The 288358-nt window shown below is 43.9% G+C and overlaps 4 protein-coding genes across 22 annotated transcripts; 1 reads left to right on the top strand and 3 right to left on the bottom strand.

Annotated features, from left to right (window-relative positions):
• The first annotated feature begins 83710 nt into the window (after nt 1-83710).
• Nucleotides 83711-177983, top strand: RNF24 (ring finger protein 24). Of its 3 annotated transcripts, none has more exons than XM_021001039.2 (6): nt 83711-83797; nt 147688-147837; nt 154412-154454; nt 157003-157044; nt 169221-169300; nt 170730-177983. In XM_021001039.2, exons 2-6 carry the CDS (start codon nt 147695-147697, stop codon nt 170866-170868), a joined length of 447 nt encoding a protein of 148 aa, XP_020856698.1. In that variant the 5' UTR covers nt 83711-83797; nt 147688-147694; the 3' UTR covers nt 170869-177983. The 3 variants fall into 3 exon arrangements, with proteins under 3 accessions (XP_020856698.1, XP_020856699.1, XP_078005397.1); XM_021001040.2 differs by lacking the exon at nt 83711-83797 and adding an exon at nt 142964-143207; XM_078149271.1 differs by lacking the exons at nt 83711-83797; nt 147688-147837 and adding an exon at nt 154198-154281.
• Nucleotides 152339-224547, bottom strand: PANK2 (pantothenate kinase 2). 7 transcript variants are annotated; one of them, XR_013484423.1, is made up of 7 exons: nt 224126-224546; nt 215008-215360; nt 209941-210192; nt 209176-209354; nt 207971-208094; nt 166909-167064; nt 152339-161833 (listed from the first exon to the last, which is right to left on the bottom strand). XR_013484423.1 is itself a non-coding variant. In XM_078149267.1 (7 exons), the coding sequence occupies exons 1-7, from the start codon at nt 224457-224459 to the stop codon at nt 202043-202045; spliced, it is 1419 nt and encodes a 472-aa protein (XP_078005393.1). In that variant the 5' UTR covers nt 224460-224542; the 3' UTR covers nt 199290-202042. The 7 variants fall into 7 exon arrangements, 4 of the variants coding, with proteins under 4 accessions (XP_078005394.1, XP_078005393.1, XP_078005395.1 ...); XR_013484424.1 differs by having other exon boundaries at nt 152339-155643; XM_078149267.1 differs by lacking the exons at nt 152339-161833; nt 166909-167064 and adding exons at nt 199290-202093; nt 203032-203157 and having other exon boundaries at nt 224126-224542.
• A 29257-nt stretch (nt 224548-253804) lies between these two features.
• On the bottom strand, nt 253805-269548 carry MAVS (mitochondrial antiviral signaling protein). 3 transcript variants are annotated; one of them, XM_021001012.2, is made up of 8 exons: nt 269439-269548; nt 268283-268400; nt 266734-266863; nt 266323-266497; nt 264914-265188; nt 263885-264035; nt 257962-258200; nt 253805-256966 (listed from the first exon to the last, which is right to left on the bottom strand). In XM_021001012.2, the coding sequence occupies exons 3-8, from the start codon at nt 266848-266850 to the stop codon at nt 256424-256426; spliced, it is 1500 nt and encodes a 499-aa protein (XP_020856671.1). In that variant the 5' UTR covers nt 266851-266863; nt 268283-268400; nt 269439-269548; the 3' UTR covers nt 253805-256423. The 3 variants fall into 3 exon arrangements, with proteins under 3 accessions (XP_020856671.1, XP_020856674.1, XP_020856673.1); XM_021001015.2 differs by having other exon boundaries at nt 264914-265185; XM_021001014.2 differs by having other exon boundaries at nt 268351-268400.
• A 5216-nt stretch (nt 269549-274764) lies between these two features.
• On the bottom strand, nt 274765-283047 carry AP5S1 (adaptor related protein complex 5 subunit sigma 1). Of its 9 annotated transcripts, none has more exons than XM_021001021.2 (4): nt 281317-283047; nt 280716-280919; nt 277218-277412; nt 274765-276116 (listed from the first exon to the last, which is right to left on the bottom strand). In XM_021001021.2, the coding sequence occupies exons 3-4, from the start codon at nt 277391-277393 to the stop codon at nt 275690-275692; spliced, it is 603 nt and encodes a 200-aa protein (XP_020856680.1). In that variant the 5' UTR covers nt 277394-277412; nt 280716-280919; nt 281317-283047; the 3' UTR covers nt 274765-275689. The 9 variants fall into 9 exon arrangements, with proteins under 9 accessions (XP_020856680.1, XP_020856683.1, XP_020856676.1 ...); XM_021001024.2 differs by having other exon boundaries at nt 280829-280919; XM_021001017.2 differs by having other exon boundaries at nt 277218-277464; nt 281317-283045.
• Nucleotides 283048-288358: the final 5311 nt, after the last annotated feature.

Genomic DNA, 288358 nt, shown 5'->3' with positions numbered 1-288358 from the left:
CTAATGTGTATATAGCACCTACTCTGTGCCAGGCCCTGTCCTTAGCATGTTACAATTATTTGATCCTCACAACAACTCAGGGACATGGGTGTCATTATTATTCCCATTTTATAGTTGAGAAAACTGAAGCAAACAGAGGTTAGGTAATAATAATACTAGCTAATGTTTCTATCTCCTTCAACAACAAAAACATTTCTATGGCATTTACTACGTGTCAGTCACTGTCCTCAGCACTTTACAAGATTATCTCATTTGAAGCATATGGAAGTGATTATTGATAAATCAAAATAAATTAATAAATTTTTTTAAAAAAGATTATCTCATTTGAGCCTCGCAACAACAGTTAGTAAGTGTCTGAGGCTGGATTTGAACTCAAGTCTTCCTGACTGCTGGTCCAGAGATCTGCCCAGTGCGTCCCCTAGCGGCCTCAGACGCTGAGCTTCTTGAGAGTAGGGATTGTGTCATTCTTTGGATTTGTGTTCCCAACAATTGCACGGTGCCCAGAAACATAGTAAATGCTTAATAAATTCCTGTTGCTTGGTTGAAGTGGGCGCCATTAACATCCATCCCAACTGGAACAGCCGTAGCCACAGGGATACACATGCCCAGACTATGGCAACCAGGCTCCCCCAGGGCTTGATTACTAGCCCTGAGCACCTGGGGGTCATCTTTCTAATACGGTAGGTCATGAGCCCCCACTGGTGTTCTTCCTTCTATGATTATCAGTCAATATCAACTAATCAACCAGATGTATTAGCTTTCACAATGGGTTACTTCCTAAGATGGTATAATAAAAACAATTAGTACAAAACATATCACCCAAAAGTCTGTGACACACTGCCACTAGAATAGGCAGACCTGGCAGGGGCCACACCCCAGTCCATCATCTCAGCAGATGGGCTAAACCAGGTTGAGGGTAACTGACAGGCCTTAACCCCATCAGTGAGTTATGGGGGATGTCTACCCCCAAAGACAACCCCTGAGGCAGAATGGGTGAATGAAAACATTTTGTTCCAACAGGCATGAAGACAACTGAAGGAGGTGCTGTAGATAGAGGAGAGCTTGGTCAGACATCAAAGACACCAAGGTCATCTGCTGCATCCCGGGCCATTGCCAATGGGCCTGACTTTTGTCCTGCCACTGGACTTTAATGACTCTGGAAGAGAGAGTGAGGCTGACAACTTTGTGCAACTCTGCCTCACCTAAATCCAGTTTATGCTCCAGTCAAAAGACGTCAATCCATAATGTCATTGGTCCACTTCAAAAATGAAGGACAAAAACAATTATCTAGGGGCAGCTAGGTGGCACAGTGGATAGAGCACTGGCCCTGAGGTCAGGAGGACCTGAGTTCAAATCTGGCCTCAGACCAAACACTTCACCCTTACTAGCTGTGTGACCCCGGGCAAGTCACTTAACCCCAATTGCCTAAAAAAAAAAATTTTTAAACAATTATCTACCAGGCACTGTGACCAGGTGCTGCAAATTCAAAAAGAGACAAGAGATAGTCCCTGCCTACAAAGAGCTTATAATCTAATCCAGGCAACTACAAGCAAGCAAATATGTATAAACAGCCATGTATGGGATAAATAAGAAATAATTAACAGAGGGAAGGCACTGGAATTAAGAGGGTTGGGAAAGACTTCCTATAGAAGATAGGGTTTTAGTTGCAACTGGAAGAAAGTCAAGGGGGCTAGAAGGAGACCAGAGCCAAGGCCAAAGTGCTCTGCAGAAACAGTAGTCAAAATAGTTCTCTCCTGGTTTATGAATGGCTTGAATCTCTCTCAGCTCTGGAACTGGTTAGATATTTGGTGAAAGACCCATGGGGTTTCCTCAATCAGCAGAAACCATCTTCCTCTGATGCTGTCACTCCAGTTTATCCAGTGGCTTTCAAGGATTTTTCACACTTAGACCAAGCTAGGAGTGCAGTGTACAGAAGTCCTGAGTTCAAATCCAGCCTCAAACACTAGCTATGTCACTTAACTTCTGTTTGCCTCAGTTTCCTCATCTGTAACATGGAGATAATAACCTGCCTCTCCAGGCTGTTGTGATGACAAAACGAGGTAATGTGATAAAGCACTTAGCCCCATGCCTGACACACAGTGAGCACAATATAAATGTTAGTATTAGTATTCGTGATTTTTGAGACACATTTGCACCTAGCTGAGGTATCAGGAATAACATTAGATCACTTACTTTAAGTGGGGTGGGGTGGTCTGGTTGGTTTGCTCATTGATATCCACTCTCATACTAGTCGAATCCCCCTCATTTTATAGTCTATGATTGGAGTTAGAGATCAGTCTGTGTTCAGGGAGGTTCAGACCCAAAGGGGACCTTGGAGATCATCCGACCCAGCCCCTCCTCATTTTATAGACCCCAACTATGACTGTGCCTCAGGTTAGGGTTAAGGGTCAGTGTGTAACTGAAGTGTTTTATCTCAGAAGTGGAAAGGACCTTTCTTTCTCGTCATCGGGATCCCCCTCCTACCTCTTCTCAAGCATGACCTGAAAGGAGGGAAGAATCAGGGCAACAGAGCAGAGGTGGGACTGGGAGGTTTAACATTTGAGCCCCCCCACCTGTTACTCCCAAAGGCGCCAACCCCCTGAACCCTCAGTGACCTGCACATATGCTTCCTTTAATAGAATGCACTTCTGGGAAAATGAGAGACAGACACAAAATCCCCAAGCCCCATTGGAAACCCTGCCCGGGCCCCTGCTTTTCCAATGAAGAGAGGGGAGGGAGAACAGAGAGTGACGGCATAAGAGAAGGCACAAAGCCACTCTCGGCCAACCCCTCCCTCCACCACCAGTAGAGGATTCCACTCACCATGCCAGGATTGAGTAATGTGAGCTCCTCTTCCCAGTCTCTGCTTCCCTGAGAAGGTAAGGAAAGGAGACACTGCTTTCCCCAGGGGCTTGGCTATGTTCTCCTACAAGTGTGTAGCCTGGGGATGTGGGGTTTGGGGAGAAGGGAAGATTGAAACATTCATCCCGTGTCCCACTTCCATGGCTCCTCTATTTGACTGGGAGCTAGGTCCTTGGGATCAGGATCTGTGTCTCCTCCATCAGACCAAGGGCACCCCTGGACAGGGGCTGTGTCTCCCCTATGAGAGGGGCTCTGACTCCCCATCAGATGAGGGGCTCCCCAGGGCTGGGGCTGTATCTCCCCCATCAGACCAGGGGCCCCCTGAGAGCAGGGCCCGAATCTAGCCTGCCATAGAGCAGTAGCTTCGTTTCCTGCTATTGCTAGAGTCAGACTGGACCTTAGAGGAGGCCTGGTTCTATCTTCCCCATCCCCATCAGACTCTATCCAGGGGTGGGAAACCTGCAGCCTCGAGGCCACATGTGGCCTTCTAGGTCCTCGAGTATGACCCTTTCACCGAATCTGTGAAGTTTGGGTTCAGTCAAGGGCCACACTTGAGGACCTAAAGGGCCACATGTGGCCTCAAAGCTGTGGGTTCCTCACCCTTGCTGTATTGATCTTTGTAAACCTTGAACCTATAATGTAACATTATGCTTAATGAGCAATTAATTAATCATTGTTTGTTAAACTCATAAAATAGAGAATTTAGACCTAGAAAGGTCCTTAGAGACTGTCTACTCCAGCCCATTCTTCTTCCACGTGAAGAAATTGAGGCCAGGAGAGAAGAAAGGACATGGCAAGGTCACCTACAAAACAATTTTCAAAGCCAAGATATGAATTCAAGTCCTTCTGATACCAAATACCTAGTCAGGTATGTCTTATGCAGGATTCCTTTGGTATCTCACTCCTTTGGACTAGATGAGATCCCTTATGGTCCCTAAATTCTAAATTCTGTGATTCTGCGATTCCAAATTCAGGGTCATCCACCTGCATTGAATTCAATTAAATTGAAACAATAGATCCAGAACTCAGAAGACCCTCAAACTAAGTATTCCACCACCATTCCAGTTCTAGACCATTCTGTCTCCCTTCTAACCTGTCTCATTGTTGGCTAAAAGGCATGAGGACCTTGGACAGAACACGCATTTACTGGGAAACTACTTTTCTCTGCAAATGTAACAGTGCGGGTGGCCACCTACTCTGCCTCTATGTAAGGTTGGCCCTGCTGGTGAGATAGTCTGACAGCACCTAGCACCAGCAGTCTGGCTGCAGATGAAACCAAAAGCTGAAAGGCAGCCCAGGAGCTGGTAGAGCTGGCTTTATTATGCATCTGATGGTGAGAAGAAATTGCATTTCCTCCTTAGTAATTCCCTACTGTGTTCATGATGACCCTTTTAGGAAAGACTCTCATGAAGATGTTACCTGTACACCAACATTCATCCTGGAACACAGGGGAAGGAGAAGGCTTGGGAAAGGACCTGGGATTCCATTACTGCAGGAACTCCTGGGGGAGGAAAGTCCCTCCACCAATGCAGATCAACACCTTTTCTGCAATTTACAACCTTTCAAGAGCTGGCTAGAGCCCAGAGAGATTAAGTGACTTGGTCAGGGTTAAGGTGGGATTTGTACCTCTGTCTTCCTCTCTCCAAGGCTAGCTTTCTATCCACTGTGCCATGACTTCTTCCAACAAGGAAATACTGAAATTCTCCAAAGAACCTGATAAGACTCCACACACACATACACACACAAACAACAAATAAATATATATTTTTAAATATGCAGTGATTTCACTGCAAAGGTAAGCACAGGGTAGGAAATCAAAAAATATATACCCACATGTCATGAATAAATTATTTAGGAGAGTCTGCAGGCCTTGCCCAGAGCCAATGCTAAATAACATCATGAAAAAATAAAATCTAATTTAACAAATAAACAATGATAGCTTACCACTGTGATAAGCCATTATTGACTTGCTAAAGTGAAGATCAAAACCAATACCAAATATGAAGAACAAATGAAAATAAGGAGTTGACAGGGTACACAACTGAGGCAACTATAACTTGACCTGTTGAAACAAACTGTTGATGCTTTAAAAAAAAATGGAAAATGGATAAAATAATGGAAACTGACAGAATTATCAGCATTTTCTGAAGAAGGAAGTTTAGCTCATGAAAGCTTACACAAAAAAAGAGGCCAAAAGACACAAGAAACCTCCCCAGGCAGTAAATACTTGATCTCCTTGCCAAGGGGAAGAACATGGCGGCCAAGGTCAACACTGATTTGGAATAGAAACTCATTCATAAAATCTTAGAGTGATGACATCAGAAGATCAAGAACAGCATTGACTCAGAAGACTAGAAGCAGTGGAGGGAAAATTGTGTTTATAGGAAGCTTGGCAGCAGACTACACTAAGGTAGCCTGTCCCCACAGTATTGAATGATGAACCTAGGAAGGAGGAGAATAGCCACATCTGAACTGGGACATCAGAGTCCTCTGGTGGAATGAGGACATTGAAATGACACTGAGAAAGGAAGAGAAGCTAGGCCCAACCAACAATGCACAGAGGAAGTCTATGTTGAAGGTGGCTCCATTTTGAGGATCCTGAGGGACCAATTCTCAAGCTGCTGGAAAACGGGCATACCCAACATTTGGGGGGAAAAAATCTCATACCTTATTATTATTTTTAAAAGTGACCAAGAAAATATCAATAGCCACCAACTCATATGCCTACTTTTTCATTTCCACAGAATCTTTATGAGAATAATACACCTACATGTAGATACTTTCAGCATAACATATCAAGGCATTCCTTATAAAAGGAGAAGAAAGGAACAGTAGGCTTTTGCAAATAGTAGTTTACAGCAGGACAACATTCTTTTTTTGGTGACAATTGGGGTTAAGTGACTTGTCCAGGGTCACACAGTTAGTAAGTGTCTGAGGCAGATTTTGAACTCACATTCCTCCCAACTCAAAGGCCAGTGCTCTATCCACTGCCCCACTTAGCTGGCCCCACAGATCAACATTCTTACAATCATATTATTGACTGAAACAAGCAAAGGATGCAAGTTTCTTCTCTGCTTTGGTTTCTCGATAGAAAAAAAAGTTGAATTATTAGAATTGTCTTAAAGACTCTACTCCAATATAGTGTTTTCCACAAATGAATCACTTAAAGGTCAGATTTGGCTCATATCTATGGCATCTTCAAAAAAGAATAGAAGATATTCAATGTACTAAGTAGATCAGTTATAGGACAGCTATTTATTTCCTGTACACAAAAGAAATGCTTATGACAAAGATTCACCGGAACACATTGACAAAGATTTAAACAAGAAGCAATGATTTTGTAATTATTACTCTAGCCTCTCAGGAAGTTGATGTTTAAATACCAAACCACGAGACATTCTGTCAGACTTCGGAATCAGAATTTCATTCTCACCTTGGTGCCATGCTCCATGACGACCTCCTCCAAGGTAAATATCTTCTGGCAAGCCAGGTCAGGGGTTGAGTTCCTCTTTCTGTTGGTGGTCACTCCCAAGAAGCACTGTCATAATTGCAGGGGGCTTCTCCCAAAAGTACCAGTGGAGGAACCTAAGAACCCCTGAGCATCCAGGAGAACAACTCCCCCAAAGTCCATCTCTCATGATCACTTTTGGTTACCTGTACTAAGGGAAAGGAACAGAAAACAGAAAAAGTGGACGGAGCAGCTGGAGGTCTGAAGCCCAAGATAAAGCTTGCCTAGAAAGCACACGTGTTCAAAGTCACTTCCTTCCAATAGAGGAGAGAACATCAGGACAAGAAATAACTCTTTTTGAGGTCTACTAAGTGGGTGGTTCTTCCTGCTTCGGTGACCGATTGTCTTTGACTCAATCCCTTCCCCCACACCCTGATATCTTAGGGACTGAGCGAGTGTCAAGGCTGTGGTCCAGCAGCAAAGGCCACGGCAAATGTGTCACCAGAAGGGGCCCAGTTCTGATCTGTGGGTTGTATGTATAATCTAGCTAGAGCTGATCAGTGAGGGTTTTTCTTCTTATACCCATTATACTATGATCCTCAGATCCCTTGAAAGTTATAACAGCAGAAATCATTTTATTCAATGATCCTCTGATTATTAATCAAGCCGGGTGTATGTTTGCCAAAGGTGTTTGCCGCTATCATGGAGAATGTCCATCAGAGTCCAAATGGAAGAGGAATTTGCTGTAGGTAGTGAGGTGTTCCATATGTTCCTTTTGGTAGGTGACATTGGGCTGAAAGCACCAAGCTCTGGAACATTGCAGTCTCCTAAATGAAATCCATAATCAATTAATGAGAGCATGGTGGATAGAGAGCCAATATGCCTTGGAGTCAGAAAGACCTGGGTTCAAGTCCCACTTCAGATACATACTACCTTTGTGACCCTAGACAAGTCACTGAATTTCTCAGTGCCCTAGGCAATTCTCTAAGAGCACAGCTTGCTGGGTAATTTCTGATTTGTATCAGTAGCAGAAGATTCCACAGTGAAAATGCCAGAGGTTTTGAAAGCATGGTCTGCAGACTCCTGGGAGTCCAAGATAACCTTTCAGGGGTTCCCAAAGTCAAAGTCACTTTCATAATAATACTATTTACCTATTGCAATATTTCTCCCATGTCCAACTACATATCTGCATATGGCTAGATTTTCTTCATACACTCAAAACAACATATCGCAACAGATTGAACACAGAGGCAGGTATGAGAATCCAATTGTCTTCTATAAAGACAGACATTAAAGAGAATTGCAAAGAAATATGTAAAACAATGCCACTTCTCTCACAAATTTTTTTTTTCATTTTGGAAAATATAGGTTTTTTTCATTTTAGGATATTATTAATGTTTATATAATAAATTAATGTTTACTATATAAATATTCACAACAAGTAAATGTAATAAATGCAAATACGAAATGAATTTAATAAATATTAACACAAAATGTACTTTATAATTTTTAAAGAATTAATAAATATTTCAAAATTTTATTGGTTTTAATTTCTAATATGGTAAATATCTATAGCTATATCTCACCTAAACAAAGGCTCTTTGGGGGTCTGCAATAATTTTTGGAAGTGTAAAGGGCTCCTGAAATCAAAAAATTTGTGAACTGGTGCCCTATACAAATAAAATCAGACATGGCGGGTGTTTTTTTAAATCACTCATTAGGGTTTGTCTGTTCTGAAGCTCTCAGTTCATAAGGATTCACTTTCCCTTAACCTGAATTAATCAGAATTCTCTCTCCCACTCCAGCCCCCACCACCATGATCAGGAAGGGTAGTGGTGGCTTGCAGCAGAAGCCTGTGATCATGACAATATGTTCTTGCCCCCAGCCTACAAGCACTACATGTTCCAGGACACTCTGAACCTTAACTACCTTTACAGGAGGATGGATAGTGAATTCCTTCAATGTGTGATCTGGTAATCTGGGTTTCTAGCAATAAAGAGTAGGGAGAATTCTTGGGACAGCACCAGCTTTGAAAGGGTATGCACCAGACCAGGGGTGGGAAACCTGCGGCCTCAAGGCCACATGTGGTCCTCTAGGTCCTCAAGTGCAGCCCTTTGACTGAATCCAAACTTCACAGAACAAATCCCCTTAATAAAAGGATTTGTTCTGTAAAACTTGGACTCAGTCAAAAGGCAGCACCCAAGGACCTAGAAGGCAACATGTGGCCTCGGGGCCCCAGGTTCCCCACCTCTGCTTGACTAGACCTTCTAGAGAGAGCTCTCCTGATACCACATGCTCTTTGGAGAAAGAAGACAGTCTATGGTGGTCCTACACATCTTCCTACTTCAAGAGCAAAGCAGGTGAATTACCCAGATAGTGCAGATCCCATAATAAGAGGTGGGGGCTTATTCAACAAGCTTTGAAGAAGACATATTCAGGAGGGAATAGAGGGATCTAAATCATAGGATGGTGCTGTGAGTCTTTGGGAGGACACTTCATTGGAATGACTGAGGATTAACCCAAGAGTAAATCCAAGTTCAGTTCTCTACTTTGTGGGTGGGGGTAGGGAGATGGTGAGCTAGTCAAGCGACTTATCCTTGACTGAATGTTTTTTAATTCATTCATTTATGTGTTTTGTTTATTTGTTTCTTCATGGGGTTCTGCAAATCCTTAGTATCCTGTGTATTTTCTGTGGGGTAAAATAAAGGCTGTCCCATACCCAATAACCACATTTTCTGTTGAATGCCTAGTAAGGATTTGGGGACCCTGCCATCCTCATTTGAGACATGAGCTATATCTCAGTTTTATATTGCAAATTCTCCAGAATTAATCCAGTTGGGAGAGGGGAGGATGAGCCAAAGAAAGAGAAACTGACCCTTTGGAGTTAAGTCCCCAACATGGGACCCAGTCTCTAACAGTCTAGTCTTCTTGGTAGCCATGGGTTACAATAGCATATGATGAGTGAGCACAGACAGTACCCCTGGAATTAGGAGAACAGTGAGCAGTTTACCTACAGTAGTCAGAAAAAGCTTCCTGGAGGAGGTTCCTGGATTTTGTAGGAGGGGAAGGACTTTAGGATGGGGAGGAGAGATGGAAGTTATTCCCATTAGGAATGACCTAAGGAATGGCACTGGGAATAAGCCTGGTTTAGGGGTAGGGGCGAGGAAGGGGGAAGAGAGGAGAGGGAAAATCAGGTTGGATGGACTGAGGCCCAAAGTCACTAAAACAGGAGCCAGCACTTCAGTGCCAGGCTTGCCCCCTCCAAACGCCCGGAGTCACATGCCTTCTGGTCACCAATCCAACAGGCTTTCTGTTTTGACCTTAATCTCCTGTTTCTGGGGTGAGGTAGAAACTGGGCTAATGTACTCTGGCCCCTGGGCTATATTTAAACATCATCTTGGATTGTATATCAGGCTACACACCCCCAACCTAACAGAGCAAGTGGTAGGCAGTATCTTAGGTGAACGTACAATGAACTAGCCTTTCATTTCCCGTGAGTCCTGAGGGCAAGGGAGTGCCTCTATCAGAGGCAGTCCTCAGCACTTCAGCAGCAGCAGGGACCCTAGGAGCCCTGCAGAGGATGCAGCTGCATCTGGGAAGCAATAGGCTGCCCTTGGGGACGGTAGGATGCCAAAGGCAAATGTTGTTCTCGGATCCTAGCAATGACTCACACTTTGGAATGTCGCTTCCCTCAGCCAAGAGGGAATGACAGAAAGGATGTATGGAGCTCTAGGTGACGAAGAAATCTGTAGTGTTTTTACAGTAATGGGGGCAGAGGTCAAGCAAGAACAATGGTTGTAAGCTTCCCAAGTCGGAAAGAGCACTGGGTTCAAATCTCTCCTCTGTTGTTTACCATGTGATTTTGGGGAAAGTTATTTCTTCTCCGGACCTCGGTTTCCTCATCTGTAAAATGAATTTGGACCGGAGGGCCTCTGAGGTCTTTTCGAGCTCTGGTTCTGTAATACTATACAGGCTCCCCTTTAGAACAGAAGATCCCCAAGGCAGGGACCGTGTGCACCCACTCCTCCCATACATGCCAGCAGCAAGTTCTTGATTAGACTTGCTTTTTTAAAACTTTAACCATACCGTGTGTTCTCTAGACCAAAGGATGGGAGTGCCAAAGGCTGAGTCCATTGTGCCTTCATTCAGTCATTCATCCATGCATGCATTCATACATTCAACAAACATTTAATTGCAGAGCACCAAGCCAGGCACCAGGGAAGAGATACAGTTAAGAGAGAGGTGACTCTCCTCTTCCTGAACTCACAGTGGCAACTAACTATTGCAGTGGATAGGGTGGGAGACTTTGATTCAGAAAGACCTGAATTCAAAACCAGCTTCAGACATTTACCAGCTATGTGATATTAGACAAGTTTTCAATCAGTCTCAGTCTCCCATCTGTAAAATGGGAATAGTATTAGTATCTCTTACCTCCCAGGGTTGTTGGGACAATCAAACAAGACAGTATATGTAACGAGCTTTGCGAACTTTAATATACTCCCCAAAGGCTAGCTATTATTATTACAGTCTAGATTTGGGAACCTGATTTTGGCTCTTTTTTAATCCCTATTTTATAAATAGCAGGAGTTTAATAAATTCTTGCCGACTGACTGACTGACTAGGGGATGAGGCAGCACCAAAGATAGCTTTAATACACTGTATTACATGATATGTGCATTAGAGAGGAGCCAGTCAGCGTCGAGTGCCAAGTGCCTGAGGGAGAGAAGCTGGGGTCCTGGCACGGGGGAAGGGGAAGTTGTTTACACCAACCCACTTCTCTGCTGGAAACTGACCACTGCTTGGCAACACCAATGGGCCTTGGCCTTGATCCCATCACTCTCCCCCCTCTCCCAGCTCCAAGAGGATCCTGGGGGCTCCTTCCCACCATGTGACAAACTCAGGTCACAGCAGTGCACTAGAGCAAAGGGGAGTGGGCAGAACTGCAGGGTGTCAGAGCTGAAAGGGGACATTAGACACCATCTAATCCAGGGCGTAGGGACAGATTTGAGGAGATCTGTGAACTTAGATAGAAAAAAATTACATCTTTATTTTCACTAACTTCTAAGTGAAATTTAGCATTTTCTTCAGTTATTTAAAAATATTATTCTGAGAAGGGGTCTATAGTCTTCACTCAACTGCCACAGGGATGGAACATACACACACACACACACACACACACACACATACATGCACACACACGTTAAGAACTCCTGCTCTATTCCAATGCTCCATTTGACAAATGAAGAAACTGAGGCCAGGAAAGATAACATGATTTGTCCGAGGTTATAGAGCAAATAAATGACAGAGCTAAAACCTGACCCCACATCTTTTGAGGTCAGCGCTTTTCCCAAACTGACCATCAAGCCTCTTCCCTCTCTCCAGGCCTTGTCTCTGTCTCCCTTCTGTGAGCCTCACCTACCTGTCCAGATTGCAAGCCCTGTGAGGGCAGGTGCTCTGTTCTATCTTAGACAGACAGTGTGACATAGTGGGTAGGGTGTTTGCCTTGAAGTCAGAAAGATCTGGGTTCAAATCCTGCCTCTCACCCTTATTAACAAGGAGACCTTGGGTAAACTACTTTAACCCTCTGAAGCCTCAGTCTCTGCACCTTTAAAACAGAGATGATAATCCCTGTAGCACCCATTTCACAGGATTGTTGTGAGATTCCTATGAGATCATATACAGGGTGTCTCAAAAGGGGAGGGCTTTGCATACTCTGAAACACCAGAGAAACGTCAGTTCTCATTATTATACTTGCCTCCCTCTGACACTTAAGCCACCATCAAGAAAAAACATTGTTGATTAATGAGTTGATGCCATGCAAACGTCAGTATTGAGGCCTGGGGTAATGGGGGTTGTAGATGAGAAGGAAAGAAGCAGGGAGTGGGGAGGGTGATTATCATCACTCTGGGATCACCTTGGAGGCCCACCACAGGTCCTACTGCTCACCAACTCAGTCCAGAGAATTTGTTTTTTGGGCTAAACCTATGATCCCATTAGTGTGGGCAGATGCCCATGAGAAAACCCCTTCTACCACTGCAAAGAGGCACCTACTCTATGACTTGTGATCTTAGAGGGTTGCCTGGGGTACTGAGAGGTTAAGTCCCTTGGCCAGGGTCACACAGTCAATCTGTGGCAAAGACGGATCTTGAAACCAGGACTTAGGGGCAGCTAGGTGGCACAATGGAGAAAGCACTGGCCCTAGAGTCAGCAGGACCTGAGTTCAAATCCAGTCTCAGACCAGACACTTGACATTTACTAGCAGTGTGACCCTGCACAAGTCACTTAACCCCCATTGCCTTCCAAAAAAGAAAAGAAAGAAAGAAAGAAACCAGGTTATCTGGAGTCTAAAGCCAGAGCTCTACACTATGACATACTTCCTATCTAATACAAGAATATAGACAAAAGGACCAGAACACGAGTAGTATCTCAGTTCCCTATCACTACCCTGATGCCTCCTCAGAGCCTGAAGGTTATTTCCCAGAAGCTGTGCCAAGAGCAGATATGAAGGGTAGGTCCTATGAAGATTTGCCACAGGTGTCTCAATGGGTAGAGTACTGGACCTGGGATCAGGAAGACCCGAATGCAAAACCTGCCTTGTGTAACCCAAGTCCCAAAGCCATTGGTATGGGACTCTCTCCTCATCGGTGGAGATCAATGCCCCCCACCTGTATGAGGGTGGGGTAGAGCTAGGGAAAGCCAGAGAGTAATGGTTCTCTCTTCATGCTCAGCAATCTCTCCAGGCACTGACTTCCAGCTTCGAGAGAGAAGATAGACAATGCTAACCCCACCTCAGGTTGCTCAAGGAAAAATAAAATTCTGCAAAGACCTGAAAGGATCTGGCAGCGTCCATTATGTCCCTATCACCAGCTTGCTAAAATAGAGGCTGTAAGGAACTTCCCCTTGGGAGAGAATTGGAATCCACGTAGGAGACTTGGGGACTCCTTCATGGACTTCAGATTTATTACACATTATTCGCCTTCATGCATTCTTTGGTCCAATCAGATTGGTCTGCTGGCTGTCCAGGGGTTAGCACAGCACCTGGCACACAGTAGGTGCTTAATAAATTCACCTTAACTGTCTCTCAAACATAGCATTCCATCCCCTCCCTCCTCCACAATTTTGTCTTCAATGCACTGTCTTCTCACCTCTACGTTTTAGAATCCCTGTGTCCTTCAAAGCTCAGCTCAAGGTTCATCTCCTGCAAGACACTTCTCCTGATCTCTTGTGTCTTCCATTCATTACTTTGCATTAATTCAGTGTGTGTGTGTGTGTGTGAGAGAGAGAGAGAGAGAGAGAGAGAGGGGAGAGAGAGAGAGAGAGAGAGAGAGAGAGAGAGAGAGAGAGACAGACAGAGAGACAGAAACAGAGACAGAGAGAGACAGAGTAAAAGAGAGAGGGAAAGGGAGGGGGGGAGAGAGAGGGGAGAGACAGAGAGAACCTATTTTGTATATATAGGTTTATATATATATACTTGTATAGTACCTACTTTGTTTCAATACATTCTATCTATAGATATATATTTGTATTTACATATTACACATATTTTACATCTGTATAGAAATGTATATATTTGTGTCTATATATTGTCTCTATTTTGTATCTATATATTGTACATATATTTCATATATGTATTTTAGACATGTATGTATTTCCGTGTGTAGCATCTACTTATATGTATGCTGTTGTTTCCCCCACAGTACCTAAGTTCCTTGACACAGGGAATATTTTACTTTTGTCTTTGTATACCCAGTACACGAGCACATAGTAGGCATTTAAATGCTTTGTTTCCTTCCCCTCCCTCCCATACAGCAGGTACTTAAGAAGTGTTTGGTGTGCATTATTTGAAGTAAGCCTTGAAGGCTGGGAAGGGTTTTGACTGTGGAGTGCTATTCTGGGTAGAAAATTAAAAGCTGGAAACCCTGTGAGCAGATGGGTAGACGGCCCAGGTGGGTTTGAGGATGCAGTTCATGGATACCTATGATTATACCTTCAGAGCTGGACAGGACCTTAGAGAAGAATGAATCCAATATCCACATTTCACAGTTGAGGAAGTTAAAAGACTTGCTTAAGGTCACACAGAGTAAAATGACAGAGGCTGAATTTGAACCTGGGACCTCCTGACTGGGAATCCCAAGTTCTCTTTAAAGTGCCATAACACCCCCACTAGTTCAGGTTGAGAAGCAGCAGGCAATAAGGGCAGAAAAGTAATCTGGAGCAATCATGGGCCTTTAGTGACAGAATTAGGCCATTAATGTCTAGGCGTTGAAGAGTCCTTGAAGGATCTTGCTTCTGGTAGTACCATTATCAGAGCTTAATGGAGCAGTGACCAGAGCAAGTCAAATGGATCAGATGGAGAGGAGAGGGAGAGGGAGGAACTTGCCTCTCTGGGTCTCAGTGTCCTTATCTGCAGATCAAAGCACAGCCGGAAGCTGGCCAGGGAGCTCTGCCCTGCTGGCCCATTTTCCAAGGGGCCAGAAGCAGTTGGGCCTGCCCTCCCAAACATCCTGCCCCTTGGCCAGCCCTCCCAGGGAGCCAATTCAACAAGCCTTCCTAAGGACTAGCCACACACAAGGCCTGCCCCCCGGCTGGACCCTGGAGCTACAAAGAGAAATCGGTGGAGATCCTGCTCTCCAGGAGATTAAAAGGGGTAAATCACAGACCTACAAATAACTCTGATGTGAGGGGGAGGAGACAGTCCTTAGAGAACAAGAAATGGAAGGCTGGCTCTGGGAGGTTAGAGGCCGGCATCTCTGCCCCACCCTCCCCTCTGGCTGGGGCTTCAGGCACACTACTCCAGTCTCACGTCCTTAATGGAACACAACCTCTGGATCCAGATGTGCCCTAGGGATGGTGTCGAGAAGGCCAGGGAGTCAAGACTAGGACTGGCAGAGCCTAAGTCTCCCTCTCATGAGACCCTCGCTGGATTGGGATTCAGAGGATCTGGGTTTGAATCCTGACTCAGGCACTTGCTAGGTAGTGGAGCCTCAGTTTCCTTATCTGTAAAATGAAGGGCTTGGATTAGATGACCTCCAAGGTCCATTCCAGCTTGAAGTCCATGACCCAAAGGTCAAGTCCCAGGGGATCAGACTCATCCAGTTCTGGGAGGCTGCATGGCACACTTCTGTTTTGGCCAGAAACGCTGAGGGTCTTCCCCTCCCACATTGATTTTTTTTAAACTTTATTTACTTATTTATTTTAATTTTGACAGAGGCCATTCTCAGTCTCAGTTCTCATTAAGCCTTAATCACTAAATGGGCATTGCTTCAGTCAAACCTTAAAGACCTTAGGGTTTGTTAAAGACCTGTTTAAGCCCTTGGCTTGAAAAGGCCACAGTTCTCCACTTCATCCTGGGCCATCTCCAATAGTCCCGATCTATATCTGGCCACTGGACCCAGATGGCTCCAGAGGAGAAAGTGAGGCTGGTGACCTTGCATAGCGCTCCCTCACTTAAATCCAATTTACTCGAAAGTGATGGCATCACCTCCCTGATGTCATGGTCATCTACTCTACATCTCCATCTTTTCTATCAAGGGCAAGTAGCTAGGTGGTGGTGCGGTGGATTGAGCCCTGGGCCTGGAGTCAGGAAGACCTGAGTTCAAATCCAGCCTTAGACACTAGCTTTGTGACCCTGGGCAAGTCACTTAACCTCTGTTTGCCTCAGTTTCCTCAACTGTAAAATGGGGATATACTAATAATACCTCCCAACATTGTTGTAAGAATTAAATGAGAGAATAATTGTAAAGCGCTTCGGACAGTGCCTGGCACATAGTAAGTACGTGTCAGTTATTGTTGTTTTCCATAGGAACAGCCTAAAATTACTTCTTTGCTAGATGTTTTGCCAAAATCTAGGTAAGTTACATACAGCATTCTTCTGCCCCACCACTTAAACATTGTCTTGTCTGGGCCTGTGATTTCATCTCTTTAGAGAAGTCCCCACAAGGAAACTCTCTCTCCCAATGGAGGTTCATTCACTGCACTTCTGCAGCCCAATGTATTAGAATTGCTTCGGGCCCTGAGAAGTTGGGGACTTGCCCTAAATGGCACAGCCGGCCCGTGGCAAAGGCAGCCCCATTCTATAGAGTCTTGGTGAGCTGATGGCACACAGGGTGGGGAGCAGGCAAGCAGGACAGGACAGTTTGATTCCACAGACTGTTTTTTATTCCTTCAATTACAATACCTCTTGACAATTTAGTGACCCGGTCAAAAGGCAAAAAAAAGAAAAAAGAAGGTGAGTCTGGTCTAACCTGTTTTGGATGATGCCAGGTGTCTCTTTGTAATCATTGCTTTCCCATCTAAATGTCCACCAACATTCTTTTAATTCAACAGTTTCTCAGGGCTCAAAGTCAAGCTCCCTGATGTAGATTACACATTATTCTCTTTTAAAAATTAGGACAATACTTAGCCTTCTCCAGCCTTAAGGTGCCTCTTTTCATTTTCCACCATCTTTCAAATCTCACTCCCATCTCCCAGTTCTTTCAGGACCCGAGGAGGTAAAACTTAGTGAGGAGATTCAAAACCATCAAAAGCACCAGCTTCTTTCCTGTTATCTCCCAACTTATCTGGGGCATCAACTCTTGGTTAACTATATTTGTTCTGTCCTTTCTAGTCCAAAGGCTAGATACAATGTAAAGATTCCCTCTATCTGCCCTCACTGTGGTCAGTTCTCATGGTCTTGTCTACCCCCAAGCAGCAATTCTATCCCTTCTTCAAGCCTCTTCTTTCTCTGGATGTGGATAGCATTTTCCATCATGAGTCTTTTGGAGTTCTTAGATCCTTGCATTGCTGAGAAGAGCTAAGTCTATCAAAGTTGGTCATCACACAATGTTACTGTTACTGTGTACAATGTTCTCCTGGTTCTGCTCACTTCACTTACCATCAGTTCATGTAAATCTTTCCAGGTTTCTCTGAGGTCTGCCTGCTTATCATTTCTTATAGAATAATAATATTCTATTACATTCATTTACCACAACTTGTTCAGCCATTCCCCAATTGATGGGCATCCCCTCAATTTCCAATTCTTGGCCACCACAAAAAAAGAGCTGCTACAAATATTTTTGCACATGTGGGTCATTTTCCCATTTTTATGACCTCTTTGGAATACAGACCTAGAAGTGGTATTGCTGGATCAAAGGGTATGCACAGTTTTTTAGCCCTTTGGGCATACAAACTAATATTTCTTAAGCACAGATCTGACTATGTTACTCCCCTACTCTACTGACTCTAGTGACTCCCCAGTATCTTTAGTATTAAATATAAACTCCTCTGTTTAAAGTTCTTTCTAGCCTGTCCCCAACCTATCTTTTCCAGTTTTGTTGGGCATTACTCTCCCTCTGAATTCTTCAGTACAGCAAGACCAGCCTTCTCTCTCTCACTTACCCATTACAATCCATCTTTAGCCTCTTTTGTAATGGCAGGCTCACATGCCTGGAATTTCTTTCTTCCTTGGCTTCACTTCATAGCATCCCTTCTTCCTTTAACACACAGCTCAGGCTCCACCTTCTATTGGAGCCTTTCCTGATCCTCCCAACTTCTCATGCCTTCTTTCTCAAACTACTCTGTATTTAACTACTTTGGGTAGATTTATATTGATTCACTTTCTATGTATGCTGTATATACATACACACACATATAGACATATGTATATGTGTGTGTATACACACACACACACACACACACATTTGTCTCCCCATCGAGATGAAAGCTCATTACAAGTGGGGATTCTTTCATTCATCTTCTTGTATATACAGTGCCTAACACAGTGCCTGGCACACAGTAGGAGCTTAATAAATGCTGGTTGATTAACTGAATGGTGTACTCTCTGCTGTTGATTCTCCAGACTTTTCTACTTCTTTCTCAGTTGCCTTCTCACTCTGGACATGACTCTGTCCCCATTATCCCCCTCTTTGATTGGAGAGTTCTTTCCCAGAACCACTATTTGAAGAAGTGCCAGGCCAACCATATTCAGTTTCCTCCCAGCTTTAGTCCTGACTCTTGTGATTTCTACACCACCTTCCCTCACCAGCTTTTCAATGTGTCTTTTATGTGTTGTCTTCCCCCATCAGAATGCAAGCTCTTTAATAGGAGAGACTATCGTTTTACTTGCATTTGTAGTCCCAGAATTTAGCATAGTGCTGGGCACATCATAAATGCTTTACCTATCTATTTCTTTCTGTAAATTATCTAATTATCCCTCTATCTATCTTTCTATGTTATCTATCAACTTGTCTCTCTATCCATCAAGCTATTTCTTTGTCTCTCTCATTGTTTGTCACCTGTCACTTACTAGCTCTGTGACCTTGGAGAAATGAATTAATTTCTCTGGGCCTCAATTTCCTCCTGTATAAAATGAGGCTAGAATGCACAATTCCCAAGGTGCCTGCCAGCTCTGAAATTCTAGACTAGAAGATATTTTCTTGAGAGTTGTTTCTGACAAGAGGTAGAGCCACAAGGCTCTGGACGCCTGGCTGAAGACTGAGGGGAGAGCCAGGCGAGGGAAGTGGAGTGGGAATGAGGAGGCTAGGGCTGCCAAAGACAAACCTCCCCCAGTGTCACAGTTAGGCTGCCATGGCCTGCCCCTGACCCCATTCCCTAAATAGACATTTCCCCACCTTCTCTTTTCCTCAATCCAAACATACCTGTCCTGTGTCCTGTTTCCCAGTCCTGCTTCTGAGACCTGCCTTCAGCTAGGGGAATGCCAAGTTGCTAATTTGATAAGCAAATGAAGAGTAAGGAAATGTGTGTCCTTTCTCCAGTGACATTTGCATTTTCCCAGGATGCCTCTGAAAATGATGCTTCACAAAAAGTGGCTGTGATAGTGGGGATTTCAGGTAGACCAGCGGAGATGTCTTTGGTTAGGTGGCATCTGAAATCCAGGACCTATGCCTAGCCAGCTAGGGCTCCTTCTGATGTGTGATATGGAAAAAAAAAAAAAAGCTCTGGCCTTGAAGGAAGGAAAGCCGAGTTCAAATCCGGGAGACTGGCACTTACTAGCTGAGAGACTGTTGGCAAGTGACTATCCCGTCTGAACCTCAGTTTGCTTATTTCCCCTACTGGAATTTAAGCTCCTTCAGGGCATAATTATTGTTGTTGTTTGCATTTGTATACCGGGTGCTTAGCACAATGCCTAGCACGAGGTCAATATTGAATTAATGCCTCTTCACTCATTAACAGTTATGATGTTTGCAATATTGTTTGAGGGGACTATTTTTTCAGGATGAGGTAGTGCCTCCAGTTTCTTCCTGCTTAGATGCTCTGTGAGTCTCCAATTTCTTGTGAGGAATGAGCTCTAGAAATTTCAGGTGTTAAACGAATGTTAGTTATTATTTGCATAAGCAAGGGTCACAGGAGCTCAGGGTCCTCCACTCTTCCCAAAGCAGGAGGCCATTTTGATTTTCATAAAACCACAGAATGTCATTTAGAGGGAAATTTAGAGGTCATTTCATCCAACCCCCTGCCTGCTATGTGAATCCTGCTACAACTAACAGCTAGAGAGATCAAAAGTGTAACAGGCCTCTTCAAAAGGAAATGGGTCCCACTCAGTGGTATGCTGCTAAATGTTTAACAACCAGCTGGAGGGTGGTGGAAATTTACCCACAGTACACTTGTAAGTTTGATCTGCATCCTGGACATTTTCTCCACCACTTTCTGAAGTCTAGACAATTAATTAAATGATTAATCAAGCCCTGATTTTTAGTTTTCACCAGTTTCTGAAGTGGAAATGCTCACACTGAAGATTTTAAAAACAGTTCTCTGGAGCCAGTCCCACCCCTGGGACTCCCACCTCACCAGAGGCCTCCAAGCTAAGGGTGAATGATCTTGCTTTAGCGATGCTGTTGAGACTATTCCCATTCATCTATAAATTAAACTAGTCAGCCTCTGAGGCCTCTCCCAACTCTGAGATTCTGAAATCCCATGATCCTCATCAAGTGACCATCCAGGATTGCAAACCTCAAGAGACAAATAGGTGACCCATTTCATTGTTGGACACCTTTCATTGTTGGGAAGTTTTTTTCATAAGTAAGATAAAATCTACCTCATTGCTGTGAGTTCTGCTAGGGCCAAGAAGAAGAGAAAGGGGGCAGCTAGGTGGCACAGTAGATAGAGCACTGGCCCTGAAGTCAGGAAGACCTGAGTTCAAATACGGCCTCAGACCAAGCACTTGACACTTACTAGCTGTGTGACCCTGGGCAAGTCACTTAACCCCAATTGCCTAAAAAAAGAGAGAGAGAGAGAGAGAGAGAGAGAGAGAGAGAGAGAGAGAGAGAGAGAGAAAGGGTCATTGTATAAGGGGAAATAACAGAAAAGTAGCTGCTTGTGGCTTTCCATGCTCCAGCCCCATTTGTCTTCTTCTGATTCTGACAAGAACCAAGCTCCTCTTTGAGTCTTTTTCTGGTACTCAGTGAACTGATTTATTAAAGTGACCCTTGAGGAAGGAGATATCTTTCATAATTATGGATATGAGAAGGATTCTTGGCCAAAGGATGGAAAAGATCAACCATGGTAAAAAGAACAATTTTGACTGCATAAAATTAAAAAGTTTTGCACAAACAAAACTGATACAGCTAAAATTAGAAAGGAAACAATTAACTGGGGAAAAAATCTTTGCAACAAGTTTCTTTCATAAAGGTTTCATTTTCAAGATATATAAAGAATTGATTCAAATTTATAAGAAGGAAGAAGAGTCATTCCCCAATTGATAGATACAAAGAGGAATTTCTCAGAAGTTGAGAAATTATGAAAAAATTGTGAAAAATTATGAAAAGATGAGCCTTATAAAATATACTTCAAATCACTATTAGTTAGAGAAATGAATATTAAATGAATATTAAAGCCACTGTGAGGCCCTTCAGGAAAATGAGAACAATAATGCACTATTGGGGAGCTTTGAATTTGGAACTATGCCCAAAAAGTCACTAAACTGATGCTATTTTATCCCAGAGACATTACTACTACTAGGCCTACGCTCCAAAAAGATCAGAAAAAAGAATCCATATATGTATAAAAATATTTATAGCAGCTCTTTTTGTGATGTTGAAGAACTGGAAATGAAGATGATGCTGATTACTTGGAGAATGAATGCATAAATTATGATTTATGTACCTAAAGTGATATTATTGTGCCATATGAAATGATGAATGGGTTAGATTCAAAGAATCCAGGGAAGAGAGCTGATGCAGAGTAGAGTGAGCAGAACCAGAAGAACAAGTTATACAGTGACTATAATATTGTAAAGAAAAATTTTAAAAGATTTAATAACATTGATTAATGCAGTGACTAGAAGCTAGCAAGCTACCTTCCACCTGACAGACAGATGATGAACTCAAGTTGCAAAATGAGATCTACATTTTCAGACATGGCTAGTACATGGATGTGCTTTCCTAGAATGTACTTATTTCACCTAAGAAAGTGTTCGTTGTTGTTGTTGTTGTTTTAATTGAGGGGCTGTGGGATGAAGAAAGGAGCTGGGGGAGGTAATTTTGGTATTCATCAAGTACAGATAGAGATAGCAACTGAACCTGTGCTTTCATTTATTCAGGGAACTTCTGGGTGAGAAAACTCCCTCTACCAATGCAAGTCAGGATCACCTCTACAACTTGTAGTCTCAGAAAGTTTCCTAGAGCACTGAGAGGTGAGGTGATTTGCCCAGGGTAACATAGTAACAGCCAGTACGGCCAGATCAGGACTTGAATCCATGCCTTCCTGGCTTCAAGTCTGGCTCTCTACATGACATGCTCTCTCTCAAGTACAGAAAAACAAAAAATTTAAAATTTTTTCAAAATAACTGAGCAGGCCTCAATCCCATTTTGTTTTTCCTTTCTGATTCAGTCAACAGATTAATTTTCACCTTGTGAAGAGGTCACCTGGGTGGTAGAATCTGGTCATCCTTGTTCTGTTAGCAGGTTCTGGGCTTCCAAGGACCATTCCTTCATGACAGAATCATAGTTTCGGAGTTGTAAAGAAACATTAGAGGCCATTAAGCCCAATGTCCCTCATTTTACAGATAAGGAAACTGAGGCTAAGAGAGATTAATTGACTTTCCCAAGGTCATGCAGGGAACATGTAGCAGAGTTAGGCCTTTAGTCTAGATACTCTGATCCCAAATCTAATGTATTTTCCCACCCCTTCAAATAGGTCTCATCCTTTTTCCTACATAACAGCCTTTCCAACACTTGGAGACTGCTATCATTCCCTCATTGAGGCAGCTGGGTTTCCCAGTGGATAGAGCACTGGGTCTGGAGTCAGGAAGACCTGACCTGAGATCAAATGCAGCCTCAGACACTTACTAGCTATGCCATTTGAGGAAATGTTTTTGTTTTGAGTTAATTGAGTCTACCAGCTGATTGCTAATGAGGAACACACCAGTGCGGGCTTATAAGCTTAGTTTTATACAATTGGTGTCACAGGAACCCAGCCTGAGGGTTCAAGTTGGGAGAGTGTCCTAGATGGGATGCTACACTCATAACAAAGGAAGACAGGGAACTAGAAACATAGTGACCAAGTCAGACAAAGTATGCAACATTCTCTTTTCTTCCCCATTTTTCTATCAAGAGAAGTTATGTTTCATTATTGGTTTGCTCAGAATTTTACTTCCCCTCTGTGCTCTTTTCATTTGCATTGTCGTATTCATTGTGTATATTGTTTTCCTGGTTCTACCTACTTCACACTGCATCAGTCCATGGGGCAGCTAGGTGGCCCAATGCACAGAGCTTGGGGCCTGAAGTCAGGAACACTCAATCTTCCTGAGTTCAAATCTGGCCTCAGACACTTGCTAGCTGTGTGACCCTGGGCGAGTCAGTTTAACCCTGTTTGCCTCAGCTTACTCATCTGTAAGAAGGAAATGGCAAACCACTTCAGTATCTTTGCCAAGATAACCCCAAATGGGGTCACAAAAAGTTGAAAATTACTGAAAAAGATAACTGATATCAGTTCACAAGAGCCTATGTGTAATGAGATTTATTACATATGATATAAAGATAAGGGTGTCGTCTCCCACAGTAATATTACATGAGGAGATTCAGACTGTTAGGTTTGCCCCGTTGTTCTGCATGTACACTTTATACAGCTCAGTCTCCTTAGAAGGGACTTATATTAATCCCATGGATGGTAGCCCCAGCAGGCAAGGTAAAATACTAACAATGGATATGAGTGGGTAAGAGTACCTCATCCCATAAATATCGTTAATCCATCAGCAAACTGCCAGAATGGAAAATAGAGGAAGTCCCAAGTAAGTATCACTGAGGAATACTACAGAAAGCACTCCTCTTTCCCTCTTTGTCCCTGATATGCTGTCAATAATAATAATAATAATAAAATATACAATGGATGGGGGCAGGAGAGAGACACAATGGATTTTTGTTAAGTGGAAAAAAATTTAATTTTTAAAAATTTAATTTAATTTAATATTTTAAAAAAGAAAATGTTCACTTAATGCAAACTCCAGAAATTATAATACCTAATAATGAACTAGATAACAAACATAACACTGATACCTCAGATGATTCCAAAAAAGGAGATGGGTATACTTAGACCAGAATTCTGAAAACCTTTTTTTGAACTTAACAATATGAATCCAATGAACATTTCAATTGCATTAAAATAGAGTCATTCAAAAAGGTGGATATTCAGGGGCAGCTACATGGTGCAGTGGATAGACCACTGGCTCTGAAGGCAGGAGGACCAGAGTTCAAATCCAGCCTCAGACCAAACACTTGACACTTACTAGCTGTGTAACCCTGGGCAAGTCACTTAATTGCCAAAAAAAAGAGAAAAGGTGGATATCTGTCATAGCCATCATGAATGACCTCATATTCTCACAGTATTGGACAAAATATTTAAAAATAAGAACCATACAAGAAAAAGCTGAGCTATCAAGGGGTATTAATCCTGGTAAGGACAGGCACCATCTATGCAGAAGAAATGAGATTAATATCTCTCTGGTATAAGTGGAAAAAAACTTGGATGACACGTTGCCCAATTTTCCAGGAAATGAAAGTGTATCTGCAGTTCTGGATTCCCTTAATTAGTAAGTGAAAGCAAAAATCAAAAGATGAAAGTAATTCATGGGGCCCCAGAGCAGAAGAAAGCTCAAAATAAACAATTTGACTTTTTAATTTTTTTTAACTGTGACTATAGAAGCTAGAGAGCTAAAGATACTGAAAGCTAGAGAGAGACCCCAAAAGTGGAAGTAGGTGGTTTCTGTTTATCTGTTTAGTAACCAGAAGGCAAATAAGATGAAAAAGCAATTTAGAACAAATGAGAAACAGAAAGCATATGGACCATCCTTTTCTTCAAGGAAAGTGACTCTGTCAATTCTCTGCAAAACTAGAAAGTAGAACAACCAGATAAGATCCATAATCATTGACTCAGTGGCCCATGAAATGCTAGCAAGGCCCTTTACAAGGCAGCTTTCTCCGAGGCAGTTACCACCTTCCTTAACAGATTGCATCATATATCTACTAACAAAGGATGAGAATATTAGTGACACCTTCAAATACAGGCTTTATACAAAGCATTCCCTTTTAAAAAATCTATAAACACCTACAAGAAAGCAATACAGTGAATGAGGAGCATAATGAAGGTGCCACAAGTCCCAAGTACATAAGCAACTTCTTACCAATTCAGTAATTACTGAACAAAGTACTGTAGTGTTTATACGGCTTTTGTTGATTACCACAAAGGCTTTGACTCAGTTCCATATTCATTACTTATTCCTGTGCTACAAATAAAAAAGAGCCATGTATGGGCTCCAGATTGATGTGCACATGGAAAACGATTCTCTATTTCACTCATGGTGTTTCCTTATTCCCTGGCCTTTAAAGAGATTGAGCTCTCCTGCTGGGGCCAGAGGGTACTGACCCAAGCTTCTTGTGTTGGGAGCCTAGGTCTTGGTCACTGGCTTTGCGTTCTGGGGCCTCTTACGCTGGGATTTGGAAGCTGTAGGTTTCTGGCAGCTTACCTCGTGTTGGGCTGGAATCAGCAAGGCTGGAACTTTCAGGCAATTCTAGGTTGCCTGCTTTTCCTTTCCTTTAGCTTTCTTCTGCTCCTTTTAGGTGGGTGCTGCAGGGTGTTTATCTGCCTGGGGCCCCCTGCAGTGTTGTCTCCCTCCTTTCTGCTAATGCCCTGGGAGATTCCTTTGTGGTAGAGTGCTGAGGCACCTGGTGGTTTTCTGAGCTGGTTTCCACCAGTTCCCCTCGGCCTCACTGAGGCACTCGGAGGTCCAGGTGTTGGTGTTTGCCTGCTCTACCACCTGGGCTTCAGGATTTCTTCACAATTGGAGGCTTCCTACAGCTCACCTGGTGTTGGGTTGGAATCAGCAAGGTCAGGGCTTTAGGAAGCCTTTAGGTTGTTTTCTTCACCTCCTTTCAGATGAATGCCGCAGGGTACTTATCCGCCTGGGGCCCCTTGTTTTTGCTGAGGCATTGAGAGATCCGTTTGCTGGGCTACTGCCCCTTGTCTTTCTCCTAGTTCAGATGTTCCAGGGTTTTTTTTTTTCCTGGGCTGTTATTTTCTGGGTTTGCAGAGGTTGACAGGGGAGAGTGAGAGCGACTACCTTTTCACTCCGCCATCTTGGCTCCCCACGATTCTCTATTTCAAACACACCATTTGTGAATTATATACTAATCAACTGATATAATATGCAGAACTTTTCAGGAATGCAGTTTAAGCCCATTCTGATTCTGTGTAGCCTTTTTTCTATTATTTTCTCTCTTTAAAAGAATTTAAAAATAGCTTCCAAATTAAAGTGTGAGTAGAACCAAATCATCTTATTAATCACTTGTTGTCCATGGATGACATCAAGCTACATTGCTCTAGGCAAAAATATATCAAAACATACTTCCAGGTCATATAAGCAACAAGATGGAGACTAGACATTTTCTCTGATCCCCATGACCTCTCAAACTTCTCCAAAACAGATATTATACACCAAAGATAAAGTAACTTCAGCTTTTTTACGGTCTAGCATACCCAGAACACAAAAGAAGTTTTAAAAAGTGTCCCCAAACCTAGTAACTGACTGCTTACTGACCCTGAGCTCACTTAGCAACACTCTCCCATTTTCCATGCTACCAGAAATAAGGCTGCACTAGCAGCCCCAAGAACACAAGTCACAATATCAAAACTCACCCCTAAATCTAAGCTCTCCCTTCCTCTTTCCAGTGCCATGAAGACCCTGACTCCGAGCTGCGAAGTCTGGTCAGACCTCAACAGCCAGCTTGGTCACAACTCCTCAAGAGTAAAAGCCTGCCAAGGGCTGCAGTCTGGAAGCACTGGGCAAAACAGACTCTGAACTGCGAGTGCCAGGTCAAAGAACTTAGGAATAGAGGGTGGAGGGACTGGTCATCAGGATAGGACATGTTCATGTAGGAGAACTGTGCAGCGCTCCACCAAGCCTGAAGGAAAAGCATAGCATCAAGATGGGGCCAGTTTTGATCACCTGAAAATCAGTTTGATCAGAATCCTAGGCTGGTAAACTGTGAATTGCCCCGGTGGGAAGAGGCTGAGATACTCTGAGATCCAACCCCCAAGGAAATCACAATCAGAAGGGATGGAGTCAGGAAGTGAGTAACAGGGAAAATAAGGAGGTGGGGAAATGACTGAAAGTACCAAAGATTTCGAGAAAAAACCTCAAAGACCTTAAACATAAACAGATTAATTAACAGGAAAAGCAGTAACAATAGAAGGAAACATGGCCTCCAAGTGTAGTAAACAATTTCTGCGAAATAAAGGAACATGACCCAACACTTGATGAGACAGAGGACCCTGTGGAATTTGAGGAGGACATGGAACTATAACATTCTGTCCCTGAGTGGTTTAAAAGAGGAATGAGAATTTATATTCTGCACAGCAAAAATAACAAACAGAATAGAGAAACTTCAATTGCAAAGGTCATTGATAAGAAATAAAAACTCATATGCTCCAAAATATCTATAGCTGCACATTTTAGGATAGCTAAAAATTAGAAACAAAGTAGCTACCCATGATTTGGGGAATTACTAAACAAATTGGGGCGCATGAATGGAAAGGAATGTTACTGGACTATAAGAATTGATGTATGTGATGAATACAGAGACGCATGGAAAGAGCTATATGTTATGATGCAGAGTAAAGAAAGCAATATACACAGTAACCACAACAATGTAAATGAAAAGAATGACACATCAAAAAATCAAAAGTAAATGTAAATTCTCACTTCACCAAAGAAAAAAAAAAGAGAGAACAATAGATTGGGAATGTAAATACGCACAAGTGAAAGACAACCTAGAAGAGAAGAAAAAAAACTTTAAAGGAAAATATGCTTATTATGCAAGCAGAACATATTAAATATATACTGAAAGACAGGATGTATAGGGAAACCTAGGGCTCACAGGTCTCCCAGAAGAACATGACGGGACAAAAACCCTTACCACTATAATGAAGGGAATCATAAAAGAAAACTTCCTGGAACTTTTAAACATAGAAAATGAAATTCTAACTGAAAGAATTCACAGAATTCAGGGGAAAAAAACCCAAAGTTGCAAACACCGAGACACATAGTGTTTAAGTTTAACAATTCAACTGAGAAACAACAAGTTCTACAAGCCATCGGGAGAAAGAAAGACCTTCAAATACCAAGGAAAGGACATTCAAAAAATGCAAGACTATTCTGCACCCACTGGAAAAAAAGAGGAGAGAATGGAATAATGTGTTCTGAAGAGCAAAGGAGGTCAGGATGTAGCCCAGGTGACCTATCCTGCAAATCTGAGCTTGACTACATAGGACAAAAGATGGACATTCAATACTAAAGAAGAGTTTGAAACATTTTTAGAAAGAAAACCAGAACTGACGAGATAATTTGCCTCTCAAACACCTCAGATATCAGAAAAGCAGAAATAGTGAATAAATGCAGCAGGCAAAGGCAATAACAGCAACAGAGTGACCACAGAGAGGCCAGTAAGAGACTTCTTTCAGAGTATACACAAGGAGACAGGGTGAAGGCAGAAATCTGGTAGAGGTAACCATGAAGAGGCAGATAGAAGGCATTATGCACAGGACCTGGTGACACCCTGCCTACAGGTAAATGCTTCTTTCGAGGAACTACATTATACCATGGGAGGGTACATGAAAGGAAGGTAGGGGCAGAAGAAGGAGTGATGCACTAGGGTCAGATCAAGGGCTAGCAATGAGAGGAAGGTGATCTCAGTGGTCTCAGAAAGAGAAGAGCTTTGGGGCAGCTAGGCTGCACAGTGGTTAGAACACCGGCCCTGGAGTCAGGAGGACCTGAGTTCAAATCCAGCCTCAGACACATAACACTTACTAGCTACGTGGCCCTGGGCAAGTCACTTCACCTCTATTTGCCTCAGTTTCCCTATCTGTGAAATGGAGATAATAATTGTACACCTCCCAAGGTTGTTGTGAGGATCAAAAGAGATAATAATTGTAAAGCACAGAACCTGGCACATAGTAAGTTCTATATAAAGTTAGCTGTTATTGTTGTTAATGATAATTGGCATTGTTATGGAAATGAGGCAGAATGGAAAAAGTGAATCCTCGAGACAAACTCTACAGAGCATTGGCAGAAAGCACTTAGAAGGGAGATCCTAGAACGAATATCTGAAAGCTTTTGATTTTCTGAAGAATACAGAGAAAAGAGAGAGCCTAGACAATTTCAAGGTCATGAATCAGAATGACAGTCTAAGTAAATGGAGAGAAAAGATGGATAATGAAGAGAGTGAAAGAAATCCTTTTTGGAAAGAGGCATTAAAAATGAAATTTTCAAACTATGAAACAGGACTAGTGAAAGGGGAAGATACAAAGGGTAAACATAAAATGAGAAGAGGGGATCAGGGTAAGTGGACAAGAGCCAGTGGGAACAAGGTCATCTCAAAAAAAAGAGTAAAGTGACTGAAGGAACATAATATTGTGTCTACAGAAGAAAAGGGAACCTGAAACTAAAAAGCTTCTGCACAGACAACATCAATGCAACTAGGGCCACTTCTAGGAAACAATTCAAATGGGGGAAAAATCTTTGTATCAAATTTCTCTGATAGGCTTGTATCTAAGATATAAACAATTCATGTGTGTATGTGTGTGTGTGTGTGTGTGTGTATACACGCACACACATACATATATATGACTAGAAGCCATTCCCCAATAGATAAAAGGTCATAGGATGTGAACAAATAGTTCTCAAAAGAAAAACTGTGAAGTATTAATAACCACATGAAAAAATGCTTCAAATCACTAATAATAAGAGAAATTAAAATCAAAACAATCCTGGGGTTTTACCTCACAGCCTGCAAATTGACAAAGATGACAAACAATAAATGTGAAGATATGTTCAATATGAATGTAAAACAAGATGACAAAAAGAGCAACACTGAATATTGAGGGGGCTGTGAAATGATAAGCACACTAATACATTGTTAGTGGAGTTGTGAAATGATACACCCATTTTGGAAAGCAATTTGGAATTAGGTAAATAAAATGACTGAAACATCCATACGCTTTTGAACCAGAGACTATATTACTGAGCTTCTACCCTCAAGGAAGCTATTGATAAGAAAAAAAGCCCATGTACTCCAAAATATCTATAGCAACACTTTTTATGATAGCTAAAAAGTAGAAACAAAGTGGATTGGTGAATGGCTAAATAAATTGTGGTATGAGTGTGTGTTAAATACAGAGAAGCATGAAAAGATCTATATGTAATTATGCAGAGTGAAGAAAGTGATATACATAGTAATATGTATATAAAGCAATATAAATGGAAAGAAGATTGTTCCACCAAAAAAATACGAAGTAAATCTAAAAAATTAGAAAGACCGAGTGGGACTCAACTGAAGAGAGATAAGAAGATACCTCTATCCTACCTCTTTGTGGAGGTGGGAGGTCCACAGGTGTTATACATCACACACAGTTTTGGACTTTTCAATGTATTGATCATTGATTGATTTTTAAATTGATTGATATTTTTCTTCTCCAAAAATACTATTTGCCATATAGGATAGTTTTCTGGGAGGGAAAGAGGAGGGGCACGTGGGATATCATGGCAATGTAAGAAACAAAATATCCATAAAATATGTTTTAAAAAACTCATGAAACATCTTTTTTATCTCATGGAATCTTTAGCTAGGTGGTGCAGTAGATAAAGCGCAAGGCCAGGAGTCAGGAAGACTCATCTTCCTGAGTTCAAATCCAGCCTGATGCTTACCAGCTATGTGACCGGGGCAAGTCATTTAATCCTGTTTGCCTCTGTTTCCCCATCTGTAAAATGAGCTGGAGAAGGAAATGGCAAACCACACCAGCATCTCTGCCAAGAAAAGCCCAAATGTGGTCACAGAGAGTCAGACATGAATGAATGAAAATAGATCATAGATCTATTGAGCTTGAAGGAACCTTAGAGGTTGAATCTAACGTCCACATTCTACAAGATCAGAGAGGTTTTAGTCACATAGCTACAAAGGTTCCTGACGCCAAGTGCAGCATTGCCATGCCTCGCTGGCTTTTGACCTAAGAAATGTAAAGAGATGTAAAGTTCTCAAGGAACGCTGTGAAAGGTAGCGCCTGAAGGCTCTACTGAGGTGGAACTGGACTAAGAGATATGAATAATAACAGCAAATACCTTGGCCTCCTCCAAGCAAAATACCGGGAGCACAGGGACAGCAAAGAGAATGCTGTGGCCAAATGTGTGGAGATTTGTCAGCATCCTGAGGTCAAAGCTGAATGGGAAGAATGTGTTTAAAGAAACTAATACCATCGTAATGCCCGGCTTCTGTGTTCTTTCAGAGTGGACTGTCGCAGAGTCCAGGCAGTGCAGTCAATAGAGCTGGGCCTATTCCTGACTGCAGATCTGACCTCCCACACTAGGCAAGTCACTTCAATTTTCTCAGCCTTAATTTCCTCATCTGTAAAATGGGAATAATAACATATTACCAACCTCACAGGGTAGCTACGGTGATTAAATGAGATCATATTTGTAAATTGCTTTGCAAACCTTAAAGTGCCATAGAAGTGCTATTATTATTATTATCTGTATCCAAACAGGAACCTATATAATATTAACAAAACATAGAGGCCAACTCCCTCATGTTATAGATTTGCAAAGTGAGGCTCAAGGAGATTGAGATTTGCCCATAGTGGCTGAATTTTTACTTCCAAGCCTGCCCCACGCTAAAGCAAATCCAGCTGAACACAATAAGTACTTATTAAATTCCTCCCTTTATTAAGTGCCCCTTAATGGTCCAGTGGTCATAGAGCCCCTGCTTGAAGATCTCCAATGATGGGGATCTCACCTTCTGGGGAACCCACCTGTGGATAGCTCTAATCAAGTGAAATAACATGTAGAGTGCTTTGGAGATGTTAAAGCGTCACATAAATGCTAATTATTGTGATAACGGTTGATGTGGTCACTCTTCATTATCAGGAAGCTTTTCCTGACTTGAAGCCAAAATCTGCCCCTCTGGGATTTTTACAATCAATCAACATTTATTAAGCAAAGCAAATCAGATTCCCCTTCCACAGGACAGCCTTCACGGACCTGGAGACACAATTCACACATGGTGCCCTTCCACCTTCTTGTCTCCAAAGTCAACGTTTTTCAAGCAAATCCTCAAAGGTCACAATTTTGAGGCTTTCTGTCCTCCAGGGCACCTCCTGTGGGGGCCTCTGTTTGGTGGGATGGGAGAGACCAGAGTGGTTACTGCTCCCCTCTCTACTGTTAGCAGTTAGGTGATGCAACAGACAAAGCCCTTGACTTGAGTTCAAATGCCGCCCCAACACTCTGTAGCTCTGTGTCTCTGAGCAAGTCACTTAACCTAGATGACTTAGTTTCCTCACCTATAAAATGAGAGCGACAATAGCACCTTCTTCCCACAAATAAATGAGATAATGTTGGGAGTGGGGGAGATTTTGTTTGGGCTTTGCTGTTGCTGTTGTTTTCACTGCTCAGATATCTTTATAATATATATCTTTTTATTTTTTGGACACTGACAGTACTGCAGAATACTTTCACCACCCACCCAATCCCTTTCCACAATTTCCACATTGAGAAAAAAGCTATTTTGTTCAAACGAGATTATATTCCTAAAGTTTGTAGTGCATAGTAAGTATTTAATTAAAGTGCTTGCTAATTCAATAAACAATTCAGAATTCAATAAACATATATTAAGCACCTACTATGTGCCAAGCACTGGGAATACAAAGAGGTAAAAGACAATCCCTGCCCTCAAGGAGCTTACAAGCTAATGGGGGAGACAACATAAAAAAAATTTTAAATAAAAAATAAATTTAAATACCTCATTCCCCCCAAATGATCATTCGGTATTTATTCATATAAATTTTTTTCTTTGTTAATTTGTATATATATGCTGTTACTTTCTAACCAAGGGCCATTTCATTCTTTCATTCACCCAAGATGGCACCACTCATGTAAAAGGCTGAAGGACATTAATATAATATAAGGGGGTTTTTTCAATTTTTTTGGCAATGAGGGTTAAATGACTTGCTAGTAAGTGTCAAGTGTTTGTTTTGAGGCCAGATTTGAACTCAGGTCCTCCTGACTTCAGGGCTGGTGCGCCACTTAGCTATCCCACAATAGGAGGTATTTTGAGAAATGCAACAGAGATAATGAAGGGGCCTGAGTCTGCACCAGATGAGGATCAGCTAGAATAAAGGTTTTGGCTCTCTACTGTGCCTTGGGCCCCCTTTAGCAGTGTCTGTGAAGCTTATGGAGGCCTCAGAATGTTTTTAATTACATAAAACAAAATTCATGGGATTATAAAGGAAACCAATCCATTGTATTACAGTTATCACAATGTTATGTAAAGAAACAAGGTCACAGACCTCAGGTTAACAACCCCTAGGGAAAGAACTGAAAATGTCTGACTTGAAGACAAGGCTGGGTGGAGCTGGTTTCCAACATGGCAGATTCCTTCAATTATTTGAAAGCAGGCGTCTGCTGGTAAATATTTAACAAGACTTTCTTTAAAAAAAAAAGTATCAGCAACATACTTTTAAGTCCAATCTGCATTATTCACATTTTTTCTGTCACTTTCTTAAGTCTTGACAATCAAGCAAACAATAAATCAAGCTCTGATTTGCATGGTTTGCCAATTTTCATTGTGTAAGAGGCTCTTACTGAAAATTTAACACTCGGCTTTTAGAAGCTGGTGAAGTCCAGTACACACACACACACACACACACACACACACACACACACACACACACACGGATCAGCTTTAGATCTGTTCTGTTTGGCTCCAAAGAGCAGCACTGAGTGGAAACTGGAAAGGCTTGGTATCGGGGAAATGTCTTAACAACAAAAGTAGTCCTAAAGTGGAACTGGCAGTCTTCAGAAGTGGTTGGTGCTCCCTCCCTACAGGCTCTCCAAGGGCTGGAGACCTGTCAGCCATGTTGCAGTCTTGTGGGGTGCTGGCTGGGGGCTACACGCTCACTGAGATCCCTTCCAGTGCCTGGGTTTCATGATTCTGGGAACTGATTCATCTGAAGAAGGAAAACAGCATTAAGGGATCATAGGTTCATGGTCTTTTTGCCACAAGGCCTCTCAGAAGTCACTTAATCCAACCCTCTCATCTTACAGATGAGGAAACAGAGGCCTAAAGCAGTAAAGTGACCTGCCTAATGCCACACAACTAGTAAATGTCTCTGCCTGCCCAGAGCTAATTATTGTAAAAGAACCCACAAGAAACAAGCCAAGAGACAGCCTCCTATAGATGCAAACGTGGGAGTGTTCATTTCAGTCATTTGGAGAATTCACTGATGCACCTGGGTTCTACCATGTGCTTTTCACAAAACTGGGCTTCCCCTCCCCCCAACTTATATTATCCCAGCACAATTTCCCATCTGTTTTTTTCCAGGTCTAGCTATCAGAGCCAAAGTGAGGCCCAGTGGAGCAGGAATCCAGCAGCCTTTCCCTGGTTCTCCAAGGCCCTCTCACCATCATTGACCAGGCTTCTCCAGGCTGCATGACAGCCCTATAGCGACCAGTGAGCAATGGATGGAGCTGGTTAAGGCTGAGAAATGTTTTGGGCTCCCCTGCCCCTCCCAGGAGGCAAGGCCCAAGTTCTCTTTCATCAGGAACAAAGCCCAGTCTGTCCCACCCCCTGGCTCATTTCTTTCTACTTTTTTTTTTATTTATTTATCCAGCCCCAGCAGCCTCTGAGCTGCCAAATATGTTTGTTTACCTATGGATTTCCTGGTCCTGGAGAAGTCACAGGCACAGGGGGAGGGAGATGCTAGAGATGCTGGAGCTGGGGTAGCTGGGGAGTTGGGAACGCAGCTGTTCCATCTGACCTGGGAGCCTTTATGCCCCCAGGGGAGCAGCTCCACACCCCATCCAGGGCTGCATCTGGAGGCCACAGCTGGGAGCAGCGACTTCCCTTGCCTTTTCCAGGAGGGAGAGCAAGGATGGGCGTGTGCTAGGGGAACGGGCAAGAGAAAGGGAGGGGAAATGGGATGACTCATTCCCGACCACCCAGGAGGCTGCAGTCCAAATCCAAACGGAAACTTGACACCCCTTCTACGTTCTGTCGCCAAGCCCTGAGTCACCATCTCAGCTGCTGGGTGCCCATGCAGGGGCTGTTGGCATCAACTGGGCATTCTCTATGTGGTGGATTGCCTTGCTCGCTGCTATTCTCTACCCTTGACCTCAACAGTATAGCATTCTCTTGATTCTCTCCCTATCTCTCTGACCTGTCTCCTTTGCTCTCTGTAGTGAAAATCGTTCTGGATTTGGAGCAGCAAGTCCAAATCCCAGCTCCAACACTTCCTAGCGAGTGACATGGGGGCAGTGCCCAAGGGAATGCTCCAAGACCCTAGATCGCTATTGGTAGGGGGAGTTTCCTCATTGGGAGCTCCTTCTACCAATGAAATAAAATTTAAAAATTAACTGGGCATTGGCTAAGGCTCCTCTCTTCCCTCTCTACCCTGGAGAGCTTATCCATTCTCACAGCCGCCTCCGGTCTCCCCCACAGCACCTAATTCTGGGCTAAGGACCCCAAAATAGGAGCTAAGCAAATGCTTGGTTCCTTTCAACTCCAGCCTCCTCCTGGGGCTGTGCTGTGGCCTGGCCTCCGGCTTCCCCACCTCTGGCTGCTGATTCTCCAGACCTCTGGAAGATCACAAGGTCACAGCCCAGTCCCATACTCCTTCACCTAAGGGCAAGAGAGAAGAACCGCTACAGAAACACAAGCAACAGCGGCTCTGTGACCCGATGCAACCTCACCTCCACTCTATAAGCCTCAGTTTCTTCATCTGTAAAATGGCAACAACAACCCTTGTATTCTGCTACCGATACTCCCTGCTTGTGCTTCTAATTTTCTCTGTACGCACCTAGCTGTGGCCGTGTTAACTCTCCCATTAGACTGTGAGCTCCCTGAGAGTTGGGACTGGCTTTTGCCTTGATTTGCATCTCCTGCACTTAACAAAAGCTTGTTCACTGAGCAGCCTCATCTCTGTGAAAGCGGATAACACACTCCCAGTACTTTTCTCACAGGGTTCTTGTGGGTGCCCACATGAAAGGGTTTCCATGAAGAAAGCCTTATTAACATCCTCAGAGGGGTATAGAAATGTGAGTTACATCCACAGCACGTGAACCAATGTATGTGACAGGCTTTGTAACTATAAAACATTATCTATAGAGATAATTAATAATACATATTTAACAATGTTTCTTATTCATAGCACATATTTATTATATTTAATACACATTTGTTATATTTATGTGGGTTTATTATTAATAATACATATTTAATGATATATTATTAGTAACACATCTCTATTATATTTAATACATATTTATTATTAATAATAACACATTTTCAACATTGTTGTCAATACCTCAAGGATCTGAATGATGGCTGAAGAAGTCAAATGGTAAAACATGCCTCCTGTAACTCAGGAGAGAGCTGGTGGACTACAGGCACAGAATGAGGTATATGTTTTCAGACTTGGCCAATGTATTGATGTTTTCTGTGGCTTAGACATACCTTCAAGGATTTTTGTGTGATTCAGCTCCCCAGTAAGCCCCACAAAGCCTCCCACTAAGTTGATCAAACCTCATGGACATCCTCCCATCCTCCTACCCCTCCTAAGTGCATTTCCACAGGCACCTTTTGGAGACACTGCCCCACCTTTGTTATCTAACCCAAGAGAATTATTCTAATGGGAGAGAATTCTAGATGGAGTAGAAGAAGGGGACAACCCCAGCTGGAGTCAGGAGAAACATCTCCATAATAGCATCATGTAGGCACCCACCTCCTCTGCCTAAATAGGAGTTGGAGTCTTGAGGAAAGAGAGAGGAAGAGTGGATCCCCTCGGTTTCCCATCACACTCTCTGGGACTCATCATTCTCTCTGAGTTGCTGTCCTAAAATTGCTACTTTTTCACAAAAGGCTGAAGGAGGGGAGGCCGGGGAAGTGAGAGGCCAAATGAAAGCAAGATCAGGCAGGATGGGCTGACGCCCAATTCTCCAAGCTATGGAAAAACTCATCTCAGTCCAGTGTGACTCAGTCCTCCAGAGATCGGGGTGCTGAAGGCGGCCAGATGAGGCCCAGACTTCTGGCTAAAAACCTACTGAGCAGACCCTGGTCATCTGTCCACATTTTCCTGGCCTGAGGAGGCTCCCTGAGCTCTCGTCCATCCTTCTAGCGTTCTGGCTGCCCCTCAGCCTCCTCCTTTTACCTTTGAATAGGTGTCTCTCTTCTAGCAAAAGTATCTGGATAAGCCCCAGCTCATTCTGCAATCCGTCCACTCTGTCTCTGGTCTGTTCCCTGCTTCTCACAACCTGGTGAGTCTGGTGTTTGTTATATGGTTTCCTGCCTAGCTCCCCCAGCGAAAGATCCAGAGCTAGAAAGATTCAGGCATCTAGTCCAGCCACTTAATTTTATAAATAAGGACACTGAGGCCCAGGGAGCTTAAGCGTTTTGCTCGAGATCACACAGGTAGTGAGCATCGGAGGTGGGAGAAACACTGCTCTTTCCACTACACTGGAATCTGTGTCTCCCCCACGAGACCGGAGTGGGCAAGGGACCTAATCTTTACTCATTAATATATAACCCACAAATGGACTTTATGCAAAGTCATGTTTGTGAGATAATTTGAGGAGGAAATGGAGAAGGAAAAATAAATTAAGGAGGAAAATTCAGAGCAACCTCCCATAGGGATCTCGGGAGGTAGGCAGAGAGGGTACCGCTCTCCAAGCTTCAGGGCTCAACTACGCTGAACGGGGCCCAAGCGCCAACCCCTCCCATCACACCTGTCTGCATATCCCAACTGAGGCAGAATCGAAAGGGTCCCAGGCCAGTCTGTGACTTTCCGGCATCATCCCACACCCTGGCTCCCCAGTGGCATCAGGAGATACTCCACAGCCTCCAAAAACACCCTCCCCCTTTCCTTGGCAGCCCAACCCTGCTTTTGGCTCTCCACCAGCTACCCCTCCTTACTTGATTCTTTCCTACCCAGAGGCGAAGCAGCCTAGGGAATGGGCAGAAATGCTACCTCCACTGGACGGCTCCTTCCAAACCAGACATTTGCCAGATATGGCTGCTCCTGAATACCATGGATACCATACGTGAGCACTTCCAGATGTGTGGGTGGACCGGGCTGACTTCTTGGCCACAGTCTCTGCAATCTCACATGGATTTCACATTCCTATTGGCATGGAAAGTGATGGCAGTCACCTCCTCAAGTCCCCACCTCTGGGCTACCTCAAAGGTGGCAGAGACGTTTGATGTGACAGACCCCAGAATACTCCCCACCCATAAAAATACGCAGCTTTCCATCCCCATGGCCATAGCCCACAACCCTGTCCTTACTCTTCCTCACACCAGACACTCCATCTCCCAATTCCAATTGTTTTCGCTGGCTGCCCCCCATGTCTGGACCACTCTCCCTCCTCCTCTCCAAATCCTGGCTCCCTTCAAGTTCCAGCTAAAATCCTACCTCCTACAGGAAGCCTTTCCTAATCCCCTTCCTTCAAGAGCCTTCCCTCTTCGGCTTATCTCCAAATTATCCTTTATGTAACTTGTTTGTACTTAATTATTTGTATGTGATCTGCCCCAGTAGACTATGGATTCCTTAAGGGCAGGGACAACACTTTTTGTCTTGCTTTGTATCTTCAGTGCTTAGCACCTGGCACATAGTGGGTGCTTAATAAAAGATAGTTGACTGACTGCCTGACCAATAATAAAAATAACTATAATAACAATAATGACTCACTTTTGTATAGTGATTCGAAGAATATCAGAAAGTCCCCTTTCTTTAGGAAAAAAAAAAGCAATGGTTCCTCTAGGTCTGGCACCATGCCTGAAATTCAACCATTACGGCTTCATCTCTCTGGATCACTCACAGACCCCTCCAGGGCACTCTTTTAAAAGGCAGCACCTCCCTAGGAAGCAGCTTAATGTAGCAGAAAGAACATTAAACTGGGCATTCAATGCCCTTCACTGGAATCTTGGCCGTTACCAGCTACCCTGACTTTAGGAAAGTCCCTCCAGTTCCCCCAGACATAGCTTCCTTTTCTGGAAAATTCAATGGCTTCTTCAAGCTCTAAATTCAAGGATCCCAAGGTATTATACTCTTAAATGCAGCACCAGTGCAGCTGTCAGGGTCAGTTCAATCCAAGAAGCATTTATTAAGCTCCTACTATATGCAAGATATGCAAGGCCCTGAAGCTTTCAGGGGAGAAGAGGCACTGAAAGAATGGACCTTTCAGTGGGAAGGGGGAAAGGAATAAGGAGAAGTCGTCTCAGAGATTTTGGAGAGAGTTAAAAGGATTAAAAGAGAGGGGACTATTATTATTATTATTATTATTATTATTAATTATTGCTAACATACTGCCAGTCTTGCTGTGTGGAAGAGACATTGTATAGACTCCAGCAGTATCCAAAGTGCTCCAAGAAGCATCGCAGAGCAGAGTGTTTTAAGATTTACAAAACCCTTTTTTTTCACAACAACCCTGTGGGTGGAGCAAGTATAATCACGCCCATTTTACAGAGGAGGAAACTGAGACTCAAGAAGTGAAGAGATTTGCCCCACGTGAAACAGCCTGCGAGGCAGGTCCTCTTTCCTTCCAAGCCCAGTACTCCTTCTGATGAATATTTGCCTCTTGGATATTTTTTAAGAGCAATAAAAGGAGGATTTTAACGGAGCTGTTTCGTGAGGGGAGCCATGGGCCTCCGGGCTGGAAAGAGCTGCCTTCTCTCTTCTCTTATCTTGTCCCTGTTGTCCAGTTGTCCCTGAACCCCCTTTGGTGAGTCTCTTGTCTTCCCCCACCCCAGATCCCAAAGGCTACATTATTATTATTGTTGCTGTTATTATTGCCACAGTCGGCCGATCAACATTTAGTAACCACTTACAATGTGCCAGGCACTGTGCTAAGTGCTAGGGATGCAAAAGACAGTCCCTGCCCTCAAGAAGCTTACAATCAAATGGGGGAGACAACATGCAAACACATAGAGACAAAGTGAGATATGTACAGGATAAGTAGAAAATAATGAAATAATTGATGGAGGGAAGGCACTAGAATATCCCAATTAACTATAAAGGACATGTGAAGAAAGACCTACCTGCCTCCAGAGAAAGAACTGATATATAGAGGTATGTATAGAATGATTTTTTTAATATATATTTATATACCTATTTGTGTCAAATGGTAGCCATCTATGAAAGGGAGAGGGAGAGGGAAGGAAAAAAAATGCAAATTTACATGATTTTAGCTGGGACTTAAAGAAAGACTGGGGAGGTCAGTGGTCAGAGCAGAAGAGAAAGAGCCTTCCAGGCATGGTGAACAGTCAGAGATAATGCCCAGAGCCGAACGATATAGTATCTTGTTCATGGCACAGCCAGGAGGCCAGTATATTGGGCAGTAAGGAGTAAAAAGACTAGAAAGTCAGGAGGAGGCTGAGTTATGAAGGGCTTTGAATGCCAAACAGCGCATTTTGTATTTGATCCTGGAGGCAATAGGGAACCACTGGAGTTTAATGAGTAGAGGGGTGACATAGTCAGACCTTCAGTTTAGGAAAATCACTTCAATGGCTAAAGGGAGGATGGACTGGAGTGGGGAGAGGCTAGAGGCAGGCAGATAGATCCCCCAGCAGCCTATGGCAAGAAGTCCAGGTGTGAGGTGATGAGGCTCTGCACCAGGTTGGGGGGCGGGGTCAGAAGAGAGAAGGGAATATTTATGAGGGATATTGCAAAGGTGAAATCAACTGGTGTTGGCAACAATTTAGATACTGGGAGGCAGGGTGGGAGAGAGTGAGGAAGCCAGGGTGACTCTTAGATTATGAGCCTGGGGCACCAACCAGGAGGATGGTGTTGCCTTCTACAGAACAGGGAACCGACCAGAGGGTGCGTAAGGGGAAAGATATTGATGTCTGCTTTGGACGTAGAGAGTTAAGGATATCTATTGGCCATCCAGTTTGAGGTATCTAGAAGGTGACCGAAAGTGTGAGATTAGAGGTCAGAAGAGAGATCAGGGCAGGAAACGTAGATTTGAGAGTCACTGTCACAGAGATGATAATTCAAACCATGGGAGCTGATGAGATCACAGAAGGAAGTAGTATAGAGGGAGAAGAGAAGAGGGTCCAGGGCAGGCCCCTGAGGGACACCTATGGTTAGAAGGCGTGATCTGGAGGAGGACCCAGCAGAAGAGGTGGAGTTGTTGTTGTTGTTGAGATAATATCTGTAAAGTGCTCAGCAAAGTGCCTGACTCATAGCAGGCACTATACAGTAATGCTAATTATCACATAACAAAGACTTATTCCCTTCCCTTTTTTTTCCTTCCCATCCTTCCATAATTATTATTATTATTATCATCATCATTATCTCTATATTGTTTTAAGGTTTGCAAAGCCCTTGACATATGTTAACTTATTTGTTAGGATGCTAACATTGAGAGCTGAAAGGAACCTTGGAGATCATTTCATGCAACCCTCCTCTCCCCCCCCCACCCCCTTGCTCCATCACACACACACTACAGAGAGAACAGCCAAAATGTCTGGCACACACCCAAGGCCTCTTTTGGCATGAAGGCCAAGAAGACAGGAAGAAGAAATAACTCTAGGAGAAAAGCCACTCTTTGAGACTCTTGAAGCCCCTAATTTTTTTGTCCGTGGGCAGTGGTGGTGTCCACACCCTCTGCTCTGGGGAATATTTACCTACAGAATTCTTTTTGCTGGTGATAGAAAAGCCACCAGGGTATGGGGGACCTCCTCAAAGAGGTCCCAGCCTTCAGGTGCATTCAAAAGAACCCATATTCCAGCCTGTGTGTGGCTACTTTGCATGATTGGAATGTCCAGGAAACTGATATCACCTGACTAAGGGTTTGCCAGGAGCTCTGGTAGGAATTTTTAAGGGTGCTAATTAAAAAAGATTCTGATGCAGAGTACGGGAAGCCATGATGTCTTGAGGCTGTACAAACCCATAGGAAAATAAAACCCTTCCCTACACCTGACCTCCCAGGTACCTATATTCAGGGCCAGCCTGAGATTTAGGAAAGCAGTTTGGTGAAGTGGTGATTCCCACTGGCCTGGGAATCAGGAGACCCTAAGGACAGACTCACTTTACAAGTAAGCAAGTCACTTCCCCTCTGTAAGACTCAGTTTTCCCATCTGTTAACTGATGTGGGTGGATTAGAAAATCTCTAAGATTTCTTTCCCCAAATACAAACTCCTGAGGCAGGTATTCGAAGTCCTGCACAGCTGGACCACAGACTCCCTTTCCAGACCCCTTCCCACAAGTCCAGTCAAAAAGCTCTGTTTGAATTCCACATCCATTTCTCTTCTCTGTGCCTTTGTATGAGCTGCATCCCGTGCCTGGAATGTATTCCATCTTCACCTCCACCTCTCAGGATCCTTAGCTCCCATCAAAGGTCAGGCCAGGTGTGGCCCCCGCAGGAAGCCTTTCCTGATCCCCCTGCTTTCAGCAAGCATTTCATAAGCACCTACCAAGTAGTGTGCCAGGCATTCTGCTAGGTACCAAGGATCATTATATCCTAGAGACAGAACTGGAAGGGACCTCAGAACCCCCTAATTTTATGGATAAGAAAATGGAGGCCCAGAGAGTCCTAGCTTGATTTGTCCAAGCTCACCCAGGAGATACATGTTAAAGTCAGGATCTGTTCTCAGGTCCTCTAACTCCGAGGCAGCTAGATGGCTCTGTGGATAGAAGGTTGGGCCTGGAGTCAGGAAGACCTGAGTTCAAATTTGACCTCAGACACTCACTGGCTGTGTGACCCCAGGCAAGTCACTTAACCCCATTTGTCTCAGTTTCCTCATCTGTAAAATTTGCTGGAGAAGGAAATGGCAAACCACTCCTGTATCTTTGTCAAAAGGGAAAAAAAAAACAAATACAGTCACAAAGAGTCAGACACAACTGAACTGAACAGATTATATATGCCAGCACTTAGCACAGTGCCTGGCACACAGTAGGCACTTAATAAATGCTGACTGTTTGATTTATTGACAGTAGAATGGAACCTCCTTGAAGATAGGACTCTTTGATGGGGTTTTGTCTTTGTATCTCTAGCAGCTTCCAAGAGCCTTGCATGAATGCTTGTTAGATTTCAGTCCTACGAATCTTATAGATTTAGGGCTACACCAATCAAACTCCCATGGGATATTTTCTAGAACCAGACAGAAATAATAAGAAAATTCCACTGGAAGAGCAAGAGGTCTCTAATCTCTAGGGAAACAATGAGGAAAAGTGTGAGTGAAGGAGGAATGGTATTATATTACCAGGCCTCAGGCTATATCAGAAAGCAGTAATCACTGAAACCCTTTAGTAATGCTGGAGAAACAGATAAGCTTCTTGGCATAAATGAAATTTAGACCATCATCTTACACCATATACCATAATAAACTCAAAATGGATGTCCAATCTGAATATAAATAGTCATACCATTTTTAAAAATGAGAAGAGATAAAGATCAAGAAGCTTTCACAACTATGGACAGGGGGAGAATTTTTAACCAGATAAGGGATCAGAGACAAAATAGACAATTTGACTCCATAATATTAAATAAATTTCAATAAAATCAATGAAGGGGAGACAGACTGCTACTGCAAAGAACTCACATCCTAATTCGGAAAGGCTTCAGGGCAAGTTAGATAAAAACATCCCATGGTCCTAATAGTAATGCAGCAAAGGCAGATGGCGATGCATCCTCTTCAATGTCATTCCCACAGGTAAAATCACGACGCTGAACCATTTGAAAATGTCAAAGATTTTTAATAGCAAGAACTTTTTTTTTATCTCCACATTAATCATGTTGTGAAAGAAGAATCAGAACACAAGGGAAAAACTATGAGAAAGAAAAAAGAGAGAGAAAGAAAATGGGATGCTTCCATCTACATTCAGACTCCATAGTTCTTTCTCTGGATGTGGATTGTATTTTCCATCATGAGTCTTTTGGAATCGTCTTAGCCCATTGCATTGCTCAGAAGAGCTAAGTCTAACAAAGTTGATCATCACATGACGTTACTGTTACTGTGTGCAACGTTCTCCTAGTTCTGCTCATTTCACTCGGCATCAGTTCGTGCAAGTCTTTCCAGTTTTTTCTGAAGTCTACCTGCTCATGGCAAGAACTTTCTTATCCCTGACTTCAGTAGCTGTGGCCACTGATGAGTCAGAGGCTACAACGCCTTTCTATTTGTAGCAGCTGGACAGTAACTAGGGGTGGTGGCAGAAGTGGTCATGGTGGTTTGACTCACTTGGCACATGCCGCCCCCTGCCTCTCTTTCCTTGCTCCTTCATCGGGGCTGGCTTGCTTGTAGATATAGCAATTGGTGAGGATGGCTGGCCCCTTCTTCACAGAAGCTGCTTCCCCAGATGACAGCCCTGGGGGCTTAGAAGTAGGTCCGATAAACTGAAGCCAGGGGCTCTATTTTTCCTTGACTTACCTGCTTATTGGTGGCAGTTGGCCAACAGTTATATGGATTAGCAAAGACAACAAAAAACAGGAACAGTGAATGTTGGTGGGGAAGACAGGCACATTAATACGTTGTTGGTAGACCTATGATATATATTCCAACCATTCTAAAAATCAATAAGTAATTTTGCCAGAAAAGTAACTAAATAGCATATACTCTGACCCAGCAATCTACCATCACTATGGCATATGAGTAAAATAAAAGCTCATTTTGCAGTAAAAAAAAAAAAAGACAAAAAAAAGTCCAGAGAAACACAGGAAGATTGTTATGAACTGATGAGGGGCAAATTAAGGAAGACTAAAAGAACAATTTATACAATGACTACAATGGTGTAAATGAAAAGATCACTGACAGGAAGTTAAATTCTTAGTGATTAAAAACAAAGGTGAAGATCCTGTTGAAGAGAAAATGAGTCCTTCCACCCTCCTCATGGCAGAGGAGGCAGGTGCCTGCCAGCACAGAAGGTCTCACACTGTCAGATGCACTTACTGAATCAGATGAATTGGCTTAATTATTTTCCTTTGTCACAAAGGAGTGTCCAATGTGAAAAAATGGAGAGTTCCCAAGAAATTATGGGGTGTTCAAGGAAGACCAGCACCTCTGGTGTGAGGGCTGCCGAGACTTCTCAGGGCTGCTCATCTACCTTTGGTGTCTACCTGGCACCCGACTCTCACCTGTGGCTCCAAGAGGCCTGTGCAGCGGCCACACCTCAGTCAAACCAATTTGGCAGAAGGGCTAAACAAGGAGTCCACTTTGGGATGCAAACAACAAATTATGTCAGCTGGGGAAAGAGGGGGTAGCTTCATCCTTGACACATTGAGGGCCTCCTGCATGCTACGGGTCCAGTGTTTCTGGAAAATATGGCGACTCAAAAAAACAAGTTCAGGGAACCCCTTAACAGTCATTAATGAGGGTAATCATGAGTGAGCTAGAGGAGTGTCTACCCCAAGTATCCGAAGACTTCCCCAGCAGCATGAGTAGGTGAGAACAATTTGTTCCAATGGCCATGAAGGCAGCTGACGCAGGTGCTGTGGAGGGCTTAGAGCTTGGTCAGACATTAAAGACACTGAGGTTGTCCACCACATCGCTAGCCCTCACCAGCCATCCTGACCTTTGTCTTGCCTCTGGACTCTGATGGTTCTGTAAGGAAGACAGAGGCTGACAACTTTGCATCATTCTGCCTCGCTTACATCCAATTCACGTCCAAGTCTAGCTATCACCAGTGATGTTATTGATCCTCTTTGAAAACAAAAGATGAGGGGCAGTTAGGTGGTACGGTGGGTAGAGCTCTTGCCTTCGAGTCCAAAGGACCTGAGTTCAAATCTGGCCTCAGACACTTGACTCTTACCTACTAGCTGTGTGACCCTGGGCAAGTCACTTAACCCCATTGTCTCACAAAAAAAGGGAAAAAATACCATTTTTTAAAAAATGAAGGACGAACAACAGATGATATACCAAAAAAAGGCATCACTAAAGTACAGTTTTAATAAATAAATATCATGAGCCTATAAATAGAGCAACTGCTAACACTTATTAGTAGCTCTGTTAACTGCTTTAAAGTCACTGCTCGAAACTGCTTAAAGGTTGAAATATACTACATACTTTGCATACCTTGAATATTTTACATACATTTGCATATATTACACACTTATTAGACTACGAATGCCTTGAGAGCAGGGACTATTTTTTGCCTTTCTTTAGGACAATGCCTGGCACATAACAACAATAAACGTAGCATTTATAAGGATTTTAAGTCTCACAAAGTACTTTACAAATAGTATTCCATTTCATCCTCACAACAACCCTGAGTGATAAGTACCATTATTATTCCCATTTTACTAGTGAGGAGATTGAGGTAGGCAGAAGTTAAGTGACTCGCCCAAGGTAACACAACTAGTAAGTGTCTGAGGGAGACTTTAAATTTGAGCTTCCTGACTCCTGATCCAGTGATCTATCCTCTGGGTCACCTGGTACCATTGTGACACATAGCAGGTGCTTGATAAATACTCATTTACTCGGCATACATGATCTGTCTTCAGCCTCCCAACTAATTATTCTATGATGTAGGCAGGTACTATCATTCCCATTTTACATATGAAGAAACCGAGGCTCAAAAAGCTTAAGTGACTTGCCTATGGTCAAAGAGCTAGTAAGTATCAGAGGTGGGATTTGAACCCAGGCCTTTCTAACTCCAAATCCAGCATGGTGCTTTAGCCACTACATGCTAGAATGATATAGTCTCTCCCAAGCAGGCATATGCCAAGTGATATAATTTGCAGGGCCCTAAGTGTCTGAGGAGCAGATGGTGTCAACAAAGAAAGGGACAGGGTCCCAGAAACAAACTTTACCATTTTGTCTACTGCCCTTCTTGCCAAGCAAAACCAGAGTGAGGCATTGGCCTGCCCAATGCAAGGTTGGAAAGCTGGGTCCCCTACACGTGCAATGTGAGTCCTCACTACCATACCTATCGTACAGTAACCTCGACTTATCACAGAATCGTAGATTAAACCCCTGCCTGCCATGGAGAGCACAGTTGTTTCAGCAGTAAGATACATGTATTTACAAAAAAAAAATCATATTTAAAAGTAGTAATATAACTAACTCTAATCCTAAATTCACATCTAAGAACGAGGAATTGGTGAGAGCCATCACTCACAATTTTTGTTATCTGAAATGAAAAGAAGAAGAAATGCCCAGGGCAAGCAGCAGGGAGTGGTGGCCTCAGAATCCTGCCAGGAAAACTGACTTTTGGGGTGGGGATAGGGTGAGGCCTTAGAGTTCATCTGGGGTGCAGCTGCTTCAAGGAAGGAGGATCATCTCCAAGCTTCCCATTCTAACCAACTGCTCACATTCAGTAGGTGTGATTTCAGTTGTCTCTCTATAAAGGACTGCACATACTATCAGGGCCTTTTAAATTTTGGTGGTCTAGGGCAAAGCCCAGGTCACCCTGACCTTGTTATAGCTCTGGGAATTGTACACACAGAGGCAGGGGCAGAATATCTTCAGGGTTCCAAGTAGCATGGCCTAGCAGAAGCAAAGGGCATTGAAAAAGGCAAATAATATGAGATAAGGCTGGGAAAATAACCTGGAGTCTGACTGTCATGGGCCTTGAATCTCGGGGTAAGGAGTACAGACTGTATCTGGCAGAAAAGCAAAGTCATCGATGATACAAATATACAAAAATAAGTACCAGACGTGGCATGTGTTCAAGGGACAGGAACAGGTAGCTTTTAAATGAAGAAATGCAAGTTATCAACAACCATATGAGATATCTGTAAAGGGTTTTATTTTTCTTGTGTTCTCATTTGGGGAGGAGGGGCAGGCTGGGAGGGTGAAAAGGCTGATTTGGGCTAATGAAGACAAATTTTAAACCATATGAAAGGGATGCTCCAAATCACTTGTAATAAATCCTCCATCACCTGGCCCCTTTCTCCTTCCTTGCATATCACCTCTCTCACTACACTCTCCAAGTTAGTGACCCTGGCCTCCTTCCCATTCCTCACACAAGACATCCCATCTCCGTACCCAGCTCATTTTCACCAGTTGTCCCCCAAGCCTGCAATTCTCTCCCTCCTGACTTTTACCTCCCAGTTTTCCTGGTTTCCTTCAAGTCAGCTACAATCCCACCTTCTGCAAGAAGGCTTTCCCTTAATGCTGGTGCTCCATTTCCCCACAGCGCTTCGGTCTTCTCTCTGTGATTATCTATTTCTCTTGTATATATTTTTACATAATTGTTTGCTTGTTGTCTACCTCATTAAATTGTGAGTCCCATAGGAGCAGACATTATTTTGCTTTTCTTTGTATCTCTAGTGCTTGGCACAATGCCTGGCACATAGTACGTGCTTAATAAATGCTTGTTGACTTGACGTGCCTTGGGGTCACACACAGTTTGAATAAAACATGGACCTTGCCTTCATGGGGCTTCTAATTCAGTGGGGACTAAGCCAGAAGCACAGAGAACAAAATGATGATTATTTAACAGCACAACTCTGTAATACTCCATGCTCCTATTACACACACACACACACACACACACACACACACACACACATATACATATAAAACTTATAAATAAGTAGAGCTAGGGTAGAGACAGGGCAGCTAGAAGGTACAGCAGATAGAACACCAGGACTGGAGTCAGGAAGATCTGAGTTCAAATCTGGCCTCAGACACTTGCTGTGTGATCCTGAACAAGTCACTTTACCCTGTTTGCCTCAGCTTCCTCATTTGTAAAATGAGCTGCAGAAGGAAATGGCAAGCCACTCCAGTATCATTGCCAATAAAACACCAAATAGGGATCGTGACTAAAATAAGTGAACAACAACAATGAGAGATAGAATAGAGCCTGTGCTTCTGATTTCACTGATTTCCTCAGGGAAGAAATGCCTTCTAACAACGTAAGTCTGCAACTGACAGTCTTGTAGTCTGAGACGTTAAGTCAGTCACATCACCAGAAGTATAAGAGGCAAGACTTGAACCCAGTTCTTCTGGGCTCAGAGCTCTCTATCCATTATGCCATGCTGTCTCTCATACATGTGGGGTTCAGGGGCAGAGAGGGGAGTACAAGCTAATTTTTTTACTCAACAGAGGTATGCGGTCAAAAATATTTGGAGACCACTGCTCTGATTGAAAAAGTGCCGATACAAGGACAACCTAGAGAGCTTCCCCATCAATATCTATAGACTTTGAACAAATGAGTAGTCAGTAAGCACCTACTATGTGCCAGGCACTGTGCACAGGGGCTATCATGAAGCATAAAAAGGCGGCTCCTGCCCTCATAGTCTAACAGAAGAGAACATAAAAATAACCATGCACAGACCAGCTATAAACAGAATAAACTGAAGATAATTAACAGCGGGAAGGCACTAGATTTAAGGAGAATCATGAATCAGGTCCAGAATTCAACAGAATCACCCAGTCAGTCAATCAGCAAGCATTTATTAAGCGTCGCCTATGCGACGGGCACAGAAAGTGCAAAGAAAGAAGCCACCCCCACCAGCGGCCAAACGTCCTTCAGGAAACTACAGAGCTCCTTTAAAAAGCCCAAACTTCTCCCAGAAACACAGGCCCGTCCCTTTCATCCCAGTTCTCTCCTTCCGTGATCGTAGGGCTGCGAGTTATGAAACACAGTGATCTCGGAAGAATTAAAAAAGAGAACCACGCAGATGGAGGGGCATGTGGTGGATGTGAACAGATGGCAACACGGAATGAATGAAGAATTTCAGAGGATGGCCCCGGAAAAGGGAGTTATCAGGAGAATATGTGATGATGAACAGGAGAAGACGGGATCATCAGGTGCCGAGAGCAAGCAAGGGGTGCTGGGGAGATGGCCTGAGTGCTCCCCAAGCTGTAGGGAGAAAATAACCCAGCGTGTTGGGGGGTGGGGCCTCCCTCTGGCAAGCTCGTGGGAGAACAAAAAAAAAAAAAGAACCACTCAGAATAGGAAAGCAAGGATTGGATGCCAATTTCTTCCTTGTTGGAGGTAACATCCAAGCTGATGTCATCATGGATCCATTTGAGAGTCTTAGGATGAGAACAGCACTTTCAGATTCATGCAGACACTCTATTTAATCCTCAGAAAAGTCCAATAAGATATTGATGACAAATACACAGGCTGACAAAGCCTCAGCCCAAAGGATACAAATGCAAACAAACAAGATGGTATCTGCCCTCAAGGAGCTTAAATTCTAATGGAGAAAGCAGAAAGGGGAGCTGGGAAATAGGGGAAGGGGAAGATGGTTGGTGAGGAGGAGAGTTGTGAGTGAAATATGGCAGGAGTCTCCCCTGAAATAGTGGTCCCAGAAGGCAGTCACTGACTCAGAAGACTGGGGCCTTGGGGCAAAGGTACCTCCAGAATGGGAAGGCAATCCAGAGAATCAAGTCATGAATGGGTAATCCATCCATCAGCAAACATTGATGAAGTACCAACTAAGTTCTAGGCAATGTGCTCAGAAGAGTTGCAGAGAGAGAGATGACGAGCATATACACAGATCTGAGAGTCACCTGCACAGAAATGAAAATTGAAACCATCAGAGCCAATGAAGTCACCAAGAGAGAATGCATAGAGAAAAAAAAAGGAAGAGGACTTTGGGTGACAGCCACAATTAGAGGGAGGGATGTGGATAATTATCCAACAAAGGAGACTGGAAAGGAGCAGCCAGACAGGTAGAAGGAGAACCGAAAGAGAGTAGTGTCAGGAACACCCAGGAAGGAGGCTTGGTTACTGCTTCCTATAAAAAGGGAATGAAACGGAACATCCATGGGGAGGGACGATACATTGATGCCAACTTCCCAGAGTCATGTTACATTTTTTCCAATGTATTTATTTATTTTTAGTTTTCAACATTCACTTCCACAAGATTTTGAGTTCCAAATTTTCTCCCTGTCTCTCCCCTCCCCCCACTACCCTTCTCTTATTCCCTTTCCCTTCTATTTTCCTGTAGGGTGAGATAAATTTCTACACCCCATTGCCTGTGTATCTTATTTCCTGGTTGCATGTAAAAACAATTTTTAGCATTCATTTTTAAAACTTTGAGTTCCCAATTCTCTCCCTTCCTCCCTCTCACCCACCCTCATTGAGAAGGCAAGCAATTCGATACAGGTTACACGTGTCATGTTACCTTTAAAAGGGGTAAAGACTTGGCCAAGCTCACAGCGCAGACAAGCAAGAAGCTGGGACAAAAAGAAAAATGAAACCCCTGAGCTGATGTCATCTGCCCCCAGAGTGCTAGGAAATTCCAGGGGCCATCTTAGGAAAGCGCCATCATTTGAGAGGACCGACAGATCTTCTGGGGCAGTCGCCAATTCCAGCCCATTTCACTGAGGAGGATACTTAGCCAGGGTCACTCAGGGAGTTCATGTCGAGCTGCTGTGAGGATCTACAGCTCCTATCTCCTGGAGAGGGGAAAAGAAGCATATAAGTTCAATGTCAGCCTTTGGGAAGAAGCACGGAGAAGACAAAGAAGATGGATATCAAACAGCAATAAGAATGATCAGGAAAACAGGGAAAGGGGAAGCCTGGGGAAACCTGTGAAGGTGCAACCCTCCAACCCTCCAAAAAAAATGCAGAGGGAGAAGCTCTCTCCAGGGGAGGAGAGAAGGCACGATAAGTCTGCCCACAAGGAATGCTGTAGATGATTTCATCTTTGTCTGTATATTTCCAAAATATACATAGCCTAGCACTTGGCCTGTCAACGCTTCATCAATGCTTACTTGATGATCTGATCTGATGGACTGATGTTTCTAGAGGAAGGACAGGGATGACAGCAAGCCCCGCTGAGAAATCTCCGAGGTTAGCTATCTTAGGGAGACCATGGTTTTTCATTTCAATCAATATACATTTATTAAATGTGTTTAATCTATTTATTAAATATTCATTTATTAAATGCGCCAACGAATCATCTGCCCAAGAAGCAGTGAGGGAATGGAAAGAAAACTAAATTAGGAGTCAGGAGTCATTGGTTCAAATCCTGTCTCTGTCATGTACTATTTGTGCAACCTTGGGCACGTCATCAACCTTTCCTGGCCTTAGTTTTCCTCCTTAAGTAAAATGAAAGAGTAAATAATGTCTAAGTTCCCTTCTGGCTCTAATAGTCTATGAAATCCAGCTTGGGGGTTGGATGGGAAGCATCTTAGAACTTCACTCAAGGGGCAGGGGTAGACGCTGTGGCAGACTCATTGATCAGGGTGTAGTTCTGGGTCACGATCACCCAAACCAACCCATTAGGTTGGATCAGCAGGGTGGAATAAAGAAGAGGCTGACTTGGCAGCCAGAAGACCTGAAGATTCTTCCCTCAGACAATTTCTGCCACTTTCCTTGTCTGTAAAATAAGGATCACATAGTGTCTCCCCCAGAGGATTGTTGGGAGGATCCCCTGAAATGATGTGTGAAATGCTTTCCAAACCTTAGAGTGAACTATGGAAATAGCTATGGAAAGGTTGGGCATTATTATTGTTATGATTAAACCAAAGGAAGAGTCAGGATTTGGGGTCAGGTCACAAGCTACTGAACTCAGCAACATGGAGATCAGGACTCACCAACGAACAGGAATGGAGGTCACAAAGTGGAGAAGGTCCGAGGACCTGGGTTCAAATCCTGCCTCTGATACTGTCTATATAATCTTGGGTAAGTCACCCAACCTCCGTGAGCCTCAGTTTCCTCATCCGCAACAACACCAATAATAACAGCTAATATTTATATAGGGCTTTAAGGTTTGCAAAGCACCTGACAAATATTATCTCCCTTTATACTCATAACAACACTGTGGGGTAGGTGCTATGATTGTCCCCATTTTACAGTTGAGGAAACTGAGGGAATTGGACTAGATGATCTATAAGGTCCCTTCCAGCTCTGGACCTATGATCCTCTGAGCACAAGAACTCAGAGTTGAGAGGAGTGGGGGGCCCCAAGTCTCCAGCTGCTTGACTAGAAGTCTCTGTAAAGGACAAAGTGTGGAAGGAAGAAGCCTGAAGGATTTTTTAAAAATGAATTCAGAAGGAGCCACCAATGAAATCCACTCAAATTTAGTATGACAGAGCTCAAAGTAGGAAGGTGCAGTAAAAACCGGTTGGACCAGACGGTTCCCAAGGTCTGCAGAAACATTAACATTCTGAGATCCTATAATAGCCTGAGAAGGAACCTAATGGTCTCTGGGGAAAGGAGCCGAGAGAAACAGAAAGGGAATGAGACTTGGAATTCTTTTTGGCTTGTGGGGGATGAAAATGGAATTGAATACGGGATAGGGAGGTGTTTGCTGGTAGACTGGAAAAGAATTGTAAAGATAGATTGTGCTAATACCTTTTGTGATAAAAACACACATATCATCAGATCAATCCATCGACCAGAATTTATTAATTGCCTCTTGGGTGCCAGATACTACGCTAAGCACTGGGAATACCACTACTATTACTGCTGCTGCTACTACAACTTACGTAACGTTATAGGGTTTAAAAAGCACTTTACATATGTTAACTCATTTGATTCTCACTACAACTCTGCAAGGTAGGTACTCATTTCACATCTAGAGAAACTGAGGCACAGAGTGACTTGCCCAGGATCACATGGCTAGTAAGAGTCATAGGCAGGGTTTGAATTCAGGTCTTCATGCTGCAAGTCTCAAGTTCATTGTCCCATCTCCATTCCATTCCATAACGCCAGTGGGTGTGGAGGTCACTGTGGAATGTAGTTGGCCGGCTGATATTAGATGCTTTCTGCTCCCTTTCTCCAGCTCCATAAAGGCAGAGCTGAATCCCTCCCAGGCCTTTCCTATGTTCTCCCTGGAGGGTAGTTCAGTAGTATCGAAATCAAATAGAAAAGGGGCCCACTTAACTATTCAAAAGCATCCTTCCAGGCCTCATAATGACTTAGAAAACCAAATATTAATACTATTTTCTATTGTATTTTTGTTCATTTTGTTAAATACTTCTCAATTGTATTTTAATCCATTTGGGTAGCCCTCTGGAGTGGTGCGGGCTGTGTGTCAGAGTGCATTCTTTTCTCCAGTCCACTATTTGCCCTTTTTCTCTCTGAAGATTTAGCCAGCCGCATCCAGCTAAAACAATTAACTTACTTTTTGGCCTAGGGGCAGTATAAAAGGCCTTGGATCCACACGGCCTCCTTCTCCTCTATTTCACGGAGTTCATATCAGATTAAAAGTCAGTAGCACAACTGCCGTAGCTCAGAGCCCCCAATTAGGAAAACTTTTAACATCCAGGCAGAAGTTTGGCCCTCTGACCTCTAACCACTGGTCTCCTTATGTCTGAAGCAAAAATCAGGCTACAGATAACATTTAAAGAAGAGAACAGAGTATGGTACAACGTCTGTTACAAGGCTGACATAGGTAGAAAAAGTTGGGGAAAGAACAGGCCTTTATTTCAGTCCGTGTCCTGACAGAGGGAAGCACAACTAGAAACTTTAGCCCAAATCTTCTGCACCAAGATGCTTATAAAAGCCTTCCCACTGCTCAGCCCTCCTTTCACTTTCTCCTTTCAGTCTCTCCTTTTGTTTCCTCCTTTAGTCTGTTGACCTTGTGGAATAAATTCCCCCCATCAGTTCCTTAAGTCCTGGTTGGGGTTGGGGACATGAGTTCCCCACTGCTGCTGGGAAAGTTTTTCTTTTCCCCACTCAAGAAAGACTTCGTGTAGAAGGTGGTACATAAGTTGAATTCTGAAGGAAGCTATAGATTGTAAGAAGCATAGGTGAGGAAGGCATGCCAAGACTAGTCTGTGAAGATCGTGGACCAGAGACATAGAGCTGGAAGAGACTCCCATTGGCATGGCATGTCAAAGCTGACCAAGCACTTTCCTCATGATTCCCCTGAGTTGGGTAGTCTAAATAGTATCATCTTCATTTGACAAATGAGGAAATTCAGACTCTGAAAACGTAAGGGGATTCCCTGAGGTCACACAACCAGTAAGCAACAAGTTGAGATTCCAACCCAAGCCTTTGATCCTCCACTGACTCTCATAGGTTGGCTGACTATTATAGATCGGAGATTATCCAAGGGGAAATAAGAAAAAAGAATGCTTAGCTATCACATTTTTGTAGTGACTCAAACCTGGTCATAGGATCACACAGGATTATTGACTTACAGCTAGAATCTACTTTCTTTCAACTAAGATAGGAAAGTGCTTTTGGAAGTATAAAATGTGTTATAAACATGAGGGACTACTAAATGAATCTGTGAATTTGATATATGGAAAAAGAACAAGGAATTCAGAGGCTGTTACCATGGGAGTTATTATTTGTAATGACTGGGGGAAAACATCTTAACCTCTCTGGGCTCTGAATTAAATCCACACAAATTCAGGATAAGGACCTTACTGGCTAGAGCTGAGATGAGAGAACTATATTTCAAAGGGTAGTTTCATTCTCCCTGCTTCTGAATGGATGGCTCTTTCTACAAATTTCTCTATCCCTTCATTCCTTATCACTCTTCCCCTTTTTAAAATTTATTTTATTAATACCTCCTCTGGACTACTTCTTCAACTTGTATTCAAATTCCCTCCAGTTGGATCCTCAGAAAGTGGTTGCTACTTTCAGGTTCTAGGGGTAACTCTGTGGGTCTGAAAATCTAAAAATATAAGTCACAAGCCCCCACCAATATGTTTCTCACTAACAATCAGCCAGCAGATACAATTAACTGAAAGCAAAGGCATTTACTCAAATGGCATTGCAAGAATGATAGCTCCAAAACATTTCCCTCTCTGATCTTGCATGCATTGTCCCATAAATACAAATGACGTCTAGGGGAAGATTAGGCACAATGTTAATGAGATACTTGTGGAAGAAATACATGTGGCTGAGGCAATTCACAAATCCAATACTACAAGGCCTCAATATTATTGATTTCTTCATAGAATCCTCCCAAAGCTCCCTGCTAAGCATTGTGAATATGCTGGATAGGTAACCTAGCTGGGTTTGCTACTCACAGGTCACAACATCTCTGCTGTATAAGTTGTTTGCTAGATGAGTCACTCCTCCGGACTCCCAGAGTTTACTCCTTGATGGGTAGCTATAGTCTCTACCAACACCAGCTGGAACACTGGTGTGTTCTTTCAGAAAAAAGGCTGAGACCCTTAAGCTAAGACTGGCAAAAGTGTCTTCCGTTCCCTGAGGTCCTTAGCTGTGAGCCTTGCAACCTCCCTATCAAGAGGTGGAAGAGCAAAGGACGAGCATTTCCTTTCTACAACTCTTCTTGGTGAGTGGCTGGGTTCCCTTAATGAGAGATATCACCCTAACTTATGGTGACTATCCATTATATTTCTGAAATCATCATCATTCAGGCCAAGCCATAACCAGGTAACATCCATTTGCCCAACAATCACCAAACAGCTTTGGGAATCATTTGCCTGATGGTCCAGGCAAATGAAGAGATGGGGGAAAGGTAGAGAGGCACGCTACTGTGCCAGTCAATGAATCAAGGCCTCTTATTTCTATAAAGGAGACAGAGAAGTGCATTTTCTTGAGTTTCCTCTAAGGCCAAACTTGGCCATCATAAATACATAGCATTTAATTTAGTTTAGTTTTTTTCCCCCCATTTACTTTGCTGTAGTCACTACGTCTACTGTTTCTTAACACTGCTCCCTCCATCCTTCACCAGTTCACTTAGTTTTTCCCATGCTTCTCTGCCTCTATATTCATTGTTTCTTAAGGCCCAGAAATATTCCATAACATTCATGTGCCATGATTTATTCAGTCATTCCACAACTGATGCTTTCCCCCATTTTAATCTCTCCTTCGCTGTCTCCTTTCTCCCTCCTTTCTCCTTCAAATGTGTAGGATGGTCCCTCAAACACGCTTAACAAATGTTTATTAAATTGAATTCCCTCTCTCTGCCTTCCTCACCTATCTCCTCCTCCCTTTTTCCTAGAATCACCTACTTCTCCTTCCTCTTTCCCCTCTCTTCTAAGTCTCTCTAATTCACTTTCATTCCTCCCCTTTCCCACGGTGCTGGAGGAATCAGTCGGCAAGCATTTGTTACCAGCCTTCTATGATCCAGAAACTGGGCTAAACACTGGGAATGTGAGCAGAGGCAGAAACAGGCCCTGCCCTCAAGGAACTCACTGAGGTGAGACAATATGCAAATAATAAGAAAAATAGCGAGAATTTACATGGTGCTCAAACTTTGGAAAGCACTTCATCTGTTGTCACATTTGATCCTCACAATTTCAAGAGGCAAGGCACCATTTATATTTTACAGATAAGGAAAAATGAGGCTAAGTGACTTACACAAGGTCACACAGGTAATAAGGGTCTGAAGCAGGATCAGAATGCAGGTAACTAGGCAGAGGAGATATTTATGAAAGTATTCCCAAAAGGGGAAGGCATATGTAGCTGCAAAGGAGGGAAAGTGACTGGGATAGACCTCCTGCAAGAGGTGGCATTTGAGCTGAGTGGTGAAGGAGTCCAGGGATGACAAGAGGCCCTAAGAGAAGGGAAATGGCACATTCTAGGCATGGGAAATAGTCAACAGATGCAAAGGCAAGGAGATAGGAAATGAAGCGTGATGCACATTGTGAAGCATTGTGAAGGTTAATAAGGACTGGGGAGTCCCCAGGAGACTGGGGAGAGAAAGTCCTCAGTTCAGTGGGGGGGGTCAACTTCTTATTGTTTTGACCCTAAAAAAGTGAATGGATTTGCCACCCCCTCCATACCTGTCTGAACTCCTAGGGAGGGCAGGACTCATTTCCTACTCCAGAGAAACCTACACAAAGTTTTTCCTGATCCCCCCACCCTTCCCACCATCTGCTGGTGCCTTGCTTCTGGAACTTAGTTGTTTTTGCATTTCTGGTGCCCAGGACCTTCCAGGTACGTAGCAATCTCTTAATGAGTGGGTGTTGTCTGTCTGATTGATTCCAAAGAAAGTATATGCTTAGGAGAGTAAGCTGGCCACTTTGCTGAAATGGGCATAAGGTATAATTATACCCTAGGCTGTTTATCAGGTTTCTGGTGTGCCCTGAACCACCAAAGGAAATATTCTGAGCAACTGAGCTGAGGCCACAGGGGGCCCTGGTCAGAAGCAGTTAGAGACTCGTGGGATGGGGGGTAGGAAGGAGGCCCTCTGGCTGGAGAAAGTGAGAGAGAGACACAGGCAGAGAGACAGAGACAGAGAGAGGTGAGTGTTCTGGACAGAAGGCATCCCTCAGGTCAAGAGTCTAGGAGACAAAAGCCTACTGGGAGCTGAATTATACAGAGAATCATTAAATTCTCTGCCAGTTGGAGAAACCACTGGCCCCTAGAGAAGATTAAGTTAACTGAGGACAATCAACCCCAATCAAGGGAAATATTCTTCAGAGGAAAAGGGGATGGAACAGGCAGTTTTCAGATGAAGAAATTAAAGCTGTCTATAGTCATATGAAAAAATGCTCTAAATCACTATTGATTAGAGAAATGCAAATTAAAACAACTCTGAGGTACCACCTCACACCTGTTAGATTGGCTAATATGACAGAAGAGGAAAATGATTTATGTTGGAGAAGATGTGGGAAAATTGGAACACTAATGCATTGTTGGTAGAGTTGTGAACTGATCCAACCATTCTGTAGGGCAGTTTGGAACTATGCCCAAAAGGCTATAAAACTGTGCATATCTTTTGATCCAGCAATACCACTACTAGGTCTGTATCCCAAAGAGAGCATAAAAAAGGGAAAAGGACCCACATGTTCAAAAATGTTTATAGCAGCTCTTTTTGTGGTGGGAAAAAATTGGAAATTGAGGGGATGTCCCTCAATGGTATATGAATGTAACAGAATACTATAGTGCTATTAAAAATGCTGAGTAGGCGAATTTCAGAAAAACCCATAAAAACTTACACTGACTGATGCAGAGTGAAGTGAGCAGAACCAGGAGAACATTATACATAGTAACAACAGCAACATTATGTGATGATCAGCTATGATAGACTTGGCTCTTCTCAGCAATTCAGTGATCCAAGACAATTCCAAAAGATTTGTGATGTTATCCACATCCAGAGAAAGAACTATGGAGCTTGAACGCAGATCAAAGCTTACTCTTTTTCACTTTTTTTGGTTTTCGTTTATTCTTTCTTGTGGTTTTTCCCTTTTGTTCTGATTCTTCTTTCACAACATGACTAATGTGGAAATATGTTTAACATGATTGTACATGTATAACCTGTATCAGATTGCTTGCTGTCTTGGGGAGAGAGGGAAGAAGAAAAATTTGGAACTCAAATGAATGTTGAAAACTCTCTTCACATATAATTGGAAAAAATAAAATGCTATTAAGTGAGAGAAAAAAGAGGAAAAGTGGAGGGCAAACCTGTCTATGCTGGGTATCAAATCCAAAAAAGGCAAGTAAGGGGAATAATTAAATTCAACAAGCATTTATTAAGCACTTTCTATGTGCAAAGATAAAAGGATATAACATCTATAAGGGGTTTTGCAAACCTTAAGGCACAGGACAAATGCGAGCTTCCTGAGGCAGAGAAGCAGGGACAGTAATTGGTAACGAGCCCTCTTAGCACACTGCTGTTGCTCGGTTATTTCAGCTGTGTCTGACTCTCCAAGACTCCATTTGGGGTTTTCTTGGGAGAGATACTGGAGTGCTTTCTGAAAGGGCACAGGTGTGCCCCAGCTGAAAATTAAAGCTAAAGTTGGAGGTGGTGGAGAACATAGCTGCCCCGCAGCTTGGTGGCGCAATGGATAGAATGCCAGGTCTGGAGGCAGGGAGACCTGAGTTCAAATGCAGCCTCAGACCCTTACTAGCTAAGTGACCCTGGTCAAGTCACTTCACTTCAGTCTGCCTCAGTTTCCTTACCTAATTTGGTTAAAGTGCCTTTCAACTCTTAAAACACTTTTACAAATTATTATTATTATTATCTCAACTTTGTATTTTCCCCAATGCTGAGCACAAGGCTACAGAAAAGGGGCCTAACAGGTATTGAATGAGTGAATGAAAAATGATCAAACAAGTGAGCAATTATTCCTACCTTGTACTAGGCGCCGTGCAAGGGCAGGGAATACAAGTACAAGCAATGAAATCATCCCTTGCTGCTTGTGCTTCAGTCACGTGCTACCCTTTGTGACCCATTTGGGGTTTTCCTGGCAAAGGTGCTGCAGTGGTTCGCCACGTCCTTCTCCAGCTCATTTTACAAATGAGGAAACTGAGGCAAACAGGATTCAATGACTTGCCCAGGTGGCACAGCTAGTCGGTGTCTGGGGCTAGATTGGAACTCAACAAGATTCATCTTCCTGACTCCAGGCCTGGGGCACTACCCACTTTGCCACTTAGATGCCTCCCCACAATCCCTACCTAGATTCTAATGGGGGGGATGAAAAGTATATCCAAGGTGTTCCAAAAGTCTTAGCGCTGTTTCTGTGCTTTGAAGACACTCTATATATAAATCATTCAGTCAACAAACATTAAGCTCTTCTTATGATCCAGGCACTGTACTATATACAGCAGAAATACAAAGTACATAAGCACAAATGTGTTTAAAGTTGTTAAATAAAAGGTAGTTTGGAAAGGAGGGTGGAAGCAGGCGGCCCAGATCAAAAAGGGTTTCATACAGAAGATGGTGCCTAAGGATCTACCAATCAACAAATGTTTAAAATATAATTTAAATTTAAAATATAAATTTAAATCTATTGAAGTTAAAAAAACACATTTACTAGTCACTAGGGTGGGCATTTGGAATGCAAATATGAAAGTGAAATCACCCCAGCCCTCCAGGAACTAACAGTCTACTATGGGGGGGGGGCGGGGAGACATGACCAGCATCTATTAGGGGGATGCAACGGGTATCTGGAAGCCATGGCCAGAGAAGGGAGCTTTGCTCTTCCAGCAGTCATGGGCATTGGGAGTTGAGCCACGGGGAGGAGATTGTCAAGACCTTTCCAGTAGTAATGGTTATTGATTTCACATTTGTTCTCCATGCCAAGGGGAGAAAGTATTGAGGACAGAACAGTTAGTACGATATAAGCAAAGCAGAGATCAGAGGCTGGAAGTACACCAACAGTACAGAAGAATAGGATGGCCAAAAAAAAAAAAAAGAAATGTTAAATGCTAAAGCTAGAAGGGGCATTAGAGATCATCAGGTCAAACCACTCCACTTTACATAAGGGGAAACTGAGGCTCAGAAGTTAAGTGACTTGCCCAGGGTCACACATGTAATGAAAGAGTTGAGATTCAGACCCATTAACTGTAACTGCAAGTCCAAGGCTCTTTCCACTAGGCTGGTGGGGAGAGGACCCAAGGGTAAACAAGAAAATGCTATCCCAAAACCAGGCGAATGTTCAGAGAAGCCGTGTGTCCAAACAGATTCAGGCTGGATCTAACAGGTCGTCTGTCATCTGTCAAATCTGTCAAGAGTGGTATGGTAAGTGTGCCAGCATCCTCTTGTGTTCTGGCATGTGATCCTAAACTGTGTCTGCCTAAACAAACTTCAGCGGTGGGCATGTCCTAGCCATTGCCAGGATTTCCCTGCATACATACATACACCTGTATGTAAGCAGCTGTGGACACCTAGTCATCTCAGGCAAATCACTAAACCTCTTTTTCCTCACCTGTAAAATGGGGCTAATGATACAGGGTGGACTGCAGGGCATCCTTTCCCTTTCAGTAAAGGACCATGACTTATACTTTACTAAAAAAACAAAACAAAACAAAAAAATGACACAAAGCAGACCATTCACCATCATCTCCCTCCTCTCTCCTTCTCTATATTTCCCAACCCCATTATCGCCCAATAAAGACGTACTCCATCCAGTCTCTGTTGAAAATGTGGCTCTTTTACCAAGGCCGACCCCTCTAGATGTACTCTTCTGCTGGCAAACAGTCCTCCAAATCAACCTCCCCTCTTACCAACCTCTCATCCCTCTCTTCTGGCTCCTTCTCAGCTGCCTACAGATATGCCTAAGTCTTTTCCAAGCCATCAAAAGAAATAGTTTTCATTTGACCTCCCCATCCTTTCACACTCTCATCCTACAGCTCTCCTCTCTCTTATAGCCAAAGTTAAAAAACAAAAATAAAAACTGATCTTCTTCTATTGCCTCTACTTCCTCTTCACTCTCTCCTCGGTTCCTAACCTCATCACTCAACGGATACAGCTCTGTCCAGAGTCGCCAATGTTCTCTTAATGGCCAAATCGACGGGTCTTTTCACAATCCTCTGTCTGTTAGCCACCCTCCCCTCCTCGATAGGCTCTGCTCTCTCTTAGTTCTCCCACCTGACCAACCTCTCTTCTTCCCAGACCATCATCCCTCTAACTGTGGGTGTCCCCCAAGGCTCTATCCTGGGCTGGTTTTTTATTCTCTTACTCTACCCCCTTCTGGTAACTTCAACAGCTCCCATGGGTTCAGCGATCGTCTCTGCACAGATCTCTATATCTAGCCCTTGAGTCAGCTAGACGGTGCAGTGAATAGAACCCGGAGGCTGGAGTCGGGAAGACCCAAGTTCAGATCTACCCTCAGACACTTAACCAGCTGCATGACCCTGGACAAATTCACCTAACTTCTGTCTGTATAGTAGATGCTTAACAAATACGTGGTAGATGCATGATAAATGTTGTCTCCTTCTAGTTTCTGTCCCGAGCTCCAATCAAGCATCCCAGACTGACTAGTATACATTCTAATCAGACGTCCACTAAGAATCTCAAATTCAATATGTCCACAATGGAACTCACTTTCTTTCCCCCCAAAACCTATCCCTCTTCCCCATTTCTATGAGTGCACCTAGAAGCAGCTGGTGGCTCATTGGACAGAGTGCTGGGCTTGGAATCTGGAAGACTCATCTTCATGAGTTCAAATCCAGCCCCAGACACTCACTAGCTGTGGGACTCTGGACAAGCCACTTAATCCTGTTTGGCCTCTGTTTCCTCATCTATAAAATGAACTGGAGAAGGAAATGGCAAACCACTTCAGAATCTTTGCCAAGAAAACCACAAAATGGGATCACAACGAGTCGGACATGACAGAAGCAACTGAACCAGAGCCACACGAAGGCACCATCCTTTCGGGCATCCAGGTTCACCCAACACATCCAATCAGTGGTAGGCACACTTGTTTCAAGGAGGCTGGGCTAATTTCTCCTTAAATGAGCAGGGAAGCCATCCTCGAGCTTAGACTGGGTGGAGAAAGAACGCTCCGGCTGCTAATATAATTTCCTGGTCACCTGGCATACCATAAAAAGCCCAGCCTTTGAGGACTCAGTGGTTCTCACTGCTGTGCAAGCCAACACACCTCTCTGACTCAGACCACACAAATGTGGAGACAGAGGGAAGATGATTCCAACTGCATTCGTGACATATACCTATTGAATTGCCTTTTAATTGTTAAGTAAGCTTCTTTTCATTGAATGCCAAATAGTCCACAAAGGTTTCATTGTGTTCCAATCCCTAACCTGAACCTCTCACAGCTCCTTTACCCCCCCCCCCAACTAGGAAGCAGACCAGGCCTAGAAGAGCATCAGCAGTTGTGGGCCTCTTTTTCTGACAGTGTCTAAAATAAATCCAGTTTCTCTACTGATCTAAAGTTCGTATCCAATTCCTTGCTCCCAGGAATTTCTAGTGATGTCATGGAAAGAACACTGGCCCAGGAATCCAAGACTAGAGTTTTCGCCCTGGTTCTGACACTATATATGTAAGTCTAAAATGGTGAAAACCAATTTGGGATGGCCCCAGCCCTGCCCCATTCCCCCATCTGTATTAAGGCTAACACATCTGACCACTGGGCATTATACCCGCCTGGCCCCTCCTCCCCAGGCCCTAGCTTAGGTGGAATAGAGTTAAGTTTCCTGGGTCCCTGCCCTTAATTTCTTACCTGCCTATTTGGCAATTCAGAAAGTACCTTCATTTCACTGGTCCAGATTATCCCACTGTCTTCTCCCATGGACAGTGGGGAAGTCTCTGTAAGTGCTATAGTCTTTATCTAAAATTCTAGTGGTAACCTGAGTGGTTATTGTATACCATTACACAGTCAGACACCAAAAACACCCAGGGTGTGCGCCCTTGGACTAAGGGCACAGTGAGACTGTTGCCTGTTAAGGTCTGCTCTCCTCCTCCCCATCTTCTGCTACCTCTGGGTGACGCAGATGCCCTTCACCCAAACCACCCCCTCCTCCTCTGTACTACCCGGAGTCATGGACTCATAGGGTAGATTGTAGAAATAAATAATCTTCTAGTCCAACCTTTCACCCAAGGCAGGGATCCCTCTACAGCATCCCTGAGATGTGGCCACCCAGTTTATGATCATTTCCAATAACAGGGAGCTATCTAACAAGAATGAATGAATGAGCATTCATTAAGCACTTACTGCGTGCAAGATCCATCCTCTTTCGTGGGCAGCTTCAATTGTTAGAAAGCTTTTCTTATATGGAGCCCCCAACTGCCTCCCTGTAACTTCTTCCCATTGGTCCAACATTTGCCCTTTGGAGCTACACAGAGCAAGTCTATGACCTTCAAAAGTACATACAGTCAGCATGTCCTCAGGTGTTTACTTCCAAGAAACTTCCAGTTTCCTCTGTATTTTATGGGTTCTAGAGCTTTTACAGCCTGGTCACCATCCTCTGGACCTGCTCCCGTTTAGCACCCAGAGTTGAATGTGGTCCTCCAGATGGGGTCTGACCAGCACAGAGGGTAGAGGGAGTTGCCTTCCCTACAAGATGCAAGTCAAGCAGCACCTTCTGCAGGAAGTTTTTCCCGATTCCCCTCACCACCACCCCCCCCCCCCGCCCCCAGCCTTCGCAGTTAGCGACTTTGTACTTATTTCTTTTTATTCTCTCTTTATTCTGTAAGCACTCTTGTATGTCCCCATTATTTGGCCTTGTAGAATGTTAAATTCCTTCTGAGTAGGGATTATCTCATTTATTGTATTTGCAAACTCAGTGCCTGGGGGCCATCTCCAGTTGTCCTGATCTATATCTTGGCCCTGGATCCAGATGGGTTTGGAGGAGAAAGTGAGGCCGCTGCCTTTGCACAGCCCTCCCTCACTTAAATTCAATTCACTTTCAAGTCAAGGCATCACCTTCCTGGTGTCCTCTGCGAAAACAAAGGACAAATGACACACTCAGTGCCTAGTACAGTGCCTGGCACATATAACAGAAGCACAGTGACCAACAGATTCAACTGGCACTGACCTGAGAGCCAGAAAAACCAGGGTTCATTCAAACCAGAGACCATATTTACAAAGTGCCCGGCACACAGTAGGTACTTAATGACACCAGCTATGTGACCATGGGCAAGTCACTTTAATTCTCAGTTTCCTCATCCATAAAATGGGATAATACAACTTCTAGTACCTACTTCACAGACAGCTAATGCTTGGAAAGGTGTGTAAAATTCACGTTCCAAACTTGAAATCATTATACAAATGCTCGATATCATCATTACTAATATCAATACTGATATCTGGGAGGAGGGGAGGGGAAGAAGACAGCCATGTCACACATGTAGTTTATAATGACCTTGTAGTCCCCTGCCTCCGATGACCAGGTTGATTGTTTTTCTTTGCATATAAACTACCGTCTAGCCCAATATCACAGGAGCCTCCTTCTGCAAATGGTCCTTTCTTGTCACCCCCCCACCCCAAGCCACTGCCTTCCCTTGCAAGGTTACCTTGTGTGCACTTTTTAATGTGTCTTGTAAATACCCGTATGTGCCCTCGCTATCTTCTCCCATCACAATGTTCACTCTTTGTGTGCCCCTCAGTTAAGTACAATGCTTGTCACACAACAGGAGCTCGTAAATGCTGTGCATTGATTGAAACATCTCTCAGTCTGTCTTAGATAACCATGTCAGTTTTTTAACCCAAGTTCAGTTCTTATTTTTTTCCCCTGTTGAATTTCATCTTGTGGGATTGGGCCCATCGTTCTGGCCTGTCAATGAAGGGCATTTTAAATCATGGTTTGTCATTCAGCATCTATGAAATCATCTCCCAGATTCATGCCACAGTGTAGTAGAAAGAACACTGAATTTGAAGTCAGAAGACAGGTTCAAATCGTGACTCTGAAATTTGACATCCTGGGATACTTGGGACATTTTGCTAGTCATTTGTTGTCACATCGGTCTCTCCTTATATAAAATGTACCACCCTCAGCTAGGTGGTACAATGGGTAGAGCTCTGGGACTCGAGTCAGGAAGATCTAAGTTCAAATTCGACCTGAGACACTGACTAGCTGTATGACCCTGGGCAAGTCACTTAACCTCTGTCTCTCTCAGCTTTCTCAACTACAAAATGAAGATAAGAATAGTAGCTACCTCCCAGGTCTGTTGTGAGCATCCAATGAGACCATATTTATAAGGTGCCTGGCACCCAGTAGGTACTTAATGTTTATTTCCTTCTGTCCAGCTCTACAACCTCTTTCATTCACATATTTGATAAACATGAAATCTACGCCTTCATAAACTGATAAGGAAAGATTTGCTGAACACTGTTAAGCACTGAGTTTCGGCAAAATCCCACCTCTGCTCATTTCCACCCGTGTTGCTTTCGACAAATCACTTCTTATCTCTCTGTATCACTTGAGTCTCAGTTTCCTCATCTACTGAATGAGGGGGCTGGGCTATCTTGGCCTTTGAGATCTCTTCCTGATTTAAAACCGTGATTCTGTGGCAATCAGGGTCAGTATAGTGGAGGAGGAGACAGCAGGTCAAGAGTTGTTACATAGAGACAAAAAGGGAGAAGGGAGTAAGCCTCCTGGGAGTTCCCTCTTTTATTATCACTAACTATAAAAGTAGCTGTCACCTTTCCCCATTTCACCTGGAAGGTATCCCAGACAAATACTAAACTGGGCATTGGGGAGGGTAGAGAGAAGAGAAGTTAATAAACGTGATAACTGTTGGAAGGCCAGGGCCAGAAGCCCAGAGATGCCTGAGTGTGCCAGGGAAATGTTTTAGGGAAAGACTAGCTTTCCTCCATCCAGTGCATGATGGGGCAGGCCTGCTTCTTTTACAGCATCCTCAGGTTCCCAAGTCCCCTTCCCCCAAGCTCCACAGGCCCCTATTTAATGTTCCCCAAACCCTGCCTTAGAAAACATTGCCCTACTGTCCTCTTGTCTTCCTCTGCAGCAAAACCTAAGGGTCTTCTCAATGGGAGCTTTGTAGAGCCTGGTTAACTCTGGTCTCCTAGAGGCGGCTCTGGGGGAAGGAAGGGACAGAGGAGAGGGCTCTGTCCAAAAGGTTGAGCAGAGACCATCTGGGTGGGTACCAGTCACAGAAGAACCCTTTGCTGCTACCACCACCATCCCCACCCTCTCACCCCCCACCACTTACACACACCATCTTTACACCCCGAATACACTGAGACATTGATGGAGGGAGACGGCCAGGTCCCAGCTGCAGTTGTACCAAGTGAAGTCAGTGTCGGGAATAAAGTCCGAGGCTGGAGGCTAGAAGAGAAAGGAAAGGATGATGTTGGGAGGTATGTCTCCAGCTTCTCTTGACTTCCTCCTTTCTGGGCCTGCATCATGGCTCTGTCTCCCCACCCTGCCACTCTCTCACAGAGAAAAAACGAGTCTTTCATTCATTTGACAAGCATTTGTCAACTGTTTACTATACTTTGGGCCCTGTGCTAGTGCTAGGGATCTATTGGGGCTCCTGCCCACAAAGAGTTTACATTCTATTGAAGTTCCCCCTCTTAAGAAGGGGTTTGGGTGAGAGAAAATTTGAAAGAGAAGCCTTAAGAAGAGAAAAAGGAAGAAAAAAAGGTGCCTGCCTCAGTTTCCCCATGTGTAAAGGATTCCTAAGGGATTTTCCTGAACTCAAAGGGCAAGAGCTCTAATAGTGGACTTACAGGCAGCAGTAGGGGCAATGTATTTGGGACAAGAAGAGTCCTGTGCCAGTACTCATCAGATCCCACCAGAGAGACAACCACACACTTTCAGTAAGGCTGACCTTGGGTTAGCTGGGGTACAAAAAGAAAGCCTGCCTCCCATCTGGGAGAATGCATCTGTAGGCAAATCACCGAATGTCTCTGAGCTTCAGTGTCCTCATCTATAAAATGGGACAATGGTACTTGTACTACTGACCCTCTTGGGGCTGTTCTGAGGATTTGATCAAGTGTTCTAGAAAGTGAGTTATTACAGAGGGAATGAGCTCTGGGCTAGAAGCCGGGAGACCCAGAATCAAGCTATGGGACCTCAGGATCATCTATAAAAAGGGATGATGGTATTTACACAGGATGACTGAGAGGAGAGCATGTGGAGGGATCTGCTTTCACCCTCCACCTATCCCAGAAGCTTCAGGCACAGAAGGGGTTTGGTGATGTGGACCCCGCACTTTTCACAGGGGCCTTATCGTCCCAAGGACAACGTGTCCTCGACCAAAGGGGAATCTGAAGGGGGAGGAATGTGGTATGGGGGAGGAAGGAGCATAAGGAGAAAATAAGAAGAAAGGGAGGGGATAATCCTGGGAGGAAAGACGGGTCCCCAGGAAGTGGGAGGGACACCTGGAGATGAGAAGCTCTAGGGAGACAGTGAGGGTGGAAAGTTTACTAAAGCATGAGTGATGTCCATAGAAGGGTCACCAAAGGAAGAGCCCCCTCTAAAATGAGGGTGTTGGCCACTAAACTTCTGACCAGATCTATATCCTAAGAGATTATGAACACTGAGTCATAAAACCAAAGGTATGGAATTCAGGTTCAATTCTCACATTGTCTGCTTTGTGATAACTGCCCCACCCTTTGTTCACAGACTGACCGCAGTCCCAGTGAGAGACTGACGCTGCGCCCCAGCTCTCGCCAGGGGATGAGTCCTAACCTTGACCACAGTCTGACCTCTAGCTCTGGCCCCTCGCCACAGACCAAGCGCTAACTCCATGAAACCTGAGTGCCCACGAAATGCCACAGTGACAGACCTTGAAGATTAGTTCTATGTGGCACGTGGCTCACACCAAACATGCCAGGAAGAAGAACCAGGACAAGCAGACTCCTGGGAAAAGCCTTGCGAGAAGCATCCAGGCCCATCCCCACGCGGTCCAAGCTGCTAAAGACACTTCCAGAAGGAGAAGAACACAAGCCAGATGGGGACATCCATCCGGGCTCAGAACACCAAGCATCTCTTCTCCCCTCTGACGGCCCCCTGCGCGCTATGAAAAGCCCTGGAGAGAGTTCTGATCCCTCCGGCTGCTGCCACTGACAGGAGCAAGGAAGAGGAATCAGATCACAGGATTCTGAGCTGGAAGGAATCTTGGTCAAAGCACCCCAACCTCCTCATTTTACAGAGAATTAATGACTCACCCAAGGTCACCTAGGCAGTCAAGTACAGGGTTCGAACCCAGGTTCTCTGACGTCCCACTACTGCGCCTGCCCTCCAGCAATTGATTCTGATTTCTAGTTTCTTATTCTTCTAATTTTCAGACAGATGCCCTAGATCCAGCCATGTTGATTAACTATAGAATCACAAAATCTTAGAGTTGGAAAGGACCTTACTACTCCCAGTGTGGCAACGAGGTGACCCCAAAGTGAACAGAGTGCCTGGCCTGGAATCAGGAAGACTCATCTCCCTGAGTTCAAATATAGCCTCAGACAATTACTAGCTATATGATCCTAGGCAAGCTACTTTACCCTTTTTGCCTCAGTTTCCTCATCTGTAAAATGATCTGGAGAAGGGAATGGCAAACCACTCCAGTATCTCTGCCAAGAAAACCCCAAATGGGATCACAGAGAGTCAGCTATGACTGAAAAATGACTGAAAAAATTAGAACTCCCATCCTGATGGACAGATCCTTTTATTATCCCCCTAAAATAGTCATACAGGTTCAACCTGAATAACTCCATATCAGAGAACTCCCTGCCTAATAGAGTACCCCATTCTATATTCAATAAGCTCTGTTAGGACATTTTTTCTTATGTTTAGCTCAAATCTGTGACTGTTTAACTCAGAGAAGAGTCAGGGGAAATGGGACGGTTTCCTTCAAGAATCTGAAAGGTCTTCTTGCGGAAGTGGGATTAGCCTTGCTCTGCTTGGCTTCAGAAGGCAGAATCAAAAGCAGTTGGGGGAAGGAGGGAAAGTTAGAGAGAAGATTTAGGCTTAAAGATGCATGAAAACGCTTCCTAACAGTGACAGCTATTCCAAAGACCTGATTCCATTCCTCTGGAGGAAAGGATGATGTCATGGTCCTCTTCAAAAACAAAGGCCAGACAACATCTCCCCAGAGGTATTCAAGCAGACTAGTAAAAGCTACACCCGAGGCAGAACAGGGGACAGAGTACTGGGCCAGGAGTCAGAAAGACCTAAGTTGAAATCCAGCTTCACTTATGAGCTGTGTGATGCCTGCCTCAGTTTCCCCATATGTAAAATGGGGATAATAGCACCTAGCCAAGAATGAACCTGGGCACCCCTGCCTGCCTCAGTTTCCCCTGTAAAATGAGGATGATAATAGCATCTACCTCGCAAGGTTGTTGCGAAGGTCAGATGAGATAACATTTGTAAAAGCACTTAGTACTGGCACATAGTAGGTGTTCTATTAAAGCTTATTCTCTTCCCCTACTTGGTGATAATATAGTTGGAATCTGGAGATGGAGCGTCACGTGTGAGGAATTACTGGATCACCAAGTACTCGCTCTTATGCCTGTCAGCTGCAGTTTATTATTTGCCCTTGACATATCTGATTCATTTTGTTCCTGGGATTAAACAATGTCTAATATCCTTTGCACCTCGAACATCCGAGGCTTGACCCCATTCTCAGTTGGTGACAGAGAGGTCAGAGACTGGACAGGGACTCCTTCCTTTTCAGTTCTGTGACCTCTGTAGCAGCATGTCCTGCCGCAGGTCAGAGGTCAGAGGCTGGACAGGGATGCCCTCCTGCTCAGTTCTGGGACCTCTGAATGTAGCAGCACGGCCTGCAGGCTAGAACACTGACTAGACGGGGAGCCAAGAGGACTCAGGCTGGAATTCCACTCAACAGACTAGCTGGGTGATGCTGGCAAAGTCAGTGAACCTCTCCCTCCACCTCGGTTCTGCCTATAGAACTTGCCTCACAGAGTGTGGGAGGCACAAAGGAGACAATGGGTATAAAGTGCTTTCTAAACCTTAAAATTGTGTAGAAATGCCAGCTCACGTCCTTCCTAGCCACATGGTCCTGAGCCGACTGCCGAGGCTTTTGGAATCCACTACATGGGGAGCATGTCTGCAGCGCTCCTCTCTGAGAATGCTGTCAGAATCAAACGAGATCATGGATGATAAGAAATATAATTAAAACAGATACGCGTGAACCTGGCGGTCCATTGGGATGCTGGCTATTAGGATGGTACTAATTCTCCTTCGGGAACCACCCAGAACAAGTTGAAGCCTTGCAGGGGGCTTGCCTGGGACAGCTTGGAGCATCATCAGGGCACTGAAAGTGAAGGAGACGTAATCCTGGGCTGCATTCAGTTGGGGGGGGCAGGATTTCCAGGAATATGGGAGTGACAGGGGGAATAAGGAGGTGAGGATCCCATTATACTCCGCCCAGACCATGGCAAGAGATCTGTGTTCAGGTCTAGGCACCAGAGCAGTTGGGAGGCCTCGGAGGAGGGCTACCAGGCTGGTGAAAATTCTTCTGTCCCTTCCAAATGAGGATGGACTGAAGAAAGTGGAGTCACTTAGCCTGGAGCTGAGAAGATTTAGAAGGGGCAGGAGAAAGGTGTCCTGCTGAAGAAGTATTAGGTTTGTTCTGTGTGGCTCCAGGGGACCGCACTAGGAGTCACGGGGGAAGCCACAGAGAGATGGATTTGGGCTTCTTGTCTCTGTCCAACTGACTCTCCCCTCCTACACCTTGAAGTCATTATAAAAAGCAAGGAACAGGTCACAAAGTATTAATATGTTTAAAAGCCTTGTTAAAACCCTGTGATCCCCTTAGGGATGGGGATTGGACCTGTGGTTTCTTGATGTAGGGAACTCCCAGGTGAGGAAAGTCCCATCTACCCAAGCAGGTCAACACCTGCTCTTTAACATGGCCTAAAATGCTGAAGTGAAGTGATTTGCTCCAGGTCACACTGTACAGGAGTAGGAGGCAAGTCTTGAACCCAGATCTTCACAGCCCACTGGGCACCCAGATCCATGATGGATTTATTTTGGCAGTCGGCTTAATGCAAACATTTCTTCCCGATGCAATTTGAGGGGCGGCTGCCCAGCCACACCTGTCATCCCTTTATGAAGATGTTGTCTGATCAGGGCAGAGTCGAGTGGAGAAAAATCACCTCCCTCATCCTGGACACTAAGCAACCTGATGTCTCGTTACATTTTTGGCCACCACGTCACACTGCTGACTCATCTTTTAGCAGCCAAGCTGTGATATGGCCCTTGTCAGGGAAAACAATCTGTAGGCCCCACTGGCCTTGGTGTCCTAGGAGCTGATACTCCCACATTCTGCTGCCTCGGGTAGATGTCAGACCCGCCCACTCTAGACTGGGATTAGTCACCAACTGAGAACAGGGCCAAGCATCGGATGTTCGAGGTGCAAAGGACGTTAGGCACCGCGTAATCCCAGGAACAAAATGAATCGTATATGTCAAGGGAAAATAATAAACCACAGATGAAAGGCTTAAGTGCGAGCACTCGGCGATACTGTGACATTGGCCTCCGGCTTGCTCCTCACACCTGATGCTCCATCTTCAGACTCTAGGCCCTCCACAGCTGTCCCCCCAAGCCTGGAACGTTCTCCCTCCTGATCTCCACTCCTGGATTCCTTTAAGTCTCAGCCAAGCACCCACCTGTACAAGAAAGTTTCCTTTGTTGTTGTTGTTGGTGGTGGTGGTGGTGGTATTGGTGGTGGTGGTGATGGTGGTGGTGGTGGTGGTGGTCCCTACCCTCTCCTTGCCTATCATCCTTGGATGGGGAGGCAGGGATAGAGAAACACAGCATCGCTACAGAAAATCTGGACAGTATTTTAAGAGGTAAGCCTTGACGAGGTATTCTAAAATATGATTCGTTATCACTATCTAGCCCCACCTACCCTACATTCTTCAGGTGAGGAAAATGAGGCCCTGGATCCAGAGAGGTGGTTTGCACACAGTTAGGGGGCTTTGGAATGGCTGAACCTGGAGCCCAGATCTGCAGACTCCTAGCCTGAAGGCTCCTTTCACCCACCACAGCTGGTTTCATGTATGTAGGCTTTGTCTTCCCCCAAACCCCACCCCTCATCGAGATGAGAAATTCCTTAAGGGTAAAGGAGGTGTATTCTCCTATTGTTTTCCCCAATAGTAACAGGCCTTCCATAGAGTAGGCTCTCAATACATCAATATGGATTAATTTGGTTTGTGACCAATGGTAGGAATTGCTGGGAAGGCTCTCGTTCAGTTCTTCCATTTCAGTCATGTCCGATGCTTCATGACCCCATTTGGGGTTTTCTTTGCAGAGATACTGGAGTGGTTTGCCATTTCCTTCTCCGGTTCATTTTACAGATGAGGAAACTGAGGCAAACAGGATTAAGTGACCTGCCCAGGATCACATAGCTAGTAAGGGTCTGAGGCTGGATTTGAACTCATGAAGATGAGTCTTCCCGACTCCAGGCCTGGTGCTCTGTGCACTGTGGCACCACCTCACTGCCTGGGATGGACCTCATATTTTATTTTATGTTTATATTTAACCCCTTTATTTTACAGTCAGTTAGTTGAGCAACAAGCACTTATTAAGCCTTACTAAGTGGCTGGCACCACCACAGACATAAAGATAGAAAAGAAAGAGGCCTGCCCTCAAGGAGTTTACATTCTGATTGGGGAAAGCAAAACATAAACAGAGAAGCAAAATAAATGCAGAGTAATTTCAGGGGGATGGTGGGACTACAGGAATCCAGATTCCTGCAGGAGGTAACATTTGACCCTAACCTTGTAGGGATTACAATAACCTGGGGAAACTGGGTCCCCAAGAGATTAAGTGATTTACCTCTAGTCAGGAAAACTGCAACCACTTCCTAGCCGGACTCCAGGCTCACCCCTCTCCTATGCATCAGCACCACAGCTAAAGCAATCTTTCTAAAGCACTAGGCTGACTATGCTCCAGAAGTTTCAATATCTCTCTACTGCCTCTAGGACAAAATACAAATTCCTCAGGCATACAAAGTGCCTCAGGATCTGACTCTAGCCTACTTTTCCAGACTTATTGCACATTCATTCATTCATTCATTCAATAAACATATATTAAGTGCCTACTATGTGTCAGGTGTGCTAAGACTAGGACTATCAAAAGAGGTGAAAGATAGTCCCTGCCTTCAAGGAGCTTACAATCTAAGGTACATAATGTTTGTTCCAGACAGGGATGTGTTGGTAAATGTTTAACAACCGGCTGGAGAGGAGACTACCATTGATACTTTTGAGTTTACACCAAATTATTAACATTTTCTCCCTCAGTTTCTTAAATCTCAACAGTCAACAAAGCAGTCAGTCAAGCCCTGATGTGTATCTTGCCCATTTCCAAAACATAAATGCTCACAATGAAAATTTAACTACCAGCCTGGTTCCAGACAAACTGGCCTCTCTGCTGTTCCCCAAAGTCAACACTTCAGCCGTGGCCCCTACCTGGAATGCCTGCCTTTCCCATGTCCCTCCTTTTGGCAAGACTCTCCTGATTCCTCCGGTTCTGTGGCTCTCAAAAGATCTGCCAGGGCACCGGGTGTACTTTGAGCTTTGCTACGAGGGACACAGAATTTTGGAGGTTAGGTTATTCCTGACAAAAGAAAATTTATAAAATGATTTAATATAAATTTTACCTACCTACCCAGTCTGTGGAGTTTGGCAAGCAGAGAACTCACAAAATAAACAAAACTTGTCTATTACATGTATGACCTAACTTCAAAACATGTTAGACCTTGAACTCACCAAGGACTCAACAAAAACACTTTTACTGAAGAGAAACCCTAATTACATCTCCCTCAGTCTTGCCAAGTTTAATGTTCAGAGAGCTATGATTTCCCATGGCAAAGAACACTGTGCCATAAGCAATAAAAGTTCAGGAATTATTTCTCTGGTTTGTGTTAGGTCCTCACTCCCAAATTATCATAATAGCTCATAATAATAGAGAACATTTCTACGGCACTTTAAGGTTTACAAAATTCTTTACAAAAATTATCTCATTTGATCCTCACAACAATTCTGAGGGGTTAGGTGCTGTTAATATACCCATTTTACAGAGGAGAAAACTGAGCCAGACAGTAGTTAAGTGGCTTACTCTTACCCAAGGTCATATAGCTAGTAAGTGTCTGAGACAGGATTTGAACTTAGGCCTTCCTGACTCAAAGATCCAGTGCACTGCCCTTTGTAACACATAACTGCCAAGTTATCACGTCTATGTATCACTACATATTTAATATATATTTTGTATACCATATATCATATGTGTATGACATACATAGTATACAAATATCACATGTGTATCACATCTATGGCATATATATATTTGTTGTATACTGTATATCATATATTATATGTATATATCTGCATCACATATCGTATATGTATGCATACCATGTGTACGTGTGTATACCATATGTATGTATATATGTATACCATATATTTGTAGTATGCCACATTTTTATATGTTATACATATATCCTACATCATACATATTTATAGTATACCATACATCACATGTATGTATCGCATATATCATATATTTGTGGTATATCATATATTTCATATAGCAGATATAGCATACCATATATATCAGGTATTTGTAGTATACCACATATTTCTATACCACACATATGTATCCTATAGCATGTATATCATGCATGTGTAGTATACATATAGCATACCTTTATATATCACACACATGAATCATGTCATATATATATTTATAGTATACTATATATGACATATATGTATCACACATATCATGTATTTGTGGTATGCCATATATTTTATATATCACATATAGCATACCATATATATTATGTTTGTAGTATACCATACATATATCATACATATGTATCCCATAGCAGGTATATCATGCATATGTAGTATACATATAGCATACATTTATCACACACGTATCATGTGTCATATATATTTATATTACACCCTTGATAGCACAAAATGTCCCTGAAAGCATGAAGTGTCTTTCTGTTTTGTTTCGTTTATGTATCCCCAGCCCCTAGAACAGCCTTAGGAAGTGATCAGCTAATGCCTGTCAGCTTGTTGGACCACCCAGTCACACTGCCTCATGCACGTGAGACAACAGTCAAGTTGAAGAGTTCACACTGAGGCAGGAGAACAACATGGCTCACCTGTGCGGGGGACCAGCCCAGTGATCTTGGTGCCAATTGTGAGGTTCTAAGCATAAGGCACAGTGGGGTTGATGGCGAATCCCTGATGAAATGGATGAATTCCCCTAGCCAACCTCATAAGATGACAGGGCACGGCCCTCTGTCTGAAGGGCATCTCCCATGGAGGTGGACACATGCTCCTACCTGGGAAGACAGAAGGGATTCCTGATGCTTCCCAGTGACTAAGGGGTTGATTTGGCACGCCTTCTGCCCCACCCTTTCCTATGGAGGTCAAATGGGAGGAGAAGAGAGAGAGAAAGAAACAAAAGCAGAGAGGAGGAGGAGAGGGCTGTGGGAGTAGAATATTAGCTTTCAGCTGGGTAGTGGAAGGAACCCAGGACTTGGAAGCCAGAGACTTAGGTTCAAAGCCCTGCTCAGCTCTTTGCTTGGGCATCACTTGGAAGTCACTCTCTGGGCCTCAACGCGCTCCTCTGTAAAAAGGACCAGGGTTGATGAGGTCAGTGGTTGCCATACTGTTTTCATACTGCCCCTCCCTAACAGGATATTTTTCTCCCTGGTCATCATATTGAGGAGTGAGAGTGGCAATAATCGGCTTTTTCAAAATGATTTTTAAAAATCGTCATTCAGTTAGGCAATGTGCATTTATTAAGTGCCTGTTACGTGCTAGGCTCTGAGCTAAGTCTCGATTCCACTCAATCTCACCTCCTCTTTCTCCAAGAGAAAAACAAAAGCCTTGAAGCAAATAAGCATAGTCAGAAAAACCAAATTCCCACATTGGTGCAAATATGCGTCTCTCGTTTTACACGTTACATTAAGAACAAACATTTATTGTTGTTGTTCAGTCATTTTTCAATTGTGTCCTACTCTTTGTGACTTCATTTGGGGTTTTCTTGGCAAGATACTGGAGTGAATTGCCATTTGCTTCTCCAGGTCATTTTACAGATGAGGAAACTGAGGCAAACAGGGTGAAGTGACCCGCCCAGGATCACAGGCTAGTAAGTGTCTGAGGCAGAATTTGAATTCATGAAGCTGAGTCTTCCCAGCTAAAGGCCTGTACTCTATCTACTTCGCCATCTTAGCACCTACTTCCCAACGTTGCTGTGAGGATCAGAAGAGATATTTGTGAAGCACTTTGCAAACCTTAAGAGGTTATATAAATACATGCCAGCTCTTGTTATTATTAGCTAACGGGTAAAAGGTAGAGATGATTGTCCTGGAGGCAAGCCCCATGACTGGCTACCTCAGGGAGGAAAGGATGTGAGCAATCTTCCTTCCTTCCTTCAACTAGTTGATCATGCATCCCTTGGGATAAAGCCATAGCACCCCCTGCTCTTACCCCTACTTCAGAGAACTGGCCTGGAAGTTCTCAAAGGCTCCTTCCAATTCTCAAACCCAGGATTTTATAAATCACAATTTCAGCTCCCATGCCAACAGCAGAGGGAGAGATTCATGGCTTACCTCATTTCCTTGAAACCAAGGCTAATTTTTTTTTAAGTTGAGGAGCAAGATGGAACAATTCTCTGGGTTAGGAGGGCTGGGGTGTCTTTCCTGTGCATTGTTTCAAGTCTGTGGGCTCACTGCGTTAGCATGAAAGGCATTACTTAGTAGGAGTCCCCTTTCATTCATGCTTTGAGTCTGTGCTTGGCTGACCTGGGGCTGGAAAAGGAGTGGGAGGAGGTCCAGGAGGCTAGGGCTAGGACTCCCTAATCAGAGTCCAAGGACCCCAGAAACAGAGACTTTTCCTCCATGGGCCATTCATTCAGGGTGTAGTTGTTAACCACCTCCTACATGCAGTGCATTTTGGATACAGAAATGAAAAACTACACAGTGTCCATCTTCATGGAGCTCACAATCAGACAGAAAAAAAGTCATTCCACAAGCATGGATCAAGCTTCTTCTATGTGCCAAGAACTGTGCTAAGCAATGAGGACACAAAGAAAGAGAAAAACAACCCTGGCCTTCAAGAAGCTCATATAGCAATGGGGATATCAACATGAAACAACTACATATATACAAGATATATAGAAGGTAAATGCCTGGTAATCTGAGGAAAGGCGCCAGTATGGGTGCTCGAGGAAAGGAACAGGAATGGATCTCTGGCAAAGGGTGGGATCTGAACTGAGTCTTGAAGGAAGCTAGGAAGTGGAAGTGAGGAAGGAGTGGATTCCAGGCATGGGAGACAGCTATGGAGATGCGAGAATATTCAAGCAATGCATTGTTAGTGGATCAATATGGACAGGAATCAATCAATCGATGACAATTTATTAAGAACCTGCCAGGCAAAGATCTATTAAGTACCTACCATGTGTCAGGGGCTATACTGGGAACTAAGGATGCAAGACAAAAATGAAATGGTCCCTGCCTTCAACAAGCTTACACTCTATATTTGTGTAAGTAGATACAAAGTACATTTAAAGGAAACACAAGATAAAATCCTAGACCCAAAATGGAAGCAAAGGGGAGGCGTTCCTGGCAAGTATCCCAGTGTGCTTGTGAAGAAGATGAGTCCAGTCCCTGGCCTGGCTCACCAAAAAGACACAGTTTAGAGTCAAAGTGAAATGCAAAATGTTTAATCAGCAGTCCTGAAAACTGCTTCATGTTTAGCTGGCTTTATAGACCCACCTCCAAGCAAATGATACCAGCAGTTACTACTTTCTGTTGTTTAGTTTTTTGAAATTCATTCCTACCAAATCCATGCTTGTTAGTGTTTTGTGTTTAGCATTTCTTTAGTGGGTAGGAAGTAAATAACTGTCCCATACCTGATTCATATTGCATGCTGAGTACTTCCCTATTCCTCCCTTTTGGGGATATCCTAAACATAAGCCAACACCTAAGCCTTAATGGAAAATGAGCAGGATGACCAGAGTGAGAGGTCTTAATGAGGTAATGAGTGGGGAAAAAAGAAGCCTGATCCCTCCAAGAACTGGACCTGGGTCTGGGAGATGAGAGAAGAGGGGGTCCTTAGTGGAGCGTGAGATTGCCTCACCCCACTGGCCTTAGTAGTTCTTTATGTTAAACAAAGTATATAAAAAATAAAAAGAAAATTATTTCAAGAGTGCTCATGACTAGAGAGATCAGGGAAGGCTTCATGGCTTCATGTAGGAAATGGCACCTGAGATGTGCTTTGAAGGAAGCTAGGAATTCTGGGAGGTGGAGGTGAGCGGGGAGTCCATTCCAGCCTGGAGGAACCACTCCTGCAGAGACCTAGAGGAAGCAGACAGAATGTCATTTTCAGAGAAGAACAGTGACCCGGCTAGTTTGACTAGACTGGAGAATGAGTAAAGATGAGTAATGTGAACTAACACTAGAAAGGTAGCTGGAAATTAGATTGTGAAGAGCTCAAATGTCAGGCTGAAGATCTTGTATTTCATCCTAGAGGCCAAAGGGAAACAACAAAGATGTGTGAAGAGTGGCAGGCTGACATAGCTTGCCCAACTCCTCTTGTCTGGAACAGAACTCATTAGGCTTCCTCCCCAGACCCTCCCCTATTCCAGACGACTGAGGCCTGTGTTTCAGGAACATTAAAGAGGCAGCTATGCAGAGGACCGACTGGTAAGAGGAAGTGACAGGAGGCAGGGAGTTAGTATTTATTAAATACTTGTTATATGCCAATCTCTGTATTAAGCATTGGGGATGTAAAGCAAGGAAGAGACATAGCTCCTAACCTCAAGGAGCTTACACACTAACATGTCTGACTCTTTGTGACCCCATACGGGATTTTCTTGGTAGAGATACTGGAGTGGTTTGCCATTTCCTTCTCCAGCTCATTTACAGATGAGGAAACTGAAGTAAACGGGATTAAGTGACTTGCCCAGGGTGACACAGCTAATAAGTGTCTAAGGCTGGATTAGAACTCAGGTCTTCCTGATTCCAGGCCCAGAGCTCTATCCACTGCTTGACCTAGCTGCCCCCAGCATAGATGGGGGGGGGGGTAACCTGAAAGGGGAAGGCATTTGTGTCTAGGAAGACCAGACTCCTCAGAAGATGGGCTTGGAGCTGAGCCTTGTAAGAAAACAGGAAAACCAAGAGGGGGAAATGAATGGGCTGATCATGCCGGGCATCGGCACAGCCAGGGCATTGACACTGAGACAGGAGGGTGAAATGTTGGGAGTCGTGTAAGATGAATGGAAAGATAGAAAAAGGGGCCAGGTTTGGGAAAGTCTAAAATGCCAGAAGAAACCAAGTAGGAGGCTATTGCGATACTCCAGGTGAGAGAGGAGATCAGAGCATGAACCACCTTAAAGGCTATATCATGGGAGAAAAGGAGATAACATCATGGGAGCAGGATGTTCAGAGCCTGACTACTCACTGGGAATGGGGTTTGAGGGAGAGGAAGTAGTGAAGGTAAATCAGAGGTTTTGATGCCACGGTGACTTCAAGATTAGTAGGACCAGAAACAGAAATAGAGTAGTTTGGAGTAGGCAAGGGTCTGGGGAGGTAACAATGACTTCTGTTCCAGACAAGCTGAGTGCAAGATGCCCAGCAGGCAGATGGTAGGATGGCAGTGGAGTTGGAAAAGACATTAGGATTAGATATGTAGACTTGGGAATCATCGGCACGGAGATGATGCACTTACACATTTCTGACGACAGGGCCACCTTCCTCTCAGCCATCTGGTTCATCCTTGCCTCTACCTTCTCCCTCAAGTTCCAACCCAATCCAAGCCTGGTTCGTCGTCTATAATTGAACCAATGGGAGCAGCAAGGAAGAACGTGCAGAGGAAAGAGAGGAAACGAGGATCCTTGGAAATGAGCATGCTGAGAAGTGAGGAAGAGGCTGATCCAACAGGAAGCTGAATGGTCAAGAGATGTACGGAGAGAACTAAGACTGAGCAGGGTCACTGAAGCCAAGGAAGGGAGAGGAATGGGTTCCAATCCCACCTCGGATGATTACTACATGTGCAATGTCAGGCAGGACGAGTCACTTAACCTCTGTGGGCCTCATCTATAAAGTGTGTCGTGACTTCTGAGTTCCCTTCCAGCTCCAGACCTCAGATCCTAAGGAGGAAAGATTATCTAGGCAGGAGGTAATAAACAAGGTTAAAAGCTGCAAAGGTCCAGAAGGAAGAACCCTGCAAAACGGCCATTGGATTTAGCAGGTAACTTTTCGTGGTGGCAAAGAACTGGAAACTGAAGGGATGCTCATCAATTGGGGAATGGCTGAACAAGTTGTGTTACATGATTATGATGGAATACTATGCTGCTGGAAGAAATGTGAGCAGGAAGCTCTCAGAAAAACCTGGGAGGAGTCATATGAACTGATACAAAGTTAAGTGAGCAGAACCAGAACATTGGATACAGTAACAGCAATATTACACGATGATCACCTTCGAATGACTTCGCTATTTTCAGCAATACAATGATCCAGGACAAGTCCAAAGGATTTATGATGAAAAATGCTATCTACCTCCAAAGAAAGAACTGATGGAGTCAGAATGCAGATCGAAGCATACTTTTTAAAATTATTCTTGTGGGGTTTTTTTTGGTCTACATTTTCCTCTAAAACATGACTAATAGGAAAATGTTTTGCATGACTGCTCATATATAATCTATATCAAATTGTTTGCCTTCTCAAAGAGTAGAGGAAGAAGAGGGGGAAGGAAGGGAAAGAATATGGAACTCAATTTTTTTTAAAAGAATGTTAAAAGTTTTTGTTTACATGTAATTGAGAAAAAATAAAATAAAAATTTAGCTACTAAGGTTATCCTTAGCAACCTTGGGAAAAGCAGTTTTGATTGAATAATGAGGTGGGAAGGAAGACTGCAGGGAATTGAGAACTGTGTGGGAGGTGAGTAAAAATTAAAGTGAAGCCTGTCTAGAAGTTCAGCTGTGAAAGATAGGAGCAATCCAAGTCCTTTCCTTCTCTGGGCCTTATTTGAAAAATTTCCAGAGTTGCGGTAGATGATGTCTAAGACCCTAGATCAGGTCTTCCAATTTGTAACTTTTTTTTTAAATGGCAACTTATTTCAATATAATTCATTTCCTTGATAATCACATATCTTATTTTATGTATCTAAAAACATTATTTTGAGAAAGGATCTATATGCTTCATCATACTGCCAAAGGGGTCCATTCCACCAAAAAGGGCAAGAGCCCTTGCCTTGGTTTGTAAGGAAATCATCTCCACCACCATTCAAAAGCCCTTTAGCTATATTCTCCATATGGGGTACCCCCCCCTCTAGCTGTACAGGGCATGTGTCCCCTCCAAGGGGCTCAGAGTATAAGACACACCAACACAAAGAAAAGTGAATGAGCAGGGGTCCTTTCCACTGGTGACCTACTTAGGAGCAAAAGAAGTAGCCAGGCCTCCTGGACTGCTGCCCAACAACCCAGCATTAAAGAACTTGCCCAGTGTTAAAATTCAAACACTCCAGGGACAGACAGTACATTAAGTCCCTAATACCTTGGCATGAATAAGTTTGTGAGATTCCTTTGCTCCCTGACAGGTGGGGGATCAGCCAACATACCTTCTTGTCTTGGAAGAGAGGAGGGTGATTTATGGAAAGATAATGTGAAAACGAGAGCCATCTCCATAATTTTACCCATGAGGGGACTTAGAAATTAGTTACATAGGAGGAACTGGAAGAGCCGTTAGAGATCATCTGACCCAACTCCCTCTTTTTACAGATGAGAAAACAGGACCAGAGAGAAATCTCATGCCCAGGGTCACACAGATGGCAAGTAATAGCAGCACTACTGAAACCCTAAGGTCACTGGACTTCAAGATCTTGACCTTCGGGTATACCACCCAAGCAGCACCTTGGACATAGTTGGCAGGCTGGCATAGTGGACAGGGCACTGACCGTGGCTTCAGAAGTGCCTTTAGAGATTATCTTGTTCTAGTCCAAACCCATTATTGCACAGATGAGCAGACAGTCGCCCAGAGAGGTGGCCTTGCTCGAGGTCATACAGGTACTAAGTCAGGAGTTGAATCTGGTTAGCCTCTAGCCCAGCTGCGTTGTGGAGGGGGGACTGTGGACAAGTCACTTAGAGAATCGCGTCTGCTGGCTGACCTCTCAAATAGAAGCAATCACGGAGGCTCCTTGGCTCGGTAGCCAGCCATTCAAACGCTGGGAGTGTGATTCTAACGCGTTTCGCCCAGCTTAGGGCAACCACAAATTGTGAGATGTTAATTATCATTAACTTAGTACTAAAAGGGCATGGAAGGCACAAGGCTTTATCGCGCCGGGCCCCAGGTGGTCTGCTAAGAGGACAGGACAGGCACGGGAGTAGCGAGCATGCAGGGGACAGGACGGCCCATGCAGCAGCACACCGGCACCCGGCAGCGCCTGCTCGCTTCCCCCACCCCCCGCCCCCTCCGGACAGACTGACAGTCGGCACAGAAAGTGCAACGAAGGGCTGGGGAGGGCTAGTTCCAAAAGGAGGATTTCCGGGGCAAAGTGAACTATGCAAAGCTTTAAAGAACCTTCTGCAGGCACAGTTCCCCAAATTCTGCGGCGCCCGGGGGCAAAAGAGGCGACCGCACCGCCGCTCCGCCAGTAGCCAGCGGGGTGTAGGAGGCAGGCGGCTGGAGGCTGGAGGCTGCGCAGTACGCCCCAAACCAGCGCCGGCTGCGCAGGCGCGCTCCCAGGGCCCGACGCCGCTTCTGCCCTCAGCGGCCCCAGAGCATCCGGGTCCCTCCTCCCTCCAGGAGCGGCGGCCTCGCCCCGCCCCCGCAGGCCCCGCCCCTGGGAGCTCCCGCCCCGCCCCTCGGAGCGAGGGTGCCCCAGACTGAGGCACCAGAGCAGGAGGAGGGAGGGGGAGGAGGAGAGAAGAGGAGGAGGAGGAGGAGGAGGAGGAGGAGGAGGAGGAGGAGGAGGAGCGGCCGCCGCTGGAGCCGCGGAGCCTGAGCCCAGCCCGACCCCGACCCCGACCCGACCCGACCCGACCTGCCGCAGACCCGAGCCAGTGAGTGAGGGAGGGAGAGCGCGGGGCGGGGGGAGGGGGGAGCGAGAGGACCGAGGATGGGCGGGGGAGGGGGCGCTGTCTGTGTGGGGAGGGGAGCACAGTGAGGGAGGGTGGGACAGTGACAGGTCTCTATGGGGGGGTCTGGGAGGGGGGAACAGTGACGGGCGGGGGTCTGTGATGGGAAGATGAAAAAGTGGAGGGGGCTGTGAGGGGAGGATGGGACAGTGACAGGTCTCTGTGGGGGGGGTCTGCGAGGGGAAGATGAAAAAGTGATGGGGGGCTGTGAGGAGCGGATGGGACAGTGACAGGTATCTCTGAGGAGGGGGGAGTCTGTGAGGAGGATCTGTGAGGAGGGAACAGTGCCGGGGTGGGGGGGATCCTGCGAGGAGGGGCTGGGACAGAGTGGGGGTCTTTGAGATGGAGTTGGGACAGTAAGGGGGGGCTGCGAGTTGGGACGGTGACGGGGGAGGGTCTGTGAAGGGGGTGCGAGAAGATGGGACAGTGAGGGGAGATAGAACAGTGAGGGGGTCTATGAGGAGCTGGGATGGTGACAGGGGGAGGGTCTGTGAAGGGGGTGGAGGGGTGATGGGACAGGGAAGGGAGTGTGAGTGGAGGATGCAGGTCTCAGCCAGACTGAGGGAAAGGAGGGCTGTGAGGGTGAGGTGGGAAGTCAGGGGCTCAGGAGGCTTAGGTACAGCTCTGGGGGCACTCTGAGAGCAGGAAATCAGGGGCAGGGTGTGTTAAGAGAAGAGTGATGGGGCCGAGGGGAGGAATGGTTAAAAGGAGTAAGTGAAAAGGGGCTTGTGCAACTGCAGTAATGAGAAGGTTTACTGTGGAAAGGGGAAGCAAGGAAAGGCTGTGAGAGTGCTAAGAGAGGATCCTTAGAGTGCAGTCAGAATGGTGAGAAGAAGAAAAGGAAGATGCTCTGGTGTGGAGCTGGACATTAAGGAGGGGGTGGGGACCTCTGAGACCTAAGAATGTTGGGCAGGGGAAGCAGTTTGGGAATCCCACTGGGTGAGAAAAGCGAACCTAGTGCAAAGGCCAGGTGTGGTGTTTCAGGGTAGAGGGATCCTTTCTGGGAGAGGCTGCTTCTTTGCTTCTCTTTTATCTTCCCCTCACCTCCCACCTCTCCCCGCCCCCTGAGTTTCTCCTGCTCAGAGATTAGGCAGTAGTACTGTCCTAATTAAGATAAACCTTTCCTCACTCTACACCCGAAATACACTTTATGTGCCCTTTGGAGAGGAGTTTCCACAATGGAAAAGCAGTCCTGCCTTTAGACTGTACTTGGCATTAGCCATCCCTTGGGACTGTTCTTACCCTGTTAGCTCCCTCCCCCTTTGGAAGGCAATCAAAAGTCTGTGGGGGCTGAGAGCATGCTTCATGAGGAATCTGTGTCACCCCTACACACAGGTACCTCAGAAGATGCTATTGAACCTGTCATTCTGCTGAGGTCACAAAAGAAGGGATTTCTAATTCCCTCTCTGCCTTTCAACCCCAGCTTCGGAGCTGTGTGCACTGGAAAGGGTGTGGGCTGCAGTACAGTGATATACCCAGTCCAAAGGCACTATCTCTTTTGAATCTGCACTGAAAGTTTATATGCTAGAGGTATTTGCACTATCTGACCTGTTTCGGAGGACTCTTGAGAGTGTACATTTGAGGGGGTGGGGTAGAGGTTTGGAAAAGGGGGGGGTAGAGTGAAAGGGACTGTAAGTCACCTATATGCGTGTGTGTGTATTTTAAAATAGATTTTCACTTGGGCGGGATGGGTGGTTATGTTTTTATTTTTCTCTGTCATGTTCTACATAGCATCCCCTCCCCTTTCTTTGTGGATATTTACCACACTCATTTGTCAGCACTTCACATATACTTCTGAGCGCTCCTACTCTATAGAAAAATCTGTATCTATACCCACTTGAATATTGACAAAAATTTGCCTTCTACTTAGCCTCATTTTTTGTCTCTATTAGATGTGGGTATACATGCACATATGTATCTACATATATGTGTGTACACACACACGTATGTCAGGAAAATAAAAAAGTCTCCTTTGTTGCTAGCTTCTATGTGGGTGGGGGGGCAGAGAATTCTAAGAGTAGGAATATAAGAGAGTTCTGTTTTAGTGATCTTGTCCATTTGGAGTGACTCCGTACGCTGTTTTGCTTAGCATTACATCAGTACAATGCTTGCTCGGGAGGAACATCGTGCTAAGTAAGCCCAGGCACCTGGTGCCTTGTTCGAGTTGCTGGGCTTAGTTGGATGCAGATGCATATGCACTGCTTTAGTTCCATGCAATAGCAGAAAATGCGGTCTTAGTTCCTTCCCATTTCCATCTGTCCAAATAACAAGGTAGTGCCTTTTTTTAAAAAACATTTAACCTTTAGCAAAAGGTTTTCTTGTGGGTGCCCTTTGCTTTGATATGAAGTTGCTCTGTTTTTAATCCTCTGGTAATGCAGCTCAGCTCAATGGCTCCTCCTACAGGACTCCTGGAGAACCGAAATGCTAGAGGAGCCTACATTCCTGCAGAATTTAATGTTGGCAGGCTGACTTTGTCTTACTTTATTGTTTTGTGTGTCTGTGGGTGAATTTAACTATAAAGGGAACCACTTCTTCTGTAGACAGAGATCATACCATCATGTCTATCTTCTTTTTCATTTTGTTTTTATCTTTTTTTCAGGTTGGGCTTGGCAATTCTTAGAACTGTTTCTATAGGGACAATTATATTTTCATATATGGTTGCTTTAATCAGCCTCCTCAGCTACAAGAATAGGAAATGTCTCCAAAGAAATTTTTGGCCTCACAATTTTGAGGGGGGAAAGTGGTAAAAATATACTAATGGTAAAGAAACTGCCTAAAATGTTAAAATTACCTAATATTGACCAATGGCTAAATGTAAGTTATTGATTACCTTCTTTTGATTCCCTTTTTAGCCAAATGCTTTTGAATCCTTGAATCTTTTAAGAGAAAATGGTGACCTGAGTAAGATTTATGTTCTTCCTGTAGAAAACAATTACTTTTAATAGGGGGTAAAATTGTACTGCTACATGGCATGCGTTTCAGAAGCTTACATGCTTGCCTTGGGTTTGACCATAATCAAATTCTTTTTTATGATGGTAGAAACCGACAAATATCGAACTTTCCTTTGCACAGCCTTTGGTTTTATGTTGTGCTATTTAACAAGAACACTTGTCGGTGCCTTTAACATCAATGAATCAACTCCAGGGAATCAAATTAAAAACAAGAACTTGAATTTCAAAGGATTCTAAATGTGTTAGGAAATGCCTCTGTCAGTTTTTGATGAAACATACTTTGATCACCGCTTGAGAAATTTTTAAGAGTCCTGTCAAATCTAGGAGATTTTTGGTCAATAGAAAGAGACCTTAGAAAGCTACTTTGCATATTATCCCAGAGATCTAAATACACTGAACTTTCTACTCTCTAGGATTCTATTCATACTACTTATGTAGTACAAGGATGATGTGATAATGTTTATAATGATGCTCCTGCAGAGTCATGAAGTTACTTCTGAACTATCACAGATAGCCTGAACATACTGTTCAGAAACAGTATAGATGTATTAAAATGCCTTATGCCTGGATTTCTCAAACTCAGTCAACCCAGTGTCTTGTTTATCAGCCCTCACCGCCTCCCGTATTATTTGGCCCTTTATTCTTTTTTCAGGAGGGTATGTAATCAGATGAACAGGTCTTTGTGAAAAGAGATGAGGATTTGGGTAGTAATACAAATAAACTTAAAACAGACCTGAAGTTTGAGGCTACTGGTATGCTTTGGTAACTCTCCATTTACTAGATTATTTGAATGCAGTACCACCCACCACTTCCATTTAATCAAGCCAGATATATTTAAAGTTAACAAGCAGATGGATTCTATATTTTCTTATTTTGCTTATTCTAAAATTAATCAACCAGAAAAAACATTAAGTAATACCTAAATGGAATTTATTATGGATTAAGTTAAAGATGTTTCTGCCATTTAGAAATTTATAATCTGTAAATTCATAATTTTAGAACACTTTGTAACTACCTGATTCCACAAATCAGTGGAAACTACCTGGTTCTGTGTAGCTACCTAAAGGCAAGAAAGGTTCCACTGCCAGATTGTTCTTTTGATTCCTATAACCCCTCCTGACACCATAGCATTCTTCATTAAAAATTGAAAGCCTCTTAAGACGAATCTTAAAAATTTCTCTGCCTGACCTTAATTTAACACTGAATCAAAAACAGCTTAATTCTTGGTTTTTCTTTTAATGGTTTTCTTTCCTTCGGCAGTCATAGGTTCATAGATTTAGAGCTAGAAGGGCCCTTAGAGGTCCCTTTGAGGTCATCTCTAGAGTACTGGTTTGCTTTGGTGGTTTGCTCCTCTTAGTATACAATGAGCACTCTTCCCATGCGTATATTTACTTACTTGCAAATTATATCTGTGCTACTGCCCTAATAATCATGTACATCATAAAACTTACACACAAAATGTGCGTTTTAAAAGGATGAGATAAATAAAATTGAGTGGAAAGACATTTATCAAGCACTTTCTGTGTGCTGAGACAATGCTAAGTGCTAGGAATGCAAACAGATAATCAAGATAGTCCCTGTTCTGAAAGAATTCTATTTGGGGGAGACTGTACAGTTCAGCTTTAGAGCAGATAGAAAAGCCAGGTGGTTCTTAGCATGCCATAGCAGGACAGATGCTAGTGGGTATGAGTGGCCATGTCCACCCCACAACCAGGGCTTCAGGGGACTAGGCTTGTTGGGAAGAGGAAACCCTGGTGTTATTTGAATAGAAGGCTAGCTGGGGCATTGGGGAAAAAGGTCCTAGGCTGGTCCTATACCAGTGCCTAGTGATGGCAGTCAGGTTTAAGTCAGGGACAGGCAAGTGAGGGCATTGGGGAAAGGGATCCTGTGCTAATCTGGTGATCTCTGGCCCCTGTGGTAGGATTTTCAGTGCTTCAGGGAACCATGATTAGAAAGCTGTATGGGAACTCCAGTAACAGATGCAGGTTTCTACTTCTTTCTGCCTTAGCTGGTCTTCAGGAGTTGTGGCCAGAATTATTCTTTGGATGGTGATGGTGCAGGAGCAGCAGGAAGGGGAAGACACATTAACTGGGAGCTTCTCCAGCTGGGGAAGGGGTGAGCAGGAGCAATGCTAATGGCCACTTTTACAGAACAGCAACATTTCCCACTCACCCCGTTCAGGTAAAGATGAAATAACATTGGAACCTAGAATCAACGGGGAACCACTGGAGTTATTTTAGTAAGGGCCTGGTCACACTTAGACTTGAGGAAAATCACTTTGGCAGCTGTTTAGAGGGTAGATTGAAGAAGGAAAAGACTTGAGGAAGGACCAATTAGGAGGCTATTACAGCTATTCAGGGGAGAGCCTTAGGGCCTATGTGAGCACGAAATGGATGAGGGCTAAAGCTGTGGAGGTGGAAATGACAAGATTTGGCAGCTGATCGGATATGTAAAGTGAGGGTTAGTGAAGGGTCAGAGTGGACTCCTAGGTTGCAAACCTGGATAGCCTGGAGGATGGGTTGTGCCTCCCGTAAGATTAGGAAAGTTTGGAAGAGGGGTGAATTTAGAGGGAAGGTGAATGTAATGATAGCTACAAGCAGATTACAAGCCATTCATGTCTTGTCCTGTGCCACTGTCTGTACCCTACCCAGAAAAAGGGAGAAAGGGGATGGTGGCAGGGTGCTTTCTCGTGATTCACTTACACAGCTAGCTGTCAGGAGGTAGTCTGAGGGCCAGGAGGTCAGTGTGCTTGGGATGGGAGTGATTATACCAATGACACCTGCCCATTGCTGTTGTGGGTACTCAGGGAATGTTTGTGAAGTTAGGAGTTCTTAACCTGGGGCCCATTACTTGTTATAGGTATAGTTAGATATAGATATATTTCAATGTAATTGTTTTTCTTGTTAATCTCTGTATATTATGCGTTTACAGATATTTTGAGGAGTCCATAGATTTTATCAGACTGCCCAAAGTTCCGACATTAAAAAAGGTTAAGAACTCCTGGATTAGGTTTTAACAGTTCTGGGGTACCCACTCCTGGCTCAGAATCAGAATTTTGGAACCTTGCATAGAAGAGGGAGATGAGAGAGTAAGGGAGTGTTGTGTTGTAAGGGACTGCATGATTGTGTTGGAGACAAATCTTAGGATGGGCAGTGGGATTGAAGGGTGGGATTTGACCCATCCTTTCATTGGCTGATTACACACTCTTTGGAGGCCAGGCAACTGCCCTCATTTTGGAGAACACTGATCCCAGAGGAGTTCATTGATAACTTCACTTTGAATTTATCAGTACCCCTGAAGAATTTCAAAGTGCTTAATGTATTTATTTCTCAACCTCACTGCATCCATGAGCTGTGAATGGTGTGATAGGTGACACAGCTTGTAAATGGTGTTGCCAGTAAGGAAGCCAGGATTTGTACAATATCATCCTTTTGGCTTCTAATACAGGGCTCTTGTGTTGCATGAGCTACTCTTGTATGTCATCAAGTTATCCATTCTGGATAAACTGTTCTTTCTAGCGTAGTAGGGTGAGAACTATCAGGAATAGTCAGTGTACCCCTGGGAGGCAGGCCTGTTATGCACAGGAAGAAAACAACTCTTTTCCTACCTCATCAGTGGCTGCCTGAACTGTCTCCTCCCCCCAACATACACCTAGAAAGGCCACGCTACCCTGTAAAAACAGGCTGTTTCCTTCTAGTGATATTGTTGATATCAGTTCTTATCTTTTTCTCATCTTTCCCAAAGTCAACTGCCCAAGGACTGAGTTTCTTTCTCTGGCTACAACCCACAGCCCTAAATTGGGAAGCAGCTGTTTCTGCTGTCCATTCTTAATGACGTGAGGCATTTCCTTCAGACTGTAGGAATGTATCCTGCCTAGGAGTAGCTATTCTTATGTAAATATGTAGTTATTTAAGTCCTAGAAAGAGTTTTCCTGACAACAGTCCAATGAGGTAGGGTTTGCAAGTATTATCCTTATTTTGCAGATGAGAAAACTCAGGTCATCAGAGGCCAAATGACTTATGATCACACAGCTAGTAAATGTTAGGCAAAGTTTGAACTCAGGACTCTTTTCTGAGACAGACTTAATGGTAGAATGGAAGGAGCAATGGGTTGGGAGTCAGAGGGCTTCCGTTCAAATCTGAGCTTTGCTTCTTTAATCTTTGTATGACCTTGGACAAGTCACTACCTCTCTGGGCCTTGGTTTCTGTATCCACTGCTGTTCCCCAATAGTGGCAATGTTTTCTTGTTACCCTCTTTGCCTTAACTCCTTTATTATTGTTATTTGCAATTATACTACAATCACCTACTGAACTTTGTAGTGAAACACTGGGCATTTATTTCCTTTTACTGTATTGTCAGCTGGGTCTAGTTTAGAGGTGTCAAACTTACTACCTTCAGGCACAAGGGGCTGCAAAACACCGAGTGTAGCAGTACCAGATTAAAAAGTAATTGGAAAATGTTTAACAAAATAAATAAAAATACTGTACAGGGGCAGCTAGGTGGTGTAGTGGATAGAGCACCGGCCCTGGATTCAGGAGGACCTGAATTCAAATGTGGTCTCAGACACGTAACACTTACTAGCTGTGTGATCCTGGGCAAGTCACTTAACCCCATTGCCTAGGGCCCCCCCCAAAAAAATACCATACAACATAGATAATGCTGATTTGTGGTTTTCTAAGTCAGTGTGCCACCCACAGTTTGTATCTGAGTTTTACAACACTGGGTAGTGGAAGGAGGGTTAATTTTAGAGTTAATTATATATATCTAAGCTGAAATCCCACCTGTAAAACAAATGAAATGGGTAAGTCACTTGACCTTTCTTTACAGATACCTTATCTGTGAAATGAGAATGGGAATGTCTGTAGGACTCGCCTCAGGGTTATTGTGAAAATTAAATGAGATTATTTATGTAAAACTTAGCTAAACTTAATGAATATGAACTAATATTAGTCTTTATTATTTCCTGTGTCTGTATAGCAATAGTTCAGGAGACCTTACGTGATTCTTTTCTTCCCTACCAATTAGTTATAATTTATATGGCCTATCCCAATTTATAGTGCCGATTCTGCCGTAGTCACAGAAGCATTTTTCTTAATAATAATAATAATAATAACAGTAATAACAGCAGTTGATATTTATATAACACTGTGCCAGGCACTGTGCTAAGTGCCTTACAATTATTAACTTATTTGACCCCCACAAAAATTTGAAGAGGTAGGTGCTATTATGATCTCCATTTTACAGCTGAGGAAACTGGGGCAAACAGTAGTTAAGTGACTTGCCCAGGATCAAACAGCTAGTAAGTATCTGAGGCTGGATTTGAACTCAGGTCTATGTGACCACCCCCCCCCATTCCAGTGCTCTATCCACTGCCCCACCTAGCTGCTTAAATTCTTAAAAAGGAAGACTGACCTATCCCTGCTATGTTATATTATTTCCAAACATGACTAGATTGTGCTTGGGGATTCCATCTTCTACCTCATGTAATATTTACCTTTCTAGTCCTCACATTAACCCTTTAGTTTATAGGTCAGCAACAGTTGTCTTCATCTGACAAAGAAATTGAACTCCATCACGGCCACTGGTTCATTTGTTTTACAGTTTGCTTTAGAGCCATGCTTATAATTTAATGCCATGGGTCAGTGGTTCACGTTCCCTGGTCATTTCTCTCTAGCCAGTTTTCCCTTGTAGATTGTAGGATCAGAGACTCTCTTACCTTTATATTTCTGTCCTCCGCACTTAGCGTGGTGCTTGGCATGGAATAGATAGTTAATCAATGCTTGTTGATTAGTAGATTGTTTCTGTTTGTAGAAATAAAATTCTTTAAAAGATTTCAATCAAACAATAAGTGCTTGAGCAGCTAAAATATGGGAGCATGTGCTAGACCCTCCAGCGCATACAAAGAAATGTAATGGTAAGACTAGCTGGCATTTATCTAGCTCTTTAAGGTTTATAAACATTTTGTGTGCATTATTATTTGAGCCCAACAACTCTATCAGGTAAGCACTGTTATGAACCCCATTTTAGGTTAGGAAATTGGGGCTCAGAAACTCTAAGTGACTTGCCAGTGGTTACATATTTAGCCAGTGTTGGCCGGTGGGAATTAAACCTAGTTCTTCTGGCTCTCTCTGCTATTCCAAACAAAGCCCCTACTTTCTGACAGTTTACACGTCAGTTGGGAAAAGTGTAAGACGTGCATGTGAAAATAATAAGAGTGTAAACAGAGCGGAAATTTGAAAGTCATCCCACTTGCTCACTTTAAATGAAGGTTTGCCCTCCCTTGAGGTTCCCACGTCCTAAGCAATAAGCTCCCACCTGATGCTTGCAGAATGCCTCCTCTTCCGCTCTTCCTCAAGGACCTTTTTTTATTTGAGGTTAATCATGATGTTTTTGTGCCAGCTTCTCATCCTTTTTGTTGTAGTGCATTGCTTTCCAGGCTACTCTCTCAGATTTTGCAGTGGCTTTATTTCCTGGATCATAGTCTGTTTTGCTGTCCCATACCCTGATGTCCTTCTTGGGTAACTTTAATAGTTATCTTGATAACCTCTCTTAACATCTTGCCCGTATAGTTCCTCAGCTTACTCAATTTCCATAACCTCCTCAGCCACCCAACTTCAATTTTTTTGTTAGGCAGTGGAGTTAAGTGACTTGCCCAGGGTCACACAGCTAGTAAGTGTTCTGTGTCTGAGGCTGGATTTGAACTCGGGTCCTCCTGACTCCAAGGCCGGAGCTCTGTCCACTGCGCCATCTACCTGCCTGTACCACCCAACTTCTGTAGAGTATCAGGATGCTCTTACCCCGGATCTCACCATCTCTCAAAATGCGCCATTGCCAAGATCTGAAACTTTGAAATTCGACTTTGCAGCCCCTTCTCAAAAGTCACCAGTGACTTCCTGATCGCCAACTCTGATGACTTTTTTTCAGATCTTATCCTTTTTGATGAGTTTGTACTTTTTGTCTCTAGTACTGGTTTTTTAATACTGGATACCTTCTCTTCCCTTGGCTTTGGAAACAACACATCTAGCTAATATCTGACATTTGTATGGTCCTTATGTTCTGAAAATTATTTAATATATACTATCTCACTTGACCCTTATTACAACAAACAATCAATGAGGAAAGTCAATAAAAATGTATTAAGCTTCTATATGCCAGGGACAATGCTAAGCACCGGGGATATAAAAAGAAACAGAAGGCTGTCGCCACTTTCAAGGAGCTCACATTCTCGTTGGAGAGACAACAAGCAAACAAACTATGAACAGGATCAATGAGAAATAAGAAAGGGAAGGCGCTAGAATTGAGAGGGGATGGGGAAGGTTTCCCTGGCCTAGAAAATGGCGAGGAGATGCTATTTTGTTATCGTTCAGTCACGTCTGAGTCTTCAAATGACCTCATTTGAAGTTTTCTTGGCAAAGATACTGGAATAGCTTGCCATTTTCTTCTCCAGCTCATTTTATAGATGAGGAAACGGAGGCAGGTAGGGTTAAATGATTTGTCTAGGGTCATACAGCTAGTAAGTATCTGAGGTCGGATTTGAACTTGGGAAGATGAGTCTTCTAGAATCCACCCCCCTCCACCACCATTACTACGCATCCCTATACTCTATCCTCTGGGCCCCCAACTGCCCCAGTAGATACTATAGGTATTAATTAATGTCCCTATTCTGTAGGTAAGAAAATAGAAGTTCAGAGGGGTTCAGAGCATCATGGAAATGTCAGTTATTATCGTGATGAAGTGATCTGCCCAGGACCACACAGATAACCAATACTAGAGGGTCGGTTCCTGAGACAGTATTTGCACCCTGGAATTTTGATTCTGAGTCGAGGATTTTTTGCATCACATACTTCTGACTGCAGAAGACAGATGATGAAACATGTTTCCAAAACACCTCTTGTCAGAGAGCTGGTAAACTGCAGGTAAAGAATGAGACATTGTATTTTCAGACACGGACAATGTCAAGATGTATTTTGCTTGACTGCTTATTGGTTACGAGAGAAGGTTTAAAATTTTTTTAGGGAAATAGAGGTTAATAATAGTAATGCAAAAAAATGATAGCATCAATGAAGCATTTTTAAAAATTGTCCAGAATAGGGAGACAAGTGGGACAGCTTTGGAACTAACATAGTGAATGTGTTATATATACTCTTTTTAAAAATCAAGCTATATGTAATGAAGACTCACTGTTTCATGCACAGTCGTCAATTTTTTTCTTCTTTGTATATGGAAATGCTCATTTTTCCTCATGTTTTTCAAGTTCAGAATAACAGATGTTTAAAAGAATTTTAACTGTGTTGCTTTATGCCCCTGTAACAGCTTCTTTGTTGATCCTTATCTTCCTGAACCTAAAAAATAAATATGAGAGTCCCTCAAGGGCCTGTCCTCAGACTACTTCTCTTCTTTTTCCATTCTCTCCAGGGATAGTCTCTTTCATTCCTACTGCTTGAGTTATTCCTCTTTGAACCCCAAACATAGAAAGCTCTAGTTCTAACCTCACTCTTGAGCTCCAGGTTTACATCTCCACAGACCATTTCCACTTGATTGTCCCAGTGCTGCCTCTAACTCAACATGTCCGAAACTGAGCTTGTTACTTCCCCTTCCCCAACCTGTTTCTTCATCTGACTTCCTCTTTCTGTCTGTGATACCACAATCCTCTTGCTCATATTCAAAACCTTAGAGTTTTTCTTTGGCCTTTTCTTGTCCATCATTTCTCTTACTTAATCAGTTAAGCCCGATGGAGTTTATTTCTGTAACACCTCTCAAATTTTTCACCTCTCTTTTTTTCCCCCACTGCTAGGAAAGGCCCTTATTCCCAGCCACATAAATTACTATAATAGTTGTCTTCTTTCACATCAAAAACAAAGTGACGTAATGAATAGAGCGATGGGCTTGGAGTCAGGTACACCTGAGTTCAAATACTGTCTCAGAAAACTTACTAGCTGTGTGACCTTGTGCAGATCATTCATCTTCTGAGTCAGTTTCCTTATTTGTAAATAAGATCTATTCTATTACCAACCTTAACTTCCCAGGGTTATTATGAGGACAAAATGTAAATGTACTTTGCAAACCTTAAAGTGCTATGTAAATGCTAAGTCTTATTAATATTATTATTTCTTCCCACTTCTACCTTCTTCCTTCTCGAATCCATCATCCACACTCCAGCCAAAATAATCATTCCGAGGCATAGATCTGCTCAAATTATTCCTCTGCTCAGAAGTCTTCAGTGATTCTCTAATGCCCCTTTGCCTCTAAGTCAAAGATCTCCACTCTATGATTCCATCTGCTCTTTCCAACCATAGTTTCAAAGAGACAGAATTGCATAGTGAAAAGAACTGGCCTTGCAGTTAGGAGAGACCTGGGTTCAGATGTTGGTTTTGATCCTAGGTTGTGAATGGGCAAATCACTCCATCTTCCTAAGCCTCAGTTGACTCATCTGCAAAATGGTAATTGTTGGAAAATATTTGCCTCAAGCAACAAATACATATATTAAGAGCCTCTTCTTTGCATGGCACTGGAGATACAAAGATTTAAAATGGGCAAAGAATTGTGGGAAGGTAGTGGAGTGTTAGAACCTAGAAGACCCCAGATCTCCTACAAATACCCCAGTAAAACTCTAAAAATGCAGTAGGAACAAGGACAAAGAAATCCAAAGAGAAATAGCTATAAACTCACTCATCTAGGCCAGAACTTCAAGAAAAGACTGTCAGAAGCCCACATAATGTATCACACATGAGCATCTAGGTCACACAGCATGAGACCAGGTCAGACTAGCAGCCAGGCTGCCCAGCCTGTCACTACCTACTGTCTGGGGAGCTGATGACCAAGCCACAAATGAGCCACCAGGGAAGAAAGAGCCAATCAATCAAACAGTAAACATTTATTAAGCACCTACTGTGTGTGTCAGGCACTGCTGAGAACTGAAGACACAAAAAGAGGCAAAAGACATTCTGCCTTCAAAGGGCTTAATGGAGGAAACAACATGCAGACAAATATATACAAAGCAAACTATATACAGGATATATAGGAAATAATAAAGGGAAGGCACTCAAGCTAACAGGGGCTGGGAAAGGCTTCTGATTAAAGGAGGGATTTTAGTTCACACTTAAAGGAAGCCAGGGAGGTCTGTAGGTTTAGTGGAGAAGAAAGAGCATTCCAGGCATGAGGGACAGTCAGAGAGAATGCCTTGAGCCAAGAGAGGGAGTACCTTGTTTGTGGAACAGCCAGGAGGCCTGGGTCACTGGACTGAAGAGTGTGTATGGGGGAATAAGATATAAGAAAATTGGAAAGACAGGAGGAGGCAGATTATGAAGGACTTTGAATGCCAAATAGAGGATTTTTTATTTGATCCTGGAGGCAACAGGGAGCCACTGGAGTTTATTGAGTAGGGGTATGACATAATTGGACTTCCAGTTTAGGGAAATCATTTTAGTGGCTGAGTGAAGGATGGGTTGGAGTGGGGAAAGACCCCACAACAGAGTATTGCAGTAGTCTAGTTGTGAGGTGATGAGGGCCTGCACATGGGTGGGGGCAGTGTCAGAAGAGAAAAAAGAGTCTGTTGAAGAGATGTTGCAGAGGTGAAATCTACCAGCCTTGGCAACAACTCGATATGGTGCGGGGTTGGGGGGTATGGGAGTGAGAGATGGTGAGGAGTCCAGGATGATTCCTAGGTTGTGAGCCTGGGGCACTGGGAGGATGCTGTTGCCTTCTAAAGTAATAGGGGAGGTAGGAGGGAATGGGAAGGGTTTAGAGGAGATAGTTTAAGATGTCTACTAGACATCTAGTTTGAGACGTCTGAAAGGCAGTTGGAGATGTGAGACTGGAGATCAGCAGAGAGATTGGAGCGAGAAAGCTGGATTTGAGAGTCATCAGCAGAGATGGTAATTAAATTCATAGGAGCTAATGAAATCACCAAATGAAGTATTATAGAGGGAGAAGAGAAGAGGGCCCAGGACAGAACTCTGAGGGACACCTGTGGTTGGTGAGTATTATCTGGAAGAGGATCAAGCAAACGAAACAGAGAAAGAGTAGTCAGATAGGTGGCAAGAGAACCAGTAGAAAATGGCATCTAGAAAAGCTAGAGAAAAGAGAATATCAGGAAGGTTATAGTAATCAAGAGTGTCAAAGATTGCAGAGAGGTCAAAGAGAATGAGGATGGGAAAAAGGCCATTAGATTTGACAGCTAAGAGATCATTAGTAACTTTGGAGAGAACAGGTTCAGTGGAATGATAGATAAGGATTGTAAAGAAGGGTTAAGGAGAGAGTGAGAGGAGAAAAAGTGGAGGAACCTATAGGGGTGCCTAAGTGGAAGTCTTAGTGAGGAGTTTAGATGTGAAGGGCAGAAGAGATATAGGGTGATAGTTAGCAGGAATGGAAGGTCAAGTGAGGGTTTTGTCAGGATGGGGGCAACATGGGCATATTTGTAAGAAGAAGGGGATGAACCATTAAACAGGGAGAGATTGGAAATAAGTGATCGCTTGGGGATGACTCTAGGGGCAATCTCCTCCTGACAGAGGAGATAGGATAGAATGGGATCACCTGAACAGCTTGAGGAGTTAGCCTTGGTAAGGAGCAAGGCCACTTCATCATGTGAGACAGAGGTGAAGGAGGAGATAGTTAGAGAAAGCTCCTGAGTAATAGGAGATAAGGAAGAATAGAGAAGGTGTTCATGGCAGATTGCCTCAATTTTTTCTGTAATATATGAGGCAAAGTTCTCAGCTGAGATTTTGGGGGTAGGGGAAGCCATGGGAGATTTGAGGAGGGATGAAAAGGTCTGGAAGAACTGCTGTGGAGAATGGTAGAATGAGTTGATAAGGGAAGTATAGTAGGATTACTTAGCAGCAGGGTCCAGTTGGGTAACATAAATCTGTTGTGGACTCAGTCAAAACAGTTGCATAATTTTCTCTGTCGTGGTTCAGTAGCATGTACGTAGATATGAAGGTGGGGATTCGTAGGAGTGATCCAAGGCTGAGGGTTGTCAGGAGTATAATTGGCAATAAGATAATGGGGGCTAGGCTTTTTTTTGGGGGGGAGGACAATGTAGAATTGAATTTGTTCACCAAGGGGTCAGGATGGGCAGAAGAGGAGATAATGGCTAGTGTAGGGTAGATGGCTTGGGAAAGAACTGCTTGGGATTGAAGGTCGTAGTGTGGACAAAGAGTAGGTTTTGTAAGGCAAAGGAAGAGGTAAAAAGCCAATAGATTATGGTCAGGTAGGGGGATTTCAGAATTCTTAAACATAGAGGATGGTATATTTGTGGGTGATGGCAAGATCAAAAGTATGACCATCTTTATGTGTGTGGCTGTGGTGGAGTGGAGGAGTAGGTCATCAGAAGTGTATAGGTTGAGGAACTGAGTGGTTAGGATGTTTCAGAAAGAGTCAGTATATATGGTTAAGTCCCCTAATTTGAGGGCAGGGGTTAAGGAAGAGAGAAAAATTGTGAGCCAGGTATCTAACTCATTGAGGAAGGGGAGTGATTTGGGGGTTCTGTAGATAACAGCTACCAGGATTTTGATTGGGTGGTAGATATGAATAGCATGACCCTCAAAGGAAGAGAGGGTATTAAGTAATGGAGTTAGGGGGAGAATTCAAAATTAGGGTTGGAGTTACGGTTAACCCTAGGATGGAGGTGGGAAATGGGATTTGGATGGTGATATACAGGGCAGCCTCTAGGAAGTAAAGGATCTGAAGTCTTGCAGGAAGCCTGAACAATTAACATTTTGTTGAGACATATCAGAGTTACAGCCCAGGACAGTGTTCATTTTGGGTTTGGGACTATCCAAAAAGGAAGAGAAGATAGAAAAGGGGTCAAGGTCATAGCCCAGTTGAGCTATCAGGGGACTGAGCCAAAATCTAGTATTCCAAAGCACCTAGGAGCAAGTAAGGCCTGCAGTCTATGCTTTCCAGGAATATGGAAGAGAACAGCACCTGACCTCCAAACAAAGCCCCAGTCCAGAAACTGAGATTCAGTGAACAGAAGAAAATGCCCAACTCAGTGAAGAATATCTTAGACTGAGAGAAGCCCAAGAGGCAAATCCAGAAGAATATGTAAGTCCACAGCCAGCCCAAACAGCCTCAGGAAAAGAACAATCTGTACCCGGGGACTACAAGAGAACCTGGAAGAAATGAAACAGGAGATCTGAAATATAATGTTAGAGGAAATGATGGCTAGGGAGGAAAGATTGACAAGGAGAATTGATAGCTTAGAACGTGTGGTGATAAATCTTACCCAAGAATTGAACTCTTTAAAAATTAGAATAGACAACATAGAAAGCAGTGACTCCATGAGCTGACAATAGCAAAATTTTAAAATTGGAAAAGCAAAAGAAAATATAAAGTGTCTTACTATTAAAAAAAAAACTGACCTGGAAAACAAGTCAAGGAAAGACAATCTAAGAATCACTGGATTGCCTGATAATCATGACCCTACCCCTGCTCACCCCCCCACAAAAAAAACCCCCCAAACTTTGGATGCCATATTTCAAGAAATCATGAATAAAAACTGCCCGTATCTATTAGGACCACAAGGCAAAATGAAAATAGAATCTGCCAATCTCTTCTGGAAAGAAACCCCAAAATGAAAACTCCCAGGAATATGATAGCCAAAATCTGGAACTTTCAAGTTAATAGTCAAGACAAAACAGTGGAGACAGATGAAAAGAGTTAAGTACTAAGGAGCCACAGTCATGGTCATACCAAATAGTAAAGGAGAGGAGAGCTTGGACTATGAACGATAAAGTCTTACAGCCGAGAACAACTGAGTATACTCCTATATAAGGGAAAATACTTCTTAATGAAAGACAGGATCCTGATGAAAATGCCCGAACTGAGTAAAAACTATGAAGTGCAAATTTAGGAGTCAAGAGTAAAGTAAAGATATTTGATCAATTGAAAGAGACAACATGGTGATGAATTGTTTACATTCCAAAATAAGTAGAAGAAACAAATGTCCTCTCAGAACCTAGACAAAAATGAAATAGTCCCTGCCCTCAAAGTGCTTGCATTCTATTGGGAGAGACATGAACATATCTAACAAGTGTATACAAAATAAGCACATAGAATAATTCAGGATGGTAAGAGAGTACTAGTAGCAGAGGAGTTCATGGAAGGGTTCATGTATAAACCATCTACAGCTGAATTTTGAAGGAAATAAAGGCATTATGTTAGGCACTGGGGAAAGCATAAGCCATTGAAATGAAGAACAGCAGGAAGACTAGCTTACCAGTACTATAGAATCCTGAAGAGGGAGTAATTGTATAAAGTAATTGTATGAAGGAGCCAGGTTGTGAAGGGCTTTAAATGACAAACAGATACTTGAACCTAGAGGCAATAGAGAACAATTGGAATTTATTGACTAAAGGAATAACATAGTTAAATCTCCACTTTAGGAAGATCACCTTGGCAGTTGAGGATGGATTGGAGAGGGGGAAGACTTGAAACAGGAAGAACAAGTGGTTGGAAGGGTCTAGACTAGGGTGGTGATGTCAGTAGAGAAGATGTCAGAGTCAAAAGATTTTGTAGAGATAGAAGTGACAAGATTTGGCAACTTATTGGTCATATAGGATAAGGGACACTAACTCTCTGACTCCAACCAGAGAGTTAGTGTCCTTAGGTGACTGGAAGGATAGTAGTGGCCTCACAGAAGTAGGAAAGTTTAGAAGAAGGATGGATTTGGGAGGAAAGTAAAGTTCTGTTTTGGATTGTTTGAGATGCCAGTAGGACGTCCATTGTGAAATGTCCAATAGGCACTTGGAGAAAAGAAGAGAGACCGAGGCTGGATGTGTAGATCTGAGAGTCATCAGTATATAAATGATCACTGAACCCCAACTGAGAAAGCATAGGAAAGAAGGGAAGACCCAGACCAGAGCCTTGTGGGATGCACTCAGTTGAAAGGATGGATGAAGAACTGGCAAAGGAAATAGAAGCAGTAGTCAGACAGGTAGGAAGAAAATCAAAAGAGCAGGGTCTTGATAGTCTGGAGAAGAGAGAATCTCCAGGAGGGATGGTCAACAGTCAAATGCTGTAGAGATGATTGAGAGGAAACCATCAGACGTGGCAGTTAAGAGATCAGGGGTCACTTTGGAGAGAGTGGTTGCAGTCGAGGGAAGAGGTCAGGGGCCAGATTGCAAAGGATTAGAAGTGAGTGAGACAAGAGAAAATGGATACAGTGAACTCATAAGGAGTTGTTTTTCAAGTTTTGTCTTGGAAATGGAAGAAGCATTTAACATAGGAGCTTGGGTGGATACGAGTGTTTAGTGAGGAGCTTTTTCAGGGTAGGGGAGACTCACCTGTCTATAGTCTGCCAGGAAGGAACCAGTAGATTAGGAGAGAATGAAGATTAGAATGAAGGGGGTGATTGGGGGAGGGGATTTGATCTTCAGGAAAAAAAAGCTGGAAAGCATTTTGTGAATCTTATATACAGTTTAGCTGTTAAGATGATGATCATAATGTTGTTTTATTATTTTATTTGCACTGTACTCCAGCTCACCTGCAATAGTACCTTTGCTCACACTGTATTTATTAAAGCTGGAATTGTATTCTCTCCCTCTCATAACCTGTTTGCTTCCTTCCCAACTCAAATGCCACTGCCTCCATGAGCCCTTCCCTATCAGCTACAGGCATTCCCATCAGACCTCTAATAGTGACTTGTTCTATGCAGCTCTAATGCACTTAATCTCTTGTGTAAAATGCTTGTGGGTTTTATATACGTTGGTATTTTATCCCCCATCTGAGCTACCTGAGGGCAGAGACCAGACCTTATCTAAACGTTCTCTTTTATCTAAACTGTGTCTTTTCCATGTTCTAAAACAGTACTGAACATAGTAGGCATTTACTGTTTGTTGAATGAATGTGACAGTAAGTGCTATAGAAATTCAGAGGAAGGAGAGACTCAAAAGGTCTCTAAAAATAGTTCAAAGTAAAGGAAGTTTGTAACTTTTTATATATTTTGTATTTATTTTCAGCTTATCCTCATACCCTGTACTATTTTGGCATGGGGTTTTAAGTGTCATTTATAATAGGTTTCATTACTATTTATGATAGATTAGTCTTTCATTTAAACTTCAAAAGAAAATATTTCCTTCGTCTCTGTTACTTTTTCCCTATCTAGATAGGTAACTGGAACTACCAAACAACAAAGTACCTCCCTAGTGAGCTGAAGAACTTAGATATCAGTGTCATGTTGGGTAAATTTAGGGTTCTAAAAAAATACCGGATGGCTTTGAAGGGATTGTGTGCACTCCAACTAGTCCAGTCCATTGAGAGCCAGCGGCTGCAACCTGTCTACTGTGGGGGTAAGAACCCAGAGTGCAGCCACTTTACTCTGTGCCAGCTGGCCCTAGAGAATTTGGTTGGCATCCTTCATTTCAGCTGGCTATTCTTAGGGAGTCTGGTCTTGGCCTTCTATCTGCCCTAGGGACAATCTAGAATCATAAAGTAGTCCATGGCCTCTTCTCTGGGGAGTCAGACCAAGCTTTTTATTGTCTCTATGTGAAGTGGGAACAAAGCCACTTTTTGATAGTATTACAAGTATTCCTCACTTCTAAACAATAGGATTGCTCTTGACAAGGTTAATGTAAATTGGGCACTAAGGGAACTTGTCAGTGAAAGAATGCTATATTTTGAACTTTTGAATTATTCAGTCTTGCTTTACCATTTTGAAAGTTCTGATTTTCATAGATCAGGTCTTCCTAAAGTGTGGTTCAGATTGGTCTTGTGAAGAAATAGTCATCTGAATCAGTAATGCTCAGTAAATCTGATCATTAAGCATTAAGCTTGTTTTTTTATGTAGACCCCTCTAGAAGATTGGTTGTGTTTGAAAACTGGTCTTTCACTTTGTTCTTGATGTGTTCTTAACTTAGCAGATGCTTCTGTCCCTCGGAGCTCATTTCTTTCCATAAGTAAACTCTCTTTCATGTTAATTTTGGAATGGGAACAAAAGCAGTGTTAATATGGCACTGCCAAGGGAATGGCTTTTCAGTTTGATAAGGAGTATTCTTAAGATTAATATTCTTGCATGTATTCTCAAGATTCATAACCCCATCACATCCATGAAGATCCTGAAGTTGTCTTTTTCCTTACCAAACTTCATTTATAAGCACACAATGCTTATGTCAGATATAGCAGGAGACTGAAATGTGCCAGACAGATGCAGTACCTTGTCTTAAATTTAAGCGTTTAAAATATAGAAGCGATTTTTACCTTGAAACAGAATCCAGGGATCTAATCCCAGTATGCTTTGTCTTGGATGGAAAAGGAAAAACAATTGGCAGGCCATGTAAAACCCCAGCCTCAGCTAATGTAGTTAGTTTATGGGAAAGGATAGGAGAAGGAAACTGAAGAAGGGCCAGGCATTCATTTTCTTTCTTTCACTGGAAAATAAATTTTACAATGCCTCTTAAGAAACATGGCGTAAAGGCTAGTAAGTACTTCACCATTACCAATTAAAATGAAGCCAGTTTAACTACAACTTTATCCCTCTGAGACAAGGAAAAGTTATGATAATAAGGAGAAGGGCTTCAGTATGATAGATGTGTGCATGTGGGCTGCCAGCAGGTGTGGGCTGCAACTGTAAACAATCCTGTTTTAACATTTCCTGAGTACATCATTGCTTTGCTGCTTGGATGTGCACCCAGATGTTTATAGCTGTCTATTGCCTAGGAATAACCGGAGGAGAATTAGCCCATGTTTTCAAGACCCTTTCCGAACCCCCTTCCTAAAGCCATTCCCAAACACCTGAGTACTTCATTAGTGTAGTAATATGATGTGCAGTGGTTAAAAAGCTATTTCTAGGTTGTGACCAGAAGGAGGATAGCCTTAGTAATACTTCTTGATTCTGTATTCTCCCCCTTCTTTTAAAAATGTAATTAAGCACTTTATCTGGCTGCTACTGGATTCAGGTTGACCTAAATGCCAGGTTAAAATAAAAGTGTCTATCCATATGAACATTCTTAGAAAAAAGTCAGAGATACTTTTATACTAAAGAGGTGCCAAAGTACCATTCTTTTTTATTGGTAAGAAAGAGTTAAAATTTTTGTGATATAATTTAAAATTCCCAACTCTGTTTTGGTTGATGGCATCACCATCTTCCCAGTGACTTGGCTTTAAAGCTTCAGAGTTATTTGTGACTTTTCCTTCTCCTCCCACAACCAATCACACTTGCCAAGTCCTGTCTATTATTTTTCTGAATTATCCCTCATAGCCAATCTCCTGCTAACTCATAATGCCACCGTCCTGTTTCAGTTTCTCATCTCCCTTCACCTGAGCTATTTTAATACAAAACTAAATGGGCTCCCTGCCTCTTCTCTCTTCCCTTTCCAACAGCTATAAAATAATCTTCCCAAGTTTTACCAGCACCCCTCGCTTGATCAGGAATTTTCAATAGTTCTTCATTGTCCACAGGATTAAATACAAACTCCTTAGTTTAGCATTTAAGTCCCTCCAAAATCTGGTTTCAATCTGGCCCTCAACCCAACTTCATTATTTTATGGACCTCTCATTTAGATATATTACATTCCAGCTACACTGGAAAATGGACATGAAAATAGTTGCCATTTTTATCTTTCACCTCATCTGTCTCTCTGGGTTTATTTTCTCCTTTAAGATCCAGCTTGGAGGATACTTTCCCCATGAAGCTTTCTCTGATTCTCAAATGCTCAGCTGTTCTTTCATTGCTTTGTATTGGTCTTTTCTTTGCCTGTTTATTGTACTGATCTGTGTTAATACTCCCTCCCCCAACTGTAAACTACTTGAAGAAAGGGACTGCAGTTTTTCCTCTTGGTTTCTGAGTACCTGGCACATAGGGATAGAAACTAGCCCTGTGATTTCCTTGGTGTAGAAAAGTGCTGTGTTGAAATCGGTTAGTGGTTGGTACATTCTCTGCAATTTATGTCTTATAGTTAGTATGCGTCAGAAATGGCACTTGAACCCAGAGCTTTCAGGCTTTAAGGCTGGCAATGAATCCACTCTACCATAGTGCCTCACAACATGGACAGAAGAGTCACTGTCATTTGAAACTATTCTAAAGCGGGTTTGGAAATGGGGCCCTAGAATATAAATGTGGTTAATTCCTTTAGTTAGTGCTTTTAATGGAGTATGGCCTTTGCATATCTCTAGAACATTGTGCATGTTGCTTCCTAAAGGTCGACTTGTAATTCTTCCAAAGAGAGAAGATGAAGGAAGCACTGATTTCTTAAGAGACAAGTATTCCAATCTTTGTAGAAAAGAAATCCTCTCTAGATTCAATGGAGATCACAGCTGTGGCTTCCTTTTTTCCGTGTCTCATTTTGTTCACTGTGAATTTATTGTCATCACCATTTGGAATTCCAGAACAGTACAGAAATATTGCACAGTTAGTTGGGGGATGAGGAAGGAAGGGTATGAAATCAGTTGCCATATAGAAAGCACAATTGAAAATTATATTCTTTAAAATTATATTTATTCTCTGTAGGAGATCTATTATTAAATTATTTGAAAAAGAAAACAGTATTCATTGTTTAAATATCTGACCGTATAATGTAAGAGTTTTTTAAAATGAAGTTACTAGGCCCAGAGCAATTCCCTTCACCTCTCATGGCCCAGGCAACTCTCTGAGACTATAAATTGCCTAGCCAGGCAGATGGGCCAGGATTTCTTCCCTGTACCAAAGTAATCTACAGTCAGATTGGCTCTTTCCTCCCCACCCCACACCTCCATGGGAGTCTCATGGGGAGAAATCAAACAACAGCAAATTTTAAATCACCTTCATGAAATGTGAACTTGTTCCTATAGCAATTTAAAGTGTAAATAGAGAACACAGATACTTCACCTGAAGCTTGAGGTTAGGTGGGGATTAAGCAAAACTTTTATAGAACAGACTTCATTTCAGTAAATGTTCAGAATTCTTCCAGCCAGCAGAGAACTCGGGAGATCGTATGGTGCAGTGCTCTGTACACTGAGGCAAGTGGTTTTTTATTCTCGTGTTGGCCAGACTAATTTGGCCGCAGAGCATGCTAGGGCTTCAGATATACTGACAGCTTATAGAAGCTGGTCTGGAACTGGTATAGGATTAGGTGAAAGAACAGCTAGAAATTCTAGAGCGCACCAGAGGAAATTAAGCCAGGTTCCTCTTTTTATATCCCTCCGTCACTTCGTGTACTTCTTTGATGATGGAGTCCCTGTTTACCTTGTGCATAATATCAGGATGCCACAAGAAACACAACCTAAACCATTCCTAGCAGTAAAAGTAATGGGCACAAGCTACAGAATGGCAGGTTTCAGCTCAGTATAAGGAAAAAAACTTCAAATTAGACTGTCCTAGAATGGAATGGGCCGCTCTGGAAGGTGGTCATTCCTTCCTCACTGGAAACCATCAGGCTGTGAATTAATTACTGATCCAACTATTCTGCAAGGCAGCTTGCAATTGTGCTTAGAAAATCACCAGGGTGTCAATACAGAGGTCCCACTGCTGAGCATGTAGGGAGGTTAGAGACAGAAAAAAAAAGGTCCCATATGCATCAAAGTATTCACAGAAGCTCTTTGTGTGGTCGAAGAGAACTGGAAATAATGTAGATGCCCATCTACTGGAGGATGATGGAAAGAATTGTGTGTGGTGTATGATTATGATGGGAGATTATGGCACAATTGGGAGCAATAAATAGGAAGAATTCAAGGAAATATGTTGACTCATAGGAACTGATAAGAGGGAAGGAAGCAGAACAGGAAGGATTTATATAGGACTTTGTGCATTGCAAAGTATTTTATATATGTTATCTCATTTTGAGCCTTACAACAACCCTGGGAGGTAAGATGCTATTATTTATCCACATTTTATAGATGAAAAAACTGAAGCAGACTGAGGTTAAGTGACTTGTTCACACAACTAGTGTTGGAGACTGGCTTTGAACTCAGATATTCCTGTCTCCAGGCCCAGTTTGTCCCACCTAGTAGCTTTTTTTTAAAAAAATTTTTAATTAATTTTTTTTAGGCAGTGGGGTTAAATGACTTGCCCAGGGTCACACAGCTAGTAAGTGTTATGTGTCTGAGGCTGCATTTGAACTCAGGTCCTCCTGAATCCAGGGCCAGTGCTCTATCCACTGCACCACCTAGCTGCCCACCCACCTAGTTGCTTTTACAGCCAAGGTAGGCAAAGAGGCAAAGGTACATTTAGAAATGAGGGTGATGCAAAACCAAAACTTCTCAATCAAAATAAGATTAAAATGAGTGTTTGGTTTACAATGACAAAAAAAAAAAAGAATCCCTACCGCCCTTCAGAATTCAATTTATTCATCACTTCCTATTTGAAGCCTTCCCTGATCACCCCATCTACTGGTGTTATCTAAAATTATTTTGTATTAGCTTTTGCATACTTTGTATTTACTTATATGTTTATGTATTTGTTTTTTTCTTATATGTGTGTATTTCTTCCCTTGAGAGTATATATGGGCCCTAAGGGCAAGCACTGGGTTTTGGTGCAGCTTTTGTTGTTATTTTTTCTTGGTCTTTTTAGTCCCAGAACCTAGCACAATGACTGGCAAATAGTAGTTGCTTCGTGAATGCTTATCAACTGAGTACTTCATTGTTTCTCCTGGTGCAGGAGTACATTCCATGACATTCACACATTACATACGCCATAATTTGTTAAACCATCTCCCAACTTTGTTTCCCATCCTTTAGTACCACAGAAAGTCTGCTCAGACTCTGTAGGGGTCTGCAGAATCTTTCTTTCTTTGGTCTCTTTGGAGTATGTGCCCAGCAGGAGGATCTCGGGCGCAGAGGGCAGGCACAGTTGAGGGAATTTTCTCTCATAATTGCAAATTGTTTTCCATAACGGTCAGACCAATTAATAGCTCAACGGAAATTATGTTAGTGTGCCTGTCTTCCCACAGCTGCTAATGTTGATTATTTCCCTTTTTTGCCATCTTTGCCAATTTGTGTGGTGGGAGGTAAGGCTTCCCTTTGTTGTTCTTATTTTCATTTGTCTTATTATCAGTGACTTGGAGTAGGTTTTCATATGATTATTAGTAATTTGTAGTGTTTATTTTTTTTAAAAACCCAGCCCAAATTACCTTCTCTAGGATATCTTCCCTGATCTCTCCCAGGCTTTGGGGCTTTTGTGTCATAGAAGAGGGAAGATAAATTAGGATGGATCTCTTTGCTCTTCTCAGACCTCCATGAGTGCCCATTAATTGTTTTACTTGGTCTAGAACTTTACCAAGGCATCAATGTTACAGGGTCATTTTCTAGAAAGAATAGCATGATAGTTGGCCTTCGTGTAGTCATTAGAAACTTTTCATGATTTCTTAAGCAATAATAGTTCTAAAATGACTTTTCCAAACTATTTTATACCCTAGAGTTACTTTACCAGGCTGTGGTTTATTTGAATGCATCTAGTTGGTTTGGGGTTTGGGGCAGCGGAAGGAAGGACTTCAGTTATTAGTTTCCCTATTTTTATTTCATTTTACATTGTTCTGTCACAGTTAGTATTTCCCTGGCCACCGTCTACACACCATATTTTCCAGGAAGATAGAGATTAAGATTTTTTTAAACCTCAGCCTTCCAACTGGCCTTTATTACTGATTCTTCTTTCCTGTATATTTGGATAATAAGATTTTCTATAGTCTTCCATTCGCCTTGATATTGAAAGATTATGGTTGTCTTATACGGCCTCAACTTGAGACAGAGAAAATAATTTATAGGCTGTAGGGTTTTTTTATATTGATATATATTAAAGGTAGAGATTTTGATTTGAAAGTTACCCTACTTAGGATGGGTCCCTCAGCTTGTTTTCTCATGTTAATACTTCTCGTGTGGTAGCAGTCTCCATAGTTGGGTATGTGCTCTGCTATTCTTTTCTTACATCTCTTGACATTCCTATTCAGTAAAACTAATGAAATGTCTTAGAGATTCATTCTGATCTCTCACAGTGAGATCAGCTCAAAGGATTACTGGCTCAACACACTGATAAAATTACAGGGATTAGATAAAACTGGATTTCATTGTGCTTATCCAGCATTATTTGGCATACACACAAATGGTGAGAGTTTAGAAGAGACTAGTAGGGTATTTCTTCAATGAGGAAGAAGAAGCTGGCATAGAAATGAGGGGAGTGTTTAAAGTGTACTCTTTATCTGATTTCTAAAACACAGAAATGAATTCTTCTTCGTGTATGTATAACAAAGCCAAGATTTTGATTGCAGATAATTTCTATACAGTTTCATTTGTACAGATTTGACCTGGTTTGATTATTTTCTTTCTCTAGACATGTGTAAGGAAAAGATGAATTTCAGCACCAGTTCTCTCCTCTCTGTCTGCTTCTGTATTAATAACAGAATCCTGCAGCTCTGGTTTGCAACTCAAATGGGAATATCATCTTGAGCAGTTCAGTTTACAGCCTATCTTGTTGCTGATGGATTTTGGCAGTTGTTTTAATGTACTTAGAGGTGAGGTAGGAGGAGCTTTGAAAGCCAGCCCTCAAATGTTGTTTCTTTTTTCTTTTTTTTTTTTTTAATTTTTTTAGGCAATTGGGGTTAACTGATTTGTCCAGGATCACACAGCTAGTAAGTGTCCAGTGTTTGGTCTGAGGCTAGATTTGAACTCAGGTCCTCCTGACTCCAAAGCCGGTGCTCTATCCCACTGCACCACCAGCTTGCCCCACAAATGTTGTTTCTTGGAGGTAATATGGAATAAGTGCTTAGCCATCAGGATTTCCATTATGCTTCAGGTTTATGGGCAAGGGCATGTCCCCCAAATGAAAAAAAAATGTTTCTTAACACTGTCTTGCTTCACCTTACAACATACAAACCCTAAAACAATTCAGAACTCAAGGAACAGAAATGAGAGGAGTGACTATTTCTAACAACTATAGGACTCTTCTACTATAGAGGAAGGATTCTCAGTAGGAATTTCATAATCCATCAGAGTGATTGTTTGTATATGCAAGTCCTACAGCCTTCATCTTCTTAGGTTCTCAGTATGAAAATTTGGCCAATCCTACCCAGCTCTAAAGATTTTGAGCATATAACATGACAAAACAGAAAAATGATAAATGTTGGAGAAGATGTGGGAAAATTGGAACACTAATATGTTGTTGGTGGCGTTGGGAACTGATCCAACCATTCTGGAAAGCAACTTGGAATTATGCCCAAAGGACTATAAAACTGTGCATACCCTTTGACCCAGCAATACCACTTCTAGGTCTGTATCCCAAAAAGATCATAAAAACAGGAAAAGGACCCACATGTGCAAAAGTATTTATAGCAGCTCTTTTTGTGGTGGTAAAGAATTGGAAATTGAAGGGATGTCCATCAATTAGGGAATGGCTGAACAAGTTGTGGTATGTGAATGTCATGGAATACTATTGTGCTATAAGAAATGATAAGCAGCCAGACTTCAGAAAAACCTGGGAATACTTATGTGAACTGATGCAGAGTGAAATGAGCAGAAGCTGGAGAACATTGTACATAGTAACAACCACATTGTGCGATGACTGTCTTTGATAGACTTAGCTCTTCTCAGCAATGCAAGGATCTAAGAAAACTCCAGAAGACTCATGATGGAAAATGCTATCCACATCCAGAGAAAGAACTTAGGAGTCTGAATGCAGATGGAAGCATACTATTTGCTCTCCTTTTCTTTTGTTGTTTTGTTTCTTCTTTCTCGTGGTTCCTCCCATTAGTTCTAATTCTTCTTTATATCATGACTAATGTGAAAATATGTTTAATATGAATGCATAAGTAGAGCCTATATCAGATTGAATACTGTCTTGGGGAAAGGGAAGGAAGAGGGTGTGAAAATTTAAATGGAAGTGAATATTGAAAACTAAAAATAAATTAATTATTTAAAAAATATTTTGAGCATAGTGGACCAGAGATGAAATTCATTCAGAGATGCTTTATCACCAGGTTGGCTGAAGAGTCATGAACTTTTTGGCCACAGCAGCTCTCTAAGACCTTCTACTAAATTTTAGAGAGGTTGTAAGCTACATGGTATCATGTGATCATAGGTATAGATTAGAAATGGATCTTAGAGGATATCAAGTCCAACTCACTTATTTTACAGATAAGGAAACTAAGGAATGGAGAGGCTCAGGGATTTGTGCAAGCCAGGATTCTAACTCAAGTCCTATGACTCCAAATCTAACACACTTCACCCTGAAAAGTCCCCATGCTGACGAAATCACAGCTCCTTGATGTACTGACATATCCTTCTCCAATGTTGACTGGTTAACCAACAGAAATCTTTGAAGATAGCCCTGAAATGAAAACATATCCAGAAGTGAAATGAGTCTCCTTGGGAGGTCAGGTGTGTTGATGAGGAGATGCTTGTTTCAGTTCAGATTTGATTAGATGACCTTGGAGGGCCCTTCCTATGCTGAGGTGCTGAGATTCCATAAATTAGTGAGCCAAATATTGTTTTATTTATAAAAATTTGGTGTGTAGGCAACTTTACCAGGAACATGCCCAGTTTATAAAGATCATGTGTTTGTAATTTAACTTGTTTGTTTTGTTTTTAAAAATAAGTTTCTCTAATAGAATGAACTAAAATACCTCACTGAGTAAATATTTAGTGCCTTAATAATTAGACATATTAAACCAAGAATTTACATTAATTAGTGTTATTCTTTTGGACTTTTAATACAGTGTTCGGAGAGATCTAAAATATTTTGAGACAGTAGATATTAAAAAGTAAGCATACTTAAAGGAATTTCCTTTGCATTGTAATCCACTTTTGGGTTCAGAAAATGTGGTTTCTATACCTTTTAGCCAATATCTTAGCATGATGTTTTGGAAATTGTTTATAACTTTCATCGTTTATATTGGATAACATCAAAGTATTTCATGACTGGAGTGAATAAGGTGTATTAGGAAGATTGACTTTAGATGCCTTCAAATGTTAAACTTCTTCAATTTCTGAAGTTAAAAGGAAAGAAGGACTAACCTGTCAGAATTTGTCTTTGTATATGAAAATTAATTCCTTGAACGGAGGTGTCAAACACTCAACAGCACTCCCAAGTGCAGCTGGAACCAATATGTAATTGGGAAATATTTAACAAAATAAGTAATAATACAGTAAAACATAGATAATGTTGATAGGTGGCTTTCTAAGTGAGTATGCAGCTGTAGGGATTTTTAGGTATAGTTTAGTGGCCCCCATTTCTTTTTGATTTAACACCACTGCCTTACATGATACTTCATCTAGAAAAGAAAAATCGTTAAGTCTAGACATTCCCCCACCCCAAGGAAAAAAAAAGGTGTTCCTTGTAGGATAGGAGGACTTTAGTCAAACCCAACAAAATCTTAGGCATGATTTTTAAACGTATGTCTGTTTAAATATTATGGGAATAGCCATAGCCAAAGTCCCTAAATTACTTTGGTCATGGTTAGAAAGCGGTCAGTCTCTGCTTTCTTCGGTTCATATGGAAGTTGTCCCACCCTCCTCACATTTCTCTTAACATTTTGCCTGGACCTGTTTCTCCTGGGCACTTACCACATTCATCTATGCTCACTTTGCCCTCTTAGATCACTCTGTTTTAATCTGGTTTGAGTTTAAACCATGTACTTTGAGCTATTACCTGTTAGGTTTTAGAAAAATTATACTTTGATAGCAAATGAAAATTAAACATTGTTTTCTCAGTTAACAACACAGAACTCCATCATTTTAGACAGACCTATAGCATGCTAAATGACAAGTATCCCTGGGGAGAGAGAAAGAGCAGTTTCTTAAAATAATTATGTGGCTCTTCTCTGAAAGATAAAGATGGCTTAGGAGAATGTCACAAAAGACAGAGCACACATGCATACCCTTCCACCTTCCTCTTTTGAATCATTTGAACTGGACAGAGCCAGTAGATAATTAAGTGTTAGCAATTACCTTTTCCTACAAGACCTTTCCTTTGTTTAATAAACATTTCAAGTTCTTACTATGTCTGAGGAGCTGGATAAACTGATAGACTGAGCAAGCTTATCCTCCAGGTAAAGCTGCCCTTTAGTCAATATTGATAAAGAGGGAGAAGAGCTGGGTTCGACTGTCAGATGGGCCACCAACCCACTCTGTCAAGTGAAGCCACTTCAACTATCTGGGCCCCATCTGCAAAGTGGTGGGTGGTAGAGGAGATGACCTATGAGATCCTTTTAATCTGCAGTGTTCTAGAACATGGTGAGTTAGATATGTAGGGATGTATGAGTGGCTGCCGAAATGTGTGCTTTATATACACACAGGTTGTATATGTGTACACACACACACACACACACACACACATACACTCTCTCTCTCTCTCTCTCTCTCTCTCTCTCTCTCTCTCTCTCTCTCTCTCTCTCTCTCCTGATAAAATTGAAGTTCTTGAGAGTAGAAATTGTTTTGTGGGGTTTTTTTTGTCTTTATATCCCCAGTTCCTAGCACGATATCTGGCATATAATGGGCCCTTAAGAAATGCCTGTTAATTTTATCTGTATATAGATATATCCACACTTAATTGTAGCCTTCTGGGGGAGGGGAGAAGAAAGGGAAAAAAAGAACAAAGTAAAAAGTACACAACAGAGAACAAAAGAAAATTAATAAGAAAGTAAAGATGGACAGCTTTCAATACAATGCATAGTATTTATTATACATTGATTTTATTGCTATATATTTTGAATCCTCTCTTATGTTCTGCTGTGCACATGGCATGCTTTTTTCCCCTTATTTTGTATTTAAGTTCATAATATGTTTCTTTTTCTTTTCTTATTGTGTATTTAAGTTTCACTAATTAAAAAAAGCAAAAATAAAATGCTTGTTGACTAATGACTACTTTCTACCTTCTGTGACCTTGGATCAATCATTTAACTTCTTGGGGCCTCAGTATCCTTAACTATAGAACGATGACCAGCAGCAGTGAAGTTGAGTCAAAGAATCACAGAATATTAGATACGAAAGGTTCTCCAAAGGTCACCTAATCCAACAAAAGTCATCTTGCCTTTGCTTAAAGACATCTAATGAAGGGGAGCCCCCTCTCTCCTGAGACAGCCCATTCCACTTTGGTTTGACAAAATATTCTGTTTCACCAGTTATTTTCTACGATTATGGTGGGCAGGAGTGGTATTCAGACATTGTCTTCTCCCACGTTATCCTCCTTGCTCTGCTTATTTTTTTTTCCCTTTCGTCCTTTTATCTTCGATGCCCCAAATCAACTTTGTGCTTTTCTTTCCCCTCTTTCCCCCTCAAGCCCATTTGTGTAATTTTGTTGTTAGAGCCACAATGCTGTTATTTTTGGTTCCCCAGTAAAGATTACATTGAGGTGGAAATTCCTGTTATAAACTTCACATAACATATATCTTGAGAGTGAATTTCAGGCCAATTATTCTTCTTTGTTTTGCATATCATAAGCTTCTATAAATCTGCCCGGTACATTCCATGAAATTCTTGTGGATTCTTAAACGATCATTTTATTTTCAGAAAGTACATTTGGCTTTGCTGGGAAGCTAATTTAGGTGTGAAATGTTAGTTCCCTTGACTTTTGGTGTATTATATGTCATTCTTTGGCACTAGCAAAAAAAAAATCCTGTGCAATTCAGTTAAAAAAAAAGTTTTCATTGTGGCAGCATGTAAAATATTCCTTGTCATGGTAGTTTTCAAGCTTGGTAAGTGTGTTAGTGAGCTGGATCTGGATTGATGAATTTCCTTAGAATTCTGTCACTTTTCCTAAGAATCTCAGCAATCTGCCCCCTTGTTTTTAGTATTTCCTGGAATGTTTCCTATATGATTCCCTGCAGTGGAGAAGTTAGACTTCTTCTTCCTGTTTGGTGAAAAATATAGTAGCTCTCAGGTTCTCTCTCCAGCTTCTATTCTCCAGATCCAGTGACTTTTGTTTGCTAAGGTTCCTAGAATTTTTTATTTGGGTATGGAGCGTGGGGGTTTTTTGCTTGTTTTTTTTGTGTGTGTTTGTCATTCTCTGACCTCTAGCAAAAAAAATGGTTTTTTATTAAATCCTTTGTTTTATTTGTATTCTTCATAGGTTATTCTAAGCTGTTGAGTTTCAAGTCATCTTGAGCCTTCTTTATTTCATTCCATGATCATTTTCCTTTCCCTTTCCCTTTATTTCCTTCAGTCATTTCCTTATTGAGGAGAGTACCACTGTCTTCTTAGTTACCCAGGTTCCTTATTCTCTCTCACTTACTACATCTAATCTGTTGCCAAGTACTATTGATTCTACCTTCACAACATATCTGATGTACAGCCCTTCTCTCCTCTTGACACTTTTACCATCCTGGTGCAGGTTCTCATCACTTCATATTTCATGCCTGGACTATTACAGTAGCCTTCTGGTTTGTCTCCTTGCCTCATCTCTTCCCACTCCAGTCCCTCCTCCACCTGTCGAATTGATTTTCCTAAAGTACAGGTCTGACCATGTCATTCCCCTATTCAAAAAACTCCGGTTGCTCTTTATTGCCTCCAGAATCAACATGTTTTTTTAACTAGCCCCTTCCTACCTTTCTGCTCTTCTATCCCCTTACACCCTTTCACGTACTCAGTGATATTCTGTCTCCTGGCTCCATTCATTTTCCCTGCCTGTCCTCTATTTCTGGGTTTTCTCCTTCCTCACCTCTACCTCCACCTCCTGGCTTCCCTGGCTTCCTTCAAGTCTTACCTCAAATAGTACCTTCTGCAAGAAGTATTTCCCAATCCTCCTTAATCTTAGTGCCTTTCTTCTCAGACCATCCGCAGTTTATGTTGTCTCTGTCTTGTTTGTCCAGAGTTATTTGCATGTCATCTCCCTCATTAGACTGGGAACTCCTTGAGAACAGGCTTTGTTTGTGCCTCTCTGAGTAGTCCTTCCTGGCACATAGTAAATGTTTAAGAAATGTTGGGGTTCTTAGGAAGCCCCAAAGTTCACTAAATTGTCCTCCTATTTCAGCTTCAGTGCCTGTTAATTCATAGCGCTGATTGTGTCAGAACTTTCCCTTTTTTCCTTCAGATTGCTCATTTCTTTGATTGTTCCCTTTTAAAAAGCAAATTTGGTTTGAAGGTTTGTGGTCACCCCATTTTTTTCTCCCAGTTCATTTCCTTTGTTTTTTTACTGGCCACTCAAATCCTACTCTCATGCCATGACGTGTTGAGCCAGTGACAGTGGGTTGGTGAAGGCTGTGCCAATGGAGCATGGACTCAGGCAGGCCCTATGCCCAGCTAAAAAGGCTTCCCATATGGACTTGGTACTAGGCTGTGTGCCCTGACCAAGGACCGTCACCAGGCTAATGGCAGCATGGAAAATCTTTCAGGCACAGTTATTCTCATTTTGATTTTCAGTTAACAAACATTTATTAAGCATTTACTATGTGCCTTGGCACTATACTCAGTGCTAGTGCTGCAGAGAAAGGCAGCTGGGGGACACAGTACATAGAGTTCTGGGCCTAGAGTCAGAAAGACCTGAGTTCAAATGTGGCCTTAGACACGCATTAACTGTATGACCCTGGGCAAGTCACTTAACCTGTTTGCCTCAGTTTCCTCAACTGTGAAACGAGGATAATAATAACACCTACTGGCTCGAGCGCCTGTGTCCGTGGCTGTGTTTAAATGCCAGTCGTGTATGAAGAGAAAAAAGACATGAGGGCCAGGTGGGTCGCAAGTAAAGAACAAGCTCCGTTTATTAATCTGAGGGCTAGGGTTTTTATACTTCATTTGTGGGAACAGCCCAAGAGTAGCAAAGGCAGAGTATCAACAATTATTTTTCTCATGGGAACAGTAACCGGGGGAGTCCCCCCAGAACAGTTTCCTTGCCTCCTGTAATCCTCAAGGTCCTTCTGTTCTCAAGAGAGGTGGAGCGAGGGGGTTTGGAGAGCGTGCATTTCTGACTTAGGCAGCTATGGGACACAGGAAATCAACAGGTAAAACCTGGACTGGCATAAATCCTCTTACTTGTCAGTACTGGCCCTCAACAACCTACCTCCCAGAGTTGTAGTGAGGATCAAATGAGACAATAATTATTTTTTAAAAAGTCTTGGCACAATGCCTGGCACACATTGGTGCTATGATAAGTGTCAGCTGCTGCTGCTATTGTCATCATCATCATCATCGTCATCAAAACCAGAGCCTGCTCTCAAGGAATTTGCATTTTGATGAGGAAGACAACATGTAACTATCGAGGTACATACAAGATATATACTACCAGAGGTTGGCTTTGAGCTGAATATTGAGGGAAGCCAGGGAACTAGGAAGCAGGGATAGGGGCACGTCATTTCCAGTGGAATGGGAATAAGTCAACATCTGTTTAAAAATATATAAATAATAAACATGTAAAATGATACAGCTAGGTGGTATAGTGCATAGTGCTCTGGGCTTGGAATTAGGAAGACCCATCTTTATAAGTTCAAATCGGGCTTCAAACACTTACTTACCCTGGGCAAGTCACTTAACCATGTTTGCCTCAAGTTTCATCATCTGAAAAATGAGTTGGAGAAGGGAAAGGCAAACCACTCCAGTATCTTTGCCAAGAAAACCCCAAACAGAGTCACAAAGACTCAGACGTGACTGACAAAAGTGATGCAGTAGGGGGCAGCTAGGTGGCACAGTGGATAGAGCTCCTGCCCTGGAGTCAGGAGGACCTGAGTTCAAATTTGGCCTCAGACACATAATACTTACTAGCTGCGTGACCCTGGGCAAGTCACTTAACCCTATTGCCTAGCCCCCCCCCAAAAAAAAGTGATGTGATAAATACAAACGATAATAACAAAAATATTTAAGTCTTCCCAAGGAAAGTAATCAGTTATTTCCCAGTTACTGTTTTATAAAAAATAAACACACCCTGCAGTTGTAAACAAAGTTAAAAATATATGTTTATATAATTACTCCTTTTATTACCTCCCCTCCCCATGAGATGCTCAACAGACATGTCCGTGTTCCACCTGAAGCAGACATCAGCGTCCCATACCATGTAAGTTGACTGTACCTAGGACTGAGTTTTCACCTGGGTCATTGCCAGGGCCCCACTCTCCAAGCCTTCCCACAGTCAGAGCAGCACTGAACACTCCACATACTGGGGTGCTTGTTTGCTAGCTCTCCCAGTTAAAACCACAGACTACCTGTTCTCTAAAGTACAATCATATCAAAAACTGCAACCACAGGGATTATTGAATGCTATGTATAGGCTATGTTATAGAGGGATTATGATTTGCATTGGTGGAGGAAAGACTAATGCTGATGAAACCACAGACCCTTGGACTACTGAGGCAGGCAAGCAGACAGTTAAAAAGCATTTATTAAGCACTTATTATGTGCCAGGCACTGTGCTAAGTATTGGAGATACAAATAAAAGCAAAAAGAAAGAGGGATTCAGTCATCAGGAGTTCCGGGGAAGATAAAAGGGAACTGAAGTAGGAAATAGGAGAGAGAAGAGAGCCACACAGGGCCATGGGGCAAAGTCTATAGCATCAAAAGCACAGACAGAAGAGAAAGGAAACACAACCTGGGTTGGCCTATCCCCAAAAGGAATTTACCAGTGGGAGAAAAGAGGCTAGCGTGTCGGGGATGGGGGTGGGGGATCATGTTCGGGGTAAGATGTCACAAGTGCTGGGTCTTAAAGGTGGAGCTGCAGTCTTAAGCATCATGAACAGTCCTGTCACTGGTGCACAGCTCCTCCGCGTTAACTGAACCAAAAGGCCTCCAGACAGTGGGGCAATAGGGACCTTTCCCAGGCATCCAGAGGCTTCTTGACTAGGATCAAAGTGGTCTGTCTTCAGCTTTCTACCTTCCTCATCTGCATCTCTTAGGAGTGCCCTAAACAAAAAGCATGATAGTTTTGGTCATTCTACTTAGCATGAGAAGCAAGCCACACAGCCTTTTCTGGCACCGTAAGCTTTGGATTTCTTTAGTAAACGAGATGTAAATACTTGACATCAGTGTTGGATCCCAAAGCACGCACTTTGATAGGAGAAAGCTGAAAGGTGCCATTTTGGTTGGAGTAATTCTGGTATTCATCTGGTGTTCCACAGGGACATAAATGGGCTCCATAATATATCCAAATCTGAACACTCAGCACTGGGGGCCTGGGGGCCAGGCAACTCTGTATCTCAGTTTCCTCCTTTGAAAGGCGGTGTTTGCCTTGCCATTTGTTCTGTAGGGCTCCCGCTGGCTCCAAATTTCCCCAGCCCACCTGGCCATACTCGGTCACCTGACGCTGGCAGACACCCATTCCGACCCCTCAGCCAGTTGGCACAGCGGTATCCTGGGCGGCAAATTCAAGACGTCGGGTAGGAAGAAGAGTTATTTTAGGACTTTGACTTCTCACTTCTCCATCTTCCCACAAATACCCTTGGTGACCAGTCTTTTGGTGATGAGCTTCTTCCAATTTAAATAGGCTCACTTTCAGCTGTGGCTCGTCTACTACTCAAAGCCGTTCCAACTTTATAGAACCAGCTAGACCTTGCAATGCAGTTATATAACCTTTGAGGACCCAAGCTCACCTGCATGTTATGATGTAGCATCAGAGTATGGTGCTTTTGTTTCTTCTTCATCCTTACTTATGGCTTACAGGAGCACATTTTCTTCTCTACCACCCCTCCCTTTTCTCCTGCTCCTGTTGCTAGCTAAAAAGAGGCCAAAGGGTTGAAGAGAGCAGCAATTGATGTTAAAGGTGAAGGGAGTGTGGGAAAGAAACCATGCTCTCTGGGCTCCAAAGCCTCTCCTTCCCCTTTCTGACCTCTGACAGCAACGCATTTCTTAGAATTTGTCAACTTTTCTCTGCAGTATGCTATTTAGATTCACCATTTGCCTTTATAATCTGATCTAATTTGTGGACACACATTTTCCCCCTACTTAATCCATGTGGTGTTTTTTTTTGGTTTGCTTTTTTTTTTTACTTTATTCAAGGTGTTTTGATTTTTAAATTATTTTTATTATGAACTTAAACATCAAATAAAATGAGCCATTACACGTGCAAAGTTAAACAGAAAAAGGGGATTGTACATGAAACTGTGACTTTCTGGTTCATACAGCTTGCTTTTTCTTTTAAATATATGATAAATTCAGCACATAACTTTGAAAGCTATCCTGCTTGTCTGTGTTTCCTTCTGCCTTTATTTCTGTTCTCTTGGGTGCATTTTTAAAAGTACTTTAACAACCTTTTTGGTATTTCTTTTGGTACTGGAGGAGGCAACTTTATCATTAGCCCTACCTCCACTTTCCAAATTTTGAGAGAATCCTTTAATAAAAATGCATAATCAAGCAAAATAAAATTCCACGTTGGCCATGCCCCAAATGACATGTCTCACTCTGTACCGTGAGTCTGTCACGTCTCTATCAGGACATGCTTTCTCATCAGCAATCATGTTCACTTATATTTCATTTGCCAAAAGAAAAACACCAGAATGCTCTGTTACATCATGACTTGAGGGTACAGCTCGTTGCTTCATGACACTGGAGAAAAAAAGGATGACACATCATTCTGATTCTAAGAATTCAAAACTTGTCTCTTCAGATAACGTGTTGTTAGTACTTTTCTTTTACATGTTAAAAAGTAACATCCTACAAAAGTGATTAAATCAGTGAAGTTCTTATTTAGATTTTACTTGGATTCTCCACTCCTTCCCTCCAAAAAATCTTAGCATTTTTTTTATTTCCTGTAGTACAGGCCTGCACAACATATAGCCAGTGGGCTGCTTGCGACCTGCCAAAGGATTTCCGTGGCCCACGAAAAATGTAGGGTTACTACTGTGCACTCTCTCCTGTTTGTCACATGACCTTAGGCAACTGACCATCATCAGTGTGCCTGTAGTCTAACCTATCTGTGACCCGAACCTACTGCCAAGTTGTACAGGTCTGCTGTAGGGAATGCTAAGCTTATCTTCTTAAAAATAAAAAAGATAGTTGGAGAAAGATATAAAGGTGACATGTCATAAAGGAAGAGCATATGGACTCTTTGCTATCTCTTTTTCCCTTCTTATAAATATGCCCTCTGATCATACAGGAGTTTTAGACACTATGGTGCAGAGAGTGGCGGTATGGTAGATGGTTCAGTTTCGGTATTCTTGAGCCTTTATTAAGGGTTTGTTATCTGGAGTCAGGAAGGCTCATCTCCCTGAGTGTGGCCTCAGATACTTCCTAGCTGTGTAGCCCCGGCAAGTCACTTCACCCTATTTGCCTCAGTTTCCTCATCTGTAAAATGATCTGGAGAAGGAAATGGCACACCACTCTGGTATCTTTGCCAGAAACACCCACATGGGTTGAAGAGCTGAACGGGATTGAAGTGACTGAGCTACTTTTCATCTACAGCGTGTCTCTCTTGACGTCTCCTTCGCCTGACGATGGTGTAGTGAGCTGTCAGTGCTCTTTCATGTTAAGAGTCTTTAGAGAAAGACCGACCTATCTGCCCCTGCCCTGTCCTGCAGAGATGACATGACTGTGTTTTGTAGCAAAGATGGTATGTAGCCCATGTTTCAGTGTCAGAGCCATAAATGGTTAAAAATTCTACAAGATTGGCAGACTCTTCTAACCAAAGAATGGTGGTCCTGATTTACCACATGAAAAAGACTGGTCCCACATCGCTCTTTTCTGGCCATAGCAATACATCAGTAACCATCATGGTCAGAACCCTTTTTTAATATGGAAGATAACTCTCAAACATCCTATAGCATGTCTGGTGTAAAAGTGTGGTGCCATTATTCTTTTTAATTGTGGTTTCTTTATCAAGGAAGTCTTACTTCCCTGCTCAATTTTCCCCCAAACTCATATGTTGTTTGTTAGCTAGGTTTTCATGATTCATTTTCTCTCTTGCATAATTAGCACCATAGAATTACAGGATCTTGGAACTGGACAGCGTTTACCTAGTCTAGTCTCCACCTAAAATAGGAATTCCCTTCCCTCTTTGCTCCCTAGAAGTATACCTGCATTTCCCTCATCCTTCAAAAACCTCACTAGACCCTATGATACCATCCTCTATTCTCCTCCCATTCTCAAACACACATGAAAAGCTGTCTAGACTCACTGTCTCCACTTCCTTTCCTCTCATTGTCTTCTCAATTCTTCAGACTCTACCTCCTACCTCATCACTTAACTAAAATAACTAGTTACCAATGATCTTTTAAGTGTCAGATCCAATGGCCTTTTTCAGTCCTCATCCTTCTTAATCTCTCTGCAGCATTGTGGACCACCCTGTCCTCTCTGGATTTTCAGGTTAGTGCTCTCTTGATTCTTGGTGCAGCTAACATCTGACTCTTGTTTGGGATCATTATCCATAGCCCATTCTGACTGTGAGAGTACTCTGGTGTTCTGTTCTGGTCCTTCTTTTCTCTCTGCACTCCCTCTTGGAAACCTCATTAATTTCCATCAGTTTAGTTATCATCTCAGATCTATATGTGCAGGCATAGGTTCTCACCTGTGCTCTAGACCTGCATTACCAACTGACTTGGAAATTTTGAACTAGATATCCAATAGGCACCTCACATTGAAAATGTGCAAAGCAGAACTCGTCATCTTCCCCAAACATGCCTCTTCCAAACTTCCCTGTTTCTGTTGAGGGATCCTCAGCCCTTCCATTCACCCAAGATTGAAATTTCAGTGTAAATCCTTGCCTCCTCACCCACCCCACAGATCCACTTGTTTGCCAAATTTTGCAATTTCTATTTCTAAAACATCTCTCAATTCCACCCTCTGCTCTGTATTCACACAGCCATAGCTCTGTTTAGGTTCTTATCAACTCTTGCCTGGACTATTGCAATAGTCACCTGATTGGTTTCCCTGCCTTGTGTCTCTTTATATCAGCCTGTCTTCTACACAGCTGCCAAGGTGATTTTCCTAAAGCACAAGTCTCACATTGTCACAGAAGCATTTTCCCACATTAAAATCCCTCTGGCCTCTGGGATCTAGTATAAACCATTGTTTTTGTCATTTGAAGCTCTTCACAGCCTGGGTACAACCTACCTTTCCAGGTCTACTAAACAATATTTTCCAACAGATTGTCCATTCTGTTATCCTTACTCAGTCACTCATCTTCTATTGATCTCTATCTATTGGTTGCTTTCCTGCTGCCTACAAACAAACTCATGTCTCACTCATACTTAAAAAAGGCTTCACTTGATCTGACCATCTCCCTGTCATCCAATATTCTCTCCTCCCTTTCATGAAAAGGCCATCTGCAATCAGTGCCTCCATTTCCTGTCCCCTCTTTTTAAAAAATCCTCTCCAGTTTGGCTTCTGACCTCATCACTCAGTTGAAACTACTCTCTCCAAAGTTGTCAGTTATCTCTTAGTTGCCAAATCTTATGGCCTTTACTCATCCTTCATTCTTTTTGACCTCTCTGTAACCTTTGACATTGCCAATCACCCTTTTGTTCTTAATATTCTCTCTTCTCTAGATTTTCTTTACCCTGCACTCTCCCACCTGACTGCTCCTCAGTCCTGTCATGGTCACTCCTGTGAATTGTGGGTGTTCCCCAAGGGTTCTTTCTTTGGCCTACTTCTTTATACTATCTCACCACCAGCTCCTATGGGCTTAACTATCATCTCCATGTAGATGGTTCTTATTTCTATTAATAATAATAATAGCCATCATTTATATAGTACTTTAAGGTTTGCAAAACATTGTACAAACATTCTCATTTACTCCTCCCAACAAACTTGGAAGGTAGGTACTATTATTATCCCCATTTTACAGATGAGGAACCTGAGGAAGACAGGTTAAGTGACACACCCAAGGACACACAGCCAGTAAGTGTCTGAGGCTGGATTTGACCACAGGACCAGAGCTCTACTTACTGCACTACCTAGCAGTCGCATGCCTCCAATTTATTGGACATCTAAAATTAGATGTTCTATAGAAGTCTCAACATGTCCCAAACCGGACTTATTGTTCCCCGGACAAGACCTTCTCCCAAGCTTCCCTCTCACTACTGGGGTTGCCACCATCCTCCCAAGCACTCATGCTTTGATGCTATCCTGGACTCCTCACTCACACCTCCCAATATCCGATCTGTTGTCAAATCTTGTCATTTCTACCTCTGCAACATCTTTGGTCAGCATGCCCTTCTTTCCACTCACACGCTGCCACCATGGTGCCCACTCTCATCCCTTCATGCCTGGAGAATTTCAGCAGTCTTCAAAATGGCCTCCCTGACTCAAGTCTCCCAATTCTAGTCCATCTCAAAGTGATATTCTTACAATGTAGTTTTGACCATGTCACCACCCCCACTCAAGAAACCCCAGAGGTTCTCCATTTCCTCCAGGATCAAATATAAAATCCTGTTTGTCATTTACAACCCTTCACAATTTGGCCTCTTCCTACTTTTCCATTCTCTTTGTACTTTACTCCCTTCTACATGTTATGATCCAGTGATGCTTAGCTTGCTATTCCTCACAGATGACACTCTCTCTTAACCTGTCTTGTCATTAGCTGTCCGTATGCAGAATGGACATATTCTCTCTCCTCATCCCACCTCTCAACTTCCCTGGCTTCTTCCTTCAAGACTCAGCTCATATCCCACCTTCTGCAAGAAGCCTTTCCCTCTTTGGGAAAAGAAGCCAGAGCCTTCCTTCTGAGATCACCTCCTGTGGACATTGTATAGATCTTGTGTGTCCACGGTTGTTTACATGTTGTCCCTCCTCCCTCTGCAGAATGGCATCTCTTTGGAGGAGGGAGACTTTTGCCTTTCTTTGTAACCTCCGAACTTAACAAGGTGCTAGGCACAGAGTAAATGCTTAAGGAATGCTTGTTGATTGATTGATTATTCCCCTACACACACACACACACACACACACACACACACACACACACACACACACACCATCATCCAGCCAAACTGGTCTTGTTCTTTACACATGGCATATCCCATCTCCATGCTTTTTGCACTGTCTGGCCCCCCTGCCTGGAATGTATTCCCTCCTCATTTCTGCCTCTTAGAGCTTCTAGCTTTCTTCATGCCTCAACTCAAGAGCCTCTGTTATATGGAAAGCATTTTCTACTCCCACCCTCAGCTACTAGTGCCTTACACACACACACACACACACACACACACACACACACACACACACACACACACACACACACACCCCCGCTGTAGCCACCAAATTATAGCATATCTGTTTTGCTTATGATCTTCCTTGGCTAGATTATAAACTCCTTAAGAACTGTTTGCTCTTCCTCCTTTGTGTCCTTGCTATCTAGCACAATGCTTGGCACATAGTAGGTGCTTAATAAATGCTGTTGCTTCATTATTTAAAATGATTGTTCAGTTTCTACTTGAAGACCCCCAATGGTGATTCTCTGCCTCCCAAGACAGTTCATTATTTTGGGAGAATTATAGTATAATACTGTAAATAAGTTGCATAGTAATCATATTTCGAGGTTATATTATATAAGATCCATTTGCATAACTATATTGGCATTCAAAAATTAGAATGTAGGAATATCATTCTTTTCTAGTCCCCTATACAGATCTTAGAAAGTAACCTTACATCATGACCTTTCGGTCTGATTTTTTTTAAGGGAAAAATAAATGTAATTGACATTTTGCATACCTCAGAATTAGCATTATTGAAGAGATAGTGAAAGAGATGAAGACAGGATTGGGCAGATATGTTTTGTGAGGCTATTTTTCACTTGATGTTATCTGATGTTTCTGGAGCATACATCGCAAGCCTGGTACTGGCCATTTAACATGACATGAAGCTCTGCTCTTCCCAAGTATTCCTTCCACCAGTAGATGGTAAAAATCTGAGCTTAGATTAATTTTTGTGGGGACAAGGCAGAAATAATTTAACTTCAGTAAGCTTCAGTTTGCCTGGCTGCAAAATCAAACTAATCTTGCCTTGTGTGCTGAGGATTAGTTACTGTCTTATAAAATACTTTTAAAGAGAAGAGACTGCCAGTGCTATCTTTGATGTACTAACTCTTCATGACTCAGTTACAGTAGAATTATTCACTCCTTGTGGAATGTCTGTGACTTGTTCAGAATATTTGGAAGTATAACAACAGCAGAAACCAGACACACCCCAGAATGTTGTATTGTATAATATATTTCAGCTGTCTTATTGTCTCAGCTGTTTCATTATCTGGCAGAAATAGGCCCCAGAATGAATCCATCTGGCAATAGTTCAATTTAGCAGAGTAAAGTGATAATGGTAGGGAAAGAAAGAACTTTACATAAGTAGTGTTATATATAATAACCCCAGAAACTGAAAATACTTTTCCTCTCAAGCTACACCATGACCTGAGATTTTACTAGACTGAAGAATACAATCTTAACCATGATAGTGAAAATGTTGTACAATAACATAGCCGTGCAACTTTTTTCTCAGAGACCAAGTCTGAAATGACAACTACTTTATAGACATTTAATTCACACAAGCTGGCCATATGAAGATTTCCATTAAACAGACTACGGCTTAATTAAGCACTTTTCTCTGAAATACCCCTATATTCCTCATAGTTCTAGAAAACAGTTCAGTTGTGGTTTAGCCTTGGGATTGTGGGATATGGGCCCTGGATAGCCCTAGTTCATTCCTGATGCAAGAGAACTTATAAACCAGGAGTCATCGTGAATATCTTTGAAAGCTCAAGTCTGATTCTATGGAGGGAGGACTCTTGTTGGAAAAGAGGGACTTGGTATTATAGAGCAATAAGGAACCAACTCTTTGGCCCCAAGCTAGTGAACACCAAGAAAATCTAACACAAATGATTCAATCACCTACTTTTAAAGTAAATTCTGGTATTTCCTTCAGTGTAATCTGTTGCACTGTTAACTTTCCCAGTTAATTTTTTCCCTATTAAACAAACATAGAAATTGTCTTTTATTGTTAATCCTCCTGTCAGACAACCAGTGGCCCAAAGTTGAGATAGCTGTAAACGATTTGGGTGTCTGGCAGCCATAATCAGACCATCAAACAGAGCCAGTTCACACCCCTTTCTTTATCTTGAGGCACCTTAACGTTCCAGTTCACAGTTTGGAGAAAGGAAGCTTACTTATGCCTATAAACATTCCAAGTAATTATCCTTGGTCCTTGGAGATGGGAAGTTATATCTAATGGACAGATGGTTTAACATGACCTCCTTAGAGATTCTAAAATAGTTAGATTTTGGAAAATCTGTAGTCTCTCAAATAGCTAGGGACTCCCCAGGAATTGAGACACCCAACCTTGGGTTTTCTACATTAGGAGTTAACATAGATTTGCAAAGGACCCTCAACTGTGAACTGAAAGAGTTGTAGGGATTATAGGCCTATCCTATAATTAGCATGTAAATTGGGGCACCTAGTAGACCTCAGTCAGGAAAAAAATCAGGCTCCTAATTCTTTGTATTGTCCTAAATAGCTACAACTGTCTTCTTTTAAAGACAGGTATCTTTTCCCCCCAATTTTATATTCTTTCACTCCTCTCCCTTTTCTCCCACCCATTAAGAAGGCAAAAAACCCCAAAACCCCTAATAAATATGCATTGTTGTCAAAATAAATTTCCAGGTAGCCACATTCCCAAAAAAAGCAAGAAAAGAAAGCTAAAAATAAAAAAAAAACATGCTTCACACCATGAGTCCTCTGGAACTGTGGTTAGTCATTGTGTTTTTCAGAGTAATTAAGTCTTTCAAAGTTAATTACCTTTATTAAATTTAATTGTTCTCCTGATTCTGCTCACTTCACTTTGTATCAGTTTATCCAGGTATTCCTGTGTTTTTCTGAAACCATTGCCTTCATCATTTCTTACAACACAATAGTATTCTGTCACATTCACATAATGTAACTTGTGTGGCCATTCTCCAATTGATGGACATTCCCTTAGTTTCCAGTTCTTTGCCACCACAAAAATTGCTGCTGTAAATATTTTTGTATATATGGATCCTTTTCCTTCCTTTTTGATCTCATTGGGATATAGGTCTTATAGTAGTATTGCTAGTTCAAAGGATGTGTACACATTTTAATAGCTTTTTGGGCATAGTTCCAAGTTGTTAGACTAGTTCACAGCTCTATGAACAGTGTATTAGTATACCTGTTTTCTCAGATCCCTTCTAGTATCTGTCATTTTCTATTTTTGTCATCTTAGCCAATAAGATGGGTGTGAGTTGATATCCCAAAGTTATTTTAATATGCACTTCTCTCATTATTAGTGATTTAGAGCATTTTTTCATATGGATATTTTGTGATTTCTTTCTCAGAAAACTGTCAGTTATCCTTTGAGCATTTATCAATTGAGAAATGGCTCTCATTCTTATAAATTTGACTCCGTTTCCTATATGTTTTTAGAATAAGATCTTTGTCAGATAAACTTAGAAATATTTTCCCAATTTCCTGCTTTTTTTCTAATTTTAGTTACATTGGTTTTGTTTTTATAAAACCTTTTAAATTTTATATAATAACATTATCTATTTTATTTCCTGTGAAGCTCTCAGTGTTGTATTTGGTTATATACTCTTCCTTTATCCACAGATCTGAGAAGTGATTTCTCACCTGCTCTACACACTTTGCTCGTGACATCATTCTTTATGTCTGAATCATGTTTTGAGCTTATCTTGGCAGACTGTCTGAGATGTCGGTCTATGGCTAGTTTGCTCTAGACTACTTTCTATTTTCCCCCAGTAGTTTCTGTGGAATAGTGAGTTTTTATGATTATAACCTTATAGCATAGTTTGAGATCTGATACTTCTAGGCCCCCTTCCTATCCTTTTTTTTTTTCATTGATCCTCTTGACATTTTGTGTCTTTTGTTCCTCTAGATATTATTATTTCTAGATCTATAAAGTAGTTATTTGGCAGGTTGATTGATATGGCACTGAATAAGTAAATTAACTTAGGTAGTACTGTCATTTTTATTATATTGGCTCAGCCAACCCACAAGCAATTAATATTTCTCCAATTATTCAAATTTGTTTTTATTTGTGTGTAATGTTTTGTAATTGTGTTCATATGGTTCCAGTGTATGTTTTGGCAGGTAGACTTCCAAGTATTTTTTTAAGTGTCTGCAGTTATTTTAAATGAAATTTCTCTTTCTATCTCTTCCTGCTGGATTTTGTTGGTAATATACAGAAATGTTGATGATTTGTATGGGTTTATTTTATGTCCTGCAATGTTGCTGAAGTTGTTAATTGTTTCATTTGACTGTCAAGGATTCTCTAAGTAAGTTACCATATTGTATGCAGAAAGTGAGTTTGATTTCCTCTTTTCCTATGCTTGTTCCTTTAATTTCTTTTTCTTGCCTTCAGCTAGCATTTCTAATACAATATTAAATAATAATGGTGGTGACGGATATCCTTGCTACATCCCTGATTTTATTAGAAAGGCTTCTAGCTTATCCTCATTACAGATAATACTGTAATGAACCCAATCAGCATGATTTCCAGTACTGCTCAGTAGCAAGTGATAGGTGGAAAGTCAGCGTATAATGGGAATGATGCATGGCTGGGGCTTGGCAGGGCATGAACAGTAATAGGAAAAAGGGGACAGGGATTTGAGAGTAGAAATAGTGTAGACTTGAACTGGTTTACCAAAAGGTCAAGATGGGGAAGGGAGGAGAGTGAAAGCTTGGGAGGAATTGAAGAGTGGAGGGATTGGAAGTCCCTATGAGGAGAACAGGATTAGAGGCTGTAAGGCAGAGGGAAAGATGGAATGATATAAAATAATGTTCAGACAAAGAAACTTCAGAATTCACGAACATGGAAGTGGAAGACTTGTGGGTAAAGGCAAGATCAAGAGTAAGACCATCTCTGTGTAGCTGAGGGAAAATGGAAGTGTGGATTGTGGGAAATGAAGAACTTGAAAGTTAGGATGTTTGAGAGAAGATCAATATGTTTGTTGAAGTCCCCTAGTAAGAGGGCAAGAGTTGGGAAGGAGGGAGGCTGCAAATCTATTGAGGAAGGAAAGTGAGTGTCCTGAGGGTCAGTAGAAAGCAGCAGCCAGAATCTTGATTGAATTATAAATATGGATTGAATAAACCTCAAAGGAAGAGAGTTTACTGGATGGTGTTACTGCAGGGTGAATCTGGAAGTGGCAGTGGGAGCAAAGAGTACTCCAGTTCCCCTACCAGGCCCAGTAAATTGAGGCAATGAGTAAAAAGGCAAGCAAGGGGTAGCCAGGGCTGCTGCATCATCAAGAAGGAGCCAGGTTTTAGTGAGTACAATAAAATGAAAGGAGTCAGAAAGGGCATGATTTAAGATGAAGGCAAATTTCTTAACTATAGAGCAGGCATTCCACAGGTTTATACAGTGACAGCTACAGGTTCATAATCACTGAGATGGGAAGAGTGTGACAGGTTAGGAGTTGGTAACCATTAAGAAATGAGTTCAACCTTAGAATCCCCAGGGGGCCAATCAGCCACTGTGGAGGTGGAGCAGGAGCAGGCCAGAGGGTGAGTGGATAATAGAGAGTGATTAAACCTGAAATAATAGAATATACAGACAAAGCCATAGCTGTTAATCATTCCTCTAATTTGCCTTAACTTATTATAAGCAAACTCACACAGGAGCTAATATCTATGGACTTTTGATGGCTGTGTTTTAAACTGTAATTTTGGTTTATTGATAATAAACAGTGCTTGAAAGTACAAGTTCCAGGCTATTAAGCTATAAGCTCCGTGAGGGCAGGAACCAGGATCTTTTTCTTCTCTCTATTCCCTGTGGTATCTAACACATTGTTCAAAACTGATAAATGCTTGGGGCAGCTAGGTGGCGCAGTGGACACAGCACCAACCCTAAAGTTAGGAGGACCTGGGTTCAAATCCGACCTCAGACCAAACACTTGACACTTATTAGCTGTGTGACCCTGGGCAAGTCACTTAATCCCAATTGCCAAAAAAAAAAAACACCACACCTGATAAATGCTTTCATTTAAATGCTGAAATGAATCTGTGATTTCATCAATCCAGGATTTCCCTCCAATGATGTACATTTGCAACCCATCCATCCCTTTCCATCCTGTGCCGTTTTTATGTACTGGGGGCCTTTCTTGCTTTCTCCCAACAATAAGAGGGTATCACTGGAGCATTCTGGCCATCTGCTTGTCATCCCTCGCTCTTGCCAGACCGCCTTCTTTTCCTGCCACACATTTACGTAGTGGTGCCCTTTGCTCCTGTTCTTCTTCAGAGCTCTGCATTGCTTGTGTGTTGCAGAGTTCTTGTGTTCCTCTCCATTGTCCTCTGAGCGGTACTCATTTGTAGTTCTTCAGAGGCAGTTGTGTTCCAGGTCTTGCCACCATATGGCAACATGCGTGAAATGTTAGAGTTGAAAAAATAGGCCATTACTTTCATGGAAGCTTAGAGCCAATAAAAAGCTTTCGATTTCCCAAAAGCAATATAGCCCACTCTCTTCCTCCTTCAATTTTAGGTCAGGCTTGTTGTCTGTCTATACTCTCTGCCCCAGATACTCTTGGACAAGCTTTATAGATAGCCATCTAAATACCTGTTGAAATCTGGGCAGTAGACATCCTTCCTCCATTTAGTGTTTTCTATCTAGATGGACAAGCCAAACTCCTTTGATTACTGATTTCTTCTAGTAAGCTCTTCAATATCCTGGGACTTGAAGCAATTAGCACAATGTCATTTACAAATAAAATCATCTGGAGGGTCTCTCCATCAACAGGAAATACCTCCTTGGCATGGACTGTGAAAGGGATTTCCTTTATCGCAGTAGTAAATGCCTTTGGCAAGCATACATCTCTCTGCTTGGTGATGACAAAGAGTTGTTGAACGGGGTTATTGCCATAGTTACATTTTACAAGGAATACTGAATGACGTCTGTGTATGGATAGAAGACACTTTGCTGGAAAAAAAATGGTTTGTAAAGAGATGTTTTGTTCTGCCAAATAACATGCTCTTTCATAATGAACAATCAAGTACACCTGGGATCTTACGCTCTTTACGTCTTTCATTTAGTTGTGAGATAGCGTCTATTGTCGATGATGGCTTAAGAAAGCTTGCTCTCGATTCACCTGTAGATGATTCTCATAAAGTTTTTATATATATGTGTACATCTGTCTTTTTATAGGTGGGAGAATAGATTATAAAGGTCAATAGCTATTAACATTCTTCCAGTCACCCTTTTTAAACATTAGTAAGGCTCCAAATTTTTTCCCACATCTTTGTTGTCTTGTTTTTCAGATACTTTGTATGTGGTCCCTCAGTGCCTTTACAATTGTATCATCTCTAGCCTGGATCTCTTCTTTATACACTTGGTTGAATCTAACTGCTTTCCCCATCTCTGCTCTTTAGTTCCATTTCTATCTCCTCCATAAGCATCTTTGGGGACTGCGATGTTAGGGTCCAAGTGGGACGGTTCCATTATCTTTAATGGAGAAAACAGTTTGTTAAAATAGTGTTTGCAAATATTTTCCATTGTTCTTATGTTTGTAGTTCTACTTCTATTTTCATCTTTAAATGTCTTTGGGAAGACTTTGCTTACTTGGCTATCTTGCCATGCTTTCTTTAAACTGATATTGCCCCCTACTGCTTCTCTCTGCTTTATAAGGTAATACCATTCATAATTGTCTGTTATCCTTCTTTGTAAGATTTTCCAAACAAGTTTATGTTCAAAGCCAGTGTTACCTTTTGGCAGTAGATATTTGCCTGCTTTATGTACTCTTTTAGTCTCCTTGTTTTTGCAATTAATTTAAATAGGTTAAACATCTGGAAGAAGTCATTATAGGCCATATTGATTTCACTTCTTTTGTCCATTTCCAATTTTTGATTTTCAGTTCAATAATTTCTCATTATTATTCTTTCTTCTTTTTTTCTGATCTTAGCTCTGATGATTCTGTGGTTTGTGCATTGACAATTTACTCAGGGATAACTCCCCCATCAATAAAAAGTCTCATCTTGTTTGTCAAAATATAATGTGGGTTTTTTTATGGTGGTATTTGGGGCACACTGTGTCTGGTGCCTACTAAATTGGTTTTAGGTGTTCATGATTTTTTTTAAAGTGTGAAGCTTCAGTGTAATCTGCAAGTCTTTGACCTCATTTCATTTTCCCATACTTTGTCACATTTCCCCCCAGAAATGCTCAACATTCAATAAAAATACTGTAATTAATTTCCATTAATGTCAGTACTTATATTCTCACAAACCATTTATTTGTAAAACCCTGGGTATCATTTTGCTATTTTTTAAGAGAAACTAGTCCAGTCAAATCTGGCTTTTTCCCTCCCAAACTGATACTATGAAAGCATTTTCTCACTGAAGGAATTAACTGGTGAGGAACTGTTAATCTGGATCCATCGTACAGCTTGGGCTTATTTTTTTTAATGGTCTAATGCAATGTTATAAGTCCCCTCTGGCTTTGTCATTTCCTTTTTTTCCATTAATATCCTTAAAGTTGTTGTTGGTTTTTAATCCTTTACCAGCTCTACAGAAAGCAGCTCTGGTGCATATTCATTCAGCAGATTTTTAAGTTGGCATCTTTAAATGGCATAGAGAACCATCTGCCAGGACTAGACAGTGAGGTGAACATTAACATAATGGTCATCCACTCCTCTTTTTCATGTTCCTTCTTCTAAGTAAAATAGAGATCTGTCAGAACAAGAGTAGGATTTCTGTCTCAAAGATTCTGCTGCTTAAGTTCTTGCCTGTTATTCCTTGATGTACGGGCCCTTTTCATGGCTAACTAGCCTGTTTTAACTTCCATAATTTAAGCAAAGCTTTTCTTTACTCTCAGTGAGCTTTTACCTTCCCTGGGCTACAGTACCCAGCAGTGATTACAGTGCTACAGATGTACTCTAACCAAGGCTGTGTTGCACAGGATGATCACCTCCTTCCTCCTGGATACTAGGGCTCTTGGTGCGACCTTAGTTGGAACTCACATTCTCCAATTGCTATGGAAATTGTGTGTTTTCCCATATTCCATGAAGTATAATATCTCATATCTGTCAAGGGTTTGCCAGTTTTCATAAACACATCTTATCTCATTTGATTCTCCCAATAATCCCATAAGGTAGGCTGGCATTAGTGCCATTTTACAGCTGCCGAAACCCATTTCCACATTTTCATACAGTAGAACTATTTAACTTGATTCAATTAAGCAATCTTAAATGCAGGGCCCTGTGCAAGGTGCTGGGGACACGAAGCCAGCTCCTAGAGGTAGCCGACATTTTCCTGAAGGGATAAAACACCAGCAAGGGAGAGATATACTAGTAAATCAAGACCGTGTCATTGAGAGCACATAGACCCGGGGCTAGCGCTTCTCCAAAAGAACCTAGTGAAGTTCTTTCTGCCCACTAATCGACCCACAAAGTAGATCGTCCAGATAGTAACATACACATTAAGAAGTCCTTGACTCAGTGGCCAAAACAAAATGGTTGAACAGTTTATTTTTACCTTGTTTGCTTTGTAGTGAAAGTGTTTAAATGCCAAATCTCTTACTTTACCTGCCCCAAGGAGTGGGAAGTGAGATGTTAGTATAGAGTGAGTGCCAGCTTAAATGAAAGGAGGACTAATGGTTTTCATTGAATTGTGGGCTGGATAAAGAGTGTCTTTAGTCCATACGGCCTGCAATGCTCAACACTAAGCACACACACACATAACTATGTACTTAGCTATGTCATGTGAAGGAGCTGTTTGCTTCCCTCCAGTTTCCCTTTTTTTTTTTTTTGAGAAGAAATACACATAGATTTGCTGAAAGAGTTGGCTTTTCTGTCAGCTGATGCAGAATTATTCACAACCGAGGCTTTCATTGGATGCTTTGTGACAGAGATTGTGTGCCGTTTCCTAGGGCTCTTCAGTGGTGTGGTACAAATGGAGGTTCAATCCATCCGTTTCTCTTTTTTCTCCTCTAACTCTTTCTTCATTTTGCCTTTCCTCCTGTTTACTTCATGCTGTGCATTCTGAACTTTACTCTCATTGGGTCACAGGAGAATGAATGAAACAAACCTATTCAAGTTCTACATAAAATTATTATACAAGCACATCACTGAGGGAGTAGGATGAAGACAGGGCATGTCTAATGCCAGTGGTTCTCAACAACAAATTCTAGTCCCCGGTCATTATTAAACTGAAGGTCTATGAAAAAAAAACCACCTAAAAATCTGTGAAGGACTAACATAATGCTTAATTAACATAAAAAGTGGAGACTTCATCAATGGGGCCGGTGGGGGGGGGGGAAGCCCAGGAAGTTGATTCTTTTTTTAGGTACTACCTTCAGAAGGCACTGATTCCATTTTCAGTTCTAGGCAGATGTCTCTAACATCTCCACAACCATATCCCACTTTGCCAGCTGCTTGTTGGATACCTTTGCCTGGATGCCCTGTTGGCCTCTCAATTAAATGTGTCCAAAATTGAATTGATCATTCCCTTTCCCCCAAATCATTATCTCTTCCAAATGTCTTTATCTTTATTAAGGACATCACTATCCTTCCTCCTTCATCCACCCAAGTTTGTAACAGTGGAGTCATTCCAGACTCCCTTAACCCCCATAGCCCATCAGTTGCCAAGCCCTCTCAAGCCCTATACTCTCTCTCCAGTCTGCTCCTTTCTCTCCATTTGCCTGGCTGCCACCTTTGTCAGCCTCTCAACACCTTTCACCTTGACGGTTGCCCTCTCTTTAGCCTCCCCTACTTATCCTCTCTTCCCTTTCCAATGTGTCTCCCACACACCTACCAAGATAATCTTCCTAAGGCACGGGTGTAGTCACCCCTGTTGAAAAAGACCTCCCATGGCTCCCTCGCTTCATGGATAAAATGTGGCCTTCTGCCTGCCTTTCCAACCTTATTGTTTTCTATGGAGGCACACACACATTCCGGCCAAACTGAACTAAAGGTACGTTCCATCTTCTGCATTCACATGAGCCTTCTCCTGTGCCTGGAATGAAGTCCTTCCTCAGGTTCACCACTGAGAGTCTTGTCTTCCTTCAGGACTCTGTTTGGGTGCCACCTCCTCCATGAAGCCTTCCCCTACCTCCCTACTTACCAGTGTTGTCCTTTCTCCAACTTCCTAGGCTTAATTTTTCTATGGACATAGGACCATGTTGTATACCCCTCCCCGGAGAATGAGGGTTTCTTGAGAACAGAGACTGTCCTATTTTTGTCTTTTGACTAGAGATAGGACATCTAAGAGAGAGGAATTCTGTCTATCAGAATTGAATTATATATTTTCATTTTTCAGGTTTTGTGGTCAGAATTAAAGTGAACTTTGTGGGCCATGATTTCCATTTTTTAAATCTCGTTCAGATATAGCATAAAGGATGAAGCATTGTTGAACAGAAATTAAGATTTCCACAAACTCAGTTATTTTATAGATATCAGAGCAGTTTTAGCTCCCCAGTTAAATAAAAACCAGATGGTTGCCAGTAGTTCATCTACCTAATAATTAGATATTTTAAGCTGAAATGGAAGAAGAAAATAGAACAAATTTTCTCTGCCATGGGCTGTTACTTTGGAAAAAAACATTTCTGTGTCTTTTTTTATCTTAGAATGGATGGTCTACCTTATGGGCCTGTTTAAGGAATAATCAGTAAGATCAACTGAGCCAAGTTAGTAATAAGCTCTTGAATGTTCCACATACAGATGTTATTTTTATAACTCAGATGTCTTTTGTTATTCGTTTTATTTGCTTTGGTGTCACATCAAAGCAAGGATTCTTAGACTTTTTTTGTGTTCTAAACCCCTTTGGCACAGTCTGGTGAAGCCTATAGGCTCCCTTCTCAGAATAATGTTTTTAAGTACATAAAATAAAATGCAAAGGATTACAAGAAAGCCAAGGATAGTGAAAATAAAGGTGTATTTTTTCCCATCCAAGTTGCAGACCCCCTGAAATCTCTCCCCAAATTCCTTGGGGGACCATAAACCCCAGGTTGAAAAGCCCTGCATTAAAGTCAGATGTAAGATAGAAATAAAATGAAAAGTCTCTTTATAAAAATTTCAGTGTTAAATTATTATTTCTGGTCATCTTTCTACAAATAAGCTCCATTGGTTGACCATTTTTCTTTCCCATTAATACTGCCTTGATACTAAACCTACCATTAAGGAGAGGAGTAAATTCTTTTTCTTTTGGTTGGCAAATGAATTTAATGGGGCCATTGAAATATCATTCAGCAATTTACCTCTTTTTGGTGTGCTGAATGGTATCCTAGAGACCTAAAATAAATGTATATGTAATAAATATTTGCAATTTTGAAAAGTACCAAAAGGGAAGGTGTTTGCCTTTTCTGGAGGGGGCAGGAGAGGAAATAAGTTGTTTTCTCACCAAGATCAACTTATAAAACAATGCTTTTATATTGATTATATTAAAAGAAAAATGGTTTAACTGGAAATACACATTGAATGTTATTTTTAAATTGCAAAGACACTGCCTATCTAGAGCACAGAACAAGCTATAACCTCTTTCTGTGATACTCTCTTTGGCTGTTTTCCCTCAAGAAAGACATAATGGAATCAGGCAGAGACCCAAAAAAGAGCACCTAAAATTAACAAAGGGATGGAGAGGCTGTCACAGAAGCACAGGCGACAGAATCTAGGACTTTTCAACTTGGAAAGATGAAGTCTGTAAAATCATGAATATACTAACTAGAGAGTCAATTAATAAAGATCAAAAAAAGCAAACTGAAAGTGTAAATAATTTCAAAAAGAGTGAAATGAATTTGTTAACAATAGATTCACAGTAAAGTATTAAAGAAAAGTAGAGTATTTTGGAAGATCACTAAGTTTTCAAGGTTGATGTGATAAAGAACTCCCCATAACCTTCCCTCGGTGTCACTGTCATGGACAGAATATCGATCAAGATGGGCTTGTTGCCTGAATGCTTGTTGAATGAACTTTGGTGTTGAAGCCAGTATGTATCTTTTTATATTTGAACATAGGGCTTCCTGTGTTTTCTAGTCCAAGGACCCATTTTTAATATCAAACAATTTCATGGACAAACACACATAATCATACATATCATAGCAGTTTTATTATTAAAGTTCATTAAGAAAATACATGAAAAAGAAAAGAAAATGCAAATTGGCCAAAAAACAACAACTGTGAATTAGTAATGCTTTTATTTTCAAGTAGCAAGCATTTATTTTCTCTCCTTGCCACCTTTCACCCTTATAATAAAAGGGAAAGAAACCTCTTATAACAAATATGTATAGTCAAGAAAGACAAATTCTCACATTGCCCGTGTCCAAAAATGTATGTCTCATTCTGCATCTTAAATTATCACCACTTTGTCAAGAGCTAGATAGTGTCAGAGCCCATCCTTCTTTCAGCCACCAAAGAGACTTTCCTGAAGCGCGAGGCCAGTCGCATCACCCGCTGCTCAGTAAATTCCAGCGGCTCCCTATCACCTTTGGGATGAAATATGAAATCCTCTGTTTGGTGTTCAAAGCCCTGCTTTGAACTGCCACTCCCTGTTTTCCAGTCTTCTAATACCTTACCCCGTCTGTTCGGGGATCCGGTGACATTGGCTATCCCCCAGGCCTGGAACACTCTCCCTCCTCATCTCCACCCCTGGCTTCCTTTAAGTCCAACTAAAATCCTACCTTCTACAGGAAGGTTTTCCCAATATCTGTTAATTCTCATTGCCTTCCTTCTGTTGTTTCCAGTTTGTTCTGTATATATTCATATATAATTATTTGTCCATTTTCTCATCCGTTAGATTATGAGCTCCCTGAGGGCAGACACAGTGCCTGATGCATAGTAGATGCTTAATGAATGCTTATTGACCAAAAGTAAGCATTCAAAAATTATCAAGGCCTACAAAACATTGGGAATATTTTCTTAAAGAAGGTGACGCGAGCTGGACTTTCAAGAAGAAAGAAGTGCAGGGTTTAGAGGACCAGAAAGGGCACTCGAGGTAGGAGGAACGTCATGAGGAAAGAGTCTGTTTGGCTAAAGCAAAGGAATCAGAGTAACAGGAGATAAGACTGAAGAGCTCTGAATGCCGAGACAAGGAGTTTGGACCCTATGCTATCAGCCATGGGGAGCCTTCAAAGGCTTTTGGGTAGGGAAGTCATGGAAAAAGTGGTGGCGTATGGTTTTCCATAAGTAGGGTGGATTGGGCATATGAAGAGGCTGAAGCCAGTTTAGGAAGTTCTTAGAGTTAAGTCTAAGTATAAGGCAGTGGAAGGCCAGGAAAATGTAAAGGAAAATTTGGCTCAGAGGGAGAGTGCAAAGAAAGGAACAACTCTGCGAAATGTGAGGGAGAAAACGAGAAGGATGTCAGAAGTAACTCTAATGCTTCAGTCCTGGGTAACCCGGAGGATGGTGGCCTGACGGAGAGAAACCATGAGAGAGGAGGTGTCCCAGTAATCACCATTCCTCTAACTGGTCGTGCTCTGTTTCTTCCAGCTATTACAACTATATTTGGCTATTCTCTTCAGTTCCAGTAACTTAGGTTAATTATGTTAACCTGAAATATTAGCCTTCAGTATATACAATATAGGTTTCTGGTTTTTATTTAGAGACAGCTGGGTGGTGCAGTGGATAGAGCACTAGGCATAGAGTCAGAAAGACCTGAGTTCAAATCTGGCCTCAGACACTTAGTAGCAGTGTGACCCTGGGCAAGCCATTCAACTGCTGTATGCCTCAGTTTCTTTAACTGTAAAATGAGAGTAATAATACTTCATACTTCTCAGGGCTGTTGTGGGGATCAGATGAGATAATATTTGTAGGATACAGTACCTGGAAGTTATTCCTCTCCCTTCCCTTTATTATAAATCAATTCTTAATACAACAGATTTCAAGAAACTGGCCCAAGGAACTTTCATTATTTTGGAAATAAGTACATTTTCTGCTTAGGCTTAAGAACATTGTTATACAGAAATTTTTGTTATGACAGTATTTGGTATAACAAAATTTGATCCTATAGTATGAATGCATTTCATACTGCAATTGCTAGAAAAGTGAGTAACATTGATAGTAGGCACTAGTAGAGGATCAGTTTGGTGGCTCAATGTGGTGGGCCTAGACTTAGGAAGACCTGAATTCAAATTCAGCCTCAGGCATTTACTAGCTGTGTGACCCTGGGCAAGTCACTTCATACTGTTTGCCTCAGTTTCCTCATCTGAAAAATGAGCTGGAGAAGGAAATGGCACATCACTCCAGTATCTTTGCCAAGAAAACCCCAGATGGGTCACAAAGAATCAGACATGATGAAACAACTTAACAACAACCACCACCAGTAGATAGTTTGACATAGAAACATATTGGATGTGGCAAGCAGTTACCAACATTGCCTCCAAAAACTGGAATGTTCAAATTACAGAACTTGTGAGTTGTTAGAGTTTAGTTTTGCCCAATCAGATAAGTATATAATATTTTAAGGTAGGATTTCTGAAATATAATCCAATGATATTCTTTACAACACAATAGTTATTGTTTATCTTTTATAACAAAAGAGTTACTCCCTGTGGTTTCCCAAAGTGACTTTCATCTTCAGGGTATTTCTCATAAAAGAATTGCTTCTTTGAAATCTCTGACTCTTCCTATTTGGACAGAGTCCATCTCTTGAGTGCAAGTCACAGTGTAAGACCCTTTTTTTTTAAAAAAAGATTGGGCTGTACCTTGCTGGCAAAGCAAAAGGTCTGCTTTGTGGGAGCGTCTTAAAATCATGTCATTATTTGCAGATTCTAAGTAGGTAAATTCGCCCCGCATCCTTGTGTCAAGGGGCACCATGTAAAACAACAAACACAGCTTCTTTGCAGGGATTACTTGTTTTTAGGAATACGTATGACTGGAACGAGGCTCCAAGTCGCTTGAAGAGAAGCGTCGTTTTCAGGCAGTTGTCCCTGAAGATAGATCGGTCCAGCCGCATACACTGCACTGGCTAAACTCCGAGGAGGTGTCAGGCCTCTTCCAGAACATCTCTCAATCTTGGATTCAGTAACAAATTAATTTTATTGTGTGACTTTCATCATGGTACCCTCTCACAGCTTAGAGGAGAACTATAGTTTAATAAACTTGGGGAAAGAGATTGATGCTTTTACTCACCTTTGCTTCCCCATTATTAAGCAGTTCTTTCCCCAATGGATTGAAAATGTAAAAGTTACTTAGCAATTATGACTTGTACGATTAAATAGGATAAGTTAAACAAAGTATATTCCTGGATCTTGGTGTTTCCTACAAAGGACCTTGTCCTCTCTAACAACATGAAGAAGGGATAGGTGGACTTTTTTCTTTTGTTAAGATTCATGGTGGAATTCTTATTTTGCTAGCTCTGAGTAGGCAAGTTATAGTCTCAGTGACTTACCAGCTGTGTGAGCCTGGGCAAGTCATTTAACCGCTGCCTGCCTCAGTTCCTCATCTGTAAAATTAGCTGCAGAAGGAAGTGGCCAACGACTCCAGTATCTTTGCCAACAAGAGAACCCCAAATGGGGCCATGGAGAGTTGGACATGACTGAAATGACTTAACAACAGACTTTGTAGAAGGATTATTTGGTAGGAAAGTGTTGTTGTGTCAAAACATGATGTGCCGGTAGTGTTTTAAAAACAATAAAATGTAGGTGAACTCCATGTACAGCATTCTTCTCATATATTAGTCTACTGACCCTGTCTTGTATAGTTCAGCCCTACTGTGTTTAAGCCTCCTCTTCTACCAGTACCATGCGCTGAGCCAAGATAAACAAAGATGAGCCACAGACAAGCAGAGAGCCAAACCACTCACTGTTACAGGAAATGTTCTGTTATCAAAGCTAGTTACAGAATCTAGTGCCTTAATTAATCAGACGTTCTGTTTTATACAGCTATCAAATATAACAGTATGTGAATGACCAGTTTCAAAGAATCAGAGCACGATGAGAATCCCAGTGCTAAATTAGAGCTGTCATAATGATAATTGCCTTGATTATCATATGAACATTAATTATCACTGAACTTTATAAGCACCAGGAAAGCATTCTGGGTGACCGAATGCTAGAGAAATAGCCTGTTGTGCATAACAAAGATTAAAATAGAGACCACACATCCCATGTGGTTGAGCCGTATGAATAGCATGGTAGCAAAGATGTTGTAAACACATACATTGCTGTTACAGTCTAGTTTACAGTCACTTTGCCCCATACAGCCACATTTCTAGTTCTAGTTCATAGTGACCTTTATATACTTTAATGGATCTCAGTGTTTCTGTTCTGCTTAGCCCTTCAGCAGTGAGGATCAAAACCCACCTGTGCCTTCTTATATAGTAAGATTCTCGCTCATGTCTTCCCATGAATCTTTCACAGGGGATCCACCTCACATGCCAGGCACCTTTAACTCAAATAGTATGGTATTAACATTATATTTGTCCAGAATTTTGTTGTCCCTTAGTACTGACTTGACTTATACTGTCATAGTTATTGCATTATATTGTTCCTTTTCACTCTGCATTACTTTATCTGATAACTACATCTTTGTCCTAGGCTAGGACTTTAAGGTGAGAGTCATTTGTTAGAGACTCTGGTCCTGGAGTTGAGGAGTATGGTGCATAAGGCCTTAGTTCTGGAGATGAAGGGTCTGCTGCATGAGCCATCAGTGCTGTATTGCGTCCTGAATATCGATACAAGGTTGATTTGAGAAGACTTGGCTTCAGTGCCTCAGGGTAAGGGAAAGGGAGATCTTGGAGATTTGAAAATATGTTGGTCATTAGGCAAAGATCTGATATTCATGTACTTAAAGTCAAGTTAATATTTCTAGATGGTCTAAACACTATATAATTCTTTCTTTGCTCTGTTCCTTTTTAAAAGAAGTATTTTATTGTTGTTTTTCTTCCATGGTTGTCATTTGCATACGCCTCTCTCCTCCATAGAACTCCTTTTAACAAAGAAGCATAATTTTTTAAAGAAGTAGCAGATTGACCATCTCTGACAATATAGGCTTCATTCTGCACTTGTAGTCCACCACTGCTCTGCCAGTCGTGGGCTTTATTATCAGCCTTCTTCAGTCAGCTTTGGTCACAGAACTGATCAGAGTTCTGATGTCTTTCAAGTCTTTTTACCCTCCGCATTATTGAGGTCAGCATGTAACTTGTTTTCTTGGTTCACATGATGGAAATGCATCCCCTGAGCCTCGCCCTCTCTTCAGAACCCTTGTTTTAAGGAGGATGACCAGGTCAGCCATGTCTTCGTTCCTTTCCAGGCTTCACTCCTGCCTCTCCCTGACTTTCTCTATAATGTCCCCACAGTGAATCCCTTCATTTCTCCCTACCCCAAGCCATGCTTTTCAGCCCCCTTTTGTATGTTGTCCTCCCCCCTTAGAATGGGCAGGGAGTCCTTCTTTCTGCCTGTACTTTCATTCCTAGTGTGTAGCACATAGAAAGCACTTGATAAATGCTTGTTGACTGGAATTGGCTTAGTTTTGCTTATTTTGTTGTATGTTAATTAACGTGTCTTCCCAAGCTCCTCTGAATTTAATCAACCGGAAGGCATTTATTAAGCACCTACTGTGTGTCAGGTTGGATAGCTAGGTGGTGCAATGGATAGAGTACCAAGCCTGAAGTCAGGAAGACTCATCTCCTTGAGTTCGAATCTGGCCTCAGACTTTTCCTAGCTGTGTGACTCTGGGCAAGTCACTTAACCCTATTTGCCTCAGTTTCCTCATCTGTAAAATGAACTGGAGGAGGAAATGGCAAACCACTCCAGTATCTTTGCCAAAAAAAAAACAAACCCAGAGTCACAGAGAGTTGGGCACGACTGAAATGACTAAACACCAACATGTCAGACACTGTACCAAGTACTGAAGAGACAAGGACAAAATGAAAAGTCTCTCTGCTTCCATGGGACATCCCATTTCTTCAGGATAAAGTAGGGCAAGGTTTTCCCAGAGTCACAAATGTTTGCTCTGGAAGAGACCTTAGAGTACTCTTCTCATTGCCCATTTTACGGATAAGGAAATTGAGGCTTAAGAAGTTAAGAGTTTTGCCAGAGGTCACACTTGTTAAGTGGCAGAGGTGGAACTAAAATCCAGGTCATCTGTCTCTACTGAACCCCATTTGTGACCGTGAGGGAGACTGACCTGCCTATTGAGTGGCCAAGCTGGGAACACAACCCAGACTTACTGACTCCAAGCCTCAGGTTCTTTCCCCATAAGCCACAGTACCTTCCACTCCTTTCTCTGTTCCTCCGTGACTTATTAACCAGCTCATACCTGACTCAAGCCTAATGTTTTTGAAAATGATAAAAAAAAATGTATTAAGCATCATCTGTTTAAGGGAGGAAATTATTTCACCATTAAACAGAGGGAATAGTTTAAACCCTAGTAGTGTGCTGGTTCAGAGGACTGTAAGACTACTAAAACAGTCATGAATGTCGAGGATGTGCAGTGTAATTTTATATGGCCATAATTTTCTGATGTTGGCTATGGGTGTGATAGGGATCTGTTAAAATTGCTTACTAGCTTTCTCTCCCTGCCTTCCCATGCAGATCTGAGGATAGGAAGTTAAAGTCAAGGGAAACACTGTATCTGGGGAGAAATGTGTCTCAACTGAACCATAACTTAGAGTGTTTGGGCTGGCATTTTGTTCAAATTTTCTTGCTTCAAGTTTGCTTCCAGTTTTAAGAGGGGAGCTACGATAGGCTGAAGTTGATCTTTGAAGAGGACGAGTGATCCTCTGATACAGGCAATTTCTGACGTCCTAGTACAGGCGCTGGGAGATTAGAACATTCCTTTCTGGCAGCGAGGTGGTGCAGTGGATAGAGCACTTGGCCGCAGATTGGCTGCACAGAAGGAGTGTGAGCGAGGAGGCTAGATTGATACCTAAGTTGTGAGCTTGGGTGACTAGGAGGTTGGTGGTGCCCTAGACAATGACAAGGAAGCTAGAAAGAGGGGAGGGTTTGGGTGGCGAGGTAATGAGTTCAGTTTTAAACATTCTGAGTTTAAGATGTCTGTGGCAATTCACTTCAAAATGTCCAGTAGGCAGTGAGATATGTGAGACTGGAATTTGGGGGAGAGGTTAGAGCTAGACAAAAGAGACCTCAGACTCATCTGCATAGGGATGATAGTTGAGAAACCATGAGAGCTGATGAGATCACCAAGCAAAATAATAGCGAGAGAGAAGATAAGGGAGGCCCAGGTCAGAGCGTTGGGGGAGACTCAGTTCTTGTTACCTGAATGCAGATCCTGTAGAGGACACTTTGAAGGACAGGTAGGAGAACCAGGATGTAGCTGAATCACAAAAACCTAGAGAAAAGAGAGGATCGAGGAAAAGAGATGATTGACAATGTCAGAGGCTGCAGAGAGGTCACGAAGGATTAGAATTTAGAAAAGGCCATTAGATTTGGCAAGTAAGAGGTCACTGGTAACTTTGGAGAGAGCAGATTAAGTTGAATGATGACATCTATCAAGTTGTAGAAGGTTTAGCAGAGAGTAAGAAGAAAAGCGGAGGCACCTATTATAGATGGCTTTCTCGAGATTAGCCATGGGGCAGCTAGGTGGCTCAGTGGATAGGGCATCAGCCCTGGAGTCAGAAGGACCTGAGTTCAAATCTGGCCTCAGACATTTAACACTTACTAGCTGTGTGACCTTGGGCAAGTCACTTAACCCCATTGCCTAGGCCCCCCCTCAAAAAAAAAGATTAGTCATGAAAGGGATGAAAAATATAGGATGATATAGTTAGTGGGGATGTTGGATCCAGTGAGTTTTGGGCAGGGTAGACATTAACATATTTGTAGAGAGCAAGGAAGCAGCCAGTAGTTGAAGAGGAACTTAAAATTAGTAAGAGAAGGGGCAATTTCCTGGAAAATTTGGATGGAATAGGATCACGTGTGCATCCTTGCCTTGGCAAAGAGAAGGACCGTCTCTTCAGGTGAAAAGAGTTGAAGGAAGAGATAGGGGCAAAAGGCATTTAAGTGATGTAAGATGAAGACAAGGGGAGAGGAGGGGTGGTCTCAATTTTTTTTTTTTTTTGCGAGGCAGTTGGGGTTAGGTGACTTGCCCTGGGTCACAAAGCTAATAAATGTTAAGTGTCTGAGGCCAGATTTGAACTCAGGTCTTCCTGACTCCAGGGTTGGTGCTCTGTCCACTGTACCACCTAGCTGCCCTGGTCTCAACTTTTTCAGTAAAATATGAGGCAAGGTCCTCAGCTGAGAGGGTAGGGGAAAGCGATACTATAAGAAGTTTGAGGAGGGATGAAGAGGTTTGGAAGAGCGGCAGTGGTGAGTGAGATAATGAATCAATTAGGGATGTGTAAAAGAATTGCCTTGCTCCAGTGAGGGCCCAGTTGAAATGTAACAGATTTGTAGTGGATCCAGTTAACATTGTTCCCAGCTCCATTCAGCAGCAAATTAGTAGAAGCAAAAGCAGCAGATGGTGGGAAAAGTCCAGGGTTGAGGCTTGACAAGAAATGATTGGTGATAAGGTAAGGAGGCAAGGGGGTTGAGTACAAAGAATAGTGTAGAGTTGAAGTGGTTTGCCAAGGGATCAACGTGAGGAAGGGAGGAGAGTGTAGCCAGTGCCGAGGATGATGTCCTGGGACAGAACTGAGGGGCAGAAGGAGTAGAGCTCACTGGGAGGACGAAGAACAAGAGTGGAGGGAAAAGTAGAAAGATAAAAGTTTATGATCAGATAAAGGAGTTTCATTGTTCATGAAGTTGACAGTAGAACACTTGTGGGTGATGGCAAGATCAAGGGATACCTAGCACTGTGTGTAGCAAGGTGAACATGAGGAGTAGGTCATGGGAAAGGAGTAATTTGAAGAACTGAGGAGTTCATCATTTATTTAGTCAGTCAGTCATTCATTCAGTTATAGTGCTATCAAAAAGAAGACGAAAGGTCTCTGGAGAGAGATGAATTTGTCAGTGATCCTTCCTATTCATTTACTTTCTGTATCATTCTCTCTTCCTGGTGCATTACAGTCTCCCTCCCCTCTTCTTTTCTACTTCTGTTCCCAAAAAAGCCCAGCCAAGCCTAGAATCTAGGATGTTATCAATCTGTCACTACAGAGATGCCTAAAAAAGAGTACACTGACAAGTAGTCCTTTGCCCACCTTTCTTCCTTCATCTTCCTTACAAATATAATGCCACTTGATATTTGTCCTCTCCGTAATATACTGTTGTTTCCCCCCCCCGATTTTTCTTTCTCTACAGCGTATCCATGAGCTCTGATTTCCAGCATTACAGTTTCAGAATGCCTAACATCGGATTCCAGAATCTGCCTCTCAACATATACATTGTGGTTTTTGGAACTGCAATTTTTGTCTTCATACTTAGTTTACTCTTCTGTTGCTACTTAATCAGGTAAATGAACTTTGTACTTCCTTCCTATGGCATTTCAGCCTATTTTAAGCAATAAAATAAATACATTCTCTAAGTGAAACCTTTTTGTAGATAGAAGAAATACATTTTTAGAATTGATATTTGGTCACCAATATGTATTTCTCTCTTCCATCTACCAATTCAGTTGTACTGAAGGATTAACTAGTCTTTTTTTATAGTATTCCTGTTAGATACAGGGAGATCCATTCCCACAAGTTTCAAATTACCTACGGTCTTCACATGACAATCAAGAATTACACAGAATCCCTGTTCAGGAATGTAGGATACGGTCAGAAATGAAGAACTTGTAATACTATTCAGTGTGCCTCGGAAATCAAGTTTCTTTTCCCTAAAACATTCAGTAGTTTTATTTCTTGCCTGACAGTTTGGGTGTTTCAGTGGATCTCTCTAATCAGAAGCTACTGGATGCCACATGTACAGTGTTCTTTCTGCAGCACCAGCTACAAATTATGTCTGGTTTTGAATTTCATTCAGTTGTCTCACCCTGGTGCCCTGGCTTAAAATAAAAAATGAGTCCTAATTTTCAGATCTAAGAGCGAGAATATATGACACCATTAAAGTGTAATGAGTGAAAAGAGCTTTTTGTGGTAGGAGTGGAAAATAAGCCATATGTTAACTAAATAACTATACAATTAGTATTTGTTTGATGTCTTTAAATCATGGCTTAGAATGGGGGGAAATTACTATAAAAATTGCTTTTGTAATAATTTATTCTAACAGTCAGTGGGTTCTTATGGGTCCTTCTTAGGGCTGACCAACTGTCCCCGATGGTTCAAAACCAAAGAATCAGTGGTACAATTTGGGCTTTTCTGATTCCATACTATACGGAGAAAATCACAGAAATACTTGGTTAGAAATTTAAAAGCTTGTGTACTGAGTTATTCGCTGTCCTCTGAAATCCTAATTACACATAAACCCCTCTCTAAATGAATTTTTAAGGCTTGACCATAGATGTAACTATGTCATATTTGCCAAAGTTAATTGTAACTGTGCCAAGAGAAGATGCTTTGTGTTTTTAGACCTGTTTTTTGGTAGAACCCTTGTTTTTCTAGGCTTCTTTGGTATAGTTCACAAATTGGTTGCAATTGAGTTTATCATAACACAGTGTTTCTGAAAACTGCATGACACAGAAGTTGTAAGCCATCACATGGACAGGGCCTCAAAACAGTTTGATTACCAAAAGTGCAGATGACACAAAGCGATCGAGTTTGCTAACACACTGGATGATAGGGCCAGTCTCCAGTAACATCTTGACAGGTTAGACCACTGGCCTAAATCTAATAAAATGAAGTGTAATAGGGATAACCATAAAGTCTTTCAGGCTTCAGTTTTCAAATTGGCTAGAAAGCAGTTTGAAAAAGATCTGGAGGTTTTTCCAGGCTATGGCCCCTTGCTCCAGAGTGCAACATGCCAACATAATCTGTAGTGAGCCCAGGCAACGCAGTTTCTTGATTTTCTCTAGCTTCATTCACCAGCAAGCAAATAGGAACAAAGGCAGCGGATGGTAGCGGTAATCCGAGGTTGGGGGTTGGCAAGGCATGATCAGCGACAGGATAAGGGGGGGACAAGCATAGAGTAGAACTGCCTGTTCACCAGGGGGTCAGATAGGGAAGGGAGTAGAGGAGAGCTGGCCTAGTCATGAAGGCCTGGGAGAGAACTGAGGAGCGGAGGGAAGAGAGGTCAGCAGGAGGTTGGCGGGAGAGCAGGCTTAGGAGTCATGAAGGAAAGACAGAATGAGAGCCAGGCAATACAGCATCATGTGTGAGGGACATCAAGCAGGCCCTTACGGCAGGACCCTAAAGTTCATGGAGGGGAATGACATCTAAAGAAATGGAAGAGCGGGGTGGGGCCAGCAGAGCAGTGTGGATTTTCTCCTAGAGGTAACAGGGGGTGAGGAGCAGCTAGGTGGGCAGTGGACAGAGCACCAGCTCTGGAGTCAGGAAGACTCATCTCCCTGAGTTCAAATCTGGCTTCAGACACTTCCTAGCTGTGTGACTCTGGGCACCTAAAACTGTTTGCCTCCGTTTCCTCATCTGTCAAATGAGCTGGAGAAGGAAATGGCAGAGCGAGCTAGGATCTCTGCCGAGAAGACCCCAGATGGGCTCAGGAAGAGTCAACGACCGAAATGACTGAAGCACAGCAACAAAAGGAGGCGACAGGGAGCCCCTAGAATTCATTCAGAAGGCAGCGAGGTGGTGCAGTGAATAGCGACAGCACACTGGGCGCGGCATCAGGAAGACTCTTCTCCCCAAGTTCAGATCTGGCCTCAGACACTCAGCTGTGTGCCCCGAGGCACGTCACCTAACCCCACTTGCCGAAGTTCCTAATCTATAAAATGTGACGGAGAAGAAACGGCAAATCACTCTGTTGTCTTTGCCAAGAAAACCCCGAATGGGGCCACAGAGAGTTGGACACAACTGAAACCACTCAACAACGAGAAGAACGTATTCAGCGGGGGAGGAGGGTTATGCGAGCAGGCCTGTACCTTTCAGGAAAATTTTCTTGTCATTTAGATGGATGGATCTGGAGCAGGGGGAGACTTAGGCAGGAAAACCAGATAGGGGTCTATCTGAACAGTCCATCAAGAGGCGCTAGGGACCCGAAAGCATGTGATCGCTGTTGGAGGGGGGGGCGGGGACACCTGTTGTGTATCTCTCCCTTCTGCGCCCAGCCTCCTAGAAAAGCCGTCTACACTTTCTCACCTCCCAGTTGTTTCGTACCTTCTTGCCACCTAGCAAGCCTTCTGCCAAGGCCATCTTTCTTCAGCTCCTTTCTTTAGCAGCCTTCAAGGAAAGATTAGATGATGCTTGTTAGATACAGGCTAGTGGAGACTCTTTCTTCAGGTAAGCTTTGAACCAGATGGCCTCAGAGATCCCTTCCAGCTCAGAAATTCTATGATTTTGGGATTATTTAAATAGAACTGCTTTCAGGACCACTGCAGTGAGAGGCAATATGTTATAAATGGCAGTATGTGGATTGTGGGCAATTTGCCAATTTAATGTTTAAAACCAAAACTAGTGATAAAGAATGAATTTCACATAAAGCATAAGGAAAAGGAAACAATTATTAAGTGAGGCTTAGGAAAATAAAATATTTGATTTCACTCCAAAATGTATAAGGGCCTGTTATAGGCTGTTGATTATTTAAAAAACCCACTAAGCCCTTAATCTTATTAAAAGAGTGGAAAAATCCTAATGACATCTATTGGTCTCTTCTCTGTAAGTTCTTGAAAGCATGGATTTATGCAATGCCATTGTACTTCATTGGATATTTTTTTTAAATGAGCCAACAAAGGAAAAAGAGAAGCAGACAATTTTATTAATTTACTATAAAAACATAAGCAAATGAATAAAATCTGATTGTATACATGTTTAATTTTTATTATACAATTTTCATACATTACATATGTAGGTTAGTTGATATTTTGAATTTTTCAATTATATAGAAACTAGAGGTTTTTGTTTATTCCATTTTAGCCTTTCAAATTCCCAATTTAGAAGAAACAAATAACTTGTCAGTCTGGAGAGCTAAAAAGCAATACCCCATAGTGTTAATGGAATACAGAAAATTTCAGTTGTCTATTAAGGAATATATGAGTGTTCGGGGAAATTTTGTGGTTTTATATTCATGTTTTTTCACGATTTGAAAAACTGCGTTTCTATTAATGGTCAGTAAACAAAAGTTATATGGAATCTTCAAGCTAGAAACAAGCTATTTCTTATTTGGTGGTGTGTCAAACAGTATATCTAACAGCTCAAGGGAATTGTTAGATTTTTTCAATGTTATTACATGAAGAGTTATGTTCTGGAAATAAATCTGGCTTGCCATAGCATTTATGTGGTGAAGGCCTACTCAGCTAGTACTTCAATTTTCAGTGTTCTGACCTTGAGACTGGCAATTTTATTCATCTCTGTAAAATTTTTGGTACTTAATAAATGGAAATAACTTTGCGAAATGGCACGGCTATTACTGAATACACAAACATTGACTATTTGCTTTTAAATAAATTCCTTGAGCATTAAGAGAGTTTTGGAGAGGCCAAGTAGTTCAGAATCATGGACCTCATTTCTAAGGCCTAGCCCTGCCCCTTGCTACCTGTGTGTCTTTGGGCCTAATATCTTCATCTGTAAAATGGGTTGGCCTGGCTTGTTTCTGAAGTCTCTTCCAGATCTAAATCTATGAGCCCCATGATTAGTGTATTTTCAAGATTTTACAACCCTGAGAGATCTAGATTTAGAAGAGAAAAAGTGTAATGTTAGTAAAGACTACAGTTCATCCATTCAGCAGCTTTCTTTCATAGAGATATCACTTTTTTAAAAGACAGATGTGAACAGATCCCCCTCAAGGAAGCTGCCATCAATAGGTTCATTGAGATTCAAGTGATTAGAGAGTCTGCATTCTCAGATTGTGGTTCTTGCCATCAGTTTAATGATTATAGAAGGGGGATTCAATCTATCAAAAGTTTTTCTTCTTTTTTCACTTTTATAACTTATTAACTTAATTCCTGAGATAAATCTTAGCAGTCTGCAGACTTTTAAAAAATGAAATGTTATTCTTATCCTTTTCTTCTTCTTTTTCTTTTTTTTTTTTTGGCCAGGCATTGGGGTTAAGTGACTTGTCCAGTCACACAGCTAGTAAGTGTCAAGTGTCTGAAGTTGGATTTGAACTCAGGTCCTCCTGACTCCAGGGCCAGAGCTCTATCCACTGCACCACTTAACTGCCACCTTTTTTTCCCTTTTTTTTTTTTAGAAAACTTAGTAGCACATTGTGCAGAAAGTTCAATTTTAGCTAAAAGCTTACACGTGAAATTTACATATATTTGGCTTGTCATTAACCATGAAGTACAAACTGTACTTAGAATAAAATGTATTTAGGGTAAAAGCTAAATTCAGAATTTGGGAATTTATCAGTCTGTTCACCATTTTCACCAGAAAAAAAACATTGTGTACTAAAAATTGTAAGTCTAATTGAAATTTATTCATCACTTTTGATTCTTAACTTATTAAGTGAATTTAATCCTCTTCAACTCTTAAGCATTTCCTAGTATACTTATGGAGGTGAGAGGCTGATGTATTTCAAATGAAGAGTGCTAGGTGCTAAACACAGTAAGTCACAGTAATACAGATATATCTTTACCCTAAAGAAAGTCAGTCTACAGAAATGCAAACCAAACAGGCCCGTTAAAGAGTGCTTATTTGAATTACAAAATGAGTCTTTGCCTTATAGAACAATTTCTTTCAATAGTGCCTCTAGAGATTCATTGGATGTTGCTGCTAGAAGGAATCTTAAGAGACCATTTAGTTCAACTGCTTCATTTTGCAGATGAGGAAACTGAGATCCATAGAGGGGAAGTCATTTGCCTCAGGTCACACGACTAATAAAAATGATGATGATTCACATTTATGCAATATTAAGATTGTCCAATAATACAAGTGTTACACTCCCTAAGGAAACTGAGGTTCAAAGGGTCACATGACTCATAAGGAGCAGAGCTCAGGCCTTCTGTTCTTCCCACCACACCCAAGTTGTAACTAGAGCTCTGCTGAAGAGGCTTCTCAGCCAGGAGCCTGACTTCTCCAGCGCGCTCTCTTGGTAAACTAAGAGGTTTGTGTGTTTGGGACTCGGCTCCCCGTGCATGGAATTTCAGGAATCTAGTATGTATCTTACGGTTTTGGAAAACTGCCAAGGGCCACAGAAAAGTTCTGCATTGTGCCTGTGCAGTCAGATTGGCGTGAAGAGCAGAGTCACAAAACAACGAGTGTTTGCAGCACATCAGAGCCAAAAACTGGAGTCTCTTGAACACTCATTCTGTGTAAAGGAGCAGTGAGCTGGGCGACATCAATCAGGGAAGGCTTTTGGACTGGGGATGCTTTTAGCTAGGTTTGTAATCAACGACAGGGCAATCCGAGGTACAGAAAATGAATGTAGTGCGCGTTCTGTGGGCGAAGAACTGTCCCTCTTGGCTGGATTGTGGGGGTAATATGAAGTAAGGCAGGGTGGAATCAGGTTATACAAAGCCTTGAATGACAGTCAGAGGTAGTGAGCCACTGACAATTACATCTCTGTTACAAGGAACAGTCCCAATTTTTTTTTCTGTTGTGTAGGAAGAACCACCAGTGGGCACGCTCTTCCTCTTCGCCTTCCTTTTGCCCAGACCCCATCCTAGCACCCTGGAGGAGAGGCCTGGCTTGCCCACACTGCTTGGAGGAGCTGGGAGTCATTACTGGAGATAGAGGACTACCAGGCCCTACTGTCTGCCTTGTCTGCCAGTCTGTCCAAAGGTCCTCTGGACCTTCTAGTCTGCGCTGCCATCTGACCCTTGCTCATGCACCCGAAGGGCCCCCAAGCCTTTCCGCAGGCCCTGAAGCTGAAAGTCCTTATTTGTGTGTCTTCCCCAGTGAGAGGGTGAGCTTCTTGAGAGCAGGGACTAGCTTGCTTTGTATATTTGTCTCCCCTGCATTTAGCAGTGTGTGGTTTGTTTTTTGTGATTTTAAGACATGGGGAATCTTACCTTCTTCCTGTTCTTTTCTTTTAGGCTGAGACACCAGGCCCACAAAGAATTTTATGCCTACAAACAGGTAGGACAATAAAAGTAGTCTGTCTTTTCTTTCATTTGGTTTCTTCCTAAAAAAGGAGAGCCGGTACTCTCAGCTGCGGCTTGGGGCTGTGCTGGGTTTTCACTGAAAATGTAGAAAGTCACTGGGCTTTGTTCTGCTGCTGCTCAAAGCTGAGGCCAAGGCCTGCCAGGGAGTAATCGCCTCATAAAGCCTGTCAATTGATTACTTTTATTTATTTTAGCATTGAAGTTTTAAAGTTATGAATAAATATATCCAAGCCAGGCCTTTTTACTTAGAACTTTGAGGCAACATAGTGATGTGACAGGAAATTTACCACAGCTTGGGATAAAAAAAATTGTTGGGCCAGTTGGAGTGAGCTTTCTTTTCTGTTAAAGGTAAGGAATCTATTGTTCCTGCATTTAATTTTTTACTATTGCCATTTGTAGATGTTCCATAAATTTGAATTTGGCAATAAAATTATGCATTTCAAACAGATGTATATCTGTAATGAGCATAGTTAAATGTGGAAAGTTTGGGCTAAAAGCACGAGCTGAAGAAAGTATGAAGAAACCAAGAAACTACCTACTAAAAGTTGTTAAATTCATATAGGTGCATTTTAGATGAACCTGAAAATATTTTTATTGAATGATATATAAAGGCAACTACAATTTCATGTGTTACAGCATTCAACTATCCTTGAATGAAGTAAACTGCTTCTTCATAATCTTCCTGTTTTATGATCACTCCCAAATCTAATGCATATGTATCAGCGTCTGCCTTTAAATCCTTTTGAAGTTATTTGCAAGGAAGCATATAAATGCTGTGCATACTGCTTTAAGTTTCTGTCATCCAAGAGTGAATTGAGTAGCATTCAACTGGATTTCTAAGTGGCACATTTTCTGATTTTGTGTGTAGATATCAGTGCCATAAAGAGTTGTTAGGCATCTCATTAAGGAAAGCAGGGCAAAGGATGAGAGCTGAAGCTATTTAATATGGACTCTGTGGTTTGCATTGATCATAATCACGCTAGAAGCTTCTCTTTCTAGAGTTAAAACGCCCTAGACTTTTAAATGGCAATTTTGCTAGTATCCATTCAGTAAAACCTTCATTTTGGCTTTGATTTCAATGTAGCATCTCATGGTAGGAATTACTATCTTCTCAGATTCCACACCCATCTATCAGTTTATGCATCACTTGCCAGTGAAGTGACCTAGCAGAGAGCCAAACAGAGAAGTGTTAGTGATGACCTGTCCAAATGAGCCCCACGCCCCAATAAATCCAATAGTTCTCCATTTTCTATGTTAATGGTGATTGCCAAATTTGGCCAAGAAAGCCCAAAAAGTACTTTTACCTGTTAGCAACAGTCTTTTATCCCATCAACCATTCTTTTTTTTTTTACATTTTTTTGGTTAGTTTGTTTGTTTGTTTGTTTGTTTGTTTGTTTGTTGCTTTTTTGATGAAGCAGTTGGGGCTAAGTGACCTGCTTACACACAGCTAGTAAGGGTCAAGTGTCTGAAGTTGGATTTGAATTAAGGTCCTCCTGACTCCAAAGCCGGAGCTCTGTCCACTGCACCACCTAGCTGCCCCCCCCCTTAACCATTCTTAAGGGTTCTTCAAAAATAACAGTTTAAAGTTCACAACATTTCTTGTGTTATAAATGAGCAGTTTAAGAAGCAGGCAAGTGAAAGAAACATTAAGAGAGACTTCAGTAACTGAGCTGTTTTACTTAGCACTGGTGGCCCTTCAACTTTATCAAGTCATACAACCCAAATATTATGTTCTGTTTGCCCCCTTCTCCTGTAAAGGTGGAACATCCACACACCAGCCACGTATGGGCCTGCTCCACTAGAAAGTGAAACTGGCCTGTGTTCGTTCAGAAAGCAAAAGTGCCTCCAGAGGGGAAAGTAAACTTAGCTTTGAGGGGGTGAGATTAGTAACAGAGTGTTAGAACATGAGCACATTCCCAAGGCAGAGGATGGCAGGATGTGATTATCATTTTTTTAATGTGACTTACCATAAAAGTCACTTTGCTTCTTTGGTGGGACCAGGGAAGAGATCTACCTCAGTTTGAGAATTCTTATTCTCAAACGTGATTTCCTTGCTTTTTTGTTTTAAATTGAAATGTAATTCCTACAACATAAAACCAGTTTTATCCCCAAAAGATGCCCTTCCCAAAACTACTCTGCCTTTCTTTTTTGGTTTCGTAGAGTTGGAAAGGACCTCATCATTTTGACATTCATTTTAACTGTTGTCCCTTCTTTATATCCTCCAGTTAGGAGAAACATTTAGATTAACTTGTTTGACCAAACAGCATTAAATTGTCTTGGGAGTGGGTAAAGGATCTCAGAACGTGATTCATAAAGTAATTAATTAAAATGCTCTGTGAAAAAAAAAAAGAAAAAATGCTATGTGAATTCATTTGAAACAAAAAATTCTGATAAAAGTTAAACTTCCAGGGGAATGATGTACCTGTGCAGAAGAAAAGCTATTACAGTCTTATAAACAGAATAACAACGAAGTCTGAGAACACAAACAGATCAGCATAAAAACTTAGGCTTTTGTTTTTCAGGTTATATTAAAAGAAAAAGTTAAAGAACTGAATTTGCATGAGGTGAGTAGTGAATCTTATGTGGCAGTTAATTAACTATGAGCACTCTTGTTCTGGCAGCATGAATGGCAGTCCTTAATGGGCTTCATACCGCTGGGTCCCCTGACTTGCCTCTAAGAAAGCATTCGACAGTTTGGGGGAGGTAACTTGGAGGCCAGTACCTTCACTGTCAGCCAGGGCTGAACTCAAATCTGCCTTCCCACTTGTGATGGCTTGGTAGTGATTCCTTTATGCAGTTTTACCTGCGGTTGCTTATGAGCAAAGACAAATGTTGGGGGAGGACCAGAGCAAAGGGATGGATTTGGTGGCCACGGAACAGAGAGAAGTTAGCTGGCCCACAAGGGAATGCTCATGCTCACTTTATTAGCATTACCCTCCCACCACTAAATACACTCAGGAATTCTTGTCACGCCTGTATTCTACATCTCCTTTAAATCCTTGGTCAGTCGATAGATAATGTAATAATACACTCGACTAAAGCATGTTGTGAAGTCTGGCTGATTTGTTCCCCACAAGACGTGTAACAGCTGAGGATTTTCTCCATGCATGTCATATCAGAGATCTTTTAAAAAACAAAATAGTAGTTTTCTTCCCTGAATAAACACTATAGAGCATAACTTATTTCTCTCATAACAGGAAATTAGGCAGCCAGGTAGCACAGTACCCTGTCAGGATGCCCTGAGTTAGACCAGAGTGTCTACCCTCAGACGCTAGCTAGGCAAATCACTTAACATCTCTTGGCCTCAGTTTCAACATCTACAAAATGGGATGATCATAGTACGTCCCTCTCAGGATCATTGTAAGGATCCAGTGAAATAATATTTGGAAAGTTAATTTGCAAACCTTAAGATGCTACATAAATGTGACCTATAATCATCATCATCATTATAGTTGCTATTGTTATTTTCCCAGAACTCTGATCTACTGCCCATTGTTTGTAATACAGCATATTTGGATAAACAAACTGATTTTAAAAGCCTCATTTCCACAATTCTTAAAATTAACAAAGGTGGTCACTAGACTGGTGAGCTTATAATCTGAAAGCCACTGTATACTCCTTTGAGATAAATCATTTTATATTAACAGAGAATCCCTTAGGTGTATAGCACTAGAGAAAGCATTTCAATCAGTCAGCATTTATTAAGTGCCTACTGTGTGCCAGGCTCTATGCTAAAGCATTTGATATGTTTTTCTCATCACACTAATTGACATGAATCAGAGGTGAATTTCGAACTTTTTCTACTTTACATGTCTTGCTATTTTCTCATTATTTCATAATCAGATGTTATTGGTTTGGAAGCAAGATGGATAAGAAAGTAACTAAAGGGAAAGAGAATGAAAGAGAGATTAATAAGAAGAAAAGAGCCAATGGGAAAAAGAAGGATAAATTCTCCAATTAACAAATGGTCAAAGGATACAAATAGGCGTCTTCAAAAGAAGAAATCCAAGCTATCAATTGTCATATGAAAAAATGCTCTAAATCATTACTGATTAGAGAAATGCAAATTAAAACAACTCTGAGGTACTACCTCACACCTATCAGATTAGCTAACATGACAAAAAAGAGAAATGACCAATGTTGGAGGGGATGTGAGAAAACTGGGGCACTAATGCACGGTTGGTAGATTAGTGAACTAATCCAACCAATCTGGAGAACAATTTGGAACTATGCTCAAAGGGCAATCAAATTGGGCATATCTTTTGATCCAGCAATACCTAGTCAGTCTGTATCCCAAAGAGATCAAAGGAAAAGGAAAAAGACATATATGTACAAAATATTTATAATAGCTCCTTTTTGTGGTGGCAAAGAATTGGAAATTGAAGGGACACCTGTCAGTTGGGGAATAGCTGAACAAGTTGTGGCATATGATTGAGTTGGAATATCGTTGTACTATAAGAAATGACAAGCAGGATGCTCTCAGAAAAACCTGGGAAGACTTGTACGAGCTGATGAAAAGCGGATTGAGAAGAACCAGAACATTGTACACAGTAACAGCAATGTTATGTGATGATCAGCTGTGAATGACTTAGCTACTGTGATCTATACAGTGATCCATAACAGTTCCAAACGACCCAGGATGAAAAATACTATCCACTTCCAGAAAAGGAACTGACGAATTCTGGGTGCAGACTGAAGCATGTTTTCTTTTACTTTGTTTTTCTTGTTTTTTTCTTCTGCAGCACAGCTAATGTAGAAATAGGTTTTGCATGACTTCCTATGTGTAATAGGTATCATATTTCTTGCCTTTTTAATGGGTGGGTGGGAGCTGAAGAAAGGAGAGAATTCAGAACTGATAATATAAAAAAAAAAAAGAAAGAAAAGGGAATGAATAAACAGATTTCAGTCACCTGGCATTCCATGGAGGGCCGTGTCACCTGATGGAATGACAGCATGCCTAGGTAATAATCAAAGACTGTTGGTTGTACAGGATAAGCTGGGGTTACTTTTCAACAAACCAGTTTTTTTACTAGCTAGAAAATCTCTGCTTGTTACTCAAGGTTGATCCTAAATTTCTCAGTACTACCTCAGAAATCATACAAGCTAGGAGATTCCAGCATGGTATTTTTTTAAATCTGTAACTCATTAGCATTCTTCAAAGCACAGTTCCGATACTACCTCCTCCAGGAAACCTTTTCTGATTTCCCAGTGGCATGCATTCTCCCTCAACTCCAGATATTACTCTGTTTATGCTGCATGTGTTTCATATCTTAAGGACCTGATCCCCCACAAGGACCCCTGCCTCAGTCTTGCTGCTGTGCTCTCCTGGATCTCTTCCGTAATGGTGGTGAATACCTTCAGTAAGCTCACATCTCCCTGTTTTATGCTTCACCTCATTTAATAGGGCTTTTTCTGTTTTTAGATCTTCCAAGGAGCCCTGAGTGATATCATTGTGTGGGTGTTTGCAGATGGCATTTTGGCCCCCAGACATTTCAGATCCTCTTAGAAGAGATCTGTAAGCCCTCAAAAGAATTTGGCCTGTCCCTCCCTACAGAATAGGAAAAAAAAAAGGATGAAGAATGTCTATTGCCCAGATTTCGGCAGAAATTTGGACACTCTATAGGGTTTGTGTGGGACAGACCGTACTGATAGACAGCGAAATGAAGAGGAAGAAGATAGCAGCTAGATTGCTTTTAGGAGATTGCCGAGCTCTTTTACAGACCCCAAGCTGCCCATAAAACAAAGGTCCTTCTTTTCAACACTGACATTTTACTGGTATTACTTATATAGCAGTGGGACATGGTGCGCACTACCTCCAAAAACCCAATGTGAGTATCCCGCACAGGGCAATGGAAGGAACCAGTGAGAAACTCCAAAGAACAGTGAGCAGTTGGACTGGTCACATTGCAAGAGGGAGGAGGAGCCAATGGATAGCCAGAAAGCTCCACCAGTGCCCTCCTGTTGTCAGGAGAAAGCAGGGGAGGTTTCTAGTTAGATGGATGATCTGCAGTGAACAGTGGGCTGCACACGGACAAGAGTCCCATAACAGGGTTCATCCTGAATCAAAGACGTCAGAGATCTGTTGGACTGGCTTAAGTGTGTCTCGTATAACCTTAGCTGTGTACAGGGTGTTGTTTCCACCCTGTAGAATGTGGGAGCTTAGAGGATGGTGGCTTGTCTTGATATACCTGGCACCTGGCACATATGATGGGTATGCCATAAATGATTGTTGAATTGAATTGTTAAAATGTGTGCCAAGAATTTACATGTTCTGTCCAACCTCTTGTAGTCTGTGTTCAGTTGAACTGTTTAACTTTGTAAAATGCAATTGAAGGTTATTTCTTGAGGGCCAGTTATGCGTCAGGCACTGCACAGAATGAGTGACTAAATGAATATGCATTTTAGCAAGTGTGCCAGGCACTCTGCCAAGTGTCAGACGTGCAAAAATGCAAGCACAATAAGCCCTGCCCTCAAGAAGCTTCCATTATAATAGGGAAGACAGCACAGAAAGAAGTAGAAAGGAAGGGAAAAAGGATAGAGCCTGCTGCGTGGCGTGCAGAAAGGCCAGAGAGGTCAGATTCTGGCCTGGGAAGGAGTGAGGGTGAACAGAGTCCAAATGGTCTCCATATTCCAGGAGTTTCCACGTGTCCAGCGTGCCTGCAAGTGCATGTGGAGTAAACATGAGGTCGTTTTTATGGAGAGGCACTAGCACCTGGGAGGATCAAGGCAGGCCTCCTGGAGGAGGAGAAACGGAAGTGAGCGGGCAGTGCATGTTGGGCCAAGGGGTAGTTGGTCAAAGGCATGAGACAGGAGGTGGAATGTCAGGTGGAAGGTGCAGGAGGCTAGCTGGCCTCCGATGGGCAAGAAGGGCAACTAAGGCACAGTCAGGCCTGCACATCCAGTTGTGAAGGGCTTTCAGCGCCAAAGTAGAGTTGGTATTCTTATTCTAAGGGGCAACAAGGAGCCGCCGGGACACATCCTAGGGCAGGGTCGGCGACGGTGTTAGACCGCTGCTCTGGCAGGTATGTGGAAGCAGGATTAACAAGGGGGAAGACGAGAAGCGGGGGAGCCAAGGAGCCAATTCTAATAGTCCAGGAGAGGGGCAACAAGGGCCCGAGCAAGGGGGGCATGGGAGAGAGGCTGTGGAGTTCAGAACCACATCCAGCATCTGCCTGGATGTGTGGCATGAGGGAGGAGTTAGGCAAAAGCACAACTTGTTGGGTTGGGTTTTTTAAGATGCCTGTTTATTATAAAACTCTGACCATAACTTCTTATTTGTAAGGGTTGTTGTGTTGTTCCTCTCCTCCGTGTTACCCACAACGACAGGCGTATCTTTATGGGACTTATTTGGTCCTAAAGAAATACAAGATGAAGGGAAACAACATTTAGAAACAGTTAATTTGATAATGCGGCTTCCAAAATGGGCAGTTAGCCAGATGACGTGAGAGTGAGTTTTAGGATTTCACAGTGGGGCGTGGATTTTAAATCTGTTATTACAAAGGGCGTTATTATCTGCGAGATGTTTTTAGTTAATAGGGTTTGGGGGTTTGGTATTTGGGGTGGGGTCAGCCCTGTGATGTCATTGTTATAAGTTCTCAGAGGGGGAAACTTCCCCTCCTAGCACAGATAGCCAATTCTTCTGCAATTTATAATTTTAGAGAGTTTTCAGGGGCACTGAGAGGTTAAGTTGCTTGGCATCACATACCCAGTAGGTGTCAGAAGCAGGATTTGAACCCAGGTCTTCCTGAGTAATCTAAACCTAGTCATGTAAACTCTGAAATTCCCTTTTCCTTTACCCAGATTCCTTTATCAAAGAGCTCTTCTTACGCAGTTATTTCCCAGTACCTCAGACCTAATGCTGGGTAAAACAGACTTATGTTTGAGCATTGCATTGATCTTTGCTGGAATTTAACCTTTCCAAACCCAAGAGCCTGCATCTGATATTAAAGCCCTCTGTAAGACCATGAGTTATAAGTTGTGATTTCAGACTCAGGCGATGACAGTGTTGAATCTCAGGTTCTCTAGGAACAGAAAGAGGCTTGTTTCTTACAGTGCCCAGTGCTGTGACACGGCTCCTGCTTAGGATCTCTACCTTTCATTGCCTTCTGTTGGGATCAGCCTGACAAATATCCCCCCCCCCCTTCCTTTGCCCTACTGATGCTGCTGACCTATCTGTGACTCATAACTTGAAGTCTTAGCAGCGAAAAACCACCCTTGCTTTATTTGCAGTCTTTTCCCAGAGACCATTATGCAGCTTCTTGACCTTCGTTGGCTCCATTCTCTTTGGATTTCTTGGTGGCAGGAGTCTTGTACTAGAGTGTTTTCCTGTGTGCATTCCTGTAGCTTAACAAAACAATGCCTTGAACGGTGCTTGGCACCCTGTGGCTGATTAAATGCTTACCAACGAAGCAAGATGGTTAAACATTGAATGTCGTTTTAATACTGATACTGAAACCAGTAAGCAGTTGAACCACAGTTCTGTAATGTCTGAGTCTGAGAATCATCGGGTGACTTTAGCCCCAGGGCAGAGTATAGCCAGCCTTTCCTCTCTTTGGCTCAAGGACTTAGATCAAGTGGTTAGACAAGGACAGTCTGTTTCGAATGCAGTGGATAGAGCTACCTGGGGTTTTTCTGGGTTTTCATCTATACTCACATCTATGTTCATCTATACTCACGTTTTAATTTTTTCACTAATTTTTGCTACTGATTGCTTTTAAGCAGTTCAACAAAGAGATGGTTGGTGAACACCCAGAAACGGAAGTAGTGATTGCAAAGCCCAGCTTGGCTTCATCAAGAAGAGTTCATGACAGACTAACCTCATTTCTTTTTTTGACAGAATTACTAAGCTTAATCAGATGAGATGGGGGCAGCTAGGTGGCGCAGTGGATAGAGCACCGGCCCTGAAGTCAGGAGGCTCTGAGTTCAAATGTGGCCTCAGACCAAACACTTGACACTTACTAGCTGTGTGACCCTGGGCAAGTCACTTAACCCCAATTGCCTTTAAAAAAAAAAAGAGTGGAATGCAGCAAAAATTTGGATAAAGTATCTTATGCTTTTCTTTTGAAGAAGATGGAAAAATATGGATTCAAGATGACAATACAGTCAGATGGATTCAAAACGGGTTGGTTGGCCAGACTCTAGAGTACCTGTTAATGGTTTGATGACCCCTTGACAGGAAGTCTCCAAGGGAGTAATTCAGGGACCTGTGCTGGCCCTGTGCAGTTTAATACTATCATCAGTGACTTGAATAAAGGCACGGATGCTGTGTTTCTCACATTGGCAGATGACACAGAGCTGGAAGGGAGAACTAATACAGTGCATTCTGACAAACTAAAGCATTAAGGTGAATGCGAGAAAATGAAATTCAGTGGGGTTAGATGTCAAGTTTTATACTTGGGCACAAAAAATCAACTTCATAACCATAAGATGGGAGACATGGTGAGTTAAGAATTCTGAAAAAGATCTAGAGTTTTTTTAGTGGACTACAAGGTCCATAGGTGTCAGTAAGGCAGTATGGTGGCCAAGAAAGCATATTCGATCTTGGTCTGAATTAAGAGAGGCAGGGCTTCCAGGAAGAGGCAGGTGACCATCCCAGTGTCTTATCAGACCTCATCTGGAGGGTGGTGTTCAGTTCAGGGGGCCTCCCTTGAAGATTATCGAAGAGCTGGAGGGTATCCAAAGAGCACCAGTATAGGGAGAGAACCTGAGTCCACCCTGTGAAGGCTGGTTGAAGGGCCTGAGCCTATCAGCCTGAAATAAAGTGTCTCGGGGGGGGGGGGGAACAGGAGAGCTGCTCCACACATTGGAAAGCCCATAGCGTTGAGGAGAAATCAGATCTGCCTTCACCCTCCCATCCCCAACTGCCTTTCAGATGTCTCAGCTGAATGACCTGTAGGCATCTCTCTACGTGTCCAAAGGAGACATCACTATCTTTCTCGCTCATCTCTCCCCCTCCTACCTTCCCTATGAGTGTGGAAGGCACTACCATCCTCCCACTGCCTCAGGCTCACAATCTGGGAGTCATCCCAGACTCCTCCAAGCTGTTGCCAAGGCTTGTTGATTTCACCTGTTCAACATCTCTCAAATATGATTCCTTCTGTCCTCTTACGCTGCCTCCACCCTCAGCACCTCATGCCTAGACTCTTACAATAGTCTAATGCTCGGTCTGCCAGCTTCAAGTCTCTCCCTCACTTCAGTTCTTCCACCATTCAGCAGCCAAAGTGTTTTTTCTAAAGTGTAGGTCTCATCGGGTCACACACCCTTCCTCTCCCCCCAGTCAATTCCAGTAGCTCCCTGTGGCCACCAGAATCAAACACAAAATACTGTGTTTGGTGTTTAAAACTTTGGTGTTTAATCCAGTCCCCCTCCTACCTTGCCAGTCTTCTTACACCTTCCTCCCTAACACATATGCTTTGGTCCAGTGACAGAGGCCTCTTGGCTCTTCCACAGACAACACCCTCCATCTCTCACCCTGGGCATTTTCTGTCTATCCCCCAGACCTGGGACGCTCTCCCTTCTCTACTCCAACTACTGACCTCTTGGCTTCCAACTAAAATCCCCCCTTCTACAAGAAGGTTCTCCCTTCCTTCCGTTAATTATTTCCTATTTATCTTGTATATACCTTGATCTGTATGTGTTTGCATGTTATCTCCATCATTGGATCATGAGCTCCTTGAGGGCAGGGAATGTTTTTGGACTTTTTTGTATCCGGCAGAACCAGAAGGAATGGTAGAGGTTGCACAGGGGTACGTTTCAGCTTGATGTCAGAAGAAACTTGTAACTATGAAAACTGTCCATATTGCATTGAGCTGTCCCACCAGGCCTGAAGGTCTTCAAGCTGGAGGACCACTTGTCATGTATGATATAGTGGGGATTCCTTCATGTCTGGCTTAGACCCGGCTGCCAAGGTCCTTTTCAACTCTGAAATTTACTCCCAGCCTGCCACAGGGAAGAGATCCTCGAAGCCAGGAAGACCTAGGTTCAAATCCTCATTCAGGCACAAAAATGGGAGATGCTGGATAGCGTGTGAGAGATTGCAAGCAGTCCAGTTTGCCTGGGGTTCACATGAGGCAGCATTGCGTAAACTCTAAAGAACCATGTAAATGAGAGTGGTCAGTAGGAGGGCAGCATGCCGTGGAAGAGGAGCTGGCCTCAAAGCCAGGAAGACCTGAGTTCAAGCCCAGCCATGCTGGCGGCCTAATGCCGTACCGTCCGTGAGGGGCCAGACATGCTGGAGGTCTTCAGGGGTATTTGAGTTGAGCTCTCTAGGCCAGCAGAAGGGTGGAACCAATAGCTATGCCCAAGATTCGGAATAAGGAAGACTGGGCCATCATTGGAAACCTATCGTATGTGGTGGACACTGCGCGGCGCTGACTTTCACGCACAGTCATCTTGTCAGTGCTCATTGGAAAAGACTTGTTTTGTTAAGAATGCATTTATATCGGAAGCAGCAGTGACCCCTCAGCATTGTCTATGTGTTGAATCACAAATCTTGACCTGTATGTTCATAAGCCTGTTGGGGTTTATTTGTGTTGGGAGTGTGAACATTGTCTAACATGTTTTGTCACTTTGAGAGTTACTAGAGGAAGCATTGCTGATCAGAAGTTGTTTAAGTTTTTCAAGGGGAAGATCAGTTTGGGAATACAAACTGAGTGAATTAATAAATATTTTCATTTAAACCTTGGAGCTAGTGATACAGTTGAGTGTGGCCTGGACCTGGAGTCTGAGCACGTGCCTCTGGCACTGACTCTTCCCCTCTGTGCCTCAGTTCCCTTAGCTGGCCTCTTCCAGCTCCTGTCACCTCGGCAGCCGTGTGTCTGAAACGAGTCCTAAAAGATGGAAGTTGCACGTGCTCTAAGATCAGGAGGAAACTACCCACGTGTTAGATCTAAGAATGGTGATCCCTGGGGCTGACATCCCAGCAGGAGGATCCGAGGATGGAAGTATCCCTAGAGAATGTCTGTCTGTGTTTGGGAGAGTTGGATTTTAGGGACAGAGGACTAGATGAAGAACCAGAAGTCCTTCTTGGCCTGCTTAGAGTAAGGATGGAGTCATTCCAATGTTTGGGGAAGGTCTCTGAACCTTCCCACCCCTTAGCATCCTGGTCAGCAAAATGAAGGTCATTTGACTGATCCATCTGAAGTCATATTTTGGTTTTTTCTTTTTCTTTCTTTTTTTTTTTTGTGAGGCAATTTGGGTTAAGTGACTTGCCCAGGGTCACACAGCTAGTGAGTGTCGAGTCTTTGGTCTGAGGCCAGATTGGAACTCGGGTCCTCCTGACTCCAGGGCCGGTGCTCTATCCACTGCACCACCCAGCTGCCCCTGAAGTAATATTTTCTTACAGGAAATAACAAAGCTAACAAATAATAGGATTAGTCTGTATGTCAGTAGTCCCACATACACATACATACAGACACATATGTACGTACATGTACAACAGAGGCAGCCTGGAAAAGTTTAAGCCCTGCCTCTGACCCGTCCTGGCTGTGAGTCTGTGAAGGTCTCTTCACCACTGAGGCCTCTGAGCTGCGGGGCTCTCCAAGAGCTTTCTAGACCAGTGATGACATAGGCGCAGTCCCCGTGCCCTGTAAATATAACACAGGATTAGAAACAGTTTCTTTCCCTTTCTTTTTAGTTGGAAAGGGTATTACTCTAAATCAGGACTAAGGTGAGCCAGAGTATCCCCAAAGAAGAAGAAGAAAATCCAAAGTTCACCAACATTGATGCTTTTACCCCCGGAAACTTGACATCCTCTTTGGAAGCAGACTTGTTGCTGGTCTGATCAGGGTTTGGAGAAGCCATCGAGTGGATGCTTCGATGAGAAGCTGGAGATCTTTGATCTGGTTCCTCGCCTTGAATTCATATCCTCCCCCTCCACCCAGTTTCATATGAGCATAGTTCCAGAATTGGAAGGGACTCAGGAACCATCTAATCCAATACTCCTAGAGAAACTGAGGCTTGGGGAAGGTAAATGACTTGTCCAAGGTCACACAGGTCATAAGAGGCAGAGGGAGGATTTGGACCCAGGTCCTCTGACTCTGAAGTCAGCTGCCTCATGCTTTGAAGGTATATCCGAGTATTTACACTTCCTAATATGTTTCAAAGTGTATAAGGAGTGGCTCACATTATCGACATGGAAGAGGTACTGATAACTACATCGCTCTGGGGCTGTAGGCTTTAAGACCCAAGGCCTTCAGAAGGGAGAATGGTTAGGGTTTCTCCAAAACCCAAAGGCCTCACTTACTCTGAAAAAGGCCCCGGCATGAAGCAGCAGCAGCATGTGTGGCTGAGACCTGACCCTTGCATGGGAAAGCTGTTTTTAGAGGTCCTTCCCTGGCCTCGCAGTCAGCTTTGGGGCCAGTACTGACCCACAGAGAGGAGACTCATCCACCCACGGGCCGCAACCCAGGATGCTGCCTCTTCCTGAAACACACATGGCTGTGGAAACCTCCCCTTTTCACCTCAGCCAGGCCTCACTTCATGGGATGCTTTCCTGAGCATTCATTCAGTAACTTTTTCAGATACGTTGTTTTTTTTAATGTCAGATGAAAATAGGTGCTGACAGCCCTAGGGTGATGCCAAACCGAGAGTCGCCAGTGGTTATAAATAGCATTTTACTACAGGCCGATGCCTTGTTTTTAGAGTTTCCATATCACAGCAGGACTAGCAGAAAGGAGAGACCGAGTCCACGTCCCTTGTGCGTGAGCAGCCTTTTCCCGTGAACTTGGAAAACCTCACATGCTGCCTTAAAAATAGCATGTGCTCCTACAGCCTTGGCTGGGCCGCCCTCCGTGCATCCCCAGTGCCCGCTGCACAGAGGAGGTGCCAGTGGCCTGCTGATGAGCCCTTCCACGCGAAGCTCTCGGATGATCTGCAGTGGAAACTTGGCGTATAAATTTAGAAGTTCTCTGCCGGGGATTCTTGGCTGCCTTCCCCAGCAGAGCAAGCAGCTGAACTAAGGGGACTGAGGAGGGGGATCGTGGTGGTCAGATTCACACACTGAGCTTTTCTCTTCACTGTGTTTATGTCACACCATCTCTTAGTCCCCTGAGTGCTCCTGGTGAGGAAAGGTAAGCATAAGAAGGTGGCTTCGCCGGGAGCCAGAGCCAGGCCTAAGACAGCCTGACCCTCAAGGTTAGCCCAAGAGAATGCCACAAACGTGGTGGAGAATGCTGCCTAGTGTTTCAGTCATGTTTTCAGAACTTTCTTAATCACAATGGCTCTGAATCAAAGACTGTATAAATTAGCTGGGCCTGAAGGCAGGAAGACGAGTTCAGATCTGGCTTTAGACACTAGTTAATCTGCCTCAGGTAAGAGCACCTACCTCACAGGACTGTTGTGAGAATCAAATTAGATATTTGTAAAGTGCTTAGCAAATGGCCACAGAAGAACATTCTCAGGAACCGAGATGAGCTACACGCCTTGTTTCAGGGTCTACCTGTAGTTAAACTGTGGTATATGAACAGCCTAGATATGCAGGAGCAGGCCAGATATATCAAAGAATCCGGCTCTGAGCTATCACCTGGGGTATTCACTGACTTGTGGTATCTGGTGTTTTGTGTTTTGTTTTTCCAAAGCTACTGTCCTGTTTGAGAGACAGTCACATCTGAGGGAGATGCAATGGGCCCAACAGGTGTGAGGCCCTGGAGGGTATCACATAACCCCTGGCCTGGGCTTGGCTGTTCACGTGCTAGAGTGTTTCTAGCAATAGCTTCCTCTCACTCGGGAGTGTTTCTTTCAGATCTGTGCAGTTTGTTTGGAAGATTTCAAGCCCAAAGATGAACTGGGGATCTGTCCATGTAAGCATGCCTTCCACAGGAAGTAAGTATGGAGGTATTTCAATGTTACGGTATATTTACTGGCTTTCACTGGTGACAGGATATACTGTTGTTCAATTTGAAATTAAGGTCCTGTATGGAATAGGTTCAAATGCTTCTATGTATCCCCTCTACACTAAAGGCATTGACCAGGATCAAACACATTACCTTGGTTTCCCCCTTTTAATTTGAGCTGTGTGTCTTAAATCCCAGCAAACTCATTTACTATTAGAACCATCTTAATGGAGAACAATGTGGGCATTTGGAAGCAGGAAGATAACCCAGATTGACTAGCTCACTCAGTCTGGCCTCTAGTGACAAGACTTTTGTCTTCATTGACTATTTCCCGCACTTGGAAAGCAAAGGTTCCCAGTTGATAGTAATCTTCCCAATTAGGGTACAAAGTCTAGCTTATAGTATGAGAGTGGAAAGAAAACATGTATTGGCCATTCTCCAGGAGCAGGTAGTCAATCTAGCCACTTGTATACCTCTGCCCTGGTTGAAGCCAGCCCAGCAGAAAACCATGTCACTGGAGCTTTCTATTTTGAGGTCATATCTCCTAAAATAATCTTATAGTCAGAGTGTGCTACACAGTATGATTTTAAATCAGAATCTGGAGTTTTGCTTGGCAAGATATAATCATTTTCTTGTTGTCCTCCTTTCTTTCCTGGAAGCATCTTCCTGAGGTCCCTTGTATTAGCCCTAGTAAAACCAAATTTGCTCTATTTTTCTATAAGAAGAGTTAATTCTCCTACTTTCTCACCTTCTGAGACTACATATTCCTTTAAGTAATATTGAGTGACAAAGAATACCACCAACAGAATATAGACTTTCACTAGAAGAGGTCCAGGGAAGGTGAAATCTCAGGGGCTTACTTACTGTCTGTGTAATGTAGCAGCCCAGGGCCTGTCACTAGGGGAGTCACATAGAATGTAGGGACCTGCCTTGACCCCAAACTGAAGCCCTGAGAAATCCTTCAGAAGGGACAAGCACAGTTTCTTCAGCCTTGTCGAGGTTCGGCTGTTACCTATCAAATTCCAATAAGCCAAGACTCACACATTGTTCATTATTCTCTTCAGTGTGAATACTGTAAGTAATAAATGTATGTGGATTTTGAAGGGTGTTACCTGCACATAAAGGAAAAGACACCCTGCAGAAATGGGCAGTGAGGGGCAGCTTGGTGGCGCAATGGATAGAGCTCAGGCCTTGGAGTCAGGAAGACCTGAGTTCAAATCCGGCCTCAGACACTTGATACTTACTAGCTGTGTGACTCTGGGCAAGTCACTTAACCCCAACTGCCGCACAAAAAAAAAAAAAGGAAAAAAAAAGAAAAACCAGAAATGGGCAGTGAGCTCCTTGGCATAATGAAGGGATTGCTACATACAGCACAGGACACTGATGACTCCCTTCCTCCTTTGTCTTTCACTTTCCAGGTGCCTCATTAAGTGGCTGGAAGTTCGAAAAGTGTGCCCCCTCTGCAACATGCCTGTTCTACAGTTGGCCCAACTGCACAGTAAGCAGGACCATGGTCCCCCACAGGGGCCCCTCCCTGGAGCAGAGAACATAGTATAGCTCTTCCCATGAAACGGACCCTTGCACACACGATATCGAAATGAACCCCAGGCAGAGAATTTCAAGTCTCTGAATTGGCCATTTCCTGCAGTGATGCACCAGTGATCCCCATGTCTCCTGACAAGCTCGGAGCCCAAATGTTTGGATCTTGTCACCACCAGAACCCTCTGCGACCATCCGGCGCCTAAGCCTGCAGACGTGGGTGTCGGGAAGCACTGGCTGCAGGAGGATCCCCTGTGAGCTTTGTCACCGTATGTGCAGCCCAAGCACTTGTGTCCAAGTAGAGTTTGTCTTTGCTAAGCAAGAATGGGTGACAGTAAGTGTGATAGAAAGAAGTGGACTGCCAGGTAAAGACATGTGCAGACCATGCATGGAACTTTGCAGCAACAGAACGCTTCCTGTCGTCCCCGAGCCAAGTCAGCCAGCAGTTACCTCATGATGGACCAGTGGTTGGTGAGGCCAGCAGTGCCCGCTCAAGGCTCACTGACATTCTGTCCCTTGAGGGAGGCTTTCTTAGAATCCTGTGGTTCTCATGAAAAATCCTGAGCAGCTGTGGGCCTCACACCCAGTGGGCACGGCACGTTTTCACCTGGAAACATGGCATATGCAAGAGTGAGCAAAGGCCAAAGGAATCTGTGACTCTGTTCCATAGCGCTTCACCCTGGATTTTCGCTTCTGTTCAACCTCCAGGCATCAAATGATATGACACAGATAAAGATCTGGTCTGGGCAGAAACGATCGTGTTCTTATCAGGACTTCAGCCTGCCAGAACTGAGTAACCAAACTTCTCCACAAGTGATGGGGGCAGCCAGAAGACCCACGGGGACGGGGAGCTTCTGGACTGGGTCATCGTCACCCCGGATGACTCAGAGTGAGTCCACAATCACACAGTGTTCACAGACTGGGCCACCAATGGATATACTGACTGTGTAGTCAGACTGGACACAAACTCCCCTGAAAATCAGCACCCTTAAAAAGACCACATACCCAAGGCCAGGCTGAACTTGACAAAGTGAAGAATGTTGCTCCCACAACCTTTTCCTTTCTTCTGTTCTCCAAAAAACCTGTCAATCCAACCCCAGTTCTGCCTTTTGCTTCTTGCTCTCCTCTCTCCATCTCTTGTTCTTGTTAGAATGAAACACCTGTTGTTGAGTTTCAGGTTAGTTCCAAGGCACTGTACTTCAAACATCCCACGGAGAGAGCACTCAGTATTTTCAAAAATATTTGAACTTATAAATATTGTCTTCAGCAGCACAGGGTTAAGGACCCATTGGTTGTGTGTTTAGCTTTGTACTTGGATCTGGAACACTTCATTGGTTTAAAGCATATTTACAGAAGAATTTAGATGGCTTTTTTTCTCCTTGGCACTCACAAATTTTTATAGAAGTGACTCAAAAGTATCTGATCTTTGAGGATACCAGAATATTTTGTAAATTAACTCTTATAAAGAAGCAGATGGTCTGGTTAGCTACTTTCCACAGTCCATCCTACCTGCTTGGCATAATTTCTTTACAGCCCTCATTATGTCCACATAGGCTGCTATGCCTTTAAGATGTCCCACACCTGTGGGTGGTAGGGACTTTTCTCTTTGGAACATGGCAGGTGCAAGATTGAACCAAAAGGAAGAGATTTCATCTTCAAGTGCTTCAAACTTCGCACCCTCATCCCCACCGTCCATTAGAAATTTTAAAAAAGGAGCATTCGGTTGATTCAAGGGTTAAGAGGTTAGAGAAGGCAAATTATTATCAGTTCGAAAGAACACTGAAGGTTAAGTTCACTTTGGAAACTGCTGCTCTGGTGAGCCATGATGGACTGTTTCCTATGTATGACCTGTGTGTTCTCTGCAGGCTGTACTGTTTCCTTAACAAGGTAGTGGAAGTGAAGACTATTTTTATAATAGAGTTTTAACCTGTTCAACTCCATGCTTGTTTCCTCAGCCACTAATAGAAAGGATACCAGTTACAAGCACTCCTACCTTCCCTCTGACTTAAAACGTCTTTCCTTTTTCTGTATTTGTGGCAGTTGTTAAATGTCAGGAAACCAGTAGATATGCCTGAGCTTTGATGAAACAGGTTTACAGTGAAATATTTTTAGCGACCAACGTCAAGAGAGAAGATTTGGCTTGTCTCTGGATCTTTACAACTTAGTTGTATTGTTTACAGCCAGATCCTAGAATTTTCCAGGAACGTGGAACAGCTTTGGAACAACCGCCGTTTCTTCCATGTTGGGCTACAATCTGAATAGAAGTCGGAAGTCTGGAGACTGGGGAAGCTTTTTAGCTTGTGCTTCTCCTTCCCCTCCAGAGCAGTTTTCTTCTACCCCAGCTGTCTATGGAATTGCATCCTTTGGGGCATGCTGACTTCCCTGCTTCTTTGGGTAGGGGACCTCAGCAAGTGACTTTATTTTTTAAGGGCAAAACATTTTAGTTCAATATCTTAAATATGGTTTTCAGCTGCAAGCTTGTTCAGATATTTACCCTGTAATCCCAACTGAACTCCAGTCTACTGAAGACCAAAGCAGTAGAACCAAAATGTCTTAGTATTTGCAGATCAGAAACTTGGTACAGTCATTACGGATGTCCATCTCATGTCTACAGTATGGACATGTGGTTAATGTCTAAGCAGAAAATTGAAGCTGTCCCCACAAATCCATCTTGACACTTGTTAACATGCAGTATGGACTGAGCTTAAGAAGGAAGTCAATTGATAGAATGGAGTTGTGGATTACAGAAATCTCTACCCTTGGTTCTGCTTCGTCATGAGCTCCTCTAATGTAGTATAAGGATACCGTGCCAAAAGCCAATCACATCTCTCCGTCTCTTAAGCCTTATGACTCTAGCGACCCTGACCCAGGAGATAATAGAGGTATAGATTCCAGAGAGTCTTGGTGCTGGGAGGGACTGACGAGATCCTCTCAGCCAAGCCAACAGGTCCTTGCTTAAAGACCTTCACCAGTTGGAATCTCTGCTCTTTCTCGGACTAGTTCTGCACTGATATAAGTACTAAATGGGCTGTGTTTGTGTACTCCTTGAATTCTGGCCAAAACACCAGTATTAAATCCAAGATAGAGCAAGAAGGAATGAGGAAGAAATCCCTTTGATCCTTTCATCAAGCCGAAAGCCCTGGTAAAGTCACTGGTACCATCTTATCTCTTAATGTCCCTTGGTGAAGAGCCAGGGGGATCTTAGCTGTTTGTTTAGATGCCTGGGGACCTTTGCCTACTTACTGATCAATGATTTTTGTGAAGAAAGGAAGCTAAAAAGTTGGACTATGCCAGCAGGCTCTCGGGTCATCAGAGAAACACTCTGCTGGCCACTGATTCACCTTCTCCAGCTGCTGAACTGGAAACTGTTGTATTCATTGGGGTTCAGGGATAGGATACGGAAACCAGGGTGCTTTGATTCCAGGCCAGGAGGCAGCACAGGCCTTCCTGGCTTTCTGAGCTGCTTGGTTTCCTGTTAGGGAGGAATTCAGTTGTTCTGTCCCATCGCAGAGCCTGTTGCGTTTTTTACTTCCTCAGCTGTGTTGAAGATAGACAGGATACCTGCTAGGAGGTATTTAGGGACAATGAATAAATGAACAAATGAAAAAGTATTCAGCACCTCCTACTCTGTGCCCATTGTACTAGGTGCTGGGATACAAATGCAAAAGTAAGGTAGATGATCCCTGCCCTCAGAGAGCTTACAGTCTAACAATGGAGACAACATCTGTAGATCAGATCTTGAACATGAAGCTAGTTGTGCGTGTATTTTTTTCACTGTTTGCTGAATCCCTCATACCTAGAACTAGCCCGTATCACTTGGCAGTGGTAATGTTATTACTTATCATGATGCCTATTACTGCATCATGACACACTAACAACATGATTAGGCCAGTCCATGACCAACAGGGAAATGCTTTTCAGGCCAGCACCCCTTCAGTTACAGCATGGACCTCACTGGAGTAGTGAGACTTCCCTGGGGCACTGGATTCCCTTCAGGCTTTGATGGTCCCTCAGAGTGCTGCCCAGGAACCAGTGGCCCCTGTACCTTCCCATTAGGAACAGAGACCTCAGCCTATACTCTGATCTTCCTGGGCTAAAGCCTCTCCCTACTTCACATGGCTCGCCCATCCATTGCTTTCTTGTCCTGTAGTGTTCATGACTACCTCAGATGCACCACTGCCCACAGCTGGAGCGGGGGACAAGGGTGTCCCCCCTCGGTGAGCTCATCGGTGCATCTTCACACATCACCCCAACAGAGTGATAGGTCCCCAGAGCTCATCCCTGGGGTTGGCTGACTGGTGAGGGGAGCCCTCAGCCCTTCCATTGGTCGTAGTCAGTTCATCTGGAAATACTGATTCCAGAATCACGGAACAAATGGAGTTAACATTTTTTGAAACACATTCCTTTCCAGTAAGGCATATCACTGGCTTGGTTGCAACATAATGGAATTCTTTGTTTCTGTACAAATTAGAAACTTTCCATTCCCTCCCTCACCCTTGCCATAAATGCCCTTGATTTGACCTTTTAAGTGCCCAACTGAATAGTGATCAGATCTAGACCTTGTCAGAGCATTCATGGTAGCCTGAGCCAAATACATGGGAGTGGCAGTACAATCAATGTTCTTAACTTCCCTTGGTTTAGCCAGGTCTTTTCCATTGATTGTTAAAGCTCATTGAAACGTTTCCCTTATCCTCAGCAGTTCCCTAATAAAGATGAAGACTCCAGATGTGACGGGAGGTGGATGAAAAGGAAAGGGGCCACAAGCGGCTTATTAGACTGCCTAGAAGATCTCCTCTCCTTACCTCCCTCCCCACCCCTCCCCCATCCTTGTACATGGAGGGCTGACCTGCATTTGTTTTCCAGCTGGTGAGCTGAAAAGGCCCAGGGTCCTAGTGGCAGCTAAACTGGCTTGTAACCATACTTGGAATTAGCTATATATATGCATGCCATGTATATTATTATGTGTACCATATTAATTCATTTATTTTCCTTTTTCCCTGTGTTGTTTTGAGGAGAAAACAAGAATGATTTTTTTTTAACGTAATTCCTTCCCTACACATCCTTTTATCCTATTTTGAAACAAACTGCTGGGAGTATAGTCTTCACTAAGCCAAACATGGCTTACCCTGGTCGGGAAAGGAGGGCTTTCTGTTGTGAATTGTGGGGATCACTGATGTATCACTTGATGCAGATGTGGTTGTATGTTTTTTGAGGTCATGGGAACGTTGTCATAGTTATCCATTTTTACTTCCATAGTTGTTCATTGGTTGGGGGAGGAATTATGTTAAAACAGAAAGAGCACTGAATTTGGAACCAAAAGAGCCAGGTTCAAATCCTGACTTGCTACTGGTGTGACCATGGGCAAGTCCCTTCTTGTCTCCAGACTTCAGTGTGCTCCTCTGTAACCCAAGGGGCCTAAATCTATATGTAGAGTCATGAGGGTTAGTGTATCATCCTCCCATGGGGTATTCTCTGGTAGGGTCAGTAAGTGAGCCTATCCAGTGAACTCAGGCCACATCTCCAGTCCCCCACTCCAGTAAGGCAGGCTGAAGGTTTGAAAAGCCCTTTCTTCACAGTAACTGTGTAGGAGGCATCACAAGTATACGATCCCTGTTTTACAGCTAAGACTGAAAGCCAGAGAACTTGTCACTTGTCTTGCATCACATGGCTAGTAATTCTGGACTTAGAATATGAATCCAGATCTCCTCTACCACCAAGTCCAGTGCATGTCCCACTTGGTCAGGCTGCCTCTCTGCTCATCTACAAATTGCACAACAGAACATGATCCAGAGCCATGCACCATTTCCCCCCTTGTCTCTTCTCACTCCTGGCCTGGACCACAAGGCATGTGGTTCCCCGTGGCCTGCCAGTAAACTTGGGCTGTCCTAACCCTGGACCCAAAACACTTGACTCCTGAGCCTTGAAACTGAAACTTGAAAGAAAAAGCAATCCTAACTAGAAGCACTTTTCAGATCTCATCGGACTTTCGCCATTCATCCATCTCTCTCAGATCCACAGCCTGACTTTAAACATTTCTTCACCCAAACTGCATGGGATTGTTGAAGAAAAGGAAGAGTGTTGTGCACTTGATTGCATTGAACTTTGCCTCTGGTTGCTGTCTGGCTCTCTGGATAAGTAAATTGCTGTGTTTTTAATAAATGAAGATAAGAATCTCAAAGATTAGGACAGATTGCAGAGTGGGGCAGGAAAGCGGAATTCAGATGCTTACTCCCATTTTATAGTATGTAAAAATATCTTGAAAACTAAGTATTTTGAAGTTCAGATTTAGGATCTGTGTTTGTAGAGAAAAGTAGTTCTAATCAGCATTAGTTAAGTGTCTGCTGTCTTCATTTGCCAGACTACATTTTGTGTGAGTGGCCAAGGATTCCAAAATCTGAACTGTGTACCCTTACCCTCACTGTGAGGTATGAACTCTTGATGCTGGAACAGATTTCTCCTAGAACCTAATCCCTACAGATGTCAATAGAACTCGTTTCTAACTGCACTAAGGCTGCCCAAATCCTGATACCAGCACCTGGTCCCCAGAATCAGTGCCATCATGTTAGCTGGGGACAGGGCTTAGGCCCCAAGTCAGCCTGAACAAAGTATGCCAAGATACTGCTCCTCAGGCAAGCTTTCCTAAGATCCCTGCTGATCGTTTCTTAACCCTTGGGATGGCTGGAATACCGTTCTCCTTTAACAGAATAGTTGCAAGGCAAGACATCTACTATTAAAGAATGAATAGACAGTGACTGTCTCCAATGAAAGAATCAACAGATCCTCCCATTCCTGTGAAAGGGAGTGTTTCTAGTCACTGGGTTTGTGTCTTATGACAGATCCCAGAGGTAATCTTTGTGCAGTGTTGCCCATGGGTTATTTAAGTAGATATCGTGTAACTCCTGAAAAAGTTTATGAAACTCTGAGCCTCTGGTTTCATAGACATATTTGTACACTAAAAATTCTGCAGCAGAATATTTTTTAAAACATTCGCTGTTTTTGTAAGCTATATTTTTGTATATTTAATTGCTATTTTAAAATTCTAATGCATCTTTTGCTAATCACATTCTTGTTTTAAAAAATAAAGTTTGCATGTGATTGACTTGAAATGTAAATAAAAGCAGATTTTGAAAATACATATTGTCAGAGTAACATTCTTTCTTTTTGTGGTGATCTTATTGGGGTCACCCAACCAAGCTCCCATTTGAACAAAAAGCCTTTCAGCTGGTTGGGGCATCTGTGAAAAAACAAAATATATCATTAAGTGTGGGCGTTTCCCAGTGAAGAAATAGCTCATTCTGGAAGATTAACTGACCGATGACATTGGCTGAGCCCTTTGCTGTGAACGTCCCACATACTGCATCAGACACCATGGAGGAGGCAGAAGAAATACGAGATGCTGCTTTCATTGTGAAGGTGAGGAAAAGCGATCTGTTGTCATGGAGCAATTGTGCCTCACAGGCTAGGAAAGCTTAAAATATGCCACATGGGAAGGCAGACGTTTCTTTGGAAAGAGCTGATTAGTGTTTATTTCTCTCATTTCACATGATTCTCATCCTTGCCTCTTGACTATCAGTGCATGGCTACTGGGATTTCCCAGCATACCATGGGCGATGCCAGTAGTGAGCTCAAGAGAGCCACAGCTGGGGGGCAGCTAGGTGGCGCAGTGGATAGAGCACTGGCCTTGGATTTAGGAGGACCTGAGTTCAAACCCGGCCTTAGACACATAACACTTAGTAGCTGTGTGACTCTGGGCAAGTCACTTAACCCCATTGCCTAGCCAAAAAAAAAAAAAAGAGAGAGAGAGAGAGAACCACAGCTGCCCAAGGCCTTTTCAGTAAGGAAGGAGTTCAGGGAAGGGCTGGGGAGTGATAAGTCTACCCCAAAACAACCCAACCCAGCATGCCGCCATGGCTGCTACGGTCACCAAGGCCCAGGAGAGAGAAAGACATGTCTTCTCCAGAGCTAGCCCAATCCCCTTCCATGCCTGGTACCAGAACTTCCACCCCTGGGGACAGAAATAATTTTAATGTGTTCTTGAGAAATTCTCACATTCATTTCTTACCTCTTCATTCTAGCCTGATGCCCCTTGACCATTGCCTTCAGGACTTACTTGGGCCTTCCAGTTATGTGGCATAATTCTTAGCCCAGGATTCCCTGCTAAAACAGACCAGTATATCCTGTGCTTAGCCAGTTGGTGGTGGTGACAGAGAAGAGTTATCATTCACTGTGCTAGGCCTTGGGGTGCCCAGAGGTGGTCACAGGAAGGCCATGAAGAGAAGATGGCCTCCGCCCTCGAGGAAAAGCTCTAGAGATAAGCACAAATAACCAATAGCTAATCGAAACGTACCTAAGACACAGTGTCAGGGGATCCCAGCTCCAGAGCTGAGAAGGGCATTAGCAGTCACCTGGCCCAACCTCCTCATTTGACAGATGAAGAAACAGGGAAGGAAAAGGCCTACTCCCGAGTTCTTTCCCCTACACCATGCCAGCTGAAAGGTCTGTGCCCACCACTTTGTACATGGGTCTCCCAACCAGACAATAACCAATCAATACACATTTATTAATTGCCTTCTGTGTGCCAGGCTGACTTGATAATTGATGAAATGATGGCAGGTACGCCTGGTTCTTTGGGTACTTTCCAGGACAGACCATGACTGGCAGTAGGAAATCACACTTTAATTAAGCGCAGAGGGTATGAAGGCAGAGGCAGACAGGGGAGGGTGGAGGGAGGCAGGCAGCACGAGGAAAAGGCTGGCAAGGAGACGAGGCACATCCCCTCAGACTGGAGTTGGAAGCCTGGAGCAGCACGGACCCTTAGGAGGTGAAGGAGTGAAGGGGGTTGGGAGGTTGAGGCCTCATTTTATAGGTTTGGGGGGAACAGACTAACTTCTCTGCTTTCTGGAGGTTAGTTCACTAGCACACCCAAATCATCTCAAAACTATCCATAAAACTTTGAAGTTAACATGTCCACACCATTTTAAAGTTACTCATATTTTTGATGGTCTGGCACCAGGGAGGTCTGGAATTTGTCTGGAATTAGTGTGCCATAAGACCAGGAACCCTGACGGCAGAGCCTCGGTGGCCTCTGCTGATTCAGCACACGTCCCCAGAATGTGAATTTTGGCTAACGGGACAGTTTGTAAACTCTGCTTCTCTGATCTTTGGGACAGTTTGTAGGTGGCTTCCAGGTTCCCCTTTGCAATCTCATTTCCTGCTGTTGCCCCTTTATACTAGTGGCTTATAAACTGACTATACTCACTGGACAGGTCGGGGGTGGTCAGGGAACCAATATAATATATGGTTTCCCCCCACGGGCACCCGTGCTAGTGCCTTACAGACATCTCCTTTCATCCTCACAACCCAGGGAGGCAGGGGCTGCATCTCCATAAAGCAGCCAGAGGCGCAGAGCCTCCCCCTCCCCACTGATGCAGGCTGGGATGTTCATTCAGCAGAACTGGACTGGGCTCCTCCCCTGTGGTTCTCCCTATACTAAGAGAGAGACAGGATGAGATCATCATAATGACTCACATTATGTAGCGCAAAGACTTACAAAGCTCTTTTCATACACTATCTCATTTAATCCTCACAATGACCCCATTGGCAGGAGCTACCAGAGAGGTTTCGCAAGCCGCCCAGGTCACACAGCTCATGAATCTCTTTCTTCCTGACTTCAGCCCCCTCCCCTAGGGAGCTCATACAGCCTGCTCGTGTGGGAAGCAAAAGGATTCTACTCAGAGCGTCAGGTGGCATTTGCCTCTGATGCACGGGCCCCCCAGCTCTTGTGGCTGTGAGGACTGGGCATCTTTCTGTCCTGCCACATTGCCTCAGAAGCGTTTCCTGCCTGGCCCCATCCCTGGACAGGTATCTCCAGCCTTCCAGAAGACAGCAGGGTGACAGAAAGGACCAAAGCAGGGAAAGAGATCAAAGAGAAGGAAGAACTTGGCCAGAACGTGGACTTGGCGATAAGAAAGTCTGTACAGAGAGGCAGCTAGATGGTGTGGTAGATAGAGCACTGGCCCTGGAGTCAGGAGGACCTGAGTTCAAATCCAGCCTCAGACATATGCTACTCACCAGCTGTGTGACCCTGGGCAAGTCAACTAATCCCAACTGCCTCACACACACACACACACAAAAGTCTATATAGGCAGGATGCCCATGCTTGAGTCCCAGCCCCTCAATCAGCTGGCTGAGTGACCCTAAATGAGTCACTTCCCAAACTGGGCCTTCCTTGGCTCAGCCATAAAAGGGAGGGGGTGGCATCAGACCCACTATTCAGGGATTCCCTCCCTCTTCAAATCCTCTTGGAGCACTGGGCAGCACTCCTCCGAGCCTGGCTAGCTGAGCCTCATCTGTGTCCGACCCCAGTGATGAGCAGGGTCCCCCGAGCTAGGCTGGCTCCATCTCCTCCCAGGACTCCAAGAGTGACACTGAAGGGATGTCCTTGGCTCACGCCCACACTCAAGATTATCAGTCAGCCAGCCTTAAGTAGCTTGTAGAAAGGAGTATTTAATAAGGTGACAGTTTATACAAACCATCCTCAAATACAGAGCTGAGTGTACCCAGGCACTGTACTCTACACTGAGTGCCTATACACTTATCACATAGTAGGTACTTAATAAACGTGCGTTCCCTTCCTCGGCTCCCCAGGATGCAGACATTGCCCTCAGCTACCCAGGGATGCCGTCTAGGACACCAATGAGAAGGCAGGAAGCCCGTTCAACATCTTGCGGACCCTCTGAAGTTGGAAGCCCTTCTCCAGCCAAAGTGAGAGAGGGAAAGGAGACCAGGCGAAAGCTAAGGCTCTTCCTCCCCTTCCCCCAGGGTGATTCCTCAGTGGAGTGCTAGAAAGCTGGAAGCTCTCCTTTCTCCCCTGCCAGATAATTCGTAAATGATCCCTGGAACTTCCTTGGCCTATCAGAACACAATTGTTGGTCTGTGGCCTGTTCTTGACTGATCGTCCATGGAGACATCTTCTCCCCTAGATAAGGCACCAAGCTAAAATGGGGTGGGATGGTTTTGACCTGCGCCCTTGCCCTGCTTGGACCACACGCTATGCCCCAGTGTAGATGCCAGCCTTTAGGAAGGAGCTGTCTATGCTTGCTTCCATCTCCTCACCTCCCACTTCTGAAACCCCTCGCAATCTAGCTTCCAACTCTACTACTCAGCCAAAGCTGTTTTTCCCCCAAGGCTCTCCACAGGTCTTTCCTCAGGATTCTCCTTCTCAAGGAGACCACTGCCTCTCGGACAGTCTCACCTCCCTTGACCTCCACTGATGCTCTTCCTACAGTGGTCCATCTGACCACTATTCCATTTCCTTTGTTGGATCTTCATGTCACGCCCACTAGGTCTCCAAAGGTTCTGTCCTATTCCTCCATATACCCTTTCTCTTGGTGATCTCTTTATCTCCCCAAGTTTCAAGCATCATGTCCACACAGATGACTGCCAAGTCTGTATATACAAACTTAAGCTCTCTCCTGAGGTCCAGTCCCATATTATCGACTGCCTGCCACACATCTCCAGAAGACCCAAGTTCAAACTCTACCTCCAACATTAGGTGTGACCATGGGCGAATCATCTTTCTCTGCCTATTTCCTCATTTGTAAAATGAAGGCATTGGACTTAGTGGCCTCAGAGGTCTTCATATGACACATAGATAGCTCAAAGTCAACATGTCCAAATCAGAACTCATGTCTCCTTTGAAATGGACCCATTTCTGTGGACAGCACCACCAACCTTCTAGTCACCCAGGTTCATGACCTTGGAGTCACCTCAGAGTCTTTCCTCTGCTTCAAGCCCCAGATGCCAAACCTTGCTGATCCTTCACTTGCCTCTATCCTTTTCTACGCATGCACGACCTTTACCCCATTTGAGACTCTCATCACCTCTCACAGGGACCATCACAACATTCTCCTAACCCATCTCCCTGTTCCCAATCACTCCTTCACACAGCTGCCAAACTGATGGCAAACTGAGCACGTTCCTCCACCCCCATCAGCTACTCAAACATTTTCTATGGCTCTTCATTGCCTCTAAGAGAAAATTCAAAACTTCTGCCTGACATTGAAGGTCCACCAATATCTGGCCTCCCACCAAACTTTCTAGTCTTATTTCACCCATTCTCTACTCTAGTCATATATGGTCCGCCATCTATGACATCACATTTCACCTTCATGCCTTTTTCTAGGCTGTTCCCCATGGCTGGAATGCTTTCCCTCTTACCTCCACCTCTTAAAATCTCCAGCTTCCTTCCAAGCACACCAAGCTACCTCCTAAAAGAGGCCATCCTGATCCCTCTTGAGTTACTCTGTGTTGACTTACATATGTTACATCCCTCCAATTGAAGATAAGTTCCTTAAGGGCTTTGGCCTGATGCAGAATGCCTCACATAGTTGGCACTTTATCAATGTTTATTGAATTGAACTTGACAGAGAAAGGAAGCATTTCATGCAAAGATACACATACATAAACATAATTATAAAACATTTTTATACAGAGTCAGATTTAAATAACTTGTTCATGGGTGAGCCAAACCAATATAATAAAAATAACAATTCTACCTGATCTATTTATTCAGTGCCATCCCAATTAAATTACCAAAAAAGCTAGAAAAAATAATAACAGAATTCATTTGGAAGAACAAAAGGTCAAGAATATCAAAGGAATTAATGAAAAAATGTAAAGGAAGGAGGTCTGACAGTCCCAGATCTTAAAATGCATTATAAGGTTATAATTATCAAAACTTTCTAGCTGGCTAAGGAATGGAATGGTGGATCAGTAGAACAGAACAGACATACAATACACAGTAGTAAAGGACTATAGTAACCTTGTGTTCAACAAATGTAAAGATTTAAGCTTTCAGGATAAGAATTCACTGTTTGGTAAAAAAAATGTTGGGAAAACTAGAAAGCAGTCTGGCAGAAACTAGGTTTTGACTAATATCCTACACCATTTGCCAACATAAGATCAAAATGGATACATGACCGAGGCATAAAGAGAGATATCATAAGTAAATTAGAACGTGGAACATGTTACCCACCAGATTCATGGATAGGTGAAGAATTTTTTTAATAAACAGTAGATAGAGAGCATTGTGAGATGTCAAATGAATCATTTTGATCACATTAAGTTAAAAAGTTTTTGTACAAATAAAACCAATGTAGCCAAGATTAGAAAGAAAGTGGAGAAACTGGGGGGGGGGAAGGGAGGGATTTTATAGACAATTTCTTGGATAAAGGCCTCATATCTCAAATATAGAGAGAACTTTGTCAAATTTATAAGAATACAAGTCATTACCCAGTTGATAAATGGACAAAGGATATGAACAGGCAGTTTTTGGAGGAAGAAATAAAAGTTATATGTAGTCATATAAAATGCTCTAAATCATTATTGATTAGAGAAATGCAAATTAAAACAATTCTGAGATATCATCTCACACCTATCAGATTGGCTAAAATGATAGGAGAAAATGACAGATGTTTGAGGGGAAATGGAAAAGTTGGGACACTAATTCACTGTCAGTGGAATTGTGAACTGATCCAACCCTTTTGGAGAGCAATCTGGAATTATGCCCAGAGTTATAGAAGTGTGTACATCCTTTGACCTAGCAATACCACTCCTAGGTCTGTTTCTCAAAGTGACTGGGGAAAAAGGAAAAGAATCTAATTGCTCTAAAATATTTATAGCACCTCTCTTTGTGGTGGCAAAGAACTGGAAATTGCACAGATGCCCATCAATTGGGGAATGGCTGAACAAGATGTGGTATATGATTAGGATGGAATATTACTGTGCAATAAAAAATGATGGGCAGGCTGATGTTAGAAAAACCTGGAAAGATTTGCATGAAATAATGAAGAGTGAAATGAGCAGAACCAAGAGAATCTTGTATACAGGAATAGCAATATTGAAGGAAGATGCTAACTACCTCTAGAGAAAGAACTGATAAATAAATGCATTATATGGTTATATATGTGTCTGTGCCAAATGTTGGCCTCCGCTAACACGGGGTTGGGAGGGAGGAATGGAAACATCTTAGAACTCAAATGTGACAATAAATAAAGAAATAAATTAATTAATTAAGAAGGAAAAAAAAGGAACCCTGGGATCTCTTCAAGGGGCCAGTGGTAAGGAGGCAGTGGGTGAATGTGAGGACACTCCCCCTCTAGAGGTATGAAAGAATCAACCAATAATTATTGAACATCAACCATGTAATCACTGTAGTCTAGGAAAGACAAAGGAAGGCTACTGAAGAAAAATATGTTGAAGTGAAGCAGAAGCAGACAAAGAGCTTGACCTTCAAGTGCGAGTCCTGTCTCCCCCAGCAGACCAGGGCCTCCCTGAGGGCAGGACTCCATCAAGTCAGAACCTCTTCCCATTGAACTGAGACCTCCCAGAGGGCTGAGCCACAGAATTCTGGAACTGGAAGGGACCCCAGAAGCCAGTGAGTCCACTCATCTCTGACCAAAATCTCCTCTACATCATACCTAACAAGTGGCCATCCAACTTTTGCTGGGAGATCACTTTTGTTGTTCAGTCACGTCTGACTCTTTGTGACCCTGTAAACCATTCTATCCATGAGGTTTTCCTGGCAAAGATACTGGAATGGTTTGTCATTTCCTTCTCTAGCGGATTAATGCAAGCAGAGGTTAAATGACATGCCCAGGATCACACAGCTAGTAAGTGTCTGAGGCTGGACTTGAATTCAGGTCTTCCTGACTCCAGTCCCAGTGCTCAATCCACTGAGCCACCTGGCTGCCCTAGAAGATCACTAGTGAAGGGAAACCCACTACCTCCCAAGCCAGCCCCTTCCATTTGGGGCTCACAAGGTTTTCTTTTCATCTAGCCTAGATCTGCCACTCTGCCACTTCTACCCCTTGCTCCTCATTCTACTTTCTGAGGCACTAAATCCCTGCTAGACCATCCTGGTCCCCCATATCAGTGTCCTTTCTACAGCGGGGTGCTCAGAACAAAGCACTCTGCTCTAGATGTCGCCTGACCAGGACCGAGGACAGCAGGGCCCTCAGATCCAGGACCCTGTGCCTCCAAACGCAGCCTTAGTAAAGCATTCATTTCTTGATGCTCTATCACACCATTGAGTCATACTGAGTTTGTAGGCCACTAAATCCCCCAGATCTGCTGGGGGCCAGTCTCTGCTTCTCTCGTCTCCTCCCAGTGTCCAGCATGGAGGGCACTCTATATTGGACAGGACGCAGAACCCTGGGATAGACCTGGAAGCATAAGGTCTATCCCTTTGGCATTTCATGGGCCATGCTGAAGCAGCTCTGAGATGCTGGGAGGAAACTCTGGAGAGTACTGGTTCCCTGGAATGACTGGGATCGTGAGAGGGAAAATCTCCCTCATTTCCTTTTCTTCCCCAAAACAGGCTTCCAGAGCCAAACTATTTCAAAGTTTCACTTTCTGTCCTTCCCAGAAGGCCAAGATTCCCAGCACCGAAAGAATTCAAAGAAACAGAAACTATCCCTGCCTCTGAGAGAGTAACCAAATGGGCAGGAGTGTAACTGACCTGGGGAGGGGGAGTGGAAGGGAAGTGCTAAGCTGACCATACGGGTCATCCATCCAACTGCCTCCAGTCCGGCGTCTTTTGGGGGACAAGTGGCCCTCTATTATTTTCAGGCATGGCCTCCAAGAGAAGAGATGTGATGTAGAAGAGAATGAGAAGGGAACCTATGCCTTTCTCCCCAGAGAATCCGCAGGGCCTGAGTATCCAGGGCCCTGAGCCCTGCTCATCCAAAGGACCCACAAGATTAGTTTGCTCCCCTGTCCATAACTATTCAGGTGGGTTTCTACCTTGGAGACCAAAGCATAAACTCCCTCTCCCCCACCAAAGTTCCAGGCAGAGAGCAGAAATTACCCCCAGCCCAAGGGTGCCTCTGGTCCTGGCCACTGCTCCTACCCTCACTAAGGACTTGGAAACAGCACATCAGAGGCATAAACCACGTCAGACTAGAAGTCAGAGGGCCTGGGCTCCAATCCCACTTTAGCCAGTTAGCACCTATTCTGCCTTGGGAGTCTCTAAATTTCTCTGGGCCTCAGTTTCCTCACCTGTAAAATAAGGAGGGTGGCCTGTATGACCTCTGAGGTTCCTTCCAGATCTAAATCAACATTTCTATGAGAAGGGCCAGAAGAGTGTTAACCTGAATGAAGGAGCCCCACTGCCCTGTGGTCAATGTGCCTCTGAGAACCAGGTCCTCAGGACCTCTGTGCATACTGTCCTGGCATTCAGTCTTCTCCAGGACCAAGGTTCCTAGGTTCCTGGCTGCTGACATCGGGTCGGCATGAGCCCGGGGCAGGGGCAGAGGTTCTCTGGCAGAGCCCACTGTGGGAGCAGAAGCAAGCCAAGCTTTGGGGGGAACTCCCAAGGACTTGAGTAGTCACTACCAGGACAAACTGTATCTTTGAGCTATTTCCCAGGGAGCCTACGGGTTTGGCATGGCCAGGGAAGCAGGTGAGAGAGCTGTCAGGGTGGGGGGCGTGGGAGGACAGTTCTATATCTAAACACCTTGAACCAAGATCAGAGGTTTGGAGCTTGAAGGGATCTTAGAAGCCCTCTGATCCGACCTCATTTCACATATGAGAAAAATGCAGCCAAGGTGAGGTTAAAAAAGTAATTTACCCAAGGTCACAGTAATAAGTGGCAAAACTGAGAAGTCTCCCAAGGTCAGGATTCCTTCTCAGAAGTGAGCAGGTGGGCTCCCTTCCCCATACATGGTTCCCCTCCAGAGCACCTGGTCACCAAGGGGAAGAAGCCACTTTTCCTCACACCCTCCCCAACTCAGGGCCTTATCCCTCTTCTTTCATGTCATGTGGGTGATCTCACAAGGGCAAGAAACCACGCCAAGTCCCTCTTCCCCTGGGAGTGGTGGAAGAAGGGCGTCCTCAGCTGTGTGGTTAGGGCAGATGGAGAGACTAGAAATGAGGCATCATAGCATGGTAGAAAGAGCATTAGACCTCAAATCTGATTAATCTGAGGACAGGCTTCAACCCTCAGCTCTGCTACCTCCAGCACTGTACCCCTGGACAAGGCATGAGTCCAGTTTCCACATCAGTAACATGAGGCATTAAGACTAAATCTTGACTTTCTTTCCTAGGTCACAAAAGAGGCATCTAAGTGGGGTAGCCCCTTCCCAAAAGGTAGAGAGACAATACTCCCCTTCCCTCCCTCTCTCCCCCCCTACCCCAGGAAACTAGGAACAGAACCAGGCATTCCCGCAATGCTAGGAGAGCCCCAGACTAGGAGGGACAGCCCTCCCAGCCTGGGCTGGGCTGGGGATTTTCCATCCCTGTTTCCCATGCTCTGTCGGTCTGCCTGCCCCTGAGTCACTACCCTGGCTGAAAAGGAATAGGGCGGTGGGGGCAGGGGAAGACAAAGGGACACAGACAGAGTTCTCCCACTCATAGTCTGTTCTCAGGAGAGGGGCACAGTGTCGGGGCCACAGCCCCAAGACAGCAGCTTGACAAGTCTCCCACCCACCCCACCAGACAATCCACATCGAACCACTGTGGTCCATGCCCAAGCCCAGCTGCTCCATGCCTGGGATAGTGAAGCCTGGACACTGGGCAATGGGAATCTATCCCACGGGACCACGCTGCCCCCTGGTGGTAGCCAATGCCACCAGCCCAGAGAGTGAAGCATGGCTATTTTGGATTCCTTTTCCAGGGGCTCCATGACAACTCAAGGGTCCCAGACTGGGTTGGGTTATTGGGCAATATGGGTGTGGTCCAGATGAAATGAAAGTGAGCAGTGATTGACCCCAGAACCTGAGATGGTATATACAGTGGACAGAAGATGAGGAGATGATGACGACGATACTCATATGGCACTCGCTACATGCCAGGCACCATGCTGCGCTTTACAATTACCTCATTTGATCCCCACAACGACCCTGGGATGGAGGTGCTATTATTACCCTCATTTTACAGATAGGCAAACTGAGGCAAACAGAGGTTAAGTGACCTGCCCAAGGTTACACAGCTAGTAAATGTCAGTAACCAGATCTGAACTCAAGTCTAGATCTGGTGCTTTATCCAATGAGCCACCCAACTGCTAGATTCAGAGTCAGGAAAACCTGGGTTCAAATCCTACTTGTCTCATGTGTGCTCCTGGATAAGTCACTTGACTAATCTAGGCCTTAATTTCATCTCTAAAAAGAGGGTTGTATGAGATGGTCTCTAAGGTTCCTTCCAACTCTAGATGTGATTCTTACCTCAGCTCTGTGACCCTGGGCAAGTCACTTAACATCATCACTGAGTCTGTTTTCCTCACCATCCAACAAAGTACGAATCAAGTGCCTATGTGCCTGGAACGAGGCTAAATACTGAGGCCACAATGACAAAAATTAAACGATTCCTGCTCTCAGGCAGCATATATCCTAATGGAGGAGACTGTGCATGAAGCAGAGAATACATATATAAAACTAATACAAGATGGTTTGGGGAGGGATTCCTAAGACGCTGGTTTGGGGAAGGGGTGTTAAGAAAGGCTTCTTACAGAAAGTGGTGCTTAGGCAGTCTTGAAGGAAAATAAGACTTGTGGTCACTACCTTCAAGGCTGACCCTCTGCTACTACCTCTGTCATTGGCTTTCTAATTTGAGGTAAGTCATGACCTCTCAGGGCTCCCAGGAACCTAAGACTAAATTACAGAGTAGCTGCAGATCCACATTCATAAAGGGAGTTTTCTCTGCAGGATTTCACTACACTAATAAAATCACAGGCATGGTGAAAAAGAAAAGTCAGTCTTCCCGGGCTGCTGAGGATCAAATGGAATAACGTATAGAAAACGCTTTGGAAACCTTAAGCTGACGAATAAATTTGAGCTATTATTAAGAAAATGTCTTCTCCTGGGAGGACTCTGCCCTGTGAATAGGACCTAAGATTTAAGACAGCCAGTTTCAGGGCAGCCGAGATGGACACGCACCTGGGAAACGCCACGCAGGGCCAAGCCACGCTTTGGAGGAACTCCTAAGGGCTTGGGTGGGCACGCCCAGGACAAGCCATGACTCTGGACTGTCCCCTGGGGATATGGCATGGCCAGTAAGGCAAGTGGGGAGAATGGTCAGGATGGCTGGGATTGGAGGACAGTGCCCCCACTCTGACAGGTACCTCTGGCCACAGTCCCAGCAGTACACGCCTTTCATGCAATGATTATAGTGTTTATGGAATTGAAGCAAATGGGTTAGAGGAAAAGCTTAAATGCCCAGTGGATGATGGGAAAAGGGACTGTAGGTTTTATCCTCAGATCTCTAGCAAAGGCCACTCCCCAACAAAAGAGGACACAGAAAGGTTCCACTATAAGCCAGACTGCTTTGGGGAGTTTGTAGGCAAGGCAAAAGAAACTTGAACATCTAGCAGGGGTTAGTGGCTCCAGGACAGCTAGAAAGCAAAGCATACTCTTCTCATCAATGGCTGCCATTAAAGAACACGGCACCCACCACAACCTCCAATCAGTCAGATCTCCAAGACAATCCTTTTGTCATGCAGTTTATGTGGACAGAATGTGGAGTACAGTTAGTGCTAAATTTGTGCTATGGTTTCACTGGTATCAAGAACTGGCAGATGAGGGAACTCCTACTGATAGAGACTGGGTAGGCACCTTCTCTGCAACTTAATCCTGGAAGTTTGGGTCTCCATTTTCTTTCAATAATTGTTTCTACTTTGTTCTCTGACCCAGTCGTTACTTAGGATTTCATTAAGTCTGTGTTTGTTTGTGCTCCTGACCTGATTACTATTTGTATGATGTTATGGTTTATAAAGGATGTGTTCACGATTTCTGCTTTTATGTTTGCAATATCTGTGCCCTTGTACATGATTAATTTTGTAAAAGTTCCATGTGGTGCTGAGTGAGAGATATAGATATAGAGAGATATATATATATATATATATATATATGTGTGTGTGTGTGTACATGTATATACATATATGTAACATATGTGTATGTATACACACATTAGCAGTTCCCATTTAAAAAATACTTTTAGCTCTAGTTTCTCTAATGATTTAATCCTGTAGTTTCCCTTTTGTTTATCTTTCTGTTAGACTTGTCCAAAACTGAGAGGCATACTAAAATCTCCTGCTAGTATCATATTACTACATGTGTCTTGTAGCTAACTTCTATAAATTTAGATTCTAAGGCACTTGGAGCATCAACACTGGTACTGGTTTGTCTATGGCTCCTTTGTTAACCTCTTTTCATGGTTTGGTTTGGTTGTTTTTCCTTTGTCTAACATTTCAACTCCTGCTTTGTGGATTGTTTCATCCATTCACATCTTTCAGTTATGAGTTAGGTTTACATTCTTCTCCATTTGCAAACGGCTTTTTTCCCCCCCATCAAATCGTGTTGTTTTCCAATCTTCCTCCAGATAGCACTTTGTCTCCTTATTTTAGCTTTATCTACTTTAAAGACAACCCTATTCCCACCAGCTGTCTTCCCCTTAGCCTAAGCCCACCCCCTCCCATTTGTTACCCCTTTCCTTCATCTTGTTTTTCTTCCTTTTGTCTAGCTATTTTATTCTTCCTGTTTTTCTACTAGTCAAGTAAAATGCTTCTCTTTCAAATGATTTTGTTCATTGAGTTATAAATTTTCATTTTTTGCCCTTTTCTACCATTTTGTCCCCTTATTCTTTTCATTATTTCTCTTCCCTGTTTATTCTAAACTACTTATTCTCCTAGGAAATATAATATGTACAGAAAATAAATACAAGGAATACAAAGCACTGCATTTTAAGAGCAAAAAGATGCCAACAACCATGGGGATGAGGAGGAAAGACAGCATGGAGGAAGCAGCATCTGAACTGTGCTTTGAAGGAAGCTAGAGATTCTTCCAAGTGGAGAAGGGAGTGTGGTCGACTCTTTTCAAACTAACAACGATATATTTACTGTATTTGTGTTTGTTAGTATTCTCCCAGAAGAATGCAGTCTCCTTACAGGCAGGGAACTTCTCATTTTGCTTTTCCCTAGTACCCAGCACACCTCACATATGAGAAAAGCACTCTAAGCATAAGAAACAGCCAATGCACACAGTGGTTCATCTTTTGAGGAATAAAGGGGCTACTCTGGTTGGCTGGCTGAGCTGGGGAAGGGGGGTCATTACATAAAACAAAGCTGCTTAGGTAAGCTGGGGCCAAGCTAAGGGTTTTAAAAGCTAAACAGTCAGTATTTTATCCTAGAAGCAACAAGAAGACAATAGGCTTTATTGAGCAGGGGTGTGATATGGTCAGATGTGGACTTAGTGAAAATCATCTAATAAATGCTATTTGCAGTAGAGCGCTCGGCCTGTAGTCAGGAAGAGTCATCTTTCTGAATTCAAATCTGACCTCACACACTTGCTAGCTATGTGACCCTGGGCAAATCACTTCAGCTTGTTTGCCTCAGTTTCCTCATATGCAAAAGGAGGTGGAGAAGAAAACGGCAAACCACTCCAGCATCTTTGCCAAGAAAATCCCAAATAGGGTCACAAAAACTTTAACACAACTGAAAAATGAATTGAATTGGTTCCGAGTTGGGCCCTTTCTCCCACATCCAGGAGGAAAGAGAATACTAAAGAGAAAGACCTGGTAGCGAGGAAGGACTACTTTCTGTCTTTTTAAAGCAACAATGGGAAAAAGAGGAGATCAAACAAGGGACAGTACTACTGCTTAGTCTGAATGAGAAAATAACAGAGAAGGGAAATCCGTTTCCCATTTTGCTTGTTTTCTCTGTAAAAACAACCTGTGACCTGGGAAGAAACAAACAAAAGTGACTTCTCTTACCCAAGCAGGAAGAAAATAAGAGGCAACCTACTTGCCCTTGACGAAGTCAAGTCAACACGCCCAAAGTGCATCTTCAGCAAGACAGAACTAGCTGATGTGACTGTTGAATCATTCTCAATATTTGAAGTCACAGGAAGAAAGAGAAAGGTGTCACAGGACTGGAGAAGGGCAAAAATCTCGATTTCCACAAAAGGAAAGTCTACAGGGCATCTACCTACATCAATGAGCTTGACTTGGGTTCCTGGCAAAATTCTAGAATGTTATGATTAGGAGTTAATGAAAGTGTTACTTGCAGATTAAGCGCTAGGAGGATCCTTGGATATCTGCTCAATCAGCAAGTATCTATCAGGCACCTACTACGTGCTAGGCATTGGGGACACAAGCACAAAGAATCAATTCCTACTTGCAAGAAACTTACATTTTAATGAGACAATAAGTATATATAATAAAACAAATTTATTACATACAATATGGGCACACATGAAGTAGCTAAATATAAGATGCCTGAGTATCTAAAGGGAGAAAGGGATTCAATGAAGAGGAGGTAAAAAGAGAATGTATTCCAGGCATGGAGGATGGCCAGCGCAAAAAGGTGAGATGAAGTGACCTGAATGAGGAACACAGAGGAAGCTAGTTGGGCTGGACCACATAGTGCTAGAAAGGAAATAAATGTGTATTAAAACTGGAAAAAGAGGTTAAGACCAGAGTTTTACAAGTTAAATACAGCTTACATTTTATCCTCAAGGGGACAGGAAGCCACTGGAGTCAGTGTAATATGGGAGTTGCAGGGTCAGATTTGCACTTAAAGGAAACTTACTTTGGCAGTAGTGTGTAGAAAGAACTGTGGTGTGGAATGACAAGGTAGAGAGACCCATTTGGAGGCTGCTGAAATAATTTAGGCAAGACGACTTGAACCAAAGTGGCAGCTATGTGATGAGCCAGATACAACAGATAGGAAGATAAAACAGCAAGATTTGGCAACTGGCTACATGGGATGGAGACTGAGGAATCAAGGATAATGGCAAGATTATGAACCTGAGACTATGGAAAAGAGGGTAGTGCCTTCATAAAAATAGGAAAATCTAGAAAAGGGAAGGATTAAGGGAGTTACATTTCAGTTACAGACATGTCAAGTTTTAAGATGTCTCTGGACATCCAGTTTGAAATATCTAAGGTCAGGGGAGAGACTGAGGATGGCTATGATCTGGGAGTCACCTGCATTAAGTTAACAGTTAAACCTATATGGCAAAGAATTAGAAATTGAGAGGATGCCCATCAACTGGGGAATAGCTGAACAAGTTGTGATATATAAATAATGGAATACTATTATGCTATAAGAAATGACGAGTAAGCGGACTTCAGTATGGACTAATGCTGAGTGAAGTGAGCGGAACCAGGAAAACATTGTTCACAGAAACAGCCACATTGTGCGATGACTAACTTTGATAGACTTGGCTCTTCTCAGCAACGCAAGGATCTGAGACATCTCCAAAAGTCTCATGAAGGAAAATGCTATCCACATCCAGAGAAAGAACTCTGGAATCTGAATGCACATTGAAAGATACTATTTGCTCTTTTTTTCCTTCTGTTTTGTTTTGTTTCCTCTTTCTGGTAGTTCCTCCTATTGGTTCTAATTCTTCTTTACAACATGACTAACGTGAAAAGATGTTTCGTAAGAATGTATATGTAGAGCCCATATCAAATTGCAGGCCGTCTTGCGGAGGGACGGCAAGAAAATTTATAACTCAAAAACTTATGGAAGTGATTGTTGAAAACTAAAAACTAAAACTAAATTAATTTTTAAAAAGTTACAACCTATGGCAGCTGAGGTAACTGAGATACAGGGAGAGAAGAGGACCCTAGAAAGAGGATTAGGCTACTATCTAGTTAGGGCACATGATGTGAATAGAAAGCCAGGAAAGGAACCCGAGAAGTTACAGTCACACAGGTAAGAGATGCACCAGAAGCCAACCTCACAAACCCAGGAGAGAGTCACCAGTCAACAATGTTGAATTCAACAGAAAAGTCGAAACAGATTCATTGAGACTGAGTGGAAATTAAAGCATTCAGAACTTTGGAGAGAGCAGTTTGAGTGATGAGGTTAAAAGCCAGAATGCAAATGGCTGAGAAATGGAGGTGAGTGTAGAAATCTTTTTCAAGGAACATGGCTGAGAAAGAAATATAGGACAGCAGCTCAAGAGGATGGTAGTGAAGAGGTTTTCTTATGCATGGGGGAGACTTGGATGTATCTGACAGCACTAGAGAAGGAACTGGTTGAAAGGGAGCAGCATCCCATTGACAGGGAAGGAGGAAGGTCAATGTGCTACAAATGGAGGAGGATGGAATCGAGTGCATATTGCAAAGACAAAGGACACCTTTCTGTCAGAAACTGAAAGGAGAGAGAGAGATATCAAAGTTTTGAGATGAAGGAGAGAAGACGGAACTCACTGAACTGCTTCTGTGGAGCAAGAGGGCGCCAATGAAGGAGAAATAAAGGGCTGGCTTGTTTCAATATGGACCCATTTGAGGTTGAATAATATGAAATCCATGGTCATGGGATTTCTTTGACTTGAACAGGAGTGGAAGTAAAGCAGTGGAAGAGCTAGTGTTCTGCAAGAAAAGAGTACAGGACAAGGGGCAAAAGATTCATGGGCAGAAAACAATAAAATTGGAAGGGGCAGTTAGGGTTGAGGATTAAGAACAAAAGGGAATGATCTGAGAAAGTGCTGAAGGATCATAAGAATGCAGGTCCACATCGGGGCAGACTATAGGAGCACAGGAAGTGGAATGGTAGGTTATGGTCAGATAAGGGAATAACCTGGCCGAGACTGGGGAAATGGAATACTTGTGAGCATTGGCAAGATGTAGTGAATGAACTGTGCGTATGGATGAGGAGGAACTCCAGGAGATTTAGGGAATTTGAAGGAGCACCTAGATGAATCTATTCAAGTCCCCTGGTACAAAGCAGGAGCTACAGAAGAAAATGGTGGTCCAAGTAGTAAACTCCTTGAGAAAGGGGAGGAGGGAGAGAGAAGTAATAGTACATAGCTATCACACTGAAGCATGAAGTGCTTACTATGTGCCAAGCACTGTTCTAAGCACTGGAAATTTTAAAAAGGGGGTGGAGGTACCCACACAGGACCAGACATTAAGGTGACCAGTCATGGTCTGAACCGAGTTTTGACTAGGTGGAAAACTTTTAGTTGTGTAGAATTCAAAAAAAAAAAAAATACTGGGAGTTTAGAAGTGAAAATGGAGAACAGGATTATTCTGACTCCCTCCAGGACCACTGTAAGAACAGAAGATGCACTCTGTATTGGAGAGGGTAGTCAGGGATACATTGGTTTCTGGGAAGACAATTGTGTGAGAAAAAGAGGTCCAGGATAAAGAGGAGCTTGCTCAACATGTCCAACTACCTAAAGGAAATCTTTACTGTTACATTATAAGGTACATTTGATAGGCTTCCAAATCACTAGTAAAAAATGTTAAGTAGCACAACAGGTTCTATCCTACTGAATAGGACCAAAGATGACCCTTGGAACACTCCATTTTAGACCAAGTTAACCCTGAACCTCTAATGATGTCCAGACATTCAATCAGTTCACATCAGGACTCCCATTTTTTTTTTTGTACAAAGTTGTTCAACTGGTAGGTCAGAGAAAAGTGGTTGTAGTTATCATTTACTGAGGATTTTCCAAAGCTTTTAATGAGGTCTCTCATACTATTCTGGTATACATTAAGAAAAGTGGGCTCACAAACAATAGTACAGCTAGGACGACATAAATAGGCCTTCAAAGTGTCTCATCAGCAATATCACACAAGGTTATAACCCTGCAAGCCTATGAGTGTATATGAAAATAATGGCTCTTAAAAGGCTTGTCTCTAGGCGGCTCTAATACACATGGAGAGCACAGCTAGGCTGGAATCCTGAAGCTGCCACTTAACTAGCTGTGTGATCTTGGGCAGTCACAACCTAGAGACAGTTTCCAAAACTATGGAGATGACAGTCCCTCCCTACTCTGCCCTAGAGAGTCAAGACTTCATCTGAAGAATTATATTTAGTTCTAGACACTCTAGGAAAGGCATTAATAAGCCACAGTAGATCCAGAAAAAGGTAATGCAGGGAAAAGGGCATTCTCACATGAGGATTCCTTGAAGGAATGAATATTGAGCTTAGAGAAAATTTACTCCAGGTACAAGCTAGGTGTGTTTTAAGATCTGAAAGGTAAAGAACTATAGAGTTTGAATGCAGATCAAAGCATACTATTTGCTCTTTTTTTGTCTTCTGTTTTATCTTTCTTGTGGTTCCTTATATTGGTTCTAATTCTTCCTTACAACATGACTAATGTGAAAATATGTTTAATAGGAATGTATATGTACAGCCTATAGCAGATTGCGGGCCATCTTGAGGAGGAAGGGGGGGGAGAGATGGGGAAAAAATTAAAAACTCAAAAGCTTATGGAAGTGATTTTTGATAAATCAAAATAGACTAATAAAAATAATTTTTTTTTAAAAAGATCTGAAAGGGAGACATATCAAAGGACCAAACGTGTTCTGTTTAGTCCCATTAAGCAGTACGAAGAGCAGTGGATAGAAGTTTCAAAGAAGGCAATTTAGAATTGACGTCAAGAAAAGCTTCCTAACACTTAAGAGCTAACCAAAAGTAGAAAGGGCTGGTTTCAAAGGCAGTGGGCACTTCCTCACTGCAGGTATTCAGACACTTGTCAGGTGTCTTATAATGGGGATTATTTGGGGGTATGGACTGGCCTCGATGACTGTTGACGTTTCTTCCAATTCTAAAATTCTGTGATCCTAAGTTTCAGTTTTCACTTTGGTGAAAAAGGGATAGTACCTATGCTGCTGTTGTGGGCTCCTTCCAGATGAACATAAAGCACTTTGTAACCCACCCAACAGCGTGTAACTGCCAGCTCTAGCCTTTCCTCAAATGAAGTTGTCTCTGTGGCCACCTTTTTAACTAGTGTCACCCACCCATTTCCTCCTCCCCAGCTCAGTTCAATTCTTCCCATCCTTTTGAGGCCCACCTCCAGGAATTGCTTGACTCTCTCAGTCTAAGGCCTATGCCAATCACTTCGCAAGTGCTTTTATCTGTTTCACCGGAGTCTTTTTCTACCTAGCTGGATCATAGTCTCAATGGCATGGACCACGTCTCTCCACAGCACCCAACCACAAGGATAGAGGCAGGCTACAAAGCAACATCACATATTTATAGAGTCCAGTAATTCTTCAAGTACTCTATTCACAAAAAGCCAGGGAGGTAGGTCGCGGAAGTGTTACTAGCTGCATGTTACAAATGGAGCAGATGAGGCGCTGAGAGGCAGTGACTTCTTTTCTCCTCTACCCTTGGATAACACTGCTTTCTCTTCACTCTCCTAGCTACCTGATCCTTCCCTGCTCAGTCCCCTTGGATGGATCTTCATTCACACACATCATGCCTATTCACCTGAGGAATCCCTCAAGACTCTCTCCTGGGCCCTCTCTTTTCTTACTATACTCTCTCACCCAATGACCTCAGCTTCCATCATTCAATCACCTTTATACAGCAGACTATTCCCCGATCTATAGATCCATCCCTGAGCTCCTGTCTCAAATCACCAAATGCCTTTTAGACATCTCAAACTCAACATGTTCTAAACACAATTCATCATTCACCCAATCCCTTTCATCTTCCCAAGCCACCTCAGTCATCTGAGTTTGCAACCTATTATTTTCAATCCCTCACTTACTTCACGTATCCAGCCCACTACCAAATCTTGTTTCTACCTTTTCAGCTGTCCTATGTTCCCTTCTCTCCACTCATATGACTACCACTAATTCAGGTTCTCATCACCTGGCCTACAGTTAGATCTATGTGAACAACGAATTACCCTAAACACATTATTTGATGTTACAATTATGTAAAGTATGTTGAATGGTTCCAGCCCTGTGAAAATGTATAATATGAATTCGAATTATTTGCACCAATTTGATAACTAGTTGGCTCAAGTCTCTCAACCCTGTGCCAGTTCTTTTCCTAAAAGTACTTCTGACCATGTCAGCCTGAAGTGGCTCTCTATTACTTCTAGGACCAAAAACAAAATTCTGTTTGACATACTCCCCCTCCTCATCTACCTCTTGGCTTCCCTCAAGTCAGTTTAGACTCCACTTTCTGCAAAAGGCCTTTCCCAGTTCTCCTTCGATGCCTTCTCCTGGAAGATCAGCTTCCACCCACCTAACTTGCCTGTAACTAGTTATGTTTCATGCTTATTTCTAGAAACCCCTGAGGTTGGGATCCTTGGCTTTTCTGCATATCCCCAGTGCTGGTGCCTGGCAATCAAGAAGCACTTAGTACTGCTGAAGACTAACTTTCCCCCTTCTCACAGACCTTGGCCAAAATGAGGATCCATTTCAGTGCAATGGTCTTTCCACTCTAATACATCATGCTATCTTCTCAGTAAAGACTTTACAATTCCAACTGAAGATGACCACGGCTAGTTGCCTTGAGAAATTACCTTTGGGTTTTTTTCCCTATAACAGTAAATATCCCATGATTGTTCGTCCCCACTCCCATGATAACAGCAATCATTCTTTCCCCTCAGAGGTACAGATTAATTCAACAATAACTTAAGAGAATATAAAAATAATTATAAGTGTTTCCACAGTAAAATTTTAAAAGCTGCTTTACAAAAACAAAGTTTTTAATACATTATGCATACATAAATTCCGTTCAAAACAAAAAGGCCAAATTCTTGGCCCTCTCCAAAACTTTCCAACATTCCAAGGCTGTGTGTATACAGGTGTACAAACATTGACGAAGCAGGCAAAGTAGAGAAACAAAGGGTAAAAAGGAGATGGAGGGCGGGCTCAGGCTTTGTTACTCTTGCTCAGAACTGCTGTGGTCTGAGTAAAGTACGTAATTGCACCAGGCCAAACTATTTAAGAATTTACATGGGCAACAAGATGAATGGACAGAAAAAAAAAATAAGGCATGTTCCTTAGGGTGCCTGGTCAATTGAAAACACTGCAAGCCACTCTCTGGAATCTTTTTCTGTATATGTCCTACTAACGTAACGCAAGCGGAAAAGAGTGGACTCCAAGGAGCTAATTTCCACCAACAGCTCCCAAGTTTCCTGATCACTGCTCTGCATAATCACTTCCATGACAAGGCATCATTGCCTTCTGTTGATCTTTAAAAGTTTCTGAAGAGGCCAGGAAAATGGATTTGTGAATGAAACTCTCTTAGCAGCTAGTGCTAAACAGGATGACTGCTGAGACTAGCACAGATGTAGCATCAGAAAATCCTGACGGGGCTTCCAGAGATGAATTACTGTGCTAAGTTCAGGGGAAAAGAGAATGGGATCTATCAGCACACTGTTAAGGAAGCTCATATTCAACTAGTGGTAGGAATCAAACTGATCAATAGCATTATACATTCTCTCTCTCTCACTCTCTAGGATTACAGAACAGTACTTGGTAACAAAATAGTGGCCATGCTTTTTGGTGAGACACCTGATTAAAAACTAATCATAAGAGACTGAGAGATTGTTACCCATTCAAACACAAGCAGAGAGCAGATCTTTGTTCCTTTATAACCCAAAAAATAAAATTAATAACAAAGCTTGGGAAGTCCTGTAGGGGGAAGGGAAAGGAAGGAATAGTGAATAACTCGTTTAAGAAAAGCTTTACTCAAACACTAATTAATAATTATTTTTTAGAACAAAAGTTCCTAGTCAGGAATATTTGCTCAGACAAAGTCCTCTAAATTGAGTGCCAGAACTTCATCAGCCTGGGCCCTCTTTCGCAGCTGATGCATAATTACAGCATCAACACCAACCAACTAATGCCAAGGTCCCACTCACGTGTCAATTCTAGGAAGATCGGTCTTGGACTCAAATCTTATAGGGCACTGATATGGGAAGTTTCCCTTCATTCATATAAAAGAACTTTCCCAATCTCTTCAAAATTCCAGCAATCAGCTCTTTTTGACCCCCCACCCTGACTTACCTGGCTTCCTACTAGTGCCCAAACTCCTTCCTTTAGAAAGATTTTTCTCAAGGGGAGGAGGGAGAAAATGCCACGCAAAGAGTCTGAGAAGACAGGCTCCAAGTGAGGACAGCACTTTGTGCTTAGAAGGAACCCATCAATGCCTACTGGTTCTAGGCTAATAAATGACAGTAGTGGTCACTGTCAAACAACTTTAATGCAGAGTTGTTAAGTTTTTTGGGGGAAAATAATTGTGATCCTGGAATTTCAGAAAATCCAGTGTTTGGGCTAATTAGCTTGTTTAGACCCACCAAATCTCCATATAAAGATGCAAATTAAAATTCAAATAAGATTTAATATTTTTTCCTCTGCCAGATTCTAAAAGAATTTTTCTTCTGATTATTTCTCATTATTCTCCAAAGAACAGCAAAGTATATTTTCCATAGCTTACAAAAAATATTTCTCTGAGGTTAGATTTGCTTTTAGTGAATTTCAAATAAAGCCTCCAATTAGTTTCCTTCTGAATCTGAAGTAGTCGCCAAGTTCCCACCTCTTGACAACTTGTCAGTTTTATTAGTTGTCTGCCTTCTTGGATAACCTAAATAAAGCCTACATCAGACTTTGCTTTAACCATTAGTTCACTCACATACAAACTATACAAACTACATATATGCATGCAAGTGACTGAGAAAGTGTCTCGATAATCCAATCCACAAAAAGGGAAGGAAATACTACCATTCTTAAGAAGAAATGCTTCCAAAAAATACTTTAGCCCAAGATTAAAAAATTGTAATCTGACAAATCGCCTTTTTAAAACACACTAGTTTTTAAAGTTGAGTAAAATGGCACACAAACCATTAAACCCCTAGGATTGACTTACACAGAACCTTTCAGAATAAAACACTTTTGAAAAAAGATACATGTACACACATCATAGTTCTGCCTTGACATTCTCATCAACACAAAAGCCTAAAAAACCAACACTTCAGTAATAACATGGAGAGAAAAGACTCCCAAGAGCATCTATACAAAAGACGTCATTAAATTAGAATACAGACAAGGTGACTGTCATTTAACATGCTGGATGAGACAATGAATGGCTGCTTGCTGAAGACAGACCAACTTCCCCGAAGAGGCTTCAACGAGTGACACTATTTCCCACACAGCAAGTTTAACGTGACTTTACTGAATTAATTTAAATGAGATACTCAATGAATGGGCAGAGTCCATCCCCCCCCATATTCATTTCTTTTAGAGGTTTCTCTTGGCATAACTCAAGATTCCTCTTCAAAAGTTAAAAAATACTTCTGTCCTTTCTCACACTTTGATTCAGGTCATAGTCTATTATAAAAGTCACTTGGAATGCATCTCTTTTTTTTTTTAAGGGAAAAAAAGTCTGCATATTCCATTGTGGTTGTGGAGGGCTCTGGTAGTAATTTCAGACAACAGTTCAGGGTAATTTCAACAGCTCTAGGAGAGCGCCCACTGCTCCAAAATAACCCTAGAAAGGCAAAAAAGCCAAGATATGTATTAATAAGGTACGCCAAGACTTCAACGCATGTTCCTATAATTACTAAACTCAAAGCATAATTGGAAGAAGGTGAGGGTAGTGGGAATGAGACTACCAAATCTACTTTCAAGAGTAACATCATGTAGACAAAACAATGAACCTTATTTCATACGAAGATGATTTCTAGTTGTTCAGCATGGATTGAGATTTCTTGTGTCAAAGGATATCCTGCTTTAGACATATAACTTCAAGAATGGCAAGATAACCAAACAGAAAAGAAGAAGCCACCACAATGACTGTTTTATTTTAGTGTGGCAAAGCAGGATATTTCCTACATAATTTCTCTGCTTCAGCCAAGAATTCGGGGATTTTATTTTTCCATGCAGCAAAATAAAAAACTACCATTGTTTAGTTTTATAGCTGCATACTTTAGACTATCCACTGTGCCCATGTTGGGGCCCTCCCCCCCAAAAGAAAGAAAAACTTTAATGCTCATTATTTTACTTTTAAACCATTTAAAAACTCATCAATTAATTTATGCTTCAAAACAGTAACAGAAAAATTTAGGCTATCCTCATCCAAAGAACTTAAGACTCTGAAAGCAGATGAAAGCATACTATTTGCTCTCCTTTTCTTTTGTTGTTTTATTTTGTTTCTTCTTTCTTATAGTTCCTCCCATTAGTTCTAATTCTTCTTTACATTATGACTAATGTGAAAATGTTTAATATGAATGTATAAGTAGAACCTATACAAGATTGCATACCATTGGGGGGATTTAAAACTCAAAATCTTATAAAAGTGAATGCTGAAAACTAAAAACAAATAAATTATAAATTAAAAAATAAAATATATTATTCCCATATTTTTTTAAAAAAGAAAAATATTAGGCATGCACTTTAGTTTATTAATATTTTTTTGAATAGGCTTACCTCATGCTCTGAAAAAAGTGCTTTCAACTGCCCCTTGGACCAATAATCCAAAGCATATGCAAGAAGTCTCATGGAAATGGTATTAATTCGCAAAAAATTTCCAACAAATACCACCTGGTTAATGTTCTGAGCACATTAAAAAAAGGCAGTTAGGTTTCAACATGATTTCCATACCATTTTAAAAACCACACCCAAACAGCATTTTTTTTGTCATCTATTTAATCAGGTAACCTTTTTTTTGGGGGGGGGGAGTTAAAAGAATTTTAAAGAGCCAGGCTGATGTTACTGTTTATGAGCTTCTATATTTGAGGCTTTCCCAGTTCGAAGCCCCCATATTTCACAGCATGCCAGAAATGCGGAAAGATATCTCTGCATAAAGTAGCCTTGTCTAATATGGTATACCCAAATTTCCAGGTAGGAATCTCTATCTCCTCTCCCTTATCTATAAAAACAAAGGGTGTCAGACTAAATTATCTTAGATACCTCTCTGAGTTCTTATACTACTTTAAAAAAATAAAAAATTAAAATAAGCAAATTTCAATTCATGCTAGAAGGAAAGAAGAAACACACTGATATGCAATGGGTTTGTTTGGTGGTGGTGGAGGCAATCAGGGTTGAGTGACTTGTCCAGGGTTGACACAGCCACTCAGTATCTGAGGAACTGATTTCAACTCAGGTCCTCTCGACTGCAGGGCCAGTGCTCCACCCACTCCGCCACCTCGGTAACCCTTAAAATGGAATTCAAAGCACCTGTCTTTCATAAATATTTTGATATAAGTGAGAAGGTCTCATGAAGTCACATCCGGGATATTCTCAAATACACGGTCCTCATCCTTTTTTAAAAATGTCTACTTCTCAGGTTCCAAAGTGAAAAGATGCGTGGAGGGGGAGGGCATCCTATTTCACAGACAGAGCCACACACTCCCAAAACTAAACACCGCTAGGTTAGCAGTCACTAAAACTGAAAAGCAACTTGTCCAAAAACACACGACAACAAAAGTAAAATAGCAAAACTGCCTCCCCAATTCATTTTATCTAACAGTCTCCATCATCAGGAAGGATTGATTCTTCCAGTGAAAAAGGGTCTTGGCTTATTAGGGATCACAGCATTTGAAGCCAGGAGATCCTTACATGTCAAAGTCCTTGCTTTGTAGAGAGAACATTCGCAGCAGAGTGGCTGGAACCAGCACTTCCCATCAATGATTTTATAAATTTAAAAGATTTTGTACAAATAAAGAAATTTTCATAAACCCTATCCTTTAACTGGTTACAAATTCTTTCCTTATCCACAGCTGTCAAAGTTATAATCTCCCATTCTCTAATTTTATTTTGGTATGACGTATAATATTTAGGGTATTATCCATTTGGAATTTGTTGCAACATATGGCAAAAGATACTGGTCCAAGCTTATTTGCTCTCTCCCTGTTTTTACCAAATAGATTCCCTTGCCTGGTGGACAGAGTTCTTGGGGTTATCAAACACTTGACTGCTATGTCTGTTTGCTTATCTAATTCATTCCTCTAATCTACTTTTCTACTCTTAATGAAATGTAAAAAATAAGTATCACGTAGAGGGCGATGGAGAGGTACACTCGGGTTAAAGATAAAACCCATTAAATAGAAAACGTGTCATTCATCGGATTCATACTCCCAGAAACCAGCACAGTACTGAGTACGCACTTAACAAACGCTTGCTGACTTATGGTAGGCTGCAACGCGTAGCCAATGAGAAACACCAAATGTGTTCCTTGCCCGGAGCACCCAAAGCAAAATTCACACGGCAAGATCAGGAAGGACAGGTGAACTGGCAGAAAGCTCTACTGGAGCAGGAAAGGAAGGCCTTCAGTCCACTAAGTTGATACCCTGTATGTAGTGAAGTTATGGAAGGACATGCCCAGGATGGGCAAAAGCATGGATTAGACTGTGATCTGCATAGTTAGAAAAAATATAGAAATATCTTCCCCCATTAGAATATAAGGACAGTGATTGTCTTGCTTTTTAGCTTGTATTTAGGTGGCACAGTAGATAAAGTTCTGGGCCTGAAATCAGGAAAATCTGAGTTCGAATCCAACCTCAGACATTTAGTGAGCAAGTCATTTAACCTCATTCATAAAATGAAGATGATAATAACACCTAACTCCCAAGGTTGCTGTGAAGATCAAATGAGGTAATAATTGTAAAGTGCTTAGCACACAGTAAAGCTCTATATGAATGTTACTATTATTATAATATAGTAAACACTTAATAAATGCTTGTGGACTTGACTCCCCAACTGATAAGATCACGGATCCATCTTAATATATGTGTATGACATTAGTCTCTCAAAGCTTATGTGAGGAAACAGCCAACAGTTGAATATTAGCCATGCGGAGCACACACAGCACATAAGCTAGTCCTTTACAGGGGTCTTCCGTCACGTGTGTGTGCAATGGACTCAATAATTTCAAGAAGGCAAAGACTGTCTACATACAACAAGCGACACTGCTTGGAGTTCAACAGCATAATGAAAAACCAATGGGAAGACAACAGGGACTCTGAGCCTAACCTGATGTTGACCAAGTATGACAGCTGCTTCTGAAGTGAACAAGTAAACTAGCAGACACTCTGTCCAGGGCTCATCTAAGTTTTCACCTTAACATACACTCTTCAGGCAAGACACCTCTCCTCACTTTCTTCACCTGGGGGGGGGGCGGGGGAGGGAAAGGGAATTTGAGGTGGATGTGAAAATCTCCTTTAAGGTATCTTCCAATTGTAAAAATCCATGATGTTAGTAAATACCTGGGTCCAAACTTCCTTTATTCACTTCTAATTTTAACTTTAATTTTAAAATTGTAAGCAAGAAAGATTATATTATATGAGCAAACTATGTAGTCAAGAGTATACCAAAACAGCCAAATTACTGAAATAAAATTGACATCGTTCATCTGCTACATCTTAATGGGATACATAACTGTCACTGTGCAGCGTATCAAGTCGTTTACAAAAATGAAGTTAATACACTGTCAAAGCAAGGATTTCTAAAACTGGCTAGAAGGGGAAGGTCTAGAAAAGGAGAGAAAGCAGAACAGAAAGGGCAGAGAATAGAGATAGTGATTGCTCTGTTCCCCCTTCCCCAAATTTAAGTTTGAGGTTAAAAGACTGAGCCAGGATACACTCTGGTCTTAAACCAACCCAATTTCAGGAGTTGCGTGCCAAACTTCTTAGTTCCCAATATTAGGAAGTGGGCATTCCCGTCAACCAGGAACTCTCAGGAACAACGGGGTTTCAGGTACCCTCTTTTCAGTCCTTGATTAAAAGAAAATGGATCACTAAACCTGTCCCCAAAGGAGACATTAGGACATCTAGGGCTCATTAAGAAAATAAGGTGACAAATGATATCTCCCTCTAAGATAAACGAAAATTTGCATGTAGGACTTTTGGGGGGGGGGGGAGTGTCCACGCGCACAGCGTTAGGCAATGGCATTAAGTGACCTGTCCAGGGTCACACAGCTAGTAAGTGTTAAGTGTCTGAGGCCAAATTTGAACTCAGGTCCTCCTGACTCCAGCGCCAGTACTCTCTCCACTGCGCCACCCAGCTGTCCCACGTAGGATTTTAATTAAAGCCTACAGCTATTAAAAACTATCAATTGGAAGAAAAACAGAGAACAGGGGTTAGCAAGCCAAAGAGCAGGATACTGAAAAAGTAGCACCGTCAGTCCCATTCAATAATGCAGTTACATCATCAGACTGCTTTCCTCATATCAAGCACTAAAGGAATGGAAACTCTCAAGGCCTACGGGAGCAGACAGAACAACACAAAGTCAGTTTTGGAACACACAGCACTACGAAGACAGGAAAAAGGCCTGAGTGAAGCTGCGTAACAGGGATTCTTGAATAGCCAGAAGGCCTAGACAGAAGAAGTATTAAAATACAGGAAAGAAGTAGAGAAAGCCAAGGTGCCAACAAGAAAGACTTTCCCTGCTTTGACTCAAGCTGGTCATCACTCCTCTACTTTCCACCCTCCTACCCCCACAGTGGAGTTATCATTGCCTTTTTTAAGTACAGCTCTCCCCTGATCTGACTCACATCATGATCACCGAAACCTCTTCTCATCTACCCAGATATGTTCTGCCTTAGCACAATCTAGGAGGAATAGGTACGGCTAGTAAGATGAGACCTGGCTCCGAGTGACAGATTCATTATCAACAAGCTGTCAGAACACTGGTCTCTCCTCTACCCTCTCACAACTTGCCCCGTTTGGAAAAATAAGCTAATGTATGACACATATGGAGCATTCTAAGGTTTTCTGATCCTTACAACAGCCCTGTGAGGTGGATACTACAGGTATCACCCCCATTTAACAGACGATAAACTGGGATGGTTTAAGTGACTCACCCATGGTCACACAGCTAGTATGTCTTGGAATTCAAACCCAGGTCTTCCTGATTCCAAACCCACCCATGATCAGATTACTAAATGTTGACTACAAACAGAATTCTCAAATGTAGGAGGCACACCCTAAAAGACTAAATCTTTCTTCGATGTTAAGCTACAGAACACTACTACTGCCCAAAGGAAGTGAAGATCCGTCTTGGTTCTTTCATAGCCCTGTACAATGCTGCTTGACATCAATGCAACAAGGGCAGCACTGTAAAGAAGCTGAAAGCACCAAGAGAGAGCGGCCATCCAGAGTCTCCCAGGGGTGATCTACCCAGTTTCCACGCTCCCCTTCCTCCCCCACCTCATGACAGGTTGTTACCTTCCCACTTCACTGTCACTCCCCCACTGCCAGCCCGCCCCCAACACCCAGAGCACCTGACGACTTCTTCCTTCTCCCTCCCCCTTCTCCTAAATGTCACTTTCATTCTCATTAATGCCAGAACCTGAAAAATGCCCCACAGCATGTGGGAAGCCTTCTTTCTTTCCCAAAGCATAATAAAGAGGTTAGGTTTTTTTATTACCTCATTAAGAGCACACATTCGTGCTATTGAGCCAATGTTGTTGGTAATGGTGATTAAAGTTGCTCTGGCCAGGTCCTCTTTGCTGACGGCCTCTCTTTTTTCCTTGCTCACCATGTTTCCAAAACTATAATGAGAATATTGAAAACCCAGCACCATATGAGGGGAAAAACAAGGCAGTGCAAAAGGTATTTGAAACTTAGTACAGTCAAACTCAATTTTGAAAGAAATAAAATTTTTATTTTAAAACTATAGGGAAAATAGCCAAAGAAAAATATTTCTGTTAACTAGAATATGAAGGTATTCTAAACAAATAGGCAGCTATATAATATGGTTGCACTGGAATTTTAATGATCAGCAATAGAAAAATCAAGATATTCAACTGAGCCTTTTCTTTGCTTATCATCTCAATCCACTGAAGTTCATTAGGCCTCCTCAGGCAAGGTCCGAGAAGAAGATTCACAGCCCTGAACCACTTGAAGCTTTTCCATTTGGATTGTTACAGCAAGATATGTAACACAAACCTGCTGGCCAGAAAGAAGCAAAAATGTCTATTCCCTCATTTCCATAAAGAAGGTTTAATGAACACAGGAGAATCATGGTTTCTAGTCAATACTTCTGGAACTCCTTAAAGTCAAGGTATTTAAACAATCAGCTTTCTCTGAAAACCTCAGAGGAATTATAGCAAGTGTTATATTTGCAACTCTTTTTCCTTTATTATATGTATTTTTAAAGTGAATTTTTATTGATATATTTTCACATCATCTAAATTTCCTCTAGTATTCTTCCCCTTCCCTGAGACCTAGCCAATAACAAAAAATGTTTTATTCAAGAGAAAAAGACAAAAAAATGAAAAGAAACAATGAGAGCCAAACCAATTAATATACTGAAAATCTGAAAACATACAATGTTATGGGAACCTCCTACCTCTACAAAGGAATGAGGAGGAGGTACCTACAATGATCATGGTACTAGAAAAGGTAGAGTGGACAACTATAACCAGGGTAATACAAATTCAACACTGGAAAGACAATGAAACCATAATCTATGATATAATCACATACCAGAAAAATTATCTAAAATTTGTATTTAAAGAAGTGCTATATGGTCACATTTTCAAGTACTTAAAACTAGTCACAAAGCTGACATGAAAATATTTTATTCCCAACTATTTTGGGGTCCCCATCTCCCCCCACACCCAATCTTACCTAGAGGCCACAGCCCAGCCTGGCAATGAAAATCTCTCGTAGTCCCCTCCATAGATGTCTCGTACTAGTTTATCCACCTTGGTACTATCTCCACGAGACGCCATTTCAAGAGCCTCTTCAAAAGTGGTGCAGCCAGTCAGAAGACAGCAAAGACCAAAAAAAGTTCCTCCCCCAAGGCTTTCATTAAAAAACAAAACAAAACAAAACAAAAGAACATTACACATTGCATCATTCTCTCTATACTTCAAGCTGAAGTATAGACTGAAGGCTGAAATAGAATAAGAACTTCTTTATATAACTAAAAACACCTTCCCCCTCCCCAAGATAGGTATCATGAACCCCCACACCTCCGTTTATCCCAAGAATTCAGAAACAGAAATGCCAGTCACATCTAAGAGCAAACCACACAAAAATGTTAATGTTTAAGACAATTCATCTCCATGCTCACCACTTACTCATCCATGCCAACAAGTAAAGAAGGAGCAAGTGTTCCAGCTGGCACACCGACCTACTACACATTTTGCAAACTGAACAATCTCACAATGTGCGCATCATCTCAGACTCGGACAAAAGAAGAGTGTCAAAAGAATGAATGGGAACTCTGAACTTTTAAGAAAATTAAAGGAAAAAGTTCGGGATCAACAAAAAAAAGAAACTATTATATGATAAAATAATTTAAAATGTTCTCGAAAGCATACTTTTCAGCACCTTAAAAACTGAGTTAACATTATGTTGATGACTGTCTTTATTAATGGACCTTACCCTGGTACCAGTAACACGTTTATAATTATCTTTGGAATATACTGCCAAGATGCTAACCCCAGAGCCGATGTTCACCAGAAGAAGAGGATATGGATTTTTCAGATTGAAGGGTAACTTCTGACATTTTTCAGCATCAGCTGGATTTTCAAAGTAATAGCACTGTGACCGTCCATTAAATCCAACAGAATCAATGTATAAAATTCCTTTAATTAAGCAGTCTAGTTCATCAAGTTTGCAAAGCTGAAGATCACCTATCTGTAATAAAATTAAAAAATTAGCCAGATTTTTTAAATGCTAAAGGTAAAGTCAAATTCTTTCAACAAGAGTTCCTCCCCTGCCCCCACACTGACACCAAGACTAGTCATGAAAGTGTGTTACTTATGGATGTTTCATAGAAGAGAAAGGGCAATCTGTTTGGGGAAGGGAACAGACTAGGCAGTATGATGAAACCTAAACATTCTGCACACCTAAATATATTCTGCAAGTGACAGCTCAGGCAGGTCTGTTAAGCTGTTTTTCTTCAGCCAAAAACAAATGTGTCTTTATCAAGTGGCCAAGTAGAAAACAAGTAATTCCCTCATATGAAAAATACATTTTAAAAATTACTAAAGCAACATGTCTACTAAAGAATACCCACAAATAATTGCATTTATAACAGAATAACTAAATTCCACATACTTCAGACCAAGGGTCTATTCAGGTTAGTATATTTTCACTGAAAAGGGCAGAGACCAATGGCCAGCTAAAGTATAGTGAAGTTTAATACGGTGAAATCATCCTCAAAGGTTAGGAATGTAGCCTGCTGATACTTAGTTTATTTCTAATCATCTAAACAAAATGTTTCCCAGTTTAAAAGACATATACCCAAAAGCATTTTCAACAGAGGTGCAAAACTAACAAGTGAAAGAAGAACCGACTAAAGTGGTCCTCAGGCCTAAGCCAGACAAGAGCTGAATTAAGGAAATCAGAGGATGCAATAAGACAATTTGAGGAGACGTGAACTTGGCCTATGGATCCATTGCCTTTGAGTAAGCTGGCTGAGAGGACTGGTCCCCTAGTCATGAGCTAACAACTCTGCCAGGCAAGGAGAAGCACACTTAAGGTATGACACTCCTCTGGGGATGACGGACAGAAGTTGAGGCGCCTGAAAAGAGATGAAGAGCTGGAGACCAGCTGAGGCCGAGTCAATGCAGTAACACCACCAGAAGACACAGGCAGCTCTTCGGGATCTGAGGCACAAACTGCCTTCCTCTTCTTCTATGACTGTTCCCTGCCTCACACATGATCCTTATACATGTCCCTTCTTCACAGAGAGGATATGTCTATTTGTGGGAGTGAGCTCAAGGTTTATGGGGAAAATGTTTTATTGTTGTCATTACTATGCTACTTCAACAAATGCCTCAGGAAAAAATCACAGATAACCTACTACCTTCAGAACATCCTAAGATAAATGATTGGTCATTTGTCCTGTCAAACTTCCTATGGTTCCATAGTTCCTGACAACTAATTAAACACTTGAAGTTTTTTCTTATACTTGACAGAAATCCATTTTGTTGATGTCTTAACACCTTTATTACTGTTTATGGAGATGGAAAACTTAATCAGTGACTTTTTATATTTCTTCATATTCTTTGCTAGACCAAAACCAACTAACTATACTTCACTAGGACCTATAGAGTCATTGTTTTTTGACCCCTCAATAATACTTCAGACTTTTTTTTTAAGCTGAATTCTTAACTGCCAAAGAGCAAACATTCCACTGCTCAGAGATTACTTGACTAACTCTCATTCTGCTTTAACTCTCTCCATTATGACTTTTCTGCCATATTGTGTCTACCCAGTCTTTCCCTACTTTTTACCTTTCAAGGTTGTTTGGTGTCCTGAAGTGTTTTCTGCCTTGTACTTACCTCTACTGAAGTTCCTTCTATTTCTGACAAACCAATACTATTCTGGATCATTCTGCAGTCAGGTGAATGACTTACACTTTGAATTCACTAATCCAAGTTACTGAGAATAGGCACATCACCCTACTGAGTAAACTCAAAATGGTATGCAAACATCTCTATTTACACAAAATGTATATGAGGATTTATCTATAGAATCTACATTTTAAAAAATTGCCACAACATTGTATTAAATATCTAACTCCCTTTCCATTAACAATTCAGAAGACCCACAACTTCATAAGTTGAGTATCACACCTCAGTAGATGGTCAAAAACTTCAGTCTTTCATCTAACCTTCTGGTGATGAGCCTCAAGTTCCTTTACTGCATTAGACAAGGTTTCATACTCTATTATTACCTCTTCACATTTACTACTATACAGGATACGTCCCAAAAATCTTTGCACAGTTAACTGCACAAAGACTTCTGGAACACTCTACAGTTTTTGAATGACAAATCTGATTTCCCCACAATTTTTCAGGAATACAGCTACTGTGTAAAATGAGACATATTTGTTCCAAATAAAATCAGTCCCAGGATGAATCCCTGTGGGGCTCGCTCTATGTAGACTACCCTTTCCAGATAACTGAGTTTTTTGTAATTTTCCAGATGATTTGGACAGCCACATAACAAACTGTGATGAATGTTATCTTAGAAGTTCCTTGAAAGAAAAACAGGGTTAGGGCAAGCATGTGACATTTGCCCTCTTCATTATCACCTTTCAGTTTAACAGTCCAACACTCAAGCACTAAGTATTCATGACGTTATAAAACAAACAAGAAAAAAAAACCACTTTAGAGGCATTAATGGGATTCTAACAACTGAAAGAAGGGATAGGAGGACCTCTAAGGGTCACTACATGGGGGGAGGGGGAATTGGGAACTATGTAATTCAAAGGCAATTTAATTTAGGATTCACCATTTTAGCTTTTAAAGAAAAAGAGAAATAATTCATAAGGTTCAATGTTGGACAGCTAAAATCACAAATCACTTTTTACCAGTAATGGTAGAGATTAAAATGTCAAGGTAAACCATTTTACTACCCTTAGGTGACTCAGAATGACGGTTAATTAAAAGTAGGCCCTAATGACTTTTACAGATGCCATAAGTAATCAGACAGACTAATCTCCTTGCCAAAGGAAAACAAAAATACTCCTCTTTTTAAGACATGTCACCACTTCGGATGCTTCTTTGTGTCCTTATAATTCAAAGCACTTTGAAACACACTTATGCTGGTTTTTCTTGAACGAAAAGTCTATGTTTTAGCCTTTCAAGGCACAACTACAAAAAAAATGACTCTGCTTTGCTGTATTTTCACACTTATGGGCATGAATGGGTCCTTACCAGCACCTGCCCTACAGGAGACCAGTGCTGACATGCATAATGTCTGTAAGAGGCAGAGGAGGACAACAGAAAGAGAACTGGACTCAAACAGCAGAGCCTCAGGCTCAGAGCCTAAGGTCCAAGTCCCTTCCCTTCTTGAAGTCTCTTTTCCTTACCTGTAAAATAAAGAAAATCCCCATAGTCCCCAGCCCACAGTGCTGTCAGGTTCAGTGAGAAAAAGATAGAAAGAAACAAACATTTATTAAGCCCCTGAAATGTTCCAGGTAATACGCTAAGCACTTTACAAATATCATCTCATTGGAACCTCACAAAAAACCCTTGGGGAGAGGGGGGAATATGCTATTATGATCCCCATCTTACAGATGAGGAAAGTGAGGCAGCCAGAAATAAAATGACTTCCCCAGGGCCATATGTATCTGAGGTTGGATTTGAACTCTGGTTGTCTTGACTCCAAGCCCTTGGTACATCATCCACTACAGCACAGCTGCCTCCAGGTATATAAAGTGTTCCGTGAATGTCACCTATTATCATCACTGTAACATATTAGAAGGAAATTCAGAGATAATTACAGTCTCCATTTTGAGTCTTTATTTCTCCTCTAGAAAAGCTCAAAAGTTTTAGACCAATATGCCAATTCAACCCAAAAATTTTTTGCTTTTCAGGGAGAATGTAAGAGCAAGGGAAGAACAGGTATCTCATCCACCTCCTCAAATCATTCATCTTCTCATTGCTAACCTCCATTACATATGTTTTCTATAGAATTAGAATACTGGGGGCCTTAGAAGGTCCTTAGAAACCATCCAGTCCAATCCTCTCATTTTACAGGTAAGGTGACCAAGTCTGAATAAAATCACGAAACACCTAAAATCTAGATCTCCTGATTCTATTTATTCTATCTTCCAATCTCTCTTTCTCTCTCTCTCTCTCTCTCTCTCTCTCTCACACACACACACACACACACACACACACATTCTCTCTCTCTCTCTCTCTCTCTTTCTCTCTTCACCCAGGTAACAGAGAACAAAACAAAAATAAGTCCTTATGGTCTAGAAAGACTAACATGCCCAACCTCACTCACTGACAAACACTGGTCTAGCCCAGTATTTACATGCACAGTGTTCAATGAACCAAAAAGGAAGGGCATATAAATCCCTTTTTGTTTGTCTGCACTCTGTAACTTACAAGGACATTAGCTTCAAGGCTTAAAAATGGAAAAGATGTTTAAAAGATAATTAAGTTTGCCACATTCTTTTTAACACGGGATTTAGGTGAGGCTGAGTAGGCTAAAGTTATTAAGATACTTGTTTGTTTGAAGACACAGGCAATATTTGCCCTTTTTCAATTAATATTTGCCTGTTTTCTATAGACTTTTTTAAATAACATTGAGTCATTTGGTAACAATTCTACAAATAACTTGGGCAGTACAGATTATCGATTGAGATACATGGTCTAGCTTTGAAAACGGCTTTTCAAGTATTTCTTTCCCTGTTTAATTTTTCATATGTTCACCACATAGAGACCTATACTTTAATGGCTCTGATTCTTGCCATCATACATGAACAGGAAGCCAAAAAGCTGCATTTATTTAACAGTCCTACTTTTGCTATTGGTTTATTGCCAAATCAAATTTTAATTTGAACCTGACTCGGAAAAAAAGCTAAATTTAGAAGACTAGGACTTAAAACTAATTAAGCAGATGGAACTGCTTCCACCATTACCTCCAGTACTATTTTAAAACAAATTATAAAACTATAAATCGTATATAAGCTAAAAGAATGCATACTGTAAGAAAATCCTGCTCAAATTTGTATGCTCCACCTCCAGTGGCACAAAACACAGTGTGGAGACTTGAGAAGTTTTTATCTCTGCCCATTTGAATAAAAGCAGGCATGTCATGAGTAGGAAAACGTATAAAGTGTAGATTGCCTTTACGTCCACACAAGGTCAGATCCTTCAATTCAAGGTGGACATCCCGAATGCCTGTGGACCCATATGCCTCATTTGAGGTTAGGTATTTCCTAATGCTTTTAAGACTTTCCACTTCCTCTTCTTCTTCTTCAGCAGTGATATCTTTGGGTTCGAAATAAACCAGCTTGACCAGGGTTCCACCAATATCCAAGCCAAACCACGGAAAGACTAAATGGGAAATAAAAGGGAAAAAAAGAAAAAAATTCTTATTTTTTCTGCAGCTGCAATAACCAACGATAAACTGTAATTCCTTCCTACCAGTTAAACTAAGCAATCTCTGTTCACTCCCTGCAGTTTACAAGGGGACTGTGGATTGCAAAAATTTTAATTGCCTTATTTTCAACACAATTGTGAAGAATAGTCTTATTATACTTATTATACTCTTAGTATAGGCACTATTTGGTGAATGCACTATTGAAAAAAGGTCAAAACTTAAAACACTTCATTAAATGGAACCTCTTGAACTATCCATATTTTTACATCTAAATTGTATAGTTCCTTTCATTTTCATACTTAATTGGCAAATCAAGAAAACATCAAATTCAAAAAGTCATATTCAAATCGAACAGAATGTAGACTTTAAAAAGTCATCTCGAAGGCAGCTTTTCTCTAACTATTGCCTTAATTAACTTTTAACAGTCAAGAAGATACTGTGATTCTGAGTAAGACGGTTAAAATTTATCCATCAGGACTGGGTCTAAAAACAACTAAACAGAAACTCATTTCAGAGCATAAGGAAAAGCTCATGCTGAAATGAGATCTCAGAATCACATAAAAAAGCAAATAAATCTAGCACAAAGATCAAATTTAGAAACTTGGGGACCTGAGTTCAACTCTAATCTCAGACACCTAACACTCACTAGCTGTGTGACTCTGGGCAAATCACTTAACCTCAATTGCCTCACCAAAAACAAACAAACAAATAAATAAATATAAATTTAGCAACTAAAACTAGCACTCTCTATACCTCTAATAGGATGATTTAAACAACGTTACATTTCATAGTCAAACAGTTTCTATAACATATCTAAAATAACAAATCACAAATATAAACATTTGGGAAAATGGATTTAGTACATTAACTATTGTCCCTCCCTATCAGTCTAAGGGAAGATCTATATAGTTCTAGTTTAACCACAAACTAATGGGGAGTAAGGGTAGTACTAAATTAAGTTCTAGTGCGTTGAATTGTCCTCTCAGGTGACCAGAAGATGTCAAAAATGCCATGGCTTAAGTCTGCAGAGTCTAAGCAAAAATTTACTAACAATAGGAATTGAATTTTGATTGTGCAGGCTCAGTTTACCTAAAGAGAGGATTTCAAAGTTGAGTACGAAGACTCGGAAAAGAAAAGTATGGAGAAAGCTGCCAGCATCTATAATTCACAGGACAGAAGATTTAAAGCTGGAAGAGATCATTTTACAGATGAGGAAACTAAACCCAGAAACATCTGATGTAGTAAGGAGCAGACCTGTGAATACAACCCAGGTCCCTTATGCCAAATCTAGCACACTTTCCACTACATGCAAAGAATATACTTGGAAAACAGTGAATACGGAAAAGAATCAGCCAAAAGTAACACACCACACATCTTCCCTGTGTTCCTCCAAGGCTACACAACACTTTGGCCTCACTCTCATTGCTCAGATAATAAAAACAACTAATTTATATAGCTCTTCCTAAGTGCCAGGAACTGTGCTAAGTGCTTTACAAATATTATCTCATTTGATCCTCACAACAACCCTGGGAGCTATTAGCCTCATTTTACAGATGAGGAAACTGAAGCAAATAGAGGTTTATGAGACATGCTGAGGGTCACACAGATAGAGTGTCTAAGGCCAAGTTCGAACTCGACTCTTCCTGACTCGAGGCCTGGCACTCTTATCCACCATGTCACCAATCTGCCTCATTAAAGCCCCACTGATCATCGAATCAGAACAAAATTACCTTCATAGGCAATGCAGCATTGCCACAAAGGATCATGTAAACAGAGGTGATGGCAGCATTATTAAAATACAAATCAATCAATCAACAAACATTCATTAAGCACCTACTATGTGCCGGGAGAGAAAACAAAAGTGAAATTGTTCCCTTCAACTCAAGGATCTTACACTAATATTACATATAAAAAGGTTAACAATGAACTAAATGACATACTGTTGTTTTATTTATCAACTTATAAGGAAGATACAAAAGTTTTGCTATTTTCTTCTCCCATCCTCTGAAACTCCCTCAAAATCTAGCCAAATTCATACCACAAAACAAAATCTGCTATACAATCTCTCCAAAATACTCCATTAACATGGTTCAAGAAAAAAAAATTCTTACTTGACCTCACAATTTAACTGAGAAATTGGTAATTATTTTAGTTACAATGCAAAAGAAAGTTGCCATACAAAATGAAATTTGTATGAAAGTGAGAACTAATAGGAAAGTTAAATCATTTCTAAATGGTAGAAAGGGTTTGGGTCCCAACTTGCATTCCTTTAGACTTAAGATCATTTTAGGAGTTATTCACCTTTAAAATCAGTTCTCCCACCCTGCAGTAAAAAAGAATATAACTAATATGTATTTTTAAAAATGTATGTTCTGCAGCCATCACATGGATATATGAAATGTGGAAAAAGCTCTATCTAGGGTTCCCTTTCATGACTGGATGTTTATTCATATATGTAAAATGGAAGACTAGAGATTTAGCATTATTAAAACTCACCCTTGCTAAAATTCCAGAATTTTACTCACCTGACAAAAGAAAAACATCAAGAGTGTGTCCCTATACAAATGGATCTAAAAATCTGAATGCTATTTACCGCCAACATGTAATGTCTGTTTAATAATACAAGATGTCCTATAACCATTTTATGCTTTAATAGCTTAAAACTGCACTGTCATTTTGGGGACCTCCCATATCTGTTAGTTACATCAATCAAACTAATTCCTCCTACCTTAAGTTTCTAAGTCTGTAAAACTTTAAAATACATACATTTCTAGAACTTGTTAGATTTCTTTATTGTTTGAAAATGGCTACCTACATATACCTGAGAATTCAGAAACATCTGCACCCTAGCTTTTGACAAATGAAAGATCAAAATAGTTTCATGTGTGGAATTTCTCAGAAAAACTAAAGTAGAAATACTTCAGTATCAAAGAAAAAAGATACTGAAGGGAAAAGGATGGATAATAAACAAGTTACTATATATGCCTTTTCATGGTTTCTGATCCTGACAATAGGTCAGGCTGTTCATCCTCACAAGAAATGAATGACACAGTGAAAGGTCTATTAGGAACGAAGTTTCTTGATGGTTAAAATTTATTCTATGTAACTTATAGTTCTATTATTTCCTAATGTTTCATCAAAGGGCTCAAGAAATATTACAACTATTGTTTGCTTTATAAAGTTAAGTCAAAACACCATTAATAAATCTATTATTCATATCTCCAAAATCTAAGCCAAAGCTGTCGTAATTGTCCTTGATATGCTGTTAGCTGCAAAACTATAAAATAAAAACAATTAATCTTCACACTTTTATCTCCCTGAAAGATTTCCTTTTAACTTATTAAGTATCATAGCTGCCCTTCCATTAATTTTTGTAGAATTTTAGTGTTTCTTTCCACTAGAATTTTCCCTTTGGAACAGCTAAGTTTTCTTAAATGAACTAAGGCCCTTATATTCCAAATTGTTTCTCAATGGAAAGTATACAATTCATCATACTGATACTGAGTTCATGTCCCCAGTATTTTTAAAAGCATATCTACCAACCTTAGGGAAAAGGTATAATCCATATATATTACCATTAAGCTTCAATATGCAATATACAATGTAACCAAATAATGAGAGACGATTATTTCCGCTTCCACAAAAAGGGTAGTAAATCAAGAAATCAACGTTTATACAACACTGCATGTGGTATAACATCAGTCTCCAATAAAGCTTTTGTTGGGAAAAAGAAGCACAGTATAACACCATTAAAAAAAACAATGCAATGAGTTTTTCAGAGTATACATCTTAACTGTTCCAATTACCAGCATAAAAGCATGTGAAGCAAAAAATGCTCCCTAAGACTCAAAAAGACAATTACTATACAAGGATAAGGAGACATCAAGTTATGAATCCTGAGAGACTCTGGATTAAAGCTTTAAATATCTTCACTGCTATTCAGAGAGCCAATTTGGGAAATCCCTCCTGCCCTCCCCTTTTTTGACTGCCTATAGTATTGAATTAGGTTTTTTTTCCTCTTTTCTCTATAATTTAGGTTTAAGTAAGAAGTTTTTGATAACATAATATACAGTTCTTTTTGCTTGTCCTCTCTCCAGATAAACAAGAGGGCAGAAATACTGAAACATGGAACCATATTATTACCCGAACGCATGATTCATATGCAGACCACTGAAGACCCTAAAATACAATACACTGTACCATTTTACCACTGCATAATTCACTTTCCTTTTGACTATATTTAAATACTGTCAATGTTTTATATTCCTATTTCATTTCTGTAAGATGACAGGCCATGTTTGCTTTGGGTTCCTGTACATTTAAAGCTGGCAAAACACCCCACTTAAAAGAACAAAGCCTCTTTAATGCTCCACTCATTTTGTCACAAGTGCTGGCTAGAGTTTTCAACTAAAATGGAGCATAGCAACAGAATGCAAAGGACCATGGCATCTCACAACATATCCATGCTTCACCATGCTCCTCTTTGCCCCAATTCAACCAATATGTTATAACTTGGCACAATTCCTGGCTCTGTAGTAATAGCAAGATGAGAAAACAACGGTCTACTAAGTTGGTATGTTCAAGCTTCAAATCAAATTTCTGAGGCTCATTTTCTAGGATAGAGAGTTAAAAGCCATCTCAAGGAGTGCAGTATTTTAAAAACCATGTCATTAACTGAATTGGCATACTGCAACAAGCTTGGCCATAGAAGCTTAAGCTCCTGGACTGCACTCCTATCTCTATGCCACGTGGGCCTTCCTGCTTCCATCCTACCCCTAGTCACACACTGCTTTCCTAGATCAGAACTCCTTAAAGGTTTGCCTCAGTCCTCAATTATCTAGTATATCTAATCTTATCCCTGTACCAAGTGAGCTCATACTCTTCTCTCACTTCTCATTCACTGCAAAGACTTACACTCTTGCACGCTAATTTTTATCAGTGAGAAGGCATGAAAGCACCTCCTATCCCACAGTATGCTTTAACAAATTCTCACAGAGAAGAGTGAAAAACGTTAGTCTCATCATCATCCCCTACCTAAACCATGCCTGTCCCTCCTCTGTGCTTTGTTCCTTCTGTCCTCCTCTCTTTGGTGTGCTCTTCCTAGCTACTCTTTCCACATCGAAATACTACCCATCTTCATGGGGGCAGCTTTGGTCCTAGCCTCTCCATGAATACCGTGCAGACTAGTTGGGTGAACGCCCCTCTCTCCACTCCTCAAAACTCCTTCAGCATTTCTAAGTTTATGTCACTCACTTAGGCACTTACCTGTTCTAACTATTTCACATATATTAGTTTTCTCTCTCCAAATGAACTATAAACTTGTATGACAGAAACCATATTTATTAATATTCCATAATGCCTACTGCATATACAGCAGCTAATAAATACTAAGTGAAGAGCTGGCAGCAATAAAGTTACCAAGCACCTAGAAGATACCAAAGGAGAAGCAGGCAAATTTTAAAAAATTAAAATAATATATGGCTGATGGTCCAGAATCAGACTCAAAGGATTTTAGAGCTAGACGGTACCTCAGACATACTCTATTCATTTTACAGATGGAAACTGAGACCCAGGATGATTAAGCAACAACTTTAAAACATAAAGTTAGTGAAAAACCAGGAGTGGGTAGCAAGGTACACCATACTCCCTGAGCAAATAACATTTCTTATTTAACATGGGGGAAAAGAAAGGTTAAAAAATAGTGCAAGGCCCAATTTAAAGGGAAAGATAAGCTAACTCATTCAGGGAAAAAAAAACAACTACATATTCAGGTAACTTGAACATTAAAGCAGGAGGTAGGAGCCAGCAAATTAAAAGCCACATATTTCACCCTTATATAAACACACCAATGAGAAGAGGGAGGATGACAGATCAACAACCAAAGGAAATCTAACACATTTCCCAGTCATTTATCCAACAGAATAAAACCAGCAAAATAAAATTTGGTATCAAACCCCACCGCCCCCCCACACACACACTTCCAACACATGATTATGTAGTTCTATAAAGTTTCAAATGTCAACAATTCTTTTAGGCAAGTAAGTAAGGCAAGGACAGCAACATGGCACAAATGGTTTTCTTCCAGTTTAGTGTCGGCCCAACAAGGTAACCTGATTTATCACTCAGGTAAGGAAAGAACATCTGAAGAAATAAACAAAGGGTTGTTCCTCTCCTGAGCATGACTCACCTGATCTAGCTGGAAAGAAACACTAGCTTGATAACCATATCCTCCAAAACTCATTCTCTAGAATACATGTAGTGTAGTAGCTGTGAGTTTCTTCCCTCAATTTCATGCGGGATTAGGAAGTCATGCTCACACACAAGAGCAAATACTTCAAATATAGACAGCAGGCATTTACTGCATTAGATATGCATAAACTCACTTCCTAAAATCACTTTTTTAAAGTCACCCCACAAATCCCCAAACATTCTAACCTGCTTATGAAAACAAATGTCCACATTCTTACAGGGTTTGACCAAAGTCCAAATACCTACGGGTCCAGTTCCACTTCAAAGCAAATGGGCACAAAACAGTGGGCCACCACACTACTTCTTAACTAAGTCCTTGAGAATCCATACCCACAAACAAACATAGAAGCCAGGAAGATCTGAGTTCAAGTCCCAACCGTGTCACATACTATCTGCCCCCCGCCAATTTGCAGGAGTAGAGAGAATTCCTCACTTGGAAGGTCCTCATTCTAAATCACAAGTCCAGTTACAGTAACGCTGTTTCTTCTCCATATGGATGAAGGACTCCACAGCATTACAGAATCTTTAAGGAAATACTTTATTTTTATCACCTAATTGGAGTAAATATAGTTCTTCACTCTATCTTTCAGAATCTGTATTATTAAGATAAGGAAGGAAAAAGACTAGCAGTAAAAACATTCAACTTTACAATGCAAAATAGATCTACACTCACAGAGCTAACCTCGGAGATCAAATGAAATGTTAATGTTTGATAAAATTATAGCTCATGGAGACCATATAAAATTAATACCTTTAGATAAAATATTGACGACTCTTTTCACTCCTCCCTCATATTCTGCACCAAAAATTTGGTCAGGACAAAGAATCCCGACTAAGCGACTGAAAAGTTAAGTTTTATGCACTGAAATTAATTTAAATGTGGTTATTAAGTTTAACTAGCCATTTTTCTATTACATATTAAGTTTCTAATTAATCATTTTAAAATAAGAAAATTTAGTGTCATGTAATGGAAATTATAGGAAAAAGAAAAAAAAATCTCATTGTGAGGCCATGTCTTTTTACTGTAAATATAAATACCACATCTGAATTAAGAACTAGTTTCATCAAAGCAGAGATATAAACAGAATTTCTCCTGGGTTAAAGAATCGGGAGTCGGGGAACGATGTCTAACTAGATCACAAAACAGACTTATGGGAAGAATCATTTGGGTTCAGGATGCAGTATTCAAGATATAGGTCTTTGTCTACTGGGAAAAAGTAAGTGAGGCTCTGATGTACAGGATCCACAAGATTAGAAGCATTCGTCGGGCTTCGAGAGAAACATTAACAAAACTCTGGGAAACATGATCCACATCTCAAAGGAGACAGCTGAGAAAGGCTAAGGGACTCTAGCGAGCAAAAATGGTCTCTCCTAGTTCAGAACAGGAGCAGCTCAAACGGCAAGCGCCACCCGGGAGGAAGTCCGTTTCTTAAGGAAAGGATTTTTAATCCCATGGAAATCAATCATCTAGGGAAACGCTAGGAGATCCACCTCGAGGGTCAATGGACTGGGGGGGGCGGGGGAGCTGGGGCGAAGGGCACCAAGGGCTAGGCTACCCAAGGCCCTCCGCCGGTGCTGAGGCCCTGGAGACCCCCGCACAGCTCCCCTCCTCATGGAGAGGGCTCCCAGCCCAGCTCTCAAGTCCAGGCAGATCTTTCACCCCAGAAAAAACTATATGGGGAGGATGCACGAGCGACTCAAGGCTGGGACTGAATTAAAGACCCCTAAGTCCCATCCAACTCGGCCAAGGCACTGCCTGGGTCACCCCCCCCACACAAATGCACCTTACCCCCACCCCTCCAGGTGACTTTGGAGATTAGCAGCGGAAAAGGAGGGGAGAAAACGGGGACCCCCAGAAACTGGAGCTAAAGGTAAAGGGATTCGGGATTTTTCGTAGGGGAGAGGAAAAAGAGAAGGTGGGGAAAGCAGGGGAGGAGGAAAGAGGGAAGGGGTGGGGGAGGAAGGAAGGGAAGGAAGGAGAGGAAGGGGGAAGGGAGAGGAAAGGAGGGGGCGGGGAAAGCGGGGGAGGGGGAAGGAGGGCTGGGTGGGGGAGGGGCAGGAAGCGCACAGGAGGGGGTGGGGAGAGCAGGGGAAGGGGAGAGAGTGGGCGGGGGGAGAGAGGGAGAGGAAAGGAGAGGGAAGGAGGAGAGGGGTGTGGGGAGAACAGAGGAGGGGGTAAGAGGGAGGGGGCGGGGCAAGCAGAGGGAGGGGAAAGGAGGGAGCGGGGGGGGGTGGGCGGAGCGACCCGTGAGGGGCGTGGCGAGCAGAGGAGGGAGAAGAGGCGCGCGCCGGCGCGCGGCCCCGAGGCACCCGGACGCGCGAGCACGCGGGCGGGGGCGCGCCCCGTCTCCGCCGGCCTCCGCAGTGGGGCGGGGGCGCGCGCGCGGGAAAAAAAAACGGCGGCCTGGGTCTAGAGGAGGCAGGGGGCCTGAGGGCAGGGGCCGGCAGGGCAGAGCAGGGCGTCACTTACGCGGCCGTTTCTTCTTGAGGCTCTCCAGGCGCTGGCGGGTGCCGTGCGTGGCGCCGCTGTAGGAGCTCGGCCGCTCCCGGTTCATGCCGCCCGCCGCTCCCTGGCACTGGCTGTCAACGGCCGCCGCGGCGGGCGAGGACAACGAGGAGGCGGCCGAGGTGCTGCTGGCCCGGCGGCGGGCGGGCTCCCGCTTCCACGGCTCCAGAGCCCGCCCCCCGGGCCCCGGCTCTCCGGACGAGGACGACGCGGAGTCCGGCGGCCCCGCGGGGGCGCCGGCTGAGGCGGCGGCCCTACCTTGGTGCTCCATGGGTGCCCCGGGCCGGCCCGCTCCCATCAGCCGCAGCCTCCGCCTCTCCCGCCCGAGCCAGCCCCCCGTGCCCACCGCCTCCTCCTCCACGGCCGCCGCTACCTCAGCCGACGCCCCGCCCTCCGTGGGCCTGCTCCCTGTGCGCCGGCGCACAGCGAGCCAATCGCGGCGGCCCGCCCAATGGGCTCCCGCAGTGGGGGGGAGAATGATTGCATCTCTATCCAATGGCAGAGGAGCAGAGCGGGAGGGGGGAAGGGAGGCAAACCAGCAGGAGGGGAAGGAGGGGGTGGGTTGGGGACGGAGAAAGGCTCGCTCTTGTCCAATCAGCTCCGGAGGATGGAGACCGACGGAGGGTGGACCCAGTTGGAGCGTGTCCCCTCCTCCCATCGTCCCGTGGGCGGGAAGACCGCTGTAAGGGGAGGAGGTGGAACTCGGCGCTCCCGCCTAGTCCAGGCTCCCTCCCCTCGGCGGTATCTGCCCGCCCCCTTCCCGCCAGGCGCCCCCTCCCCCAAACTCTCCCCCCCCAATCGTGTCACCTGCCAAAAATAACCAACCGCCCCCTAAAATAACGTCACCCCGAAACTTTTAAAACCCCAGGACTCCCGCCAAAAATAGCTTCCTAACTCCATCCCCTCCACAGCCCTCCAATTTTCCTCCAAAATCCAGCTCCTTTATGTTGTAAACTCACCCCTCTCAAATGTGCCTCCTAAAACCCCAATATCGCCACCCCAAAAAACCTCAATACCTGAATCTCTCCAGAAATGACCTCCCAAACCCCAAGCCTCTATAAAGACCCCAAGATTAGCCACCAAAAGCGAGCCCCTTTTACAAAATAACCTCACCCCAAAAAGGGTCTCCTAAAACTCCAGCTCCTATGTTACCAGCCCCCCAAAATTCTCAAATCCACCCCCCACCAAATAGTCTTGCCCTCAAAAGTTAACTTCCAAAAGCCTGCCCTGTTATGAAATAACCCAGCCCCCCATGACATAACGAGCCCCCAAAACTCAAAATACCGGCCTCCCATAACCTAATCCTTGCAAAAATGACCTCCCAAGCCCCAGCTCCCTATTACATTGCCCCTCAAAATCAACTTCCAAAACCCAGCCTTTTATAAACTCATCTATCCCCAAAAGGCACCTTCTAAAACCTCAGCTTCCCATAATAGCACCACTCCCAGAAAACTTCTACAACCCAGCCGGCCCCTCACAGAACCATGGCCCTTCCAGACCTAGGCAAACAAAATAAACACAAAAATGACCAAAGCCTCCCAGCAACGCTTGCCCTGTAATCCCTCCATCTGCTCTGACACCTCAAAATTCATCACATCTATCCTTCCACTTCCCACTCCTTATCACCTTCCCTTCTGAAAGTAAAATGCATGCTCCTGGAGGGCAGGGCCCTGTTTGGTTTTTACTTTGGAGGCCATGTATGGAGCACAGAGCCTGGTACAGAATGTCCCAGTTTTATAAATATTTGTCTACTTGGGTTTACAGGAATTTTCTTCTCCTGCCCTCCTCCACAAATCATGGCCTAGCAGCTTTCTCCCTCGGAAGTCCCATTCTACCTTTCCCATCACAAGGAAGGAGCCCTACACCTTTCCTCAGCCCATTCATTCTCTAGAGAAGCAGCTAGGCTGCACAGTGGATAGAGCTGTAGAGCTAGAGGCAGGAAGACCTGAGTTCAAATCCAGCCTCAGACTCTTACTAGCTATGTGATGCTGGGCAAGTCACTTCACCACTGCCACAACTCTAAAATAGGGCTACTAATAGTGCCCCTTGGGGTTGCTGAGAGGATTAAATGAGATGATATTTGTAAAGTGCTTAGCCCAGTGCCTAGTATACAGTAAGTGCTTAATAAATGCTTGTTTCCTTCCTTCCAGGGGAAGGTGGGGGCTGTTAGACAAGGAGACACCCAGAATGAAGCCCTTCTTCAAAGAGCCTGACCAGTAGACTCCCATCCCTTTAGGTCCCACTTTTATGTTATTCAGCTGTTTTTCTCCCTGACTCCCATTTCGTCAGAAGATCCCCCTCCCAAGGGCGAATCCCAAGGACCTCTAGCTAGGCTGCCTTCAACCACCTCAGTGGCAAACCGCCTAACGGTAGGCAATCATTCGTGACTTCGGCTGGTGGCAGTCCAGGCTTTCCCTTAGTTGGCCTTTGTAAGGCCTGTTGGCTGTAAACACGCCTCTTCCATAGTGAGTTAGTTTGTTTTCTGTCTTTTCTGCATCGGTGAGATGTGCCTGGCACTGGGAGAGAATAGAAGGACTTAACTTAGTCTCTATGGCAACCACCAGGAAAGAGGTGGGTTAGAACTCCAGCCTCCCCAGGGTAGGAAAAGTGCCATCCTAGTTTTGTTGAGAGTTGGGTGAAAGGAGAAAGTAAAGGTTTCTTTGCCTAAAAGAAGCACAAGGATCTCCTTGACCAGATTATTTGCTCCCTTCCCCAACAAATAGGCACTGTCCCTCCATCCATAGGAAACATGAAGACAATTCGTTGGGTGATACCTGAACAAATGGTGGTATGTGAATGGAATGGAATACTAACTGCTGGGCCACAGCAAAAGATGAGTGTGAAGAATTCAGAGAAAGTTTGGAAGATTTGTATGACTTGAAACAGAACCAAGAAAACAATACACAGAGACCACTATAGTATAAAGGAAAGTAACCTTGAACATCAGAAAGGAGATCAGTGCAAGGATCAATCTTAATTCTGGAGGACTGACGATGAAACACATTGAAAAGTGGAGTATACTCGCAGGAGGAGGGATGCGTGTGCTAGCAGACATAGAACTATACCAGTTTGTTTTGCTGAGCTGATCTTGTTTGCTACAAGGGAGAGTTTGGTTGAGTGTGGTTGGACTACTCATTTCACCTCACTAGGACTCGATTTCTCCATCTATAAAAGGAGATGTACTAAACAATCCTGACCAACCCTGCCTTCAACTTCAGGCCTCCCTGCACCTGTCCTTTGACAGTAGAGGAGTGGTGCCATCTACTTAATGATAAACATTCTCACACCTGGTCGCATCCTTCACTTCCCAGGGACTCTGAACTCCTGTAGATTGCCATCTGAGCCCCACTGCACCCCCAACCACCGGATTCCTCGTTCTCCTCCTCAACCCTCCCACCCCAGAGTTTCATCTGAACTCTACTCAGACCTTCCACTGTATCCTCTGAAATGCCTGTTCCATAAGCAACAAATTTCCCTTCATCTTAAATCTGTTCTTCTCCCACTGCTTCCTTCTAGCTCTTACTGAAACCTGGCTTTCCTGATGGCTCCCCCTCCCTGCCCATCCTTTGAAATACTGGCTTCACCTTCTCTCTCCATTGCCACTTTCAGATTTCCCCTCTTTACCGCTCAGTAAACTCTCTTCCTTTGAGGTTCATGTTGTTCATATCTGCCACGCAGTCAAAATCCTGGTAGACATTGTCTACAGACCCTTCAAGTCACTCCTTCTTTCCTCAATGTGTTTGATATGTGGCTTACAATCTTTCTCTCTTCCCTAACTCCTGCCCTCACACTAGGGGACTTCAACATACATATTAATTCTCCCTCAATCTGGCTAACCACTTAGTTACTCAACCAACTTGCCTTGGTCACACCTTTGATTTTGCCATCATCCATATAAGTACCACCTCCATGTTCAAGAATTCTAAAATCCCCTTATCCAACCATAATCTATTGGCATTGGTATTTCATCTCTCTCTCTCTCTCTCTCTGTGTGTGTGTGTCTGTCTCTGTCTGTCTCTGTCTCTCTCTGTCTCTGTCTCTCTGTCTGTGTGTGTGTCTGTCTCTGTCTGTCTGTCTGTCTGTCTCTCTCTCTCTGCCTTCCCCTTATATAACACCACATTTCATCCCTTGACTCCTCAATTCTCTCCCAGGCCATCTCTCCTGTACTAGCCACTCTCTCTTCTTCTCTTCATCTTGACTCCTTCGTGAGCCAATTCAGCTCTACACTGTCTTCCTCTTTTGAATCCTTATTCCCCCTTATCATATCAGTGATTACCCCAGCCAAACCTCAGCCTTGGATCACTCCCACCAATCATCACCTTCACACCTATACATGTGCTGCTGGATAAAGGTGGAGAAAATCATGCAACAGCTCTGTCTGGGACCACTACAGATTTACATTAAATAACCTCTGGGCCCTCACTTCTGCTAGGTAATCCTACCACACTTCTTTTATCAACTCACTCTCCCACTCTCCACAGCAGCTTTTCCAAACCTTTCCATCCCTCCCATGGCTCCCCATTCCCCACTCTCTCAGCAGAGTGTTTTATAGAACAAAATTGAGACCATTCACCATGAGCTCCCTCTCCTCCCCTCTTCCTCACCTCCTGTCACTCAGATGCCTTTAGCCACTCCTCATTCACTTCAGTATCATGTGAACAGACTCCCTTGCTCCTGATCAAGGCTAACCCTTCTACTTGTCCAGGCCTTCCCATTCCATCCTATCTCCTCCAGCAGATTTTGCCCTCTGTCATCCCCATTCACTTATTTACAATCTCTCCCTGTCTACTGGACTGTTTTCCACTGCCTACAAACATGCCCAGGTCTCCCCCATCCTGAAGAACCCTTCACTTGATCCCTCCATCCCTGCTATCCTCCTATGTCTCTTCTGCCTGTTGTGCCTCGCTTTCCTTTCGCTGTCTTTTTTTTTTTTTTAGGCAATTGGAGTTAAGTGACTTGTGCAGGTTCACACAGCTAGTGTTAAGTGTTTGGTCTGAGGCCAGATTTGAACTCAGGTCCTCCTGACTTCAGGGCCGGTGCTCTATCCATTGCGCCACCTAGCTGCCCCCTCTCACTGTCTTCTCAAGCCCTTACAATCTGGCTTCCAACCTTATCATTCCACCAAAACTGCTCTCTTCAAAATTACCAGTGATCTTTGAATTGCCAAATTCAATGGCCTTTTCTCTATCCTCGTTCTCCTTGACCTCTTTGCAGTTTTCGACCCAATTGATCCCTCTCTTCTCGACCTTCTTTTCTCTCTTGGTTTTTGGGACACTGCTTTCTCCTGGTTCTTCCCCATCGGTCTGACCTCTCCTTCTGTCTCATTTGCTGTATCCTCCTCCAGATCACACCCTCTACAAACTATGGTTATAGGTGTCCCTCAAGGATCTGTCCTAGACTCTCTTATCTCACTTGGTGATTTCATCAGCTCCCATGGATTGAATTACCATCTCTATGCTGATGATTCTCAACTCTACCTTTTCTCCCCCAATTCTTACTTGTTTCCCTGTAGAATTTAGTGTATTTCTATATCAGACTTATGTGATTAACCTTTCTTTGTCTTTTTTCAGATGAGGCAAGGTTCATCTGATCCCTGTTCTCCCTACTCCTTCTTCCATGATTAGATACTCTTCTCACACAATTATAAAAAATAACAAGTATCAGCCCATTCTTCCTCCTTTCTACATGTATGTATTCTTTTTATCCTCCCTTCTCTTTTTCTTCTTAAAACCCTCAGAATAAAATCAACCCAACCCCAACACCTCTGTCTTTCTTATTCAACTCCCTCAGTGAGGTTCTCCTTCCCCTATTATTCTGCCCTTTCTACCTCCAACCCTGAGGGCTACCTATGTCTCTGGTCCATTTCTGGTCTTTTTTTTTTTGTGAGGCATTTGGGGTTCAGTGACTTGCCTGGGGTCACACAGCTAATAAGTGTCAAGTGTTTTGGTCTGAGGTCGGATTTGAACTCAGGTCCTCCTGACTTCATTTCTGGTCTTACTGGGAAGTGGTGGGCTTAACTGCCTCGACTGGTGCTAGTTTGCTGGTGATACCCTTTCTTGTTGCTCAGGTGCTTCTGGTTAGTTTCTGTGTAGTTCTGGGATGGAGTGAGTCACTTACTGTAGTTTCTCACTGGATTTCTTTATCATTCTTCAGTCTGGCGCAAGTTTCAGGATTTTTCTGGAGTAGGTATGTGAAATCTGGATAATCTGACCATGTGTCAGTTTTTACAAAAGAGTATTTCCTGAGGAGGTCTGGCAAGAACAGTAGTTAGAAAACAATCCCAACAATGCAGGCCGTACTCTCCCCTTACACGCAAGGTCCTTGGGAAAAGTGGGCTCCAAATACAGGGAGACACCCAGGTGGTAAACATATGCGGAGTCCCTTGTGACTCATGGACCTACGAATGCATCCCTCTCTTCTCAGAGTCCCCACCAAGTTTAGTTTAGAGTGAGACTGTGGGGATGGGAAAGTCATTTCACTGCTCCCCTAGGATGGCCTCTTGCGTGATAAATTACACCAGCTCAAGTCTAACTATTGCTGAACTGGCCCTTCCCCAAAGTTGGCTCCTTTTGCTGCCACATCCAGTGTTCTGGTTGTCAGTGGGACCTGGGATGGCTTGGAAGCATCTCTCAGTCTCACTAGTGTCACCAGTCCTTCCGGCTCTTCAGCCAAGAGAAGACTTCGTCCCTCTACTGTACCCTCCCCTAAGGTTTGAATAATTAATTCTTACCAAGCCCCGTGTCTCGGACAGAAGCCAGGAAAGACAAATCCGAGCACGATCCAAGGACTGGACGCTCACCAGGCTATTCCTCTCATTACCCCCCTTTCTGGTGTCTTTCTCCAGCGTGTCTGGGCAGAGGGCCCCCGTGGGTCTTGACAGCCTTGGCTACGTTGTCTGACCCGATACACCAAGGGTTCTTAAACCTTTTTGTGTCATGGACCCATTTGGCAGACTGGTGAAGCTTAGGGACTCTTTCCCAGAATAATCTCGGTTGCTGACATTCACAGTTGAAGGAAATGCTAAGGTAGAGGTTAGTGAAAATAAAAGTGTGATCATCTTCTTATCCAAGTTCGTGGACCCCAGGTTATGAACCATTGCTAATAGCTCATAGCTAGCATCAGTACAGCTCCAAGGTTTGCAAAGAGCATTACAAACATTATCTCAGTGCATCTTCACAGCAACCCTCCTCTTCTTCTTCATAGGAGTCCCCTCTTTCAGAGCCGCTATCTAGCCCAGCCCCTGGTTACTGGGATCTTTTCAAAGCCATTTGGCTAACTTTCCACCCCTGTTTCTTCCTGCTCCATCTTCCTGACCTTGGACTCTGCCCCTGGGTCACTTGGCTCCGCTCGGTGAGTTTTTGTCTCATCTTTCTGATAACCAGGCCTCTAACATCCTTCCCAGGCATCTCTCCCCCATGCCACACTGCCAACTGCATACGCAACATGGCCTTCAGGCCCCCCTGACTAAAATATAAGCCCCTTGAGGACAGGTACTGTTCTGTTTGCTTGTATTTGTTGTTTTTTAATTCATTTTTATTTTCATTTCAGTTCCAAATTCTCTCCCTTTCACCTGCCATACTTATCGAGAAAGTGGGAAAAACAAAACCCATTACAAGTATGTCTAGTCAAGCAAAACAAATTTCTGCTTTTAGCTATGTCCACGTATATAGTACGTATCTATATGTATGCATTTATGACTAGATATGTACACACATAAACATTTATGCAATACATGTACCACTCAATCTGCATTCTGTGTCCATCAGTTCTCTATCTCAAGGTGGATAGCATGTTTCATCACGGATCCTTTGGAACTGTGGCTGTTCTATCATCTTGATCAGAGCTCCTAAGTCTTTTGAAGTTGTTTGCCTTTACGGTGTCGTTGTTATTGCATAAATTGTGCTCCTGGTTCCGTTCATTTCATATTACATCAATTCATACAAGTCTTCCCAGGTTTTTCTAAAACCATACCTTTTATGTTTCTTACAGCACAACAGTATTCCATCCCATTCATCTACCATAACATCTTCAGCCATTTCCCAATTGATGGTCATTATGCTTGTTTGTATTTGTACTCCTAATGCTTAGCACAGTACCTGGCACATAGTTCACACTTAATAAATGCTCACCCAATTAATCTATCTTATCTATCTATCTATCTATCTGTCTATCTGTCTATCAGTCTTAAGGAGGAGTCCAAGTAATCCACAACACGCAATGAGAAGTTGCAATATATTGAACCATACGAAGTTTTGACCTTTCTCCAAGCCTATCTTACAGAATGGCAAATATTTCCACTACTTGGTATGGGATAGCTTTCCATTGTTCCACTATCCTATGTGTTCCCTACACATTAAGGTTTTTTTTTTAAATTTTATTCTGAACTTCAGAAATAAAATGAGAATTTCCATAACATAGTAGGGTAGAAAAAAGATGATTGCACATGAAACTGCAAATCTGTTATGTATGACTTGCTATTCCTTTTAAAGATATAATAAAGTTATCATGGAACTTTTTTTCCCCCTTTTTTCCTTCTCCCCGTAGAGACGGCAACCCTTAGATACAAACATGTACTGATATATAAAATCATTCTATACATACTTCTATTTATCAGTTCTTTCTCTGCATGCAGATATTATCTTCCTTCTTTGGCTGAGTTTTTTGGCAGTGAACTTGAACGTCATATAAAGCTTGCTCCTTCCTTTCTATTACAGCCCCCTATTGGTTTTGGGAAGTTAGCTGGACTCCCTAGCGAACAGGAAAAGAAAGATAGGAACTAGCCAGGTGAGCTTAGAGATCTCATTCATCATTTGTAGAGTTCATAACAACTCTGAAGATGAGGATTCAGATGAAGAAGCTATGTCCCACCAGGTTGGGACATAGGAGAGGGGAGGGTTAACTTTCCATCAAGACAGTTATAGCCAGAAGGTAGAGCCTAATAGGCCATGGGATACAGGCCATCATGAGAAAGAGGGATAGGACTGTTCTTTTTAATTGGGACAATTAGAAGCAAGATTGGAGGTGATAAAATGATACTTAAACTCAATCTATGGAGAAAACTTTCTAAAAAGGGATGTTCCCCAAAGCAGAAAAGATTGTCTCAGGAGATAATGAGTCTAGTTCACAGGAAGACTTGAAGGAAAGGCTGGATTGCTCCTTCTGAGCGAGGTTGGAGTGGTATTGGTTCTGGGGTTTGGGTTTCAGCTAAGGTCTATAAGGAACCCAACTCTGAGAGTCTGGGAAGGTGTGATTTTCCAGAGTTCATACTTCCCACAGGTGTGAATCTCTGTGGTCAGGGGACTGGTCAGAGGCTGATACAAATTTCAGAGGAGCCAGAGCCTGAGAGGCAGACCTTCCTGGAGCTAGAACCTGGCAAAGGCAGCACAGCAGAGAAGCTGAGAAACTTAGCCTTTGAAGGGACATGGAGAACAGAGACACCCGTCAGTGAAGTAGGAGCAAAGACTGAATGGAGACTGTTCAAGGGCATGCAGGGCCTTCTGATCTGCCCAGTCTGTGGGGGCTTCTTCAGTGACCCTGTAACAGAGCATTCCAGCAACACCTTCTGCCAGGATTGCCTTCCTCAAGAATCCCAGCCTCCATGCCTCCTCTGTACCAACTGGAAGATGCAGAATGTGGTACAGATGGCCAAGCAGCTGAAGCCATTCCATAAGGAGACCCAGTCCATCCTAGAGGAATGGTGCACCAAGCATCAGGAATGCTTGAGCTTTTTCTGTAGAGGAGACAATGAGAAAATCTACCTGGTGTGCAGGTACTCCAGCCTTCAGGAGGGCCATACGCTGACCCTACTGGAAGATCTAGACACAAAACAAGAGGCAGAAGCACCGGACTCAGAACAGGGGAAGTCTGTTTGCTGAAAGGAGCCTGCAGTGAGCCAAATCTTGCTCATTCCCAGATGCCTTTGCTGGTGCTCCCTGGCTGACCTTGCTGAGCTGTGCACCCCAAACCGGCCTAAACCATCCTTGCAGTCAACTGTTCCAACAAAACACCCTGCTTCTGTGCCCAGCTTGTTCCTGGGAAGACTGGCCATTCTTTTTCCTGACCCCTCCCCAATCCTCCCCTTTGTGGTTTTCAAGCATAAATCTCCCCAGCCTCTCCTGGGCTATGGTTCCTTTGTACTTTGTACTGGGGTGGGGTGGGGTGGGGTGGGGGGAGGCTTCGGGACTAGTGTCTCATTTTGCTCCTAATAAAACTTTTCTGCTGTAAGAAAAAAAAAACAGCTATAGCCAACCTGGGCCATCCACAAGACAAGAAGTCACATGAGAAGTTCCAGGACTTTTTTGGCCAATGATGATTGAGTTAACTTATGGTGCTTTGGGAACAATGGAGAATGCCAAAGCATGGAGCCAGATGAAATCTGTTGCTGGAGGACATGAAACAGAGCTTTATATGTGACTGCCACATATGGTGCACATTATAAAGGGTATCTGTGCTCTATCATATGCTTTTCCAGTTGAATTATTCTTTGTCACTATGCATACTAACATGTTATTGCTATACATGCATGTGTCATGTTTTTCACCTGATCTATGTGTCTGATTCATGTTGCCACCTATAATGTCATTCTAAATGTCACGTGTTACATGAGATGTATGTTTCTGGTTTAGCATATGCAGCATTCTCACACGCGCTATGTAGTCTCAAGCCACAGGGTGGGGACAGTTTTGGCTGAGTTCCTTGGCCCTGAATGCTAAGACGTGTGCACATGTTACGTGCTCTACTCTGTAGCTTGGATCATTTCCTATGACTGTTATGTGCTCATTTATGATGTTTATGTTGGACACTTAGGGAAGCAGCATCCTGTTTTTTTAAAATGTATGTTCATACCTCAGGGTCAAGAAAACCTGGGTTTGAGTCTAGCCTTTGACTCTTGTTTCATAGAGTCATAGATTTAGAGCTGGCAAGGACCTTGGAAGTCCTCGATTCCAACCCCATTATTTTACAAAGTAATCAGTCTAATCTAGAAATAAATAATATATGCTACTGTTGTTCAGTCATACCCAACTCTTCATGACCCTGTGGACTGTCCGTGGGGTTTTCTTACTAAAGGTACTGGAGTGGTTTGCCATTTCCTTCTCCAGTAGATAAAGGCAAACAGAGGTTAAGTGATTTGCCCAGGGTCACACAAAAAGTAAATGTCTGAGGCCAAAATTGAATTCAGGTCTTCCTGTCTCTAGGCCCAACACTCTATCCACTGAGCCACCTAGCTGCTTCCTGGTACCAGTATACCCTTATATAATTTTCATGGACTACAAATTTTCACAAAGGGGGAAGATGTAAGAGGAGCATTCTGTCCCCTTTGTTAAAAGTCTGCCATAGCGTTTTCTGCCCTTTCAGACTCTTGAGTTGTTCATGGTTAGTGAAAAGAGGACACTGATTTCCAGACACATGGACGTTACTTGACAAGAGGACTTTGGCAGCTAAACAGAGGGACAGAAAGACACAGTGGCATCTGAGTTCCTTCTGTCCTGCTGCCGCTATCCACAGCAGATTTGTGACAGACAGATCAACATGACCATGAACTTCTGGCAGACTGAACACGCCCTATTGCCGGCTGGGTATTGTGCAGACAGACGGGGAAACGGCAGAGGAAAAAGCCTTAAAACATGGAAGAGAAATTCTATTCCTGTTTGCCTAGTCAGCTGCAACCCTGTGACCCCAAAGTTTTTCCAGAGTTCTCTAGTCTAGCCACGGCTCTTAGGAACATGGATGAACCCCTAGAAGGGCCTTAGAGACCACCCAGCCCAACTCCCTCATTTTACAAGAGGAGGAAACCTGAACTCAGAAAGACAAAGTGACTGAGAACTCTGATCAACGTAAGGGCCAACCATAATTCCAGAAGGCAGATGATGAACCATGCAACCCACATTCTTTTTTTCCTTCTTCTTAAAAAAATTTTTTTATTTTTAGTTTTCAACATTCACTTCCATAAGATTTTGAGCTCCAGATTTTCTCCCCCTCTCCCCCCTCCCCCCATCCCAAGGGGGAGTGCAATCTGATACAGGCTCTACTCATACATTCATATTGAACTATTTTCACATTAGTCATGTTGTAAAGAAGCATTAGAAGCAATGGGAGGAACCACGAGAAAGAAGAAACAAAAAAGAGAGAGAGCAAATCATATGCTTCGAGCAGCATTCAGACTCCATAGCTCTTTCTCTGGATGTGGACAGCATTTTCCATCGTGAGTCTCTTGGAGTTATCTTAGATCCCTGGACGCACTCTGCTTCCTCGAATTTACCTACCGAGGCCAGGGGAGTGGCCTCCTTCAATTGGCTATGTAGCCAGAACTGGCTGTTTTTCAAACTGGCAGCCTGGGACAGTCTTACCTTCTGTCCTGCTACAGTCCACCAGGTAAAGATCACATATAGTTTACCCACAGTGTGGGCACCATGAACTGAATAGGGAAGCTGGGAATACCTTCCTCTTCTTCTCTCCTTTTATCCTTTGACTCTGAGAAATGGGGCTGGGGTATTTTTGTTTCTGGTCTGTTTCATTTTTCTTTTCTTTTTCTTTTTTTTTTAAATATAAATTTATTTATTTTTAGTTTTCAACATTTACTTCCACAAGATTTTGAATTCCAAATTTTCACCCCATTTTGACCCTCCCCCACCCCAAGATGGCATGCATTCTGAATACCCCTTCCCCTAGTCTGCTCTCCCTTCTATCTCTCCCCCGCTTTCTGTACCTCATTTCCTGTATTTCTTATTTCCCAGTTGCATGTGGAAACATTTTTTTAAACATGTGTTTTTAAAACTTTGGGTTCCAAATTTTCTCCCTTCCTCCCACCCCATCCACCCTCATTGAAAAGGCAAGCAACTCGGGGCGGCTAGGTGGCTCAGTGGATAGAGCACCAGCCCTGAAGTCAGGAGGACCTGAGTTCAAATGTGGCCTCAGACCAAACCCTTGACACTTACTAGCTGTGTGACCCTGGGCAAGTCACTTAACCCCAATTGCCTAAAAGTAAAGAAAAAAAAATGTAAGTGGGAAAAAGTTAACAAAATAAAAATACAGTAAATATTAAAAAAAAAATGCAAGCAAGTCAATACAGGCCATACATGTGCAGTTATGCAAAACACGTCCATAGTAGACATGTTGTGAAAAACTAACTCTATTTCCCTTCATCCTGTCCTGCCCCCCCATTTATTCTATTCTTTCTTTTGACCCTGTCCCTCCTCAGAAGTCCTTCCTTCTGATTACCCCTTTCCCAATCTGCCCTTCTTTCTATCATCCCCCTGCTCTCTTGTCCCCTTCCTCCCCTATTTTCCTGTAGGATAAAACAGATTTCCATACCCAATTGAGTGTGTATGTTATTCCCTCCTTAAGCCAAAACCTATGAGAATAAGATTCCCTCATTTCCTCTCCCCTTCCCCTGTTTCCCCTCCACTGTAAGAACCTTTTCTTGTCTGTTTTGTGCGAGATAATGTACCCCATTCTGCCTCTCCCTTTCTCCTTCTCCTAGTATAATCCTCTCTCACCCCTTAATTTTATTCTCCAGATATCACCCCTTCATCTTCAACTCACCCTGTGCCCTCTGTCTAACCTTCTGTTTCATTTTTCCTGTTTAAGATATAGGCGGTCATCCCCACCACACCAGGAGCTCCTGTCGTAGCAACCCTGGAGCCAAGATTCTGGGTGGGATGTTGCAAGCAGCCAGCCCAGCAGGAAAGCCCTGAGAAGCCAGGGTGTCTGGGAATCAAACCCAAGGGGACTTTGGACATAGAATTTAGGATTGTGTTATATAGGAACTGAACTAAGCTGGTTACTATAACTTATTACATCTTTGAAGTAAATATTTCTTTGTAAAAGCTAATCTGAGCGCCAGCCCTGAAGTCAGGAAGACCGGAGTTCAAATCTGGCCTCACACAAAACACTTGACACTTACTAGCTGTGTGACCCTGGGTGAGTCACTTAACCCCAATTGCCCCCCCCAAAAAAAAAGCAGAAGCTAATCTGACTGTTAAAGGGTTAAATGAATTGGAGTTAGGCCCTCCTTCTACTTGAGGGCACACCATTGGATGTGGATGCTAGAAGCCGTGGCAGAGTCTAGATACCCCAGGGTACTGGAGAACCCTAACATACCTGGCCTTCAGACAGTGGGAGCCAGAGTAGTTAGTGTTACAATTGTAACATTAGAAAGTGCTATATTACCAATAAAAATCCCAGCCTTTGTCTAGTGTGGCACCTTCCAGTGTTCTAAGGGGGGGTTTTTGTCTTCTGAGGGAGGAGAGTGGATGGGAGCTGTGTCTTAGTTCAAATTGTTCATTACTCTAATCAGAGAGTGTTCTTTTTTTTTGGCCTTGCCTGGAAATGAAAACAATGCTGCTAGTTGTCAGTTGTCAAATTCTCCTTCTGAAAAAACAATATTGGTCTGGGCCTGGAATTCCCAATGCAGTAGAATACTATATACATTTGAAGAGAAACTTTAAAGACTGAGTAACTGGAATCAGGGAGAACCCACTGAGGCACATGAGAAGTGAAATTACAAAACTTTAGAAAGGAGCATAATTTTTAAAAATCATTTTCCAGCATGCTTGTAACAGATTCAGATGAGTAGTTTTCAAAGATTCACCAAGGAGAGGCTTTTAGGGGACCCGCTTCAAGCCTCGAGGTCTCCTGTGGCCTTCTAGGTCCTCAGGTGCGGCCTTTTGACTGAGTCCAAGTTTTACAGAACAAATCCTTTTATTGGGGAGATTTGTTCTGTGAAGTTTGGATTGGGTAAAAGGGCTGCACTTAAGGACCTAGAGAGTCACACAAGGCCTTGAGGCCGCAAGCTCCCCAACCCTGGAATAGACCTTTTGCCCACCTTTTGATGGTTCTAGGCTGATAGATGTTGTTCCAGACCTTGGAAGAATTTTCTTCTTTTAAATCATTGATACTACCACTTCCATCTCATCCTCATAATTAATTGGTTTAACAGAGTTTTTACCTCGTTAGTGTGAAGGAAAAATCAGGTTAGTGCTCGCGTGAATTATTTTTAATTTTCAGATGTTCCAAAGTGATTCATTTCAACAAATATTTATAAAATACCTACTGTGTGCAAGGCACACCAGCCCTGCTCTCAGGGCATTTATTGTCTAATGGTGGGGGAAGGTAAGTCCATTCAGGACTATTATGTAATATTTGTTAGACATGGTCAACACGGGAATTTTTTTGCCTGATATTACATATTTATTCTAAGAATTTTCTTTTTTCTTTTTCAATGAGGGTGTGGGAGAAGAAATTGGTTTTTGTAGGCAAATCAATAAGAATTTATTGAGGACATTCTATGTGCCAGGCACTGTTCCACTTGCTGAGTATACAAAGAAAGGCAAAAAAAAAAAACACCAAAAAGCCAACAGTTCCTGCTCTCAAGGAACTTACAATCAAACAGGGGAGATGACGTGTGGACAATCACGCACAAACAAGATGTCGTTAGAATAAGTTGGAGATTATCAACAGAGGAAAGGCACTAAGATTATGGAGGACCGGGACAGACTTGCAGAAGGTGGGCCTTCAGTTGAGAATGTGAAAGAAACCAGGGACACTACGAGTCAGAGAAGAGGAGGGAGGGAACTCCAGGCATGGGGGACAACCAGTGAAAATGCCCCAAATTGAGACACAGAGTTTCTTGCTTGAGGTACATCAAGAAGACCCATTTCAGTGGAGTATAGAGGATTTAGAAGACAGAATGGTGTAAGAAGACTAGAAAAGTAAGAAGGGGCCAAGGTATAAAGGGCTTTAAAAGCCAAACAGAATGTTTCATATCTGATCCTGGAGGCAATAGAGAGCCACTGGAGTTTATAGAATGAGAGGGATGGGGTTTGATATGACTAGGTCTGCATTTTAGGAAAATCAATTCAATAGACGAGAGGAAGATTGACTACAGCAGGGAGACTGAGGCAGAATTTAATTTTTAAAAAGAAATATTATGTAAAGGAGTGAGATACAAGGTCCTGGGAAAATACTACAAGGAATCCAAGAAAGGAGAGATGAGCTTCACCTGAAGAGGGTACAGGGAGGGATCAAGGAGGAGGTGGCATCTGAGATGGACCTGAGAGGAAGTCAAAGTCTCCAACTTCAACAGAGACAAAATTAAGTGGTTTCTTCAAATCCCTTCATAATCGTGATCACGGGCTAGGCTGAAATCCACTGAACTAAAGTGGCCTATTTTCACTTCATAAAATTGAACACGTAAATGAAAAATGCAGGAGTGATGTAGCATCGTGGAAAGAGGCGTGGGCTTGGAGCCAGGAAAACTTGGGTTTAAATCCCACCTCTGACAAACATTGGCTATGTGATAGCCCCAGACAACTTCCTTGACATCTCATTTTTCAGGACAACTCTCTAAAATTAAACTGTAGAGAAGGGATTGATCTGCATTGCTAGAGTTTCCTTATCTGGGAGTTCCCTCTATTAATAAAGCCAAAGGTTCAATTCCTCTCCTCAAATTGAAAAGTTTTGCACAAAACAAAATCAATGTAGTTAAAATTGGAAGGGAAACAATTAACTGCAGAAAGGAGGAGGAAAGGTTCTCTGATGAAGGTCTGAAACCCAATATGTATAGGGATGTGATTCAAATATATAAGAACAAGAGCCATTGCCCAATAAACAAAAGGCCAAAGGATATAAACAAGCAGTTTGCAAGGAAAGAAATACAAGATATCAACAACTATATGAAGAAAAAGCTTTAAGTCATTAATAATCAGGGAAATGCTCACTACAACAACTGTGAGTTTCTAAAAAGGCAACTCACAACTGATGGAGAGTGTTTGAAAGTCAGGCATGTTTATGCACTGTTTGCGAAGCTATGACTTTGTCCAGTTACTCTAGAAAGTTATTTAGAACTATAATCAAAAAGGTCACTAAGTTATACACACCCCTTAACCCAGAAATAACCCTAAAGATAAAAGGAAGAGAAAAAGGATCCATTTATACAAAAATATTCATAAGAGTACTTTGTTGTAACAAAGAATTGGAAATTAAGAGGGTGCCCATCAGTTAGGAAGTGAATGAACAAGTTATGGCATCTGAATGTGATGGAATATAATTATGCTGTAAGAAATGATGAAGGCAGTGGATTCAGAGACACTTGGGAAGAGTTGTATGAACTGATGGAAAGCAAACTCAGCAGAATTTATATGATGATTACAACGTTGTAAATAACTTTGAAGGACTTAAGAATTGTGACCAATGCAAAGACCAACCATGATTCCAGAGGACTAATAATAGGCAGACAGGTAAACAACAATTTTTTTTTTTTAGGCAATTGGGGTTAGGTGACTTGCCCAGGGTCACACAGCTAGTAAGTGTCAAATGTTTGGTCTGAGGCCAGATTTGAACTCAGGTCCTCCTGACTTCAGGACCGGTGCTCTATCCACTGTACCACCTAGCTGCCCCCTAAGCAACAAATGTTTAATAAGCACTTAACTATGTGCCAGGCACTGTGCTAAGCCCTTGGAGATACAAATACCAGCCAAACAAAAGACCATACCTGCCCTCAAGGAGCTTATATTAGAAGACAACACCAAAAATGGAGGTGAAAAGGGTAGGGAGGAGAAAGTACCCTTGAGGGGACACGGTGTCAAAATCAGGAGAGTGAGATGCACCTCAGGGAGGAAGCAGAGAAGCATGGACAAAAGTCCAGAACAAGACATAGGGTTGGACGAGGCCTATGTGTGCATTTCTTTGTTGCTTGACTGTGCTTTTTTGTCCAAAGGATGAGTTGTTTTTTTTTTTAAATTTGGGGGTGTGAGAATTATGTGGGAAAGGGGGTTAGTAAACATGATGGTAAACACCAAGGAAGAAAAGAGTATAATTGACATGTTTTTTTTAAAAGCCCAGAATGCTTGGAGGGTTCTTTAGTGGAATCTCTTCTGAGAGTATGAGAATCCCTTTGAATTCACCAAACAGCCTAGGGAAAGGGGAATGAAAAACCATGTGAGCGGTCCAGGTGCCCAGGCAGATTACATACAGAAGCCCAGTATACTGAAATCAGTGCAGGATTTCAAGTCAGAGGACCTGGGTTTAGATTTCCCATCTTACCCTTACCAGATGTTTTACTGCGGCTTGGTGACTTCACTTCTTGTCTGGAAAATGGGGATTCGATTCAATTCAATCAGCTTTCTTTATTAAATACCTACTAGTCGGGCACCCCTGGACCTACAAAGACAGAACTGAAATGGGCTTTGCTCTCAAGGAGTATAAATTATACTAGGAGAAAGCAACTTGTGTGCAGATAACTTATTTTAAAATACAAATGACGTAGTTTTTTTATTTGAAGCAGGAATCCCTAATAACTTGGGGGAGGGGATCAGTAAAGGCCTTATTTAGGAGCTGTGGTGAAAAGACAGTTTGTAAGAGCTGGAGGTGAGGAGGGTGGATGGCTAGGTGGTGCCATAGTGGATAGAGCGCCAGGCCTGGAGTCAGGAAGACTCATCTTCTCGAGTTCAAATTCAGCCTCTGACACTTAGTTGTGTGACCCTGGGCAAGTCACTTAGCCCTTATTTGCCTCAGTTTCCTCATCTGTAAAATGAGCTAGAGAAGGAAATGGCAAACCACTCCAGGATCTCTGCCAGGAAAACCCCAAATAGGGTCATGAAGGGTCAGACGTGACTGAAAAAGGACTCAACAAGTAGGACATAGCAGGTGGTATCAGGTGTGGGTGACAGCCCATGCAAAAGCCTGGAAGTGGGAGATGTCATATAAGCAATGTGGAACAGCAGCAAGTAGGCTAGTTAGAGTGTGTGTGTGTGTGTGTGTGTGTGTGTGTGTGTGTGTGTGAGAAGGAAGGTAGGGGACAACAATACTTGCATTACTAGGGAAGGGAAGGAAGCCTTTCTGGGCCTCACTTTCCTCTTCTGCAAGATGAAAGTGTTGGACTCTGACATTCTAGGAGGGGTGGGCCTGCCTTGCTGTGGAGGAATCCAACACCCCCCGCCTCTGTCTCACATGCTCCAGACCAAATGACCTTGAAGCAGGAACAGCATCCTTAAAGAGGGGGCCTATCCCTGTGCCTGCCATAAGTGAGCAACCATTGGACCCCAGGCTGATGACATCTCAGCCGCGAAGCCAGTAAAATTGGAGATTTTTAAAAGCCATGATTTCAGCAATTACTGTAGTTTCTTTCTTCCTTGGCTTTTTCTTGTTAGGTCTCTGGGAAGATGCCGACTTCTAACCAGGCATGATGGGAGGGAGGAATTTTTTCCCCCTCTTCCTTTTTTCTTTCTTTTTCTTATGCTCAGTACAAGCAAACTGATTAAATAAAAGCCAGAGTGTGATTGCCAGGAAATTGACAATTCAGACTGCTGGGAGGTGACAGCTGGGGACTGAATGCTCTTCTTCCGAGCTACCCCCTTCTCCATCACACAGGCTGAGAGCAGGATGCTGGGGGTGGGGAGGGCAGGGGAGGAGGAAGCCTCCAGCTGGAAGATCCCCCTATCCTCAGATAACTCACCCCCACCCCTGAGCTGAGTGCATCTGAAGAACAGAGAAAATCCTAGAATGGTTCCAGTGGCGACATACCTTGGAGAGGATCATTATCATCATCTCACAATTACATAGCACTTTAAGGTTTGCATTGCACCTTATAAACACCATCTCATTTGATTATTGTGATAACTCTCTTGTGAGAATTGAGGGAGAGCAGAAGTTGCCACAGTCACTACATAGTTACATGTCTTCCTTCACTCTCATCATCCTGAAATGGTACCACTGTTGTGCCCGTTCCATAAATGAGGAACCTGAGTATCAGAGAAGTTAAGTAACTTTCTCAGGGTGACACAGATCATAAGTGACAGCGGTGACGTTTGAACTCGGGGCTTCTAATTCCTAACTGGGCGTTATCTCCTCTACACTATGATGGAAGCCATCCCTGCAGTCCAGCTCCCTCACCTTGCCCATGAAGAAGCAGCAAAGTAGTGGACCGAGTGCTGTAACCGGAATAGGGAAGGCTCCAAATCCAGCCTCAGACTGGATTACTAGCTGTGTGACCCTGGGCAAGTCACTTGCACTCCGTTTTCATCGCTTTCCTTAACCGTAAAATGGGACTAATACTATCACCTACCTCCCAGCATTGTTGTGAGACCATGTTTGTAAAGCGCTTTGTAAACCATAAAACATTATCCAAATGCTCCCTAGCTTTTCCGTACTTAGCATTCAGTACAATGTCCGGCACGCTATTATTGCCAGTTATTGAATTAAATTGAATTGAGTCAAATCACATTTGGGGGTACTTTGATTATAGTATTACACAGCCTTTTTCCCCCTCATTTCTGTAATGTGTGTGTGTGTTTGTGTCTCAAACAAGATTATGAACTCTTCAAGGATGAGGATTTTGTATTCTACTCTTCTTCCCCGTATTGGAAGCCCCAAGGCACAAACTGTTTTATTTAATCTGAGTCCCTCCGCATGCTTAGACTGTCCTCAGCACATAACCAAGGCTTAAGCACTTTGATTTCAACGTACAGATCTGGAAACTGAGGTTCCAAAAGGTAAACAATCTGTTCAAAGTCCCCCAGTGATTTAATGTTAAAGCCCGGACAAGAACCAGGAATCCCCCCATGCAAAGCTTCTCTCTCGTCCCTTTCTAGTTGACTGACGTCCCTCAGTGTGATTTAGGGAAAAGAGGACTGAACTCCGAACACCTGGGTTTGAGTCTGACACTTAGTAGCTGCATGATCTTGAACAAACCAGAACTCCACTGAGCCCCAGATTCCTTATTTGTAAGATGAAGATAATAATTTTGCATTTATCCACATCCCTGGGGCTACTGGGAGAAAAGGCCACTGAAAATCTTAAAGCAGTTTGTGCTTTGCAAAGTGCTTGGCGTACAGCAATTCTATGGGTATGATTATCTACAGGTATCATTATTTTACAGGGAAGGAAACTGAGTCTTAGAGAGGTTAAGTGGCTCCCCAAGAATCACACAGCTAGTGTTAGAGATGGGATTTAGACCTGTGTCTTCCTGACTCTAGGTCCAGTGCTGTATCCACTTTCCTGGCAGTAGAAATCTGAGTTATTATTGCTGCATTATGGGATATTGAAGGAAGTTAAGAATGGGAAGGGAGGGTGGGACAGGGGTGTGCTGGAGTCAACTTGAACCGGGGAAAGCTGATTGTTAAATTTTCAGCATGAGTGTACACACTTTGGATATCCAAACTTCAAATCGGGGCTTGATTTAGTTTGTTGGTGTCGGGAGAAGAAAACAATAGAAAAAAATGTTGAGCAGATGAAATGTGCTATGCTTACACTACCCTCCCAAAGCTGGTTGTTAAACATTTACCAGTGCACCACTGGTTGGAACTCAGCTTTGCCATGAGAAGATGAGGCCGAGTTGCTTATGACCTCCCCTCACATTTTGTCGATGGAACAGATCTGAGATGGTTCCCTGTAGGAGGGAGTTAGCTGGGGGGTGCTGGGTAGATCTGTTCCCACTCAGTGCTGGGGAGCTGAATCTCATGATTCAGACAGCAGGTTTTTTCAAACCAGCTCTTCCTCCTCCTCTTCCTCCCAGGGGAAGTCACTCAGTTGGTGAGACTATCTGCTAGTGGACAACCTTTAGGAAGAACAATCTCCTGTGCGGAGCCCTCTCCAGGGCACTCGGAGGAAGGCGGGGAAGGAGGGGGGGGGTCATGGTTCCTCGCTTTTCCGAGACACAATCTTTGTCCTCAGGAAGTCCATCGTTTGAAGGGGAAGGATTCAGAGAGTTAGAGGATTTGGAGTTGGAAAGAAACCAAGAAACTCTCTAGTTCAATCCTCTCATTTTGCAGATGGGGAAACTGAGGGTCTCAGCGGAAGTATCATGGCACAAAGGATGGATAGAAAGCCAGCATTTCAATGCTGGGCAAGCTTGGGCAAGCTACTTCATGTCTAGAGGTGTCCCAGGACATAGAGTGCTGGGCCTGGAGTCAGGAAGATCTGAGTTCTAATCAGCCTCAGATACTTACTACTTGTGTGACCCTGGGCAAGTCACTTAACCTCTACCTGCCTCAGTTTCCTCAGCTGCAAAATGGAGACTATAATAACACCTACCTCGGGGGGCTGTTGTGAGGCTCACATGAGATATCTGTAAAGTGTAGCACAGTGCCTGGTGCATAGCAGGGGCTTAATAAATGCTTGCTCCCTTTCCCCTCCCCTTCACTGGGCCTGATGTTACATAACTGTAGAATGAGCAGGCTGGGAGACAGAACTAGTAAAGTCACTTCCAGCTCAGAGCTCGTACACGTCTTCAGGTCTTCTGCAAAGTCTGGAAGGATTGTGTTCTGCTCAGCAAGGACTCAAACAGGGCCCCAGAAAAGGGCCAAAATATAGAAATGTGTGATTGGAAAAGGCAGTGAGCCAGGAATGTAGCAAGAGAGAGGAGTGGAAAGCCCTACAGCTCATGGAGTGGAAACTTATGGTAGAAGCACCCTGGTTGGGAAGGCATGAATGGACTGCAATCTGTACCGAGGGAGGGAATGCTCACATGGTGGAAGAGGACAGGATTCCCCAGGCTCAGAGCAGGCCTTGGCCATCCATTTCACAAGCATACCACAATGCACAAAGGGACAGGGCAGGGGAGTGTGGTTGGCTCAGTGCAGGCCATCCCCACTGCCAGGGGAAATGAGTCTGAGGGGGCAGCTAGGTGGCACATTGGATAGAGCCCTGGCCCTGGATTCAGGACCTGAGTTCAAATCTGGCCTCAGACACATAACACTTCCTAGCTGTGTGACCCTGGGCAAGTCACTTAACTCCATTGCCTACACACACAAAAAAAACCTGAACCCACAGTCCAGGGATGGAGGGAGGGTCTGGAAGGATGGTGAGCAGCCTTCAACGTTTGGGATCCTTTGCCTCTCGCCCTGAATACAATTAATTGCCTGTATCTCTAGATTCCCACAGTCTTGTGGTTTGGAACTGTTGTTCCTGTGCCAAGAGTGGTGGAAAGAGCGACAGACCAGAAATAGGGAAGCCCTGATGCCAGTCCCAGCTCTGGCACTTTTTAGCGGCATGCCTCACCCTTCGGAGCCTTGGTTTCTCGATCTCTAAATTAGGGTTTATGATGCATACCTAAAAGGGTTGTTTTAAGGACCAAATGAGTTGATAGAAGTAAAGGTCACCTACAATCACTTCCACCACTCTGAGTCTCAGCATCTTCATCTGTAAAGAGCTGGGTGTATCAGACTATCCCTAAAGGCTCTTCTCAGCTCTGGTCTTCCATATTGCTCATCAGCCATAGGGACCCTGGTGGGTGGGTGGGGGCAGCTAGGTGGCACAAATGAGCACCAGCCCTGGAGTCAGGAGGACCTGAGTTCAAATTCAGCCTCAGACACATAACACTCACTAGCTGTGAGACCATGGGCAAGCCACTTAACCCCATTGCCTAGCCACAAAAACAAAAACAAAGAGGGATTGTAGTGGGGAGGAACCTTTGGCCTTAAGGGCCTTCTAAATCCTTAAGTGGGGCCTTTTGATTAAATCCATTTCACTTCAAGCTGCCTAATTAGCTGTTAGAATAGGGATTGGAACTACAGTTTGACTGGGGCAAATGATTATATGCCAAACTTCTGGACCAACAAGATATGAAGGGGCAGGAATAAATAGAGGTGAAGAGCCAGATACATTACTAATCATGCCAAAGTATGGTGTGGTGTGGAGAGGTACCCACAAGAAGTGGTGACAAGCTTTCTCAACTGGGTTAGGCCCTGCCCATCATACTCTCTAGCTGCTACATCTTTATTAATTCAACAAACATTTATTGTCTTTGATGTGCCAGACACTGGAGATAAGACAAAAAAAAATGAGGTAATGTATGTTTTTGAATTTACATTCTGTTAGGCAAATAAAACATGCCCCCTGTTGGGGATCTGCAAGGATGTAGAGGGCCACAGGCTGTTCATGAGGTCTCACTGATGGGCGGAGGCCCTTCTCAGGTGCTGATCTATGAGCAAAGGTCGCCTGGTTCGGTGCTCCATTCTATGGATCTTTCACAATCTTAGTTACTGTATGGTCATTAGCAGTTTATCTGTGATTGGAGTCAGATAAGTGCACAGGATGTGCATGCACTGTCCTTAGCACAGCATGAGCTCTATGTCATTGTAACTTGGGAAGAAGTGCCTGTTACTTTACTACTTAAGTGAATGCTTTGTTAAAATTAAACGGAGTTGCTTCCATCTTGTCTCCAGCCTCATCAATGCGCATTCAAGATAGAAGGTTAAGCTGGTCTCATCCCTTCAAGGTTAGTATAGGATCCTTGCTCTTGTGGTGAGCTGAGTTAGCAGCGCACAACAAGCTGGCGCCCAACGTGGGGCCCCCTTTCGTAATCTGAAGCCTGAAGGGCAGGCAGTGGAGGAAGCTGAGAAAACAACCCACGATCCACAATGTGGGACCCCCTTTAGCCTGAAAAGCGAAGGGCTGGGCCGGAGAAATCACCCCACGGGTCAGGACACCGAGGTCTTTGGGAAGCCAGGCGACCTTTGCTCACAGATCAGCACCCGAGACGGGCCTCCGCCCATCAGTCAGACCTCATGAACAGCCTGTGGCCCTCTACATCCTTACAGATCCCCAACAGCCCCCAGGAAAGTAAATATGAGGTAGTATGTGGAAGGAGGAAACATCAGTGCCTTAGTAGTATCAGGGAGATGGCATCTGGGCTGAACTTTGAAGAGTCATCCAAATTGGAAATACGGGCAGTTTCTGGCTATGAGGTGATCAGAACCACAGAATTCCAAATGGCTGCTTCATGGCAGTGGCAGAGAATAGCAGGTTATAGTAACAACTGGGTCAGACGTCTTTCCTCTCCTGGCCTGCCTTTTCATTGCCCTTCCTCCCTCCTAGCTGAAAGGGTAGCTACCATGTTTAAACAAAGGTGCGGACCGTGTACTTTTCAGGAGCTCTTTGCTAGGGGCGGTCCATCAGTGGGTTTCATGGTTTTGGAACACGGTGACCAAAGAGAGGGGTTCTTTTAAAATGGGAATTACTGCCTCAAGTATCAATGGTTCAAGAAAAAATAAGGCAAAGGGGTGATGGACATGCTATTGTGGCAGAAGAAATAAGACACAAGAAGTGATGTGTATATTAATATTTTACTGGCAGAAATAAAGCACTGAGTGGTTTACCCCAGGAACAATCTTTTTGGGCGAGACCACTGAGAACAAGATGTCGTCAGGTCCTCCTGAAAGATAATAACGATACAATCATGTAAAATTTTCAAAGCACTTTGTATACGTTAAAACCCTATAATACAGGTATCATCATCCCCACTTTACAGATGAGGAAACTGAGGTGCCATGCTAGTAAAAAATTAAATCAAATAAAAAAAAGTGTTCTAAGTCTTCCTAATTCCAAATCCACCATGCTATCTACTACATAGCCCTTTTGACCCACTTACCCCAATTCCTACCCTTGACTCCTCCCAAAGCCACTCCCTCCTCCATCCAGTGTGTGGGATAACATATCCAAGTTCCCAATCTGGCCACACTTCTTGCCCACTCCATCCGAAGGCTTTGCGGTCCATGGCTAGTGTAGAGGAAGCACGGGGTTTGGAGTCAGTGGGCCTGGCCTCTCCCAGAAGCCACTAACTTCAGGATTCTCCTGCTCACCTGCTTTGAGTTTCTCTCGCTCTGAAGAACTCTAAGAAACCAATTCTGTCCAGGACTGGCGCAGCTTGAAGGCAGAGGGATGGACCAAATGACCTCTGATCCCTTTCAAACCAGTCACAGAAACTCAGAGTTGGAAGGAACCTCAGAGGCCACCCCGTCCAGCCAACACTGAACAAGGATCCTCTCTCCAAAGCACCTGAGCAGCGGTCATCCAGTATTTGCTTGAAGGCTTCCAGGAAGGCTACCCATTTCACTTTTAGCTAACTTCGATCCCTAGGCCACACCTTAATCTGCATCTTTGTAACTGACTCGTTTTGTTCTCTGGGGATGAGCAGAAGAGGTCTATTCTCTCTTCCTCATAAGGGCCCTTCACATATTTAAAGATGGCAATGATGTGCCCCCCCCCCTTCGTCTTCTGATCAGGCTGAACATTCTCCATATAGCCTCCAGGCCCTTCATACACATTCAGCCTCACCCCCACCCCCAATGTAACCCATCCTTGGGGCCAGGATTACTCATATTGATAGTGGATGCCAGTAACATCTCTCAGTCCCTGAAATCCCACCATTTTAACTTCATTCCTCTGTGTTAAGCACTGCCCTCCCCAGGGTCTTCTTATGAAATTCATCCATCCACCAGCGGGGAATGCATTCAACGCCTAACAAAGTATGAGTGAGGTCATCAGAGCTCTTTTTCCAGACCGAGGGGTAGAGACAGCTGTGAGGGCCATGTGCTCATGATGGAAGGGAAGGAGGATTCTGGGATCAGATTGAGAGCTGGGTGGGGTCTTGGAGACCATCAAGTCCACTCTATAGATGAAGAAACTGACCCCTAAGGAGCTGTGTCTGGTCCACAGATAAATGTAGGACGGAAAACCTTGGATTTGTAATCAGAGGTCCTGGGTTTGAATTCCAGCTCTGCCTTAATACCTGGGCTAGTCACACGCTCTGTGGCTTTCAGTTTGTAAAATGAAAGGTTTGGCCCAGATGATCTTTAGGATAACCTTTCAGCTCTAACTCTAAGATCTCCTCGAAGGCATTAATCTGGGAAACCTCTTCCGAGCAGAGATGGAGAAAAGAGAACTTTCTTTATATTTTCCTAGGATTAAAGAATTTAGAGCTGAAAGGAGTTTCAACAACCATCGAGCCCAATCCCCTCATTTTACAGATGAGGAAACTGAGGCCCAGTGATGACATGACTTGCCCAAGGTCACACTGGTAATCAGACCGAGGCAAGATTTGGACAGAAGTCCTCCGATCCAAATTCAGACCCTTTTCAACAGGTCTGGATTGCTGAGAAGAGGTTCAGGGAGCTGGTCTGGTGAAAGGAAACTCATTGTGAGGAGAGGCCGGGTCAATTACTCCCTGGTCTCTTTCCCCCCAGCAGCCCTCGGAAGGCCCCACGATGGGCTGGTTCCTGGGAGCTCATGCCCACTAGGTCACCTCCAGATCTCACACTCTACGAATCTAAGTGGGGATGTCCTCCCCACGACGGCCAGGACAAGGGGGGGGCCACAGACTCGGATTAATCCTGCCTCCCACGGTCCATCCTTGGGCACAACGGAAATACTTAGAATCACACAATACGGGGCCTGGAAGGCACCTAGTGCCGCCTGCTCGTTATCGGAAGGATAAACTACGGCCCCAAGAGCGACACAAGGGGAGGCGGCGGCAGGCAGTGCTCGGCCAGTGCGCTTTCCTCCCCAGTTCGTGGGTTACGTAAGGAAGGCCTCTCCTCCACTCCTCCGCTAGGGACAACAATGAGTTAACTGCGTGCGTCACCGGTGGCGTCACTAGTTACCAAGGAGGTTTGGCATCTGGTTTTTGCAGCCCCCAGGACCCCAGGGATGGGCACCCTGGGGAGCCACAGATGCAAAGTCCTAGGTCAGGAGGGCCCTTCCCCCCTCCGCTGGACCCCCTCCTCCCTCAAGAAGCTTCTGGAAAAGTCAGAGGACTAGAAAAGGGTGGAGGTTCTCTATCACTGAAGTCTTTCCCCCCTCCATCCCCCTCCCCGCCCCCAGTCAATGTGACTTACCGTTTGCAGGAGCCCCCTCAGGGCTGGGACCCCAGCCCTCTCCCAGATTCCCACAGAGAAAGCAGCAGAAGGGTGAGGGTGGATGGGACAGGGGAGACTGCAGAAATCCCAGTCCAGGAAGACGGGATGGGGGAGGGAAGGAGGGTGGTGGAGAGCCGGGGACGGCGAGGCAGGGGCCCCCCGCCACAGAGATGGAGGCAGGGAACGGGGACAGGCGAGGCAGGGGACAATGAATGGGGACTGCGGGAAAGCCGGCAGCGGAGGCAGGGCGGGCAGGACGGAGGCGAGGGAGACGAAGAACGGCGTGGCGGGGTGGCCGAAGGGAGGCTGCGGCCAGCGGCGGCCCACGAGGCCGAGCGGGAGCAGCGCGGGCAGCGGAGCAGAGGCAGCGAGATGCCGATGGAGAGGAAGCAGCGAGAAAAAGGGGAGGCGAAGGCAGGAGCTGGACAGAGGGGGCGGAGGCAGCGCTTGACTGCGGGCCAGGGGCGGGGGGCTCCCGTCACTCAGGCGGGCGGCCCCGTTCATTGGCCCGGGCCAGCGCCCGCCCCCGGCCCGCGGGGAGGGGCAGCGGGGCAGGCTGCGGCCCCGCCCCGCAGCCGGGGAGAGCGCAGCCTCCCGCAGTGCGGGCCAGCCTCGCTTTCCGCAGCCTCGCGGTGACAGCAACAGGATGCCTGCAGACCCCAGGACAGCCTAGCTTTCCGGGCGTCCCACGACCTGGGGGGTGACTGCCCCCCGGGGCTGGCCGAGCCACACTTGGGGTGGGGAGCTCCTCGTGGGGACCCTGCAGGGAACTCCATTGTAATGCGAACCGCACCCAGTCCCCAGTCCCCCCTCCCCCCCTTTAGCCTGACCACCCACAGGCTCCAGGAATCCAGCCCCGCCCCCCCAACCTTCGGTGGGGCCCGGGTCAGGTCCCCAGGAGGGCGGGGCCTCCCTCAACTTACAACAGGGGGTGGAGGGGGCACTGCGCGGCCCTCGGATCTTGGCTCTACCGCTACGAGAGGTCGGAAGCCATGGCCCGCGAAGGGCAAGGCGGGGAGATGCAGGGGGCCCACGCAGCACCCCCTCTTCCTTGACGCAGGGACAGCAGCAAAAGCAAACCCTGCTCCGACTTCTGACAGAGCAGGGAAGTTCCGGCCGCCCCCTCCCACGCCTTTCCGGGGGTTTGAGTGTGGGGCGGGCAGGTCCGAGGCCCGGGACTAACCCCTTCCGGGCCTGAGCCGGAGGGGCCGTGCCTGGCCGTGGAGACTGAGAGATGCTCAGGAGCGAGGATGAGAGTGTGAAGGTGGAATGGAGGAAGGGGAAAGAAACAAGCATTTATATAGCGCCTACGATGTACCAGGCACCGTGCTGAGCCCCTTACAAATAAAGAAGGGGGTCAGCTCCTGAGTCCTAGATCTTGTCCAGACCCTTCCTCACAGATGAGGGAACTGAGGCAGGGAGAACTTCCACAAGGTCACTCCAGGAGCACATAACAAAACTCGGGTTTGAGCCCGGGCTGTCCGACTCCCAGTCCAAATCTGCTTCCACTAAATCTCCTCTCCCCTTGTGGTAGAGGAAGCACCAATGATACAATGGGAGGAGCTCTATTTGTGACCTTGTTTGAGTCATGGCATCGCTGGGCCTCAGTTTCTTCACTTGTAAAATGGGAAGGCCAGACCAGATCGTTTCCCACAACTCCAGATTATGCCAAGGGTCACTGCTACAACCTAGGCCTTGACTGCTAGGAGTCCGGGGTGAAAGGACCAGACCACCCCCATGCTGGTTCTGGGGAACCCTCTATTGGCTTAGAATTAAGGGCTTCTGCAGCAAAGGGAGTGACCTGACAGGGAAGGACAAGGAAGCTCTGACAAATGGGGTCTAACATATTCCTTCCAGAAAACGTTGCCCACCCACCCTCCCCCTCCTGTCTACGTCCTGACTTGGGAAGGGCTGTGCCTACCCTCCGCCTACCCTCCCCTGCCCCAGGTGGAGCCGGGCCTCTCCAGTCACCCCTGAAGTCCTGGCAGCCAGTGAGTGTCACCTCTTGCTGTCCATTTCTCCAAACAGCTTTATTGTAGATGCCGGCAAGCAATCACAGGGTTCCAGGGGGGTGATTGTGGGCACAAGACAACCAACTCTTTCCTGTCAACCTCTTCACTAAATGCGGGAAAATGGACCTGGGATAAGGTGTGCATAGCACAAGACCAGGCTTCCAACGCTCTTGCCTACAGGTACTGGATTGAAATGGGTTGTAAGGAGAGGGATGGAGGACCTGTGGGGGTTCTCCATGCTTTGGGCATCAGAGGACTCCTTGGGGATAAACAGCCTGGCAGAAGGCAGACTGGGACCCACAATGTGGCCCGCGGTGCATCAGAGCCAACAGCACTAAGTTCCAGCTTAATCAGCACATCACACGTAAGGCAGTGGGCTGCAGTTACCGGGGAAGGATCTGCAGGTGGGGGGCCAAACTGGGGGGATTTAGAGACAACAGGAAGCCCTCCTCTCCCCTCCTCTGTCCTCAAGACTGCAGTCTTCACCCCCTCACACTAGTCATTCCTTCACACCTTCTCTACGTCCCTTCGACAAGGGAGAGTGACGAGGCCCCTTCTCTCGAGGTACGCCACACAAGTGCCACGGACGATACAGGGCGCCTGAGGATACACGTAACGCGGGCTGCCACTGTCAAGGCATCTCCTTGGAGGTAGGAGAGCACAAGCCCAAACAGCATGCACGCTCCTGGAGGGTAGGGCCCAGCTTTGTCTGGGATCCTGGCCTAGCAGATGCTCCCTCGATAAGCCGCTTATTCTAGATCTGAATTCCAGCTCTGCCCCTCACTGCCAAGGTGGCTGCACGGAGGCTGGACCAGGCCCTGGTCCAGGGGTGGGGAGCCTACAGCCTCGAGGCCACACGTGGCCTTCTAGGTCCTTGGGTGGGGCCTTCTGACCGAGTTCAAGTTTTACAGAACAAATCCTTTTATTGAGGGGATTTATTCTGTGAAGTTTGGACTCAGTCAAAGGGCCGTGCCTGAGGCCCTAGAGGGCCATGTGTACCATGAGGCTGCAGGCTCCTCATCCCTGGACCAGGGGATCCCTGAGACACGAATGATGCAGTGACATCATGACGGGTCAGAAGCAGGGCAAGAGGGGAAGGCAGCTCAGTGGGCTGAGCGGAACCCTATGAGGAAGGGGGTGCTGGTGCTGAACACCAGGAGACGGGGCTACAGCGACCCGAGGGAGGCAGACGCTAGAGGCGGGCCGGAGTTACGTGAGCTGAAGGCCAGCTAGCCATAGTATTCAGGGCTGGAAGAGACCTTAGAATATCCAATCCCCTCACTTTACAGTTGAAGAAACTGAGGCTCAGAGAAAGAGGCCTGCCCCAAAAAAACAGAAAAGTAGCTGAGCCAGGATCTGAACCCAAGACTTCTTACTCCCTGTCCAGTGGCCTTTCTACCTTGTGCCAGGGGTAATGGGGCTGGGAAGGGGATAGGCATGAAGCAATTGTGAATGAATGGGATGGTGAGGAGTTGGTGATGCCGTGGAAGTTTTGGGTGTGGGTGATGAGAAGCACCTGGCCATCCTTTCCGGGCTTGGGTTTTAGCCCCGTGAAGCTGAGACGGAGGCGACCGGCTCAGCCCGAGGGCAGCGCAGAGAAGGCCTCTCCTGTGACCACCAGCTCCTGAGGCCGGACTCTGCACAAAAGGCCTCCTTGGGAAAGCACAGGGAGGGGGACTCTGCCCCCTCGGCCCTGCTGGCCATGGGCAGGGCCGGGAGGTTTCATTTTCACTGGGGGGTGGGGGGTGGGGTTTGGGCATAGGCTTGACAACTCGATTAAAGCCTGACACACTCCCTGTTTCTCACGAGGCTTTCTTCTCCCCAACTTGCCCCAGCTCCTCAAGAACAGGGTCCATCCCCTCTTGCTTCCTTGGCAGGCCTAGCACAGGGGGGTCTCAACAAGAGACCCCACTACCAGCGGGAGGTGGGGAGGAGCTGGCTAGGGTGGTCAGCCAGCATTAAGAGAGGGCCTCTCTCACTTTCCTGAAAGACGGTCATTCAGACTATGCTGGGATACCCTCAGTGCCCGAGAAGTCATTACTTCCCAAGGCGGCCCACAGCTTGGAGGGCTGCAAGGTTTGATCTGCGGCCCCTCCTGTCCACAAGAACCCCAGTGCAGAGACGAGGTCATCTTGTCCGCCTCCTCCACTAGCCAGCGACTGAGCTGGATAAATGAATGATAGACCTCAACCAACAGACTTCCCAAAATCCCCACTCTGGGCCCCCTCTCCCTGCATCAAATGTCTCACAAACACAGAAGAGCGCGGATGGCCACTGCAGAAGCTACAACTGGGCACAAAGCGTGTGGATGGGGGACAGAAGGGTACACAGACTACGTTCAGGGCTCTCTGGGCCTACGGCCCTTAAACGGCATCTCATATGACCCCCTCCTTTTTACAGAGGAGGAAGCAGGTTCTTGGCATGACCATCCCAGGCCCTAGGGGCCAGCCTCATGGGTCATGGTTAGATGACCCCATGAACACAGGGGGCATTTGGAATGCCCCCAGGGCTCCTCCCTCCACCTCAGCCTGCAACAATTCCTCTTCCCTGCCCCTAGATGGGGGGCTGGCCACAGGCTGTGACACTTCAGGGGGAGGGAGGGGACCCTGTTAGGCCCCTTATTTTTTGATGCGCTTATAAATGAGGGCCAAGGCCACAGAAAAGAAAGCCACGGCCACAGCAGACCCCAGCCACACTGCCCAGGAGCCATTCCTACTGGGATCAACTTCAGGCTGGGCTGCAGTGCCAGGAGTCTGGCCCACGCCAGGACCGCTCCCAAGGAGGCCCTCACTGGGCCTCTCGTCAACGTGGAGCACGATGGTTCCCAGGGAAGGGCTCTCTGAGCCCCCAACCTGTTCGGGGGGACCACTGGCTTCTGGTTTCCCAGGGGAAGGCATATTGGTGACTGAGAAGTAGTCATTCTCCTCAGGGAGGTTCACAGAGCTGCTGCTACTGATGTGGAGGGACTTGCTCCCAGAGTCACTGCTGATCAGCAGGCGCTCAGAGCCCCCGGAGTAGGGCTGGTCATCACACGAGTGAAGCACCCCAGGCTTGCTCACCTCCATCGCTTGCACATGGGGAAGGGGCACCTGCCCTGACGGGGCTGGCCCAGGGGGCACCTGGGACACAGGGCTGGGGAACTTCGGGGCCAAAGGCGGCACCTGCAGGGAAACAGAATCTGGGCTGTCACTGGGACGCCGGGGCTGGACGTCACCGAATGGGAGGGCCTGGGGCTGCCAGGGCCAGAGGTGAGGCAAAGGCTGCATCAGCAGGCCCAGAAGTCCGCAAACTAGTCCAGCCTTCAGCCTTGAACATCAGACCTCCTTGGGACTGTAGCAAAGCCAGTGGGTGTTTGCAGAGGGCAGAAGGACGTGTGGGTAGCAACAGGAAGAGGATCCGGGCCAGGGTCCAATGGGGGTCTCTCACTCCCCTTTCCCCTTTCCCGCACTTCTGGCACTGTCCAGACATGGAAGTCATTCAGGGCACAAAATGCTGCTGAGACTCTAGGACAAATTCTCTCCTGAAAGTCAGGAACTACAAGACCCACAGGGAAAATGGACATGCGGATCCCTTCCTGCCTGAGATGCAGAATCAGTGGGGCTAGACACCGAATTGTTCCTGATCTAGCGGCCAACGAGCCTTTGGCCCCAAAGTTCTGCACACTCAAGGCAAGGGGGAGTCGAGATCCAGAGGCTGTGTGAAGTCAGATCAAAATAAGAGTCCTTTTCGTCCTAGGCAGATGAAGGTCCACAGGGGCCCTCTGAAGGAGCTGAGCTGGGGTGCCATCCACCCTTGCTCCCCAAACCCCAGAGCCCAAAGGATGCTGCAGGGAGCCAAATCTCAGCTACCCCACTTTCCCCAGCAGGGAGTGAGCACAGGGGATTCATTCCACGAGGAAGACCCAGGCTGAGAGGATAAACAGGGCCAGGAAGGGCTCAGAGAAATCCCTGGAGAATGGGATCCTCCCTGGTGGGTCACTAAAGGGAGGCAGGGACGCTTGGGGGCCATCCCTGCCCTGTGTAAGGCCAGTGTCAAGGAAAGTCATGACTGACTTCTCAAAGTTTCCGCTGGGCCACCTGGTAGGGGGCTAAACCCAGGACCACTAACCCCCAAAAGGACTTGGGACATCCTTCCTGCTGGGGGAGGGAGATCTTACCTTCTGTGGCCCCAGGATCCTGGTGGGGGGCTCTCTGCTGGCGGGCAGGCCTGCGCCTTGGAGGGGAGAGGCAGCCGTTGGCTGATTTTCATTATCCTGTGCGGCACGGGGGAAGGATGCTTCAGGCGGGGAAGGCAGTGACCGGGGTCCAGATGTGGGGCCTGCCTTCTTAGAATGAGGCACAAAGGAGACAGACGGAGACACAGGGCCTCTAGGAGGTGGTGGGAGAGAGGCAGAAGCTAGGGGTGGAAACGAAAAGGCAGAACACTTGTAATTGCTGATGGTTCTCCCAGAATGTCACGCTAGCCCAACCTGCACCTCTACGCCACCCCTCTCCACGGGGGCCTCCTCCAGGCCAGCCGTCCTTCACCACCTTCCCCAGCTGCTGTCTCAGCCTGGAAGATCCCACCGGCCCTGGAACCCTTGTCCCACTGGTAAGCCCCTCCATTTGCACATGACAGCCCCCTTGAGGAATGCTGATGGGCTGACTGGATTTGGGGCCATTCTCCACTGGGATGAGGGGCAGGTGGCTCATGCTTCAGCTTCTAACAGCTGACCCAGTCCAGATCTCTCTAAGGGACTAAGCTCTTTTGGGCTAAGGCCAAAAGGCAGGCAGACGGCCACCACGGCCACCCCTCCCACTGACACCTACCAAAGTCCACTGAATTTTAAAGCTTTAACAGAACTTTGTGATCTGCCTGTCCGACTCTAACTCCCTGTGACATGCCCAGCCTGTGGTCATCTGGCTTCTGCTTCAAGGCCCAAGTAACCCATTCTGCTGGGCGACCGCTCTCCCTGACTGCTCCTGGCTCTGCCCTCGGGGGCCAGCCAGAATCAGCCCTAGCCCTCTTCCGTCTGCCTGTCAGCCTGTTATCCACTCCAGCGTGGTGGCCAACACCTCTAATCTCTCCTACTCTTGGGCTTGGGAGGTCTGAGCCGCAGTGGCCCAAGCCAACGATGACTCAGAATTCAAAGTCCAGCACCAATATGGTGAGCCTGTCAGGGAGGGAAGAGGAAAGAGGGTCTTTGGAAAGGGCACACCAGCTTAAGTCAGAAGAAATGGAGCTGGTTAAAGCTCCCATGCTGATCAGAATAATGGGGCCTCTAAATGTTACTGCACTTCCAACCTAGGTGAGATAAGGGAGACTGAATCTTGAAAAAAACAAATGAAACCAGCTGTGATATTTCCCAAATCTCTTCTCCAGGCTCTTCACTATCCCTGCTTTGAAAGGTCAATGAGTGCCTTAAGATGAGATGCCCCAGACTAAACACCACATTCCCGCCATGGTCTGTGCAAAGCAGAGGGGAAAGGGACAACTTGGAAGCCTGCCTCTTCACACAACCCAGGATTGCATGTCTTTTCTTGCTGGCACATCCCACTGCTGACTCAGGGTAAGTTTATAATCCACTAAAACTTCCTAATTGTTTCCACTGTCTAACCATACCTCCCCCATCTTGTATTTGTAAATCTGGGTTTTGGAACCCATGTTCAAGCCTTTACTTTTATCCCTGTTGGACTTCATCATATTAGATTCAGATCAATCAGCCTGTCACTATCTTTGGAGATCCCATCATCTGTTGCATTAGCTTTGTGTCATCTCCAGATCTGGTAAGTATACCATCTGTGCTGCCACTGACTGACCCATGTCGATGATAAAAATGCTAGTGCATACTGGGTCGAGTGCTGATTCCCTGAACACTCCATCAGAGACCTCTCACCCTTCAACCATCCATCCAATTCTCAATGCATCTTCTCACTGTATTATCTTCTAGTCCACAGGGATTCATCCAGGGCACCTGGAGCTCCTTACTTGTCTTGAGTATTTGTTGCTTATTAGCTGTTTTTGTTGGGTCTTTTCCAACGCAAAGGCCATCCTCCTTCACAGAGAAAACAGCTGCAGAGTGGAGTCCTTGGGTCATCTCTCTCGAAGCTGCCATCATTCCACCTGACAGGAGCCACGGTCCAATGCTTCACTGACACCTCCATTTTCTTCCCTTTTTTAGGTTAGATTTGTGAATCTTGAGAAAACTCCTTCTACCAATGTTTGGAGCTACTTTCTCTGAAACTTATATGCCTGGAACACTAAGGAGTTAAGTGACTTACCCACACCCACAGGTATGCATGCTGGACTCCAATTCAGGTCTTCCAGACCCTGAAGTGGCTTTCAGTCACTATAATTACCTTGTCCTTAGCTTTTTTCACCAGCCTTCAGCTTTCTTGACACTGTTTGTACATACCTGCACCACACTCACATTCATCTTCAGTGCCAGTCCTCTTAAAATCAAAGTTGGTCGGACAGTTTCCTAGGGATCCATACCAATCTCTCTGAACACTGGGAGTGGTTTCCCTTTGTGTCTCCAGAGTTTATTTTGAGTGTTTCCCATCCTTCCCGGGCTGACTTCTCCTACAGAATTTTAGTCCATGGATTCTATCTCTCCTTCCTTTGAACCCTCTGAAATTTATTCTCCCAAAATCTAGGATGCAGGTCAGCCTACACCCAGTTTTCCTCTCCTGCTCTATTACACATTTTAGGAGGGAGTGGTCACTTCCCTTCAACGTGCCCATCATTTCCATCCCCATGAGTTCTTCCCTGTTAGGGAGAATTGCATACAAGATAAAATTTCCCCTTTTGGTTGATTATTCCTCCACCTTTCAAAGAATAAAATGATCATTAAGGCAAGCCAAAAAGCAGCCCTCATTCTGCTTTCCAGTAGATGTCTCAGAGAGCTGAAGTCCCTTGTCACTACCACGCCTCAGTGCCAGGGTTGCAGCCTGCTTCCAAAAGTCCTCATCTACTTCCTCTTCCTGTGGAGGCGGTTGATAGATCAACTCTTTTCCTGTTTCTCACTCCGCTGACCTTCACCCCGATGCCTTTCACATGCTTCTCTTCCCAGCCCCTGGTTCTTGGATTCCCTCACAAAAGACTCTCTTCATATACAATGCACTCATCCTCCCCCAGCACTGTAACTTATGGGCTTCTTCTGAACATGGTACCGTCTTCTAGAACTGGACTCAGGTCATGAGTTTCATCCCCTACATCTGTGACAAGGTCAGTTTGCTTCCTGGGTTAGAACCTTCCCATCACCTGGCCTGCCACCACCCAGACTCTGGGCACCTATGTTTTGACATCTGAGACACGGGTCCTGCCGCCGGCTCCTTTCTTCGATCGCCTCCTGTGAACTCCTGGCATGTCACCAGCTCTTCTCCTTCCCCGCAGCCTCCCTCTGCGGTGCTGCGTTTGGCAGAGGTGCGTAGGCAGCCTTCTCCCCCTCTGATCCTTTTCATCTTAGAGCCCTTTTGATCAGACTTTCAAAACACTACAAAAATGCCTTCTTTACAACCCTAGGTGCACTCCATTCCTGGCCAGGAGTCTATTATTTTAGGACACGCTTCAGGACTCCAAAGACCATCCTCCGATGCTGTCTTCTTAACATCTGTTTACTTCCCAAAACAATTCTTCTCTTCTATATCCTCGTCTTCACAGAGTACCAGTACGGAAAACACTACCTGTGTCCCTAGTCTTCAGTTTCTTGCCCAGGGCTCCACGATCTTTGGCACATGCATGCATAAACATGTGTACACACATACAAACACACATACAAATATAGTACTGCATATCTGTATGTACATATGTACCATTATCTATGCATACGTATACTTTACGAACATACACATCGTACACACACGTTTTGTATTCACACATATGTATATGTATGTAAATAAAAACACATGTATTACACATACACTGCAGCAAAGTAGAACAGTGAATAGAACACTGGGCCTGGAGTCAGGAAGACCTGAGTTCAAATCCAGCTTCAGACACTTACTAGCTGTGTGACTGTGGGCAAGTCACGTAATGTCTGCCTCAGTTTCCACATCTGTAAAAGGAGGATGAGGATAGCATCCACTTCCTGGGGCTATTGTGGGATCAAATATTTGTCAAGCTCTTCATCCAGTGCCTGGAAGATAGTCAGCACTTAACAAATGCTTGCTCCTGCCCTCACATACGTACGTGTGTCCTGATACACCGAAGCTGGCCCATCACTGTCAGTCTCCTCCTGGTTGCCTCTGGGAGGCATCAGTGAAGTTTCTTCCACCCCTTCTCCTCTTCGGTGACCGGGTGAACCTATCCCTAAAACCCCTTCCCACCGTCCCCTTCTCTAGGTTTGATCAGCTGAGCCCAGCTGCTGTTTTGTGAGGCCTATTTCTGCTTCCTCTGCTGAGGAGGAATTTGAGACTGTCGCACACAAGTGTGGAGACTCCGGGGCCCCACAGGGGCAAGTTTGCTAAAACATTTTTGCAGCTGTTTTGTCCTTCCATTTTTATCTTTGAATGGCCATGTAATGACCTGGCTGAGCTGGACCTCTCTCGGGCCTTTTGCTGCTTTACAGAGAGATACAGTTTCTATACGTCATCTTTTAAAAGATTTTTACAAGTTTTATGTTCTAAACCTGTTATGAGAATAAATAATTGAATAAGTCTATTTTCTAAACGGCCATTGTCTTTGTCTACTCTCTCTCTCTTTTTCTGCTCTGCAAAAAAAATGCAGGGTCTATTAAATAAGGCGCTTTTACGCTCACTTGGTCTCCTTGTTAGAGCAACTGATTTACACTGGTTAAATGTCTGCATGACATTATTCTAATTGGTGTCAATATCCTTTCACTCATCCATTACCTATTTTCTAGTTTCAACAATTTGTTGAAGGAGTCAGGATTGAATTCTTTCCATTATATATGCTTATACTGTTCTCATTTTTATTTTTTCACCTAGTTTTTTTTTAAACTATTTTGGATCTTTTCTCTAGCAAGTCAGTGGTCTGACTGTACACACAGCTGAGAGAAGAATGACTCTTAAATCAGTCAGTAAACCTTTAGTAAGGGCCTACTGTGTTCTAGGCACTGTCGTAATAATTAGCATGATGATACTACCAGCAAAACCTAACCAGATGACTCTAGTTACATATCTTTCATGGAGAGACAGAAATCCCCATATGGCAAAGAAAGGTCTCAAAATAGGCTGGACTTTTTTTTTTAGGCAGTTGGGGTTAAGTGACTTGCCCAGGGTCACACAGCTAGTAAGTGTCAAGTGTTTGGTCTGAAGCCGCATTTGAACTCAGATCCTCCTGACTTCAGGGCCAGTACTCTATCCACTGGGCCACCTCGCTGTCCCCGACGCTAGACATCTTGATCAATAAACTCTACTGGGACCGACCCATTATCACAATCTCCTGGACGTCATTTAGCCAAAAAACTTTAAGAGCATGAGGGCAGAAGGCCTGAACCCAAGACTGGTCAGACCCACTGACTTCTCCAGGAGTTCTTCTAATGGCCCAAAGACCGGTAGACAGCTACAGGCAGGACTGGGGCTTTCCTCGATCCCGCCATGGCAGTCACACCAAATGAGGCTCTTAACACGGAATGGACCACAACAGTGCAAAAAGCACTGGGTATGCCACCAGAGGCCCTGGGCCGGATCGGGGCTCTGCTGCTTCCTGTCATGTGATGACCCTCAGCACATTCCTGCACTTGGCATCCGGAGGGAGGGGGCTCCTTCCCTTCTACCCCCAAGTCTAGAATCCTAGGGAGATCACGGTGGGGATACCGACCATGAGATGATACGCTCAACTTTTCTTTTTTTGGTGAGGCAATGGCGGTTAAGTGACTTGCCCAGGGTCACACAGCTATGAAGTGTCAGTGTCTAAGGCTGGATTTGAACTCAGGTCCTTTTGACTCCAAGGCTGGAGCTCTATCCACTGCACCACCTAGCTGCCCCTACACTCAACTTTTCTGAGGGAGTCCCAGAGCTACTCCCTCCCTCCAGAAAGGCTGTTTGTCACTCAGGGTGGCTTTCCCCCCAGTTTTGAAGAAAGAATGGGGTCTGCCCAGTAGAGTCCCAACCTTCAGGACTGATGAGCTACCCTACCTGGGGGACTGTCACCTGACCCTCCGCTCGCCTTGCGGTGTTTTCCAGTGGCTGTGGGGGCAGGAGCTGAGAAAGAAGAGTGTCCAGGGGAGCTGTGGGGGTTCCTGGAGGTGTCCCCAGAAGAGGCAGGATTCAGGGCCGCCCGTGGGACCTAAGAAAGGAAACATATTAATAATGAAGCCAATCCTTTCAGAAGACAACTTCAGAGTCAGGACCAAGGAGCCCCATCTCTGAAACTTGGTAGAGAGCCCCAGGCAAGTCATTTTATCTGAGTCAGTTTCCTCATCTGTAAAGTGGGGAAAGTACTTGTACTATCATTTGGTGATGAAGTGAGCAGTTTAGAAAACCATCAAGTTCTGTGTAAATGTGAACACTGATCACTGAGAAGCTCCACGGAACGTGGTTATGTCCATGTGAACTCCTTTGGCCCTGCTGCCCTCCAAAGACACCACAACAGTAGGGAGGAGCTGTTCCTCTAGCTCCCAGTTCTGTGTCCTCCAGACTTTAGGAATTAACATTTATTTAATTATTCTAATCCTCTTTAAACAAATGTAAATCCAGTATCTGGTCTAACTTTTTGTCCTAGTGGATAAATACATCCCCCTTGCCTGCCCCCCATCCCTTCCAACTTCCCCAACCTCTCTGGCCTTCCAGGGCCGGTTCAAATAGACCCCTCTGCCAATGTCTTTCCTGACCATTCCAAGGCACACTCATCTCTCCCTTCCTGGAACACTGGCAGTTCTCAACTGAGTCTGGACCCCAAGTCTAGCACCTAGATTGTTCTTTAACTGTTTCTAGTCTACCCAGACTGTCAACTCCTGATGGTGTAAGATTCTATTGTATCCTCAACCTCACACGACACACATACTTCTAAAGACACTTACTGGTGGATTCCCAAGGGCTCTTACCAAGCCAGCTTGGGTCTTCACGGAAAGGTGAGAGCAGAGCAAAGACCTGTAGTTCTCACTTCAGCGGTCTGGGGTCCCACCCTGAAGCCTTTATCCCAACTGGGGGAAGGAAAAGACATACCTCGCTCTTAGACTCTGGTGGCTGCGTGTCCTGGATGGGGGCAGTGTGGCTGCTCTGCCTTTCCCCTCTCTCCAGTTCTTCTGGGTAACCATTGTAGGTGGTGTCAGGCAAAGAAGGCCCTGGGTGGGTGGCTGGACTCCCACTGGCAGGTGGGTGGGGCCCTGGGGCCCCAGCAGAAGGTCCTGGTGGAGTGTTCAGGGACACCTGATGGCTTCTGGTTAGGACACTGGGTGGAACAGGGGCAGTGATGCCTCCAGGACGGGTCTGGAACCCTGCTGGAGGGTGGAGGATGGAAGGGGAAGAACAAAAAGTCAGGCAAGGTTACAGTAAAGTCAGGCTTTGGTCCCAAAGGTCATGTAGGCCGGGCAGTAAAAAGCAGGCCATCTCAGTAGCCCCAACCTGCTCTACCAAATGCCCTTGTTTCACTCTGAAAACAGAAAGCCAACTCAGGGGTTGGAGTACCTCTCTAAGCTCTTCCTCGGCTCACACACCAACCACACCTGCGTCTGGCATTAAAGTCGCTCATGAGGCGGATGCCACAGACCTTCTCAGGCTCACCCCGCCTCACTTCCCTTCCTACCTTCAGGCCAAGGGACCTCTGACTCGTCCTTTCCTGTGATCTTTCAAATCTGGTCTCAGCACCCTTGCTTTCTGCCTGAAATGCCCTCCCTCCTCACCTCTGCCTTTGAAATCCCAAGCTTCCCTCGAAATTAAGTCTGAGGGAGCCTCCTGATCCATCCAAGCTACTCTGTATCTATTTCTATTCACTTATCTTTGCACTTTACTTCCCCAATAAAATGAAAGCTCTTTGAAGGCAGGGATTTAAAAAAATGTTTCTAGATACTCAGAGCCTACTACAATGTCTGGAACATTTGCTGTTGTTCGGTTGTTTTTGTTCTTTGGCTAGGTAATGGGGTTAAGTGACTTGCCCAGGGTCACACAGCTAGCTGGTAAGTGTCATGTGTCTGAGGCCGGATTTGAACTCAGGTCCTCCTGAATCCAGAGCCGGTGCCATGCCTGGTACACAGCAGGGGCTTAATAGATGCTTGAGGAACGAACAGCAGGATAGGCAGACAAATAACAGACGAATGTGACAGAGAGATGACAGAAGTATGTGACAGACAGGATGACCAACAGATAGAGATGACAGACAGATGTGACAGACAGGATGACCAACAGATAGAGATGACAGACATGATGAACAGAGGTGGAATAAACACACACACACACACACACACACACAGGTGGGGAGGGAGAAGAGGGAAATGAGAGGAGAGAAGGGAGGAAAGGTGCCAGGGCGCAGACGCACCAAAGCTGCGGAAGGGAGACCCTGCTTTTCCCAGGGGAGGCGATGTGTGGCTTCGTCCCCCTGGGTGGTGGTGCTCGGTGACAAAAGAAGGGGCACTCACGGGCCTGGTTGGTGGCATAGACATTGGCAACAACTTCGGCGAGGTCCGTCAGTTCGCACTCCGTCAGGGCTCTGATGAGACAGTTCACCCAGTCGGTGCGCTTCCGAAGGTGATCAAATAGTTTCCACACGCTGTCGCGGTTGCCATGGCGGTCAATGTAGGCGCGGAGCTTGTCCTGGAAGAGAAGTTCCGCCCACGGACTTTGAGGGCTCACCTCCCACCCTAGGATTGTGGCAGCCTTTGGGCCCAGAGAGGAGAAAGAAGGGACTGACAATGAAGAGTCTTTGCAGCTAAGGTCCAAGCCTGGGAGAGGCTAGGGCAGGTTTCCCCTCCCCCAGGCTAGGGCAAGCATCCTTGACATCTAGCTGATGAGGCAGGAGAGGGGAAAGCTGCCTCTGTCATCTCACCTACCTGGTCAGCAACAGTGAGGCAGGGCAGGTGGGACAGTATCTCCAAGACATCGATGCGGAAGAAGTCGCTGAGGTGGAAGCGAATGTACTGCTCGGTTCGGTCCTCAGCTAGAGGCATGGTCACTCAGGTCCTGAGGGAGAAATGAACAAGCTCTGTGGTGTGGTGAATGTGGGAGGAGAGGGCCTGGGTCTGACTCCTGGCCCTGCCACTCACTATCTGTGGGACCCGTGAAGTTTGTTCTGTTCCCACTGTCGGGTGGGGACCCCATTAACTTGAGCTAAGTTCCTTTCAGGTTCTAAATCTGTGATCTTATGGAGAGCGAGCGAGGAGAGGGTGCTGGCTCAGCTACCACCATCGATGAGCGCTCCAGCAGAGATGGAGAATTCTTCAGAAGATGGCGGAACCACTAGTGAGGCCACAGAACCACGGAGGCTTCCTGAGTTTGGAAGGACGGAGGGGGAGAGAAGAAGGATGGCAGCCGTCAGCTGGTAGACTCTGAAACCCAGGCTGCCCTTTTCCAGCGAGCAAGGGCTGATGATCAGTGAGACTCTGGTTTCTTTTCTCCTGAAGACCTTCCATGACCCAGTGCAGTCCAGGTTGGCTGGGAAGTCTGGTGTGGAGGCAGAGGGATGGACCAAATGACCTCTGATCCCTTTCAAACCAATTACAGAATGTCGGAGTTGGAAGGAACCTCAGAGGCCACCCCGTCCAGCCAACACCTGAACACAGATCCGGACAAGGCATCACCAGCCTTCCCCTTGACACTCTGCAGAGGGCAGAATCCACTGCCGAGGCACTCTCTTCCACAGGCATACCACTGTGTTAGCACGATTTTCCTGACATCAAACCTAAAAATGCTTCTTGGCGACCTCCGCCCTTCACTCAAGAGTTCTTCCCTGTGGGGTCCAGCAGCATGAATGGAAGTCCTGCTCCACAGACAGTGCCAGCCAAGTCTTCTCTTTAAGGCATGGACCCCGTTCCTTTGAACGCTCCTCACTTGCCACAACCTTGAGGCTCTCACCATCTTGGCCACCCTCCTGTGGACCATCATCCTTCCTAAAACATGGCCCCCAGACAACACAACACTGCCCCTGCACTCCCCCCAGGAACATCACCTTCTTACTCTGGAAAGCCACATTAGCTTTCCTAGACAACGTATCCTGCTGCTAAACCCCCACACATTTATCAACGAAACTCTGGGCCAGTCATCTCTCTCCATCTTGTCTCGCTGCTTTTTGAATCCAGGTGTAAAACTTTTCATTTATCCTTATTCGGTCTAATGTTCTAGCTCCCTCCCAGCACTGAGTCATCTCCAAGTCTGATGCTAAATCTATCCCTTCATCCACTCAGCACAGGGTCAAGCTAAGATCCTGTGGCACTTCACCCACCGGTGACTTCCTTCCACTGAGCCATTAATGACTCTTGTCTGTGCCTGGCCATTTAATTAGCTCTGAATTCACTCCACCAGATCATCATTTAGTTCATAATTCCCTTTCCATAAGAAGAGCATGAGAGAATTTGTCAAATGTTGCCATTCCGCAGTGCTTACAATTTCACCATGAGAGCTTCGCTCCTCTGGATTTCGGTAAGGTCTTGTTTCCAGAAGGTACTAGTTACCTTGGCACAGCAGGGCACAGCAGATTGGCCACAGCAGAGAGCACTGCCACCTAAGGAAACAGAGAGAAGAAGGGCATATTTTGGGGGCTGCAGAAAGCACAGAGAATCATGCAATATCATAGCAGAGCAACCTTGGAGCACATCACGTTGCCAGAGGTGGGAGGGCCCCAAGAACAGAAAGTTTCTTATAATATTCAGTGTTTTGAACAGCACAGTTATCAGATCATGGGGTGCACTTTTCTGGGGAAATGGAAAGACTGCTCTGCATCTGACAGTCTTGGAGGGCCTCGCCTCGTTTTCTGACCCAAGAGCAGAAGCAGCTGCCTGGACAGCCCTTTGCAAGGTCTCCTGGGGCAGCCAACGTCTGTTGCCCTGCCTGACCCTCCTGGCCCAGGAGGGGGTGGCGCATGCTGTCCGTGAGGGGGGAGGGTGATGTGGGGGAAAGGTCACTGGACCTGGAGCCTTCTTCCAAGAGATCCGCGGTTCAAGTGGGACGGCGGACCGGGAGGTCTGAGCCTCACTGTCCTTCTCTGTAAAGCCTGACCGCGTCTGGAAGGGCTGCCCGGGGACAGGCGCCCGAAGCCTGGGCAGGGCGGCCCCCGGGGTCTGGGCCAGCGTCACGGCCCCGGGCTGCGGAGGCACACACACGGCTCAGGCGGACACCCGACCCGAGGCCACTGGGGCAGGTGCCCGGCCGGGGCGTCAGCTGCTCCGGACACAGCCTGCACAGGCCGGCCCCCCACGGCCACGAGAGGGAGGGGAAATCGGAAAGGAGAACGGTCGGGGAGGTCTCCTTCCAGGCCTAGGTGCCAGCCTCGAGCACCAGATTGGCCGCCCCCCCCCACGCCTCAGTTTCCTCCTCCGTCCCACCTGCTGCACCCCGAGGCTCCCCCTCCCCCACCCAAGGACCTCGGTCAAGGTCAGACGGGCCGCCCCAGTCTATACCGAGGGCGCGGGGAGTAAGAGCGCCCCCCAACGTGGGGAGGGGTCTGCGCCCCCGCCCTCCCCCCTCCCGCGGCTGCGCCCGTGCCCTTGACCTCCAGGGAGGCCCGGCGGGGGCGGAGGTCCCGAGACGCCGCCCAGGTTACCTGCGGGCACAGCCTCGATCAGGCCGGGCCCTGCAAAGGCCGGCGATGGCGCAACCGCCCAAGCCTCCGACGCGCCCGGGAAGAGGCGCAGGCGCCCGCAGGAGGAGGAGGACGGGGCGGCGGGCGGGAGCAAGGCCAGGCCCAGGATCGCGCCCGCCCTCGCGGCATCCGCCCATTGGCCGGCCGGGCCAGGGGGCGGGGCCTGGAGCGGAGGGAGGCGGGGGAGGAGGCGCGGGAGGGGCGGGAGGGGCGAGCAGGCGAGGGGAAGGACCACAATAATTTAACAAAAATCAGGAAAAGGAACGAACAGACCCTGCCAGGCGCCACCCGGCGCGGCTCCGGGCAACAAGTTACCCCAAACACGGGCGGGGGGGAGGGGAAGCCCTGCAGGAGGAGCGGGGCGGGGGTGGGGGGGGCTTTGTCAGACTTGGAGGTGGGGTCTGGACACAGAACATGTGGGGGGGGGAGTCTTGGGACACATAACATGTGAGGGAGAGTCCTTGGGACACAGAACATGGCGTGGGGGAGTCCTTGGGACACAGAACATGGCGTGGGGGGAGTCCTTGGGACACAGAGCACGACAAGATGCGGGGGAGAGGAAACACACTTTAGGGATCGTCCCTGTGTTTTACTGTCTTAGGGTTACTCTCTAACAACCTCTGGGGAGGCAGGAAGTCCAAGTGGGTAAATCTCATTTTCAGTGCTAGCTGTGCCCAGCCCTAGGGCAGGAACAGAAGCCTGGTCTGGGGAGATGCCAGGCAATGACAAGGGCCCAGAACTTCCCAGGGGACGTCCGCAGTCTTACAGTTCCACTACTGAATTGTGTAGATTTTGCAGCCCCCCACCCCCAGAAGGTGAGCTCCTGGAAGGCAGGGACTGTTGTATTCTGAGCCTGGAGCACTGCCAGGTGCTTCATTAAATGTGGAATGAATGAATGAATGAATGGTCTTGCTCAAGTGTGTGTTCTAAATATACATGCATAGGAAAATTCAGAGTAAGGGTCCAAGGTCAGTCACGAAGGTAGACCTGTCCTCAAGCAGCTAGGTGGCCCCAGAGGGCACAGTGCTGAACCCGGAGTCTGGAAGACCCACGGTCAAATCAGTCCTCAGACACTTAGTACTGGGTGACCCCTAGGTAAGTCACTGGACCTCTGCCTCAGTTTCCTTAACTGTAAAATGGGAGTAATAAGAGCACCTACTTTCCAAGGTTATTGTGAGGACCAAAGGAGATACTATTTCTAAAAGTGCTTAGCTCCATATCTGGCATAGGTGATGTATAAATGCTTATTTCTTTTTCCCCTTCTTCCCTGAGAAGTGGCCTTGGATTTAGATCAGCTCTCAAACTTTGTGGTCTTGGGACATATTTACACTCTTAAAGATTGTTGAGGACCCCAAAGAGTTTTTGTTAAGATGGGTTATAGCTATTGATATTTACCACATTAGGAAGGAAAAAAACAGGTACATTTTTTAAAAGTTCATTTACAAATAACAGTAAGTCCACTGCAGATCAGTATCAATGACACTTATGAAAAATAACTATTTCCTAAAACAAGGACGATGTAGCAAGAAGTGGTATAGTTTTACCGACTGCTGCAGATCTCTTTAGCGTCTGGCTCTGCATCATTTGGGCTGCTCTGCCTGAAGTATAAGAGAATCCAGCCTCACTGTCAGTATTATGAAAAAGATCATAACCTCGGAGGATCCAGTGGGCCCAAGGACCACACTGACAACCAGATCTCAATAATCCAAGAGGATCAAAGAATGGTAGAGAGCCCTGCCCTTCTTACTGATCACAGACATCAACACGTGGTTGAGGCTGAGCTGTTTCAGTGATGTCCGACCCTCTGTGACCCTATTTTGGAGTTTTCTTGGCAGAGATACCAGAGTGGTTTGCCATTTCCTTCTCCAGCTCATTTTACAGATGAGGAAACTGAGGCAAACGGGGTGAAGTGACTTGCCCAGGGTCACACAGCTAGTGTCTGAGGCCAGATTTGAACTCAGGGACATGAGTCTTCCTGACTCCAGGTGGCTGACCTGTTATTCAAACCCAATCCTCAACTTTAAGTCACGGTCTTTTCACACTCCATTAGACTACTTGATGTGGTGAAGAATGTGGCATGGTGGTATCCAGCTGGAGAAGTGAGGAGAGAGGCCTGACGTCGGGCTCCATGCTGAGGACGTGGCTGAAGATCCCAGATCTGGAGCTGATGGAGCCTCCGGTTACCTACCTAGTCCAATTTCCTTACTTTCCAGAAGAGGAAAGTGGAACCCAGAGAGGAAAAGTGATGGGGAAACTATCTAGGTTAGGCCCCGGTCCCCTTTTCCTTGGCTCACGGTCACAATGTCCTCACTGGGCTCCTTGCTCCACCCAGAGGACAAACTATACTCCTCAAGCCCAGGTGCAAGCTCATCCCTCCTCTGCTCCGACACCAGTGGCTCTCCATGACTGTGAGACCCAAATCCCCACTCCCGTTTGGCATCGCAAGCCCTTCACAATCTGGCTCCGCTCACTCACTGACCAAGAAGAGACGAATCAGTAATGATGTTAGACAGCATTTCATCCAGCAGTGTGCAAAGCACTTTACATGGGATCTCATTCGACCTCATTGAATTCTGTGCCAGGCACTCAGGGGCAGCCTATCTGCCTCTGAGGAAGGTACAGCTTTGGGAGGAAAGAACATATAGAAAGAAAATGAAATGCACAGCACAGTTTTCTGGGGAAGGGCCCTTGCATCTGGGAGGGCCCAGAGCGGCTTCCTGTAGAAGGTCTCACATGAACTGAGGCTCTGAAGGAAGCCAGGCACTCTACAAGGTAGAGGAGAGGGCAGAGGACATGCCGGGCTTGAAGGACGGAAAGCCAGTCCAAAAGCAAGCGGATGCAATGTCACATAGGAGACATTCTGGGAGAAACGCAGAATGCCTCTAGAATCACGTTCAATCGATCTGGACAGTTAAATGGAAGCCGAGGGGTGAAGGGCTTTAAAACACAAACAAGAAATTCATTTTTTTACTCTCGATTAAGACTAAAGAGCCACTTGAGTTCATTCAGTAGAGCAATGACACAGTCGGGCCTATGCCTCAGGAACACCACTGTCAAAGGAGTGTGGAGGCTGGAGGCAGGAAGATCAATTAGGAGGCTACTGCAAAAGTTTAGACAAGAGTAATGAGGAACTAAGTTAGGGAGGTGGGGGGTGGAGTGGAGAGAAAGAAACATGCAAAAGATGTGACAACTGTTGGATGTAGAGGTACAGATGAGGAAACTCCGTGGGGGGGGTGAAATGACTTGCCCAAGGTCACACAGCAAAGTGTTTGAGCCAGGATTCAAACTCAGGCCTTTCTGAATCCTCACCCAGTGCTCCATCCACCCCAAGAGATGGATAAGTTAGGAAGAGACAGGGTTTGGGGTGGTCAATAACGAGATTTAATAATGAGCTGTTTTGGACATTTTGTATTGGAGAGACCTAGAGGCCAGCCATGCACCTGGAGAAGTCCACAAGAAGAGGCAATGCAGGGCATGTGCATACAGACCTGGGGGTCACTGACAGAAGTGAGAGTTCAATCTGGGGAGCCGAGGACATCAAGTGAGGAAGAGAGAGGAGAGGCCTCTGGGATGGACACCAAGGGGTGACAAGGCTCCTGACACTTGGCTCCCCTGCCCACCCTCTTCTTAGTCACACACAAAATCCAGCTCCCCTCTCCGGACCTTTGTTCAAGCCGCCCCTCATGCCTGGAATACACTCTCTTCCACACCTCCACCTCTCAGGATCCCAGCCCCCTTCAGAGCTCAGAACAGCATTTCAGGAAAAGTCCCAGCCTGGCTACACCTCACTTCCTCCTCTCACCATGAATATGTTCTTGCTTCCCCAATCCTCTGCAGTTCCAGAGCCACAAACTACCATCAAATCAGTTCTGCCACTGTTCCTAGACACTGCTTTGTTTCTGCATTCATAGCTCAGCTACTCACACACCAAGGGCCTCCAACACAGTCAGTGCTTGCTAAATAAATTCATTCACACCTGCCAGAGGCTTTACTGGCTCCTCTGGGCTTCTTGCTAGTAAGGGCCCTCCTGCTTTACGGGCTTATTGATGCATGGGTCTTTCCTCCTTAGAGCCCTGGTGCCTGGCATGAAAACTGGCACAATCAAAAAGCACTTATTAATCACCTAAAGATGCCAAGTCCCAGGTGGCCCAGCCTGACTTCAAACTCCAAATCCAGCCGCATCTGAGCAGTTTGGGACAAACTGCTGAACAAACATTGTGGCTCATTCAATCATAAGGACTTCTTGGGCCCCTGGCCGACTCTACACAGTCTCCTCTTGGCCCAAGGTGGATTGAAGTGGACCATGTGTCCTAGAAGGGCAGACTGGCCAGGGGAGGCCAAACACTGGTAGATCCTGACAGGCTGCAAAGCCACCACCCAGGAGCTCAGCTCTGGACTGTCTCTGCTGGCTGAAGACCAGCCGGGCTAAATTTGGCGTCACTCCTCATCGGACTGGCTACACACAGACACATGCTCTGGCCACTGCCCCTCAAAACCTTATACTAAGTGTCTAGAGAGCTGGGATCTGGGGGGTGAAGGATACACTCCCACAGATGAAATCACAGGCCTTTAAGTTTGACTACATCCCACTACCGGGAAAGTTCCAGGCACCCAAGGCTGTCCCTGTGGCCTATGGACTATGGAGTCTATATCCACCACAGGTCAGCAGGTGTAAAACAATCAACCCAGGTCCTTGGCAGTGACCCTTTCCTGTTCCACCACAGGGAGGGACCTTTATTCTCCTGTCTTTAGTCCTTCTTACCTTGGTCTAAAGGCCGGCCCTCTGGGGAAAGCTGCCCGGCCTACACCTAACATCACACCCCTGCCAACTCGGCAGTTATGGAAGCTAAAATTGCTCCCTCCTTCCCTCCAAGAGTGCAATAAGGCAAACACCAAACCTGGCTTGTGATCACTACTAGACAGTACAAGCCGCTGGCTTACAAAGGAGGCTGTGCGAGGGTCAGAAGGAACGTGGCACTGAGGGCCACAGCAGCTCATCTTGAATTCCATCTTTGCTAAGTGCCAAGTCTGAATCTACGCAAGTCGGTCCATCTTTGTAAGCATCAGTCTCCTCATGGGTGAAATAAAGGCACAGACTGAAGGGGCTTCTTCCCCTTTTCTGTGTTCCCAACCCTGGGCCAGTCAGTCTGGTGCAGCCTGTGGACCCTTTCTCAGAATGATGTTCTGGAATCAATTATACTAAAACCCAGTCACAGAAGTTCACAGAGCCCAGGCTAAGAACGCTTGGACTCAATGATATCTCAGGTCCTAGGATCCTACACAGAGGGCCAATCAATCCACAAACTTTTATTAAGCACCACTCCACGCCAGGCACTAAGCTAAGCACTGGACGTGCAGAACAAAAATGAAATCATTCCCTGTCCTCTGGGAGCTTACATTTTATCAGAGAATACAACATGTACACAAGTAAGTATAAACAAAATACAAGGTTAGACAAACTCAAGTGGTAAAAACTATGGTCTCCAAAACTATTATCTCCCTTCTACCACTGGCCAGACCTTACAGTCAGCCCATGCTACGGCCTGAAAGCGATAGGAGAAGTCACCCCTGGGAATTCGTCCCAATGGACCTCTTCTACAGGTGTAATTTAGAAAATTATTGGGTGATCCCACCCTAAAAGTATTTCTGGGAGGTACAATACAGGATGCATGACCCAGTTACCTTCTTCAGACCAGTATTCTCTTAGCTTGAAATCCCAGAACCTTGTATTGCCATAAAAACCACAGTGAAGGCTGACTCAAAGCAAGGTAAAGCTATGCCAGTGGACAGAAGACTGAAACATACTATTACCCATGATGACTTGCACAGGAGAGGGGCCTAAAAGGCATCACTGATGCTGCACGGCTGGTCATCTTGTGACAGTGTCTGCATTTGTATCCAGGAGACAGTAAAGGAACCATTTGGTGGCTTCGGTCTCTCCAATCAAACCCGAGCCCAGAGTGGAACAACCTGAGGGGGAATGAGCCAGCCAAGACCTACATGGGGCCGGAGAGGAGAGCTTTCCTCAGGAAGCAGAGTGAAGGGCAACAGAGAGCTGTGGGTTCTCAGTCCCACCGCTTCTTCTGACAAACCAGACCCGGCGGTCAATCCTTGCAATGTCACCCTCCGTACCCCAAACCGAGTGGAACGGCCTGCCTCAGCAGGGCCCCCTCTCGGCCCCAGGCCTGGCCTGCTTGGCTCACGGGAGGCCCTCACCTGGACAAGCTAGCACTCAATTCTTTCTCCAATCCCTGAACAAAGTGGTCATTGAGAAAGAGCAGTTGGCCCTGCGGAAGGAAGTGGTTGAGGATGATCTCAATGCGGTCCGCTCTGAGGAGGATGTCGCTGCCCGAGGAAAGCAGCTTCAGGTGATCCAGGAGGAGGCGGGCGAGCAGACGCAGGGTGCTCTCAGCTAGCAGCAGATTTTCATGGGGTTCGCAAACCAAGACACAGCCCAGGGACAGGACCCCAAGCCACACGGCGACCTTGGCCTCCTGGAATGGGTCCCCAGGCCGAAGGCGGAAGACCCCCGTGGGGGCATCGTGCAGGGCGACGGGCTCATCAGAGGACTGGGGGAGCAGATCCATGGGAGGTCGGCCAGATGCCTGCTGCAGCAGCTTACATGCTGACTCTGCCTGTCTAAGGGAGGAACAGAATTCAGACCCACGGGAGGGGGACCGAAGAGAATGAAAACCTGGGGATGGCTTCTGAACAGAGAAGGGCAGACACCCTGCTGCTTTCTTTCACGGCCACCCACTTCCAGGAGGCATCCTCTGACCAAGGAGTAAAACCGCACCCCCTCTCACCGTGGTCTGAATGTGTGCCCGAGGGTGGTGCCAACAGCCCCCACCTGGGAGACAGCCCCTTGGATCACCTAAATCTCAGTTTCTCCATCTGTCAAATGGGAAGAATTACCCCTATGTACTCCAAGGGCTCGCCAAACACAGGGCACGTGAGTGTGTTGTCCTGGCGTCCCAAGTGAGGCAGCCTTTCTAACACCTACATGCCCGACTCTGAGAGGCCAGCAGGGGGAGCCGTCAGCCCAGCCCGGAAGAAGCCAGGCTGTCTGGCTCCAGGTGCTTTCAGGGGCTGCTATGCCAGGAGAGCATAAGATATCACCCCAAGCTCTGGGGCCCTCACAGTTTGGGGCTGTGGGCTGGGTGGCCAAGCCCTGATGAAAGGACGGAGGGGGCCAGGCAGGGCAGGGTAGGACGAGGCATTCCTGCCTCCACAAAAGGTCCATTCATCCCACAAGGGTTGCTTTCCACCCGTCGTTCTCTTTAAGATCCAGCTGGGTTTAAGTACAGTTGGCCCCTGCCAAATTGGTCCAGACCAAAAATAAACAGCACACTGTCAGTGGATAATCCCCAAGAATTTGTCTGACTCTGGAAAGCTTCTTCTAGTTTTTCTTGAGGCGGGGCTACCTTCCTTGCTATCCTAAACAATAGAATTGTTGAGTGGAAAGAACCCAGAAGTTGCAATCAGCAGAATTGGGTGTGGATGCCAGCTAGTTACCTCACCGTTCTGAGCCCCCGTTTCTGGATCTATAAAATGGGCACAATGATTCTTGCACTCCCCACCTGCCAGGGTCACTGGGAGGAAAGTGGTGTACAGGCAAACCTCGGAGGGATATGTCAATATGAGGTGTTCCTCTTACAATACCAAGTGGTTTTTTTGATGCAAATGGGGAGGAGGAGAACCCAGAAATATGCAGTGGACCTGCAGGGAGGCCCCATTTACCTTGCCACGGCCAACAGCTGCTCCTTCCTGAGCAGCCTGTCCCTCTCTGGACCGCGGGGCCTGGGGTCATCTGGTGACCTCTCTGACCCAAATACTCGAGAGTACAGCACCCGGCAGAAGGCAGCATCCCCAGTGGCCTGGGTACTCAGCGTATGGATCAGGAATGCATGGACCATGGTGTCGGGAAGCTTCGTCCTAAAAGGGGAACCCAGGACAGTGTGGGGAGAAGAGGAGGGTAGCAGCAAGACTGTGGAAGAAGCATGTGGTCAAAGCTGATGCTGACCTTATATTTACTAAAACAGAGCCTTCCGTTGCCCGGGCCGATGGAACGATCCTTGTCTAAACTGACCGTGGTGCAGAATTTCGATAAACACAATCAAAGGACGTGGGCTACTAAGCTAAGTGGTTAGAGCCCAGTTTTTATGGGACTCCAAACTACACAAAAGAAGCAACCCCAAAACATGACAAGATCCAGGGTGAAATCCTAATTTGGGACTGTTCATGCATGCCGTCCAATACTCAGTAAGCCCCTCTTAAGTACAGCATGGCTCAGCAGAGGTCAGCAGCCCTGGGTTTACATCCCACCATGGGTGCTTACTACCTGACTACTGGGCCTCCACTTCCACAGGGGGCTAGAAGGAATCTCCTCCGAGAGGCAGCTAGGTGGCGCAGTGGATAGAGCACCGGCCCTGGATTCAGGAGAGCCCGGGTTCAAATCCGGCCTCAGACCCATAACACACACTAGCTCTGTGACCCTGGGCAAGTCACTTAACCCCATTTCCTAGCCAAAAAAAAAAAAAAAAAAGAAATGGCCTCCGAGATCCCTTCCACTCTGCATCTACGATCTTACGAACTGTGTGCAGAGCCTGGGGATAGCCAGAGTTGACACAAGCTCTGCCCTCTGCCCATGCAGCTCACAGTGAGCAGGCGGAGAAGACAGAAGCTAGAATCTGGGGCCACAGTAGGCCGTATTTCCTGTTAAAGCCCTGTCAGGCTACATACAGAAGAAGTGGAAAGAAGACCCGTTCCCTGGCTGTGGGCTGACTCCTCGACCCCCAGCCAGGACACAGAGGAGAAAGTGCTCTGGATGGGGCTCTAGCATACGGCATGATGCCGTCTCTCTGGGGCTCAACTCCCTCGTCAGAGAAACAAGAGAGCCGGGATGTACATTAAAAAGGGGACTACAAGCCAGCCCGGGAACCCCTGAAAAACCAGTTCTTTTCTTACACAGAAAGACAAGGGATGAGGAGGGTGGCCAGTGTCCTGAGACAAGGTCACCCACTTACTTTGGCTACACTGTTGTGTTTTTTTGTTGTTGTTGCAATGAGGGCTTGATTCTGGGGCACAGTAACTACACTGGCTGTTTTTGTTTAACCGTTTTGTTTGTTAGCAAGGAAGAGTTCAATTTTGAGGCGAGGGAGGGAGAACGGAGAGGGGTGAGTGAGCCTATCAAGAATGCTGTGATGTCTTGCTATTTTTTCCCCCTGTTGAGTTTTGTTTCCTCTTTCTGGTGGTTCCTCCTATTGGTTCTAATTTTTACTTACAACATCACTAATGTGAAAATCTGTTTAATAGGAATGTAAATGTATAGCCTACATCAGATTGTGTACTATCTTGGGGAGGAAGGGGGAGAAAAATTTTAAACTCAAAAGCATATGGAAGTGATTGCTGATAAATCAAAATAAATTAATAAAAACTTTTTAATGCTGTGGTGTCAAAAAAATAAAAGAGAGAGGTCAACAAGATGAAGGGTTCTTAATCATGGAGCCCTTTGGACTCCTCAGAATATTGTTTAAATGGATAAAATATGGCATTACAAAGGAAACCAAAGGTTAGTGAAAATAAAGATGTAATTTTTTTCCCTCTCCAAGTCCACTGAACCCCCAGGTCTGTGAACCTCAGGTAAAGAATCCTGGAATTACACAAGAAGTAAAATGGATGACTGTGATTATATAAAATTAAAAAGGTTGGGGGCAGCTGGGTGGTGCAGTGGATAGAGCACTGACCCTGGAGTCAGGAGGAGGACCTGAGTTCAAATCTGCCCTCAGACACTTGACATTTAACTAGCTGTGTGACCCTGGGCAAGTCATTTAACCCCACTGCGTAGCCAAAAAAATTTTTTTAAAGGTTTTGCACAAACAAAATCACCTTAGCCAAAATTAGAAGACAGACAGGTAAATGGGGAAAAAATCTTTATGGTAAATTTCTCTGCTAAATGTCTCGTATGTAGGAATCTGATTCAAATTTACAAAAATAAGGGAGAAGGAAAGGAGGGGAAGGCAGAATCAAGAAAGGCTCCCCATAAGATGAGATAAGCCTAAAAAGAAAGAGGCAGGTCCTAGCATAGAGGGAACAGAATACATATACCATTCATTTCCAAATGTACCTACCCCACCCCATCTACTAAACCTCAAAACCAAACCACATTAATCACATTAGATAATATAAGCCCCCTAAGCAACACTCCAGGAAGTCCCTCCCAGCTTCAGACAAAGGAGAAAAGGACATTTTTTCCATCTCTGGCCCAGGGTCAAGCTCTTCATGAAACTCTTATGAAGAAGAGCTAGATTAGAGGACTCTCTGGTGTATTCAGAACTAGTCAAATGATGAAATCCAAAAAGTAGTCATTAATGATTCCTTTTCAACTTGGGTAGGCACTTAGGTGGCTCTGTGGATAGAGCACCAGGCCTAAAGTCAGGAAGGCCTGAGTTCAAATCCTGCCTGGGACATACCAGCTGTGTGACCCTGGGCAAGTCACTAAACCTCTGTCTTAATCCACTGGAGGAAGAAATGGCATGCCACTCCAGTATCTTTTCCAAGAAACGCCCATGGTCAGAGGACTACGGTCCAGAGAATGAGACTGGAGACTGGTCAACAATGAATTTGGAAGATCTTCGGTGCTTAAGGGACCTTTCCTTAATATTTTTATCAGTGACTTGGATAAAGTAGAGAATCTGTTTATCAAATCTGCAGATAACACAAAGGGGGGGAAAGGGATGCACTTGGGGAAAGGGGGAGGGTGTCAAGATCTAAAAAGATCCCAACAGATCAAAATCTGGAAAAATGAAGCGGAACAGGGATAAATATACAATCTTGCACTAAGGTTAAAAAAAAAAATCTATCTGACATGGCCAGGCAGCAGCTTGCCTGCAAAAGATCATGGGGTCTCAACATGACTCAAAAGTGGGGCATGGTGGCCAAGGAGGTTAAGGCCCCTTTGTCTACATCAAGACAAGGAAGGGGCCCAGGGTCAGTCTGGTGATGCTCTCACCTAGAGGCAGCTAGGTGACTCAGAACATACAGTCAAGTTCTAGATTCAAATCCTACCAGCTGTGTGACCCTGGGCAGATCACCTACCCCTCTCTGCCTCAGATTCCCCATCTGTAAAATGGGGTGGTAACAGCACCGAAGATAAAATGAGATAATTTTTGTAAAGCGCTTTGCAAACCTTAGAGCGCTACATAAGTGCTCTCTTCTATTTTTATTATTATTGATTACCCGGCTTGATGTCAGGGAGAATTTCGGGGCCCAAGTGGGATGGGCTGCCTTTTTTTTGGGGGGAGGGGCTCTTCCTCCCTCCAAAACAACAGTAGAGAAGTACAGGCTCTAACTTTGGAATCCGAGGTCCTGGGTTCGAATTCAAGTTCTGCCAGTTTCCACCCACGTGCGCCCCTTCATCTCGCTGGGCCTCAGTTTCTTTATCTGTAAAATGACAGGTGAGGCCCCTTCCAGCTCTACAAACATAATCCTACGGCCCTGGCAATCAAAGATGTTCCCAGCCCCGCCTGGTAGCAGGGGGATGGCTAGCATGACCCGGGGAGGGGCTTCCTGGGTCAGCTGACCTTCCTGGCTCCCGCCTAGCTCCGCCCTCCCCTGACTCTAAGGCCAGCGGTTGGAGGCCGCGGGCGCCCTTAGCGTCACTTCCGCACATGCGCCACTCGGCACCAAGTGCATCCTGGTCCTTGTGGTCCCTCTCCTACCACAAGCCAAGCGCAGGGAGGTCTTTCTTAGGCCAGCCTCCTCCACCCCTTCCCCTCCTCACCGCACCGCCCCCCATGGGCCCCCTGATGCCACCCGGGAGAGAACTTGCCGCTCTCACCTCTCTTACCGGGCTGGGCAGCTTCGGGGGCGAGCCCCTGACGCAGCGGAGCCAGGGCTCAAGGGAGATGCTTACGTCACGCGCACGCACGAACACGCACGACGACGCGGGGCGGAGCCAGAGAGGGCTTTAAAAGCGCTCTGCGTGTGCCGCGGAGGCGGGGCTGCAAGTGGAGGAGGGGAGGGAAGAGGAGTGGCGGCTTGGGCTGGGGCGCGGCCGGAGGCGTCGCTCGTCCATTTAGAGCTGGACGGGACCTCCAAGGGAATGTGCTTCCGGTTTCTCCACACAGTGATTTTACCAAGTCATGAGTCTGAGCACTTCCCTTCCTGCTCCCACTCCTGCACTGGCTCTCCATTGCGCTAGGTTCAAAGCACAACCTCTGCAGGCCTCCACGTGACTCCCTAAACCACGTGTGTCCTCCAATTCCGTGACAGCCGCTTCCTGTATCGCTCCCGCCCTGTCCATAGCCGTTGCGCGGAGAGCCTCGGTTTACGTCCTGCCTCTGCCACCCATTAGTGGCATAGCCTTTCTTCTCCACGTCTCAGTTCTTCGCCTGCAGAATGGGAACCTTGGCCTTCCACATCGAAATACGTGGGTCTCTGGAGAAAAAGCTGGGGCCGGAGCCCTCGTTGCATCTTGTCTGGGGCTCCCTTTACCCTCCTCCAAAGAGAATGATTTCCGGCTCTGCCTGGTTCCATCGTTAGACTGTAAGCCCTTTGAAGGCAAGGACTCTGCCCATATTAGACACAGTTAACGTGATAAATTTAATTAAATTATCTGCCATATCATAGTATTTCTCAGTATTTGGGCTTTTTTTTCTTGAATTTTTTTTTCAGTTACATGTAAAAACAACTAGTTCTTTTGAATTTTGAGTTCCAAATTCTCTCCCTCATGCCTTGCCCTCCCGGTTCCCTGAGATGTTAAGTAATTTGATCTAGGTGTGTGGGATGCCACTCAAATGAAAAAAACACGCTTAGAGGTTTTTCAAGGAGAAACAGGAAGTTAATTAATTGGCTATGCTCGAGAATAGGGTGTCCCTCCACCAGAATGTTCTGATGAAGGGAGACAGAGTACAGGAGCTAAGAACCAAATTAAGTAGCCCTAATGGGCAAATTCCCCCCTCCCAGCAACTGGCCAATGTTTGGCTCGCAATCTATGGAAACAGAAAATAAAACAAAGAGATCTATATTTAGCCCCTTAGTTTGCTGAAGTAATGCCAAAGAAGCAATTAAAGATGTGCAGTCAAGCTAGACACAACTGTACAGCCAGGTTACCATGACCGAAATGTAGCAACAGGTATGTATGGGACATGTGGAAGTTTCTCACATAAGATGCAAGCTAGGCTCCGTAAATGTAGTAAAGCTTCAGCACCAGCTGGGCCTAAGTTTCACTTTTGTTTCTGGGGAGGGGGTTGTGAACCAACTGCCCACCCCCTCCCTGGTTTTGTAACCACCCGCTCTGTTGTTTTGTGCCTTAACTTTACCAAATAAGGCAATCCTCTAGCTCCCAAGCTAGTTTTGAGTAAAATGTATCTCTTGGGGTCTAAATTAGACTGTGAGGTCTTCTGCCTCAGCCAATGAGGATAAAGAGATTGAGACAAACAGGTGGGGAGGGGGGTTTTTTGGAGTGGTTGTTTAAGACTGTATATACTGCTTGCTGGTGTTTGTGCTTTGCCTCTGTAAACCAGTCAGCTGTGGGTAGGAGACACCCAACTTTCTCCTGAGACTTGCTAGAATAAAACCTTCTGTTTTCTACCTGGAGATACCTCTGAGTTTTTATTTGGGTAAGTGGTCTCTATTCCACTCAGGTACAACAAGATGGGGTGGGGGGGGCTTCTTCAGGAGTTTCAGGCTTGGCAAACTTTAACTACTGAACAATGGCATGGGGGGGTACTTGGGGTTGAATTCCCCGTAAATCAGGTGATTTCTAGTAAATCGAAACAGGTCTGTCAGGCTGCTATGCCTGCCTTGAGTCTAATACAATTTGTTTATTCTTCTAAGAAGTTTTCTCAGGACCCCTCATCCCACTCAGCCTTATCCCAAACCTTAATTACAATGAGGAGTCTTCACTGGGACATCCCATTCATAAGTTATACGTGTGCAGCCATGCAAAACGTATTTCCATATTAGTCATGTGAAACAAAACACAGACCTTCCCCCATGCACTCAACACAGAAAAAAAAAGTAAATGAAACATAATACGCTTTGACCTGCATTCAGGTTTCTCTGGAGGGGGATTGTATTTTTCATCATGAGTCCTTTGGAATTCAATTAGGTCATTGTATTGCCGAGAATAGCTAAGTCTTTCACAGCTGATCATTGTACAATATTACTGTTACTGTGTACAGTGTTCTCCTAGTTCTGCGCACTTCACTTTGCAATAATTCATGTAAATTTTTCCAGGTTTTTCTGAAGTCATCCTACTAGTCAATATGATTGACTATTCCTTCACAAGGTACCTAGGTAGTAAAGTGGATAGAGCACCAGGCATGAAACCACGAGGACTCCTCTTCCTGAGTTCAGAGTTGGCCTCAGACACTTACCAGCTGTGTGACCCTGGGCAAGTAACTTAACTCTGTTTGCCTCACTTTCCTCATCTGTCAAATGAGCTAGAGAAGGAAATAGTAAACTACTTCAGTATCTCTGCCAAGAAAAATTCCAAATGGGGTCACAGAGAGTCAGGTACAACTGAAATGACTGTCTCTTCACCTCCTGGCTTCCTTGGCTTTCTTCAAGTCTCAGCTAAAGACCCATCTCCTACAAGATGTCTTTCTCAGTATCCCTTAACCTGAGTGTCTTCCTGAATGTTGGTCGATTAATTGTGTCTGACTCGTGACCCCAGGGCCATAACAAAACTTCCTTGTTCAGCCAGACTTGAGATATTGGAAGCTGTAAAACAGGCCCTACCATCTCAGCTTGTCAGTCAGATAAACAGACACACCTTGTAGGGGCTAAATAAATACTGTCTCCTACACAGATATTGGAATTTTCTTTTTCAAATGTACGTTAGCCAATAAAATATCAGTTCATTTAAAAGTATTATTGAATTTGTAGTAGCTTATGATGTGATGTGACCAACCTATATATATTCTCAAGAAGCAGATACCACTCAATTCAATTCAATTCAAGAGGAGGCCGCTTCCTTCAAGGGAAGCTTCAGGCTTAGCAGCCAGATGACCTGGTGTAAGAGTGGGGTTAAAACCACCCTGCTTAGCCCTGGTGACTGAACTAGGAAAGAACACCTTATGATTGACTTACCCAAGAGCAACTGAGTGTGAACAGGGCCTGCATACCTCCCAGAATCAATCAAAGCCACTTTGTGAGAGACTGGATCATACCCTAAGCAATTTGTGTAAGAAGGAGAAGCTATCTCAGAGGGAAGGAAGTCAGGTGGAGAGGAAATTCTAAGTATCTGGACTCCTGAGAGTGGAACACACAGGGATCAGGGAATGTCTGGACTGTTTCAAACCAAACAAGACAACAGCAAAGCAACCTTTGAGGAAAATCTTTAGTTCTACAGACATCTCAGGGAATGACTCAAATGGAGGGAAATCTCAAGAAAAGATCAGCTTTCTCCAATTTCCCTCCCTAATGCCTGTTAATTCCCAGACACCATAATACAGTTTGCTGTTCTGTTACCTAAATGTTTGCCTCAGTCACAAAGAGATGAGGTGTTAACTAGAGATAGATATAAATGAAAGGTTAGGCTGAGAACCCAACAGAGGTTGCAAATGATGAGCTCACTTTAAGCCTGGGGGACCACAAAACATCCCTTTTGGGTCCACTTGGTTCTCTCCTCTTCAACCCTAGGAATTTCACATTTTATTTTAGATGACAAGTTCTGTGTTCAATTACAATCACCCCAAGCCCTCAGTGAGGAAAATTCCTGCCATGTTGGCAGAAATGGGATTCTCTGCCTAACCTTACATTTATATCTATCTCTACTTAAGCACAGGCTGAGGCAAAACTCAGTTTACTGGAAAACATTTGGGTAATAAAATAGCAGATTATATTATAATGTCTGTGAATACACAGGTATTGGGGAAATGGGGAAAGGGCTGACTTTTCCTTGTATCCTCTCTGAGACTACTGTAGAATCAATGACCCCCTCATACCTATCAGATTGGCTAAAATGATAGGGGGGGGAAATGACAAATGTCAGATAGGATGTGGGAAAATTGGGACCTTTATTCATTGTTGGTGAACTGTGAACTGATCCAGCCATTTTGGAGAGCAATCTGGAATTATGCCCAAGGAGTAGTAAAACTGCATACACCCTTTGGCCCATCAATACCACTATTAGGTTTGTTTCTCAAGGTGATCAGGAAAAAAGGAAAACAATATATTCTAAAATATTTCTAGTGTCTCTCTTTGTAGTGGCAAAAACTGGAAACTGAGGGGATGCCCATCCATTGGGGAATGGCTGAACAAGTTGTGGATTATGCTTGTGATAGAATACTACTGTGCTATAAGAAAAGATGAGCTAGTTGATTTTAGAAAAACCAGGAAAGACTGGCATGAAATAATGCAGAGTGAAATGAGCAGAATCAAGAGAATGTTGTATATGGCAACAGTAATATTGTTTGAAGAATAACTGTGAACAACTGAGTTATTCTGAGTATTATAAATACTCAAGTCAAGTACAAAGGACATATGAAGGAAGATGCTATCCATTGCGAGAAAAAGAACTGATAAATAGAAGTATGCATAGTATGGTTTTACATATACCTACATACACGTGTGTGTGTGTGTGTGTGTGTGTGTGTGTGTGTGTGTGTGAAATGGCGGCCTTCTCTAGGATGAGGTGGGAAGGGAGGGAAACAGTTCAAGACTTAAAGTATAACAAAAAAACAAAATAAAAAGAATCAATGACCCTCCTAATATCTCCCACTTCCCTTCTGGCAGCATCTCCAATGCATTTTGGACATCGTGAGCTATATGTTTCATAGACATCTCAAACTCAACTTGTCCAAGACCGAATTCCCTCATAACTGTTGGGGCTCTACTATCCTCCCAGACACCCAGTCTCACAAAACCATGGTCATCCTGGATTTAAAACTCTCTCACCCCGATATCTAATCTGTTGCCAAGTTCTGTTGTTTCTGCCTTTGTAACTTCTCTAGTAAATTCTCCCTTCTCTCCTCTGCCAGTCACCACCTTGGTCCATGCCCTCATCACCTCAAGCTTGGATTATTACAATAGCTTGCTAGTTGGTCTCCCTGCCTCAAATCCATCCTCACTTCAGTCAGCTGTCAAATTGATCTTTGTCAAGCACAGGTCTGACCATGTCACCTTTCTATTTGATAAACTCCTGTAGCTCCTTATAACCCCTAGGATCAAATAGAAAATCATGCTTAGCTTTTAAAGACCTTCATAAACCTGCATCCTTCCGACTTCCCAACCTTCTTACATCTTACCCCCTTCCACATACTCTGTGGCCGCCTAGCTGTTTCTCAAATAAGACTGTCTGTCTCCCAACTCAGGATTTTCACTGGCTGTCCGCCATGCCTAGAAGTCTCTCCCTACTCTTCTGTCTCCTAGCTTCCCTAGGCTACTTCAAATCTTAGCTAAAATCCTACCTTCTTTGAGAAACCTTTCCCAGATTCCCTTAATGCTAGTCAGTCAGTAAACATCTATTAAGCACCTATTGTGTGCCAGGCACTGATGCTACAAAGAAAGGCAAGGATAGTCCCTGCCTCAAAGAGCTCACCATCTAATGTGGCAAGACAGCACATAAAAAGAAGCTGAAAATGGGGAGAGGGTAAGAAGGGAAGGTACTCCACCAGAGGGCATAATAAAGTTCTGCAACCAAGTGGGGAATGATGAGGTGTCTGCCCTGGACCCCTTCCTTAAATAGAGGGTCAGGGAGGAGCTCCCCAATGTCTACCCTCCACCCTCTCTAACCATAGGGAGGGAGGGACCCTAAGGACAGGGTGCTGAGGAGGTGTGTTTCAGAATTGTTTTATCTTTCAGGAAGTTGAGTTTCTGGAGACAATGATGGAGTCCAAGTGAGCAGCCATTTGGGAAGTGATGAGAAGTGATGCTAATGCCTTTCCTCTGTGATTATTTCCAGTTTATCATATGTGTGTGTGTGTGTGTGTGTGTGTATGTAACATACACACACATACACATATAGAAAAGTGATTTACAAAATATATATATAACAATACATGTGTGTGTTTTATATAATATATATCATATTGGTGTTTCCTATAATATACATTTCTTACTTGTACGTCAGTGCTTAGCACAGTGCCTGGCACATAGTAAGCGCTTAATAAATGCATGTTGACCTGACTTTCTGAAGCTCAGATCTCCCTTTGTTTCATGCTTTCTCCGTCCTCAGATTCTTCCCCTCCCATTCTGAGAAAGGTCCCTACCTTTTATACAGATTGTTTCAGGTACTGCTTACTCTTTCATATGATGGCTTTGACTGATTTAAGGTATACAGGCCTGTTCACTCCGGGTCCTAATTATTTGACTCAATCAAAAAAAAGTTTTCTCGGGGCAGCTAGGTGGCACAGGGGATAGAGCCCCAGCTCTGAAGTTAGGAGGATGTAAGTTCAAATTCGGCCTCAGACCAGACATTTGACAGGTACTAGCTGTGTGACCCTAGGCAAGTCACTTAACCCCAATTGCCTCGCCAAAAACAAATAAACAAAAAAAAAAGTTTTCTCAGACTTATAGGAACTGATGCTGAGTGAAGTGAGGAGAACATTGTACACAGTAACAGCCACAGTGTGTGATGACTAACTTTGATAGACTTAGCTTATCTCAGCAATTCAATGCTCCAAGATAATTCCAAAAGACTCATGATGGAAAATGCTATCCACATCCAGAAAACCTAGGAAGTCTGAATGCAAACCAAAGCATATTCTTTTTTTTTGTTTCTTCTTTCTTGTGGCTTCTTTCATTGGTTTTAATTCTTCTTTACAACATGACTAATGTGAAAATAGGTTCAATATGAATGTATATGTAGAGCCTATCTCAAATTACATGTTGTCTTGGGGTGCAGGGAGGGGAGAGATGGGGAGAAAATTTGG

This window comes from Phascolarctos cinereus, unplaced genomic scaffold (assembly GCF_003287225.1).
Source record: "Phascolarctos cinereus isolate Bilbo 61053 unplaced genomic scaffold, phaCin_HiC Scaffold_2;HRSCAF=192, whole genome shotgun sequence".
Lineage (NCBI taxonomy): Eukaryota > Metazoa > Chordata > Mammalia > Diprotodontia > Phascolarctidae > Phascolarctos > Phascolarctos cinereus.
This window is presented reverse-complemented; position numbering and strand designations above follow the sequence as displayed.

Bases quoted from the DNA above. Each gene is read 5' to 3' on its own strand.
- RNF24 (XM_021001039.2), top strand. From the start codon at position 147,695: ATGAGCTCTGATTTCCAGCATTACAGTTTCAGAATGCCTAACATCGGA. The intron at 157,045-169,220 runs GTGAGTAGTGAA...TGTTTCTTTCAG, and splicing joins AAGAACTGAATTTGCATGAG to ATCTGTGCAGTTTGTTTGGA. The intron at 169,301-170,729 runs GTAAGTATGGAG...TTCACTTTCCAG, and splicing joins AAGCATGCCTTCCACAGGAA to GTGCCTCATTAAGTGGCTGG.
- PANK2 (XM_078149267.1), bottom strand. From the start codon at position 224,459: ATGGGAGCGGGCCGGCCCGGGGCACCCATGGAGCACCAAGGTAGGGCC. The intron at 208,095-209,175 runs GTAAGATTGGGT...TTCTCATTATAG, and splicing joins GGCTGGGCTGTGGCCTCTAG to TTTTGGAAACATGGTGAGCA. The intron at 203,158-207,970 runs GTAATAAAAAAA...TAATGTGCTCAG, and splicing joins GAATGTGTGCTCTTAATGAG to AACATTAACCAGGTGGTATT.
- MAVS (XM_021001012.2), bottom strand. From the start codon at position 266,850: ATGCCTCTAGCTGAGGACCGAACCGAGCAGTACATTCGCTTCCACCTC. The intron at 266,498-266,733 runs GTAGGTGAGATG...CTTCTCTTCCAG, and splicing joins GCCTCACTGTTGCTGACCAG to GACAAGCTCCGCGCCTACAT. The intron at 265,189-266,322 runs GTGAGTGCCCCT...TCCACCCTCCAG, and splicing joins CTATGCCACCAACCAGGCCC to CAGGGTTCCAGACCCGTCCT.
- AP5S1 (XM_021001021.2), bottom strand. From the start codon at position 277,393: ATGGTCCATGCATTCCTGATCCATACGCTGAGTACCCAGGCCACTGGG. The intron at 276,117-277,217 runs GTAAATGGGGCC...TTCCTCCCTTAG, and splicing joins CAGCTGTTGGCCGTGGCAAG to ACAGGCAGAGTCAGCATGTA.